Genomic DNA, 288,358 nt, shown 5'->3' with positions numbered 1-288,358 from the left:
AACTATGTTTAAAAAAAATTAAGGCCCAAATACCATATTCATCTTACCTTTTTAAATAGAAGCGAACTTCTGGATCTGAGGTATACAGGTTCACCAATACTTCAGACTGCCATAAGAGGTTCATGAGTAGATATCTGGGGTTTAATGAAATTGGGTTTTCTAAAATATTTTGATAATTACCATTCAGCATAATTGGCTTCTTTTGTAATACTATAATTTTATTGTATGCATTCAAAAAGGGAGGAGTCTGTAGGATTCACCAGAATGTTAAGTGATCCATGAGATAAAAAAAGATTAAGAATCTCTGGTTTAGAATAAGGACCCTGTGAGTAGCTGTGTGTCTACTACAGCAGACTAGCTAACGTTCAGAGATGTTCATCATCTAGTTGGAAGAAAGATAACAAAAGTTTTGCCCACAGAAATGTTAATAGATGATCTAATAAGTTGTTGAGAGGTTATGATCAGCAACATTGAAGATAGAACCACAGACAAAATCATCTGCTCTTCATAATGTTCTTAACAGATAATGAAAATGCAAAATGAGTTAGGTAGCAGAAAAATACTTGGAGAGTGTTTTACAATCCCAAACCAGAGGACAGCATTGATAGTCTTCTGACTTCCACAATTCACTTTAGAAAAGAGCAAGTACAGAAAATTCAAGCCTTAGGCACACAACTGCTTAGACATATAGCATTCTAAGCATAATAACTTTTTCAAAGGTACCATAAAAGAATAGCAAGCAATTTTAATAGAATAAAAATCTTTTCCCACAATACAGAGAGTGGCAAAACTATTTCAAAAGCCATTCACTAAAGCCCAAAAGGAAAATTTTAAGTTTTTAAAAGATGTTTTAAGGAAAGACAGGAATCAATAGCTCAAAGAGAAAGGGAAAAGAATTTCACCAACAATGAGAAACATATGTTTTAAAAAATAAAGAAAATGAGTCCTTTTACTGCAGGAAAAGCAAGAGAATGGGAAAAAAGAAGTCCTCACATTGGCAAAGTGGATTTTAATTTTTAATAGATAAAGGCATAAGAAGTTGAGCGGTTTCCTTTTTGGGGACAAAGAAAGACCAATGAGGGATACAGGAATATGTAGTAGATAGCTGATTTCAGGGACAGGAAGACCTGGGTTCAAATGTTCCCTTTGATACCAAATGGTTGTATGACCCCAGATAAGTCATTTGGACTCTCAATACAATCTTTAAGATTTTAAGTTGCAAAGAAGATTCATACTTAAATTTATAGAAGGAGTTTTTTTTTTTTTTTTTTTCTTCTAGGTGTATCTATAGCAATAAAATTACAGGTCCATCTTCTAACCCATATTAAAGATAAGTAGTACTTTGGACCCCTGTGTCATCATTAAATTGGATTAGTTTCCACAATGGCCATTCTATGGATAGATTCAATAATAGTAAATTGCTTTTACAAATGTTTTATAAATAAATGATTATGTCTAAGAGATGAGATTGCATATTTTGAGAGGAAAAATAAAAATGAGCTTGAATGAATTTCTGAGGTATGTTGGAAACACAGGACAACTAAGCTAAGGTGATGGTGACAAGAACTTCAAAGAGCCAGATTTAGAGGGTGATGACAGAACCTGAAGTTATTTAATAGCATAGAGAAATTAGTAAGAAAATTAAATTAAAATAGGAAACAGCTAGTTATAGAGAAGATAATTAGATAAGACAGGATGGAGTATAAGATTGACTCAGGGAGATCTGAGTTCAAATCTGATCCTGAAAAATCATTTAATCCTGTTTGCCTTAGTTCCTTATTTATAATATGAGTTGTAAAAGAAAACACTAAACCATTCCAATCTCTTGTCCAAGAAAACCCCATATGAAGTCATGAAGAGTCAGACATAACTAAAACAGCTCAACAACAAAGATATAGAGAAAGGGTGAGTTCTACTTTAGACCTATTTGACTTTCCCCAAGCAAGGGCTTCAAAATAGTGACCTACAGGGTACTCTTGTTTTTTGGGTTTTTTGTTTTGTTTGTTTAAAGTTTTTAATTCCAAAATTTACCTCTCCTTTTCTCCTTCCCTTGCTCCTCCCTAAAATAAGCAATCAGACATAGATTATATGTGTGCAATTATGTAAAACACTTCCATATTATTATTATTATTCCATTTTGGAGGAGATTTGAATAAAAGAAAAATATGAAAGAAAGTAAAAAGTATCAAGCTTCAGTCTATATTCAGTCAATATAACTTCTTTCTCTAAAGGAAGAGAGTATACTTCATCATTAATCCTTTGGAATAGTCTTGAGTCATTGTATTACTGAGAATAGACAAGTTATTTGCAATTTTCATTGAACAACATTGCTGTCTCTGTATACAACATTCTGCAGTTCTGTTCACTTTGCTATACATTAGTTCCTGTAGCCTTTCCAGGTTTTTCTAAAATTATCCTGCTTGTCAAATCTTATAACATAATAATATCTCATTACAATCATAATACCACAGCTTATTTAGCCATTCCTCAATTGATGGGCATTCCTTTGATTTCCAATCTTAGTTACCAAAAAAAAAAAAAAAAAAAAAAAAGAAAAGAAAAAAAAGAGAGAGAGAGCTGTTATAAATATTTTTGTACAAATAGGTTATTTTTGTATGACTTTGAGACTCAGCAGTGGTACTGATAGATCAAAGAGTATGTATGCAATTTTATAAACTTTTGGACATAGTTCCAAGTTGTTCTGGAGAATGGTTGAATCAATTCACAACTTCACCAACAATGTAATAGTGCACCAGTTTTCCTGCATTGCTTCCAAAATCCAACACTTTCCTTTTATGTCCTATTAGCCACTCTGTTAGGTGTAAGGAATTCTTTATAGTTGTTTTAATTTGCATTTCTCTGATCAATAAAGATTAAGAGCATTTTGCGTATTGCTATAGATAATTTTGATTTATTTGTCTGAAAACTGCTTGTTTAGATCCTTTGACTACTTATCAGTTGGGAAATGGCTTGTATTTTTCCAAATTTGATTCAGTTCTTCATATATTTGAGAAATGAGGCCTTTATTAGAGATACTTGTTGCAAAATTTCCCTATGGTTTTCTGATTTCCTTATAATTTTGATTGTCTTGGTTTTCTTTGTGCAATATCTTTTTAATTTTACATAATCAAAATCATCCATTTTACATTTTATAATACTCTCTATATTTTCTTTGATCTTAATTTTTTCCCATGTGCTCTTAATTTGATATGGTATCACTCTTTGTGGATAAATTCTCTTATCTATTTAACCTTATCTTGGTATATGGAATAAGGAGTTGGTCTATGCCCAGTTTCTGCTACGCTTTCCAATTTTCCCAGGAGTTTTTGTCAAATGATGAGTTTCATAAACTTTATGATCATTTACTATATGATCATACTGACCCACCACTCTATTTCTTAGTCAGTACCTGATTATTTTGATAATTACCTGATAATATAGTTTGACATCTGATACAGCTAAACACATTCTTTTATTTTTCTTCCTTGAAGATTCCTTGAAATTCTTTACTTCCAGATGCATTTTGTTATAATTTATCTAGCTCTATAAAATAATTTTTGATAGTTTGATATAGTACTAAATAGATTAATTTAGGCAGTCATTTTTATTTATTTTTAATGTACACATTGCTTTATGAATCATGTTGGGAGAAAAAATCAGAGCAAAAAGGAAAAACCATGGGAGAGATTAAGAAAAAAAAAAAAAAAACAGAAAAAAGAAGTGAGCATAGCATGTGTTGATTTATATTCAGTTTCATTAGTTCTTTTTCTGGATGCAGATGTCATTTTCTGTTCAAAGACTATTGTGATTGCTTTGAATCACTGAGTCTCTGAGAAGAACCAAGCTTTTCATAGTTGATCATCTTGCATTCCTGCTGCTGTACAATGTATTGCTGGTTTTGCTTGTTTTGCTCAATATCAGTTCATGCAAATCTTTCCAGGCCTTTCTATAATCAGCTTGTTCATTATTTTTTTTAACAAAACAATAAATATTCCATTACCTTCACATACCACAACTAGTTTAGCTATCTTCCAAATGATGGGCATCCACTCTTTTTCCAAAACTTTGCTCCCACACAAAGAGCTGCTAGAAACATTTTTGCACATGTGGGTCCTCTTCCCTTATAACTTCCTTGGGATACAGATCCAGTAATGATACTTCTGGGTCAAAGAGTATGCACAGTTTGACATGATATGCCCTTGGGCTTAGTTCCAAATTGCTCTCCAAAATGGTTGGATCATTTCACAAATCCACCAACAATACATTAGTATCCCAGTTTTCCCACATCTCCTCCAACATTTATCATTATCTTTTCCTGTTATCTTAGTCAATTTGACAAGTAAAGAAAAAAAAAACAATAAATAATAAAAAAACAACCTCTGAGTTGTTTTAATTTGCATTTCTCTAATCAACAGTGATTTGATGCATTTTTCCATATGACTATAGATAGCTTTAATTTTGTCATCTGAAAATTGTCTGTTCATAACTTTGACCATTTATCAGTTGGGAAGGCAGTCATTTTTATTATTTTGGTCCTGTCTACTCATAAGCAATGAATATATTTCTAAGTGTTAAGTTCTGACTTTATTTGTGTGAAAAGTGTTTTATAGTTGTATTCATATAGCTCCTAGATTTGTCTTGGCCAGATAGACTCCTAGGTATTTTATATTTTTTACAGTTATTTGAAATGGAATTTCTCTATCTTTTGCTTTGTTGATAATATACAGAATTGTTAATGATTTGTGTGGATTTACTATCTATACTGCAACTTTGCTGAAGTTGTTCATTATTTCAAGTAGCTCTTCAGTAGATTCTCTAGGATTTTCTAAGTATAACATCATATCTGCAAAGATAATAGTTTTGTTTTCTCGCTGTCTATTCTAATTCCTTTAATTTCTCTTTCTTCCCTTATTATTATAGCTAACATTTCTAGTACATTGTTAAATAATAGAGATGATAATGGACATCCTTGTTTCACTCCTACTGGATAAGGAAGGCTTTTAGCTTATTCCCATTATAGATAATGCTTGCTTATGGTTTAAGTAATATTGTTTATCATTTTAAGGTAATTAATTCTGACACTCTCTAGTGTTTTTAATAGCAATGGAGCTATTAGATAATCATATAATTTCTGGTTTTTTTTGTTTTTGTTTTTTTGTTTTTTTTATATTGTTGATATGGTCCATTTAGCTAATAGTTTTCCTAATATTGAACAAGCCCTGCATTTCTGGTATAAATCCTACCTGGTCATAGTGTATGATCCTTTTGATATATTGCTATAAACTCTTTGTTAGCATTTTAATTAAAATTTTTGCATCAATATTCATTTATGAAGTTGGTCTTCCTGACTTAGGTATTAGCACCAAATTTGTGTCATAAAAAGAATTTGGGAGAACTCCTTTGCCTATTTTTTTTCCAAATAGTTTATATAGTATTGGGATTAATTGTTCTTTAAATATTTGATAGAATTCAGTTGTGAATCCACCTGTCCTGGCAATTATTTTTTATGAAGTTCATTTATGGCTAGTTCAATTTCCTTTTTTAAAGATTGGGTTATTTAAATATTTTATTTTTTCTTTTGCTAATTTAGATAATTTATATTTTTCTAGCTGTTCATCCATTGCATTTAGATTGTCAAATGTATTAGTATATAATTGGGCAAAAAAGTTCCTAACAATTATCTTAATTTGCTCTTTATTTTTCTCTTTCATTTAAAATGCTAGTAATTAGCTCTTTTCCTTATTTAATAAATTAATTGTTTACATATTGTATTTTTTCATAAAATTTATTAATTAAATGGTTTTCCTACTTTCAGTTTTATTAATCTCTCCTTTGATTTTCAGAATTTCCAATTTGGTGTTTAATTGGGGAGTTTCTAGGTTTTTTTTTTTTTTTTTTTAGATGCAAGTCCAATCATTGATCTTTTTTCTCTGCTTTATAATATAAATAACATAAAGCAACTGGAGATCATATGTTTCTCCCTAAATACCACTTTGGCTGTACCCTATAAATTTTGCTATGTTGTTCCTTTCTTGTCATTTTCTTCAATGACATGATTGATCACCAGTTTCTATTATTTGGTCTTTGAAGCACTTGCTTTTAGGATTAGATTATTTCATTTCCAAGTAATTTTTAATCTCTTTTCATTGTTATTTTTTGAATGCAATTTTTATTCCCTTTTGATCTCAAAATGATGTTTACTGGTTCTGCATTTCTTTTTTTTCTGCTCATTTTCTGCCTTTTTTGTGACTTGGTCTTTTTATGTGATAATTGAGTTTGAGTCCTGCACTCTCCCAAGCTTTTTGTGCTGGAGTTCTGGTCTTATTGCTGACTTTCACTGGCCTTCAGGACTTAGTTGCATGCTTTTCCTTTCTAGCTTGTACCCAGGACTTGAGGTCTCCCTGTTGGTCTTCACTGAGTGTGTGGTTTAGATGCTGATCTGTTCTAGAGATGGGACCTTGATGCTGGATTGCCATGGGAATAGTCTTGTTGCTGGTCTGTCCCAGGAGTGGGCCTTGCTGCTGAACTGCTGTAGAAACAGGCCTCTCTGCTTGCAGGCCCTTGGGTCAGGGTTTTGCTTTTGGCTAGCCTTAGGGCTAGGCTTTACAACGGATCTGCAGTAAAGTCAAGGCCTCCTAATGGCTTTTGCTGAGTGGGGTCACTAGGGTAGAACCTCTCTGTGTTGTACAGATTGCTTATTTTCCCAGGGATCTGATGATTTTTGAAGGGCAGAACCTGCTGGTCTGGTCATCTGCTTTCCTGCTCCTAAACCAATTCTAAGGTAATTTTCTAGTTGTTTAGAAGGGAATTTTAGAATTCTTCCTCACTCCACTATCTTAGCACTGGAAGGGGTCAGATACTCTTGTTAAACTAAAGATATACCTCATGATGTTTGTCCCACATGCAGTTTGTGGGACTTACTTAATTATGGCACTGAATAATTAGTCAATCAAAAAAGAATTTATTAAGTCCGTCCTATGCTCCAGGTTTTATGACCCTCCCTTTCTCAAAGAACTTACATTTTATGGGGAAACAACATTTCAAGTATGTATAGTCACGTGTACATAGAGATTAATTGAAAATGAAAATAAATACAAGATAGGAAGGGGAAGGAAACCATTTGGAAAAATAAGGAAAAGCTTCATGTAGTAAGAGAAATTTGGACTAAGTCTTGAAAGAAGTGAGAAATTTTGTGACAGAGACAGAAATTATATTCCAGTCATAGGGGAATAGCTAGTATGAAGGTGAAGAAATAGAAGACTGAATTTCAAAGCATTTAGGTGGTACAAAAGGGAGCTCTGAGCCTGTGGTCAGCAAGTTCTGAGTTGAAATCTGGCCACTGGAATTTATTAGCTATGTGACACCTATCTGCCCTGGTTCCTTTGACTATAAAGTGAGAATCATGTAGCCAGGGTCATTATGAGGATCAGATGAGATTATATTTGTAAAGTGCCCAGTTTAGTGTATATCACTGCTTCCTTGCTTCCTTCCTTTCTTCCTTCCTTTACTCTTTCTTCCCTTCTTTCCTTTTCTTCCTTCCTTCCATTTGTAGGTTACAAAGAGAAGGTGAATTGACTCAGTAGTAGTGTGCATGCAGGAGATGAATGAATAATGAGGCTTTACAATAATAAGGCTTTAAAGGTCTAACAGAGAAGTTCATATTTTAGCTTAAAAACAATAGGGAGCTCCTGGAGATTCCATGCTAACTGGACACTGGAAATAACTGACTTTTCAATCAAGGCAAAGAAATTCTTTACATTCTAATTTGTACAACATCTTTAGCAACATAGTGTAGAAGCTCACAAGATTATCAAAATATTTGGGTTTTAAGTGCAGCTCTGATATTTACAGGCTGTAGCTAATCACTCAAACATTCCTAATTTCCTACATCTACTCCTCCCACTAATCCGTGTTGTAATCAGATTAATATTCCTTAAATTATCTTTTATAATTTTACCTCCCTGCCCAAATTCCTTAATCTCACATTCAAGGTTCTTTGTTCTATGATTCCATTCTACCTTTTTAGCCTTAACTCTAATATAAATATCCAACATTTGAGCCAAGCTGTTATCTTCTATTTTAGAAAACACATGATCTGATTCAATCCTTTTGTATGAAAATACTAGCCAAAATGTTATTTCTTATAAGAACAATTGGTTTTAAAATGTCTCTGGAATCTACATTATGAATGAACAGCATTTTTTGTGGGAGCAAAGAATTTTTAAAGGTGTCTATAGATTTATTATGAATGTTTTCTTATCATGAAATGAAGACTCTGTCTTCCCTTCTAACACTGACTTTTTTTATTTTAAAAACCAAGGACTCACTAATAGAATCTCAAAATTATTTTTCTTTCTATGTTTCTCTGAGCTTCTTATTTGTCCTTATTCATTAAAAGGATTGTTTTGTTCAAATTGCATTTATATCAGATACTTGCAAGTTTCATTATTTCTTCTAATAACTGTAATGGATAATTTTTTTAAGCAAATGCATAAGGCAACTCTATGGTTAAATTTTAAACTGAAATATTTTATAAAAAACAGAGAATTTTTTTAGATCATTTTTTTTCTTTTGGACAAAGAACAAAAGCCTTGTAATACGCAATAAACATTTCACTAAAATTGATTACTTTGTGGAAAAAATACACACCAAAGAAATTAAAGAGCATTCACATAATGCCATATGCATGATAGGAAAAAAAAAATGTTCTGAAGTAAGAGGCAATTTCAAGATACTTGAGATTCATAAAACACTGTCTTGCTTCTTTGCATTTTAGAAAAATCCATGATGTTTAAATTTGGTGTTGTACTTAAGAAGTGCACCTGGGTATTGGGGCTACAATTCATTCAGAATAGTTTTTCAACATTTTCTTCAAACCCTCAGGAGATTCGACTGTAATTCACAAGTGATGAGAGGGCACTGGTATTGAAAGAATACAGAAAAGCCCCAAACTTAAAGGCATTGTCTGCATTCATAAAGAGATGTGTATACAGTTACTTGTGAACTGTTTTAATGAATGCTGAATCTATTGTCCTCCACTGAGAGTTCTTCTAATTATCAAATTGATTATGATGAAGCCAAACTGTGTCTGAACACATTTAGTGGAAAAATCTATAGCACTTCCTTGCATTTGTGTTTCTTTAAGTAGAATATTCTTGGGGGTGTTTCTCAAAATGATTCTTTCCATATTTTTCAAAGTAAATCATATTGCAATGTTAATTAAAAGTCCATGATTATTGTACTAAAGAGACAGAAACACATTTTTGGATTCTAGGTTAGATTTCAAATGGACTTTCCCAAATCACAGATCGACTATGATTTTTTTTCAGTGAATCATTTCTGTATTTTAGTGACCACAGAAAAGACAATTTAAGCTTGAATGATTTAATTTTAACAAAGTGAATGTTTTAAAAGCAAATAGCTATAGAATCTTACAAAAATGACATCTGCATCAATTTTGTCCCTTATCTAAATGTATTGCCTCCTGATAATGGTTAAAACAAATAACTTGTACTTTTACTATTAAAAATCTTCCAAGACATGTTTGATTGTTTTTATTACTGTTTTTGGTAGGGGCTTTTGTTTGGGGAGGATATACCCCTTTGAGACTTTTGACAGTTTTGATGTTTAAAAGAATCAAATATAAAAAAACAATATGACATTTTCATATGAAAAATATTAAGAAAGCAGCTACTGAGATAATTTAGCCAAGGCAAAATTTGCTTTTGTATTTTATGTTAGTTGCTCATTTGTATACAATTTACTAGAGAACATTAGCAATCATAACTGAAGAATCATAATCTCCAGAATTTTTCTGTGATTAATGGGCATATATATGTACATTGGGCATATGTACATTGCTTAGTTAGAGCTTAACTGGCAGAGATGAAAATTATTCCCCTTGAACTAGAGTAAAATTTTTCCCTATAGAAACTCAATTCTGAAATAGGAAGAATTGACCAACAGATTGGCTAAGATGACAGGAAAAGATAATGATAAATGTTGGAGGGAATGTAAGAAAACTGGGACATTAATGCATTGTTTGTGGAGTTGTAAAGTGATCCAACCATTCTGGAAAGCAATCTGGAACTATATTCAAAGTACTATAAAACTGCATACTCTTTGACCAACAGTGTCATTACTGGGTCTGTATCCCAAGGAAATAATAAAGGACAGAAAAGAACCCACATTTAAAAAAAAAAAAATGTTTGTAGCAAAGAATTCTCCATCAGTTGGGGAATGGCTGAACTAGTTGTGGTACATGAAGGCAATGGAATATTATTGTTCTACAAAAAATGATGAACAAGCTGATTATAGAAAGACCTGAAAAGATTTACATGAACTGATGCTGAGAGAAACAAGCAGAACCAGGAATACATTATACACAATAATAGCAAGAATGTGTGATGATCAACTTTAACAGACTTGGTTCTTCTCAGTGGTTCAGTGATTAAAAGCAATTCCAATAGACTCTGGACAGAAAATGTCATCTGCCTCCTAAAAAGGAACTAAGGACACTGAATGTAAATTAACATGTGCTTTGTTCACTTTTTTTTTTTTCTCTCTCATGGTTTTTCCCTTTTGCTTTGATTTTTCTCTTCCAATATAATGCATAAAGCAATGTGTATTAAAAATAAATACTACAATTAAAAAAAAAAAAAACCAAAAAAACAAAGCAAGCTCAGTTGAGCAAAAGACAAGACTAGACCAGTAGGAAAATGGCAATGGAAAGATCCAGGGGATTATCAATTAATTTATTCACCATAACTAGTTTCAGCCTACCCTTGGTCCCAGCAAGTTTATATCCAAATATAGCATCTCTAAACGATGTGCCCACACCTGAGTTACTACTGAGACAAGTCCCTAAGTCTTTATTTCTTTGAGTATTGATCCAGCTGCCTGCAAAATTCTACATTGATCTCAATTCCTAGAGAGTCATTCTTCTATGCTTTTGAATCAGAAGGGAGAGCCTTCTTTACCCAAAATGAAAGAACAGTTTATGAGGCAAAGAAATGAGGGTCCATTTTCAAGGGACCACATATCAGCTCTGGGCTTTTAATATCTTTTAAAAAACACTGCCCCGATTCTAGCTACACAGAGAGGATACCATTCAACATATGCTTAGTGCATTGGATATAGTTACAAAATCTCTTCTAGATAATTCTATTAAACATCGTCAATGACTCTTCAATAAGCAGGATTCTCAGCCTCTTCCATGTGTAAAATGGCAACAGAAGGATGCTAAGTATGTGCCAGTCCCCTATTCCATTAGCAAATTAATTTGATTGAGTTAATTGAGTTAGATGATTTTTTTTCATGGGAATTAAGTAGCTACAGTGTTTGTAGAAAGAACTACTCATAAAAGTTATTCCTGAAACCCTGAGAATAGTAAAAGTAGCAGCTATTTCCCTTGGGGAATCTCAATTTGCTAGCATGAGAACAGTTAATGAAAATTAAATTAAATGGGAAATTTCAGTTAATAGTTAAATTCTCATAAAAAGTAGAAGTAGAGAAGTGGTCTCCATGCTATATTTTTGTTAAAAGATATGCCCTACTTCCGATAATTTGTGTTTGTAATGAAGTATCGAACTAAATGTTTCTGTAGAATAATCATAAAAATTGTGTGGGCTAGATTTACAAACATTCTTATAACTTTTTCAAATGGGTTATGATCTCAATGTGGCTGCACCCTCCAGTAAGAGAAATTATAATCCAAATTATAATCCAATTAATGGAAGACACATCCATGTTCCTCATAAATTCAGTATAGTAGATCCAATAAGCATGCTAGGGATCCTCTTTACTTTCTCTCGACATAATAAAGATGCAAGATCCAGTGAATGAATCAGGCTCAGTGTAAAGGAACTTAGCTATTTTTCTATCTGTAGATATTTTTTTGGAAAATACACTCTTACAATATATATTTAGATAGTCTGGACAACTATACAATGTCATATTTAGTCTGGACAACTATACAATGTCAAGAGCCACTGTTCTGTCTCAGTTATCCAAAATATGGCACAGGCTTCTCCAGTCAAAGAATTGACTTGGACTCGAAGTTTTTTGATTCCTGCTTGGAAGCTCTTGCTTCCTAGTTGCTGTGGAAAATTAAGCAGTATAGTAGCTTTACCTGTCTTAGCATCAAAACCAACTGATGTTCTCAATAAAATATATTTTTTAAGTAGATCTGCTTTCTAATGATAGAATGTGAGGTCCTTGAGAGCTGGGAATGTTTGGGTTTTTGTTTTTATTTTTTGTATCTCATGTTTAGCACAGTACCTGGTTCATAGTAGTGATTTAATAAATGCTTATTAGCTGATTAGTTCATTGTCTGACAAGATACCTGTTCACTAGCAATTCTTGTAAAATTTCCATCTTCACCCTAGAATACTGAGGAGATTTTTTTACTAGGCTAAAATATTTGATGTTGCATGTGTCAATAGAATCTTATTATTCAGGAAAAATATCTCTTTGCTCAATCCTGGATTGAAGGTCTTTTGAGTTTTATGCTCCCTGCTTTTAATTAATTAGGGATGCTGGTTCTGGTCTATAGTTAGTTGGTAAGTCTTCTCTGTCCCTAGGAAATGGGATTCTATTATGAAATCTTTCTGCTTTATATGTCTTTAGAGCAGATTGGAAGAAGTCAAAGAATGGTCTTGGATCACTTTTGATAAAATTTGGTTCTAAAATTAGTCTTTGCTTAGGCTCCTGTCTGAATTTTCATTTTGATGCTCCATCCTTATCTATAATTAAAGGAAGTAAAAGATAGAAAATATGTCAATTACCACCTTTTCCTCCTTCCATTCTAATAAGCTATTCCAGTCATTTATATTTTAGTTGACTGTAAGAGTAATTGTGGTATAGTGGATTGAAGTTTTGGACTTGGAGTCAGGAATATATAGACTTAAATCAATGGCTCTGAACTTTAACAGTAATGTGACCCTATGAAAATCATTGGACCAAATCTAATGCCTCAGGAAATTCCCTGAATCTTACAGTTGTTATAGATGTATTTGATCTATGTTGATTTTCCTATCAGCAATTCTTTGTATTGACAAAAGTTATGAATTTTGATATTCATCCACAAAAATACTGCACCCCAGAAGGCTAATACTGATGTCTTCTTGTGATATGGATGTGACTTCTAGCAAAGTCCCAAAAAGTTAGAAACATTTTCATTATGGGCCTGATGAAGACATGTCATCCAAGTTCCAACTTAACAAGTTTGGATCAATTATCAAGAATTTGGTAATGAGTAATGGGGAGTTTATAAAACTATTAATGTATGCCTCAGTTTCAATCGATATAGATGGAAGAAAATTGTTAAGGTAGGTATATGCCTTAATTATGATAATTAAAAGATCATCAAATATGCTTAAGTTTCCAAAAGAATATTTCAAATTCATGTGAACAATAACAAATTAATTACAGTATTTTTGTATATCTGAGGCTCAAAGTATGAACTTGAAAATTTTTAATTTATTTAAAGTATTCAGTTTTTAAAAACCATCTATAACTACTTGAATTTTAAGCGGAAATTTTAATTGTGAGATGAATTTTATTCATCTTTATTATTAATACTAAGAAAAATGGCAATTTCTTCTTTCAGTTCAAAAACCCTTCAAAGCCCTTTGCTAGGAGAAAGCTAGCATGTTTTACAATCATCAAAAAGTGGCCTATACTCTGGCCCTATTTATTTTTCTAAGGATATTCCTTTTGATGTTTTTTTTAAATGTGAAGTTTATTACCACAGTAGCAAATTACAAAATTGCATGTAGCTCTTTACTCATATTTCTCAATAACAATAATGATCTATGAAATATGCAATGTGTCTAAATTATACCAAAGGCTACATTTTTTAACTTGTTCTTATCAACCCACATTTCATCTTGATGTAAACTAAGTGTTCCCTAAAATAAATTTTCTCTCTCAAATAGAATCTTCCCTAAAATTGACAACGTCATACATATGCAATTAAATATCATGTTTAACTACATCTGTTATATTATCCACCTGTGGGACAAAATAGAATTTTTTTCAAATAATTGATCACAAAAGTCTGCAAACATTTGGTAGTACTCTATCCTAGTTTATTATTTTTAAGCAGAAACTTTCAAATCTGCTTTACCAAATTTTATTTAAGGCATAATAACTATAATTGGTACAGCCTTATATGATTGGGGCTCTTTAAAGATTTTTTTCTTATTAAAAAGCATTGTTCTCCAGAAAAAGTATATTACCTTGACTAGCAAATTCTGCACATATTATCAAGATAGAAAATTGAAATGATATTTGCATTTAAGCATTCATACTATGCAAATATATTAAAGCACAGCTCTAATCCCTCACCATCAATAAAGTACTTAGGAATCTAAGTGATACAGTGGATTGTATTTTCTCAATTTGGACTTTTTACTCTATAATTCCATATTTCTAGTGTTTAAATTGTCTCTTTTGTGTTTGCTTGAAGTATATCATGAAAAGATATTTCACTTTAAAAAATATACATATAATAGAATTCCAGCATTTGATAGAGCTAAAATGGTGGAGTAGGGACGGCACTCAGCTAAATTCTTCCAACATCACTCTCTAAACTTTAAAATAATATCTCAAACTGGATTCTGGAGTATCGTTGTCAGCAAAAAAGTCAGAAAAACATTTTTTCTAGCTAACACAACATAGGAGGTTGGAAAGAGAGATCTATGACATGGAGAAGGAAGGTGGCCTAGAATTTAAATGGATGAAACACTGGTGGAGTTTGTCACCAAATGATGGCAGGCACTCAAAGTTGAGGGATTTGGTCATGTGAAGAATTCACAATGGCCATTCTCTTTGCAAAAGGTAGATTTATTTAGGGGAATAGGTTATAGATAAAATGAAAGGATACAATAGATACTGGGAATAGTAACTATGGAATAGAGTCAGAAGAGCATATGAAAGACAAGTCTCTCAGTGGAACTCATGATTACTCAGTCCAAAAAGGCCTATGAGGTTGGAGCATGTTCTTACCTGTCAGATTAAATCATGAAGGGGATTTAGTACAGTAAAAGAATCACCTGCAAGAAGTGGGGTTGGGAAGCATATGGAGTTAGGGGAGAAACCAGATGGCATGGGGGAAGGGCAGAGTTCTGTGATGGGCTGACCCAAAAGAGGGGAGCAGCCATGGATTGGCTCACAAGTAGATTTTATAGGGAAAATTTAATTTCAGCGGTATGACTGGGATTTCTATACAGGATGTCTCAGGAGTTTGATATAATTTGGATTTCAAACTGGACCACCTCCCCAAACGGTGGGACCATGGAGCTAAACTAATCTCTATCACAGCCTTCAGCCTGCTTGTCTTAGGGGTCAATTTTTATCAATCTCTCTGCTAACCACACCTAATATTGAAGACCTCCTCAGTTGGACTAGGTAGTGGTCACAATAGCACTTTTGGGAGCTTTCAAGACAAAGCTGTTAAGAAGTTAGAAAGAGATTTAAAAGGTAACTGTGCTAATAATGGATGAAGGACCAGAAGAGATTTGTCAAGAGGAAGTAAAACCCTGAAGGGCAATTATCACTTCTCACCCCCAAGAGAACTGAGTCCCAGAAGGCCAGTATCATTTGTGGTCAATAAGGGAGGAGAAGCCCTGAGGAACAATATCAATTACAATCCCTGGGGATAAGAGATCCTTTCTGGGTAAGAACTAGAGTACAGAGAAAGAAAGTAGTGACATCTCTCTCTCCCCAAAACAAACAAATTTAGAAATACCCCTAGAATTAGCTCTGAAAATAGTATTCCAAAATAAAAACAAACAAAAACTCTAAAGCTTGATATAAAACTTGCCCTCCATCCCTTGTCAAAAACAGAAGCTAACATTAATATAAAATTCCAAATCAAGAAATAGTGTGGTATGTGGAACAAGTGCTAGACTACCTTTCCCAAATTATCTAATCAGAGACATCTTCACGTAGAAAGAGAAAGTATTTACTTAGTCCCTGCAAGATATAATAGAATTCCAGCATTTGGTAGAGCTAAGATGGTGGAGTAGAGAAAGCACTCAGGTAAATTCTCCTAACATCACTCTGTAATCAACTTTAAAATAATGTCTCAAACTAGATTCTGGAGTGTCATTGTCAGCAAAAGCAGTAAGGAGAGGTCCAGACACACCTGGGCGCCATCCCAACTTCTGCCATGTACTCCTAGAACCTGGCCAGCTTTCGCCTTGTCCAGGATTTAAAATGCAGAAGACCCAAGCCTTTTCATTGGATAGAATTAAAAGCAGGTCATCATTCTTGACCAATGCTGTCTGCTTCCTATGAGTTACGTCACTTCCTGTGGGTCAAAGCACTTCTTGAGGGTCTGACCTTTAGAGACCATGTGATTCTCTGCAACCCAGTATTCAAGATTGGGAAACAAGATCATGTGACTTCCTGAAACCTGAAGCCAGGTGAAACTCACCTTCCGGCTGCTCGGAGTATAGGGATCATGTGACAGTCTCAATACTGAGAAAGCTCCATCCAATCAGTCCCATTCAGTGGGAAAACGAACAGATAACAAAAAAGAACTGAAGCATAAAAAGCTACTCTGGTGACAGACACTAGTGATCAAAAAAGGAAGAGGCCAGAAGCAAAGCAGACTTTTGAGTAAGAAGGATGGGATAAAAAGAGAGAGAGGGAGGAATAAGCGAAAGAAAATAGGGTGGAGGGAAATGCAGAGTTAGTAATCATAATTGTGAATACGAATGCAGTGAATTCACCTATAAAACAGAGGTGAATAGTAGAATGGATTAAAAATCAGAATCCAACCAAAAAAACATACTTGAAATAGAGAAACATCAGAAAGTTAAAATAAGCCTCTGGAGCATATTCTATTATGTCTCAGTTGAAGTTAAAAAAAAAAAAAAGGCAGGAGTAGAAATCATGATCTCAGACAAAGCAAAAGCAAAAATAGAACTAATAAAAAGCAGGGAAACTTGGGGCAGCTAGGTGGCGCACCAGCCCTGAAGTCAGGAGGACCTCAGTTCAAATTGGTCTCAGACGCTTCCTGGCTGTGTGATCCTGGGCAAGTCTCTTAACCGCAATTATCTCAGCCAAATAAATAAATAAAGCAGCGAAACTTGCTAAAAAGGTACCACAGACAATGAAGCAAAATCAGTTTATGTTTATATGTGCGTTAAATGAAGAGCAGTGAATTCTTTTTTTGTGTGCATTTATATCTTTTTTTAAAAGTAAAGCTTTTTATTTATAAAACATATGCATGGGTAATTTTTCAGTATTGACCCTTGCAAAACCCTCTGTTTCAAATTATCCCCTCCTTCCCCCCACTCCGTCCCCTAGATGGCAGCTAGTCCAATGCATGTTGAATATGTTAAAATATGTTAAATCCTATATATAGCTTGCTGCACAAGAAAAATGATCAAAAAAGGAAAAAAAAAAAAAAACTGAGAAAGAAAATAAAATGCAACCAAACAACAACAGAAAGAGTGAGAGTGCTATGTTGTGGTCCACACTTAGTTCCATGGTCCTCTCTCTGGGTGTAGATGGCTCTCTTCATGACTGAACAATTGGAACTGGTTTGAATCACCCACATCCATCAAAATCGATCATCCATATAGTCTTCTTATTGCCGTGTATAATCTCCTGATTCTGCTCACTTCACTTAGCATCAGTTCATGTAAGTTTCTCCAGTCCTCCCTGAAATCATCCTGCTGGTCATTTCTTACAGAACAATAATATGCCATCACATTCATATACCACAATTTATTCAGCCATTCTCCAATTGATGGGCATTCACTCAGTTTCCAGTTTCTGGTCTTTACAAAAGGGCTGCCACAAACATTTTCGCACATGTGGGTCCCTTTCCCTTCTTTAAGATCTCTTTGGAATATAAGCCCAGGAGAAACACTGCTGGGTCAAAGGGTGTGCACAGTTTGATAACTTTTTGAGCATAGTTCCAAATGAGGATGTAAATTCTTAAAGGAAAAATTGAATTAAAGAGAAAATGGTAAGTCTTCAACTATCTCTTCTCAGAACCAGATAAATCTCTAACCACAAAATAAATAAGAAAAAAGTCACGGAGACAAATAAAATCAGAGGAAAATTAGATATGATGTATCTCTAGAGAAAACTAAATGGAACTTGAAAGAAACATGGCTTTTTCTCAAATGTACACCATTACTCAATATTATACAGAATATGCTACCTGTGGCACTGAAAAAGGGAAAAGAAACTGAAGAAATTAAAATAAGCAATAAAGAAACAAAACTATAACTCTTTGGAGATGATATGATGATATGCTTAGACAATCTTAGTAACTTCAGAATAGTTGTAGGATATAAAATGAACCCACAAAAGTCACCAGCATTTCTACATATAACCAACAAAGTCCAGCAGCAAGATATGGAAAGAAAAATTCCATTTAAAACTGAAGGTAATATAAAATATTCAGGTGTCTACCTGCCAAGACAAACCCAGAACTATATGAATAGAATTATAAAACACTTTTCAAATAAATAAAATCAGAAACAATGGGGAGTTATTATTGCTCATGGGTAGACCAAGCCAATATAACAAAAATGACAATTCTACTTAATTTAATTTACTTATTCAGTGCCATACCAATCAAACTACCTAAATAATGTTTTATAAAACTAGAAAAAAATTCACAACCAAATTCATTTAAAAGAAAAAGTCAAAAATACCAAGAGAAACAATGAAAAAAATTGTTACAAAATTTGATGGCTTTGATTTCATCTGAAAACTGCCTCTTCATATCCTTTGACCATTTATCAACTGGGCAACAGCTTTTAATTGGTTCAGAGTCTGACATATTGAGAAATAAGACCTTTATCAGAAAAATTGGGGGTAAAAATAGTTTCTAGTTTCCTATTATCTTTCTAATTTTGACTGCATTAGTTTTGTTTTGGGAAAAGCTTTTTAATTTTATGCAATCAAAAGTATCAATTTTACTTCTTATAATCTATTCAATCTTTTGGTTGGCCATAATTCCTTTCTTTATCCATCCGTCTGACAGCTACATTTCCCCTTAATTTACATATGATGTCTTTATAACTATATAATTCATTTACTTTGGCTCCATTTTGGTATACAGCAAGAAATGTTGGTCTGTGGCTGATTTTTGCTAAAATGCCTTCCAATTTTCCAAGCAATTTTTAATTTTGACTAATGCAGTCAAAATTAGAAAGATAATAGGAAACTAGAAACTATTTTTACCCCCAATTTTTCTGATAAAGGTCTTATTTCTCAATATATCAGACTCTGAATCAATTAAAAACTGTTGTCCAGTTGATAAATGGTCAAAGGATATGAAGAGGCAGTTTTCAGATGAAGTCAAAGCCATCTATAGTCATATGGAAAAAAAAAATAACCTAAGTCACTGTAGAGTAACTTGATAATTACCTTGACAGGAAAGAAAAATGATATTGCAGAAAGGGATGTGTAAAAATTGGGATGCACTATTGGTGGAATTGTGAACTAGCACAACCATCTTAGAGAGCGATTTGAAACCGCACGAAAAGCTATAAAATTTTGCATACCCTTTGATTCAGCAATATCATTAGTAGATTTGTAATCCAAAGAAATCAAAGAAAGGGAGAAAGAACCTATTTGAACAAAAATATTTATAGCTACTCTTTTTGTGGCACTAAAATATTAGAAATTGAGAGGATGTCCATCAATTTGGAAATGACTAAACAAGTTTTGGTATACAGTTATGATGGTATACTACTGGGCTTTTAGAAAGGAAAAGCAACTTTTCAGCAGTGAGGTGATTCAAGGCAATTCCAATAGATTTGAGATGAAAAGTGTGATTCTCATCCAGAGAGAGAACTATGGAGACTGAATGCAGATCAAAACATGCAATTTTTACTTTTGTTGTTGTTGTTGTTTGTTCACTTGTTTTTTTTTTTTTTTTCTTTTTGTGTTTTTCCCCTTTAGATATGATTTTTCTTGCACAATATTATGAATATTGAAATATGTTTAGAAGAATTGCACATTTTCCATATATCAGATTGTTTGCTATCTTTGGGAGAGAAGAGGCAGAAAAATTTGGAACACAACACAACATTTTGTAAAGGTGAATGATAAAAACTATCTTTGCATGTATTTGAAAAAATCAAATACTATTAAAAATAAAAAATTAAAACAAATGAACAAATAAATAACAAACAGAATGGTTTCAGAAAAGCCAGTTTTTCAAAAAAAAAAAATATGAAACACATGTGAAGTTACTTGAGCAGAATTAGATAGCAATGTTTTAAGAATGATCAACTGTAAATAACTTTGTTGGCTGTGACACATTCAAGACAATTCCAAAGGAACTATGATGAAAAGTACTATCCTCTACCAAAAAGAAAGCTGATGAAATCTGAATCCTTATTCAGTAAAGATTTACTTTTTTAAAAATTGTTCTTAATGTTTTGTTTTCTGCTTTCTTTTGCCACATGGCTAATTTGGAAATATGTTTTGAATGGCCTCACATGTATAATCAAAATCAAATTGTTTGCCTTCTCAAGGAGGTAGGAGGAACAGAAGAGAGAGAGAATTTGGCACTCAAAATCTTTTAAATGATTGACAAATTTTACATGTAATTAAGAAATGCACAACAAAATACATTTTTAAAAATAGATAATAACAAATTGAAGATATCCAAATTTAAATTGTATTACAAAAAACTTTAAAAATTTTTATCAGAAACTCTTCTTAAATTATTTAATTCTTTCATCATAATGGAAAACACATCTCCCATTCCATAGGATTTTCCTTGGGAATATACATAACACCAACTGGCTTTCTTGCTCCCCCTTCTGACCACATGGTCTGTCATTTCTGCAGAATGAATGCCTGCAAGGCCTGGTTAGCTGTGCTTTTGTAGGATGGTTGCAAGCAGCCTTATAAGAGACTAGAGTCCTAATCAAAGTGATTCAGAACTGTTGCCACCTTGTTGTTTCTCAAATTAATTGCTCTGCCTTCATGATTGTGATAACACTTATATAACTGAACTGTATGTTTAACATTATGATAGCCCTTCTATGTTTGCATGAGTAGGAGAAAAGAGCCAACTAAGAAGGATAATAATATAAAGGGAAGATAGAAAAAAAGAATAATAGAAATACAGTGCTCTAAAAAGCATCTCATTTGTAATTTAATTTTTATTTGGACCTATGATAGCATCCTATTCAAAGCCATTTAAACCCTCTCCATATATATATATATATATATATATATATATATATATATATATATATATATATACATGGCTGACCTTTCTCCCAGCATACTCTAGAAATTTGACTTCTTCCTAATAATCATACAGTTTCCCTAATATTTGCATTTATGACAGTAACAATTGTTTATACTAACAATTTTATTATTTAGGATATTTACACACATCTATTAACAACTATCTTTTAAAAATTGAGGTCTCCTTAATTTATATGAATTTTAAGTGTCTATCAATAAAGACAGTGTACTGAGATTCACAATTAATTATATCATACTCTATATTTTGTTTCTTTTTTATTTTGTTTTGTAATTTTAAATTATTTTTAATTTTTGGAATAAAAAACATTACAACATAGTATAACAATAAAAAAGATGTATGCACATGAAATTGCAATTCTATTACATACAACTTGTAATTCCATATATATATAATAAAGTCATGTAAATTTCTTTTTTTTCTTTTTCTCTTCCCCTCTCATCCTAGAAATGACTTCCAGTAGACACAAATATGTATTTTTATTTTTATTTTAATAATAGCTTTTTATTTTTCAAAATATGTACAAAGATAGTTTTCAGCATTCACCCTTACAAAATCTTGTGTTCCAAATTTTTCTTTCTCTCTTCCTACCTTCCCCCTCTCCTAGACAGCAAGTAATCCAATTCTATATTTTATTTCTTATTTGATTCCCACAACAATCTTGTAGGACAGGTATTTTGGGTCAATATTTTGCTTCTTTTTTACAGGTGAGAGAATTATCTACTCTTCCACCAAATCTACAGTCTAGTTCAAAATTGTGGTTTGCATTAGACATTCAACAAATGAGTTACTTATTTTTGGTCAGTGAATATATTCTAAAGAAATGCTTTAAAAAAACAAAACCCAACAACAACACATTAACTTGTAGCAAAACATCATAAGAAAAATTTCTAGCTGATTATTCTTCGAGTAGTGTTCACAACTATCCCAAAATAGCATAGCATTTTCAGAGGCTATCATGACCTCTGCTATCCTTTCAAAGTCTATATTTGTTTACACAATTGATGTGACCAAAGATGAAAGAAACAAAACAGTTCTTCCCACTCCAGATTTTTCAAGACATCTTTAGGGATTAGAAATGGTCATTTTTTTTTTTTTAGCCATCATTCATAATTTCTTCTGTGATGTTAGCTTATCTCTAAATTTCAATTCTTTACAACTTCATGTGGGTTGTGATCTTTAAGATTTTCACTATGTCTTAAGATGTTTGCTCTTGACTCTTGTCTTGGTCAAATCTCTTAAATTCCAAGGGCTCAATTTCCTAAATTACAAAATGAGGACTTTGTACTTGATGACTTTTGAGGTCCCTTTCATCTGCAATATTCTACAATTCTAAGCTTCTCTTTTTGTACTCCAGTTCATTACAATAGTTGTTAAAAAAGAACTAATTTCTTCCTACGTTGAATTTATAATGATTGTAAGTCCTTGTGTTAATCAATGAATACATAGTTTCAGTTCTTGGAACTATATAATAAATATAAAATACATAGAACTTAAAACTATGAAATAAACATAGAACACAGACCCTGCTCTTAAGATTCTAATGAATCTAAAAATTAATACATGTACAATAAATAGTCTCTTCAGGGATTTGATAGATAAGAGACCTCACTGTTGTATGAACTGCTTAGTTCAGTGGCTGGCACATAAAAAGCTCTAATTAGTGTTAGCTATGATAATGATTATGATGGTGCTGGTGGTGGTGATGGTGAATATTTCCTCCACCAGTAAGGACTTCAAACTCTTCCTGTTCCATGGTTTTTCTTACATTTTCTAAGGAAGATCTATACAACCAGTTAAAGGCCTTGCTTTAGTCTTATAATGTTTTATAGATATAAAATTTTATAGATTTTTTATAGATATAAGAACAACTCTCTTTTACTTAGCCCATCTCTGCTTTTAAAAAAAAATTATTTCTATCTTTGATATTGTCAACTGTGACATTCATTATATTGTTCTTCATGTGCCATAATTTACTTATACTTTGCAGGCACTTCAGACTCATTGTATCCAAAATAGAATTCAACCTTTTTTCCTCCCACCTTTCAGCACTTTCCCCTTTCTTACTTTGAGGTCTGATGCAATTTTACTCAGAGATGATGATGTTCTATGTTTCACCACCCAAGAGCATCACCAGAAAATATGACATCTGAGAAGTGGGTTTTTATGTCAAGATAGGAAGGAAGGTAACAAGCATTTAAATGGTATCTATTATGTTCCAGATACTATGCTGAGCACTTTACAAATATTATTGCATGTGACCCTCACAAAAACCATGCAAGGTAGATGATGTTATTTTCCCCATTTTATAAGTGAGATAACCAAGGTAAGCAGAGGTTAATTAATTCATCAAAGATCATATAACTAGTAAGTGTCTGAAGGCCAGATTTGAACATGTTAGAGATATTTTAGAGGAAAAATTGATAAGACTATATCTTAGTTATAGAGAGGAGAGAAATTAGGTTATGAAACTGGATAGGTGGAAGGATTTTAATACTCTGGACAGAAATAAATTTGGAAGTCAGGAGGAATGTTGCAGAACTATATGAAGGTCATGACAGAGACTCGGACTGACTATAGATCTGGGAATCAACTGCATGGAGTTGCAATTTGAACCCATATAAGCCAATTGTGTAAAACTATTGGTGAAACCCTGCCTGTGTCCCTTCTCATATTTTTATGTAGCTCTATTGTCAATGACCCTTCTGACACAAGGGCCCAGATACAGTTTGGGACATACTTTTCATTAAATCTCATCACAGTCATCCTGGAAAAGCTTTGAAACTTTAGTATTTTCCTAATTCTGTTCTCTTTAAAGGGCTCTTGGGTCCCCTCCAAGGACTTTTAAATCTCCTGATAGTATCAGGCAAATAAGATATTGATTTACCCCTATATAAATGCATGATAGATATAGATAGATTAGAGAGAGAGAGAGAGAGAGAGAGAGAGAGAGAGAGAGAGAGAGAGAGAGAAAGAGAGAGAGAGAGAGAAAGATAGAGAAACTCTATTATGGAAATAAGTCTATACTATTCATTGTATTTCTTGGGACCTCAGAATATGTCCCAGTACTTAACCTTAGAATAAAGAAAATACTCTATTGTATAAATGCTACCTCAATCAAGCTGAGCGGAAGCCAAGTACAATTTTCACGTGATCCCTTCCCTAGAAACCCTATTTGAACCCCAATTCCAATTCCCAGAGAGTGGATTCCTAAGCTATAACAAAAGTTCTTATCTGTGTAAAACAAACTTCCAGTGTCAGTCCCTGAATCCCAGAAGATCAAGACATTTCTGGGGCCATGGGAAATATGTGGACTAGCTCTATTGCTTAGGAGCAACAGACACTATTTAATTTCTCTCTCAGTACATTCTTTAACAAAGCCTATGCCAGTAAAATAACTCTGAACATGCTTCATTGTGTCAGACCAAGGGAATCTTTTGAATCTGGTATGAACACAACTGTTATCAGAAGTCAGATTTTCATTAGTCTGTCATGTCCTTAAGAAGGGAAGGATAGAAATTAGTGGAAAGAATGGGCTGCTACATTACTAGAAATCACAGGTATCAAGCTACACTTTGTTGATTGATTCCATGGGTTTGAATATAGTCCTAAATCTTCTTTCTCTATTCACCGATGAATAGAGAAAAAAAGTAAAAATAAAACAATGAATATTGAAGTGCAATTCCTTATAGTTTGTCCAAATTATCCCCATAAAGAATGACAGTACTGTAGTAACACCTCTATTTTCCATCCCCAAAATTAAAATTTGGAGATGGTTGCCAAGCTTTGTGGTAGGAGCCCTAAAAGGGAGGGGGGAACTCAGACCCAGATTGTAAGTCTGAGAAATCCATGGGGTGAGGGAAGTTAACTATTACAGTGAAAGAATTGCCCAAATAGCCCTAAATTACTGCTGAGTGAAAAAATGAGATTTAGAAATAATAGTACCTTTTCCTCCCCTTTCCCCATCTCCTATTTCCTAGACAGAGGCGGGGAGAAGAGACAGGTTATAAAACTGACAGTGGAGAGGAAAAAGCCCCCAATAAAATTGGAGTAGGAAGTAAGAAACTTAGCAAAGCACTCTGATTAGGATTGTAATTAGATTTGAGTAGAATAGTTTGGGACTGCTTTCTTCTTCTTAAACCTCACCACTCAGAGAAGGATGGAAAAACAGATTTCTTGCTCCTGAAATTCATTGCTGACTATAAAATTAATGGCTTTCTTATAAATTAAAATGGGAGAAAAATTGAACTTAGATTATATATTTTTCTTGTGCTGAATTTTTGAGGGGATACCCAATATGGATTTAGAAACCAGGAATCAGGAATTCAAATTACTGGTATACCAGCTAACAGTACTTTTTTCTTTCTCTTGATATGTTTATTGCTCTGATTTGTTACTTTGTCCAATATCAAAAATGCCACTTGGCATACTTAAGTTATAACTTTGAAATTTAAAAATGAGCAATTCTAAGATTCACAAATACTATGAAATTTAGCTTTCTGACAGCTTTACTCCTTTTGATTTCTAATTGGGTCTCCCCCCAAAAAAAATAGCAGAGCCAAAATTGAGAGGAAAAAAGAAAAGAAACTACAAGAATTTTCAGTTCCTACAATAACAAAATTGGCCTTGAGGGCTTGATGTTTCCCAGTTGCCAAACAACATAGCCTTGGAGCCCTGTGGTCTACAGTAAATGTTTTGATATTCAGCGAGGTAGCAAAATACCAGGAAGGAGGGGGGAAATAATTTAATGAAACAGTCATGTAAAACAAGGGAGTATTGGATCTCAAGGAAGACCTTGCAGGCTATAAAATCAATGCTTATAAGTTATACCATCTCAGAGAGGTCTCTAGACCTCAACTTCCCAACTAATCACTTATGGTTCCTATCTCAAAGGATATTCATAAGGGCTAAAAAAATTTTGTACATCAAGTGGCAACTTTTGTCTGCCTCCATTTTTTGTCTGTGACCTAATAATGATAGTAATAATAACATCTACCTTCCAGAGTTGTAAGGATCAAATGAGATAACATGTAAAGCACTTTTCAAACCTTAAAGTATTATGTAAATATTAGCCATTTTAAATAATAATAATAATAATCTGATAATTGTTATTGTCTGGTTTGCCTTTTGTTTTTATTTAGAGGGCTATTTCTACAATTATGTTTATCTTAGGAGGTATATCTTGAAGTCTAACATTTTACTGACCTAGTCTATGTGATGACAATGATAAGTCAATAATACCTCTACCTTAAAACCTTTTCTTCCTCAAATAACTTTGAAAAAAGAGAGAAAATGTCTAATGCTACCCAATTTCAATTTCACCAATGATGGCAACTTGGGTCTTACTCCAAGCTTTCTGAATGCCAGTTTTTCTTTCTACTTTTTTCACTATTTTATGAGGTAATACTATTTATAATGTTCCATGTACTTCCTCTGTTTTACAATAAATTTATCATGGCCTTTTGCTGCCATGTCTCTCAATCTGGCAAGAAGATCAGAGATTTGCTTTCTTTGTCTTTGTTCTTCCAGTGACTGTTTTATATTGAATAAATTTCATTAAATAATTATGGTCAATATCTTTATTTTCATTCAGTTCCCACTTTCTAAATTTATAAATTATAAATAAAAATAAAATTATAAATTTACAGAATAACTATAATAGATAGGGTTGTCATTATTGCATATTGTCTTTCTTAATCTTACTTTTTTTTTTTTTTTTGCTGAGGCAACTGGGGTTAAGTGAGTTGCCCAAGGTCACACAGTTAGGAAGTGTTAAGTGTCTGAAGCCAGATTTGAAATCAGGACCTCCTGACTTCAGGGCTGGTGCTCTATCCCCTGCACCACCTAGCTGCCCTTAATTTTACTTCTTAATGGTGTTAGTTTTTATCTTTAATAAATTGGTTATGTGACTGTTCACACACAGCCGATTCTGACATTAGTATCCACATCAGTAACCAGTCACTCATTCCCAACCAATTTCTTTTCTTTTGTAGTATTTATCATGTCCTTGTTTTCCAAAAATCTTTTAGAGGAAAGTTATAGATAGGCTTTCTGAATCATCTACATATCTTCAACTGCTTTCATTTTGAGATCATGTGATATTTTCCAGAAAATTTTTTATTGCCCTTCTCTGGACTTACTTTTGCATCAAAGTCATCCAGAATTAAAGTCTATATTGTCTTGGGTTGGAAGGTCTTGTCAAGTATACATATATAATATATATATGTATAGTGTGTATACACACATATACACATATATGTATATACACCTATATACATATATAAACACATATATGTATACATATATATTTCATTACGTTGTAAGGTAAAGAAGTAGTTCATAAAATATTAGTTGATAATTTTTAGCATTCAAAGAAGCTACCTCCTTATTTAGTCTTATGAATAATGCTGTGAATCATCCCTCAATTTAGTTGTACTTTCTGTATCTCTTCTGGTTTCACCATAACAAGAATTAATATGGGCACAATTCAATTCCTCCTGCAGTCTATCAGCATATTGGTCACTAGACAAAGGTTTCATATTCATAGTGCTACAAGTTAAATTAATGTTAAAGACCATATAAAAACTAATTTATTAAGCCTTTTCTCCTTCCTTTTCCACAACTATGCTAGTGGCCTGAATAAATAGAAGAAAACTACATAAAAATCAGGCTCATTTTCTATTTCTATCTACCTCTTGAGAGATAGTATTATGTAATGATTAGGGAAACAAGCTTAGAGATCAGAAAAAAGTGATTTAACTTCTGTTATTTATCCTTCATTTTCAAAGAAGACCAATGATATCACAGATGTGAAGTCTTATGCATAAATTCTATTTAAAAGAGATAAAGTTACATAAAGTCATCAACCTTACTCTCTCTTCTTGAGTCATTGAAGTGCAATAACAGGACAAAAGATCAGATGATTGGCAATGGCCTGGGATTCAATGGATGACCTTGGCATTTTCTGTGCTTGAATGAACTCTAAGCGCTCTATAACGCCTGCTTCATCTGCTTTAGAACAATTTTTTCTCATCTGACCATTTCACTAGGGAAAATTTTCACATAGATGTCCTCCTTCAATAGGTCTTGGACATGTCAATTCTCTTTAGCCTAGTTTAGCCCATCTGCCAACATGGTTTATTAAAGTGAAGTTTCTGCACATGCTATAGCTTCTTGGAAACAAAAGTGAGAGTTGAATGAGTCAGGTGGACACTAAAAGGGGATCAGCAGACTTGAAAAAGGGCTTGACAAGCCCTCACATCAGAGGTACTAGTCCTCCCAAATGCCCCACAGACCCCCATTTAATCTCTAGGCAACTCTCCAAAAATATTAGTTTTAGAGAAGCTGCTGATATGCTTTAGTAAGTTTGCTCACCCAGAAGAACTTTGTACCAACAAAATCACCATGTTTGTGTTGGATGGGGATGAAGAAAATATACATTTATGTAGGACCTACTATGTATCAGATACTGCGCTAAGCTCTTTTTAAAATACAAATATCATCTTATTTGATCCTCACTATAACCTGTGAGATAGATGATATTATTATTATCATTTACAGTTGAGGAACCGAGACATATTGGGATTAGAATAATTTATCCAGGATCACACTGCTGGTCTGAGGCCAAATTTGAAATCAGGTTTTCTAGACTGAGACCTAGCTCTCTATCCACTGTACCATATCTGCTCCCCTTTGGTTTATCCCTACTATTTCTTTTCCTTCTGAGTGAAATCAATATGTATTTATTAAGTGCCAGGTACCGTGCTAAAGTGCTAGAAATACAAAGAAAAGCATAAAGACCTTATTATCAAGGAGAATATATACTAATAATGGAGATAATATGCAAACAATTATGTACAAACAAGAAAAATGCTGGAAAAATTGGATATAATATCAGAGAGAAGGTCATATATTAACTTAGAAAAACACATATTAACATCTTTGTTCTATTATATTATTATTTATTTTGCCAGATAATTCCCAATTATATTTAATCTCGTTCTGACAACACTAGGGAATGTTACTGGCTTCAATTTAGGGTGGGGGTGAGGAAAGTGCTTGATTTATAGAATGAAAAAAAAATGGAAACTAAGCCATATCTCTAAATCACTAGAATTTGGGAATCCATGACTATTTTGAATGAAGGTTTATATGAACAAAGCTTTCTGTACTTCTGTTTTTTCTTCACCTCTCTCCCCCCCTTCTTGCTATGGTCTCTTGAAGACACTTTCACCTGGGTCTAGCATAATATTTTGCTACTAGTGTCCAGTAGGCACTTAATAAGCAAAAGGGAAAGAACCAAGTGATATTGTTGTTCAATTATATCCAAGTCTTTATGACGTAATCTGGAGTTTTCTTGGCAAGAATACTGGAATGGTTTGCCATTTTCTTCTCTGGTCCATTTTACAGATCAGGAAAATGAGGAAAATAAAGTTAAATGACTTGCCCAGCATCAAAGAGCTAATAAGTGTGTGAGGCCAGATTTGAACTGAGGCAAAGAAGTCTTCCTGACTTCACACTTGGCACTCTATACCCTGTGCTACCTAGTTTACTGAGGTACCATTAAATGGGAGGTGACCTGAATGCTGGAACTATTAGCAACTTTTCAAGGCACTGTCTTGAGTTTATATCTGTCCAGAGGACCATAGGAAGCCATGGTATAGGTGGACAAGGCAAAGTAACCTAATCAGACTAAGTAAATTCACAATAGAAACAAAGTTGATTTTTATAGAATAACTTAAAAAGGCTGGAGTAGGCAAGATGTATAGAACATATAATACTGTAGTAGTGTGGTGAGTTTCTATTCTGGACAAGGCATTTGGCTATGCCAGTTGGAGATACAGGATTGAAAACTCTTAGAGATCTTATAATACAATCAGTCATAATTTGAGAGCTGGAAGTACCAGAAGAGACCATCTAATCTCACTCCCCCATTATTTGGATGAGAATAATGAATGAGTTGACCAAGGTTTCACAAAAATTTCATTAAGATGTGCAAAGCCCTTGTCTGATCCTCATGAAGTCCCTTTAGATGCTCATTTACAGGTGAAGGAAATGAATCAGAGAAAGAGATCAAATGACTTGTCCAGAGTCACTCAGCTAATTGATGCCTAAGGCAGCATTTGAATTCAGGATTTTCTGAATGCAAGTCCAGCATTCTCCTCTACCTTTACACTGTACTATATTGTCCTACATCAATTTGGACTCTCCCATTTTAAAATTTCTTCTAGTGCATCTCCTGCCTTTAAACTAAGGGATGGTTAAATAAAAATTACAAAAAAGAAATGAAAGCAACTAGATTTGCCAGTTAACTGTATTTATAATTATGAAGATTAAAGATGATTTTAAGTTTTCAAGGTTGTTAGTTTTCTAAAACACTAGAGCCTCTTGATACATCTAGAAACTTAATTTCTATTTTTGTATTCAGAGAACTCATTCTTTGAGATAAAAGGCCTGATTTTGGTGGGTTTTTTTTTTTTTTTCCATCTTCAGACATTTTGATCTATAACTTACCATTGATCTAGAGGAGAAAATGAGACTGGTGACTTTGCACAGCTCTTCCTCATTTAAATCCAGTTTACTTGCATGTTATGGCATCACCAACCTGTGAAGGTGTCACAGTCCTTTTCTAGAACAAAGGACAAACAACATATGAGCTAAATACTCAATGAAGACTCTTTGATCACTCTATTTTCAGATAAGGTAGGGTGTAGCTGAGGAGGAAGGTGTTTGCCTGAAAGTGACTTGCTATCTGGAACTTCCTATAATACAAACAGGACTAGTTAGCACCTATTCCTCAAAATTTAAGACTGTTAATGGGCTTCCTGAGTCTTGCTACTTTTCTGACAATCACAAAATTGAAAACATATCTAGGAGGCAAAAAAGGTAATACTAAAGACCATGTTTTCATATGAAATCCTTTTCACTTTCCCAAATTTAGAAAGTACCCAAATCATAGGCACTTAAATTGTAAATGATTCACCTACATATATGCACAGAGAAATTATTAAGAATATATTTGAAACATTTATGCAATCTATAATTTCAAATATACCTAGAAAAGATTTTGGTACCTAATAATTGCTTGCTGAATTGAATTGAATTGATGTGGAGGAAAACAATATGTGAAAAGCAAGGAAATTTTAGAAAAGTTAACACAGAGGCCAATTTTCACACAATACTTGTTGACCACTTTTCTAACTGACATGGCCTAAAAGTTGTTACTTCACTTGCATGCATTTTCTGAAATGCCATGTATTAGGGAATCATCTGGGTTAATATTAAAAATTAAATATCTAGAGGAAAAAGGACCCACATACATAAAAATATTTGTAGAAGCTCTTTTTGTGGTGGCAAAGAATTGGAAAATGTGTAGATGCTCATTCCTTGAGGAATGACTGAATATTGTGATATATGAAAGTGATGAAATATTATTATTCCATAAAAATATGATCAGGCTGGTTTTAGAAAAGTTTGGAAACATTTACATGAACTGATGCTAAGTGAAACAAGCAGAACTAGGAAAATATTGTACAAAAAAACGAGACTATGGGATGATTAACTATGATAGATTCTTTTCTTCTCAGCAATTCAATTATCCAAGACAATCCCAAAAAACATTGGATGGAAAACACCATCTGCATCCAAAGAGAGAACTATGGAGACTGAATGTAAATCACATGCTATATTTACTTTTTTTTTTTTTTCTCATAGTTTTCCTCTTTGGTTCTGATTTTTCTCTCCCAACATGATTCAAATGGAAATATGTAAAAAATAAATGTGTTTGTATAACACAAACACAAAAATGTTGAATTATATGTTACTGGGGAAAATGAAAAGAAAAAAAGAAGTAAACATCTATGTGTGCCTTTGTGGAAGAGACAAAAATGAGTTGAACTCAAGCCATAGAATCAGAGTTCAATCCTAACCCTGGTATTTGCCCCTTCCTTTGAGACTTGACCTTATTTTCTTTATCTGTAAATTGAAGTGATTAGACTAGATGATTTCTCATCTCTCTAAATCTGTGTCAACTTGTAACCAATTGGCCCCTAAGATAGCCTTTAGCTCTAGAACTTTGTTCCTATCAAAATGCTTTGTGATTTATCCTGTTACAATAAATGGCATACTCATGAAAAGTCACCTCTTATTCTACTAAAAGTCAAAGAAGCAGATATGTATAAAAGCATTGTAGGTGTCTTTACTTCTATGTGTAAATTAAGAAAATTTAAAGATCCTACCTAAGATGAGCACTATCTCCAGAATAAAAACAATTAAGCCTTAAGGGGGAAAACCTACACACTCTTGATGTGAAAAAATGTCAGAAGGTGTGAAACTATTTTAAAAAATTTTTCTCTGCTGTTGACTCACTTTTTGCCTTCTAGTACAATATAAATAATTTAGTGACATTAGCTGCAATCATTTGCAGAGAGAGACTACAACAAATAGATTCTCACATCAACCTTTACACTTTGTATTTGTATGTAAACTGTGCTAATGTGTAATTAAAAAGGTAACTGTGGAATAAACAAAGCTTAGTACCTTGAAAAATCCAGTCCTTTCCTCTTCCCACTAACATTTCCACATTCACTTTTTGACTCAAGAAAGAGGTAAGGAGAAAAGTGTTTATTACCTAGGAGTTGTGGCGCAAGGAGATGAGAAGAAGCTATGTCTTCATGAGGAAATATTGTCCATATTTCATCTTCCAAATATAGATATGTTGACAATATAAAATTTTATTTTTTTATAGGTAATAAATCTTAAAGAAACATATTTTAATATAATTCTTTGGTTTACATATAATTTTACCATTTATTAAAGATAAAAACAAATTTGAGATGGATTCCTTGTTTATTTTTCCATAAAGAACTCAATCTTGGCAGAATATTTGATATCTTTTATTGTTGTGAAATTTTTCATGACCCCTATATTCAGTTACATAACCCCATATAGAGTTGCTACCCACAGTTTAAGAAGCCTTATTGCATTTCAAATGTGTTTCTTGTTGTAAACAATGTATTATTGGATTCTTATATCTATCCTCTTTTAACAGCAAGTTCATCCCATTCCCAGTTATGATTGCTAACTCTATTATTTCCTTCTTATATTCTCCTTCCCTTCTTTTAATCTTTCCCATGCTAGAGTCTGTTATGCTTCCTGCTACAGCTTCCTTCATATTCCTTCTCTTTATATTACCCCCTTTCCTCCTCTTTCCCTTTTGATAAAATGTATTTCTATACTCAGATGTATGTGTATGAGTATTCTTAGCTCCTTTAACCATTTCAGATGACATTAAGGTTATATATCTCCCACTTTCCTCCAACTGTCCCCTCAGTTGTGCATTTCATTTACATGAAATAATCTTCCCCGTTCTTCCTCTTTCTTCTCCTTCTCCCAATGCATTCTTTCCTCCTAGTCCTCTTTCCTACCCTTAAATTCATTTTTTGAGATTATCTAAACATATTAGAATTATATCTAGGTCCACTGTCTAAATGGACTCCCTTTAAGATAGTTGGTTGATGAGAAAGTTCTGGGGGATTACATAATTACATTCCCATATAAGAATTCTAATTTTTTAGAATTTTCTAATTCTAATTTTTTGAATCTTCTATCATTTCCTGTTCTTTTTTTTTTTTTTACCTTTTTATGCTTCTTTTTATTTTATTTTACGTTTAATACACATTTCTTTATGAATCATATTGGGAGAGAAAAATCAAAACAAAAGGGAAAAAAACACTGGAGAAAAAAAAAACAGAAAAAAGAAGGAACATAGTGTGGGTTGATTTATATTCAATCTCCATAGTTCTTTTTCTAGATTCAGATGGTGTTTTGTGTCCAAAATTTATGGGGATTGCCTTAGATGACTGAACCACTGAGAAGAACCAAGTCTTTCATAGGAGATCATTGTACATTCTTGTTACTGTGTACAACGTATTCCAGATTCTGTTTGTTTTGCTTAGCATCACTACCCATAAATCTTTCCATGCTTTTCTAAAATCAAGTTGTTCATCATTTTTCATAGAATAATAACATTCTATTGCCTTCATATACCACAACTTATTCAGCCATTCCACAATTGATGGTCATCTACTCATTTTCCAATTCTTTGCTACCACAAAAAGAGCTGCTACAAACATTTTTGCACATATGGGTTCTTTCCCCTCCTTTATCATTTCCTTGGGATACAGACCCAGTAATTACACTGTTAGTCAAAGGGTATTCAGTTTTATAGTCCTTTGAGTATAGTTCCAGATTGTGCTCCAGAATGGTTGGATCATTTCACAACTTCACCAACAATGCATTAGTGTCCCAGTTTTCTCATATCCTTTCTTTTTGTCTTTTTCTGTCATCTTGCCCAATCTGAGAGGTATGAAGTGTTTTAATTTGTTTTAAATTGCATGTCTCTAATCAATAATTATTTAGAGCATTTTTTTTCAGATGACTAGGTATGGCTTTAATTTCATCATCTAAAAATGTTCTATTCATATCCTTTGGGATTTATCATTTCAGAAATGACTTGCATTCTTATAAATTTGACACAATTCTTTATATATAATATCTGGGCTAACTTTCTGGAGGATCTTGGGACCAACCTGAGTCCTTGGTCTTAGAAGAGGATGCAGGAGAGCCACCAGGATAGTCAAAGATAGAATGTCTCATTTTCAGTCCTTCTTAGCCCTTATATACCTTAGTACAATTACATCATTACAGCATACTGAATATGTGTGAACTAGAGAACCATTACATCACCATATTATGTACTAAGTATATATGTGAACTAGAGTATCAATTCCACTTATTTAACACCTTGTTTCAAGTATATTTCTCCAAAGTTCTGGCCCTATACATTTATATATCTTAGAAATGAGATCTTTATTAGAAACAGTAGATATAAAGTTTTCCCCCAGCTTTGTACTCCCTTTTTAATCTTGTTTCTGTTGATTTTGTTTGTGCAAAATTTAATTTTTTTATTTAATTTTTTTTAATTTAATGTAATCAAAGTTGTCCATTTTGCCTCTCATAATGCTCTCTAATTCTTCTCTGGTCATAAATTCCCCCATTCTCCCAAGATCTGATAGGTAAATTATCCCTTGTTCTCCTAATTTGCTTATAGTATTACCCCATAATTATGCCTTATCCCAAATCATGTAGCCTTTTTGACCTTATTTTGGTATGTTGTATGAGATGTAGATCTATGCTGAATTTCTGACATACTATTTTCCAGTTTTCCCAGCAAGTTTTGAAAAATAATGAGTACTTATTCCACAAAGTAGAGTTTGGGGATTAAACAAATATTAGATAATTACAGTCATTGATTATTGTATGATGTGTATCTAACCTATTCCACTGATCTACCATTCTATTTCTTAGTCAGAATCAAATGGATTTGATGACTGCTGCTTTTAATACAGTTTTGGGTTTGGAACTGATAAGTTACTATCAATTGTATTTTTTAAAAATTAATTTCCTTGATATTTTTGATTTTTTGTTCTTCCACATGAATTTTGCTATTTTTTTCTAACTCTATAAAGTAATTTTTTTTTTTCAATTTGATTGGGATGACATTGAAAAAGCAGACCAATTCAGGCAAAATTGTCATTTTTTAATCATATTAACTTGACCTATCTATGAGCAATTGCTATTTTTCCAATTGGTTGGATCTGACTTTATTTGTGTGACAAGTGTTTGATAAATTGTGTTCATGTAGGTCCTGGGTTTGTATTGGCAGGTAGACACCCCAATAGTTACTTTATACAAAATTTCTGTACCTCTTGCTAGTAAGCTTTGTCAGTAACATATAGAAATTCTAATGATTTGTGTGAGGTTTTTTTTTTTTTTTTAACTATGTTGCAACTTTGATAAAAGTTGTTAACTGTTTCCATGAGGTTTTTGGATGATTTTCTAGAATTCTCTAAGTATACCATTATAATATCTGCAAAAAATGATAGTTTTATCTCATTGCCTATTCAAATTCCTTTAATTTCTTTTTCTTTTATTATTGCTAAATCCAACATGTCTAGTACAATATTGAATAATAATGTTGATAATGGGAATCCTTGTTTCATCCCTGATCTTATTGGGAATGTGTCCAGCTTTTCTCCATTACAAATAATGCTTGCTGTTGATTTTAGATAGATGCTGCTTATTATTTTAAGAAAGCTTCCTTTATCTCTATGCTGTCTAATGCTCTTAATAAGAATAAATGCTGTATTTTGTCAAAAGCTTTTTTTGCAATAATCAAATTATCATATGATTTCTTTTGATTTTGTTATTGATATGGTTGATTAAAGCAATAGATATCCTGATATTGCTGTATTCTTGGTATAAATCCCATTTGATCATAATGTATTATACTGTTTATAAGTTGCTGATATTTTATTTAAAATAGTTGCATTAATATTCATGAAGGAGATTGGTATGTAATTTTCTTTCTCTGTTTTGCTTCTTCCTGGTTTAGATATCAGTACCATATTTATGTCATAGAAGGAATTTGGCAGAACTCCTTCTTTACCTATTTTCCCAAATAGGTTACATAGTATTGGAATTAATTGTTCTTTAAATGTTTAATAGAATTCACTTGTGAATCCATCTGGTCCTAGCAATTTTCTTAGTGAGTTCATTAATGGTTTATTTAATTTCTTTTTCTGACTTGGGACAATTTAAGTAATTTATTTCCTCTTGGAATTTCTCTTGTTAATCTGAGCAATTTATATTTTTGTAAATATTCATCCATTTCAGGTTAGATTGTCATACTTGCTCTCATACAGTTGGGTGAAATAGCTCCTAATTATTATTTTAATTTTTTTCATTGGTGCTAAGTTCATCCTGTTCATTTTTAAAGCTGTTAATTTGTTTTTTTCCTTTCCTTTTTAAATGAAATTAACCCAAAGTTTATCTATTTTGTTGTTGTTGTTGTTATTTTTCCATAAAAGCAACTGACTTCAGAGTTGGTGCTCTATCCACTGCACCACTTAGCTGCCCCTTTTTCTAGCTTTTTTAGTTGCATGCTCAGTTCATTGATCTTCTCTTTCTCTGTTTTATTCCTGTAACTATGTACAGATATAAAAATTTCCCATATGAACTCCTTTGGCTGCATCCCAAAGATTATGATATGTTATCTCGTTATTGTCATTCTCTTGGATCAAAATAGGGATTGGTTCTGTGATTTGTTGCTTGACCCATTCAAGAATTAGGTTATTTAATTTCCAATTGGATTTTAATCTATCTTTCCCTAGCCCTTTATTGAATAAATTTTTTTTTGCATTATGGTCTGAAAAGAAAGCATTTATCATTTCTGCCTTTCTGCATTTGATTGTGAGATATTCATGCTTTAAATACATGGTCAATTTTTGTGTAGGTGCCATGCACTGAAAAAAAAAAAGGTGTATTTGTTTCTGTCCCTACTCTATCATATCTAAGTTTTCTAGGATTCTATTAATCTCCCTAGTTTCTTTCTTGCTTATTTTGTGTTTAGATTTGTCTGATTCTGAGAGGATAAAGGTTGAGGGTTCCTACTAATATCATTTTGTTATTTATTTCTTCCTGTAATTGGTTTAAAATATTCTCTAGGAATTTGAAATCTCTACCACTTGGTGCATATATATTTACGGAATCTTTTATCAAGATGTACTTTCCTTCCTTATCACTTTTAAGTAGATCTAGTTTTATTTTTATTTTATCTGAGATCAGAATTGCTACCCCTGCTTTTTTTGCTTCAGCTGAAGCATAATAAATTCTGCTCCAGCCTTTTACTTTTACTCTGTATGTATCTCTGTTTCAGATGTGTTTCTTGTAAGCAATTTATTGTAGGACTCTGTTTTAATTCACTCTGACAATTGCTTTTGTTTTTTGGGAGAGTTCATCCCATTCACATTCACAATTATGATTACTAGCTCTGTAATTCCCTCCATCCTATTTTCTACCCTGTATATATTTTTATGCTCTTTTTACACTCTGACCTTCCTTAATAGTGTTTTGTTTTTAACCCACCAAGCTGCACTGAATACCCCTTTCACTCCAGTGAAACTGAATTTCTATTTTTTTAATAATAACTTTTTATTGACAGAACCCATGCCAGGGTAATTTTTTATAACATTATTCTTGCACTCACTTCTGTTCCGATTTTTCCCCTTTCTCCCTCCACCTCCTCCCCTAGATGGCAAGCAGTCCTATACATGTTAAATATGTTATAGTATATCCTAGATACAACATATGTGTGCAGAACTGAACAGATCTCTTGTTGCACAGGGAGAATTGGATTCAGAAGGTAGAAATAACCTAGGAAGAAAAACAAAAATGCAAATAGTTTACATTCATTTTCTAGTGTTCTTTCTTTGGGTGTAGCTGCTTCTGTCCATCATTGATCAACTGAAACTGAGTTAGGTCTCTTTGTCAAAGAAATCCACTTCTATCAGAATACATCTTCATACAGAATCGTTGTTGAAGTATATAATGATCTCCTGGTTCTGCTCATTTCACTTAGTATCAGTTCATGTAAGTCTCTCCAAGCCTCTCTGTATTCATCCTGCTGGTCATTTCTTACAGAACAATAATATTCCATAACATTAATATACCACAATTTACCCAGCCATTCTCCAATTGATGAGCATCCATTCATTTTCCAGTTTCTAGCCACTACAAACAGGGCTGCCACAAACATTTTGGTACATACAGATCCCTTTCCCTTCTTTAGTATTTCTTTGGGATATAAGCCCAGAAGTAACACTGCTGAATCAAAGGGTATGCACAGTTTGATAACTTTTTGGGCATAATTTCAGATTGCTCTCCAGAATGGTTGGATTCGTTCACAACTCCACCAACAATGCATCAGTGTCCCAGTTTTCCCGCATCCCCTCCAACATTCATCATTATTTTTTCCTGTCATCTTAGCCAATCTGACAGGTGTGTAGTGGTATCTCCAAGTTGTCTTAATTTGCATTTCTCTGATCAATAGTGATTTGGAACACTCTTTCATGATATTGCCATTTTGACTTGACAATATTTTATAAATCAAAAATCAAGATGTGTGATTTGATGACTTCCTTGAGTCATTGGTTTGTGGGGATAACATAACTGCAATTTGTTTTATCTTAGAAAATCTGAAAGTTTTCAGAAGCATCAATATTGTGAATAACCCAAAAATGATAGAAGAGACATATATGCCACATCAAATTTCCTATGAGGTACTATGTGGACTAAGTTATATGAAAGACTATATCAAAAGTATGTAGGACATGGGCAGTGGTATGTTGTTAAATGTTTAACAATTAGCTCTAAAACATTACATTGAATTCCCAATCCCTATATTTTTGCCTGCCTGTATTTTGGATTTCCTTCACAGACTAATTGTACAATATTTCAGAGTCCGATTCTTTTTGTACAGCAAAATAACAGTTAGGTCATGTATACTTATTGTGTATCTAATTTATACTTTAATATATTTAACATCTACTGGTCATCCTGCCATCTAGGGGAGAGGGTGGGGGGGAAGGAGGGGAAAAATTGGAACAAAAGGTTTGGCAATTGTCAATGCTGTAAAATTACCCATACATATAACTAGTAAATAAAAAGCTATTAAAAAAAAAACAATTAGCTGTAGAGGGAAGGGGAGGTATAGTGCAGGCATGATATATGTTAACATTTCCTGAATTGTTTTCTTAAGTTTAGGCAATCAACAACGCAATAAATCTAGAATTTACTATCTCCTAAATCTATTTTCCTGGTAAATTATTTTTCCAATGAGATATTTCACATTGTTTTCTATTTGTTCATTCTTTGACTTTGTTTTATTCTTTCTTGATTTCTCATAATATCATTAGCTTCCATTTGCTTAATTCTAGTTTTTAAGGAATTATTTTCCTCAGTGAGCTTTTGTACCTCTTTTCCCATTTGGTCAATTTTGCTTTTTAAGACATTCTTTTCCTCAATTGCTTTTTGTATTTCCTTTTGCATCACTCTCATTTCTCTTCCCAATTATTCCTTTACCTCTCTTATTTGATTTTCAAATCCCTTTTGAGCTCTTCCATAGCCTGAGACCAATTCTTATTTTTCTTGAAGGCTTTGGATGTAGGTCTTTGACTTTGTTTTCTTCTGAATATGTAGTCTGATCTTCCTTATCACCATAGTAAACTTCTATGGTCAAACTTTATTTCTGTTGTTTGCTCATTTTCCCAGCCTTTACTCAGTTTTTAATTCTTTGTTAAAGTAGGGCCTTCTTTCCAGGATGCAATGTCCCAAGCCTCAGGGTTTTGTGTAGCTGTTTTCAGAGATCCTTCCAGGGACCGGTACTATGAATTAGTATTTCTATCCTGGGCAAAGCAACAGAGTCCTGCTTCAGTGCAGCAAAGTGGCTCCCTGAAATCTCCCTGTGACTAGTTATTTGACTCCACTACTTGTGGGCTGAAATCTCCAGAAGCCACTGTTGTCACTGTTGTTGATTCAAAGCCTCCCAAGATTCTTTCCTGGTTTGCTGGGGCTTTCCTCAACCCTAATACAACAAATCTTTCCTGCTGATATTCTGAGTCATCCTTGATGTCTATGAGATGAAAGATCTAGAGATTGCAGCCACTATCACTGATTCAAAGGCTTGACAGGAGGATCCAAAGTAAAGCCATCAATTAAAATTTCACAGACTTTCTTACCATTAAACAAGGCCCACAACTGGCCTGTCGAGGCTGGGGCTATATGGCAATACCTGCATCTCGACTACAGTTCAGTCCTAACTCTATGCACTAGTTCTCTCCTGACAAATTTCAAAGGCATCTTCAGCTGGGAAATTGTTTCACTCCATCTTTTTGGGGTTTCTGACATTCTAAAATTTGTATAGAATCATTAAAGGTACTTGGAGAGGTTTGAGGGAGAACTCAAATGAGTCCCTGCCTTCACTTCACCATCTTAGCTGACTCTTTATTTCTTCTTTAATCTACCCTCTACACAGATATCAAAATGATTTTCCTAAAGTGAAGATGTGGTCATATCATTCTCCTGTTCAAAAAGCTCCAGTGGTTCCCTTTTTCCTCTAGGAAAAAATACAAACTTCTTTCTGACATTTTAAGCCCTTCACAACCCAATCCTGTCATAACTTTCTAGTATAGCACATTACTCCCCTTCACTCATTCTACATTCCAGTCAAATTAGTTAGATTCTACAATTGATTTTCAAAATTGAGTAGAGCAATATATGTGTGTATGTGTGTACCTATAAATGTGTTTTTTAGTATACATTTATAATGCATACACACAGATATGACAAGAGAGTGGTATGTTTGTAATATTTTAGATGTTTTTATGAACTAGTAGCATTTTTACTTTATACTATATATATTATAACATATATACTTCTACTATATATTTTATACTATTCATACTGTACATATATACCTATATACACATATTTTATATATGTATAAAGGTATATGTACACACACACACACACATATATATATACATAGACATCTGTTTATGTTTATGTATATATTTGTGTTTATTTACAAGTGTACAGATTTCCTAGATGAAGTAAGCTCCTTAGAAGGAGGCAAAAATTATTTGGTTTTGTCTTTGCTTTGCCAATTATTGGTGATAGTACCTGAGACTATAAATGTACTTAATGATTGCTTGTTCACTGATTTGCATTTGTACTTTTAAGTTTTTTTGTATGTATTATTTAATATATTTTTTGGCATATGTCATGTTTCTTCTAATAGATTTCAAAATTCTTGATGTCATTTACTGCTTTCAATTTTGTCTTTACCTTCCAGATCTAATGTAGTATATAGGAGATACTTCATAAGGTGATAAGGTAGTATAGTGGACAGAGTAGTAGACAGAGTCAAAAAGACCTGGGTTCAAAATCTTAGATAATTACCTGTGTGACTTTGGATAAGTCACTTAATTTCTGTTTGCCTCAGTTTTCTAATCTGTAAAATGTAAATAATGATAATTGGTGTGAGCATCAAATGAAATAATAATTGCAAAGTACTTAACAGGAGCTGGCACATAGGAGTACTACCTAAATGTTAGCTATGATGATGGTGATGATGATGATGATGATGGTGATGATGGTGATGATGTAACAGAGCAAATTACTAAATCTCTCTCAGTTTCCTCATCTGCAAAATGGATACAATAAACCTATTTCATAATTATAAGAATCAAATGAGATAATATATGTAAAACACTAAAGCACTATAAAGTATTAGCTATTATAATCATAAATACTTACTGAATTGAATTGAAATGAATTTTAATAGAAAAACTGAACATTCCATTGCAGAGATTAGGATAAGAAATGCTTTACAAACCCACGTTCCACAACTCTTTGAGAAGTCTATGGTTTATCTGTCTTATTTCCTTCTGGCAATGGCTAAGATATGAATATATCTTATGGGTAGAGTGGAAAGGACAGGGAGCAATTAGCCAAATACTTTGCTTCATCAGAGAAGCATTCTAGAGAAACCGTCACCCAATAAGTTCACTATGAAAAAAAATATTCTCTCTATTTTTAGACTCTTTTTTTAGAACTTTGGGGCAAATGTTTTGTTTAATTTTTTCCCCAGTGAATGTCATACTAAAATTAACCTTTAGACCAGTAAACCACACATAAGGCTGGTAGGCACTCCAAGCAACCATTGTGAAGAGCTAAGTCAATTTATAAGCACTGCCATGCCCACATCTTTAAACTTTGCCTGTAGCTGTAGGCTAGACTGCATTTCAATCAGTTTGAGTTCTGCAGTCCGTTTTATTACACCCAGGCCAGCAACACTTTAGGGATTGTTAGTCCCTTCAATGACAAATATATATTCAATCGCCGCAGTAAGCAGCAACCAATAGTGCAGGTCACCAATGGACAGCAAATTTGGTAGCTATGTCACTGAAATGTTTCCAGAAATATCTCCATAGATGACTACAATTGTCTCTGCTTTCTATCTTGTCAGTCTTCAGAAAGTATGTGAAATTGGTTTTTTGAAGCCTTATTAAAAAGATTGCTCCTCTAAGGAGAAAATGCCTGGATTGCCTTAAAATATTTCTAAGAAAACTTTATACAAATGTTGCTCATTAAAATGACAAAAATGGGCTCTTTATCTAGGGAATGAAGTAGTCCTTGCTAGGTTTTTTTTGTTTGTTTGTTTTGTTTTGTTTTGTTTTTCTAAATACATATCAAAGAAGCTGGTTCTTAGATGCTACTCCAAGAATTTTATTTCAGGAAGCTGAGAAGTATTTCCTCAAGGCTTATAACTAACCAGCTTTACTGAGTAAGAAACTGAGGGCCAAATTCCCACATTGTGTTATACTTAGAGGCTAATTTTTGGAGAGAGAAACACTTTCCTCTTGTAAATGTCAGATCTGTCTTTGATCCAAAGCTTTGACTCTCTTGACCATTTCTGTTCTGAGATCCCTAAATCGATGGAGACATATACAAGTTTTCTATGTTTTAATATACGAAGGAGACAAGGAAATTTCATTCCCATCTCATCAATAGGCAGAAAGCTCTCTTCCCACTGACCCTAGATTGAGTTCCATCTGTTGTCATTCCATTTAATTTTTGCAAGATTAAAAAAAATTGTTTAATGGTAAGAAAGTCTGTGAAATTTTAATTGATGGCTTTACTTTGGGTCCTCCTGTCAAGCCTTCAATTATATTTTGTAAGAAAATGTGGCAGAGCAAGAGCTCTCTTTTTCCTCTGTAATTGTTAAGGTCTTAAAAGTAACAGCTAATCACAGGAGAAATGATGCCACAAAACCTATAGAACTCAACTGGTTGTTTCTATGTCTTCCCCACCTGTCATCTCTGTAATGTCTTTTTTTCTTAAATAGATGCTGATATGCAGATACTGTCTATCATTTCCTAACTCTAAGATCTGACAGAAGAGCCAAAGCATACACCCTCCCCAAGGACTACTGAGTCCTAGCACCAGCCCTGCCCTCATCAGACCTGGGCAAGAAGGAGTCTCCTTAGAGAACAATCAAAGGCTGCTGAATTCTCTGATATGTAATTCACAGTGGACAATAAGACCATACCCAAATCAATACCCATTTAGTAGCACATTTGTTCCGAGCAATAAACATTAAAAGGAGGTCCTGAATGCTAATATGTCAGAATCTCCAATGAGTGTATATATTTGGAAGTGTTATAAATATGTATACTCTGTGTGTTATTCAGCATTTTCCCTTTCATGTTCCTTTTGCTAGGAACCTGGGCTACACTTCAAACAATTAGGGAAAGGAAAAAAAAATCTCTTTAGGGAGCATCCTTCAATCTAATATTTTTGTTTGAAGGTGAACGCAATTCAGTCACTAGGTTTTCCCTTTCTTTCAAACCATGCCATGACGTAAACCTCAAAGCCTCTGCTAGTGGATAAGTCTATATTTTCAACTATCCTTGATTTATGAAAAATTCTCCCTTTTGTTGTGAGGTTTGTAACTATTAGATAGAGTCCATGGAGCTGCTACCTTAAAAAGTATGGTGACACTTTTGAACTTACTCGATAAAGGTAAGGGCAAGGTTTATTAAGGAATGTAAAAAACTTACAAGTATCATCTTGTTATTCTCAAAATACCAGCCCAAAGTATAATTGTGAAGGGCAGATCTAGGGTTCTTCTTTCTTCAGTTCAAATCCTATCCTGAAGATGTTTAGCAGCCTTGATTTGATAAGCTAATTTGCAGAAAGATGTCAGTGACTAATTTATTACCTTTTTTAGTATTTACATTTTAATAAAGGAAACCCAAAGTCAAGACAATGTTTAACACAAAGGAATGCATTCATATTTGTAGAATCAGTAATGGGTCAATAGGGAAAAGTTTGGGGTGAGACCATTACCTGTCTACTAAACAGAGGGAAAAGAAACAAAATGGAAACCTTTCCAAAATCCCATCAGGTGCACATCCTATAGATAACTCTATCCTATCTATAGGCTATACTGGTTCTATTTACTTGTCTGTATTCCAAGGTTTGAAATAGAAATTAGTTTGATTAAAAGTTATCTATGTTTTCCCAAAAAGGTCTTCCTCTAAGAGACAGGGATATGATGAAGTTCTATGTTCAAAATATACTAATCTCACGATTAGACTATTTTGTAACTTAAACTTTATTTCTCAGATAAACAGATTTTTCTGTTGGATGCCACACCATTTTCTATGGACAACTCTGTCTTCTATATTCTTAATTCAGGGTGTCTAAGTGACTCAAGTGTTGAAAACTTGGACATAAAGAGAAAATGGAGGCAGAAGATAGAAAGAATAAGAAGTATGTTTTCTTTTTTTCTTTGTATTTTTAAAGAATAGAAAACTGTGGATTACAGGACCAAGAAAATAGATATTTTCCTGAATTTCTATTCATTTCTAAAAGCCCCCTTAAAGAGGAATTGCAATGAGAAAAATTTTGTAGTAAAATCCATGAGACAAAAAAGAGAGAATCTATAGTAAAGAATTTCTCCAAAGAAGTAAAATGTTTAAAATATATAGAACAGGACAAAAATAATGAAATGAAGGGAAAACTGGAAGGAAAGAAGCAAAAGAAAAGAACATTAAAAGAACACAAAGATTGTTTTTCTTTGCAAAAAAAAATCATGAACCTCAAAGACAAGATCATGACAAAATAACTTGAACAACACAAAGGAGAAAAAAAGGTTAGAAAACACAAACTTCTATACAGAAAACAAAGCACCAGTTAAAATAATCTACATATAAACTCCAGATTTGGGGGAACTGGGCGACTATGTTATAAAACTCAAAGACAACTGGTTTTTTAAAAAAACAAATTAATAGTTTAATAAAAAGACAAATTCTATAATTGTCCAAGAGAAATATCTTCAGGTATAAAGAACTACAAAGGAAAGGACAACAGAATAACTCAAGATGACTCTGCACTTACTAGAAACTGAATTGGAAATGTATTCCAAAAATCCAAGAAACTAAAGCTATCACCTTTCAAAATTTAACCTAAACATCAATGAAAAAAGATGAGCATTTAACAAGAGAATAAACTTTAGACATTCCTGCAAAAAAAGAAAAATAAAAACAGTTCTGAACAGAATATTTGACTTGCAAACAACCGTAGTCAACAGAAATTGAAGAAAAGTAAATAAATACAATAACCAATTGAAGAATATATGAAGACATTACCTCAGATTTAGTCTCTTATATTGGCATATTTTTCTAGGTTTTTTTTTTTTACTACTCAAATGATTTTATTATTATTGCTTTATAAAATAATTCAAAGTCTAGAAATGCTATTTTGATTCATTCTCATATTTTTATCTCTTTAAATAAAGAATGACTTTCTGTAGGGGGCAGGGGAAGGCATACAGTAGCAAATGTAGGCGATATAAAAACAGAAGCTATAAATGAAATTAATTTTAAAAGGAATTAGGAACTTTAGTGCTAAATGTTTCATAAAGTAGTAAAATTTTTCTAGAGATCACTAAAAGTGTGCCAAGCTGAGAGTTGGGATTTTGATCCCAATAGGAATTAATTTGCCACTTATAAGTTTTTGTAACATGAAAGATTTGTTTTTGTACTTATTTGACATTCTAACGTCCAGTTCAATTGGACAAACTGTTGCATAAATTGCTTATGGATTTCAAGAATGTTAAATCAAATGCATTATCTTTCCCCAAATATCCAACAAAGCAAAATGTTCCTTCTAGGTCTTCTGTTGATGTAGCATCAATCAAACAACAAGCATATATAGAGGGCACATATTGCACTGTTGCCCCTCTAGTGTTGGGGATACAATACAATATTTTTAAAATATTTTTATTATAGCTTTTTAATTACAAGATATATGCATGGGTAATTTTTCAGCATTGATATTTTTTTAATTTAAATTTTATTTTATTTAATACTAACTTTGTATTGACAGAATCCATGCCAGGGTAATTTTTTACAACATTATCCCTTGCACTCGCTTATGTTTCGTTTTTTCCCCTCCCTCCCTCCACCCCCGCCCCAAGATGGCAAGCAGTCCTATATATGTTAAATATGTTTCAACATTGATAATTGCAAAACCTTTTGTTTCAATTTTTTCTTCTCCTTCCCCCAACCTTCTTCCCCCCAGATGGCAGGTTGAATGATACATGTAAAATATATTAAAGATACAAAACAATATTTAAAAGCCTTAAGTTTAACGGGATAATTAGCTCCTATGTTTAGTACATGCAAGAAAATTATGCAGTAGAAAGAAGTAGCTTCATAGAGAATTTATTCGCCTCCTAAACGAGGTAACATTTGGGTTGAGTCTTAAAAGAAATGAGGGATCTTAGACTCTGAGGTTGAAAGGGAGAGCTTTTCAGGTACAGGTAACATTCTGTACAGCAGTCCAAGTGATAGGTGAGAAGGACCTGAACTAGGGTGGTATCTATGTTAATAGAGAAAAAGAGAGGCATGTGAGAACTGCAGAGAAAAATAAGATTTTCCGAAGGATCTGTTATGCTGGATGAGCAAGAGAAAGAAATAGAATAACACTAAGGTTATAAACCTGGTAACAGAAATTGTATTCCAGGCAAGAGGATCTTTATAAGACTAAAAATTCATCTGACATTATCTTGCTATCATATTTCATCCTTTATTCATACTACTTGTTATATAGTTTCTTTTTTTTAAAAAAAGATACTTATATTGATCCTCTTCAGCTTAACCTCAAAGTATTTGACATTGTTGACTCCTATAATATTCATTCTCTGAGGACAGTATTGGAATAATTCCAACCTTAAAAAAAATAAAATAAAACACCTCTATTTCTCCTATATTCCTTTAGTGGACTCTTCTCCTTGCCTGCCCCATTTCTGGCTTGGTATAACTGCATTTATGTCTATTTGATTATCTGACTCAAAAGTCATTTATATGAGGGTATTTCCCCAGTATTTTTCCTCTCCATTTTTATCTCCTCTCTATTCTTAGAATGTATAGTTTGCTATCCATTTCTAATTGGATATCCTTCTATTCTCTCAGTTTCAATGTGGCAAAGAAATCTTACTTTCAAAATTGCACCTCAAATCAAATTTTCCACTACAATCAAAGGCAGAAGATAACAAACAATCAAAAACTCCCAAGTCTAAAGTCATTCTACATAGGAGATTCTTGTCACTGGCAATACCCTGGTGCAACTCTTCATCATTTTTTTCCTGGACTATTGTAAGAACTGATTGTTCTCCTTGGCTCAAGTCTCTCCCCACTCCAGTCCAATCTCTATTCACCTATAAAATTAATCTTCCTAAAACATAACTGAATACATCTCCCCCTTTCTACTATTTTTCAATAAATTCTCTATTGCCTCCAAAATCAAATATAAAACCCTGTATTTCAAATGTAAAGCCCTTCATAACTTGTCCCCAACTACTCATCTTTCCAGTCTTCCTACATCTCACTTTTATGTTTTCTGTGATTCAGTGATATTGATTTTTAGCTATTTTTCTCACAAAACATTCCATTTTTATTTGCTATCCTCTATTCCTCAAAATCTTTCCCTCTTCATCTACATCTTCTGCTACCTATTTTCTTCAGATCCCAGGTAAAACATCACCATTTACAAGAAGCCTTTTCCAATCACCTTTAACGCTAGTTCCTTCTGCCTGCTTATTATGCTCAAGTTTATTCTGTATACTTCTTATTTGTATTTATTTGTTTTCATGTTATTTCCCCATTGGACTATGAGCTCCTAGAGACATTATCTTCTTCATTTCTTTGTATCCCAAGAACTTAGCCCTAAATCTGGCACATCATATGTACTTAAAAATATTGTTGATTTACTGACGTTAGCCAAGCCATTTAAAATCTTTAGAGTTCAGGAAAATGAAGGTTTGGAATGACATAATCCCTAATACCCCTTCCAGCTCTAAATTTTATCTCATGAACATCCATTAAGTTTAATAAGTAGTACTTTGCTTAATGCACTATGCAAAGCCCTAAGGAAGATACAGAAGTAGAAAGATGGTCCTTGTCCTCAATATCCTCAAAGATTTTTTTTTTAAATTTTCAAAGATCTCCCAGTAAATATTTTACAACAAGCCCTCTGCAAAATATATACACAAGACAAACAAATTTAATCTGCATAATTAACATTATCTTTATAACATTATTGTCCAAATACATATATATGTATATATGCATATCTTTTATATGTGTATATATGCAATAACTTTAAGTAATTTGTATTTATTTATTTTTGTACATGTTATTTCTCTCAAATAAATTGTAAGCCCATTTTGTTGATAAGAACTTTTTAATTTCTGTGTTTGTATGTCCAACACATTTTCTGACATGTATTAGGCACTTAATGAGTGCTTAATTGGATTGAATTAACATATCTTTTATGCTTAATATCTATTACAATATGAGAATATTTTCAATAGCTAACTATATGCTTTTATGTTTTAATATCTTAAATTTTTTTATAAAACTACTATATGATATTAAAAATATGTATATTTTAAATATTTCATGATAATTACCAGTCTTATAAAATATAATTTCCCAATATTGTGTTAGTTTTCTTTGTTTAGGAAGGAAGGAAACAATTTTTTTAGTGCCTACCATCTGCCAAAAATTATGCTAAGTACTTTATAAAGGTTATGCGATTTGATCTTCAACAACCCTGAGAAATGCACTGTTATCCCCACTTTATAGTTGAGGAAACTAGGAAAGATTGTATCTGATTACATAACTAAGAACTGACTCAGAGCAATTTGAACTCAGATCTTCCTGAATCCAGATGTACCACTCAGGTTACTGCACCACCAGCTATATTATTTACTTTTTTACTGCATGTATCAGGTTCTAAAATAATAATATTAAAGAAGACAGAAAAAGATAAAGATATGTGAGGAAAAAGAAATAAGGAAGTAGAAAAAGAAATGTCATATGAAATGAAAACTAGATAAGTAGTGAGTAGTAGAATACTTTTAACAATTATTTCAGAATCATTTTTTTTAATGAGAGATATTATTTTATTGGAATGAGAGATTTCTGATGAAGAAATCCTGATTCCTTTATGTCAGTGTATAGCAGCTCTTCAACTTATACTGGGAGAAAATTGCCAAGAACATGAAGAGTTAAGTGACTTGCTTAGGATAACTAGTAGGTTCCAGAGTCAGGACTTAGAACTAGTTCAGCTCTTTATGCACTGTGCTTCTCTATCTCTATTTATCATAGGAACTAGATGGCACAATGAATAGAGAACACGATCTGGAGTCAGGAGGGACTGAGTTCAAATTAGTTTCAGGCACTTACTAGCTATGTGACTCCTAACTAAGTAATTTAACCTTTGTGTGCCTCTGTTAACTCAACTATTAAATAAGAATAACAATAGTACCTACCTCCTAGGATTGTTTGAGGTTAAAATGAGATAATATTTATAAAGTCCTTATCACAATGCCTGGTACATAGTAGACACTTAATGAATGTTTATTTCTCACCCACCCCCTCCCAAATCCCCCCAAATCATTAGTGCAAATAACAGGATCCTTATTTTATAAAAAAAAAAAATGTATACATGATCCATGTTCAAAGAGAGCATGACTTACCTGTCTCCTGGGTAGGTTCATAAAGTCTTAATTTTGAGAGCAAAATTCTTATACAGAATCACAATTTTTAGGGAGAGACCATAAAATTTAAAAGTTGAACACATTGAGCAGATTTGAACACCAAACATCTTTTCATGGGATAATTCTTTTTAAATATAGAATTATATTGTGAGAGTATGTTCCCTGTAGATAAGGGCCTTGCTAACTTCTAGCTCTACATAGTATTCATTATTTTAAATTTAAAAAAAAATTTCTAAAGTAAGAAAAAAATTATTTAAAATCAGTTTAATTTGACAGCTTATCATATTTGTGTCAACAAATTACATCTTTGTTTAAACTCAATAACCTACACAACTTTCCATTTCTTATAGTAAATTGATGAGCATTTCTCCTTTTCACAGACTTGTTATTTTTGCAAGCATTACAAGAGTACACGTGGTAATTTTGTAATCATGATTTACTGTTGTGGAAATTTAGCAAAATGGGAATCAACTATAATTTCATTCAAGAGCCCATCTGTACTGAATTCTGATAGCTGGCTATGTTTTATCAGTCTTTCAAGGCTAAAAGGTTATTTGTTGTTTCTAAAATTGATCTTGGCATGTGAACATTCTTTATTGCCATATCACTATAATTCATGGTAACACGTTCAAAAATATGCAATTGAAAGACCATTATGAACCTACTGCTTCAACTTTATAACATGTCAATGAAAATGCAATGTTAAAACTTGAATATGTTGCAGCCTCCTCAATCCACAAGATGGCAATAATGTTCACTTCTTCCCCCCAAAAAATCAAATAGTTAAATTTTAAAACTGTCACCAAATTTTCTTCTTTTTTAAAGAAAAGGAAAGGTTTTCTCACTCTTGAGAGGTTTCTTTATAGGATTAACAATGATGTATCTCTGGAAATATTTTAAATAAAATAAAATTACTCATCTACAACCTTTACCCTCTTTATGTAAGTCTTGATCATCAATCATCCAATCTCCTATATGCAAGACATAGGATAGTAGCTTTAAATCTGGAAGGGACAATTCAATCCCTCATTTTACTTATGAGAAGAATTGAATCTCAGAGAGTTTAAGTGTCTTGCCCAGAGTCAGAGTTAATGTGTCTGAGGCAGTATTTGAACCAAAGTCTTCCTAAATCCAGATACAGCATTCTATTCTTCTCTAGTCTTTCCTGCTACATCTTGAGATCACAAATAAGGTGGGTTTGAGTAGATACTGTAACATATGCAAATGTGGTCCTCCTTAATACATTTTTCCTTCCAAGAATCTAGTCTAATAGAAATGTAAGGATGGGGAAAGGGGGAAATAATATATGCTTTTTAAGGACATCTGGGACTTATGTAAAATTTTCAAAAAACACATGAAAAATACTAAATAATTAGCCTGCAAAAATATATTCCTTAAGGACAATCAACAGCTATCGTTAGCCTATAGTAATGAAATTGGCCCCCAATATGATATTGCCATGACAGCAAGAATACTTTGGCTGAGGATATATCAACCAAGTTAGAGGGAAACGTAATAGAATTGGAAGGCACCGAATCTGAAGTCAGATTCAAGATCTTTGCCCCAGTTCTGCTCCTAAGTTACCACACAGAAGAAGAGGGTTAGGGAGTGGTCCCCAGATTTCATTGGTATAAGAAATTTCTGACTAAGAAAATGTTTTCTACCAGTACACATCAGTACTGTCTCTGCAACTAAGTATCCTAGAGAGTTGCTTAATGACCTGAAAAGTTATGTGATTTTCCCAGAGTTACATAGCCAGTCTGCATCAAAAGTGGGACTTGAAACAAGATTTTTTTTGCCAATTTAGAAGCATATAGGCAAGCTTCATCATCAATAAGGAAGTCCAGAAGAGGAGTTGGCTTGGGGAGGATGATAATAAGTTTGTTTTGGGATGTTTTGAATTTGAAACTTCTCTAAAACATTCAGTGCTGTTAGATGGCACAATAGAGCACTGAGTTGGAAATCAGGAACATTCATCTTCATGAGTTCAAATTTACTGTTATATCTGAACTTACTAGCTATGTCTGGGCAAGTCACTTAATCCTGTTTGTCTCAGTTTCTTCATCTGTAAAATGAGCAGGAGAAGAAAATGACAAACCAATCTGGTATCTTTGCCAGGAAATCTCAAATGGAGTCCAAAAAGTAAAATGATTGAACAAAGACAAGACAGAACATTCTGGTCAAAAAACCCAATAGCCAGTTGGTAATTCAGGACTAGAGCTCAAGAGAGAGACTAGAGCTGAAAATATGAGAGTTCTTTGAAAAAATGGGATCATAAAACCTATATGAGTGTATGAAGTTAATGAGGGAATAACACCTACCTCACACAATTGAAGACTTGTTGGGGATATCAAAGGGCATCTAATATGTTAATATCTGAATATATACCTGAGCAAGAATCCCCTGACACAGAAAAGATGCTTAATTAAATACCAGTTGAACCTGAGTGCTCAGGTTTGAAACCTTTGCTTGAAACCTCTAAAATGGGAAAAACCAATTGTCTCTCCAAAGTCAATGTTTTGCAAATGATAAAGCACCACATAAATCTGCACTATAATTATTGTCTTCTCTGAAATATTTGATTTTTAAAATAACCCTCTTCCTCTAGATATTCTCCCTTATTAACATATTCAGTCTTCAGCTTGATCTGGTTATTCCTCCCATTTCTCAACTATTCTTCCTTTCCCTTTGTTAGTTTCTCAATCATTTTAGGAGCTATTTTTCAAGTTTCTTTCCCTTGATCTTTTCCCCCTTTCCCTCTTTCTCTCAATTGACTGTCTTGCCCAGTCCTGATATCTTCACAACCACTTCTATGTGGATGATTTTCAAATTTTTATCTACAGTTCTGACTTCCCTTATGAGCAAGATACCTACATCTGTGATGGCATGTCAAGCTTATTATGCCTAAAATTAAGTTTATCATCTTTTTTTCTCTAAACCTAAATCACTATTTCTGTGAATGATACTATGATTCATGCAGGCATATATGCTCAAAACTTTAGTAGTGTTTTGATTCTTCCCTCTCCTTCACTTTTCATACCTAATTATTTTACAAATACTATCAGTTCTTCCTTCATAATTCTAAATTTCCCATTACTCTTTACCTTATTACTATCTTCTTTGGCTATTATGGTCATGTTTAAAATATGTTTTTGCTTCCATTGTTTCCTTATGCATATATTTGTCCTTTTTCTGCTTAAAATCTACACTGGTTTCTTATTATATAATAATAAAGACAGTAATAGCTAACATTTATATTGTGCTTAACTATGTGCAACACATTATCCTACAAGCTTCAAATTATTATCACTTAATTTTCAAAACAGCCTTGGTGCTATTATTATCTCCCATTTTACAGATGAGAAAGCTAAGGCAAGTAGAAATTAAGTGACTTGCCCAGGTTCATCTTTTTCCTTGAGGTAAAAGTCACTAAGATAAAAATAAACTAAATTTCATACCTCTCCTCCAGACTCCTGACATGAGAAGCTGTATAGCAATAAAGGATAAGCCAAAGTCAGAGTCACTTTCCCAAACTATAGCTGTAAAGTTGAAATTGAAAGGATTGTTTAATAGCTGCAGTAAGAACAAGTTTACTATACTTTCCACACTATACTTTCCACCAAGCATAGAGAAGACTTTAGAGTGTTCAGGTGGGCAACATAAATCAATTTCACTCAACTTAGAAGGCAACCTTCAAGCATGTTTGAGACATTATTTTAAGAATACCATGGATTTATCTAGCATCACTGTAACATTTTCATGACATTGAGGTTGATATTAAGTTGGAAAAGGGACTTTGTCATTTATTCAATAACTGCCAAGGTCGAGACTGGACATATAGATATGGAAGTCACTCAAAAGGTGAGGTCTAAGGTCATAAAGATGAATGAATCATGGCAGTTTGCTCCAATAGGAAGAGCACTGATCTCAGTAAGTTTTTAATTCAAACCTCTTATCTAGCACTTACTAGATACTGGAGATATATAAGCCTGGGCACATAATTTGTGCCTCTTTTGTGCCTCAATTTTCTCAACTGTAAAATGTGAATAAGAAAATTAAAAGTTGCCTAAGGTCAGAACCCATACCTTACATGTCTTTATATCATAACAGTCCCTGGCACAAAGTAAGTCATCAATAAATGTCTAACGTTCCCATTGTTTGATTGATAACTCACTAACCTATGGTTTTATTAACTTTTTAGAAGACAAATACAATAACAGCTTAAACAAATCACTTTTTGAAAAATAACACTGTAAGACAACTACTACCCAGATGTATTATCCCTATTGTAGAGATGAGGAAACTAAAAGTTCTATGGATTTGCTTTTTTTTATTCTTTCTAGGTCCCAAAGGTGGGACACACTAGTTCAAGACCATCTGATTGTAAGCTCAAAAAATTCACCCTCTTAGCCTCATGAAGCTTGTTCTTCTTATGACAATAACAAACACAATTATTATTTACCTACAGTACAAAGAACATTTTTGAATGTTTTGAATGAATAACAAAAATGTTAGAGAATCAGATTTGCAAAAGATATAATCATTGCCTTAAGGATCTTTGAGCTTGGAAAGGGAAGAAAACACTAACACATATAGCTGACACACAAAATACTATATGATACATGCCTTATAGGATTAAAAATAAAATTTGGTTTTAGATCTTAGGGGAAGAACATTACCAATGAAATAGATTAGGAAAAGTTTCCTGGAAGAAATAGAATTTAAAATTGGGTTTTAAAGGGAGGGTGGGAGTTCAATAGGTAGAGAGGGAGAAAGAGGTTATAAGGAACATTCAAAGTGAAAAACTTTGCTAGATTATGAAGTGAATGGAAAGGAGTAATATAAGGCTGTAAAGGTAATATAATTTGGCAAACCTTGAAAACTAGATTAAATAACATGAACTTTACTTTGGAGACAATGGGAGCCACTGAAGACTTTTGGACAAAGAAATACTATATCATGTCTCTGCATAACAAAAATTATTCTGGCAGTAATATGAGGGATAAATTGGTGGGAAAAAAGAAGATTCAAAAACTTACAAGAAGGTTGTTACAATAATGCAGACAACAAGGGTAACGAACAGAATACGAAGGAATTTGAGAGATATTGGTGAGATGGTATCAGTAAGAGTTGAAGGTAGGATATGAGAGGAGAGGGACAGAGAAAAAATAAGAATAATCCCCAAGGTTATAAATCTAAGAAACTGGGTGAATGCTGATGCTTTAGGAAGAGAGAGGGATGTCAAAGCAAGGAAGAGGTTTAGGAAAAAAGTCTAGCATAAGTGTCTCTACTGGGGTTATATCTCAAAGAGATCATAAAAAAGGGAAAAAGATGCACATGTGCAAAAATGTTTGTAGCAGTCCTTTTTGTATAGCAAGGAACTGGAAATTGAGTGGGTGAACATCAGCTGGGGAATGGCTGAATAAGTTATGGTATATAAATGCTATGAGATATTATTGTTCTATAAGAAATGATCAGCAGGATGATTTCAGAAAGGTCTGGAGAGACCTACATGAATTGATGCTAAGTGAAGTGAATAGTACCAAGAGAACATTTCTAAATAGCAACAAGATTATGTGATGATCAATTCTGACGAATTAGTTCTTTTCAAAATGAGATGATTCAGGCCAATTCCAATAGACTTGTGAGGGTGAGAGTCAACTATCTGCATCCAGAAAAAGGTCAGGACTGAATGTGGATCACTACATGTTTTTGTTTTTGTTTTTTCACCTTTTCTATTGTTGTTTTCTTGTTTTTTGTTTTTTCTCATTTTTTCCCTTTCTGATCTGATTTTTCTTGTGCAGCATGACAAATGCGGAAATATATATACACATATATATGAGAATTATGCATATTTTATCTATATTAGATTACTTGCTATCTAGGGAAGGGTGTGAGGAAAGGAAGGGAGAAAAATTTGGAAATCAAAACTTTGCAAAACTATCTTTTCATGTATTTTGAAAGTAAAAAGCTATTATTTTTAAAATCTAGCATAGCAAGTTGAGGATAGGGGACATTTTAAGATTTCTATCTCCTCTCATGTCTACCTTAGCTAAATTTGGAGAGGATGAAGTCTTGAAAGTGAAGCTTCAGATAATATTTTAGTCGGAATTTTTCCAGCTACAGCAATACTTAGTCCATCAGGAAGATGTACTTAGTACATCTAGTGAGGAAATAGCCGCATATATACATGTATTTATATATGTCTGTATATATATATATATATATACAGACATATATATATATGTATATATATATATATATCTATATATAAATGCAATAAGATAGAAGTATCACTATTTTGATGGCAATAATGATTTTTGCCCATACAGTTATTTGAAAGAAGAAAAAAAATTGCTAGATATGGGCAGTTATTGAACAATCAAGGAGGTTATATCTTAAAATCTCAATTTTTAAAGACAAATTCTGTGTGCTCTGCATCAATAAAAGTACAAGTATCTGAGACAAATGACTCAGAGTTTTCCATATACATGTGACTAAACGATTCTCTCCATTCGTTATTTATAGGAATGCCTAAAAAAGTCGACATTTAATTTGTAAAGTGTGTTACACAGGATGTTCCAGTGAAAAATGTATATGCAGTAGGTGACTCAGTTCTCTCACTTCAGACTATTGCCAGAGGTAAAAGAAAAAATGTAGAATGTTAAATGTTCCTACTCAAAACCTTCACATCACTTAAAAAGAAAGTGATTTTCTAGTTTAAAAAAAGCTAGGGAGAGAGAATGCAGTCTAAAGAATGGGTTGGTGATGATGCTGTGAAGAAACTTAGCATCAAAGGCAAGGAGCATAGCAGAGTTCAACACCCAATAGGAGCAAATCTATTTGAGGGTTCCTCTGCTGTCTTTTGTTATTGAGATTTAAAAGGTCAAGGAGATTGTTGCCTTCAGTTTCATATTGAAGTAATATCAGTATCCTGTTAAATGAAATGCATTGAATTCTTTGACAGGTATAATTCTGGACCTCTTCTCTGCTGAGAAAGTGTCTGAGCATGACACCCTTCCTACTTGATAAACTTCAACAGCCCCCTATTACCACCAGGATCAAATATAAAATTCTGTTTGGTTTTTAAAGTCTTTCACAACGTGACTTCTTCCTACTTTTCCAATCTTCTTAAACTTAACTCACTCAATCAGTAAACATTTATTAGGTACCTAATCTGTTCCAGGTGTAGTGCTAAGTGTCAGGAATACAAATAGAGGCAAAAGATAATCTGCCCTTAAAGAGTTTATAACCTATTGACTCCAGTTCTCATACTGTAAAATCCAGCAACATCAGCCAACCTGCACACACACAAAACTCCATCTACAAACTCTGCCTAGATATTTATAGAATGTTAGCTCTCTGAAGACAAGAAGCATATCTTTCGCATCCCAGCAGTCAGTAAATGTTTAAGAAATTCTCATTGACTGATTCAAAATGGGAGACCAGGCAATGAATCATTCAATTAACCATCTATATGGATTAAATGGATTTCTTATGTGCCAAATCACAAATTCATTCATCTTGAGAAGTATATAGAACAGGACATTTCCTCAAACATATCAATCCTGAAATCAGAACAAAACAAATTTATAGATGGTAAATTTTAAATCTCCACTGTTTCTCTGGGTTTCACACAAAAAATCCAACAATAACAACAACAAAACCAATCTTCTCTAATCAAATCACAGAAACTACAAGGCAAGATACCATTTTTTAATGTGTCCTTTTTAGAGTATGATGTAATCTCCTTAGAGCAATAATGCACTTCTTATTCCACTGATAAAACATTTAAATCATCATAGAAAAAAATCAGAAATGGGTTTTCATCTGGTTTGGAAGATTGTTACACCAACTAGGATGAATTGAAAACTTTCTAATAACACATGAATTTCTATAGAGGAATTTTAAATGTCTCCCTTTTTTGTAAAATAAATTTATTTTAAAATTCAAAACTCCCATAATATTATCTGAGTAAAATTTTATTGTTTATATGATAGCCATATGAATGTTGTAAACTATGTTTTTGAAAAAACAAAATATCATATAAAATAAATTTTTAAAAGTCCAATTCTTATTATTCTTATAACTAATAAAATTGCTCAAGTATCATCCATTTTTAAATTCTCATTGGATGATAATCTCCACCCATAATCCTACATCTTCATTCTCTTACCGATATTCTACTGGTAGAAAAAAAAACTACCTACATTCAAGGCCTTCATTTTTCCTTGCCCTTTCTTTTTAAATGCTCTACACTTTTGCTTGCAAGTTTATCACTGAATTAAAATTGCTTTATCCAAAGTATCCAATGATCTCTTAATTGTCGCATCTAATGGCCTCTTCTTAATCCTCACTTTTTGACTTCTCTGTGGAATGTAATGCTATTGAATAAATCCTCTTCCTGGAAATTTTATTCTCTTTTTTCACTTGGTTCTGGTACTTATCTAAATAAGCCTTCGGTATTTCCTTTCCTGGTTCATCATCCATATCATATCCCTGAACTGTAGGTAAATTTCAAGGCTCTCTGCTCTTTTTTTTCCTTACTTCATTGATTCTCATTTTCTCTGCCTCTGTCTCTGTCTCTCTGAGTCTCTCTCTTCCTCTCTTCCTCTTTCTCTCTCTTCTTGCTCTTTCTCCATTCTTCTCCTCTTCTTTCACCTTATAAATTTTCCATGGATTTGATTACCCTCTTTAAGCAAACAACTACTGTATCCATATATCCGGTCCTATTCTCTCCTCTAAGCTTTGATATCACCATGCAACATGCACACTGAATATATTGAACTAGAAATCCCAGAAGTATCTCAAACTCAGTTTGTTCAAACCTCTTTCCATTTTCCCTAGACTCAACCCCTCCTCCCACCTTTACTATTATTTTTGAGGATTCCATCATTATTATTCAAGTTTATAACTTTGAGGTCACCATTAATTTATCCTCATTCTCTACACTTTTTACATTTCTAATTAGCTGTCAAATCCTTCTCTATAGCATGCCTTGCATGTGTCCTTTTCTCTTCTTTGACATTATCACTAGCTTGATTCAATCATCATCATCTGATTCCTGTACTATTACAATAGCTTCTTCTTTTTGTCTCTTGTCCATAAGATTCTCTCCATTCTAATTCTTCTTCTAAAGAGAATACAAAAGTGATTTTTACTAAAGTGCAAGTATGATCAAATCACTCCCTTACTCAATAAACTTCAGTGGGTTACTATTGCCTCTAGGATCAAATATATGTGAATTGTGGCTATCTATGTAAGATGTGCATGTGCACATGAAATGTTTAAAAGTAAATGCAGGTAACTTAAGGGGAGAGAGGGATATAAAACTTTGGAATTCTGCCCATTCCTTATTAATGAAGACTGTAATTCTTGCCTTTAGGAAAACAAGAAAAGAGCCATGAGCCTAGCTGCTCTGTGCTCCTCTGAGAGAGAAGACTGAACTAGAATCATATCTATCTGCTTTGATGCTAAATATCGCCTTCTAGGAGCCTGATTTAGATTCAAGAGAAAAATGTTATTTCTCTAGCTATGATTTCTTAAGGGTATAGGATCATCCCAAATTTAGATGTACAGACTTTGCATCAACTGCTAGATATACAAAACTAGCAAGTAAAACCATTTATCCAAACAGTAAACAAAAATAACAAGAGCAACACATATTTAAATAAACCAGAAAATACACAGGAAGGAAGAAGTACTTTAGAAAGAAGAAAGAAATAATGGACCTTATCTTATAGAGAGAAATTTCCTGAAATCTTTTGGAAGGCAATCAAGATAAGTTGAAGAGACAACTTCCTTTACATGTCTGTCTTCAAAAGTCTGTTTCTGTCTTTTTTTTTTTTTTATGTGTAGAGTTTGCCTCCAAGAGTTTGGAATTATTCATTATTCTCTTGACCTAGGAATCATGAATATTTCTCTTCTGCTAAGCATTATCACCTAATTTGCCCCCTTTCTCAGCATTATCTCTACTAAAATTCTTATTAGCATATTAGTTATAAAATTATTACTATCTCAGCATTATTTCTATTAATCTAGAAGCATATTCCATTGGTAGCATGCATCATGGGACTGCCCATGCTCCACCCATATTGATTGGGAGTGAGATACACACACATACACACACACACACTTATACATATATACGTACACTCCTCTGGTTGAAAATTAAATATTTTCACAATAGCTTCTTCCAATTTTTCCAATATTTTTATACATTACTACCTTTCATGACCTCTGCTAAATAATCATACTGGTTTACCTGCTGTTTTCACATGATATTCTATATATTAACTGTCCCACACACCTGGGAGACACTATTAACTTAGTCCTGCCTCTTGAAACATCTAATTTTCCTTAATACTCAGCTCAAGTACCATCTAAGTTAGTTAGTAAGTTAGAAGAAATGATAAATATTAGAAGATCATATGTAATTAAAGCTGCTCCAACCTAAACTGTATGTTAGCTGTCAGCTCTGAATAATGGGAAATAAACAAAATGACCCTAGCTATGATTTTTTAGAGAAGTTTAACCAAAGCAAAGCAATGGACTCAAGAAGGAGGAAGAATGATATTAGCTGCTGCCTCGGTAAGCAGATGCATTATCATCGTGAGAAACATAGAACTATGGCAGTTAAGGACAATATCTGTCTAGGATATAAGATCTTTTAAAAGTCATCTTGGAAAAAAGCATAGAAGGTTATGAAAAGTACCTGCTAAGAGAAAAATTAAAATCAGTATACAGGAAAATGAGTTGCAGATTGATTGGAAGGATACTAGTTAAGTCAAATCATCCTGAGGACAACTAAGAGAATTTGAAGATAGCAAGCAGACATATAAGAAAATCAATCTTGACATAATTTTTGGCATTCAACTACCAGAATAAAAGTAAAATCACTATATATGGACTCTACTACACTACTGATATGAGAATAATTGGTCATGTCACTTAAGAAGATAAATTTTAAAAGAAAACCTATAACTTAAATACAGAAGAAATATGTAATTGTAGATGACACAATTTTAAAGAAATTGATTTTCAACGTGTTTCAAAAAGGAAACAAATTTTTAAAAGTTTTTAAGATCTTGGAAACTACAATTTAAAAAATACCCAAGACAACAGTAGCAAATTTTGATCTTCATGTTCACTTCTTCAGCTCTATAAAATCTTCATGGAAATGATCTATGAGCATAGTGACTATACTCATAGAAGTTTGAGGACAAAACAGAGAGGACTTCTCAAATATCTTCTGCATTACATCACATCATCACAGACATACAATTAGCTAACAGATATAATTTTCTTTTATAATTTAGTTTTGACCAAATTTAATTGACTTTCATTAAGTGAAATCTCAAAACTTCTCCCAAAAGGGTGTCTCTCATATGTTAAAATTCATTTATTATTTGACAGCTACAACTCTAAATACAACTCCAAAATGACTTTATTCAATAATGTACTGAATATTAACTTTTAGCAAACTATAAAACAGAAAAATGAATGTTTTCCCAATATTAGGGAGAAACATACATACACAGATAAACAGAGACAGAGAGAAGAATAAACAGGGGGATAGGCTGTCATATTATCACTATTAGTGAATATGAATGGGATACACACCTATAGAATAGAAGTGCTTAGCACCGTGGATGAAGAATCATACTCTTACTAACTTCTTTAACAAGAAACCCATTTAAAATAGAGCCACACACAGAGAGAAAATGTAAATGACAGAAGCAAAATCTATTTTGTTTTAGCTGAAGTTTTTGTTTTGTTTTGTTTTGTTTTGCTTTGTTTTTTTAAAGCAGTGAGGATCTCAAACCACAGCATATAAACAAAGAAATTAAGGAGACAAACAAGGAAGCAGTATTTTGCTAAAGGGTATCACAGGCAATGAATATTAATACAAAACATATATGCACCAAATAATATAGCATCCAAATTTTAAAAGGAAAAGTTAAAAGGAAAAAAAAATGAGAGAAAATAGAGAGTAAAATCATATCAGTGGGGAAACTCAACTTTCCCTCTCACAACTAGATAAATCTAACAAAGAAAAAAAACAAACAAAAAACAAGAAAGAAGGCAAGGAGATGAATAGAATGTTTGAAAAGTTAATTATAATAAAAATCTGGAGAAAACTGAGGAGGACTAAAAATGGACATACCTTTTATTTTCAGAAGTACATGATACTTTCACCAAAAAATGACCATGTATTAGGACAAAAAAACACAACAAAATGCAGAAAATCAGAAATATTAAATTAATTTTTATAAATCATAATGCAATAAAATTACATTCAATTAAAAACCATGGAAACATAAATTAAAAATTAATTGGACAATAAATAACTTAATCCTAAAGAATGAATGGGTTAAAGAACAATTCATAGAAACAATCAATAATTTCAGTAAAGAGAATGACAATGAGCTAATGTATGAAAATTTATGTGATATAACCAAAATAGTACTTAAGGAAAATTTTATTTTGGGTCTTGGAGCTTTTTATTTTTATTTTTTAGGGTATACATGTACATTCATTATTTACATATTTCCATATGAGTCAGGTTAGGAAAGAAAAATCAAAACAAAAGGGAAAAAACATAAGAAAAAAAAAAGAGGTGAAAACAGTGTGCATTGATCCACATTCAGTCTCCATAGATCTCTCTAAATGATGATGGCATTTTCCATATAAAACTTATTGGGATTGCTTTGGATCACTGAATTGCTAGAAAGAACCAAGTCTGTCATAGTTGATCATCACACAATCTTGTGTTTGCTGTATACAATGTTCTCCTGATTCTGCTTGCTTCACTTAGTTCATGTAAATCTTTCCATGCCTTTCTAAAATCAGGCAGTTCATCATTTTTTTATAGAACAATAATATTCCATTACTTTCATATATTATAACTTATTCAGCCATCTGATAAGTATCTAATAATTTTCCAATTCTTTGCCACCACAAAAAGAGCTGCTACAAACATTTTTTACACAAGTGGGTCCTTTCCCCTCTTTTACAATATCTTTAGGGTACAGACTCAGTAGTGCCACTGCTGGTTCAAAGGATATGGATAGTTTTATAATCCTTTGGGAATAGTTTCAAATTGCTTTCCAGAATAATTGAATTAGGTAACAACTACACCAACAATGTATTAGTGTCCCCCCAACATTTATCATTACTCTTTCCTGTCACTTTAGCCAATATAATAGGTGTGAGGGGGTACCTCAGAATTATTTAAATTTATATTTCTCTAATCAATAGTGATTTAGAGCACTTTTTCATATGACTATACCTGGCTTTCATTTTTTCATTTGAAAATTGTTCATATCATTTGACCATTTATCAATTGGAGATTAGGAGAAATTTTTTTATTACTTAATGTTTAAATCAATAAAATAGAGAAACAAAAAAAAGAAAGAACACATCAAGTAAATTTTTTTTTTAAAAAACAGAACAAATTAAAAATCCCATATTAAATACCAAAGTGAGAATCCTGAAAATCAAAGGAGAGATTAATAAAACTAAAACTAAAAAAAAACTATTGAACTAATAAGTAAAACTAGAAACTAATTTTATGAAAAGAATAAAACTGATAAGCCATCATTTATTTGATTTAAAAATAAATCTAAAAAAAATATTACCAGTATCAAAACTGAAAAAGTGAATTCACCATCAATGAAGATGAAATTAAAGCATTAGGAGTAATTTTACCCAGTTATATGCAAATAAATCTGATAATGTAAACTAAATGAATGAATATTTTTAAACAGTTTAACAGAAGGAATATAATATTTAAATATTATAATAAATAATACATACCATTCTTATGTTACAAATATGTTTTGTTACATTATACATAGACTGTGTTAAATATAATAAATAATGTGTATGATATATTTTACAATATGCATATTATTGCATATTAATTATGTTATGTATATATATAATATCATAATAAACACTCTCTTACAAAAAGAATTGTACAAGCCATAAATGAACTCCATAAGAAAAAAATCCTAGGAGTAAATGGATTCACAAGTTAATTCTGTCAAACAACAATTAATTCCAATAATATACAAAGTGTTTGGGGAAAATAGGGAAAAGAGGACTTCAACAAATTCCTTCAATGACACAAAGAAATATTGTGCTGATACCTAAATCAAGCAGAGCAAAAAAAAAGAGAGAGAGAAAAAAAGGATACAGCAATTTTCTAATGAATATTGATACAGAAAACATAAGTAAAATATTAGTAAGGAAATTATAGCAATATATCACAAAGATCATACATTATGATCAGGTGGAATTTATTCCAGGAATGCAGGACTGGTCTAATATTAGGAAAACTCTCAGCATAATTGACCATATCAATAATAAAACAAAGAGAAACCATATAATTGTGTCAATGTATGCAGCAAAGGCTTTTAACCTAATACAACACCCATTCCTATTAAAAACCCAGGGAAGCATGAATGAAGCTTTCCTTAAAATGATAAGTAATATATAGCTAAAAATATGAATAAGCATAATAGAAATAAACTAAAAGCCTTTCCAATAAGATCAGGAGTGAAGGAAGAATACTCATTATCACTATTATTGCCATATCAATATGTAGTAAAAATGCGAGCTTTAGCAATAAAAGAAAAAAAATTGAAGAAATTAGAATAAGCAATGAAAAAAATAACAACTCTTTGCTAAATTTGCTAATATTTTGCTAAATATGATGGCATATTTAGAGAGTAAACGAAGAACTAATTGAAATAATTAACAACTTTAGCAAAGTTGCAAGATATAAAAAAAAAAATCCATATAAATCAAGAGCATTTCAGTATATTACCAACAAAGTAAAGCAGTGAGAGAGAAAGAGAAATTCCATTGAAAGTAACTAAAGACAATATAAAATACTTGGGAGTCTACCTGTCAAGACAAATTTAGGAACTATATGAATACAATTACAAAATACTTTTCAACAAATAAAGTCAATTTACAGCTGAGGAAAATATTAATTGTCCATGAGTAGGATGAGCTAATATAATAAAAATGTCAATTCTACCTAAATTTCTTTACTTATTTGGTGCCATATCAAACTACCAAAATTATTTTTATAAAGCCACTAAAAATAATAACAAAATTTGAAAGGAAGAACAAGAGGGCAAAAATATCAAAATACTCAAAAAGAAAAAATGTGAAGCAAGGTGTCTTAGCCATACTAGATCTCAAACTGTACTTCAAAGCAGTAATCATCAAAACAATCTGGTACTGGCTAAGAACTTGAGTGGTGGATCAGTAGAACAGATTAGTTATGGAATACAGAGTAGTAAGTGAAGATAGTAATTTAATATCTGGAAACCCCACAAATCCAAAGTTATTTGACAAAAATTGCTGAGCAAACTGGAAAGTAGTTTAGCAGAAACAAGGCATAGAACATCTCACACTATATAGCAAGATAAATTCACAATGGGCACATGATTTAGACATAGAGGGTGATACCATAAGTAATTTAAAAAGTATAAAATAGGCATTATTAAGTTAAAATGGATAATTTTAATTTCATAAACTTTAAAAGTTTTAATACAACAAAACTAATGCCAACAAAATTAGAAAGAAAATTGAAAACTGGAGAAAATATTTTTGTAGCAATTTTCTCTGCTAAAGGTCTCAATTTCCAAATAATCAGAAATGAGTCAAATTTATAGGATTACAAATCATTTCATTCTCCAATTAATAAATGAATGGGAAGTTTTCAGAAATCAAAGCTATCTATAGTCATAATTTTAAAATGCTCTAAATAACTATTAATTAGAGAAATGCAAATTAAAATAGATTAATTTATTTCCTCACACATATCAGATTGCCTAATATAATAGAAAAGGAAAATAACAAATGTCGGAGGGAATGTGGGAAGATCGGGACAGTAATGCATTGTTGGTGGAATTGTAAATTAATCCAACCATTTTGTAGAGCAGTTTGGAAGTATTCCCAAAAGTTATAAAAATGACTAGATCTATCCTTTGATCCAACAATAGCCCTATTATTTCTTTATCCCAGAAAACAAGAAAAGAAAGGGGAAAAGGAAAAAAATACACACACACACACACACACACACACACACACACAGACAAAACATTTATAGCAGTTTCTTTTATGATGGTAAAGAATTGGAAATTGAGGGGATGCCCATCACTGGAGAATGACTATGAAATACTACTTTGTTAATAAGAAAATCAACATGCTCTCAGAAAAAACACGGAATGACTTATAAGACTTTTTTAAAATAACTTTTTATTGATAGAACCCATGCCAGGGTAATTTTTTACAGCATTATCCCTTGCATTCACTTCTGTTCTGATTTTTCCCCTCCCTCCCTCCACTCTCTCCCCCAGATGGCAAGCAGTCCTTTACATGTTGAATAGGTTACAGTATATCATAGATACAATATATGTGTGCAGAACCAAACAGTTTTCTTGTCGCACAGGGAGAATTGAATTCAGAAGGTATAAATAACCCGGGAAGAAAAACAAAAATGCAAGCAGTTTATATTCATTTCCCAGGGTTCTTTCTTTGGGTGTAGCTGCTTCTGTTCATCTTTGATCAATTGAAACTGAATTTGCTCTCTTTATCAAAGAGATCCACTTCCATCAGAATACATCCTCAAACAGTATCGTCATTGAGGTATGTAATGATCTCCTGGTTCTGCTCATTTCACTTAGCATTAGTTCATGTAAGTCTCGCCAGTCCTCTCTGTATTCATCCTGCTGGTCATTCCTTACAGAACAATAATATTCCATAACGTTCATATTCCACAGTTTACTCAACCATTCTCCAATTGATAGGCATCCATTCATTTTCCAGCTTCCAGACACTACAAACAGGGCTGCCACAAACATTTTGGCACATACAGGTCCCTTTCCCTTTTTTAGTATCTCTTTGGGATATAAGCCCAGTAGAAACACTGCTGGATCAAAGGGTATGCACAGTTTGATAACTTTTTGAGCATAGTTCCAAATTGCTCTCCAGAATGGCTGGATGTGTTCACAATTCCACCAACAATGTATCAGTGTCCCAGTTTTCCTGCATCCCCTCCATCTTAGCCAATCTGACAGGTGTGTAATGGTATCTCAGAGTTGTCTTAATTTGCATTTCTCTGATTAATAATGATTTGGAGCATATTTTCATATGTCTATAAATAGTTTCAATTTCTTCATCTGAGAATTGTCTGTTCATATCCTTTGACCATTTATCAATTGGAGAATGATTTGATTTCTTATAAATTAGAGTCAATTCTCTATATATTTGGGAATGAGGCCTTTATCAGAGCCTTTGATTGTAAAAATGTTTTCCCAGTTTATTGTTTCCCTTCTAATCTTGTCTGCATTAGTTTTGTTTGTTTAGCACTATACCAATCAGACTCCCAAAAAACTACTTTGATGAACTAGAAAAAATAACAACAAAGTTCATATGGAAAAACAAAAGGTCAAGAATTTCAAGGGAATTAATGAAAAAAAAATCAAATGAAGGTGGCCTAGCTATACCAGATCTAAAATTATATTATAAAGCAGCAGTTACTAAAACCATCTGGTATTGGCTAAGAAATAGACTAGTTGATCAATGGAATAGGTTAGGTTCAAAGGACAAAACAGCCAATAACTTTAATAATATAGTGTTTGACAAACCCAAAGACCCCAGTATCTGGGATAAGAATGCATTATTTGACAAAAATTGCTGGGAAAATTGGAAATTAGTATGGCAGAAACTAGGCATTGACCCACACTTAACACCGTACACCAAGATAAGGTCAAAATGGGTTCATGACCTAGGCAATAAAGAATGAGATTATAAATAAATTGGAAGAGCATAGGATAATTTACCTCTCAGACCTGTGGAAGAGGTAGAAATTTATGACCAAAGAAGAACTAGAGATCACTATTGACCACAAAATAAAAAATTTTGATTATATCAAATTGAAAAGTTTTTGTACGGACTTATAAGACTTGATGCAAAAGGAAATAAGGAAAACATTGCACACAGTAACGTTAATAGTGTATGATGGTCATCTGTGAATGACTTAGGTATTCTCAATAGTACAATGAACTGAGACATTTCTGAAGGACTTGTGAAAAATGCTCTTCTTCAGGAAAAAAAGAATAGAGCAATCTGAAGGTAGATTGAAGCATCCTTTTCTCTTTTTTTAACTTTATTTTTCTTGGGATGGGTGGTCTATTTTATTCACAACATGACTAACATGAAAATATATTTTACATGACTGAACATATATAACCTATATCAAAGTGCTTGGCTTTTAAATTAGAAGGTAAGTTAGCAAAGGAGAAAGAGAACTCAGAAAAAAATTAAGCGTTAAAAATTTTTACATGTAATTGGGAAAAAAGAAATATTTTAAAGGAATATAAAGAGAGATGTAAAAAAAGTTATATATTACCAATGTCATACAAGATAATCTAGCTAAAGAACAAAGAGGAAGTATAAAAGGAGATATAAAAAGGCTATATATTATTAATATCATACAAGATAATCTAGCTAAGAAACAAAGGGGAAGTATATATAATGAAATGATTTTCTGTGGTTCCTAATAATAAACAGTTTTGCAATGAAAAATAAAATCACTAACAGAGCAGTCTATCTATCCACTATTAAAAAAAAAAAGTGGAAGAATAATGCACATTGTTCAAATTGCATCACTTGGATTCATCCCTTTGGAAATATGCCTTAGACAGGTGTTACTTGACATACTCCTCCTGGGAAAATGCTGATATGTAAAATAATTAGGGAAGGGTAATTCTCACATGGGACAGAATAGACAGACACTGAATTGGGAGGTAAGCAAAACTAGTTAACAGAGAAAATCATTAAACCTGTATTCCTAGACCAGTTTATTTTAGGCTGGAACAGTCATGCACTCCAACTGAGGGGTGCTCAACATCTTGACAAAATACAGAAAGTAATGTTATGGTCTATAACAATCCTGTTCTCCTTTGGGAGTTGCTGAATCAGCTAGTTAGCATAGTTACCTCTAAAAAGATCTCAAAAATTTCTCTATGCTCTTGAGTAAAGAAATCCTTTATTCTATTCTCATAGGGAATATATTATATATAAGTATGGTACCAAAGGCAATCTGATTTACCCAAAGGAGTAACATGAAAACAACCTTAGTTCAGTCTGTGAAGAATTTATTGCAAAGGAAATATATAAACAATCTACAGTGGGAATAGGACTGTAATTGTTCTTAGGGACTGGGTCAGGTGGCTCTAGGCATTCCATAGGTCAGGAACTTGCAGTCTTCAGGGTCTAAACAGCCTTGTAATGTATCTAGTTCTTGAAAATCAGACACCATCACTGCTGCAACTCTATGTTCTCTAGAAGCGCTTCCAAAAGGCTCACATTTTGACAAAAATTTTGATGTTGCTACTCAACCAAAAGTCCTCTACATAAAGATGATAATTATATGCCCTTTCTGGAAGAGAGCTAACCTATACAAACAATTAAAAAGAGAAATGGTATGCATGGAGAGTAATACTCATCTAGGGCAGCAAAGGTGAGGCTCAAGTCAGGAGAAAAAGCAGGTACCATCATTAAACCAGATTTGGCAGGTTTCAGGGATTCTACAAAACTGTGCTGATTTAAGGAATTCAAAAAAGAGAGCAAATTCATTTAAACTGAAGAAATTCAGAGTTAAGGCTATTTGATGGAAATTAAAAGGCAAATTTCAGGGACTGTCAGAGGACTGGCATTTGGATTTACCCCAGCTACTTTTCCAAAATTTAGATCTATATATATTTTTTAAATTGTCGATTGATAGATAGATAGATGATAGATAGATACATAGATAAATAGATAGATTAGATAGATGATAGGTTAGATAGATTGGTGATAGATTTATTGATAGATAAATGATAGGTAGATAGGTGATAAATAGATAAGTAGATAGAGGATAACTATATGATAGATAGGTAGATAGATTGATGGTAGATTAATTGATAGATGATAGATGGATAAATGGATAGTTAGATAGATAGATGGATAGATAAATGGATAAATGGATAGCTAGTTTAGATAGATAGATAGATGATAGATAGATAGATAGATAGATAGATAGATAGATAGCAGAAGATTATGTAACCTGACTTCAATTAGTCCAGATGATGCTAGGTAGAGTTTGGCATGATTCCCTTTAACTCAGCTACTTCATCCAAGTCATACTATAAAAGAACCATAAGCTGGTCCCAGAATTGCATAGAAACAAGAGACTAATCTGGGTCTACCTAACTGTTACATTGTTATTAATACCAAAAAGAGATAGAGGCAGACCCAGAAACAGAAAGAAGCACACACAGAGAGACAGGCAGGCAGGTAGAGACTGAAAGAGACAGAGACAGATAGAAAAAATAAACCTGTAATTTCATTGCCATAAGAAACAGCCCGGTGAGGAAACACTGTCTACCAATAAATCAGCACCTTCATTTGGACCTTATAGTCTTAGAGGTATCTAAAGCCTCTTTAAATGAGAAGAAAAGTCTCTTGCCCAAGTGCTGACAGAGGCAGAATCTGAATCCATTGTCTAGACTTCAAGGTTTATTTTCTTTCCATTATACCACACTGCCTTTAGCAGCAGTTATATCAATATTTGGCATTTATAGAATGTTTTAAAATTCATGAAAAATTCAGTTGCCAAGACCTGCATATTCTATAATCTCCCTCATATTTGCAATCTTTCTTTTCTCCTCTGACACTGCTCTTACCCTGGTTCCTACCTGAACATTAAAATAGTCCTCTGTTCTCCCTGTCTCAGTTTCTCCTAACTCCAGTCCATCCTACATTCATCTGTCAAACTCAGCTTTCTAAAACACAGAGCTGACCACATGTCACCATCTATTCAATAAATTCCAGTGGTTTCTACTACCACTACGATCAAATAAAAAATCCTTTTATTTTTTGCTTTTTAAGTTTTTCATAAACTAGTTCTCTCCTACATTTCTAGTCTTCTTATACCCTGCTTCCCTCCAAATGTAGTGGGAGTGGTACTATTCCTCTTGCAAAATATACTACCTGTAAATTTTCACTGGATATCCCTAGTATCATTTTTGCATCAGCTTCCCTGGCTTTCTGTAAGTATAAACTATATTGGTACCTTTACAAGAAGTTTTTCCAGCGTCCCAGAGCTAGCCCCTTCTCCTCTCTAAGATTACCTTCAGTTTACATAGTATTTATCCTGTTTATACTTAGTTATTTGCATATTGTTTCCCCCAATTAGATTGTAAACTCCTTAAAGGTGGGAATTATTTTTTGCCTTTCTATTTTATTTCCAGCTCACAATACCTATCACATAGATGCTTCCCAATGAAATGTGCTTTTTTGTTTGTTTGTTTGTTTTGTTTTTGGACTGGATGAATAAATCTTTAATATAAATATTATGTCATTTGAACTCACAACAACATTGTAACATAAGTAACTCAAACAGTCAAATAATATAATATTATTGATGTAACTACTTCTTCTTATGATATATGCTATATTTTTCCATACTATGTGAGTGCTGTCAACATTTTTTAAGTAAGTTTCCAATAGGGAGTTCACTCAATGTTGAGTGTTTTCTTGAAATTCTTTTGACAAAAAATACCAAAGGAAATAGGCTATCCAGTAGTTAACTCTTATAGGTATCTAGATAGATGGATGGATGGATACATGATAGATGAATGGAGACATAGATAGCTAAATAGAGAAATGATAGATAAAAAGATAGATAGGTGGATACATAGAGATTGTGGGTTATTATAGTCTATTTTTTGGCCAATTGCATAATAGTAAAGAGGAATCTCCTGTACAAGATCATTTCTAAAAGCTTCCTTATTTCTTACTAATGTTCTTAGCAACTATGGCCTTACTATATGTATATTATATCCCTACAGAAATTTCATACAGATAGGAAAGTAAGCATATATGTCAGTAGTTGTTATTTTCATGACTGGCTTTGTGATTATTGTTGTTATTGTTAAACACACTCAAAAAAAAAAAACTAAGTATTTTTTCCAATGTATCTTCCCTTCCTTCAGATACTTCAAGAGTCATTCTTTAAATATCCTCAAAGTTATGTCATTCAAAGACTGATCTCACTTGGTTTGATGATTAGATTCCAATCTATGTATTTTTCTTATATTTTTAGTGCCATTTTAAAAATTTTTGAGGCTGTTTTTGTTTAGTTGTATCTCCCATCAAGCTTTCTTTAAACTCATTTTATCTACTGATTGCTTTTTTGTTTTTTGTTTTTTTGGTTTTATATTCATAAACTTCTGTAACTCCTTGTAGATTTTTCAAACAAGTTTATATTTTAAACTAGTACTCCTGTTGGTTTCCATATCTCTGCATTTGGCAAGTCAGGTATGTACTGATAGAGGCATTTTTAGGCTTTTTTTGTATGTCTTCATTATGTCAATTCATTTACATTGGTTCAACTTCTTAAAATCATTGTATTTGATACCTGTGTCTTTTCATTCATTTATCCAATTTTTCATCAATAACTTTTTTATATAGACAAAGAGTTGTTTCAATTATATCTTTTCTTTTATTTTTTGAGCTTTCACTTAATTATCTTTGCTCTGATAATTTGATAATTTGACTAAGCAGAAATTAAGGAGATTCTGGTACTGCACACTCTATGGAGCTCTATTCCTAGCTTTGCCCCACCCATTCCACCCCTTTGTGTCTGGATTGATCCCCAGAAGAAAACTGCTATGTCTCCCTCTCAAGATTTTATTAGTAGCCAAGGAGTATTTATACAATGTAATTACTCACAAGTTTGAACCATTGTACCTCCTCCATGATTATGAGTTGATATCAATTAGCTATCTAGAAAATTTATTTTTAGAAGCAGATATTTATATGGTATTATGACTAGTACAAAAAAGCAGATTTAGAGATTGAGAATAAGTAGATTCAAGTTTAGATAGCAAATTTGCCAAAATAACAGCCTCTGGCTGTTACTTTTTCAGGTAGGGTGAAGTTTTTGTGATAGGTTCTTTTTAGATTAGAGTCGTTTTCATCATATCCAATTTATCTTCAGTTATTTATACATTTTCTAATGTCATCTACTATTGTATTGGAGACCCTACAAGGTCACCACAAAGTACAAATCTTCTGGTCCTATCAAGTTTACCAGGTCCTCCTCTAGATAAGAAAGATGAAAAGGAAACCAAGTCCAAGATCATAACTCTTCTTTCCTTTCCAAAGGGTTTCTTCTTAGAGACTCAGAGAAAAATTTTGCATGGATTCCTTATTGAGTTCTGAACACAGATTAAGATATCAGGATATAACATCTTGTCTTTTATTTTGGCAAGGTTGTGGTAATTGATCAGTTGGCTCAATCAACTTCAATCTCAAATCAGAAATGAGTCATATTCTATCAGTGAAAATATCATCAATTTCATTTCATATTATGTTATTCTATATTCCTCTTGTGTAGAACCTTCTGATTCTTTTCTCAAAAAAAATTTATGATATATAAGTGAGATTTCTGTGTAGTGTGCAAGGTAGCTTTCATTCCATTTTCCTGAGTCTTGTTTTCTAATATGTCTTTTTGAATCTTTGCTTATTCTCCTCTATTATTCTTTTAATTTAAACTATTTAATTATAGCATATGCTGTTTTAATTTGGAGATTCTTATTGAAATTTTTAAAGAATTTGTCAACTTTCTCATATTTTGCAACAGATGCTAGGACATAAGCTTCAATTATTTCCAAGGTCATCTTTTTGCAAATACTTATCATGAGTCCTTCAATGTGACAGAACTAAGTATCTTGTGGAATATTTCTTATTTCTTTTTGTTGCAGAATAAAACCAACTTTGCCAACTCTTTTACTTACCTCTCCAGGAAGAACCTGCAAGCCATCTTTCCATTTAGCTGCAACTTTCTTCTGTCTTCTGATTTTGTTAATAGTAAACTTGTCAAGATTAATGATTCTTTTCCTCCATTAGAATGCCCACTCAATGATCATCAAACAAAAATTTTACATTTGCCAAATACCAATAGCCCATTTGAAGTTTATAAAATCTCTAAAAACTGTGTGAATCTTAGAAGTCTTTCACTTATTTCCCACTATTCTTCCTTTATCATATCAAAGGCAAAAAAGAGCCTACATAGGAATGAAGGTCACTTTGTACTTTATTTTGTTTCATAGATTTTTATGCCCCAAAGCAATCCATAGTAGCAGCCAGTCTACTGAGTATGGGTCCCTATATTTAGCTCAGATTGTCACTGGAATTAGAATTAGTCTTTCCAACATGGAAGAATGTTCTACAGCTTGTGCTATACTGCCATAGCCTTTGAGAACCCAGGCTCACTATGCCAGTGATTGTAGAGAGTAAATTTCACAGCTTATATTAAAACACAGGTCTTCTTGACTGTGAATCCAACATTCCATCCACTCTACCACTCCAGCTTATAAATTGCTTATTACCATCAATGCTCATCATTTAATAGTAATTATCTACCAAAGATACAATCAGTCTGAAAAATCATAGAACAACATAAGACCAAAAGAGTCAAAATTAGAGGCTGCTCAAAGAACAATGGAAAGACATAGAGCAGGTATAGTCAGGCTGCAGTATTCAAATAATTATATGGTAAATAAGATGTGATATAAAATAAATCATTAAGGATTTGGATGATTGAAAAAGAAAATGAGTTGATCATATAATAAGGAGAGATAACACAAAGGTAACTCAATCACCATACTGATGCTCATGAAACATTTAAAAACAACAGTCACTAGAAGAAAGCCTTCAGCACATTGAATATATTTGTAAGGAGGATTTATAGACTGACATGGAGCAGAATCACACTGGATAAACAGAATTATAATCTTTACCATTAAAAGGAGTTCTCCCACCAGTGAAATTGCAGGTCTATTAATGCACTGATGTAAAGAATTTCAGAATCAGTAATAAAGTAATGAATTAAAATTGTTTGATGTAAAATCACTATATAAATGCTTATTAATTATGTTTTCTAGAGGAAAACCATTTTTCAACATTTTACCATTAATAAAAAAACCTATTCTCAACATTTTAATGGGGAATATCATATTTATAGGTTTACTTTTTTCCTTTGATGAAATACATAAAGATTGACTTAGATTTTATAGAAGGCAAATTTTAAATTAATCAGCCAGAAAAAAAATTTAAAAATATATATTTGAACAGTTCTAGCTTTTGTAATTAGATTGACTAAACTCATAATCTAATTAAATGGAATTTTATAGTAATATAACAGTGTGATTTATTTAGCCAGCAATTAATTGAAATGGGGAGAAAATCATACTCAAGAAAAATTATAACTTTGTCAGAGAAAGTCTCCTGTTCAGCTGAATCTTCAAGGGTCACATGCATTAGTCTGTGACTTTGGCATTAGCAGAGAAAGAAAAAAAGTAAGATGAGGCAATCATTAGTCCATATGGCTAGTCAACACAAGGTGTTTTTCCTTCTGTGGGATATCCCCTGATTCACAAAATCCTGATTGGGAAAATATGTCAGTGAATTAATGCATCAGTGTATGGCAGTAAAAAGAGCATTGGATTGGAAGAGAAGTAGCTCATAGATTTAGAGCACAGAGCTAGATTTGGAGATCATTTAGTCCAACCCATCATAGAAACTAAGCCCTGAAAAGTTGTTATTCAATATCACATAATAATATTAAATTTAGGATTGAAATCTAGTTCTTCTATATTCCAAATCCTACCCTTTTTCATTGTGCCATGATATTAGCTACCACAGTGACCCTGGGCAATCATTTATATTTTAGGACCTTATTATCTTCATTTTTAAAAAGTGTATTGAAATATTTTTCCAAACTATAAAACAATATTCCAGTTAAAATGATGTATATGATAAATAATAGTAATTATATACATCATTTTAATTGGAATATAATTGGACATGTTCAATTATTTTAATTTGGTAGAATGAAGTCTATTTACTTTTTGCTTGTCTTTGAAAAAGGCCACATCATTTGATGTTTTACAAAATCTCTTTTGCTATATATAATTTTTTTTTCTTTCTCAGAGTTTTAGAATAGCAAACAAGGCTCTGCTGGAGCCAGTTCAAATCAGTTTCAGAGAACTGATTGTTAAATTTTCAATGTGAAAATTACATTTGAAATCTTGGAATTTGAAAATGCTACCAATCAGGGCTTGATTTATTATATATATATATATGTATATATATACATATATGTATACATATATGTATATATATATTTAATATTTAGACAATAAGAGGCAGCTAGGTGGTGCGGATAGATAGAGTAATAGACCTGAATTAAAGACTTATCTTCATAAATTCAAATCTGGCCTTAGACACTTACAAGCTATGTGACCTAGGCAAGTCACAGCCCTATTTGCCTCAATTTCCTCATCTGTAAAATGAGCTGGAGAAGAAAATGGCAACCAAGAAACCCACAAAAACCCCAAATGGGGCCACAAATTCAGTAACAACTGAATAATCATGTCAAAAATCAGACTTAATTAAGTGATAAAGAAAATGTGTATTCACATTTGTAGAATAGTGTAGAATAACTTTTAAAATGTGTCGAGGTCCCCCCCCCCAGAAGACCTAACTATTAAACAACTACCAGATCATTTTTGGTTGGATGGGATCTGAAAGATCATCATATCTAAGCTCTGGATTTTACAGCTGTATAAACTAAGATTCAGAAAAAGGGAGATAGAGTGATGGAATCAAATGACACTGGATTTTATTTATTTATTTTTTATACCCTGTGTTCTAAGCCTGCTTCAGTTTTCTCAGTTACAAATTGGACTAAATGACTTCCAAGATCCTTTACATATCTAAATCTCATGAGATTGGCTGACTTTCCCAGGTGACACAACTAGTTAAGTGACAATTTAGATCTAGAATTCAGACCCCCCAACTCACTATCTTGAGAACTATATTTCAATATAATTGCTTACCTTCATAATCCATTGTATTTTATTTTATGCACTTAAAGCATTATTCTGAGAAATGATCCATAGGTTTATATCACTGCCAAATGGACCTCTGACGCAAAAAAGATTAAGGATTCTTGCATTAAATGATCACTGAGGTGCTGGGACTTAGTAACTGACTAGTCTGCTAAGACATGGATAAATTCATCTATGTTAGTGGAAGGAGTACTTGCATTGGTCTAAACATGAGACACTAAAAATATTGAAGTATTTTATTCATAATATTCAAGTAGATGAAGGATAGTTCACTTTGTCAGTGCAGTAAATTTCTGGTGTGGGACAACAAAGACGTCATAGCTAAGTCCTAGGCAATTGCCTGAGGCAAACATGGGCTAGAACACTACCCAGAGTCACAGATGTAGGACAAGTTGTTCAGTCTCTCTGAAATTCTTTGTCCTCACTGGAAAATGAGAAAGTTGAATTAAATGGCATCTAAACTCATCTCCACCTTAAATCTATGATCCTGAGATCATATAGCATGCTTCCTCTTTCCAATAAATATTTAATTAGCTCTACTCCATGGCAAGCAAATGCCTAAACTGGGGGAAAAAACCCTTAGATTGTAAAACTGTAAAGTTTAAGCTGGAAGGGCACTTAGGGGCAACTTAACCTGAACTTTTCATTTTACAGATGAGGAAACTGATCCCTCAAAAGCTTACCCAAGGTCATCCTCACTTCTGGATCATCAGTGTTATTATCCAAATACAGGACTGGTTACAGATTTTAGCTGAAGAAGCTAATAGGAGGCTCTCTCTTGTCACTAACCTAGCTCTGGATGAATGAGTTTTAATTTGACCCTCAAGAGTCAGTCTAGCCAAATAATAACAATGAAAATGCCTGAGAACAGCAATTTGAACCTGCCTGTTTCACAGACAAGCCTATTTTATGCATCAATAGCAAATAAATCAAGAAATTGGATGGACTTGCTGAATGTCTTTCACTGCTCTAAGTAAATCCATCTAGCTAGCGTAACAAGCAGTTCTGAAGATTGGAGTGTAAGCAGAGAAGAAGTATTGATTGATTGCTTTATTTAGGATAGAACTGTAACACCACCTATGCAAGGCATTTCACATATCTAGCTAGGTCGGACCATCTTGTTGTTATAAACTCGAGTGCAAGACAGATTAGATACCAGTATTTAGAGTGGAGCTCCAGAAACCAGAGTTAGCCCCAATAGTAAAACAGCTTTCTACAAAGTGCATTAACTCATGAGTGATTCCCAGCAATCATTGATGCATTAACTTCCTGTGATTCTATGCTAAAGGGAATGTAAAAGGAAGGGGGGGGGATATCTAGAGGAATATATAAAATTCAAGTTGTTAAAATGATTGTTTCCTATTAACTATATGCATTTTAGTAATTAAGTCTAAAATCCAGAAGATAAACTACTGATTTAAGGTGTATTTCAGAAGACATTTGGTTATTAGATTAAGAAGCAGCTTGGTATTGTGGTATCCACTAAGGAAAACGAGTTTGAATTTGGATTCACACTCTTATTAACTGTTTGACCACAGCAAATCTCATGTTTAAGTTTCCTCATCTGTTAAATACTTGATAGTTATCTTTCTCACAAGTTTTTGAAATTCAATATATATATGTATATATATATATATATATATATATATATATATATACATATATATATGCAGAGAAAGAGAGAGAGAAAGAGAGACTCATTATTATAATTATTAGACTTGGAAAACATTCCTTAAATGAAAGCTTTTAGAGAAAGGTTCTTAGGCCAAGGTTCATGAATTTTTTTGTCTTATTTTTGTTTGTTTTTAATTAAAACTTTTCTAGTATATTTGTCATATATAGATATCTAATATATTTATCAATATGTATATTTTATTTAGGCAGTTAAAATAGTATTTTGAAGAGATTAAAAAGGCAGACTGCCAAAGTATGCTATAACACAAAATAAGGTCAAGTTTTCAATCCTTTAGAGTACAATCTTCTTCCCTAAACAGAATTACTACTTAATTTTTTATTAAACATACCTAAGTTTTACTATCCTTATTGGTAAAGTGCCTCATGTGTTCTACTAAACATGGCTCTAACTATGCTTAAATATACTCCCAAGCTATCTTCTTCCAAGCTATCTTGGCTTTCCAGACCAGAAAGAACACTCTAGAGGACCTAATTCTTTCAATTCAGAAACTCCCTCACAAAGGCTATGATTCATGAGTGCCTCTTGTGACCCATCATAGCCAGTCCACCTCTAGCCACACTTCACTTTACTCCTCTTATTCCCTGTTCATCTTCTTACCAGACGCCTGGCTTCTAGTATGGGTTTTCTTTACACTCCCCTTCTTCTCTTAATGTTCAACTTTCCATTTCTGGAATCATAATCAAGTCAACATAGACACTGCTACTGGAAAATGTTTCAATTTACTTCTCTATGGTTCCATTTTCCATCCCTTTAACTTTCCAAATTAAAACATTGCCTCACAATCACCACTCTCTTATATGTGCTATATCCATATCATTCTTTTGGAATGAGGATGCTTTGAGCTTGGGGAATATTTAACTTTTTTATATGTATTCCTTACAGAGTAAGTACTAAATCCATGGGTTATTTTTTCCATTTATTTCTTTATTCATTCACCTATAGTTTATTATACAAATTATCCCATTCTATAGGCTGGAGACCACAAGAAAATTATATTGAATTTAAAAAAAACAATGCTCAATCAAAAGTGATTTTAAAACATAAGAAAGCTACTGTTCTGTTCTTGTAGTATAGCCATTTAGTGGTTTCAAAAGAAGACTATAGTAAAACTGTCTCCTCTTTTTATATCTCCCTGAATCCTGTAACCCCAATTGATATCTCTAAAGTACCCACAACGCTAAGTCACACATTTGATAATAGAGTCAGGATTAAAAATGATTTTGACACACTAGAGAATCAGGTTGAATCTAATAATATGAAATTCCAAAAGGATAAATGCAAAGTCTTAGTTTCAAAAAGTCAACTTTACAAGTACTGGATAGGAAAGGCATGTTTAAATAGGAGTTGTTCTGAAGAATAAAAAAAGATCTGGGGATTTTAGAGGACTGTAAATTGAATATGAATCAGCAGTGTGATGTGGCAGTAATATATATGTATATGTATGCATATGTGTATATATATGGCTAGATTAACATTGAGACTGGGATACCAAGAATCAGAATATAATGGTTTTATACTCCATGGCTACAATGAAGTATGAAATACTGCTTTTAGTTCTAAGTGATATAATTTAAGGAAGATTTTGATGAGCTAGAACAATGGACATTTAATAAATGCTTATTCATAGATTGATAGGTAGACTAGAGAATGTCCAAAAGAACAGCTAGAACAATGAGCATCCTTCATATGCTGTTATGGGATGGTCAATTTAAAGAACTGCTGATATTTAGCCTGAAGACAAGAAGAGAAAACTTAGCAGGCATATAATATTTGCCTACAAATATTTGAAGGCTTGTCCAGTCAAAGAGGAATTAAGCCCACTGGGTTTGACTCCCAACAAATAGAACTAGGACAAGTGGATATAAATTGACAAGGGGCAAATTTAGGTTTAATGTAAGAATGAAACAACAACAACACACCTTTCTAACAACTAGAGCTGTGCAAAACTGAATGGGAAATTAGTGAAAAGTTTCACCTAATGAGAAATCTTCAAGCAAAAGCTGCATGACCAATAGTCAAATAACTCAAAGTAGGTGTTCTTTTCAGTACCAGAGGGAATGGATAGTTGCTATCATATCTTCCAACAAAATTCTATGAATCTGTGATTTTGAAGTTATTCTGCAGTAATACTGAGAACAATCCTGCACCATAGACGTGTCCTTTTTAGGGATACTCTAATTTTTGTTTCAGAGTACCTACTCTGCTTCTGCGTCATATAGCTGCTTTGATGGGAAAGTGGAAAGAGGGATATCCTTTGAGGATATTAATGGCCTCTTCATGACCTGTAGAATTGGGGGATTATCTGCCATATTAGATAGATGAAAAGTTTTGTAGGCTTTGAAATTGGACAAGAAAGTTCCCAGAATATAATTTTCATTTGAGCTTCTTGGCAGTATAACAACAAGATTCAGAAGACTTCCTAGTTTCCCTTGTGTCAGGAAACCAAAAACACTAAAAGTTTTTAAAACTAATTTTTATTGATGTCTTTTGATTTTAGACCTTCTTCATTTCAGAATATAGGTTTCTACTCAAAAAGTCCTCCCTTGTAACAAAGTTAAAAAGGAAGTGAGAATGGCAGTTTAGCATATATATCAACTGAGTTTGAAAATGCATATTTTGCCAGACTCCTATAGTATCCCAGTTTTGCAATGAAGTAAGGAAAGCACATTTTATTTTGTAATTACATTTTACTTTTTAAATTAAAAATCATTTTTTCTCCATTCTCTTTTCTATCCTCTGATAGTAAAGAAAAATAATACTCTTGTAACAAAATCAAGTAGTCATGAAAATCAAATTCCCACATTGGTCATGTCCCACATGGTATGTTGCATTTCTATAGTCCATCCCCTCTCTGTCAGATGTACATGACTATATATAGTCATATAAAAATTCTCTGAATCATTATTGACTAGAAAAATGCAAACTAAAACAATTCTAAGATACCATTTCATAACTATCAGATTGGCTAAAATAAATAAAAAAGGAAAATGACAAATGATGGAAGATATGTGGAAATATGAAACACAAACACTTTTGGTGGAATTGTGAACTAATCCAACCATTTTGGAAAGCAATTTGGAATTGTGCCCAAAGAGTTATAAAACTATATATATCCTTTTACCAAGCAATACTATTATTAGGTGTGTTTCCTAAGATGACATGTTCTAAAATATTTATTGCCACTCTTCTTGTGTTAGCAAAGAATGCAAAGATTCAAATACAGGAGACACTTATTAAGAGTGTAATTTCAGAAAAATCATATAAACTCTGTCTCAGTTTCTCAATTATAAAATGAGCATAATAATATCACCTGTCTTTCAATGGTTTTGTGAGAATAAAATGAAATAATATTTGTAAAGCACTTAGCACAATATTTGTCACAGTGTTACCATGTATATACTAGTTATTATTATTATTTTAAAATTATTATTAGTTTGAGTCAATCCCCATTTGACCCAAGAGAAAAATTTTGAAATCACATGGAAAGTTAGCTTAGATTTATGCAGCTAAACATAAAGATGCCCTTTACATAAATTCCAAAGAGTTGTTAAAATTAAAATAATTTGTTATCTAGAACAAATGAGAAGATGAGCATTTCTCTCATTCCTATATAGCACAAAAAACAATTTATATCCCAAAGATTTCCTAAACTGAAACTAGTGGGAAGACTAGTTGCTCTAGCAAAAGAGCATTTGTTTCCAAAAGTGCCATTTCAAAAATCTCTCAGAATACCGCAGGTGTATATCACAAAAGATCCATTGCAAAGACTGACTGTTTCACTTCTGCTTAGTGCAAGGTGTTACAATGATCTGATCTGCAATCAGTCATCCTTTCAGGCTGTTGGATGTTTTTCAACAGCTGGAGTTGGCACAAATTAAAATTGGCACAGAGGCCATTTCAGGTGAAGGAAACAGTATAAAGATAGGTCCAAGGATTGAAAATCAGAGGTCATGTTCAAGGAAAAGTTTGTAAACCTAAGGGTGGTATATAGATATAGTTCATTTCAGAGGTCAATGTTTGTTCCCCTTGATATTCAATTCACAACTGTTGGAATCCTTACTAACTGCTAAGTAATTAGAGTTGATCTAATCTTACAAGAAGATGTTTTGGGCAGAACCTGAAACAAGGTACTAAGTAGAACTACCCATAATCCCTCTCTCTGGAAGGAGCATAAATAGGCCAATGGGCCAGTCGGAGAGTTCTGGAGAGTGAAGACGCTACAAGTCGAGATTTCAGCGGAATGACATGAAGAGTTGGAGCTGGCTGGAGGCTGAAGAAAGCAGAGGCAGAGGCTGAAGGACCAGACCTTTGGATTTGGTGACATTCGGAGAGAGCTCTTGGAACCAAGCAGAGAGATAGGCCTCTAAGCTAACCGGGCTATATTGGGATAATAAAAGATCTGAACTTTTATCACCTGGCTGCTTTTTGAGAAGAAAAAGCTCACAACATTTTGGCGCCCGAACAAGATCACGACATTTTGGCGCCCTGAACGTGGGACAAACAGACCCCTCAGTGGATTTCAGTGGAAAAGTTCCGATCCTGATTCAAGTGGAAAAGCCTCTGATCCTGATCCAGTGGAAAAGACTCTTCAACCCAGAAATTAGGGTGAGTGCAACAAAGAAATTTTGCTAAAAGAGTTAAAGTAGAATTTCATCTAAGATGGGACAGATATTTAGAAAACAGCCTTCTGTTTCTGTTCAAGGAAAATGTTTAGAGAGCATTGTCAAAATTATGGAAAGCCAAGGTTTAATTATAAGTTTACAGCAAATCACTGAACTTTTACAAACTGTAAAGGACATATGTCCTTGTTTCTCTCTTGATAAGGAATTAGATCTAAGTGAATGGAAATTGGTTGGAGAGGATCTTTGTCAATTCTATGATAAAAATGGGCCTAACTCAATAATTAATACATATAATGTAATACAATTGGCTATAAGAAGTTATTTAAGTGATAGAATGATGAAAAGGAAAGTACAGGAGGAAGAAATGCCAACTTTACTAGGTGAAAAGGAGGAAGAATCAGATGAGAATGGAGTTAATTACAATTCTGAGTATGATACTTCACAGCAGGAGGAATTAGGTGATTCCACATCTCATGACCCTCCCCCCGCAATTAACCCTTCATGGGTGGAACAAGGGGGAGGGAGAGAGGCAGAAACACAGTCAGCTTCTCCTGTAAAGCAGAATTTGACAAGATTAGAAAAAGCATTAATTAAAGCAAAAAATGAAGGAGAAGATATATCTGATTTTATAAATGCATATCCTGTGATTGAAAAGATTGACTCTTCAGGTCAAAAAGAGAGAAAATACACTCCTTTTAATTTGGGAAAAATTAAAGATTTGAAAAAGGGTTGCACTCTTTATGGGGCTACATCATCTTATGTGAAGATGTTACTGGATAATTTGTCTTATGAAATCCTAACCCCGAATGACTGGAAATCCATAGTGAAAACTTGTCTAGAACCGGGACAAAATTTATTGTGGCTTTCGGAGTTTCATGAATTATGTAGGGTTCAAGCCCAACGCTATAGGCAAACAGGAGCTATTGTACAAGTTGCTTTTGACCAACTAGCTGGAGAAGGTCAGTATGCAGAGAGTTCAGAACAGATTTATTATCCCATAACAGTGTATGAGCAAATTTCTAAGGCTGCAATAAAAGCTTGGAATTCTCTCCCTGGACAGAAAGATGGAAATAATGCTTTCACAAAAATAGAGCAAGGTCCCAATGAACCTTTTGCAGATTTTGTGGGACGTTTACAAACAGCTGTAATAAGAACCATTGGAGACAATGCAGCAACAGAAATAATGACTAGACATTTGGCTAAGGAAAATGCCAATGAGATTTGCAAGAGAATTATATGGGGGCTAGACAAAACACAACTAGTCCTTTTAGGTTTATCTATCCTATTGTCAGCATCATCACTTAAAGAGAAATGACTCATCATGCTCTAGATGATCCAGGAGAACAAAGGTCAGTTCAAAAGTAAATCTTAACCATGGATGATGAAAGTAGTCCCTTGCAAAAAACTTTTCCTTATGCTTATCCTGTCTGAATTTCTATCCAACCTTTAAGACCTAACTCTAATTCTACATTCTCCAACTTATCATCTCTCCTATAAGTAATGATCTCCCCCTTTCAACTAGATCTCATATATCCTTTTGTTATGAATTTCTTGAGTACATTTATCATATAATAACCATATTTTAATTATCCATTTGTGTTTTATATTTTCCTACTCAACTATAAAGTCCAGGAATGGATTAAGCTAATCCCTATATTTCCCCTAGAACATTTCATAATATTGTCAATTCAAATAAGTGTTAAAGGAATATGTTTATGTGCATGTATGTCTATATGTATAGATACAGACATACATTTGTGTGTTTAGATATATGTATTTGTACATTTATATGAAGGTTATTGCTTTTTTTTTTCTTTGTAGTCAAGTTCACAGCTGCACCCAACAGAAGAAAAAATGGAGTCCCTCAAGTTAAGGTATTTCTATTTCAACATCTTCACTTTCCCTCAGCAGGCAATCCCTTGAGACCTTACTGATATGTATGTTGAAGTGAGTATATTTCTTTGAGTTTCCATCGTTCCCTTGGTACTTTCATATCAGAACCTGGAAAAATTATCCAAGAAGATCAAAAAAGGAACATAGAAAAACTGAAGATTGGATTAAAGTCCTTTGCCTTACATTTCTACGAGTATTCCCAAGCCAACTACTTTTATTTTCAATGACATAATTTTATACATTCCTGGTTATGGCTGAATTGAGAGACCTGGATTTGAAATGAGAAGATTTGAGTTGGTATCCTTGCTCTTCTATCAATAGCTTTGTGACTTTGGTCAAGTAACAATCTCTCTGAGTCCCATTTACCCCATCAGTGAAACAAAAGTATTAGACCAGATGATCCCTATTCAATTTATGGTAACAAGCAATTGCTAAACACCTGCTGTGTAATGGACACTGTGGTAGACTCAATACTAAATTAAACTGTCCCTGCTCTCAAAGAGTTTATATTCTACTGACTTTTCAAAAAGCAACATGTACCCAGGCAGGCAATTATTGACCATATTTAAAAGGAATACAAAGAAGTAGAGGTGGGGAACAAGGAAAAGATTAGCAGGTAGGAAAAATCAGGAAAAATCCTTAAAGAGGCAGCACCTGAGTTGAGCCTTGAAGGAAATGGTGTTCTGTGGGGGTGAGGTGAGGAAGGAGGTTTTTTTCCTAGGCACAGGGGACAGTTTGTACAGTGACAAAAACGAGAAATGTAAGGTCATCTACAACAACTTATCATTGAGCTAACAAATTCAGCTAATTTGATTAGGTTGTCAAGTACATGAGATGGTTGGAGATGGATTATGAAACCCTTTAAGTGACAAATGGAAGATTTATCATTTTAACATTTATCCCAGAGGCAACAGGATCCCACTGATCCTTTTGGGGATGAGCAATGCCATGCTCAGACCAATGTTTTAATTCAGTGTTTAGACATTTAATTAACTTAAATTCAAAGGAAAGTGAGGGAATGTTTAGACAGTATTTAGAACAGTTGTTTCTATGGAGGTCAAATTAGAGAGGGAAAGCATTGGAGGTTGGGAAAATAACAAGTAAACCATTAAAACAGTGAAGGTGAGAGATGATGAGGTCCAAAGAATGCTTGTGGCTATGTGAATGCAAAGAAGGAATACACAAAAGATGCTCTGGAAGTAAAATTTAAAATATTTGGCACCTGATTAGATTTATAGGTTAAGGAAGAGGAAGAATTAAGGACGATTCATAGACCATAAACTAAAATAAGTACTTTCAATGTAGACAAATTCTCTTCAGACAAACAGAAGGGAGAGATAGTGTTGGGCAATGGACTGTTTTATATATTGATTCTGAGATATCTATGGAACATGAAGATGGAAATGTCCGGCAAATAGTTGGTGATTTTGGACGTTAGTTCAGTGAAGGAATGAAGTCCCATGGGTCGATTTGGGGATCATTTTCACAGAGATGATTATGGAACTTTCCAGGTCTAATTCTTTTGATGTACCCTTGTGGAAGTTGACATAGAGAGTCCAGAAAAGTCAGGTGTTTGCATAGTTTAGGAGGGCAGCAGGGGATTGTTAAAATGAAGTTGTACAATTTTTACTGTGTTCAGCACCTAGCAGATGGCACATCTCTATTGTTTAGTCTGCTTGTCTTAGAGAAAAAATTCCCAGGTCTTTTAAATATGAAAGTTGTCTATCTTGTTGCTCATTGCTAAGCCTTTTCTGAAGCAACTGATGGACAGTTCTGAATCACTTTAATATTTGAGGATTAAAGCCATGATGACCCGATAAGTAAACCTATGGAGATGAAGCCAGTTTTTAATTCAAGTGTCACTTATTTGCCTACAGACATTTGTCTGGTAAGTGAAATAACTTAATGAATAATTGAAACCTTGCTATTTGATACCTTTTTAATTATTCAATAACAAAAGAAAGTAACAATATCATTGCCAGAGAGTTTAAATAAATATTGCTTTCATGAATTTGTTTAACTCTTATACTCTGACCACTATGTCACTGCTATGGCAATTGAGAGTGGAGATTGAGGAGCTTTCTTTGAATTGGACTTTACTGTCTCTGGCAAAAGGTCTTAATGGGTCAGTAGAGATATAGGTTAATATTTGCATCTAGATGAAGATGATTCATTCTAACCTGTCTGGTTTTAAAAGTATTTCTAAGCTACTGATTTTGAATCAAGAAATCAAATATTTATTTCAGGATGAAAAGACTTTGACAAGTATAAACACTGGGAATTGAGTATTATAATCTGAGTTTCAGTGTAGCTGATAATATAACTGATCATCTAGTGAAATCACAATAGGATTATCTTTATTAGCAAAGTACAGGAACAGTACTTAAGAATCACAAAGAGAGGGAAGGCTTCTCTAGGGCCTAGTGAATGATATGGAACAATCAGTTTTAGTTATTTGTTAGCTCTGAGCCAATCCCCTGGAGAAGTGAATGTTTTCTGTGATCATTAACAAAGTCTTAATTGTTCACATCTCTTTTCTACATTCTCTGAGTACACAAAAACAGTCATTTAATATTAAGCAACAATAGCTAATAAAAACAAATTCCTCTAATTTTTTTTTGAATTTTAAGAACCAATCACTTTCCCTATTTTCTTTCATTTATAATAAAACAAAGCAAATATCCCAGATATTTCTTTAGAGATTGTTTATCTCATCTAAAAGAATTTATTCTCTCCCTCACTTTTTTCACTTCATACACGATATGGACTATAAGACTAATATTAGTGTGAATAAAAATAATTTGCTTTTCTATAGCATAGTAGAGAGAGATTTCATAGATGAAGAAATTAAGGCTCTGAGAAATTAAATGACTAACACAATTGTTTTGAGAATGCATAGAGACTTTTGTGAGCAGAAGAGTTGACTACTCTTTTAAGTCACTTTTTCTCACTACTTAGCAGACTATCTTTTCTAAATGAAAAATGTGTGGTGATTAAGTAGACACATCAGAGAAATAGGATTGCCCTTATACAAAACTTATGCAACCTAAAGACATTTATGAAGATTATTTAGAGATTTAAAACTCAAGAAATGAAGACATAAATAGTATACTTTTATTTCACCCACTTTTAGAGGAAAGTATATCATTGTAATCAGGATAGAGATCAGTTCTGTGCCATTCTCAGATCACATGAAATAAAATAGCATTAGGGTAGTTTTCCAGCTTTTCCATTATATTCAGAATATGTTTGATCTCTTATAGATGTTGATGATGTTTTGCCACTTTCTTTACTTCTCAGTGATTGTAGAGGTATAATTTTAGAGAAGAGAAATGGATGGATTTATGTAGAATTACTCAAGTCAATAGGTCCATGAGATCATTGAGAAAGGAAACAGAGGCAGGAAAGAATCAGACTCTACTCACAGAATGAGTATATCTTTCAAATGCATTGTACATAGCATAGAGCTGATGACCTCATTTCATGATCTTGGTATGTAGTATGTAAGATATTATTACCTATACATTTCTAGTGTTGATGACAAATAAGCAATAGTGAAAAGAATAAAGATGCCAATAAGTTCACTGGTTATTTTTTTTAACTGAATCTTCAAAAATGCTGTCTAAATAGATACAATCATCAAGCCAACGTTCCAGGAGTTGACCTAGTATACTCAGAATGCTGAGCCTGCAATCAGGAAAACCTGAATCAAATCCAACCTTGGACACTTATTAGATATGTGACCTTGGACAAATAATTTTTTTTCTTTCTGCCTCAATTTCCTAATTTATAAAATAAGGATAATAATATCATCTACTTTCAAGAAATTTTGTGAGGATCAAATGAGATATCTGTAAAGCACTTAGCACCAGACTTAGTAGGCATTTAGTAAATATTTAATTTCTTTCTTCATTCTATCTTGTTTGACTGTCAAAGTCTTCTCAGGGAGATTCTACTCCCTATTCTCCTACTCCTATCAATGCTAAAGCAGTGGCCTGGATCCTTAATGAGAATTTTGGGAGTTAGAATTTTTGCTGATCATTCCAACATACAAAAGGTCAAAAGGCTTGGACTGATATGTGTGGGGCTTGTATACAAGCCCACAAAAAGTGTAGAACTAGGAGTTGATGGAATTGTGAGAGAATGGTGAATGGAGAGAAGCAACATCATTTCCTCCTCTTCTTGAGTAGCTGTAATAGCAGTTAGGAGCCACAAAAGGGCAGCTTGTGTTCAAGGCAGGGTCATTCATCATCTCCCTTTTTCTCCTACATCTTTTTTTGATAAATATTTACAATCAACATTTTACATTTTCTTTACCTGCTTTCTTGTTGTTTCAATAGTATCTTTAAGCCTTGTATTTCTAGATAAAGAAATTAATCTTGATTCTTAGTATATGTACTAGCTGTGCAAAGATAAGAGGGATGACTGATGTATTATCTCTCAGAGTGTATTTCCTGGAAGCCTTCCTGTCCAGCTTGATGGTTTAAAAGTCATCTGGGGGCAGTTAGAAGCAACATTGATTTTTGTTTTCTGTTTATCAATAATCCGATGAATCCTTTAATAGAAAGGGAATTTTTAAAGGGACTGAGAGGATTTCCTATTCCTGGTTATAATAATAAACCTAGATTTTTTTTTCTTTTCTTATTCATGGTTACTCCATATTTGTAAATTGATATCACTTGGATGTACTCTATTACAACTGGTAGGGGAAATCTTATTCATCTGGACCACTGTATAGCAATGCTTAGATAAATAATAATTTTGTTTGACAGACTTTTAGTGAAAACATAGAATACTGAGTTTTTATTTTACTGAGTCCTTCCTCTGATACACACTAGCTATGTGACTATGGGTAAATGTGAAAATTGAATTAGGGTTTAATTTCCATAGAATTGCAAAACTTAAATTAGAGAAATGGAGAAAAATGAAACTGAAATCAGAGAAATGAAACTGAATTCTAAGAAATGAAACCTAAAGGTGACAAAACTTATGAAAGAAAGTCATGAATTAGAACAGTGTACGTGTTTGAGATGCAATCAGGAATGGTGATTCAGATTCACAGGTGGAAGAGAAGACATAAAGAACTCACACTCACATGAGAGGAAGATGTAATGATGTTAATGAGGGGCATTCATATGGTAGAATTAGACTTTTCAGATAGGCTGTAACATTGGTAGTACCCAGTCAATAGGGAATCAAGGGAAGAACTGAACTACATCCAAATAAGGTAAAAGTCAAGGGGAGATATAATCAAGGGTGGGCATTCATACTTAGGGGGGATTAAGCACTCCAGATAGGCTATAACCTCTGTAATTCCCAATTAATGGAGAATGAGAGAACTGTTCTACATTTCAGGTGACAAGGTATAAAAAGACATGTTTATTGATTCCAAGTCTAGGTGTCCAAGTACACTTGCTGCATAATAAAATACTTTTAACTTTACCCTTCCCAAGTCACAATAAATCATTTAATCTCTCAGTGCCCAATCAATTCTCTAAGAATACGAGTTATAGTTGAATAGCCAATTTATCTTAATGAAAAGAATTTCAACACCAGAAGTTTATCCATGCCACCAAAATCATAGATTTGGGCAAAATTTCACTCGTCACTCCTAGATGTAATTTCTGGAGTCAAATATAAAAGGCCCAATCTCTATCATTTGATAAACTTTAAATGCTTCAAGTGTCTGATGCGGACTTAAACTTACACTTTCCTGATTTGAAGTCCTACATTCTATCCACTTCCCTATTTAGCTAACTTGATAATGTTGAAAGTTATATAGTTAAGTAACTTGACAAGGTCACAAGACTAGTAATTGGCAGGAAAATGGAGTATAGAACCCAGATCTTCTCTTATTCAAGTATTTACTATAATTTACTGGCTTAGCATCTTTAATAACAATTCACTTAAATTGACTTTTCGTGTTGAAATTAAATTCACTTTTATTAACTTGTTCATGTACACCTCATTTGTCAGTTCTTGCAGAGTCAGTGTATTTCTCCTCCAAACCTTCTCCAAATTTCTTTGCACAATGCTCAGAAGAAAGAAGTAACACAGAAATTAATATACTTTCAACAAGGATAAGTTTGTGTCTGAAGTGTTACATTCAAAAAGGGACAAATTATTAAAACAATAATGTACTTACATGCCACTTCAACATTTATGAAGTTCTTTTATAAATATCATTCTAGTTGCTCCTCATAATAAACCAGGGAAGTAGATGCTATTATTATCTTTATACTATAGATGAGGAAACAGGTAAAAAAGAGTAAGTGATTTGTCCCAGATTATATAACTAATAAGTGTCTGAATCTGGATTTGAATTTAGGACTTCCTGATTCCAATTTCAGAGCTCTGTCGTGATACTACCTAACTACCTCAAATCAGATTTTCTCTGAAGGAAATTCACTCTCCTAAAGTCCAGAATATATGTAAAATAAATTGTGAATTCATTTCTTTGTTACAAACTATGGAATAATATTTTCACTTCCTCTGGTTAACAGCTTGCCTACTAATGTAGAAATAATAGAATAAGGAAAAAAATTTTTATTCATTCCTTCTCAATTAATATTCATTAACTGCCTATTTTGTCAGTGTAGGAAGAACTAGGCTTAGAGGTAAGATCAATAGAATTATCCTACCCTCAAGAAGCTTACATTCTAATGAAATGAGAAGACTTGAGTGCAGTCAGACATAGAAAGGGAAAGTTACCTGTTTCTTCTTCTATGTCTTTTTTTGGCTAAATCTTCATACCTCCTTGGTATCCCCTAATACTTTTTCCTTCGGCCTTTTTTTTTCCTTTTTCCTCTCTACTATGTCATAGTTCCCATGAATTCAATGATCTTTCTGTGTAGATGATTCTATATATCCAGCCTTAATCTTTCTTCTGAATCCCAATTTTATATCACCAACTATTCTTTTGATCTCTAAAACTGGATGTCCCAGGGGTATGAACTTAGTATTTCCTAAACAGAGCTCATTGTTTTTCTCCAAAATCAACCTTTCTTCCAGCTTTCTTATCATGGCCAAGGATATTGTCATTTTGCCAATTATCCAACCTTACATCCTTGATGTCATCCTGGACTTCTCACTCACACTCATCCCTACATATTCAATATTTTGTCAAATTTTATTTCTACCTTCACAACTTCTCCCTTACATGGTCCTTTCTTCCCAGCCACCCAGATGCTTCCCTGGTTCAAGACCTCCTCACTTCAGGACTACTGCAACAATCTTCTAAATTGTCTGTCTCAAGACATTGCCCATTCCAATCCATTCTCAGTCAGATGTCAAAGTGAATTTCTCAAAGGCAAGTCACCATATTCTACTCAGTAAACTCAGGAATCTTGCTATTACTGGCAAGATCAAATGTAAAATCCTCTGTTTGACATTTAAAGCCTATCACAAGCTAGCCCCCTCTCAACTTCCAGTGTTCTTATACTTTAGTTCCCACCATGCACTGGACAATCTAGCCATATAGGGCCTTTTTGCTTTGTCTCACTTATTACGTCCTTTTCTCCAGACTTCTGACTGCCTTTTCACTAACGATTCCTACCTAGAATGCTCTCTCCCCTCATCCCCAATCTTTTCTTCCCTGCCTTCCCGTAAAACTAAGGTTCATTCTTATTTTCCATGAGACCTTTCTTTCCCAACTGTTCTGCTCACCTCTCTTCTGAGATTATCTCTGAGATTTACATTGTACATGTCTTACATGTATATAGTTATTCTCACATTCCTTTCCTGATTAAAATACGACCATATTTCAACATTTTAGCACAGAACCTAGCTATAAGTGATTTAAAAATATTTATTGAACAATAAGGGCATGTAAACCAAATGCTATAAGAAATTTACAGAGAGATACTTTTCCATACCTTGACTAGTCTTTGATGCTTCTGGATAGCTTTGCTTGCTGTTTTACCCCAGATGATTACTGTCCAGGGAATTTGAATTCTGAAGGCATAAACTCACAATGGGGGGGAGGGGTTGGGGGGGGAAGTGATTAGGATGCTAGTAGCATATAAGTACTACTAATCCATTTGGGCATTCGGAAACCTTGACATTTCTCTTTTTCCCCTGTGATGATCAGACATACCATGAAGCATCTTGCTTATTGCTTATTTGCAGAGTCTGTGTGTTCTATAATTTTTCCAATCATTTCAGCATCAGACATCAGTGCCTAGGTCAAGTCAAGTTCCAGATCAAAAAGGTTCATGGTTCTTATAGTAATAGACAAGCAACTTTCCCAATTTTTACATTTTTTTTTTAAATTGACCTTCCAGCCAGTTTCTGACTTTGGGACTAAAAAGGGCTAAGGACTTATCCCTTTCAATAGGGAGAAATGTAAGAGGTCTTTTTAAGGGGGAGTCTCAGCCAAAGTAAAAATTCTCTGGAAGGAGTTACTCTAATTAATGAGTACTGAGTTAGAATTATGACTTTCATTGGAATGGAGAATATCTTACCTCATTTCAACTGACTTAATACCAAACTTATCCTGATGTTTTCCTTTATAGAAGGCAGGAACTAGACTCAAAAACTCTACTTTGCAACTCCTGTCCTGACTGTCTTCAGTTCCACAGAAGAAGATGCTCTCATGCCAAGTATCCCCTAATTTTCCTCCTTTTCCTCACTTTTCTTGTCTTCTTTTGGGTGATATTTTTTAGATTATAAGCACCTTGAGGACAGAGATTATCTTTCTTTTTGTTAATTGTGTCCCTACGGCATAGCAAAGTGACTAGCACATAATAAGTGCTTAAAAATGTTTATTGCATATCATAACATAATGAATGCCAGAACACTGATGACTAATCCTTGTATTAGGATGCTGGGAAATGAAGAAGTACTCTATACCTATACATCAAGATGGATAGCAATAAATCATTAAGAAGGAAGGGTCTTTGACTCAATGCCAGGACATGACTTAATTAATAAAAATCTGGCTTGATCTGGATACATAAGAAAGAAAAAAAGAAAAGGTCTTAAAATAAATGTATTTTCACTTTTCATCATCTTCTTTGCTCTCTAAATTCAACAGAAGTAGAGGAAAAATATAACACTTCCATCCTCTTAGCACCATAATTACAGAAGACCCACAGAGATGTGGGAATCAGTTAAAAAAACATTTCAAGCAATAGAACCACCTTTGTGGGGGCTTGTCAAAGCAGTAGGGGCTGAGATTTCAAGGAGACAAAAAGGGTAGTCACTAGTTCTCAGTGAATAATTAGACTAGTCACAGATTTCTGTTGTTTACTGAATGAGGTTCAGACTCAGGTAGATTTTCAAAGATCTGGAAAATGCAGCTGTATTATCTGGGGGTCCCAAGAAGCATCCCTGATATAGAGATGAATCTGTGTGTTTCCCTTGGTGCATACACAGGCAGAAAAGCAGCTAGGAAAGTTTCATGTTATCTTCATTTCCCTTCTCTCCAGTCATCTTGTGTACTATAACAATCCTTGTGTGTTATAGCTATAGCAGTCATGTTGTGTGCTATAGGTATCATTCCTATGATAAAGACATTCATAGACAACTGGCTCCATTTTTTTATTGTTCTGAGACTGACCTATCACCCCACAGGCCTTTAAAGATCCCAAAGATAACACTTTTTTTTGGTATTTATTTTGTATGAAAGGATTTTTAAATTTGGGATTAAAGGGAAATTTCCCAAACATCAAAGTGGTGGGAGGAGAATTTGTTTAGATATTCATATTGTTTTTTGAGTTAAAAATTTTCAGTAGTCAAGATAAATTTTAGTCTTCTGTATATTTGATAAATATGCCCCTTCTTTTCAAAATAATTTGTGGACATAATGTGGTCTGTGGAATATAGACTTTTAAGAGTAAAATGGAACTTGAGATTATCTAAACCTAAGTAGAAATGATAGGGATCTCATTATTTAACAAGACAATTCATTCAACTTTTCAATAGTTCTAACTGTAAGGAAGTTTCCCCAATATGATATCAAAACCTCCCTTCCTGAAATTATCTTCCATTTTTCCTCATTGTACTTTCTGAAGCCAAGAAAAATAAGCACTTCCCCCCCATTTCTCTCTGTCTCTCTGTCTCTCTCTCTCTCTCTTCCTTTCCTCTCTTATTGGCTCCCATGGATTTAATTATCATCTCTGTATAGACATATATATATATATATATATATACATATATCAAATCTATACATCAAGGCCTATTCTCTTTCCTGAGCTACAGTCATAGATCAGTAAATTACCATTGGGCATTTTTAACTGAGTGTCCCATAGGCATACCAGATATAAGTCCAAAATGATTTATTTTTCTATATTTGATCTATGGGTCAATTCCAGATTAATGAAGGGCAACATATAGGAATAATTAGAGATTATCCAAAGTGGGATGCACTACTTAAAAAGAGAGTTGGGTCTACATTCGCATTGATGATACCATAAGTATGAATTGAACTAGCTAGAGTCCTATGTCCATTATAGCTCTGAAATTCTCCAGTTCTATGCATGTTACATTTATCTATATTGAATCTCAACTAATTATATATATATGTAATTATATAAACTCTAGTTTGTAGAATTCTTTCTGGATTCTATGTCAGTCATTCCATGATGCTATCATTAGAAAGTTTCATAAAATATGCTACCTAAACTCTTGTGCAGATCACTGATTGAAAAAAAATAGAACAAGACAAGACAGAACTCTGAGACAATTTGCTAACTCTCCCAACAGAATTATGTTAATCAATCAACTCTTGATCAACTAGACCTAAATCTTGTGCAGTTCTGCCTCACTTAAATCTAATTCATGTATGTCATCACCTTCATTATGGCATTGGTTCTCTTTGAGAACAAAGGATGAACAACAATAACTAGAAATCCTATCTCCCATCTCGCATCTCTCCTTTTTGCCATATTGGTACCATGAAATTATGTCAAACTTCTTGATGTAATCCAGATAGTCTATATATATATGACATTCCCCTGCCCTGGAAGCTATATGTGTGTGTGTGTGTGTGTGTGTGTATATATATATATGTAGGTATGTACCTGTATGTGTATATGTGTGTATATATATATATGTATATATATATATTTAACATATAGATATGTAAATTAATCTATGATCTCACCAATAAAAATATTCCCCCCCCATTGGTGAAAGTTGCCACTTATCCACTGTCTTTTCCTGTATAAACTTTATCCATATTCCTTGAAAATAACAGTAATAATCAATATTTATATAAGATTTACAAAATATTTTGCATTTATTATTTCCCTTGACCCTCAGAAAAACTCTGTAGTGTAAGTGCTATTATCCTCATTTTATAGATGAGAAAATTGAGACCAAGAGCGTGAGATGGCTTGTTCAGTATACAGCTAGTGTATGTCTTCTGGATTTGAATTCAGGTAGTCCTGACTCCATGCTAGGGCTCTATTATTTTCCTTATGTAAATACTCCACACAGAGTGGAAAAGACCTTAGTTTTAAAATCCTAAGGTCTCCCATTGCATCTGAGGTCACCTTCAATCATCTTGACCTATTCTTGCTGGTGAACTCAGATGATCCTGGAGGAAAGAATGAGGTTAATGACTTTGCACAGCTCTATCTCAATCAAATCCAATTTACTTGCAAGTCAAGACATCACCCTCTTGATGTTATTGCTCCTCTACAAGAATGAAGGACAAACAATATCCAAAACACCTTAGGCTCCCCTCTAGCTCTCTTGACATTGTGAGCATATCGATAAAGAACATAAGCTGTCCATGAGTTCTCTTTTACTCTCATTACATTCTTGGCTCATTGTCTTTCCTAGTCATATGTCTTTGCTGAATCCATATTAGCTTGCAATGACTCCTGGTCTAGTCACCATCAAGACTCCAAGGTTTAGAATGTGACTGATATAGGGGAAATGGAAAAGTCCAGATGAGAAATTGTGAGGGTTTCTGGCAAAACCTGAGCAATCTCTGTTCATATGCCCAAGGTTTGTGTTTTACAACTGTAGCAACCAGTTCCATCTGATTGGTTAGAATTGCAATTCCCTCTATTACACCCTTTACCTTTTAATATATTTAGTTATGAGAAAGGTGGCGTAAGAATTTATCAAATGCTCTGCTTTTAGCAGAAACAAATTTCTATCAGCTGTCCAGATAGTTGAAGTCCCCATTACAGTTAAGCCTCTTTTCCATGCCAATTTTGTAAGCTGTGTTCAGAATTCATAATCTAATTTCTTCCATCTGTTTCAACAATCTGTAGCATTAGATTATAAACTAGTTTAAGGCACAAACTTTTTTTTTTTTAATTCTACTTCTTTTGTACTTTTCTCCACAACTTTTGTCTTCAGGACTCAGGTCAGTATTGTAAATACAGTAAACAATCAAGAAATAAATAAGTAAATAAATGTAAATACATGTTGAATGAATGAATGAATGAACGAACAATAGGGCCCTGGGGACTTTTCAGCTGCTGCCTTATGGATGCAAAGTCACATCATTAGGCATTTTTATGTCAGGTGATGTTGTTTTCTAAAAGAACCATGACAGCAGGGAGGTAATACCATGACATGCAGATGAGTTGGATTTAAGTCACTGTGGACTGTCTAAAGCCACCAGCCTCACTTTCTCCTCCAGTGTCATCTAGATCCAGTGGCAAGATCCAGATTGGGATGACTGGAAAGTGTCCTGGATCTGTCAGTTAGATTTCCAAACAATTCCTTCTTTAGCCCTAGATAGAAATCAGCAGCAGCTAGCTGCTCCCAGTGAATATAGTCTAGGAGGAGCACTCCTTGGATATTTACTCAAGCTGACCAAACCCTACACAGAAAGTGTAAACAATCCCAGGAGATTGGGGTTCAATATACTTATCACTCACCTTTAAGAGTCCTTGCAACTTAAAATTCTATTTATTTAGGTGAGTCAACTATAGTTAAGCTAGTAAGTGTTAAGAGTTTGAAGCCAAATTTGAATTCAAATCCCCCTGACTCCAGGACCAGAACTTTATCCACCACACCCCGCCTCAGCTTAAAATTTAAAAGAGTCCATGTGTCATAAGGCTGTGACATAAATTTTAACCAGTCCATCTTGTCTTCATTGATTGGAATGATGTAAACTTTAATCAAGTCCATCCTACTCCCATTGTCTACCTTGTCATGCAAGAGACCAAATTCCTTGGACTGGACTGTCTAGTCTTCATGCAATTGCTGATGTAGATATAATGTGCATGTGAGTTTGTTTTCTATTAGGACCCTCCCTCACTCTTCCCTAACTCTTTAGATCCTGCCTTTACTTCCCCTCACTCTCTTCCCTCTGACCTTTAAATAGATCCTTCACTCACAGTCCATAGCTAAATCATTTTTGATTTGCCCATGTGCCTTTTCACAACAATAAAGAGCCCTTGTGACTATGATAGTGCCTGTTGTGAATTTTTCACATTCTGAACCACTCTCCCACAGCCTTGTACTTCATCATTTGGGAATGTGGTTTTCAGGAAAGGAGCCAAATCTCTAATCACCAAAAATAAATCCCAAATTGCATGCCAAGAAAATGGTTTGTGAAGGTTGTAAATACAAGGGATATTTCTTAGATCAGAGAGTTTAAAGATAGAAAAGACTTTCAACTTCATCTACCTCTCCTTCCTCTCTAAAGCAAGATAGTTTTCTAAAAGGCTACTTTGAAAGGTTTCACACAACCTTTATCTAAATGACTTTAGCAAAGGGGCTGCTAAGGCTGCCCGTGGGAGACAGTGCTGGAGTATATTAGATCTCAGTACTTGAATTTGAAAAATGTTTCTAATACAGAGCCCAAGTTTCCTTTAGTAAATTTCATGGTATTATTTCTAGTTATACTCCCTTGTGCAGCTATATATAAACCTACCCTCCCTCTTACCCTTCAGATAGCTATAGAGGGTTATTGCATGTCCCCAATTCATCACTGACCCAAGACTTACTGAGAATATTTAGTTATTTTAGCTAGGTCCTCCAGACTTTAGTCCTTAGAATGAATCTTTTCTGTGCTCCCAACAATCTTCCTCACTTTTCTGGCATAAATGTTCTCAAAACTTAACCTGGTAATAGGGTATGTATATATAAAAAGGGACTTGACAAAGCTATTCATTCTCTTTTTAGTCCCCTCTGATTCTGATTCTCTCTTGTACATTACCTAGACTTCCCACTATAATCCTATCTTCTTTTATGGATAGAAATAGCTAACATTTTCGTATTGCTATATGCCATGTATTATACTGAGGTCTTTACAAATATTATCTTATTTGATCCTTACAACAATCCTGGGAGGTGAGTGCTATTATTATCTCCATTTTATAGACAAAATAAATAAGGTAAAAAGAGATCATTTGATTTTCTTCAAGTTACATAGCTAATAAGTGTCTGAAATCAGATTTGAACTCAGATATTCTTGAAGCCAGACCAACTGCTATAGCCGCTGGGCCACCTAGCTGCCTGTATTTCTAGACTAGATTCCCTCTAGAGCCATAAGGGATTTTGTAATGACCGCGTATTTAAAATCAGCCAGAGTCAGGAATTCAGGTTAAGGGAAAAATCTTCAATATTTATTGAAGTGAAGAGGTGAATAAAGATTGCGATAGCAAATATAGGCAAGAAAAGTTGCGATAGCAATATGGACAGTTGTGACAGGAAGCCAGCTAACAGAGAGAGATGTGAGCTGAGCAAACCGTTGGCAAGGCAATCCCAAAAGTCTCTCATTCCCCTTCCTTTTCCACTCCCTTGCCTCCACCCACCAAAATCGTCATTTCCTATACAACACATCAGGACTTGCACAAAGAGTGGGTGGGGGCCATTCTTTCTCCAAGCTTATATATTAATAGAGTATGGTCCAATTACTATTTAGCCTCATGTGCTTGGGACCTCAATGCATCAACTCAAGCCTCAGCCCATTACAGGATTTCACAGATGAAGAAATTGAGGCTCATGGAGATTAAATTGTTAAACTGAGGTTGTTTATGTAGCTCAGGTCTGTATACATTTTCATATGATATTCTACTTCAATGAATTAAGTGGAAAGGAATAAGCATTTAAATAGCTCCTATTATATGCTAGGCACTGTGCAAAAAAGTTTTACAACTATTATCTCCCTTGATCCTGGTCACAATCCTATATCATTATCTTCGTTTTATATTTGAGGAAACTGAGGTAGCCAATGTTAAATCAATTGCCAAGGTTCTCAGCTCATAAATATCAGGAATTATTATTATTTATAATTTATTAATATTGTTTGAACCTAACTTTATGTGACTAAAGATTGTTTGTACCAGAATGGGATCCTGACCTCAGTAACTCTCTAAGAAGGCCAGAGATGGTTACAAGAAATTTTTAATTCCCCTAGGTCCTGGATCCACCCCAAAACATTCCTGTTTTCTCTCTATGCACAGGTCTTGTCTTGGGTCCACCTAATCTTTGTTTTGGCTTCCTTTTCAGTTTTGGCTTCCCCAAATTTTTATTTAAGATTTACATTCACTCATATCCATCTTAATCAACTTTGCTTTCAAATTTCTCTATTGGCAAAATTGCTTACCTGTGTGTTTCTATTGTGGATCCTCTATATAATACAATCTTCCAAATCCTGGATGAGATGGAGCTATATTTCTTTTCCTTAACATACCTCCCAAACCCCTCTACTCACTCTCTTCTACCAAAGTAATAAATTTCTTTCTAAAGCTATTTCAGATTTTGTTCTCATAAAAAAAAAAATTTTGTGGCCAAATGTAATTCAGGTCTTCCTGACTCCTGCCCAGTGTTCTATTTGCTATGTTATCTAGCATTTCTGGAATGTCAATTTTTTGTCCAGCGTTTAATCTAAGAAAGATAAACAGAGTTAGGTTGCATATGGGTTTTTATTCTCCCCAAGCGGGCAGACATGCATGGGATCTCCAGTTAGGACTGGGCTGGGGTAGGTTTAGGCAGCAGGGATTACAAAGACAAAAACCCCAAGTCAAGATGGGAGTGTAATTGCATAATGATGTGATCAGATTTGGCCATTGGTCTCCTTGGACTATGGCTATTTCTCAGGTGTATCACAGGTTTATTAGGTTCATTCACAGGGTTGGGGGTCAAAATGAGCCAATCTGAATTGGTTCTGCAGCACAACAGAGAGAGTTCTGAGTTCATCAAGATAATACTAAAAGGGATTTCTGATAGGTACATCTTAAGGAATGTTCAGTTTGGTTCCCACTTGGCTGATTGGGATTCCCAGGTCAGTCTGACCTTCTCTGGATAGCAGGGGAGCTTGAGCAAATAAAAGTGGTTAACAAAGTTATTTACCATTTCATTCTCACAAGTGTTTATTATATGTCATGCCATATCAGTATTACTAGGTGCCATATTTTAGGAAGAAGACTAATAAACTGGTGACCATTCAAAGCATGATAGCTAGGAAAGATCTTAAGACCATGCCATAATAGATCAGTTGAAACAAGAGAGGTTAAACAGGAGAATAGAAGGCTTAAAGAGTAAAAGAAAGTGTGATAAAAGAAAATATCTGGGCAATTGGAGCAACTTAAATTTAGGATGGGTTGCCTCAAGAAAAAGGTTTCCTCTTACTAGATTTTTCAAGTAATGACAAAAAAACCACTTGTCAGATATATTTTAGATAGTTGTTCAAATTTATGTTGACCATTCAGATTTTTTCTAACTCTGAAATCCCTTGTTTCTATGGAAACTTATCTGTTCCATGCTTCATTATCATAAAACATAATCAATAATAATAGTCAATACATATTTATTAAGTAGTTACTGCATGCCAAGTACTGGAGATACAAATAAGAAAAAGAAATACAGTTCCTGTTCTCAAGGAGCTTATAGTATATAAAGGAAAAGATGTTTTATGAAAGAAAATTGAAAAGGAGGGATGGGAAAGAGACCAGAAGGTACCTAGTAGGGGCATGATGTTAATGGAGTCAAAACTAAGCAAAGCAGCTGATGATAAATTGGATTTCTACAGGGAAAAATACACATAACACATTTTAAAGTTTAATCTGCATTATTTACATTTTCCATCACTTTCTTCAATCTAAGCAATCAACAACATGATAAATCAAGCCTTGATTTTTGGTACTTGCTTATTTCCAAGGTATAAAAGCTCTGAAAATTTAATTTCTCATGTTATTTACCTCAGAACATGAAGGATTTTTTCAGATAACATCAGGTTTGGCAAAGAACATGAAAAATATTCAGGAGAGAACCAGATATGAATTCCAGTTCCAACATTTTCAGGATCAAGAAAACTGGAAGGGACAATAGTGATCATAAGGTTCAGATCCTACCTTTTATAAATGAAGGAACTGAGACTCAGAAAGTTTAAAAGACTTGCCTAAAAGATAATAAGTATCTAAGGTGAGTTAAACCTCAGTTTTTTTGATTCTTAACTTCAGCATCCTACACTATAACACTATATTTCTTTTTAACATTCTAACTGTATGACTATGGATAAATCACTTGAGTTTCAATTTCTTCATTGCCCTAGAATATAAGCTTCTTTGAGAGCATGGAGTGGTACTTTTTTTTCCCTTTATATCCCTAAGAACAAAGTGATATGCATAGTGTTAGTTTAACATACCTAATTCAGGGAAGGAGAGAGACAGAGAGAAATAGACCAAGAGACAGATGGGGGGAAGGAGGGAGAGAGGGAGGCAGGCAGGGAGAGAGGGAGAGAAAAAGAGAGAGAGAGAGAGAGAGAGAGAGAAAGTATAGAGCATGCATCAAAAAAGATATAAAAAGCAAAATTTGAAAAGCTATGTAAATATGAACTGTTTCTTCTCCTCACTTTTGCAAATATTTTGTATATATTCATGTATATTTTGTGTGTACTTAACTGTGTGTATATTCTTTCCCCCCAACTCTTTTATTTTTGTGTGTCTGAATATTCCCAGTAATAGTTTCTGTCACATACTAGGCACTTAATAAATACTTGGTAATCATTTATCAGTTGGCCAACTCATAGCTCTAAAAATTCTAATAGTTGTTTCCATATTTTTTTTGATGAGAATGATAAAGCCTGCCTTGTAGCCTTCCTATCTAATAATGTCATCAAGTTTCTAGTGAAGGCAGTGGGTAAAATTATTTTATGCCTCATTCATGGTGGCCTCCCTCAGATTCTTTCTAGTCTCCTGCTACCCCAACTGGACCTTTCCTCCTCCAAAGACCTCTGGGAGTTGGCAGAATCTCAGGGAGCACTGCAATCATTGAAACCAACAGAACACGAACACTTCAATTTTCTGCAAATACAACTTGTGCTAATCCTCTTTTGCTGCTAATTTATAAAAGGACTACAAAACACAAAAGAAACATCCAAGTGTTATATCCTGAAACAATTCTGTTCTCCCAGATGCCTTCCCCAAAGTGACAGCAGCAGGAGAAGAAACAAGGTACAGCTTTCCAGAAGCTAATGATGATGCTGCCATCCAGGACAGCCATAATTGAGTTTTAATGTCCTGTGCTGTTGCTTGTCATAAATCCTCTATATGTAAAACTCGAGCCTCTGCTGGGCAAGATTAATGGTTAGCAGTGTATATAATATTTATTAAACCTCTTTTTATGTTGCTTGGCAATCTGCGCTACCATCAAACAAGCTGCAATAATTGACATTTAGCACATCAAGCTGCTTTTGACTGAGAAGCATGACATTCATGGAGATAGTAAACATTTGGCAATTGCTGTAAATGTCTCCAAATTTAACGTCATGACCTTTTCTCAGGTAAATGTTTTTGGATAAAATGTAAATAATGATTCACTGTATGTCAAATACCACAGTATGTCAAATACTATGCAATGTCAAGTTTACTGTCTTGTTACCCTCCAGAGGTTCATAGATTGGTTGACCTGTTGCATCTTTCAGTATGTCTCTTATTAGAATGCACCTTCACTTTATGTGCAATCACTTGCTGGCTGGTAAAAAAAAATAATTGTATTTGTGATTAAAGATAGATCTAGTTTGAATTGATTGTTTTATAAAAACACAGAATCATAGTATCTTAGAGTTGGAATAGAGCTTAGTAGTCATCTATCTATCTTCTTGATGAATAAATGTTCAGCCTTTGAACACCTCCAGATATCACTATCTCACAGGAAAGGGTATCTAGGTGACAAAGTGGGTAAAACACCAGCACTGGAATCAGGAGGACCTGAGTTCAAATATGGTATTAGATCTAGACTAGCTCTGTAACCTTAAGCAAATCACTTAATCCTCTTTCCCTCAGTTTCCTTATCTGTAAAGTGATCTGAAGGAGGAAGTGGCAAATCACTTCAATATCTTTATTAAGGTAATCCCAAAAGGGGTCACAAAAAGTCAGAAATGACTCAACAATACCTTATTGGAAGCTCATTCCCTTGTGAAACAACATCAGTTAATTCAATTCAATTAAATAGATATTTACTGGATTCCTTATATATGCAAGGCACTATAATTTGGGGGCTCAGGATGTGAAGATTTTGGGTTTTTTTTAAATTGCTGCTCCTCATGGAGGTTATTAGCTCCATGATAATGGATGATATGATATATCATATAATATATATATGATAATATATATATATATTTTCCCTGATTCTACTATGGCAAGTAGAGTGAATGACACAAGATGTACTGGTTCAACAGTAAATATAATAGATAATAGAATGTTTTAATGGGCAAAAAGAGATCCAGGTAAATTCTTGAAATACTGAATGACAGAAAAATAACTGTTACCAAACAATAATAGATCTCACCAAGGGAGGAAAGAGGGAAAGATAAAGGGGTTGTCTCTTGAAGGAATAAAACTCATTCCAATAGTCAAAGATAACAAAGGAATCCAATTCAATCACAGGGACAGTGCAAGAAAAAGCAGAGAAAAGAGAAGAATAGATAAAAAGAAGAGACAGAATAGAATAGTTTTGCAGAAACATAGTATATGTTAAAGAAATAAGGCTGTACAAGTAGATTGAAGCCTAAATATCAAGGGCAGGAGGTTAAACTTTATGGGATAACCATTGGAAAGATTATAAGATTTTTAAGTAAGGCAATAGTGTTGTATAAAAATGCTTATTGACACAAAAATGTGGAAGATGGAGTACGGAGGGAATAAACAAGAACCATAAAGTAGCTTGTTACAATAGTCAAGTGAAAAGAGGGAAGGGCTTGAACAAGGTTTGAACTGCATTGGGAGTGAAGAAGAGTGGTCAGTTAGAACAGATGTTATGGTAGGAAAAATGATAAAGAGAGAGCAATTGATTGAATATGTAGAGTAAAGGACTAGAAAGTCAAAATTAACATAGATATTGAGCTAAAATATTCTTCCTTCTTTTCACTTCAATCATTAATTCTAATTCAATCTTCTGAAAATATACAGAACACGTCCTACTTCTTCTCCACATTACCAATTTTTTTTTTTGCTGAGGCAATTAGGGTTAAGTGACTTTCCTAGGATCACACAACTACTGTGACCAATTTTCAAATAGTTTTAAATGGCAATTATGTCTCATATAAGTTTTTCCTTATCCAGGAATAGCCCCCATTTGCTCCAAATGGTTTGCAATAAAATGGTTTATAGTTCTCTTGCTAACCTGATTGATTACCCTCTCCTAGAAACATTGTAGCTTGTCAATGTCTTTCCTAAAATGTGGTGCCCAGAACTGAATACAAAGCTTCAGATATGGTTTTGTAACTTCCCATTTTCCCAGACAATGTATTTCCATCCATGGAGACCATGACCACACATAATACAGAATTTTTAAAAAATCTATCAGAAAATAAATGTTTGAATTCAAAGTATCATGTGCTTTTTAACTTCATAAAACACTGGAAAGAATGACTTTAAATCCCAATGGAAGAAAAAGACCAAAGGTAGCTGTTTCTTTCACCATTCAATGTCTTTGGACTCTTCTGCAATCACATGACCAATGCTAATGCTATCAAAGCATAATGTTACTGCATCTAAATCAAGCAGCTCTATAAAAATTCATCTTCTTTCATCAATGTAAAAAAGATTCATTTTAATTAATAGTCCAATAAACCCCACAGAGTACATTGCTGCATTTAAATAGTTACTGTAAATGGGACTAGATTTTTTCACATGGTGTTCACATAGGATATAACATGTATTATTTGCAAATTGAATTAATTCATGCAATCTTGGATCTTTTCTGACAGGATATTCTAGACAAGATTTTTTTTTTTTGCAGCTGTTGAAGTGGTCAATTAAAATGTTTTAATGCAGCAGGAGAAGAAAATGTACGTTTTGTAATTCACTGTGATAAAAATAAAATTGAATTTGTTTGGAATAAGCTTCTCTCCTATAATCATCATAATGTTTAGTATTTATATCTAGCCTTTCTAAGAAAGAATTCAGACATTTATTTAATAGCATTAATTGAGGCCCACTGAGTGCAAAGCAACATGGCCATATTATAGATTTTTTTTTAAATTTGTTTCTTAAAATCCTAAGTTTTAAAGCTGGAAGGATTTCATCCTTGAATTTCCTGTGACATTTTTGCTTATATTTCTCCTTTGTGTTTATCATAGTTTTTTTTTTATATTATTGCTATTTGCATACATATCATGGCTCTCTCTCCCTCTATTAGATTGTAATATACTTAATAATAGGAATTGTTTATCTATTTATTTATATGTAGATGTATATATCTCTATATATAGATATATACACAGAGAGAAAGAGAGAGAGAGAGAATATATATGAATCTGAGAAATGTTATTGGGACCTATATTAAAGATGGTTTTCAGGAAATGGTTTAGGGAAATAGTAATTTTTAATCTTACTTTGTACTACTTTCATTGCTTAGGTACCAGTGTGGAACCAGAACATCTTTTGTGTGATTCATACTACTAGCCTAAGAGAGTTGGAGCAAACAGACAAGTTGGATTCCAAGAAGCTTACAACAGCTTTTTATATCAGGATTTTCCTTTCTATCTTCTTTGCTTCATCCTTGTTTGAAATCCTAGCTATGGGAAGAATAATTTACTTTTTAAAAAAGTTTGATAGCTGGGTTCTGTTTTTTTCATTTCACCTACTAATCTTTCTGATAGATGCAAGTCACACTAACATAAGAAGTCCTGAACAAGAGTCCTGCATGAATGTCAACCTGTCTTCTGCATCTATGCAAATAGCATCCTTTCAAGTTTAGAAGTGGTTTAGGAGAGTTAATAGTTAATAATGATATGCAGATATTCAAGTAACAGACAAACAATGGTGTCTTTGTTCTTCTTTTTGTTGCTATATGTTACCCTCAGCTCTGTGACTGTATAGATTAGAACCATTTCACAAAAACCAGACCCACCAAGGCCATGAGAAAAGGTCCCCATGTCTATGGAGAGAAGAATAAATTTGCAAGGTCAGCCATAGGGTGAGCCAGATTCCTTCACCTTCCTTTTCTCTGCTCTTTGCCCTCAGTCAATATAGTGCTTAACGTTCCCAAAGCATAAATTTAAGAGCACAGTCACCAGCTAACCCTTGTCCCCCCACCTGTCATTTCCCTAAGATCCCTGTGCAGTAAACAAAACTGACAATCACTAGACTATATCAGAGATGGGACTGTCTCCATGTAAAATAGAAAATATAAGAAACCATTTTGCTGTTGTCATTCCATGAACTGAATCCACACATTGTATTTCATAGAAGCTTTATCTTCCCAGCTGGCATAGAACTCAGAAACCCTTTTAACCAGATAAGACTTTGTCTTACCCAAACAGAGACCAGCAACAATCATGCTTTTAGCCTAGTAATCGTTGGTCCAGTCATTTATGACTCCAGATTCCTTCAGTAAATTCAGCTAGAACATATACTTTTTTTCATAGGATGCCTTTCACTTATTTGATATGCCCCTTGGTTTACCACAGCATTACCCATGTAGAAATAATTTGCTACAAAATGGTGGATAAAGTAGGTAGGAGAATCTGAGAATGTCTTCACATTCTTCCTTCCTTAAAAATATAACACCTTGTTAATTCCCTAAATAAGGAAATATCTCATACAGGTTTCTACTTGGATCACTCACTCTACATTTAATTCTCATCCTTTTGTTGTAGTTTTGTTTAGTCATTTTCAGTCATGAGGGATTCTTTGTGACTCCTTTTTGGAGTTTCTTGACAAAGATACTAGAGTGGATTGTCATTTCCTTCACCAGCTCATTTTATAGTTGAAGACTTGAGGCAAAAAGACTTAAGTGACTTACCCAGAGTCACACAGCTATTAAATATCAGAGGCAATATTTTAATTAAGGTCTTCCTGACTTCAGACCTGGCACTCTATCCATTGTATAATCTGGCTGCCCTCTTACTTTCAGAGAATCATGATTTTTCAAGGTTTAATTTGGGCAGTTGAATTTATGAGCTAGAAAAATAGACTTCTTGATCTTTTTCACTTGGCTCTGTCTTTTTTCCCCTTCAATCCAAGGGTCAATTTGCAGTTTTTATCTTCATCAACTAGTTCTGACAATCTACCAGTGGACAAAATCCCAGACAAGGGTTTCATATGAAATCAATGAGAATTGCATTCTTTTATGAGCTCAGACCACCTTTGGAAGAAACTCAGAACTCAGCCAGAAAATAACAAAGCAAATAGGAGAATATTCTAGTTTTCTATTTCTGAAGGGGAGGATTTATTTTTTCACTTTTTTAAAAGTCAGTAAATAACAACTCAGGTCACAACTTATGTCTTGTTTCACCAGCAGAGTTAAACAATACCTTTCAGGGCAGCCTTATATAAATAAGTTATGGACAATATACTGCCAGCCTCTCCTACCTAATAACATCATGTATTTTTTATGTATTGTTGGGTTCTGTAAGTTGGATGCCTATCAATTGAGATGGATAATAGTTATGTTGTTTAATTTTACACACTTGAACTTCTCACTGTGCAATGCATTCATCTTCTCTTTTATAATGGCAGAAGCCAAATAGGTGGGTCTCTTGTCTCTGTTATTTAAAATGTGTTTATTGCTTTTCTCTTTATAGGCGCACTTCTGTGCTTAGTCCATTTTTAGTAAGCTTTTCTGATTAATAAAACTGTAGAGGGTTCTGAAGCATAAACAATAGCTAGGATCTAAGATAATGGAGGTTTTTATAGGTAAGAATATGAATAGAATATGAAAAGTTCACCTCTATCTGGCATCAAGTGGGGCCTTTTAGGCACACTCCAACTTCACAACGGTGGGAGACCAGTGCCCTCCTACCCCTCAACTCTTAAAAACACCCTTAAGAATACTTGAGCCTTTCCATATATAGTATCTCTTTTTATCTGTGAACTTCTTGAAAATGTTTTTTTTTTTTCCTATGTGTATGCCTAAAGCTTAGGCCACTGTAAATGTTTAATGATGGGGTTATTCATTCAGCTAAGGAAGAAAAGCAGGGTCAAGAAGGCCCAAGTTCAAATTCTACCTCTGACACTTAGTGGTTGTATATTCCAGGACAAATCACTTAACCTCGTTGTATCTTAAGAAATTCATAAGAACATAGTTTGTACACATAGAACCGTAGATTTAGAGATATAAGGAAACACAGAAACAATCTAGTATAGGTATCTTAATTTATAATCTAAACTTTTTTTTTTAAAAAATGTGTGTGAGTCTGTGTAGGAGGTGGGTGGAGAGAGAGAGAATGAGAGAGGTTGTAGGTATTTCATCATATTTGCGTTCCTTTGTAAGACTATATATTTTATTTTATGCTTTCAAAACACTATTATGAGAAAGGGTCCAAAGGGGGCTGTGACACACACACACAAAATTGGTTAACAATCCCTGATAGTGCAACCTCCTCAATTACAGATGAAGAAACAGAAGTCCAGAGAGATCATGATTTAGAATCTTGGCTATAGCAATGGAAGGAACTTCAGAGACCCTTTTATCCATGTCTACTTGCTGATTAAACATCTAGTCTATAGGCACCTACATTGAAGCTCCTCTAGTAAAATGATTATAGAAAATCCTGAATTCCACTACAGGAATTTCCCACACTAATGAAATAACATGATCAAAGGTAAACATTTGGCAGACCCTAGCCAAAAAAAAAAAAAAAAAGGATTTGAATTCAGAATGTTCCATTATTATTTTGCTAGAAGAATTTCATGTAGGTACCTTATAGACCAGAATTAGAATTAAATTTCAGGTTAATATGTATTAATCATTTTCCTTTTCATGGACCACCAAATGGAATTACTATAATTAATTACATATTATAAGTTATGCAAATAGTTTATTTTAAATAAAGCTTCAGTAATAAAAAAACCTAAAATTTATTTTTTTAAACACTAAATATTTTAAAATATTTAATAAAAAGAAATGTAAATATTTCTCACAAGGCAGATTTGTCCACAATTTCAGAAGAAATATTACAATTTAATTCAACATACTTTTACTAAACAACAATTATTTACATAATTATTTTGAAATCAGAAACTGGTAGATATATTACTGAATAAATCTAATTCAACTTAACTGAAAAATATTCTTATAGCCTCAAAATTAAAGTAACATTCTTCTGAGATTAATAATCAATCAACAAGCATTTTGTTGTTAAGGACATTCATATGGTTTGCCAATACCTTCTGCTGCTCATTTTACAGATGAGAAAACTGAGACAAAGTTGTGACTTACCCAGGATCATAAGCTAATATAATTGAGACCAGATTTGAACTCCAAAAGAAGAGTCTTCTGACTTCAGGTCAGGTGTTCTACCTATTGTACCACCAAGAATTCATTATGTGGTAAGCACACATTGTTAGGGATACAAATACAAAGAATGAAACCTTCCTTACTCTAAAGTAATTTATAATCTAATGGAATTTTAACTTTTACCACATTGAGTCAAATAAAAAAAATCAGACTTTAATCTGATAGAGTGGATGAGGTAACCTAGTTATTTTATTTCATAATCTCACATAAAATGATATTAATATTTGTAAAGCACTCAACACAGTGCTTGGCACATAATGATTCTTATATAAATGTTGGCTGTGGTTGTCTAAAGAACTAAGTTGTCAAGTGGATGGAAATCAGATTTTGAAAACATTTTTTTAAAAGAGATTGACATTGTATTGCCAAGTTTATTATGTTGTTTATTCTTTCCATTTTGCAGATTATAGAAGCTTCAGGAAAATTAAATGATTCATAGCCACAAGAATAACCTCTCTGAGGACAAGAGCTCAATTTTACTCATATTTAGATCCCTTGAAGCACTTAGAAGTGTTTTTCACAATGTAGGTAATCAAAAAACATTTGCAGATGAATGAATGAATGAATGAATGTTATTGATTAGGAAGTAATCTTGTAGTAACATTGTTAGTCATAGTTTCAACAATATTTTAGCATTCATCTGCAAATATTTTCTTGCTCTTACTTATTTGAAGGAAGTACAAAAAAGCAATATAGACATTCAGAGGAGAAAAGTAACATGTAGCAAAAATGCTATTTCAGGTTCTAATTTGCTTTATGGACTATTCAAAAAAAAAAAAAGGCAAAAGATAGACAGGGACTATCTCTCCTCAAGGAGCTTACAGTCTATGGTTGCTAGAAAGAAAAGTGAAACCATGATCATAGCAAAAATGTTTTAGGAAATTTCTGAAAATATCTCTTCCTTCTGGAAGCCCATGTTTATTTAGCCTAGAACTTAAGTTCTAACTATTCTGAAAGAGTGATGTAATCAGCAATGATTTTTGATGATATCTATGATGATGACTGTAAACAAACCAGTACCATGAAAAAGTTCCAAGTTTAGTGTCAATAGATTTCTTTTTTTTTTTTTTTGTCAATAGGTTTCTATTCAAATCTCAAATCTGCTCGTCTCTATCGTGTGATCTTGAACAAAACTTTTAATTTCCTCATTCTGTAAAATATTAAGTTGGTTTAGATGATTACCAAGATAAAGATTCTTTCCTAATCTAAATCTGTGATCTTATAAACCAGAAGTCAAAGTTGAACAAATCTTATGACAGTTGAATCACCAAGTATATAGACATACAACTTCAATCTTTAAAAGATCTTGATATAATAAAATCAGTGCTTTCAATTTTTCTAATCAAATGACTTCCTGGATGTAGAAATGCCAACAAACCAGCAGGCACTCAAACCCAATAAATCTGTATAAATGCAAACAGTTGCTAATAGCCTACAGTTTCAAAGTGAACTCATTACATAATGTAAAATATTGGCATAATTAGTCTCTTTTCTTACAAGAGTCTACTGTATTCCTATCAAGTTTATGGTTTGTCACATGGGTAGATATACAGATACATAGTTGCTCATTTTTAATAAGTTAGATGTATGAGGAATTTTTCAATAATAACATTATGAAATCCATTTGTGAATGTATAAAGAGATTTACATAATGGCACTAGTTAAAACACTAAATAAGAAGTAAATAAATTAGACAATGAAATGTGGTGCTCAAGCAAACAAAAATGTACTTAGAAAGAATACATTCCTTCCCTTTTTTTGTACATATGTGTATAACATTGCCCTGAATCCCAGATTTGGAAGGTTCCTCAGAGGCTCTCATTCAACAATAAGAATTTCCTCTATAATATATCTAATATAGGACCATCCAGCCTTTGCTTAGAGACTTTCAATGAAAAGAAATTTAGGGTATCTAGGTGATACTGTGGATAGAGCCCAAGATCTGGAGCCAGAACAACTCATATTCCTAAGTTCAGACCTGACCTCAGAGACTTGCTAATTGGGTGACTGTAAGCAAGACATTTAAACCTGTTTGCCTCAGTTTCCTTATCTGTAAAATAAACTGGAGAAAAAAAAAACCCGGCAAACTGCTCCAGTGTCTTTACCAAGAAAACTCATAAAGAGTCAGATCAGACTGAAACAACAGAATAACACACAAATGTAACTCTTTTCATGATGAGTAATCTCTAATTAATGTTTTTCCTTATATCAAGATTAAATTTGCCATTTTCAAGTTAAATCTGTTCAGTCCTCTGGAATCAGGAATAATTAGTCTAATCCTTCTGTTTGATAGCCTTTAGAATATTTAACAACAGTTTTCATGTTTTTCTAAGTCTTCCTTCTTCCCCAAATCATCTTTTTTTTTGAAGATTTCCATTTTCTTCAAATTATGATTATATGTCATGGATTCAAGACATTTTACAATCCTAGTTGCCTTCCTCAGGGAATTATCCTCAGTTCCAAGGGTCTTCTCATTCTGGAACATCCCTCTACTCCCTCATCCTCCTTTTCCCATTGGTGAGTTCCTTCCAGGCTCTCCATACTGGGGAGAGAGTCAATCTGTCCATTTCTGCCCCAACTCTGTTTCTGGTTCATTGACATTATGTACCCAAGCTGGTACCTCTCCTCTCCACCTAATTGGTTCTCATCTATGTGTTGTTTTCCCCTATTAGCATGTAAGTTCCTTGAAGATTTGCTTTTGTTTGTATTCCTAGCAATTAGCACAGTGTCTGGAACACAGTAAGCCCTTAAGAAATATTTATTGTAAAAGGGAAAAGGACCCACATGTGCAAAAAATGTTTGTAGTGGCAAGGAACTGAAAACTGAATGGGGATGCCCATCAGTTGGGGAATGGTTGAATAAGTTATGAATATGAATATTCATATGGTATATGAATGTTAGGGAATATTATTGTTCTATAAGAAATGATCAGCAGAATGATTTCAGAAAGTCCTGGAGAGACTTACATGAACTGATGCTAAGTGAAGTAAATAAGTAGAACCAAGAACATATTGTACATAGCAACAATTAAGATTATATGATGATAAACTCTAATGGACATAGCTCTTTTCAACAATGAGATAATGCAGGCCAATTCCAACAGACTTGTGATGGAGGAGCCATTTGCATCCAGAAGAGAGGATCCAATGAATATGAATTGTAATATGGTATTTTCACCTTTTTTGTTGATGTTTGCTTGCTTTTCTTTTCTTTCTTACTGTTTTTCCTCTTTCATCTGATTTTCCTTGTGCAGCATGATAAATGTGTAAATATGTAAAGAGAAATTGCACATATTTAACATATATTGGATTACTTGTTGTCTAGGGGAGGGGCTGGGGAAAAGGGAGGAAGAAAAATTTGGAACACAAAAGTTTTGCAAGGGTAAATGTTGAAAACTATCTTTATATATATTATTAAAACAAAAAGCTATTATTTAAAAATAAATATATGTTTATTGTATGCTCATCTTATTAATAGGTTTTTTTAAAGTATAACTCTCCAGATGTGGTCTGATCAGGTTAGAGTATAACATGACTATTAACTCCTTAATCCCATTCACTTGTCTTCTGAATATATTGTAAGATTACAATTGCTATTTTTTTAACTGCATTATCCCAATATTTATTTAAATGAACTTGCAGCCCCCTCAAATTCCAATTTTTTAAGATAAATTCCTTTTTTATCATCCCTTCTTGATCTTGTACTTATGAGATTTATATTTTGAACCCAGACAGAAGATTTTACTTTTTGCATATATCCCTATTAGATTTCATTTTTTACATTTATTCATTTTAATATTTTATTATAACTCAATAAATGGTACAATTATGATTAACTTCAAAATTTCAAAAAGCATTATAATCATAGCCCAAAATTAAATAGCTTTTTCTGAAAATTCTAAGAATTGTTTAACTTATAGTCAAAAAATCAGTCAACTAAAGTATATATTTAGACTCTAATTACCAAAATATTGACTTTGCAGTTTTTATAAATATGGTATTCACATCAGTCTTCTTATAGAAAACCATATTTTGAGGTAGTAATTATAGATTCTCTGAGCCTCAGTTTACTCATCTGTAAAACAGGGTTAATTGTACAACAATGCTCTTTTGAGGACAGCAGAAAAGGGGACAAGAGATAGAATAACTCTTAACCCATTCATAGTATTATTGTCAGGCCAAGGAGAGCTATCATCTTGAATGTATGAGCATATAGATATAAGCGACTATATTTTTCATAACATTCTGCTTTAATATACTACCTCAGTGAATCAGAGGTAACCCCAGGTTTTTCAAACCATCCCTCTCTCCTTCCTTCCTTCCTTCTTCCTTCCTTCCTTCCTTCCTTCCTTCCTTCCTTCCTTCCTTCCTTCCTTCCTTCCTTTCTTCTTTCCTTCCTTTCTTATTTTTGGATACATAATATTATTTGATATTTTTATTTTGGCTTTAAAATTTACAGTTATTTTTTGTCAACAACTCTATGAGGTTTTAGCTCTTTCCAGTTGCTCAAATGCATTTATCTTTCTAGATTTCTCTTGATTCATGTTTACATTTTGACTTTCCTAATGAGCTTTGTCTTTGTTTTATAAATTCACAAAGGTCCTTTATTTCACGAAAGATTTCATTTCTTCTTTCTCTTGTTTCCCTGGTAGTATTATATTCAGCTTTGCAAGGTAAGATATTCTTGTTTATGGACCTCTTTCTTTTCCCTTTTAAAATCTTTTTTCCAAAGTCTCTGGTCACTTACAGTAGAAACTACTAGAATTGTTGTGATGCTTCAGTATTTGAACTTTTTCTTTTTGTATACTTGGAAATATCCAAAATTTTTCTTTGATAAGGGAGTTCTTTATTTTGGCTCTGAAAATTCTGGGACTTTTGATTTTAGTGTTTCTTTCGGAAAATGTTTGACATGTTTTTATTTTGACCTCTGATTCTAATAAACCTGGACCTTTTTCATTTATGATTTTTCAAAACATAATTTCCAAGTTGCTTTTTGAAAAATTAACTGTAGTTAGTTATACTCCTATGCCATAGGAGTATAATACTCTTCCCCAGAGTTATTGTAAGAATCAAATGGGATAATATTTATAAAGCATTTAGCACCGTGTCTAGCACAAAATGGGCACTATTGATGGTGTTAGTAGTAGTTGTTGTTGTAATTGTTGTTCTTGTTCTAACAAGTTGTATCAGTATAATTGCATACAGGTATAACTAAGCAAGACAGACTTTGGGTAACACTCTGAGAATAGCTTATATCTGCTGTATTCAAAGTCTAGCAAACTAGAAGAGACCTCGTAACTAAGAGAGTGGCTGCCAAATGATGAATTCTTTGGCCTCAAGAAACTGAAAAACAAGAAATTATTATTAATGTAATATCTTTAAGTAACTTTTTACATTACACAGCCCCACAATTTAAATTATTGCTAATCAGATTATTGAGAGACAACAGTAATACAGTGACCTTTTACCTTTGCAATAGCTTGAAAGGTCAGTAGGTTTTATGGACTTTTAGAGTCACTCTTTTGCTGTAATTGTGTACTATATTTCAGTGAAATCAGATGCAGAATGTCAGGAGTGAGAAAGATGCTCCTGTATAATTTTTCCTCAGTGTTTTTTTAGATTAAAGGTCACAGTAATTCCCATTCTTAGTTATTCAGGGTGCTACAAGAAATATTTTCCTGATAAATAATGGAATTGCCTGGGGGGAGAAGAGGAAGGCTGACAAAGGGAGCTATTTAATGCATCAAAAAAGTTGTGCTCCATCTTCTTGTTGCAATTTGGTGCCTGCATCAGGTAAGAGAGACAGCAGTTTTTTTTTGTTTTGTTTTGTTTTTTTGTTTTTTTTAACATCCTTAATGCTAATACTGTTCTAGAGTAGGGGTTCTTTACATATTTTGTATGGCATACCCTTTTGGCAGTCAGATTTCTCTGATGGATTCTTTTTTTCAATGTTTTTTCAATGCATAAAACACATAACAATTTCAAAAGATGCTAATTATACCGAAATTTGTTATTTAGTTGTATCTGACTCTTTGTGACATCATTTGGAATTTTCTTGGCAAATATATTAGAGTGGACTTAAGTAAGTACCAACCTTTCTAAAAAGAGAGAGAGAGAAAAAAAGGAAAGAAGGAAGGAAGGAAGGAAGGAAGGAAGGAAGGAAGGAAGGAAGGAAGGAAGGAAGGAAGGAAGGAAGGAAGGAAGGAAGGAAGGAAGAAAGGAAGAAAGGAAGGAAAGAAGGAAGGAAAGAAGAAAGGAAGAAAGGAAGAAAGGAGGGAGGGAAGTGAAGGAGGGAGGGAAGTGAAAGAGGGAGGGAAGTGAAGGAGGGAGGGAAGGAAGGAGGGAAGAACCCAGGATATCACAAGTATAATCAAGCAAAACAAATTCCCTACATTGGTCATATCTAAAAATAATTTCTTAATAAGCATATTATTTCATTATATCTCTGATATGAGGTATTCTGTTTTCTGTTAGTCCTCTGGAATCATTGTTGTCATTCAGAATTCTTAAGTTTCAGAATTGTTTTTTTTTTCAATATTGATACCAAAGTGTACATTGTTCTTCTTCACTTTTTATCAGCTCATGATCAAAAATTTCTTCATTGCCTTTAGCATCAAATATAACCTCCTCAACATATAATTAAAAGTCCACTACAATATGGTATCCACTTAATTTTTTCAAACTTATTTCATATTATTCCCCTTCAAACATTGTATCTTCAACCCAGCATGTAGTTATTTCTCTGACATCATCCTTTATTTCCCTTTTTTTCTATATTTGCAAGGGCTTATCTCCCGTGTGGAATGCACTCCCTCCTCACTTTTGCTTTTTAGATTCCTTACCTTCTTCGAAACTCAACTCAAGAGTCAGCTTCTCACAAGAAGTCAGACTTGACTTACTTCCCTCTTTACCCAGTTATCAATATCCTCACTCTTCTCAAAAATATCTCACATAAAAATATGTATACGTATGTATATACACATAGAATATAAGCTTCTTTAGAGAAGAGACCATTTTGGCTTGTTCTTTTTATCTTAAGGTTATGGTATATTACTGGTACATAGTAGAGGTTTAATAAAGTTCCTTGAATACACTACAAACTAAATTCTTGAGTATTCTTATTCAAGTGTTCAAACTTAATCAATGCTATCACTAGGTCAGTAAGACTGAACTTGTGTATTAATGAAATATACTAAAATATTTTGTACTATTTTTGAATTGCTATTGAACAATCCATATTTTTAAATAACAAGCAAGCATCAATAAAGCATTTGTCCAGTTTACACACATATGTATTTTGATCTCATGGCTTACCCCCTATTAAAAAAAAGAAAAAAAAAACTTGGATGTTCTCCTTTAGGGACATCATGGTATAACAGGCACAGCTCTAATATTTTCCAGTTCCCGCCTTGGAGTATTACTTATATAGGGAAATCAAATGGGTAAAATGTTTCTGTCCAGTTCAATTGTGTCTGCATTTGTCAAGATTCATACAACTTATGCTTGTAAGAGGCAATACGCAAATTTTAAAAAGTGGTCAGTGAATCTTAACTGCTAATTACCACTTACCTGCTATCATTACTACAATCACAAGTTCATAGGACCAGACTAGAGATGAAACTCATTTAAGTTCTGTCTCTCATTGTCTCCTTTCCTGATTTTTTCTTAGATCATGTTAGACTCATCCTCTTCTCCTAATTATGCTTCAAGGATCACCCTCCATCTTCTTCACTCAACTCTTCCATCCTTTTTCCACTAACAAGAAGCAAACAAAGAAAAAATCAAAGCAAACAAACAACACAAAAAAACTTACTATTAAGAAGTGTTCAAAATATATGAACAAATAGTTCTCAAAAGAAAAATTGTGAATTACAACCATATGAAAGAGTGCTCCAAATCTCTAATAAGAAAAATATAAATCAAAACAACTCTGACATTTCTTCTAATATCCAGAAAACTGGAAAAATGGCAAGTAGAAGAAATAATTAACATTGGAGAGGTAGTAGAATGGGTGGCAAATTAATGCATTCTTGGTGGAGATGTGAATTGGAACAATCACTTTCAAAACAATTTAGAATTATGCAAATAAAATGTCCATACCTTTCAACCCAGAGGTTCTACTACCATGAATTTAACCTAAGGAGGTTATTGACATAATATAAAATATTTATAGTAGCACTTTTTATGGAGCAAACAAATGGAGGCAAAGTAAAATTTCATCCATTGGGGAATAGGGGAAGGGAAGGAAGCAAAGAAATAAGGATTTATATGAAGACAACTATGTGCCAAGCATTACACTAAGCACTTTTACAAATATTATTTCATTTGATTCTTTCAAAAACCCTGAGAAATGTGGTTTTTTATTTTATAATTAGGCAAATGAGACAATGAAGCAAATGACTTTCCCAGGTTCACACAGCTAGTGCTTAAGGCTGAATTTGAACTCACATCTTCCTAACTACAGGCTCAGCACTATTTTGTATTTCATGAATCAACAAGATGATGAATACAGAGAAGCACAGAGTTGGAAGAAGACTTAGCATCTAGTCCAATTTCTCTTCTTCTCCAGATGAAGAAGAAACAGTGGTTCAGAAAACACACTTAACTTGTAAAGCCATAAAAAAAGATTAATGATAGAGATAATTACAACCCAGGTTGAAGAGTGAAACATATACATGTAAAGCAAAGAAAAACGATCTATAAAGCAGCATGTTGTTTGGTTTGCTTCCCTTCTCTTTCCCCTTTCTAACTCAAGGATGATCCTTGATACACTGCCCTGTGAGAGGGAATCCAGAATCCCTGTTCCACTCCCCTCTCTTTCCTGTTATATTCTTTCTAATTTTAGTGGGCCACATTTTTAGTGTACACTTACTAGCTATACTGACTCTATGATCTCCGGATCCCCAGGCACTGATTGCCATATGACCTGTCCATACACATCAAACCCTTCTCCTTCCCAACAAATTGCATCTTTCAAAATTTGTTTTTCCCATAATTAAAATGTGAACTCCATGAAAAAGAAAGGTGCCTCTCATTTTTCTATTAGATCTCCAGCACATACCATAATACCTGGCACATAATAAGCCCTTAATAAATGGATTTTCATTCATTCATAGAATCATAAATTTAAAATCAAAAGACACTTTAGAAATCATTAATATAACTTTTCAGATAGGGAAATTGAGGCACCAAGTGTTTAAGTGATTTATTTGAAATCACGTAGTTGTAACTGTTTGAGAGAGAATTTGACACTGCTCTCTCTGCTGTCTCATTCACATGAACAATAAATGATATTAGGGATTTATAATGGCAGAGACTGGTATTTTCCTGATTTTGTTCCTGACTACATCAAGTCCGCAAGCATTTACTAAGTGCTTACTATGAGCTGGGCACTGTCCTGTGCACTGGGGATACAAAGAAATGACAAAATAGTCCTTTCCCTCAAGAAGCTCACAATCTTATGTTGCCTTAGGTAAGTATCAACCTTTCTAAAGCCTGCTTCCTCACCTGGAAAATGTGGATAAAAACAGCACTCCCAAGATTCAAATGAGCTAATGGATTGAAAGTACTGCCATTGTCTGGTACACCTTCAAGGTCAGTCTTACCTTGTGCAAGAATATACAGAACTTGTCTTCAGATAAGAAGCTTTCCAAATGAGATATACATGTGTATATGAGCGTGTGTGTGTGTGTGTTTGTGTGTGTGTGTGTTTGTGTTTGTGTGTGTGTGTGTGTGTGTGTATGAATGACTGCATACCCAGGAGAACACATGATGCACACTTCTTGCCAGCAAACTAGGCAGATCAATCACAGCTTCTATTCTGCCTTGACAGACATAGCATTTTAGGGCCTAGATAAACAATGGATACTTTTTAATTTGTAAGTGACAGAATGAAGAATATTGTGGATTTTCCCCACCAGACTGTAACAATATTAAGGTAAATCAAATTTTGCACCTCATTTATTTAACAATGTCGTTTTTTAGTTGCTATGGGTTTTGTATTTTTTTTTAGCCTCCCAGAATACCAAGCTGCACAAATTCTACAGAACTTATTTCTGGAGAAAAAAAAAATTGGTTAGCACTTGAACACTTAATTAGAATTGGTTACGCTTCTTTTCTTTTATTAAGTGATAATTTATGAAAGACTACTTGAAGTTCATCTAAAGCACTGCCTTTGGAAAGACTGAAGCAAGGGAATATGTAATCATAATGTAATGTAATCAGAATATTTAATTAACATGTAATCATAAAAAAGTCTCATGGTATTAATGTCCAAAAGTCAACAATAAGAATCTGTTTAAAGGGCAATATACAGAAGTCTCATAATAATGGCATTGATATGGAATTTTATTTACTAAATCATTTTTCTCTTTCAAACAGGACAAAAAGAATCTGGCTTAGGACTGAGAAAAATAAGAAGATGGCTGCCTGACCTCAAGTTTCAAACACAAGTTGGGCTTATCTATTCACCTTTATTCCAACAATTTCTTTCTTTCTCTGTCTGCTTCTCCTTCTTTCCCCCTCTTCTTCTATTTCTTCTCCTCCTCCTCTTATTTTTCTTTCTCTACTTCTTCCTCCTTCCTTCCATTAGGAACTCATCCACTTTTGCTATCTATCTGATTCACCCAACTTTCACCTGTAGCTCCATGAAACTGTAGTATTTGACTTGTCCCTGTAGAATAGGAGGATAGGAACAATTTGTTCCAAAGGCCATGAAGGCAGGTGAATGAAGCAGATACTCTAGAGCTTAGTGTTTGATCAGACATCAGTGAATCAATCCCAGGTCATCCACTGAGTCCCAGGGCATCACCAGTCATCTTGACCTTTGTCTTTCCACTGAACTTTGATGACTAAAGACAAAGTGAGGTTGATAATTTTGTGCTATTGTGACTCACTTAAATCTAATTCACACACCAAAACATCACCTGCGATGTAATTGGTCCTCTTTGAAAAGAAAGGGCAGCCAACAAAGGCAGTATCACAGATTAGAATAGGAAAAAACTTGGAGGGCATCTAGTCCAACTCCCTCATTTCATAAGAGGAAACACATTTCAGAGAAATAAAATAAATAGATCATAAATAGCAAAACTTAAATCTAAAACACAAGTTATGTGATCCTAATCACAATTCCCTCTGGACCGTCAGTTTCTCTGACCTTAGTTTTATCTTTAGATGACAATTTGTTGTTAAGATATAGTCAAAGCCTTTGAAGTTTTATCAAATCACCTGACTTTTTTAGCCTAACCTTCAAGAACTTAGGTTCACATATTGAGATTTCACATCTCAATATGCCTTTGAAAGATTCACATGAAGCAAATGTTTTTTTTTTTAAATACTATCTTAATATCTAATAATTTAATTACTGAGGATATATCCTGAAAATGTTTATCAAAAACAAATGAAAAAGTAATGTAATACTATAATGCCATCAGCACCAACAAAATACAAGTAATATCATAAAATCCAGAAAATTTTGCTATAAATTAATACAAAGCAAGAAAACAAAAGAATCAGAAAAATATACTCACTAACTTGGACTATATATATGGGCAAAAGTGAATGAAACTAAAAAATCCTGAGGGAGACCTATAAGGAGCAATATGGAATTAATTCATTTAAATGAAAATAGTTAAAGGAAGTTTAATTATTTGTGTTAGTATTTAATATTAATCAAAATATTACCTGCTTGGAGGGAAAAAAGCAAACTCTCAGCACATCTTCTTAGAAACAGAACATTGAGAAAAACAGATGAGTTTGATGTTGATTCATATGTATTCCCAAATTCAAAATTGAAATAAATACGTTAAAAATCCTTTAGTAATTGACAGATTCTCTAGGCTAATCTAATGACTGAATATTCTTTATTGATATCATTACTGAACTGCCTTATAAAATTCAGATGAAAAGAAAAAGAACAGGGAGCATGGTACTGTGGAAAGATCCCTGAGTTTGAACTTAGAAAAAAAGTAATAAGACTAAAAACATTTTAGAGTAATGATTGACTCATTCTTTTTCTTTAAATCACCACCATTAACATGATTTCTAGCACATCTGGATCCACAAGACAGGCCACTGGCAAGGTTGCCCTTCTCCCTCGCCTTCCCTTCACCCCTTCCCATGACACTAGATCATTCAAAGGGATGAGGGTAGTTAAAGGGAAGAGAGACATGGCTGCTTGTGTGCCACATGAATGAGCTAGGGAGTCACTGATCACAACACTTCCAGAGAAATAAAGCACTCCCCCCCCCACCAAGTCTTATTCCCTGCCACACCTACCATTGCATCCTCTGGCCTTTCAAATTACCTTAAATTTGTACCCTCCAGATACCCTCTATAAAGTGCTATATGACCTGCTAATGAATCTTAAGAATGCCCAGGAATTTCCATCCATTTCACTGCTGAACTTTCAAAATTCTAGGCCATCTTAGCCAATGTGTGGTTGAACTATTTAATTATGTGACCTTGGACAAGTCACTATTGTCTGATTCTCAGTTTCTTCTTTTGTTAAATTGGGGAAGGAGTTTGTATTGATTTTTTAAAATATTTCAACCCTTTTTCAACTTAAGATCTATGATGCTATGAAAGCTCCTTCCATCATTCTGTCCTATATACTGATCACTCCACTGAATTATACCTCTACATGATATGGAATTAAGCCTTTGTTCTCAAAGACTGTTACTGTAGTATGGGAACTCTTGTCCTACTAATTTGAATGTGCTTCAGATCTGGCCAAGGAATATGTCATATGAGGATTAACTTAGCTAGGTTCAAAAGGTGCATCAATAAAAGAACCACAAACCCCAGCAATATACAAACATTGTCTCCTAAGGAAGAAAAGAGTGGTGATCTGTGAACTGTCAGTGGAGGGTACATCATACAGAGATGGAACTACAATAATTTTTTTTTTATTCTTAAATGCTTAAAGTAAGCATATACTGAAAATATTGGTGTTTAGAAACATCCAGATGATTGGCCAATTTTTTAAATTTTGCAAGGAGATCTTTGGGACCATATAGAAGATGGATTTTTTCTTACAATAATAATAATGATGATGATGAGTGATAATTTATTATAAATAATATTTGTATAGAATTTACAATATGCCATATAAATATTTTAACATATTTGGCCCGGATTGTATTAGTTTTGTCAATATAGGTAACTTACATAACTTTCCAATTTCTGCCTGTAAAACAGAAATTGTTCTTTCCAGTAAACTATGGACCCTCCAGTTATTCAGTAATGTTCCTTTTTTAAAAGTTGTAAGTGAGAAGTTCATGCTATCAGTGTACATTTGATATCATTTTTGAAAAAGTGCTATATTTTTGGGTTATTATCTCATCAATTATACTGCCAGTGTTTTAGAAGAATCAAGGCTCCTCCCAAAGTATCTCTCACATCCTCCAGCAATGGTCATTTATATTTGTTATCAACTCTCTCATATCTTTTTCCCTTTTCTCTTTAAAAGCTTAAAATATTTGAAGAAAAATTCTCATGTTTTTCAGTACATATTTTAGTATTTTTTTAATCTTTAAAATGATTAAAAGAAGACATAAAAACAAATCTATCCCTTGGCAATTTGATTTGTAGGCAATAGAGAACAAAGTTTTACAAATTGAGTACTTTTAAATAAATCATAATTAATTAACTATGCAAATATATCAACGAAACTTGGCTACACAGTTAGATGACTAATTACAGTTCAGAAAGGTTGAAAATTGTAATACTTTTTTTTAGCTTGGTTAATATAATGCTATAATTGGGGTTGCTTTGATCATTGAGAATGTCGGAGCCAATATTTTTTCAAGCTTGGCAGATTTTGAAATAATATGGTTTATGAGTTCTAAACTCTTACTGAAGTAGAGCCAATCCAATAAATTGGAGAAAAGAGACTTAGTTTCTAGTCTTACAAATGTCACTAACTAGCTACAAGAGCAAATCAGTTCACCTTTGAGCCTCAATTTCCTTATCTGCAAAATGAAACTACTTCTGAAGTACCTAAGGCTAGACAGAGTTATTTTAGTTATATAATAAGCTATGTTAACTTATAACCAATGTAGACATTATCCATACATAATACTTACATGTGTGTATATGTATATATATGTGCATATATGTATTTAACTATATGTATGTATATCTGTATAGTGCTATCTTTTGGTAAAACATTAGACCGCAGATCAAGAGATCCCTGTTTCAAATCCAAATACCTGTTCCACAACTCTTAACTTTTAGTCACTCAAATTTCTACAGGAAATTTCAATCCCTCTCTCTTCATCCCTATCTTAATGAGTCTCCCAGCAGACAGAAGGGTCTATTCAAAACCTCCCAGTGAGTCTTTTCTGCAGTCAAGCTCATCCTTATGAATAACTGCCAAATCCCCAACTGTCTAACCCATCTTTAAGACTTCTCTAGTGCTGCAAGTGGGGAGATCAAATCAATTCGATGACACCAAACAATGATTAAACTATTCCTATGTGCAGAGAGCATTATGCTAGGTGCTGGAAAATATCCAAAGGTTAAATAAGACAGTCTTATTATGGAGATAGAGCATGATTTTACATTTGAAATAACAGAGGAAAAGAATGACATTTTCTAGTCAATCTCATTTTACACGCTCTAGAATTCCAACATCTCTGCCCTCCTACTTAGGCTAAATTTCATGAAAATAATCAAGGTTACATTTATTCCAGGCTAAGCCACTGATTCACTTTTTAAGTCCTAATGAGAAGTTACACTTGAAAATGGATGGCCAAATAACAATGAAAATTTTTCATTAGCAAGCATAAAAATCAGTCAGTCAATAAACATTTATAAACATTATATGTCAGCCATTGTTAACAAAACAATCCTAATCTTCAAGAAACAAACATTCTGCTAAAAGAGAATGAAATTTAGATTTCTGGGAGTAGAGGAGAAGGAAGAAGAAAAATATTAAAATTCACTAATTCTTGAGAGTTTAATTCCATTGCAGACTAAAATGACAAGCAAAAACTTCTCATGTGATCAGTTACTATCATAGAGGAAGGGAGATAGATTTCTTGTATAAGAAATATGATGATTTGTTATTTTTATAGATCTGTAACCATCAATGGAGTTTCATTATACAATGTTAAAGGTTGCAAACTATACTGATTTATCTATTAAACTCTTATCTATGACCTCCCACTAGAATGCTCCCTCAACTTCTCTTCATTTTTAATTAATACGTATAAAACATGGGCTCTATCAACTTATTCCTAACTCTTTTTTTATTAAAAAAATTTTCAAAGAATATGCATAGATAATTTGCAACTTTCACCCTTGCAAAACCTTGTGCTCCAATTTTTTTTTCCCTCCTTTCCCCCAACCTCCTCCCCTAGATTGCAGGTAATCCAATACATATTAAATATGTTAAAATATGTTAAATCCAATATATGTATACATATTTATACAGTTATCTTACTGAACAAGAAAAATCAGATCTAGAAATAAAAAAAAAACCTGAGAAGGAAAACAAAATGCAAGCAAACATCAACAGACAGTGTGAAAATGCTATGTTGTGGTCCATACTCAGTTTCCAGAGTCCTTTCTCTGGGTGTATATGGTTCTCTTCATCACTGAACAGATAGAACTGATTTGAATCATCTCATTGTTGAAGAGAGCCATGTCCATCAGAATTGATCATTGTATAGTCTTCTTGTTGCCAGGAGTTGATCTCCTGGTTCTGCTCATTTCACTTAGCATCAGTTCATGTAAGTCTCTCTAGGCTTCTCTGAAATCATCCTGCTGGTCATTTCTTACAGAACAATAATATTCTATAACATTCATATATTCCACCATTCTCCAATTGATGGGCATCCACTCAGTTTCTAGTTTCTGGCCACTACAAAGAGGGTTGCCACAAACATTTTGGCACATACAGGTCCCTTTCCCTCCTTTAAGATCTCTTTGGGATATAAGCCCAGTAGTAACACTGTTGGGTCAAAGGGTATGCACAGTTTGATAATTTTTTGAGCATAGTTCCAAATTGCTCTCCAGAATGGTTGGATCCGTTCACAATTCCACCAACAATGTATTAGTGTCCCAGTTTTCCTACATCCCCTCCAACATTCATCATTATCTTTTCCTGTCATCCTAGCCAATCTGAAAGGTATATAGTGATATCTCAGAGTTGTCTTAATTTGCATTTCTCTGATCAATAGGGATTTGGAACACCTTTTCATGTAACTTTGACCATTTATCAATTAGAGAATGGCTTGATTTCTTATAAATTTGAATTAATTCCTCTATATATTTTAGAAATGAGGCCTTTATCAGAACCTTTGAATGTAAAAATATTTTCCCAGTTTATTGCTTCCCTTCTAATCTTCTCTGCATTAATTTTGTTTGTACGAAACCTTTTTAACTTAATATAATCAAAATTATCCATTCTGCATTTCATAATACAATCTAGTTCTTCTTTGGCCATAAATTCCTTCCTTCTTTACATATCTAAGAGGTAGACTGTCCTTTGTTCTTCTAATTTGCTTCTAATAGCACTCTTGATACCTAAATCATTAGTCCATTTCAACCTTATCTTTGTATATAGTGTCAGGTGTGGTCAATGTCTAGTTTCTGCTATACTAGTTTCTAATTTACCTAGCAATTTTTATCAAATAGTGAGTTCTTATAAAAACGGGGGTCTTTGGGTTTATCACACACTGGATTACTATAATCATTAACTATTGTGTCTTGTGAACCCAACCTATTCCATTAATCAACTATTTCTTAGCCAGTACCAAAGAATTTTGATGACCACTTCTTTATAATGTAGCTTTAGCTCTGGAACAGCTAGACCATCTTATTGGCAGTTTTTTTTTTTCATTAATTACATTGAAATTCTTGACCTTTTGTTATTCCAGATGAACTTTGTTACTATTTTTTCCTACTCTGTAAATTAATTTCTTGAGAGTTTGATTGGTATGGTACTGAATAAGTAGATTAAATTAGATAATATTGTCATTTTTATTATATTCACTCAGCCTACCCATGTGCACTTAATATTTTTCCAATTGATTAGCTCTGACTTTATTTTTGTGGAAAGAGCTTTTGTTCTGCCTCTCCCCGCCCCTTCTACCACCATGCCTGATTGAAACAGACCTTTTATGAAGTTCTAACAAAATATCTCCTGCTGGAAATTTGTTACACTCCAAATATTTGTATATTTTGTTACTATAAAATCAGTTTAGAGGTTTGATCTGCTGTTGATCCAAGATAAGCTAGGAAGAGCTCAAAGACCTGTCTACTCTCCATCATCTTGGCTCCACCCTCCTTTATTCCTAACTCTTGTTATTTGATTGGTTAATCTGTTTTTTCCAGTCATAAATTTCCCAAATACCATTTTTTACACATTTTTGCTGTGCAGTTTCTTATTTATAATTCATTGTAACCTGTTCATACCTACTATTCATCTCTCCTTGTCCTGTGGATAATCCTCATTTTAAATTCTTTGAAGACCATATTTTCCCATGACCTTTAAGTTTGAAATATTACAGGATTATAGGGTCATAGTTTAGATCTGAAAGGGATCTTCAAATTTAACCCCTTATTTTATAAATAAGGAAACCGAGTTCAAGAGAGTTTTAGTGACTTGTTTAGGGACACACAGACAATAAGAACCTGAAGCAAGATTTGAATTTGAGTCTTCCTGACTCCAGAAGAAGCTAACCAGGCTTCTTCACTGTATATCATAGTTACCAAGAAAAAAAATAGAAATTATTGATGTAAGTAATAAATACTTTACTTTGGAGGAACAATGATTCAATTATATATCCTATCTCCTAATAGAGATCTCAACTCCTCCATACCTATAATATCTTTGGGATTTCCTAGAAATCTTCTTTAGTGTAGCTATTCAATGAATATAATGAATTCAGTGAATAGGGCAATTAAGTTGTGCAGTACATAGAGTGGTGGGTCTGAAATCAGAAAAACCTGAATTCAAATCTAGTCTTACTAGCTGCATAACCCTAGGCAAGTCACTTAACCCAGTTAGCTTCAGTTTCCTCATGTGTAAAGTGAGCTGGAGAAGAAAATGACAAACTACACCAGTATCTTTGCCAAGAAAACCTTAATCAGGGTTCCAAAGAATAAGAAATAACTAAAATGACTAAACAACAACCAATGAATGCTCTGAAAGTCCTTTTCCAGTTAGTTTGTTAACTCAGGAATGTTATTTCTGATCACCTATAAGATCCTATGGGCAACTAGGTGATGCAGTGGATGGAGGGCTGTCTAAAAGAGGACTGAAAAATGACTTACCAATAACAATAAGATTCCTTCCAACCTCTAAATAGTTTGATTTTGTGGTTCTCTGTAAAACATCTTACTGTCCTGGGATTGGATCTTAATGAAGCTCAGTTCAATCATTTTTGAACAGCAGTAGGAAATTTCATCTATATAGTCTGTGTAAAGTGTAGTGCTTTTGAAGAAACCAAACTGTTTACTGCTATAAAAGCCCACCACTTGACTGAACCACCTCCTTTCCCTATATATATATATGTATATATAATGTGTGTGTATATATACACATAAATCACAAATATAATATGATTATCATACAGTATATGTTGTATATACTGTTACATATGTGTGTGTGTGTGTGTGTGTGTATTCCCTTGATAATTTTTATGATGTTTCAATGCAGTATAATCTTTGAGAAAATGCTACATCCAGCTTACACCCACAATGTGTCATTCCATTACTTTCTGAGTTGTTTGTAATATTAATTCCTCTAAGATTCTGGTACTCTAGGATTAACAGTCATATGGCATCATAACACCAGGAGAATATTGGTGTGAAAGTATTGGGCTTTTATAGCAGTAAACAGTTTGGTTTCTTCAAAAGCACTACACTTTACACAGACTATATAGATGAAATTTCCTACTGCTGTTCAAAAATGATTGAACTGAGCTTCATTAAGATCCAATCCCAGGACAGTAAGATGTTTTACAGAGAACCACAAAATCAAACTATTTAGAGGTTGGAAGGAATCTTATTGTTATTGGTAAGCCATTTTTCAGTCCTCTTTTAGACAGCCCTCCATCCACTGCATCACCTAGTTGCCCATAGGATCTTATAGGTGATCAGAAATAACTTTCATTTTTCATATGCCTGAAGCCACACTCACTGTGAGAGCCAGGATTAGAACCCAAGTTTACAAACTCTGCAACTATGCTGGCTGTACTCTGTCATAAGTCTGAAGGAGAAAAAAAACTGATTAAAAGGGTAGGATGAAAACAAAGAGAATAAAGTATGATGGAAATTATGAGATTAGAGAATGGAGGTATTATCACACTTTGGCAGACTTGGATATATTTTTGTAATACAATTTCAGAAATTTCTTTCTTTCTTTGACTCATAGTCTCCCAAGTATATAAGTCAGAGAAATACATGCATGATACTCTCCAATATACTGAAAAGCTCTCCATTTTTAAGTACAGAGTTCATAATATTAAAGAAGAAAAATATTATTTAAAAAAAAGGAAAACAAAATGGCACTCAAAATAGAAACATCAGGAAAAGAAAACTTTCTAATAGTGTACAATACATACCCCAAAAATCTATTGTAAATTCCTAAATAAATATAGTCTCAAATACGCAGGACCCTTCATTTCCATAGCTCCCAGTGACATTCATAAAGTGGTACCATTCTTCATTCTTGATTGTGGCTCCTCTACTTCCTCTTCAAAACCAGCAAGCAGTTCTCATAAATCTCAGCAGAGCTGGCAATTCTATATTTTCTTTCCATCACTCTCATTGTGCATCATTGTATTTTGACCAGGAAAAGACCAAATCATGGAAAAGTTTTCTCTGTCACTGACTGCAGTCTTTAAGTTGGAGGACTGTCAGGAAACCTCCCTGTGGAGGTTTTCCTTTTATGTGTGGTCTTCACTCATTAAATGTTTCTACCCCTTCCTAATATGTATCAAAGATCCTTTTCAAAGACTCTCATATTTATCCACTAATGGAAATTTTAAAAAGAAAAACATCTCTAGAATGTATCAGCTTTGAAAAGATGGAGCAGCTATGATCTAATGGAAACAGCTCTAGAACAGGGAGTCAAATGTCCATTACTTCTAGTCTCTGCCAGTAAACACCCTTTTATGACCTTGATTTCTGAGGTTTTCCATATTTTTTTCAACCAAGAAGCTAACTCACTAAGAATTTATTATATTCTAAGATCCTTTCTAAATCTAAAAGTGTATGATTTAAGACCAAGTGGTCCCAAAATACCCTTCTTTTATCATGATCTTATCAACAAACAATTATTCAATTAGCAGCACAGCAATTCAATTATCATCAGCAACCATGTGATGCTAAGAATAGGACATTAGGTTTAGACTCAAAAAGACCTGAGCTCCAATTTGACCTCTAACACTTATAAGCTGTATGATCATGGGAAAGTCACCTAATGTCTGCTTGCCTCAGTTTCCTCATTTATAAAATAGGAATAATAAAAGAATTTCATGCTAGGGTTGTTGTGAATATCAAATGAGATAATAATTATAAAGTAAGTAATCCATTGACTGCCACATAGTAATCATTATATAAACATTAATGATTTTTATCTCTTTGTAGATGACTCCCACATATATATGCCCAAACCTAGTTTCCCTCCATTTCCACATTATCATTCTTACAATCACCCAGTTTACCATCTTGAAGTTTTCTCTGAATCCTGACTCTAGCTTTTTTCTCCACAATATTCAGTCAGTTTCATCTTGTCAATGAAACTCCCTCATAATCTCTTGAAACTAGACAAGATTTTCCGATTATCTCCATACCCATGGATACTACAGTAGTATTCTGCTCCATCACCTCAGCCTCTTTTTTTATTATTGTTTTTTTATTTACAAGATATATGCAAAGGGGCCAAATTAAAAACCCCCAATCAATTACTAAACTTGAAATTCTAAAATTAAAAGGAGAAATTAATAACATTGAAAGCAAAAAAAAAAAAAACTATTGAACTAATAAATAAAACTAAGAGGTGGTTTTATGAAAAAACCAAAAAAATTGATAAACCTTTGATAAATGTGATTAGAAAAAGGAGAGAGGAAAATCAAATTAGTAGTCTTAAAAATGAAAAGGGAGAACTTTCCACCAATGAAGAGGAAATTAAAGAAATAATAAGGGGTTAATTTGCCCAACTTTATGCCAATAAATTTGATAACCTAAATGAAATGGATGACTACCTCCAAAAATATAGGCTTTCCAGATTAACAGAGGAGGAAGTAAATTCCTTAAATAGTCCCATTTCAGAAAAAGAAATAGAACAAGTTATCAATCAACTCCCTAAAAAAAAATCCCCAGGACCAGATGGATTTACATGTAAGTTATACCAAACATTTAAAGAACAATTAGCCCCAATGCTATATAAACTATTTGAAAAAAATAGGGAATGAAGGAGTCCTTACCAAATTCCTTTTATGACACAGACATGATACTGATACCTAAGCCTAAACTAGGTTGAAAACAGAGAAAGAAAATTATAGACCAATCTCCCTAATGAATATTGATGCTAAAATCTTAAATAAGATATTAGCAAAAAGCCTACAGAAAATCATCCCCAGAATAATACACCATGATCAAGTAGGATTTATACCAGGAATGCAGGGCTGGTTCAATATTAGGATAACTATCAGTATAATTGACCATATTAATAACCAAATTAACAAAAACCATATGATCATCTCAATAGATGCAGAAAAAGCATTTGATAAAATCCAACATCCATTCCTATTAAAAACACTTGAGAGTATAGGAATAAATGGACTTTTCCTTAAAATAATCAGTAGCATCTTTTTAAAACCATCAGTAAGCATCATATGTAATAGGGACAAACTGCAACCATTCCCAATAAGATCAGGAATAAGATCAAGGTTGCCCACTATCACCATTACTACTCAATATTGTATTAGAGATGCTAGCTTTGGCAAAAAGAATTGAGAAAGAGATTAAAAGAAATAGAGTAGGCAATGAGGAAACCAAATTATCACTCTTTGCTGATGATATGATGGTATACTTAGAGAACCCCAAATATTCTACTAAAAAGTTATTAGAAATAATCCACACCTTTAGCAAAGTGGCAGGACACAAAATAAACCCACAAAAGTCATCAGCATTCTTATATATCACTAACAAAATCCAACAGTTAGAGTTACAAAGAGAAATTCCATTTAAAGTAACTACTGATTGTATAAAATATTTAGGAATCTATCTGCCAAGGGAAAATCAGAAACTTTATGAGCAAAACTACAAAACACTTTCCACACAAATTAAGTCTGATCTAACCAACTGGAAAAATATTAAATGTTCTTGGATAGGGCAAGCAAATATAATAAAGATGACAATACTACCTAAACTAATCTATTTATTTAGTGCTATACCAATCAGACTCCCCCAAAACTATTTTAATAACCTAGAAAAAATAACAACAAAGTTTATATGGAAAAACAAAAGGTCAAGAATTTCAAGGGAATTAATGAAAAAAAAAATCTGCTGTAGCAGATCTAAAATTATATTATAAAGCACCAGTTACCAAAACCACTTGGTATTGGCCAAGAAATAGACTAGTTGATCAATGGAATAGGTTAGGTTCAAAGGACAAAACAGCCAATAACTCTAATAATCTAGTGTTTGACAAACCCAAAGACCCCAGTTTTGGTGATAAGAACTCATTATTTGATAAAAATTGCTGAGAAAATTGGAAATTAGTATGGTAGAAACTAGGCATTGACCCACATTTAACACCGTATGCCAAGATAAGGTCAAAATGGGTTCATGACCTAGGCATAAAGAATGAGATTATAAATAAATTGGAAGGGCATAGGATAATTTACCTCTCAAAACTGATGCTGAGTGAAATGAGCAGGACCAGGAGATCATTATCAATGAAAGAGGAAGGAATTTATGACCAAAGAAGAACTAGAAATCATTATTGATCACAAAATAGAAAATTTTGATTATATCAAATTGAAAAGTTTTTGTACAAACAAAACTAATGCAGACAAGATTAGAAGGGAAGCAATAAACTGGGAAAACATTTTTATAGTCAAATGTTTTGAGAAAGGCCTCATTTCCAAAATATATAGAGAATTGACTCTAATTTATAAAAAATTAAGCCATTCTCCAATTGATTCTCAGATGAAGAAATCGAAACTATTTCTAGTCATATGAAAAGATTTTCCAAGTCATTAATCAGAGAAATGCAAATTAAGACAACTCTGAGATACCACTACATACCTGTCAGATTGGCTAGAATGACAAGGAAAGATAATGTGGAATGTTGGAGGGGATGTGAGAAAACAGGGACACTAATACATTGTTGGTGGAATTGTGAATACATCCAGCCATTCTGGAGAGCAATTTGGAATTATGCTCAAAAAGTTATCAAATTGTGCATACCTTTTGATCCAGCAGTGTTTCTACTGGGCTTATATCCCAAAGAAATCTTAAAGAAAGGAAAGGGACCTGTATGTGCATGAATGTTTGTGGCAGGTCTCTTTGTAGTGGCCAGAAACTGGAAATTGGTGGATGCCCATCAATTGGAGAATGGCTGAATAAATTGTGGTATATGAATATTATGGAATATTATTGTTCTGTAAGAAATGACCAGCAGAATTATAGAGGGCTGAAACTCTTGAGTCGTTGCACTGAGGTCAGTTCAAGTACTTAGGGCTAATTACCGATTGGACAATACTCTATGGGCATATGCTTGGAAAATAGCCCTTCCCACTATCCTGTGCTGGCTCAATGATTGGTATATACAGAGGATTGTAGGAGGGATTAGAGGGTAGAGTAAGACGAGCCAGAGTCACTTTTTGTGGTAGATGAAGAAGGCAGTTATGGAGATTCTGCTTCCATCCTGTTCAATCCTGCCTCTAAAGACCAAGAATAAAGACTAAGGACTTTTGCTTATCCTGATTCCGGCTGATTCTGGGTTGTCTGGGGTGCTAGCGTGCTGTTACACAGAATGATTTCAGAAAGGCCTGAGAGACTTACATGAACTGATGCTGAGTGAAATGAGCAGGACCAGGAGATCATTATATACTTCAACAACAATACTATATGATGATCAATTCTGATGGACATGGCCATCTCCAGTGATGAGATGAACCAAATCAGTTCCAATAGAGCAGTAATGAATTGAACCAGCTAAACCCAACGAAAGAACGCTGGGAGATGACTATGAACCATTACATAGAATTCTCAATTCCTTTTTTTTTTTTTGTCTGCCTGCATTTTTTATTTCTTTTACAGGCTAATTGTACACTATTTCAAAGTCTAATTATTTTTGTACAGCAAAATAACTGTCAGGACATGTATACTTATAATGTATTTAATTTATACTTTAATATATTTAACATGTATTGGTCAACCTGCCATCAGGGGATGGGCATGTGGAGAAGGAGGGGAAAAATTGGAACAAAAGGTTTGGCAATTGTCAATGCTGTAAAATTACCCATGCATATAACTTGTAAATAAAAAGCTATAATAAAAAAACAGCAAAAAAAAGATATATGCATGGGTAATTTTTCAGCAATGACCTGTGCAAAACCTTGTGTTCCAACTTTTCCCCTTCTTCCCCCACCCCCTCTCCTTGATGGCAGGTAGACCAATACATGTTAAATATGTTAAAGTATATGTTAAATACAGTATACGTATACATATCAATACAGTTATTTTGCTGCACAAGAAAAATCAGACTTAGAAATAAGATAAAATTAACCTGAGAAGGAAATCAAAAATGCAAGAAGATAAAAACAGAGGGAATGGAAATGCTATGTTGTGGTTCACACTCATTTCCCAGAGTTCTTTCTCTAGGTATAGCTGGTTCTCTTCATTATTGAACAAATGGAATTGATTTGGTTCATGTCATCGATAAAGAGAGCCATGTCCATCAGAACTGATCATCATATGATATTGTTGTTGAAGTATAGAATGATCTCCTGGTCCTGCTCATTTCACTCAGCATCAGTTCCTGTAAGTCTCTCCAGGCTTTCTGAAATCATCCTGCTAGTCGTTTCTTACAGAACAATAATATTCCATAACATTCATATACTACAATTTATTTAGCCATTCTCCAATTGATGGGCATCCATTCAATTTCCAGTTTCTAGCCACTACAAAAAGGGCTGCCACAAACATTTTTGCATATACAAATCCCTTTTTCTTCTTTAAGATCTCTTTGGGATCTAAGCCCAGTATAACACCACTGGATCAAAGTGTATGCACAGTTTGATAACTTTATGAGCATAGTTCCAGATTGTTCTCCAGAATAGCTGCATGCATTCACAATTCCACCAACAATGTATCAGTATCCCAGTTTTCCCACATCCCCTCCAACATTCAGCATAATCTTTTCCTGTCATCCTAGTCAATCTGAGAAGAGTGTAGTGGTATCTCAGAGTTGTCTTAATTTGCATTTCTCTGATTAATAATAACTTGGAACATCTTTTCATATGGCTAAAAATAGTTTCAATTTCTTCATCTGAAAATTGTCTGTTCATATCCTTTGACCATTTATCAATTGGAGAATGGTTTGATTTCTTATAAATTAGAATCAATTCTCTATATATTTTGGAAATGAGGCCTTTATCAGAATCTTTGACTGTGAAAATGTTTTCCCAGTTTATTGATTCCCTTCTAATCTTGTCTGCATTTTGTTTATACAAAAGCTTTTCAATTCAAAATAATCAAAATTTTCTAATTTGTGATTAATAATGATCTCTAGTTCTTCTTTGGTCATAAATTCCTTCCTCCTCCACAAGTCTGAAGGGTAAACTATCCTATGCTCTTCTAATTTATTTATAATCTCATTCTTTATGCCTATGTCATGAACCCTTGGTGTACGATGTTAAGTGTGGGTCAATGTCTACTTTCTGCCATACTAGTTTCCAATTTTCCCAGCAGTTTTTGGCAACCAGTGAATTCTTATCCCAAAAACTAAGGTCTTTGGATTTGTCAAACACTAGATTGCTATAGTTATTGACTATTTTGTCTTGTGAACCTAACCTATTCCACTGATCAACCAGTCTATTTCTTAGTCAATACAAATGGTTTTGATGATCGCTGCTTCACAATATAGTTTTAGATGTGGCACAGGTAGGCCACCTTCATTTGATTTTTTTTTTCATTAGTTCCCTTGAAAGTCTTGACCTTTTGTTCTTCTGATGAATTTTGTTGGTTTTTTTAGGTCATTAAAATATTGGGGGGAGTCTGATTGGTATAGCACTAAGTAAATAGTTTATTGTTATTGTCATCTTTATTAATTATTATATTGTCTACCTTATTATATTTGCTCGACCTATCCAAGAGCACTTAGTATTTTTCCAATTGGTTAGATCTGACTTTATTTGTGTGGAAAATGTTTTGTAGTTTGGCACATATAGTTCCTAACTTTCCCTTGGAAGATAGATTCCCAAATATTTTATATTATTGGCAGTTACTTTAAATGGAATTTCTCTTTGCCACTCTAAGTGTTGGATTTTGTTAGTGATATATAAGAATGCTGATGACTTATGTGGGTTTATTTTGTATCCTGCAACTTTACTAAAGTTGTGGATTATTTCTAATAGCTTTTTAGTAGAATTTCTGGAATTCTTTAAGTATTCCATTATATCATTTGCAAAGAGTGATAATTTGGTTTCCTCATTTCCTACTCTAATTCCTTTAATCTCTTTCTCAAGTCTTATTGCCAAAGCTGGCATTTCTAATACAATATTGAATAATAATGGTGATAGTGGGCAACCTTGTTTCACTCCTGATCTTATTGGAAATGGTTCCAGTTTATCCTCATTACATATGAGCTTATTGGTGGTTTTAAATAGATGCTAAGGAAAAGTCCATTTATTCCTATATTCTCAAGTGTTTTTAATAGGAATGGATGTTGGATTTTATCAAATGCTTTTTATGCATTTATTGAGATGATCATATGATTTTAATTAGTTTTGTTATTGATATAGTCAATTATGCTAATAGTTTTCCTAATATTGAACCAGCCCTGCATTCCCAGTATAAATCCTACTTGGTCGTGGCATCACCTTAGTCTCTTATAGGGTACCTTTCACTTTTTCTTGCCCACATCCAAAGTGCCACTTTCCCAGCCACCAGATACAAATTATGCTTCCTTGCATGTGTAGCCCCATCTATCTTCTATTTATTCATTATATGTTGTCTTCCTTCAGTAAAATATAAGCTTCTTGAGGGCAAGGTCTGTCATGTTTACTCGTACTTATATCCCCAGTGCTTAGTACAATAACTAGAATACAGCAAGTGTTTAATGAGTATACTCCCTATCTGTTTTATATGCATGTACATGTACACATACATGTAATAAACATATATACATATATACCATTATTGGTGATCGTAGTAGTAGTAGTAGCAGTATTAACAGACTATTGTTATTAGTAGCATGTATATATATATGTATATATTTACATAAACACACACACATATAGATATAGATATAGATGCTACAGTATAATGCATATATATGCAAGGGGCAGCTAAGCAGCACAACAATTAGAATGCCAAGACTGGACAGTAGGATTTATTTTCCTAAGTGTGAATCTAGCCTCAGACACTGACTAGCTATATGACCCAGAGTAAGTCACTTAACCCTGTCATCTTCAATTTCTTCATCTGTAAAATGATCTAGAGAAGGAATTGGTAAGCCACTCCAATATCTTGCCAAGAAAACCCAAATGGAAGCATTGAGTCAGATACAAATGAACAATAATAACAATATATGTATGTAATAATGCATACATATGAATTATTGTAATAGCATACTAATTGTTCTTGCTCCCAGTCTCCTCTTTCTCCATTTAAAAATCCATATGACTGCCAAAGTGATATTTCTACTGCAGTAGCCTGACAAAAAGTTCTGGTGACTCCCTATTGGTTGCTATTTAGCATTTCAAGCTCTTTACAATCTGGCTCTGGCTAAATTATTATAGATTATTCCTCTTCATAGATTCTATGGTTCATCTAAATTAGATCTGCTAACAGCATACAATCTCCAGTCCTGCCAAAGTTGCTATTGTTCATATATGATAATCCACTTCCTACCCCCTTGAATTTGCATTGGCTATCTATACCCCAGACCTGAAGTGTATTCCTCCTCACCTCTCTGAATTTTAGAATCCTTGGTTTCTTTCAAAGCTCAGTTTTAGTGCTTCCTCCTACTATAGGTTTTTCTTGGTCTTTTCAACTACTAGTACCATGCCCCCTCAAATATTGACATACAGACATGTGCAAACATGTGTATATACATGCAATATATGACATATGTACATATATGTGAATGTATATGCATTTTGTTTATTTTTTCCATTTATTTCTACATGTCTATATCCATATATTTCTATATGTCCCTCAATAAAACGTAAATAAGTCTTTGAGGGTGAAAATAGTTTCATTTTTGCTTTTATATATCAAACACCTAATGTAGTGTTCATTAATTGACAGGTTGGTAAGTTAGTTGATTTCTAGTGTCAAAATTCTGTAATGTTAGAGCACTTTTTATTTTGAATATAGGACCCTGAAATAGTCATAATCTCCTCACTATTCCTCAAAAGAATTTCCCAGACATTTTTGGTTTGTCCATGTGTGCATTTTCTGCTCTGATTTGGAATGATCCTTCTGATTCTCAACTATCATGGACACACTAGGGTGGGGGGGTGTTTTTTTTTTTAATTCTTTATTATACTTGCATTTGTCACAACAACTGAGTGGTCAAACAGTGCACTGTGAAAAGTTGTGCACATCCTGAAAAGGGTTGCTATTCATTGCTTGTTGCCAGCCTTTTTCAGGTGTTTATATCCCATTTTGGGCTTTGATTATTTGAGTCAAATGGCCTTTGAGGGGAAAAAGACCTTTTAAAATGTAACCTCTCTGCCCTACAGTTTCCTAGCCAGATCAATAAAAGAGTTCACCTAGTAAAATGTAGGGTCACTGAGATCATAATTTCATTTTGTGCTTATGTATCTAGGACTTTACACATAGTAGGTATGTAATAATTGTTTGCTGAAACAAAATAAATCCAATTAGATGATCTGTAATGCCTCTTCTTGCTCTAAATCCCATGTTGCTATGAAAATAATCACAATACAAGTACTGATAGCTTAGTACTATACTGAATCCCATCCAAGATGACAAATGGACAACAAATTGCTTCTTATTGAAAGGGAGAGCTCTTTGATCCTGCTGAGTGACACTGACAGCCTTCTCTGTGTGATGGGGAATGCTTTCCCCACCTGACATTTTTCATTCCTGATGGAAAAGAGTATGACCCCATTTTTAAAAAATCAAACCTTTCTTTTGGAACCTATATGAATTGGATCTATCCTTTCTCCCTTCCTGATTTCTGGAGTTTTCCTAACTAAACTTAGGATTGAAAGTAAACTTTCAAGCTTGTGTAAAAGGATTATGAAACTACACTATTTCAATAGATACTCATTTGGTTTCTTATTTGCTATCAGAAAATTCATAGCTGTTATAACAAATATTTATTTATAGAAAGGAATTTTTTTATTTTATTTCATCTACCTCCTGTCTATTAAATCAAAAGGATGCAATTCATCATTTGAATCACCTAAGCCCTTCACCCTGCCATGCTCTGTGATGTAAAGCAGAGGATTTGTGAGGATGCAGCAAGAAATAGCAGGCGGGAAAGATGGTTTTGCAAGTGATCTCCTCATCACAGATATGTATCTTCAATATTTAGTTGTTGTGGCAGGAAAACAGCAACAAATACATGAACTGTAAACCATCTGGCTTGAAATATGTTCAAATATGAATGTTCATCTTGAAAAATGAAATCTATGGAATTCTGGCATCTACTTTGACTTTTGAGAGATGAACAGCTTGGGTATGCAAAGGAGGGATCTAGAGACTAGCCTTTTTAGACTTTATTTTTTTCCTGAACAGAGACATGGAATGATTCACTACCTGAGAAAGAAAACTTCCCCCTAGCTTTTATTTACTTTCAGAGAAACCACTATGTCATTGTTGCTCTTAATCTTAGTTACTAATCCAAAGGGGATTGTTATGATTTTATCTTATGTTTTGAGAAGTAAAAGAAACAAACAAGTGTTCTTATCATTTTACATTTTCTGGTCACTGATATATGCTAGACAAACACTACACACATAAAGAATGGGGTAATTAATCCTCACTTTCACCAAACTATACTGAAAACAGAACAATATAACTTTTAAAATTAAGGATAGCATGGCATAGTGGTAAAACAATATAGCTTAATATTAGGACACCTGGGTTTAAATCTGTATCTCTTAATTTTTCAGAATCTCAATTTTAATATCTATATAATGGGACTAATTAAACTACGTAGTTGGTTGTGAAAACTGAATGAAGTAAAGTATATTAAAAGTTTTGTAAACAGAAATCACTGGATAGCATAAGCCTTTACCCCTTTTACACTTTAGAGATTTGCCCTGAATTTGAGGTGAGAAAATTGAGGTATCAAATCATCTTGTCTTTCCTTTGTTGGTCCAAGCTGATTCACAAATTCCTTCAAAGTATGTTGGTTTTGACAAAGGTAGAATAATGAATAATGGATATCACAGGGGCATATTTACTGCAAATTGGTAGTACCTTAGTCTTGGTCCTTAAGACATCTCACGTGGACTATTTTATTATCTCTCAAAAGCATGCACTACTTTGTACACAATATACCTTGTGTGCTTGAACACAATATATCTTAATCATATTAGAGATTATTCTGGAGTGCAATATATCAAACAAGAAATTATCATTTTAGAGCAGGGGTTTTAAACTTTTTCCACACACAATCCCTTTTTACCCACAAAATTTTCTTACATGATCCCAGGCATATAGGTATATAAAAAATAGTTATACAGTTCAATATTTATTGACAATAAATCATAATTTCATGACTTCCACATGCAATTATGAGGCTCTATATAGGGTCATGAACCACAATTTAAGAAGCTGTATTTTAGATGATACCCTCCAATATCCAAACTAATTTGTAGCATCTCAGGCTTTTGGGAGAGAGCTATTTCATCACTCTTCTCCCAATAATGTCTTGAAATTCAATTTAATTCAATAAATATTTATCAAGTGCCTACCATATGAAAACCATTGTAGTAGCTAATGGGTATATAAAAACAAAAATGAAGCAATATCTACTCTAAAGAGCTTACATTCTATTGGGGAATTAGGGGATATGACATACACACAAATGAATAAATACATACTGTATACAAGATAGTTTCAAGAAAAAAAAAAGAGTGAGTATGGGAAAGTCTCATAGAGAATATGGTTCCTAAACTGTGCTTTAAGAGAAGGTAGAGGTCATATGACATATAGGGAAGAAGGAAGCACATATCAAAAATAGTATATTGTTTGTGCAAAGGCATGGAGGTGAGGTATAACACACAAATAGTAGAAGCATTTGACTAAAACAAAAAGTTTGGAAAAGCAAATAATGTGAAATGACTAGTATTCTAAGTGGGAAGCAGATTGTGGAAGGCTTTAAGTGACAGGCTGAAGAGTTTTTATTTTATCCTAGAGGTAATTAGGGAGCTATCCAATATTTTTAAGTGGGTAGGATAGGAGGAATAATGTGGTCAGGTTTATGTTTCAGGAATATCAATTTGGCAGCTGTGTAGAGAATGTATATTGGAGAGGGAGTGGGATTGGAACTAGGAGATCAATTATAGATCTATCAAAATAGAGCATTTAATACATTATAATGATATGATACTAATCCAGAGTAGAAGCTCCATGAATGGAGAGAAGGGGATGAATTTGAACAGTATGGTAGAGGGAGAATCCAACCAACATGACTTGGCAACTGACTGGATACTGATACTGAGTGAGAGAAAAGAATCAAGGATGATTTCTAGATTTCAAGTTTGCCTAACTAGAAGAATTTAGAATCTGAATGGTTTAGAGAGTGAGTTCCATTTGTCTCATGCAGAGATGTCTATAGGAAATCTAAGTGAGAAGAATGAGCATAGTAAGCGCTTAATTTAAGTTTATTGAAAAGATTCCTTCTATAGAGGCTGAATGTGGATCAAAACATAGTATTTTCATCTTTGTTTCTTTCTTATTTTTCCCCTTTTGGTCTGATTTTTCTTGCACAATATAACAAATATGGAAATATGTTAAAAAAAAAAAAAAAAGAATTGCACATCTTTAACCATCACATTACTTGCTGTGTTGGGAAGAGGGAAGATAAGGGGGAGAGAGAGAAAAAAATGGAAGACAAAGTCTTATGAAAATGAATGTTAAAAATTATCTTTACATTAATTTAAAAAATAAAATGTTATTGAAAAAAATTTAATAAAATTATATATATATATATCCATTATATATATATATAATTTTATTAAATTTTTAAATAAATTAATAAATATTAAATATAAAAATTAATAAATTTTAATAAATTTTAAAAAATAAATGATTCCTTGGAAGAAAGAAAGATAAGAACATAGATTTAATACTGGAACATATTTTAGAGACCAATACCTTGATTTTACAGGTAAGGAAACTTGAGTTTAAACCCTACTTCAGACACTTTATAGTTATTGGTAACTGAGCAAATTGCTAAATTTCTCTGTACCTTAGATTCTTCAACTGTAAATTGAAGAGATTAAACTCAATGGAAGATCTCATTCAGGTCTGATTTAATGATTCCTTAAGCAGTCTCACTATAATCACAGGTGGTAAATAGCAAAACCAAAATTTGAACCCAAATCTTTAAGCTTCAAATCCAATTATCTGTATACAGTATTGGAATAACTCTATAGAAGCAATGATTTCTTTGTTTTTGTTTTACAAGATGATAATAGAATCAAAGCAATTGAAGTAATAATCAAAGCAAAAGAGGTGATTTAGAGATTGTTGGTTTGGATTTTGTGCCCAAGTGGCTCTCTTATGACTAAGACTAATAATTAAAGGCCACAGGAAATCAGCCTTGGAATGCTTCCCCCTAACCTCTCTCAAAATTCATTTTCTACATCTCTTTCATGTCCCATCTCAAGTCATCTCCTTTAATGAGAGTTCTCTGACTAAGCCATTATGCTGAGTTTTCTCTTTTGAGATCCTTTACGGCTTGTGTATATAATTTATGCTACAACATCATTCCCCCTTCTTGTATTTCTAATTTATTTTTGTCATGTATAATTTTACTTTCCAATTAGACATTGAGTTATTTAAGAATAGAGACTATACCATCCACCTCTTTGGTTCCCTTTTAATGCCCAATAATACACTGTTATAGCCACAATATCCTCAGTGAATCCTGGTTAAATAAAATAAATGTGGAATGAATCCAAAATTATGAACTTTTTATTTAATTAGTCTAAATGAAAATTAGCCAAGATGAATATTCTTAACTAAGTTTGTAGCAGAGATGATTTAAAAATTGGACTGTATGGGACTCATTTTACTCCAAGAATGAAAATAAAACCTAAGTAATAATAATTCAAATTCATGTGCACAATAAGATTTATAAAGCACCTTTCTCACAATAGTTCTATTAAGCATGCAATTCTTTTTCCCATTTTACAGATGAAGAAACTGAGGCTTCATTAAGCAGCTTGCTCATAATCACAAAGCTGGAACAGACAGAATTGTAGTATACATAGAGTCTCATAGATTTAGAACTAAAAGAGACCTCATAGATTATCTGGCCCAAATCTCTTCCTTTGCTTTTTTTCCTAACAATGATCTGCCCTCTCCCTCTCCTACTTCTTTTCCAAGCTGCTTTTATTTGTTTGTTTGCTAGTTTCTTTGTTTTTATTTGCAGATAAAGAATAAAAGGTCAGAAAACTAAAACTTGCTCAATCTTATCCAGCGTCATATAGCAGTAAGGGGCAGAGCCACGATTTGGAGTAAGAGAATCTTGGTTCAAGATTATAACCTAGTTAATTGAATACTTATTAAGGACCTATTTTGTGCCAGGCATTGTGCTAATTATTAGGGATACAGAAAAACTTAAAATACAAAAATCCCTGCTCTTAAGCAGGTCACAATCAGATGGGGCAGACAATATACAAATATCTATGTAAAAACAACCTGTATTTACAGGATAAAGTAGAGGAAAGGCACTAGAACTGAGAGCACTGGGAAAGTCCTCCTTTAGGTGATATTTTAGCTGAGATTTAAAGGAAGCAGAGAAACCAAGAGACAGAAATTAGGAACAGAGGGCATTCCAGAAATGGAGGATATAGAGGGAAAATGTCTGGAGTCAAAAAATGTCAATGGATCAGAAAGGAGTCAGGGGAGTGGAGAGAAGGCCAAGTGGCATGGAGGTGTAAGATGCCAGAGACTGATAAAATGGCAGGGGGCAGTTTATAAAAAGGCCACTAATCTCTCCTTCAAGCATATAAAATAATATATGTGTCGTATGTTCTTTAATTTTCTTGAATATAAAATATCAATTTAATTTATAGTCTTCTTTAAAGTTTTTCCAGGTTCTTGAGTCAGAAAGAAAGAAAGAAAGAAAGAAAGAAAGAAAGAAAGAAAGAAAGAAAGAAAGAAAGAAAGAAAGAAAGAAGAAAGAAAGAAAGAAAGAAAGAAAAGAAAGAAAGAAAAAAGAAAGAAAGAAAGAAAGAAAGAAAGAAAGAAAGAAAGAAAGAAAGAAAGAAAGAAAAGGAAAAAAGAAAGAAAGAAAGAAAGAAAGAAAGAAAGGAAAGGAAAAAAGAAAATGAAATCAACATAATGATCACTGTGAATGTTACTTGGAAACACTTATGTAGAGGCTGTGGAGGACTTTTGTTGTTTTTGGTTTGGTTTTGGCTTTTTCTAACTGGAGCACAGGACCATGCACAAGGAAGTGCTGACTAAGCATTTGTTTTGAGTCCAGATGATGATATTTGGTTATTGGAAGCAAGGACAGGCAATGTTTCTTTAACAGTTAGAAGAGAACTGCTCACAGGTGCTGCTTTTTCTAAGATGAACTCCTCTGCACTATCTATGGGGAGCTCCACTTTTTAGTATGCAGCAGCAAAAGCTTCCCGATGATCAATCTTGCCCTTGAGGATCAAAGAGTTCCTTTGTTGGGTCAGCCACTCTTTAACTGTGAAACACTAAAGCAGCTAAAAATATAATGCTGAAGGATTCTAGTCTAAGAGAGCTTTGCAGCACAAGTACTGTTAGCTTCCTATTTACTAGAAATTTGCTTGTTTTTAGGATTTCATCCTTCCAAATTTGCCTTGCTGCCTCTTTTTCCTCATCTGCAAAATGGAGTTGATAATTGCATGCACTGCATAGGGCTGTTGTGAGGGCCAAATGAGGTATGATATTTATAGAATTTTGCAAATCTAAAAATGCTATATAAATGCTAGCTTTTTTTTTAGAGTATGAATGTGTATTGAAAGGTATTATTTTTTTTACTTCACATTATCTTTAAGTTGGGATTATTGAAATTCTTCATTTCTTTCAAGTCTAAGTTCAAGTGTCACTTCCTACATGAATTCCCAATCCTCATCAGCAATTCACACTTTGTCTAGACCTTGTACTTTGCTCCTATCACATTTTATCCTATTCCATATAGAAATTTCTAGTCAGTCAGGTAACATTTCTCAGGAACCTACTATGTGCCACTCACTGTGCTAACCACTAGGAAAACAAGGAAATGGTCCCTATTGTCAAGGAGCTCATGGTCTAATTAATGTGGAAGACAAGATGCAAACAGTTATGTCCATACAAGATATTTCTATGTTTTGTTCATTCTTCTCTCTTTTAGGGAAAAAAAAAAGAGAATAAGCCTAATCCGTATTCCAAATAACAGATCTCCAAATACTTAGAAGACAACTTTCAAATCTCCCTACATCAGGACCAAGAGAACATTGTAGACAGCAACAACAAAATTATGTGATGATCAACTCTCATGGACATATCTCTTTTCAACAATGAGGTGATTTGGGCCAGTTCCAATAGACTTTTGATGGAGAAAGCCATCTGTACCTAGAGAAAGGACTGTGCTCCTTTTTTGTTGTTGTTTGCTTGCTTTTTTGTTTTTCTTTCTCATTTTTTTCTTTTTGATCTGATTTTTTTGTGCAGCATGATAAATGTAGAAATATATAAATGAGGGAATTGTGGGACTTGCACATGTTTAACATATATTGGATTATTTGCTGTCTAGGGGAGGGCTGGGGGAAGGAAGGGAGAAAAGACAAGAGGAACACAAGGTTTTGCAAGGATGAATGTTGAAAATTATTTTTGCATATATTTTGAAAAAAAACTATTTTTTAAAACTCCCTACATCTTCCTATGATATGTTGGGCTTATGATTAGCACTTAGCTCAGTGCTTGGCACGTAACTGGTATTTAATAAATGCTTTTTGAGTGACTGATTGATGCTCCTTATGAAGTTGGCAGTGCTGAGTACAGGGCTGGAATCCTGTCTTTGTCACTTATCATCATTGTGACCTTAAGCAAAACATTAACTTCTCTGATCTTCACATTCCTTGTCTATAAAATGAAAGCTTGTCCTCGAATGACTTCTGAGGTCACTTTGCAACTCCAAATCTAGAATTATATGTTCTTGAGCTTCTTCTAACCAAGGCAGAAAATATTTTTGTATCCCTCATCTTGAGCACAGTGACTTAGACATAGTGGGTATTTAGCAAATGTTTATTGAATACAGCAGTGGACAATGCCTTTTGCATTAGTAAAACTGATTACATCCATCTTTCAAAACAAATAAGGCAACATTCATTTCACTGGCTTTCAGGCATTTGTGACTAATGGGTGAGAGGATACTATCTAGTACATAGCACATATGCTTTTAAGAACCATGGTTGGAAGCTGTGCCTACTTAAAATGAAATGGTTTGCATCTTTGCAGAGGTAGGAGATTGTGGATATGGAATATTACATATACTTATCAGACAATTTGTTAATTGGTTTTGCTGATGTTATTTTTTCTTCTTTTTAAATTTTTATTACAAGATACAGCACAGGGGAACAGTGGAGAATATTCTGAGCCTAGAGTCAGGAAGATTTGAGTTCAAATGTAGTCTTAGATATTTATTAACTGTGTGACACTGGGAAAGTTACTTTACCCTGTTTGCCTCAGTTTCCTCATCTGTAAATTAGCTGGAGAATGAAATGGAAAACTAATCCGATATCTTTGCCAGCAAAAAAATGAGATCCAAGTGAACACCAGTAACAACTGTTCTTTGTGTAAGGGAATGGGAAAAGACATATTTAGAAATGAAATGAAAGTAAGGTGAAAAAAACAAGTGATAACTATTAAAATAAGAATGTAAGAGGAAAAAAGAATCATGTTAATGATTGTTTTACTTTTAAAAAAATCATTTTTTTAAAAGTAAAACCAGTAATCTTCAGCACAACTAAATTTCTTCCCTCTTTTAGCACAAGATTGCTCATATTTAAGATTCCCTGTCATTCTGCAAATTTCCTTGTGTACTTTTCCACGGGTAACTAGCCCATGTTGTTCCCTCTGCCCCTCTAGTCTATGCAGCCTTCATCTTCCTCAGTCTACAAAGAATTCCTCAGCCAAACCTTTGGAGCTCCTTGTTCTGTCCTGGTGTTTCTTTTGAATATTGAAAATGAGAGGCAAAAGTGGTTAAAATTTCTACTAGATTTACCTTGTTCCCTCTTCTCCCTTTCCCTTTCTGACCATTTTTCTCCCTATCTGACTTTGCCCCAGATAAGCACTAAGTATTCAGAGGGCTAGCAATTGTAGTTGTGGTCCTTGCAAAGTCCTTTAAAAAATCACTGTGGCTAAGACAAACCTCATTATCCTAAACAGCAGAACCTGTCGATATTTGTTCATGATGTGTAGCATAAAATGTCATGAGGAAGCAGACAGAAGATAAGAATCCTAGAGCACCTGGCACCTGCAGAGTCCTCAATGTACTTTGTGTTGTCTGTCACAATCCCTGCATCAGAGACAGAGAGCACAAGGTTCAATTGAAGTTGGCTCTTGTTCTCAAGATAAGAACTGACATCTGGAATCTAATCAACTTGGAGACCAATGATGTAATCTGATGGCTTGGGATGTCTTTTAACTGAGAAAGAAGTAACACCCTCCCCGGGTCATGGCTATGAAATTGAAATGACATTGATGTGAACAAAAAGAGCCTATATGAAGGTGGCGTTCAAAAGGGCTTTTCCAGCACTTAGCACAGTGCCTGGTGAATGCTGCTGTTTTTATTTTTGATGGTGTTATTCAGTCCTTTCAGTTATGTTCAACTCTTTTTTGACCCCATTTGGGATTTTCTTGATGAAAATATTAAAATGGTTTGCCATTTCCTTCTCTAGTTCTTTTTATAGATTAGGAAACTGAGGTGAATAGGATTAAGTGTCTTGCCCAGAGTCACACAACTAGTAAATGTCTGGGGCCAGATTTGAACTCATAAAGATGTAAATTGTTGATTCTAAACTCTAGCCACTGTGCTACTTAGCTGCCCAACCTGGTAAATAGTAGACACTTAACAAATGCTGATTGAAAGAATGACTGACTGACTGACTTCTCCAACAATTCTTTGTTGGAAGTAATATTATTCCCATTTTGAGCTTTATTTGAAACACACACAGAGACACACAGAGTGTCCCCTGATATGACAATAATTTCTAAAAGTAAATACTACTGGAGCTTTCTGTAGTGGGATTATAGCTCATGCTTAAAACTTATGTTTAAATACCAAAGCCTGGAAAAAAATTCAGATTTTCTGCACCAAAGGTACTATAGACTGCCCTCTTTGAGAAGGGAAGGTTTTTACCATTTATTGAAAGACTTGCTGAATACTGACTGAATATGACAGTTTGAGATAGGGAGAGAAAAGGGGTCTTATATTTCACTTTGAGCTTTACCTTGCCATTAACTAGCAGTGTGACCATTTAAGTGCATAATTTTTTCTCAGTGCCTCAGTTTCCTTATCTGTAAAAGTAGACAGTTGGATTAGATGGTCTCTAAGGTTCCTCCCAATTCTGAACTGTTGTGATGTAATTGGCCAACTGTAATATAGTTATGGTCAGAGAATCTGGATTCAAATCCCTACTTTGTCACTTTCTACCTGTATGACCTCAGGAAAACAATTTAGTCTCCCTGACCCTCAATTTCTTCATCTGTAAAATGAAGAGATTGGACTAGAATACATCTCAGGTCCTCTGTAGCAATGAATCTATGATTCTCTGACCATAATATTTTCCCTAAAAAGAAAATCTCTGAAAAAATAATGAATTAAAATATGAGCTGCCCAAGGTACATTTCCACAATGCAAATCATAACTGCTTCTTTGTAATAACTCCCATGGATGCTATGAATGAATAATAAATATAGCATCCAGCTAATTCAATGTAGTTCTATGTATTCAAATGAGAATTAACCAACCTTATTTTTAAAGTAATGATGGACATCTCTTTAAAACTAAGTCGTCAAATGATGTTTTTAATGTGGGTCTGAAAATACACTAAGCAATTAACAAAAATTGTGACCACCTTTTATTACTCCATAATATGTCTCTTTATTATTTGGATTACTATGTGAAAGATATAAAAGCCTAGAAATTTTCAAATCTTTCTCATACTCACTAGACCAAAAATAGAAGAGATAGCATAAAACTGTAGGTATATTTCCCTCTGAATTAATTTTTATAACCCAACCAGATAAGACCTCAAAGATATGTAAATCCTAAACACTTCAGGAATAATAACAAATTATTTCACGATAGAAGATTATTGGCTTAGAGGAATGAATATGAAGATTTCACATCTACAGTGAGTGTACTTTAAAGGAAATGACTGTAGCAATTTCCCTAGCTAAGCTATAATCTCAAGTTAATTTTGCCAGAATACCTGTGATTTGATCCATTTCTAAAAGGAAACAAATCAGACAGAAGATTCATTTCTGTTGCTTCTAAATAAAATCGAAGTTTAATTTTTTTTATTACTGACACGTGAAAGCATCAGACAACATTTTCCAAATAATCTTGCTTTTCTGTGAAAATATGTCCATCTGTCTGCTTGTTTGTCCATCTATGTATCTGTTCTGACATTATTTATGAAAAGCCAGAATGGTTGAATAAGGGATGGAAATATTTAGCTTCATTTGATTTGATTGAATATTGAATTTTTCTTTCAAACTGATATATAAAATCTAAGTGGGGGTGGGGATGGGGAAGAGGATAACAGGAAGGGAGAGGAAGTAATAGATGAAATATATGATTCACAGAAAGAATTGACATGGTGAAATGTATAACAGAGAGGTCCTCATGTCAGGAAGACTGAATTCAAGTTCTCCTCCTAGCCCCACTTTAGCTGTGACAAGTCTCACCATACTCTAAGCAAGTTTATAAGACTATAAGGTATAAAGATGAGTTGTCTACTCACACTGACAAAGAGAGTTTTTGTAATAGAAGTGACATATGTTTGTGAAATCATTGGTTTAGACACATCCCATAAAATTCATATAATAAAGCTAATGTTTACATAATGCTTTAAGGTTTTCAAAATGATTTATATATTTTATTCCATTTGACTCTTCCACTACACCTATGAATAAGATGCTTTTATAATCTTCATTTTACAGATGAAGAAACAAGCTCAGAAAGAACGAATAACTTGCCCAATGTCACAAATTAGATTCTGAGACTTTTTTTCCTTTATTTAGGATTCAAATCCAATTCTTCCTAAGTCTAGGGCCAATGTTTCATTATGCCAAGGTCAATCAAATGTTTACTTAATATACTGAATGACAATGCCCTTATTCATAATTGAGTGTTGTATGTTATAGACAATAATTAATGAAAGACACTTAATAAATGTTTGTTGACTGATAGACTGGTTAACATATTGATTGACTGATATAAACATAGAAGCTAGATATCTAATGTGTGACCTTGTACAGGTCCCTTTACCTCTGGGCCTCAGTTACCTCCTTTGTAAAATAGAGGGTTGAACAAGATGGGTCTCTGAGATCTCTTCTAGCTCTAAGCCTTTTATCCTATGATGTTAAGTTGCAAGGAGAGCTGAAGTCATAAATCAGATAACCCCTTTATTTCACTTTTTTCCTGTTATTTTTCATGTTTAAAAACTTTTGACCTGAACCATCCGGAGAATTACCCCCTTATCTCTCTACAGACCTAGAAATAGTATAATTTGTATGCTAGGTTGGAAGATGAAGTCACAAAAAATGGTCCGACTTTGGACAGTTTTAAAGAAATGCCAATCTCACAACACTAGCCCTGAGAAAATAATGTTTGATAAATATAAAAATTATATGTTTTAACACACCAATGAAAGTGATAAAACAATCTCCAAAAACACACAGAACTTTTTTTATGCTCACATATTGTACATATATAAAATGTTCTTACCTAAAGCATTTTTCATTTTTATCTTTATCATATGATCTTCATTACTACCAATTAATATTGAGACATTATTTTTGTCCAGAATCAAAGATTTCTTAGAATAGTAGGGACAGATTATATAAATACCAAAAATATGAGAGAAAAAAATTTTTTTCCCTTTATTTCAGCTTCTGGGTTCAGTTATTTATTTCATGTATTTGTTCAATTTGGTATTATAATCTGAACTGCAACCATCTAGAAAATGGAGTAGAAAGTATATGAGGATAATTTAATACAACAGCTTTCCTTTCTTGTGAAATATTTTGGAGAAAAAAATCATTAGACAGAGGTTTGCTTTTTATTTACTTAGGTCATGAGGCATGTCAGGTTGGTGATCTGCTCTTGGCAGGAAGTCCTTAATTAGAAATTCCTAGAAATCACATCTCCCAGGAGGTGCCTATTAAGACCTAAAGACAAAAGGAGTTAGTAGGAAAACCCTTACGAAGGGCAGAAAATCCAGGCTAAGGTGAAGAAAAAGAGTAAGTTGCTTCTCAGCATAAAAGCAAAGCCATTCAGATGGGTTGCTGGATTTTGAATGAAAGTCTGTCTGTCGTGTTACTAGTAAGTAGCTCTTTATTTCTCGACGTTACAAAATATGATAAACATACTTTGAATTTGAGTGTGTCGGAATGTTAAGTGATTTCAAGTATGACACAAAAACAGAGATCTGATTAGAAAACATTCAATAGTCATATTTAATATACCCTTAAAGAATTATGTAAAGTTGTTTGTGTGAGCAATCTCATTTTCAATTATTTTTAAAGTCAAGTATTTTGTTCTTGCATAATGTATGAATTGGCTTCTGGAAATCAAATGAGGTCTTCAAACCAGCTTGCAAGATTGGGGTCTTTCTCAAGTAGTTTCTGAGGTTTTTGTCTCCCTTCTTCTAGATGTCATTGACCTTTAGCAATGTCTCACGGGGAATTTACAACCTTTTACAGTTTTGAAACAGTTTGGAGTACTTCCATGGGTTTTTAAACATATAATAAAAATATTTACAATTTATTACTCTTATAATTACCCATAAGAACAATTTGATAATAAGGAAGGGGGTACTGCATTTCTGATTAGCAAAATGAAATTCTAATTTAATTTTTAAAGACTTATAAGTGATTCTGAATACAGGAAAAGGTTGATGATGGTATTGATTGGCTCACTCTCTCCTCTCTCTTCTGTATTCTAGCTGTCATGGTTGGGAGGGAATTTCTATCTGTTTATTGACACATTCCGTCGGTATGAAGAAGAAGATGCTTTTCTTTACACACGGGTTATTCTAGGTGTAAGTAAGAGATTGTGTATCTTTGGAAAATAATATTCCTTTATCTTCAACTTCCTTCTTTTTAATATGCCTCTTTTTTGTACTTTTATCCATATCCAGTCATCTTTGGCTTGGGCAAGAGCATCTGCTGTGTGCCTGAACTATAATTGCATGTTAATTCTGTTACCCGTCAGCCGAAATTTCATTTCATTTTTGAGAGGACAATCATTGTAAGTACCACGCCCAGCTTGATTTTTTTTTCTGTGGTTAGCATGGTCGTTATTATGGTGTCAGACTAGGGCTTTCCAAATAATATGTGCTTAATAAGTGTTTGTTGAATTGAATTATTTAAGTTTGGAGGAGGAGGACATCTAGATCTGTTGCTTCATGCACTTAGGGAATTCTCAGGATGAAAGCTCCCTTTACAAATGTTATAAGGGTTGCTATTTGGTGCGGTGGATAGTGTGTTGGCCCTAAAGTCAAGAGAATCTTAGTTCAAATCTGACCTCATTTTACTAGTCACTTAATGCCTATTTGCCTTTTTTTTTTTAATCTGTAAAATGGGCAAACATTGGAGAAGGCAATGGTAAGCTATCCTATTATTTTTGCCAAGAAAACCCCAAATAGAGACATAGAAGGTTGGATATGACTGAAATGACTCAGCAACAATAGATGTTATCACCTTTCTAAATATTGGTATCAATACTTGTATGCCCCACAATCTGTGGCTTACAGTCTTACAAAATCACTTGGAGCACTGAGAATTTGAGTTGCCCATGATCACATAACTGGCATGTGTCAGAGGTAGGAGACTGCTACCCATATATATATGCCCTTATGCAGCATTCCCTTTTTAATCCATTACCCCAATCTAAAACTAAATGTGCCCCTTAGGAGTCTTAGTTTGCTCAAATGATCAGTGTGTTTATTAGTAACAAGAAGCTTCCAATGTAGGAATTCCTCTCACCAACACATTATACATTATTATAAACATTGAACTCAGATTTGAACTCGTGTTATTTGGCTTTCAAAATTGTCTCTCTATCCACTGTGTTTCATTCTCTCCTAAAGTCTTAACATCCCTTTTAAACTAAGGTTTATATCTTGCTATGAGGAGAAACCAGTGATTAAGCCAGGAACAGAATTTCTAGTTATACTCTCACTTCTGCCATTTTCTCCCTACAAGATATTGGTCACATCATTCAGCCTCTCCATGTCTCATTGGCTCTGTCTGAAAAATGGAGTTAATAAACTTGACCTGATTCACAAAGGTAGAACTACTATAGCAGCATGAATTCTCACCATTTCAAATTCAAAGAACTTACATAAATAGTTCAGCAGAGAGTCGACAAGGAAGCATCTTACAGAATAATGGGGTTTGAAAATCTAAATCACTGGATTTCTTAGAGTTGATTCTTACTCCAAAATCACAGGCTTTTCCCCTAATTATACTTATTTCAAAATGTTTGGTCTTTGGCCAAACATCCTGCCATAGAGAATCATAACTTGTACAAGACTGCTTTTGAAAAGGGAAAAATGTGGAGTTTTCAAACATCAGCATGAATAGAAATCTTTGATAATAAGTTAGTAAAAATTCATATAAACTCTATAATGTCTTTCTCTAAGTAGCTTAAAAAATTAATGGGTCATTTAACCCATATAAGATTATGTTCCATAAATGGGATAAGATATGAATTCTATTTTTCTAAATGCAGAAACCAAGGAATGGATGTTAGTAGGTTTGCCCAAAATCAGTATGTCTCATTCAGGTAGTCTTAGGAATTCAAAAGTAACACAGTGGGTAGAATGTTGGGTCTGAAGTCAGGAAGATTCACCTACTGAGTTCAAATCTTTCCTCAGACACTTACTAGCTGTATGAGAATGGGTAAATCATTTGATTGTTTGCTTAAGTTTTCTCATGTGTAAATTGAGTTGGAGAAGGAAATGGCAAACCACTCTTTGGCAAGAAAACACCAAATAGATTCACAGAGAATTGGACATGATTGAAAAATGACTACACAAGGAATGTAGACCCATTGATTTATTTTTTTCTACTGAATTTGACTAAATTGGCTTTCTTTCCTTCTTCCTATTGAACAAATTGAAGGGAGAGACTTGAACAAATCAACTGGTAGTTTTGGTGTGATATAGAAAACTTCTTAGTAATTCAATGGCAATGAAAAAGAGTAAGCATTCAGATTTCCTGCTTCTTATTCTATTATCCATTATCTCCAAAAATTATTATGTTTTCTCATTCAGTGTTGCAGAGAACCATGGAAGAAACAATTAGGCAAAAGCCTCAAGTTCCACAAGCTGGTGGCCTATGCAATAGCTATTAATGCAAGTAAGTGTTTCATTATCTATGGATTTTTCTTCTTCCTGATTTATGCAATTTGTTATTATCCAAAAGGATTTCCTAAGAACCTAGATATGGTGCCCAAATAATTACAAGACTAAACTAAACTAAAAGAATTAGAGTTTAGGCTTGAGTAAGACAAATGTACAGTAAGACAACCTTGTTTTGGGATTAGCAATATATTGAGATAAAATCCTAGATTTTATTCAGAGAAAGTGGGCATATATTACATTGAATGTTCTGCTACATGTTTACTTGGTGACCATGAAGAAGTTACGCAATTTCTCTTGCATTTATTTTCCAAATATTGCAGAATGAGAGATGTCTAAGCCATTATTCCTTATCTAAATTCTATGATTTGTGTTCTATAGGACCATTACAATCCAGAAAGAATAATTTGGTATTTATCCTTTTAAACTCTCTTTATTCAGATCCTCTTGCTGCAATATTTTCCACTATTTAGAAAGAGATACATGATTAACACTATTTTCAATTGTGAATAATTAGGCTTGGGGATTATTGTATGCTCAATTTCTTCTTAAAATCACATAAGGTCATTTAAAAAATATGATTCAATGGGATTGCGCTATCCAGTGCAATGAATTACATTTACAATCATATAAAAATAATTTATATGTTGGAACAAAGAAAGAAATGAGAGAAGGAAAAGAAGAAAGGGAAGGAAGGAAGGAAGGAAGGAAGGAAGGAAGGAAGGAAGGAAGGAAGGAAGGAAGGAAGGAAGGGAAAAAGGGCGGGAGGGAGGAAGGAAGAAAGGGAGGGAGGGAGGGAGGAAGGAAAAGAGGGAGGAAGGAAGGAAGAAAGAAGAGAAGAAGGAAGGAAGGAGGGAAGGAGGCAGGGAGGGAGGGAAGGAGGAAGGGAAGAAAAGAGAAGACAACAAGGTTCTGAAATATTACACTTTTGAAATAATAGATATAAGCTGCAATGAAATGGTATAAAGCATCATAAATATTTAAGGTAGATAACAGGTTTTTTTTGTTTTTTTTTTTACTAAAGGCACCAAAATTAGTATGTTCCAATATATACCAAAAATAAAACAGGAAAACAAAGATGTTGAAATGAAGGATTACATAAATGATAAAGAGTTATGATTCAGGACTGTTTTCCTCAAACCAATTTAGCTATAAAATGTTTTCCTCATTTGTTTTTATCCTCCCATGCATAGAGAATACCAGAGTAAAAGGAACACTCCAAAACAAATGTGAATTTAATTAAGCAACAAGATATGACAGACTGTGCAGGAGTGCCAATTAACATAGACTTGGGGTGTGCAATGAGACATGAGGCAAAGATTCTCCCAATTGATTTTTCTTAACACCAGATTAAACTAACCAAAGAGATGCTTTGAAAAAGACTTTGTGGTTTGTTAAGGAATAGGGGTAAAGAGATGCAAGACTCAGAAGAAAAAGAACTAAAAGGGAGTATCAAATTAAACTAAAAGGAAAGATCCAGAGCCAGAAAAAAAAAAATGGCAGAAAGAACCTCTGATATTTTGTACTATGAAGTGCGTTTAAACAAGGGCATTAGAAGGTCTAATTTTTCCCCTTTGGGGTATTGGGCTTACCCTGCAATTAGAAATTTTTTAGGTGAGTCCTCTCATTGAATAATCACAAACCACTTTGCTGACCAGATCATCAAGAGTATTGTGTTCCTGTTCCCAAAAAACACTTATCTAATCAATCAGCAAGCATTTATTAAGTGCCTTCAATGTGTTAAACATAGTGCAAGAAGAAAATGAAGCAATTCTGGCTTTCAAGATACTTAACTTCAACCAAATTTTCAAAATTTCTTATGATACTTTTGATTTTGATTATGATTATTTTTGAGCCTGTGCTTCTAGAATGGAAGAATGGAGAAGCTAATCTTATATTTAGAACAGAAAAAATAATAATAATCCCAATAATAGTATAGTGGGTAGAGTGGTGGGTCTGGAATTAGAAAGATTTGAGTTCTGATACCTGATATATTGAAATCTGATATCAAATATCTTATAGCTGTATGACTTTGAGCAAGTTATTTAACCTATTTCTGCCTCATTTTCTTCAACTGTAAAAGGGACATAACAATAGTATCTACCTCCCAGGGTTGCTTTGAGAATCAATCCAGATAACATCTGCAAAGTTTTTAGCACACTGCCTGAGGCACTGTTCTGATTGGATAAATTCACAAATCCTCACATGTATATAATGAGGTAGTAGTGTACCCTACAAAGAGAGGTGAAGTTGAGGAATATAAGATCAATGGTTCTCTGGGAATCAGATAGAAAGCACTGAAGCTTCCCAGCACTTCTAGCCAGTGAATTGAATTTTCAGAACACTAAAATGGACTCCCAGAGCCAGATTCTTTTCAGCTGAATAGAATCAGCACCCCCTGATGGTTAAGGGAATAAAAGACATTCAAGCAGTACTCCACATTATTTTTTGATATTTAATAGTGTATATGAATTATCCCTCTACTATACTCTGAACTTGATTCACTGTTTAATCTTTTCTCCCCACTAATTCTTGCTGCAATGCCTCATTGTACTTGGAAAGTGACCCTGAGCTCTTGAAGGGCATGCCAGTGGACTGACTATAGATTCTGGAGGTTCTAATATATTGGAAAAATTTCAAGTATGGTCCTGCCAACTGAGCTTCCTTTCTGAAAATCTAGCGAGCTAAGTACAGAGGCTGGTAACAAACTAATGAATATTTGACTTTGGCAACTCAAGAATCAAAGAAAATACAAAATGAACTTTAGTCCCTTGTGGCTGTTCTGTTCTTCTACTATGCATGTGTTGGAAGGGCAGACAGGGATCAGTGTGTGATCCTTTTTTGACTATTTACAAACTATTGCTAACTGTTGATTTTCTAAATGTTTGATCTATGTCCAATAACTTTGAATTCAAAAAATGTTTCCCAAGTATAATATAGAAGCATGGCTAGACCAAAATTAGTCTGAAAAAAATACCTGAAGTTTTTAGTAGAATGCAAATTCAACATGGATCAGCAATATGAAATGATAGTCCAGAAAACTAATGTGATATTAAATATATTAGGAAAGGCTTAGTATTTAGGAATAAGAGACCACATCTGTAGTATAGGGTTCAATTCTGGGTACCACATTTAAATGAGAGCATTGACAAGCTGGAAAATATTCTTAAGAGAATGATCAGGAAGGGATTCTTTTTGAGATCTAAATTGGAATAAATGGCATTTGAAGTTCCTTTCAACTATGAAATTCTGTGATTCTATAATTGAATTACTATTAAAATATGAACTGCATCAATATAAATATTTTCATGATAAATGAAGCCAGAAGACAAAACAAAATTTCAATTAAGAGGAAAGTCCTTCTTCTAGAGGAAAATAAAGAATTAGCAGAGGGTTGTTTTTTTCATGTTCATAAAGGCAAAAAGAAAGATCATCTCATGGAACAATTGGTCATTTCCTTTTAAAATGCTTAGTAAAGAATATTGAACAGCTAAGTGGCATTGTAGAGAGAGCACTGGCTGTGAAGTCAGGAAAATCTGAGTTCAAAAGTGACCTCAGTCACTTACCAGCTATGTGACCCTAGGAAAATCACTAAAACTTGTTTGCCTTAGTTTTCTCATCTGTAAAAAGAGTTGGAAAAGGAAATGGCAAACGACTTTGCCAGTTAAACTCCAAAAGAAGTTTCAAATAGTAGAATACAACTGAAAAAAAAAAAAAAAAAAGACTGAACAACATGAGCATAAACAACAAAAAATGAGATTACTTTGAAGATAATTGCATTTAAGAACCACTATCTCCTTAACGGATGAAGAATTAGAAAAAATCTACAATGAAATTAGTGAGATCTTTCAGATTCAATCAATGTATGCTACTGATTACTTTAGGACCAAAAAACGATAGGGGAAGGATGGCAAAAAAAAAAAAAAAAAAGTGTGAGGAAGAAGGAGTATGAAGGATCACATACATACTAGGGGTCAGAAATTCAGCAACTGATTAACTATATGGGGTTAAAGTGAGGCATTAATAATAATATTAACTTTAAAGTGCTATATAAAGTTTACATATATCTTTTAATCCTCACTACAACTAAGACTTAGGTGCTATTATTGTTCCCATTTTATAGGCAATCTGAGGCTAAATAATTTGACTAGAGTCATATAGCTAGTAGGTGTCTAAGGCAAGGTTCAAACAGTTATTCCTGACTCCAAAACTAATATTCTATTGACTAGGCCACCAAATGCCTCTAACACCAATAGAGGGAATTTTTACTTTAGTGTGTCCAGAAACCCATTGAAATATTGGAAAATAACCATTTTGAAAAACCATATAGTACCTTTATGTAATATACACATATTACTTCTATATGATATATATGTGTTACTTATATAAATTAATGGGGTTAGATATATGCATATATGACATGTATGTTTCTATCATATAATATTTCCTACTCCATGATTTCATGTATATATACATATATATTATATACATATGTAGTATATATTTATATTTATATAGTATCATATGTATAGTCATATATTTATATACACAAACACATATATATCTCCAACTCCAGCCCCTTCAGTTGATGGTACACATTTTTCTCTACTGGCTTTTATATACATTTTTTTCTTTTGCACTTGAAAGATTGTGATTTCATTGGAATGAATACTCTCTTCAGCAATGTAGATCACAATCTGTCCATAACTTAGTAAACAGTTTCATAAATTGCTGTGGTTCACAAAAAAAATCATTTGATAGCTAGCTTCCAGTGATGAGTCTCTTTGCTATTCAGTTAGGTTATTTTTCAGAAGGCAGAATCATGTCTGTCACCAAAGCTGTATTCAAAGTTTGCCCAACTGGGGAGAACTCACCATACCTTGAACTCCACTGGCATAGCCTCAGAGAATCCAGGGTCACCTGCATGCTGTAAGGAGGCACGGGAATGAAACAAAAAATATTTTTTAATAATTTTTTTTCTTACTTTATACAAAGTAATGCAATTAAATAGAAAGGATCTAAAGCCATAAAAAATAAAAATCCTAGCAAAAAGCTCTAAGATTTAGGCAAAGAATAGATTCTGAGTATGTCAAATAGTTCCACTATTTTTTTCATTTCTATTTATGGATATGGATAGGGATATATATATATATATATATGTTTTATGGGAGTACATGGAGTTGATTACCTCAGAGCTCATAATTTAGTCAAAAAGCATTTATTAAGTGTCTCTTATGTGCCAAGGACTGTGCTAAGCACTAGGTATACAAGAACAAAACCTTGGGCCTCATTTCAAGAGCTCACATTTTAATGGGGGAAACAACATGCGAGGAATTGTACATAAAGTCAAATCTAAAATTATATTTAAAATTTTTTCTTCTCATCAGGTACCTGTGCCTGAGACATGACCAAAAAGTCACATCATTTACCATTTCTCTTCTCCAGTGGGACTGGTGGGGAAAGGGACAGGGCAGAGGGCAGTGATTGTGGAGAGTTACATTTGTTAAAAAAAAGGGTGAAAGAAGAAAATATCTTAAGGATAAGAAAAGTACTCCTGTGACTTCCTAGGAGATCAGCTGGAAAAACTAAGCCTTCTATAGTCCTGTCATGCAAGCAATGCAAACATTTAATTGAAGTTTTAATGTGTTTTTTAAATCTACATTGGTTTAGAAGGCACTTAGAAGTCTGGCAGCAGATCCAGTGCCATCAGCTAAAAACATGGAAATTCCCGCAGTGCATTTTGTGGACTTTCTCTGTAGCTCCTGTACGGAGGGAGCTGTTCAAGCTTTTGAAGAATCCACGGGGAAAATTCCCAGGATAGACCCAAGTTTACCAGGCATTTAGCTGAAAGATGCTGAAGCTGAATCTTACCTTGAGCAACACCATCTATTTTCTACTAAAGCCCTTTCAGAGTTAAACAAGGGTAGGAATGTTGGAAACACTACCCATGCACATTTAATTAGTGATTTAACTTCAGAGTTCAAATAAGAAGCTTTTATTGAAGAAGGGTAGGAGGGGGAGAGGGAATTTTAAAGACTACAATTAAGAGTTCAGTTGCTCTAAGTTATTTTTTCTTTTCTTTGAGAAAAAGGGAGAAAGAAATAAGATCAAAGGAATTGTAATTGAGGAAGAATCTTGGAAGTCTGGTCAGTCCTTCTATCTTGCTGCCTGCCTGTCAGTGATAACAATCATTTGGAGTTAGTCACTTCCTAATTAACTGTCCTTTAGAAAAGGAGATCCCAGGGACAAATTCTGACTAGCCTTCAGCAACCAGAATTTAGCCCCAAACTTTTAAATTTGTGGTCCAGTTTCTGCTAGAATGTGTGCTGATTATGGGGTACTGTGAGTGGTGTTCATTTGTAAATCCTATTAGATCAGGGACCTGGACTAGAGTTTTTGAGAACTCTCCAAGTGCCTCCAACAGAACTAGATTAGCAATAATTCTTCATTTTATTTGAAAAAAGGCAGAGCGAGGGTCAAGTACTGAAAAGACTGAACGTTTGCAACTCTCTAGGGCCTTTCCTCCTGAGTAGCCTGTCTTATTTCAACCTCCTAAACCTGAGGCCTAGGTCAGGCTGGTTCCTGGAAGCCCCTTCCTATAACAGGCTTGAAAAACAAAATTTCACAGCTTATGGGGAATTGCCAGTTTGCTAGTTGTCCAGCACTGGAACCTGGAGGATGAAAGAAAATGAGTCTGAGAGTGGGGTAAGCTTTATGCAGCCCATTATCTCCTGCTTACTTTCAAGGGTAACTCGGGCTCAAAAGCATGCTTTGCTATCAATTGGAAGGTTCCTCGAGGTCTGTCTGGAACAGGGAGTCTAGAATGCTCAGCATTAATAAAAATGAAAGGGTGTGAAAGTAGGGCTTTATATTACTGGGGTTAGAGATCTCTAAAAATGATTTATTAGTAAGGGATTACCTACAGCACAGACACTTCTTATCATAAGTAGGCATGCAGGAAGGCCAGAAGGTAAAAAGCCAGACTAATCAAAATTCCCATCACTGCATGTACAGAACTGCCCAAGATTCCAGATAACATTGTCTTGTGATTCATCCCCTTCTTCTTTTCTTCTCCCCCTCTTCCCTTTCTTCTCCCCTGCACTTCCTTTCTCCTCTCTTCTCCCCTCTTTTCTTCTCCCCCTCCTCCCTTCCTTCTCCCTCATACCTCCTTTCTCCTTTTTCTTCTTCCCTCTTTTCTTCTACCCCTCCCTTTCTTCTCCCCTATACCTTTCTTCTTTTCTTCTCCCCTCTTTTCTTCTCTCCCTCTTCCCTTTCTTCTCCCCTACACTTCCTTTCTCCTCTCTTCTCCCCTCTTTTCTTCTCCCCCTCCTCCCTTCCTTCTCCCTCATACCTCCTTTCTCCTTTTTCTTCTCCCCTCTTTTCTTTTCCCGCCCTCCCTTCCTTCTCTCCTACACCTCCTTTCTCCTTTCTTTTCTCCCCTCTTTTCTTCTCCCCCTCCTCCCTAGCATCCTTCTATCAGTTTCTAATTGCATCCTTTAATATAATAACCAATGAAAGCCTGTGGTTCTATCCCAGAGGAGAATGAGTAAGAAATTAGAGGTTGGTACACAAACTTCAGGATGGATGTGCTCTCTCCAAGGTTACACACCTCTACTTCTAAACTACATGATGACAAGGTGCCCAGGATGTGGAGGCAGGACGTTCCGGGCTGTTTCCCTAGGATTCAAAGCAGCTCAGGATAGCTGTTAGGTAGCAAAAAGCAGAGAGAACAAGGCATTTGGGGCTCAGTTTGTTTGGGGTCCCCTCACTACCACCTCCCCTAAAACCACAGATGCTGGTCAAATTTTTTATTCAGGAAGAAGAGCTTTGAAAATGTAATAATTGCTTTGTCAGAGATCAAGAGACAGAGAGAACATCCCCCACCCTTCTCAATGGAAGGAATGTGCAGGGCTGCTTGTTGCCATGGAAGTAGCAGAAGAGAGAGACACTTTATTATCAGATACAGCTCTGGCTCTGCAAAGTCAGGCAGCCTCAGGAGCTGGTCTGGGTACAAGCTTCAGATACAAGGACTCTGGCAAAAAATATCTGGGTCCGGATTTGTGTCTGACAGATTCCAAAAGAGAGGTTGCTGTTTTCTCCTGTTGCTATAGAATGCACTTGGGGTGTGGAAGAGGCAAGCAGAATGTATTACTCTCTCCATCATTTTGAATCTTTGTGTTAATACTTGATTTATTCCTTCAATAAACATTTATTAAGTACCTAATATATGTAGTAAGTAGTATCTGTAGTAGTAGTATTCCTTAGTGTACTTTAGGGGTTACAGTGCTTGAGTAGGGTCAGAAAGAACTGAATTCACATTTTGACTCAGAAGACATGTTAGCTCTTTGACCTTGAGCAAATTCCATTCCTTATATATAAAATATGTGCAAAAATGAATTCAATTCAGTTGGACTGGATGAGACTGCTAGCTTTAAAATGTATGATTCATATGTGAGGAACAATATGGATCAAAGTTACTGTATCAGAAAAACTTGAATTCAAGTCCAGTTTCTAACTTATGTGCAGCTAAATGGTACTGAGCAAATTATTTAACCTCTGAGTGCCCAAGTGTGGAAAATATGTCTTGAATGAGAATTCCTTTTATTAATGAAATCAGAGGTCTGATACACAAGTAACAAGAAAAAATGCTGGGATCTAGAATCAGGAAAACCTGAATTCAAATCCAGCCTCAGACATATACTAGTCATGTTATGCTGAGCAAGTCACATAATCCTGTTTGCCACCATTTCATCTGTAAAATGGGAAAAAAACAGGACCTCCCACCCAAGATGCTTGAAAGGATCAAATAAGATAATATTTCAAAATTTTAAGTGCCATGTAAATGGGTTATTTTAATACAAAAATATGATATAGTTACAAACCCCCCCATTTAACCTCTTCCATCCCATGTAACACTTTTATACTTCTAACATACTTTAAAGAATTTTTTTTGGGGGGGGTAAAAAGTACTGAGTACCCGCACTAGTATATAGAAGGTGCTATATAAATGCTTATTCATTCTTTTAATCTTTTTAGCTCTTCTATTGCATTTGGCCACATCATAAACATTACAGCTCATAATCTTATATCATCCTCCTATGTCTGATCTGACAAACAACTCTATCATCTAAACATGTTTGTTGTCTAAATGTTGCTGTCCTTGGCCAGCATATGTCTATACCTATACTTGGCAAGGAAATTAAGTGTTCTTTAACTGGGAAAATTTTAGACTCTTTTGATCTTCTTAAGGCAACTGATCTACATCAGTTAGGAAATGGATACAATCCAAGCCAAAGGCCACATACACAGATAAAGTTAAACAAATTAGAATGTCTTTAATAAGTAAATAGAGAGAGGTGGGGGTTCATAAAAGAATTCATGGAAGAAATGGCTTTTGAGCTGAACCCTGAAACATGAGTTTGCTTTTAAATATGTGACATATCTAGAAGATAGATTAGAATTTAATTTGCAAAACAAATGAAGGGGTTGTACTAGATAAATTTAAGGTGTCTTCCAGCTATAAATTAGTTGAGCTTCCTTGCCTTCTGCAGAATCCAAAGAGCCATATAGATATTAAATTCATAAACTAGATTCATGGAGTTGATTGGAGATCGTTATTACTTTTTCTATTTTTGTTAGATGGACAGAGATTTAGGCAACTTGTCTGAGGTCACTCAACAAATCATAAGTAGAGTTAGGAAGGAAATTTGGTCACCTCCGAAGCTTACTGCTTATGTGATTTTGGACAAGGTATAGCTCCCCATACCCCAATTTCTTCATCTATAAAATAAAGGGTTAGATAAGACTGTCTCTCAGGTCCCTTCCAGCTCTATACCTATGACCCTATGACCTGATTCTATCCCAGTGCTAGAGAACATGGCTTCTTATGTTTAAAGTATTTTTGAAGCTATTTCCTGAAGCTACAGATGTTCTTTAGCACAAGAAAGATGTAAGGAAAAGATTTTTCCCTTTCCAAAATACAACATTCAAGCTTCCCCACTGGTAGCTATGAATTATAAAGACAGGCATATGTGCTAGATGGGTGAAGGACATTGAACTTGCCTCCTTAGTTTTACTTTTGTTTAGCTAAAATGTATTCCCATGCTAACTCAGAGAGAATCTTGGAAATGTTTAACCTTAAATTAGATAATTAACCATAATAAAGGGCTCTGATCTCAGCATGAGACTTAGGGATGGAAAAGGAAAGACAATTTCAATTTTTTTTTTTTTTTTGGCCTGGACATTTTGTGGCTATGACTGTGAACCTTCCCTAATCGATGAAGAGGCTCTGAAGTCTGAGATTAAGATGGCTTTTTATGACTCTGAAGAAATAACTCCAGAATATATTTGTTGTTCAGTTGTGTCTGACTCTTCCTGACTTGGTTTGGAATTTTCTTGACAAAGATACTAGAATAGTTTCTCAATTCCTTTTCGTTTTACAGATGAGGAAACTGAGGCAAACAGGGTTAAGGTATTTACTGAGGGTTGCACAGCTAATGAGTATCTGAGGTCAGATTTGATCTCAGGAAGATGAATCATCTACTCCAGGTCCAGCACTCTCTCCAATGTGTCATCTAGCTGCCCAGAAGAATATAGTCGCAGTAAACAATTCCCAAGCATTCTGAAGGAACACTTAAAAGCAAGCCAACTGGGATTTGGGCATGACCATCAACCATGAGAAATAGCAGGACCATGTAGCAAAGAAACTTTATTTTCTAGAAACTTTTGTTTTCTATTCCATTTCATTAAATGTCTTCACTTAAAAGTAATTGTGCCTTTTGGCTAATAGAAGCAAGAATAAATATAAAAGATAAATACATTGGGAGGCTTTGGATCTCACAGAATATCTTAAATCTATGTAGCTTTTTGAGGACCTATAGAGGGAAATATGAAAGAAGAGGGAATCTGATTTTGAATTTGCATTGGTAGGCTAACTTATATCAAGTTAAAGTTCCTGCTATATAGAGATGACACATCTATGAGAGAATAGACCCAATAAGGGCATTGTGATGATACTAGAAGACAGTGATGGTGATTCTAAATAACTAATAGTTTGAATTGCCCCTCAACACATTCCCTAGTCAAATGTGTTCTTCACATGTGTGTCTCCCTTAAAATCCCTTTTTTGTTCTCACTCTCCTCTCCAATGGTATATAAGAATAATGTTCTGTGGCCAATTTTTCTTTCTATTCTATTTCATTAAATGTCTTTGCTTTGAACTAATCATGTCCTCTGGCCAATGGAAGACAGAATAAATAAATACAAAAAGTAAACATATCGATGGGGTCTTATGGTCACATAGATTATCTTAAACCTATGTAACTCTGGGGAGCTGGGGCAAGGAGAGTATGTGATGGGAGTGTCTCATGCATTACACTTATATTGGTAGACTAATTTACTTCAAATTTTAGAGCATTGAATAATGCCTTATACATAGTAGTTATTTACTGAATGCTTAATTCATTTTGAGATTATGGAAAACATTTTTTAAAAAATCAATTAAAATAATTAAGCTGCCTTGTAGGTAGAGTGTTGTACTAAAATAAACAAAACCAAGAAATAATCCCAACCTTCAATGAAATTATACTTTATTGGAAAGACAAAACAGATATATTACAAATAATTTAGATCTCCTAATCAAAGAAATACAAATCACTACAATCTTAAAAAACTATCTTCCATCCATTAGAATGGCAAAAATCAATCCAGTGTTGGCAAGGGAAAAGTGGGAAATTGGCACCTTAATTCATTAGTGGTAGGACTGCAGATTGAAACAAATAATTTTAGAGTATAACATAGCAACAATGCAATGAGTCACAAAATTGATCTCACTTTTGGAAAAAATATTTGGATCAAATGCAAAATGCATTTCTATCTAACAAGCAGTTATTAAGTAGCTATTATAAACTAAGCATTGTATTATAATATTATTGAGCACACAGGGTCAAAAACAAAACCTGTCCTCAAGGAGTTTATATCAAGAAAATAAAAATCATACTCACATATAAGTATGTACAAAATATGCACAAAAGAAATCCAAGTTGATTTGGGTGGATAAGACAGTAGCAGCTGGGAAGTTTAGGAAAGGCTTCATGTAGAAGATTGTTACAATTCTAGTCCTAAAACATGATATGAAAACTGGGGGACTGGGGGGGGGGGCCGGGGAGAAAGAGCCAATCCTTATGAAAATATTCATAGTTGCTCTATTTGTAATAGACAAAATCTAGAAGTAAACTATATGTTTTGTTGTCAAGAAAACTCCAAACAAAGTCAGGAAGAAGCAGACACAACTGAACAACAAATATATTCTGGACTTATTTCTTCAGAGTCATAAAAAGCCATCTTAATTTCAGACTTCAGAGCCTCTCCATCGATTAGGGAAGGTTCACAGTCATAGCCACAAATGCCCAGGCCAAAAAAAAAAATAATTAGAGAATAGCAGAAAAAGTTATAGTATAACAATATAATAGACTATTTTAGTATTACAAAACTCAATATATGAAATATCGAGGAAATAGACAAAGGCTTATATGATGATTTAGAGCAAAATCAGCAGAATAAGAATTATATCTAAATTAACTATAATTATGCCTGTGTGTGTGTGTGTGTGTGTGTGTGTGTGTGTGTGTGTGTATTAAGAAAGAAAGGGAAAGAAGAAGGAATCAGGAAAGAAAAAGAAAAATTGGTTAAAAAGCTATGGAATTTTAAGTAGGTTTGAAGGGGGTCTTTGAACAAGAGTATTTTCTTTACCTACTTATTATTTTGTAATTCATTTGACTTGGCTTTGCTCAGTTTTGGGGTAAGATTTTGTCCCTTGTTTTGTATATTATTGAATTGTGCTGTATATAATTATATAAGTTAAAGTGGCTTCAGGAGGGAGAGAACAATTAAGAGAATTTGGAAAGATTTCACAGGGCAAGTGCAAGGGTTCTATGTGGGGATCCATCCTTTGGCATGAGGAAATAAGGAGGGAGAGTGAATATTTGAGAAGATGCTGCAAGGATGAATTCTACTGTGACCAGAACACAGAGCTTATGAGGGGTACAGTGTGAAATGAGACTGACAAGGTAGGCTGATCATGAAAGGCCTTCATAGACTATAAAAATAACAAAATCTGGAATAACCAATGTTGGTCTCCTCCTGGGATTCAATGATGACTGAGGCATATATTTCTAATTGAAAATATTCATAACCTTAGTATGTTAGTACCATGACCTGATTACATTGATAGTTATTTCCACCCAAGAATGAAAAATGAGACATGAAAACAAGTGGCTTCCCAATATGCCCTCATCATGGTGTAATCTGTTACTGATTGGATACCATAGTCCAAGGGAACTGTCATGCTTTCTCTAGTACAATCTATTGTTCCATAAAAATCCCATTGAACTATTTGGATGTTCAGCTTGTTAAACCAATACAAGTACTTTTAGGTACCATGTCTGTGTCTAACTAACACTTAAAAAATACTATGAGAGCTCTGCCCCTAGAATATGCTGCCCTACATTCCATGCATTTTAAGCTGAGACACACAAGTAAATCTATTGCAAGGATTATATCTACCAATATGAGGAGATTTGACTCTGAAAATTAAATGGAATAGATAGAACATAGCTTTGATATTGGCATGTTATGCTTCACAATGTATTAAAATCCCTGACACAGAAGAGATCCTAGAATCAATGATGAATTGTTAAATTTGAGAAATATGTGGAAGATGAGATGCCCTTATGCTCCTGCAAAGGGAGAATTAAACATTTTTATTTTAGTTGAGGATTTTTTTATTCAGGATTTTTAAATCCTGGAAGTATAAGCATAAGTATAAAATAAATATATTTAAGTACATATAAGGAATTTGAGATTATGAACTTCATCAGAACGTAATTGGAAATTAAACAATTTGCATTTCAGTAAGGTTGTTCCCTTCAGTTTAGCCTCAGAATCACAACTGTTTTGGGAAAGAGTACATTATTGTCGATTGTACCAAATGACTGTACTGAGGATCTCTTGGAAAAAAAGAAGAAACATAATTTGGTATCTCCAAGTCCCTAATATTCCTAATGTTCTTATTCACCAAAAGTCTGTCACAAAAATAAATTGTAAAGGTTAGCTGGATGTAACTTTCTCTTAAAATAATAAAAAGCACAAAAGGTAGAACATCTATTCGGCTAGCCCAACAATTTGCATCCATGTTCTATTATGCAAATGCTATTATCATTGCATTATTTCTTTCTTAACTGTCAAATTAAATGTACCTCAAATTTTCAGAATTCCATTTTCCTTTAGCAAATGTCCTGTTGAAGATAGATGGGAGATTGAGGAACTTTCTTAAATCGGTATAGTGCACTATTAGCCAATTTTAATAACTATGGAGCTTATGACCAATCATGGTATATAATGAAATCCAAGTCACTTGGAGAATAAAAAGAAGGCACTGACTGATGTAATGAGCTATTTTACAGATATGTGAAATGTAGAACTAAATTTCTCTTCAATGGAAAACTTTTCCAGAAATAGCTTTTAATGTAGCCAGGATGGGCACCTCACTACATAATTCTGTTGAGCCTTGGCACCTTAATTTCTGACCTTTTATAAGCTTCCATACCATGACTTTCAGTGATGATGAGCAAAAAAAGTTTACAAATTTAGAGCCATAGCTGCAGCTCAACACATTCCATTATATTGATCAGTATGATCCCTTCTGAGTCTAAATCTATTATCTGAGGTCCACCTGTACCTGAAGTTCAGTGGAATAGAAGCCTCCTAAGGGCAGTGACTTTGATTTTTATTTTTATAATTCCTGAATTTAGCATAGTATTTGGTATATAATAGTCGGGGAATAAAAGTGATACAATAGAAAAGTATTGGTTCTAGAATCAGAGGATCTAATTTCCTGTTTCTAATACTTACTATTTGTGTGAGCTTGGGTAAGTCTATTAATTTCCCTGGGTTCCTCATTTATAGATTCATAGATCTAGATCTAGAAGGGACCTTTAAAACCATTGTTAAAGGTCCCTTCTGGATCTAGATCTATGAATCCATGAATTGGTAAATATCAGTTGAACTGAATTGAATATTTCTATCTCAAGGCACCAGAGCCTATTCTTCGCAGCTCTGCACTGGAACCACTTTTACATTCCAGCAGGGAAAAATGAAAGCAACTGACCTTGGAAGTGCCATTTTTTTTAAGTAGTAAGATTAGTTTTTGAAAAAAGCACTCTGAAAATAAGATACTAATCTATACTAATTAATAAAAGAAAAGAGAGGTAAAGGTATAAACATTTATTGTGTATTTCTACTTAATCCGGGGCTACATCCATTCATCCTGATGGCTCAGAGGAAAGAATGAGGTTAGTAACCTTATACAGCCCTCCATCACTTAAATTCAATTCACTTGCAAGTCATGGCATCTGATATCATGGTCTTCTTCTAAAACTGAGGACAAAACAACAGTAACAGCAAATCACAGTGCTAAGTGCTTTTTACAAATATTACCTCATTTGATCCTCCCAACAGACCCTGTGAGGGTAGGTGATACTACTATCCCTACTTTACAGGTGAAGAAACTAAGACAGACAGAAATTAAATGATTTACCTAGAATTGCATAATTAATCTCTGAAGACAAATTTTAACTCAGATTTTCCTAACTCCAAGTCCAGAACTTTATCTACTACTGAATATTCAAAGGAACTAAAAACTCTAGGAGGCAGAGGTGAGAAAGGAAATGGGGAGGCAACCTGGGCAAATCAAGGCAGACAGATAAAAAGGGCTGTGTGAGGATCCATAAGAAGGCCAGTTTATTCAAATCCTAGAGTATGTGAAGAGGAACAAGCCCCAGATCATTCATTTGTTGTGGTTCACTCATTTACCCTTTGTGAGACTATTTGGGTTTTCATTGGAAAGATACTGGAATGGTTTGCCATTTTCTTCTCCAACTCATTTTACAGAAGAGAAAACTGAGGCAAACAAGAATAAGGGAAGTTCTTAGGGTTACACAGCTAGTAAGAGTGTCGGGCCAGATATTTTGAACTCAGGAAGGTGACTCATCTTGACTTCAGGGCCAACACTCTATCCTCTATGTCAACTAGCTGCCCCAAGATGATTTATAGCATAAAGCAATTTTCATATGGAAAAACCAGAATTTTCAAGTTTCTGGCAAGGTTCCTAGAAGTCATCCCATTGTGAGAGTGTGAAATCCTTTTGAGAGGGGCAATCTGCCATCTTATGTTTGGATTCTTTTAGTAGCAGCATGATATGAGGGTAGCAAGACACCTAGTTCCAATATTCTATGTTAATAAGTGATGAAAGAACTCTCTATTTCCATACTTTAAGGAGCTATGATTTCCTTGATGTGGGAATTCCCTCCACTGATACTTATTACAATCATCTTTATCTTCTCAAAAATTTGTCAGCCGTTGAACATCCTAGTGATCTGGTGATCTGTCCCTCTGAACATAGCAAAGCTTGCTCTCAGATGTCAGACGTACAGATTCCTCACTGTAAAGTGAAGAACATATTGGAGTTGATGGCCTCTGAATTTCTTTACAACTTTACTATGGAGCCTTTCTAGTACGGTGGGATTTTCCAGGACATTTATGTCATTCATATCATCTCTGAGAACAAAGAGTGACCTCGTGCCACAATGAGACATAAAAATGAGATTCTAATAAGGAAAGAATGAGAAAATCTAAGGGAAATTAAGCTGAAGTTGTATGTAAAGCCGTTCTTTACACAATAACTTAGGGGGGGGAGGGTGAAAGGCTAAAGAACATTAAATATAATCACAACTAGCTCACAACAAAAGCAAGGCCATAGTGGTTTTCAATAGTCACTCTCAACCCAACAATGAAAACAGAATGTGTGAAATATGTAGAATTTACTCAAATACTAAAATTACAATGGAAATGTTCTCTCTGTGTGTCTCTATTTCTACTTTTGTCTCTCTTTTCTTTAAGTGCATAATTTATTTTTGCTTTCACCAGTCTTCTAAGTAACACAATTAAAACAGTTATTAAAACAGCTTCTAAGGCTTAAAGAAAGCTCTCCAGGAAACTGTAGATATATATACACAGACTAAAGCCTATGACTGCCTAGTGACAGTCACATTATGAAAATCCTTGCCATCCTAAAGGAATCTTTCCTTCTGTAAGCAGCTCCATCAGGCCAAGCCAGCCTTCCCCCCTTTTACCAACATTTCCTCCAAGTCTGCAATAATTTAGCTCACTGGTGTCTATTAATTGAAGATGTCTATGTTGCTTCTATGCCTCTTAAAATATTTCTTTATGTGATTGTGAACAGGGCCGTTAGGAAAATGCTGGTCAATCTTTCCAAGTGAATTCTCCAAAGACATTGTCAGAAGATGACTAGGATCCTTGACTTTACCCTAGCTATCCAGTCACTGCCACTCCACCTATTGAATAACCCCAGAATAGAGATGGCATTATCTCCCTGCCACAATTACCAGCCAGTACAATGTATCCTTGCCTTCCTCCTCCTCCCCTGAAAATATTTTGAACATAAAACTTTAATACTAATTAATGAATTATTAATTCACACAATGTAAAAGAAAATAGTATTTTAAGAAGTTGTCTCGCTCATTCTTTTTTCATTTTGTTCCTTTTTCCAGTGTTTCTCAGAAATGCTTTGATGTCATGTTCCACCCCCTTTCTGCCTATACTATTTTTACTGCGTCCTCTCAGGAATACAGCTCTTCACTGGATTCACTATCAGAGTCATAACTAGATATTGTTGTGCCTGATGAAAAGAGGGGGCTTGGGGAGAGATCATGAAGCCCTGCATGGGAAGGAAGTAGAATAATAGCCAGTGCAGGAAGGAACCAATCTGGGGTTCAGGAAAATCTTGAATCTCATCTTCAAGTTATACAAGCATTCAACTATAATATATCAGGGGTGGTTTTCAGGTAAACTAGGTAGAACCAGTCATGCCTCAGAGGAAACGACCTATCTCCACAAGGCTATGCTTCCTATAGCATGCCCAATGCAAATGATGAAACTCCACAGAATCAATCTCCTTTAACTCTAAAATGCAGGGGGGAAAGGAAGGAAGGAAGGAAGGAAGGAAGGAAGGAAGGAAGGAAGGAAGGAAGGAAGGAAGGAAGGAAGGAAGCAAGGAAGGAAGGAAGGAAGGAAGGAAGGAAGCAAGGAAGGAAGGAAAGATGGAAGGAAGGAAAGATGGAAGGAAGGAAAGATGGAAGGAAAGAAGGAAGGAAGGAAGGAAGAAGGAAGGAAGGAAGGAAGGAAGGAAGGAAGGAAGGAAGGAAGGAAGGAAGGAAGGAAGGAAGGAAGGAAGGAAGGAAGATGGAAGGAAGGAAGGAAGGAAGAAGAAAGGAAGGAAAGAAGGAAGAGAGGGAGGGAAGGGAAGAAGGGAGGGAGGGAAGGAACAGAGGGAGGGAAGGAAGAAGAGAGGGAGGAGAGAAAGAAGGGGAAACCATTTGTGTTACCAGATACTTTTCTAAAAACTGGGTATACAAATATAATCAAACATAATAGTCCCTGCCTTCAAGGAGCTCGCATTCTAATGGAGGAAAATCACAGGCAGATATAACAGAATGATTTTCATATGGTAAGGATATACTAAATCTGGGAAATTTAAGGCAAAAGCTCAACTATCAGAGTTCAAAGTATCAGGAGCAGAGTAAAAGCTCTAAATGGAGGAAGCTAAGGAATATGTTCATAAGTCACGAAATGATGGAATAGGAAAACAGGCAGTGGTATGGTAGCCAAACTCAGGTGAGGGAGCCCAGGCAGTTGTTGTCAAAAAGAGCCTGATGGTCATAGGTAGCACAGAGTTAGCAATAGATAAGAGAATATGTCCCTCCATTTATGCCCTACATCCTCAGCCACCTCAGCTTCCCCTGTACTCTAGACTCTTTTGAAACCTTGTCTGGGTTGCTATGGTAACTTCTCTCCTGCTCAGGTGTCTTGGACAGATGCTGATACCAAAGCTTTTGAAGCTATTCTGGAAATCTTCCCCTTTGCTTACCTTAGATGTTGGAAGTTAGAATGGATGGTTTTTGCAGCAGAAAACTGTGCCTTGCCTAAGGCTTGCTAGGAGCTCAGGCAAAGAGTATTTTATATAACAATAATAGTTTTCATACTTAGCTGATAAGGTGAATGGGGCTAAAACTTTGGACCAGAATCTTTAGGGGACTTACCTGCAATATAGATATGATTCACTATTGTAACTTAAGTTTGCTAAGGTATTCTCCAAAAAGCTTTGCTGTGAGATATATGTGTTAAAAGAAAAGTTTGTTTTGGGGGTTGTTTTTTTTTTTAATGAATATTATTAGAAGAGAGAAATATAATAGTCTAAAAGTTATTCAGAGTAAAAGAGCAAATAGAAGAGAACCTCACCCATGTTAGAGTAGCGGTTTGGGACACAGAATGATTGCCTTTAATTGTCTTTTTTTTTTTTTAATATCTGATGCAATAGCCAATTTAGATAGGTTTAGATGCAACCCATCTAAATTTCAGCACTGGCACAAAACCCCATTTTCTCTATTCAATTTTAGCTCTAGCTGTCCCTGGTCTTCTATTCCCACTGCCACACTATAGTACAGACCTTCATTACCATCTACCTGGAGAGGTGTAATAGTTTCTTGACAGGTCTTCCCACTTCCACTCTTCTTTCTCCAAATCGTTTTTTACACTGCCATCTGTCAGACTTGTTTTCCATATTCACAGATCAGGTCATATCACATAACTTGTTGAAGCTCTTAAATGGCTTTCTATAATATCTACTGAGTAATAAGCAGTTACCCAAAGTCCTCCACAACCTGATATCATTCTACTTTAAACTAAAATTTTGAGAGTAAAAATTCTCAATTCTTACCTCTATCATGGATTTTGATTGTGTTACCTGATCTAGTTCACCTGTTCTTGTTTTCATCTCTTTTCATGTCTTTTCCATTTCTTCGTTTGATACATCAGACACAACTTTTAGGGGCAAAATGTGTTGATTCTACTATCATAGATGATGAAGAAAAAATTTTATATACAAATGCTAACAGAATTGCCTTAATTTGTTTTTCTATCCTTTATCATCTATAATTACTTTGAGAATGAAGTATCTCAGAATGCCAAGCCTTCTGCAGAGTTGTTTTCACTTCCACTCTTCTTTGCTATTCTGTGAAATACTAGCTCAAAGTCTTTTACCATTGTCCTCCATACCCCTCACAACTGAGTTTATATTCTAAACCAGTTTGCCCTTGGTTTACATGTTTTTCTATGTGACAAAGAAACAAGGATTCCATGGTTAAGATGCTTTCTAATTTCCTTTGGGCTTCTCATCATAGTAATTACTATATCAACAAGAAGAGAAAATACCAAATGACTAGAAAAATCCATAGATGGAACTATTACCCCCCAAAAAAGTAATCAAGATGACATCAATCACTATTGATCCATATGGCTACTTGCTCATTTCTATAAAATCTTTAGGAGAATTATCTAAGGCACTTGTTAAGGATATGCTTGTTTGAAAATATGAGTTGAGCATAGGCAGGCTTTTGGAAATAATTTTCTACAGAAAACCACATCTTTATTGGCATACAATTACCTGAAATGAGTGTAGAGAGTAGAAGGTCCCACAGAGCTTATTGTTAGTTGATTATTTTCTTAATAGGAATTTCATTTGTAGAACTCTCCTTCAACAAGTTATCTCTCATCCTTATGCTAAAATCATGTAGGATTTCTTGAAACATACAGAAATCATTTATATAGAAATATAGAAAAATATCCCAAGATAATTTCACTTAGAGATTCTCTGCTTTTTGAGTAAGGGCAAAGGATGCCACACCCTGGAAGATGTCCTGCAAGTCCAAATGGAAGAAGTATTCCTTATAAATGGTGAGGTTTACCAGTTGCTCCAGGTTGTGAATAATTTGTGTTGATTACATCAATCCTCAGAATATTAAAATGCTTCTTTGATAAGATCCAAGCAAAATTATTTACATAGGGATCCACTGAATGGATGAAGAATATCTAATTCAAATCATGAATGCAGTTGTTATATCTACTTTGGTCATTTATACAGTTTCTAAAGAAGAAAAATTATCTCAGCACAGATTTGAAAAAAAAAGAGACAGAGAGAAAAATGAATTTGAAAAATCCATTTTTTTCAAGCATCAACTACCAACTTCTTTTGAAAAGCAGCAATCTGACACCAGAAATCCACATTTAAAAAATTTTAATAGCTTTTAAACAATCTTTTGTTGAGTTTATATGACCACAAATAATAGAATTTAAAGAATTAAGTTTGCAAATGACCTAGTAGTGAATGGAAAAACCATGTACTAGAAATGTCATATGATGTACCCAGTTGGTTGTAGCATGTTAACAAAGATGCTTTTGATGCAAAAAAAAATAGTATAAAAGATATTTAGTCAATATATTATTTTATATTTTATATGTATTATATATGTACTATATTTAGTAAACAAAATTTTATGAGAAAGAGACATAAGTTAGTCCATTAGCAAGATCAAGACAAAATAAGTGAATAGCCTTAGTGTTACACTGATATCCATGGGAAGTTAAAATCCCTATTTTTTTTTAAAAGAAGAAACTAGCAAATAAACAAAATAAGGAAGGAATGATGGAAATGAAGAAAAGAACACTTCTGATCAGGACTGTGCTGGAGTCAGCTCAAGTTGGGTTAAAAGTGTTAATTGTTAAATATTCAGAGAAAGCATTGACAACTCAAATATCAACAATCTACAAATCAGGGCTTAATTTATTATTTTGCTAATTATCTTTTTTTTTAAAGAGATGAAGAAAATGTTAATAATGTAAATTAAACTAAAAAGAACATCATACTTTTTTGTAACTAGTCATTAAACACTTACTAACACAATCCTAGCCTCCACTATAACCAGTGAAGATGTCAAAACAGTCTTCCTGTAGCATAGAATGATTGCCTCACCATAGGCTAGGAGATTACCCAGCAGTATTAACTCTTCCCTGAAGAGAAAAGGAAAATATAATAGGAGGGTTAGATCCCTCCTGGGTAGAATAAGTTGTGGTCTCTCCCTTGAATCTACTCCCCAGTAGCAGACAACATCTGGCCCCCTCACGGGCATCCCATTCTCAGAGTGTCCATCAATGTACCAGTGCCTCTGTGTTGTGCTTGCTGACTACCCAACAGATTTCAGAAGCCAGTAATGAACAGCATTAGAAGTAGAGCCCTCAGGCTGGATGATGTTATGAGTTTATTTTCTTGATTTAAAGTTTAAATGTAACCATTTCCCTCAATGTTAGCGGTAGAGTCTTGTCCTTAAATACATGCAAAAAAGGCTCTCTATCTATAAATATCTCAGCCCATTAGGAATATATTTGATAACCATATCCTTGTATACAAATCTATTTCAAGTACATGAATTCTGAATCCTTTAGAGGAATCTGGAATGGACAGGCAATTAGTAGGACCCTAGAGAAAGAATTTTCCTAAAGAAAGAGGCCATGGTCCACATAGTTATTGGATGTAGTTAACAAGATTTAATTCCAAATCAAGTCAGGAATCACAGAATAAACAAATCCAAGGGGTAGATGAGAGGCAGAAAAGAGAGTTTGTTAATAGATGCAAAATCAAGAAAGTAAGCATTAGTATAAAGTCCCAAAGGAGGTTAATGCATGCTGGTGGCTGGGCAATCACACTACTAAGGCATGATCTCTTCCTGGTTTAGTGTCTGGAGCATCCTTTCTGACTTCGAGTATGACTTCATGGCTTCCGGGTACTCACTGAAAATTAATCCACATGCACACACAATTTTCAAGACACCCCATTTGTATCTATTTTTAGTAATCAAATTATAAGAAACAAATAGTTCAAGGCTGATAAATGATCAAATAATAATCATATTCAAATGTTTCCTAATAAAGAACTTGGAGCACATCATCCCATAATGTGTGTATACACACATGGTCCATGGGGAAAGTGGGACATGCAAAGAGAGACACATACATACCAGAAATGTGTGATCAGAGTAAACTTGTGAAGGAAAAACTGCTTTTTTCTGAAACTTCAAGACCAACTACATCTTTGGGCTTTGAAAATACACAATGCTGGGCATAGTTCCAACTAAACATTGTCTATAGTCTCTTCCTGATTGTATGGACCATTCAATTGGATGGTGTTCCATTAGTTTATTTTCATGTCTTCCCTGGTCTCATCGAAACTGGATTTCTCCTGGAAAATGAATGGATGCCCATCAATTGGAGAATGGCTGGGTAAATTGTGGTATATGAATGTCATGGAATATTATTGCTCTGTAAGGAATGACCAGCAGGATGAATACAGAGAGGCTTGGAGAGACCTACATGGACTGATGCTAAGTGAGATGAGCAGAACCAGGAGATCATTATACACTTCGACAACGATATTGTATGAGGATGTATTCTGATGGAAGTGGATTTCTCTGACAAAGAGACTTAACTGAGTTTCATTGGATAAATGATGGACAGAAACAGCTACACCCAAAGAAGGAATACTGGGAAATGAATGTGAACTATTTGATTTTTGATTTTCTTCCTGAGTTATTTTTACCTTCTGAATCCAATTCTCCCTGTGCAGCAGGAGAACTGTTTGGTTCTGCAAATGTGTATTGTATCTAGGATATACTGCAACATATTTAACATATATAGGACTGCTTGCCATCTTTGGGGGGGGGAGGAGGGAGGGAGGGGAAAAAACGAAACATAAGTGATTGCAAGGGATAATGCTGTGTAAAAATTATCCTGGCATGGATTCTGTCAATACAAAGTTATTATTAAATAAAATTAAATTAAAAAAAAAAAAGAAACTGGATTTCTCTCTGAAAACTACTTAACTCATAATTGAGTTCATTTTTTTTTTTTCAGTTTTTGCTGGTCATCTCAGTTAATTCCTGTTAGTATGTGAAGATTAGAAAGTCTCTCTCCAACTGATAGTTGGGTTTTTTTTTTTTTTTTTTTTTTTAGGCAAGGCAATTGAGGTTAAATGACTTTCCCAGAGTCACACAATTAACACTTGTGTCTGAGGTCAGATTAAGCTCAGATCCTCCTAACTCCAGGACTGGTACTCTCTCAATTATACTCCTTAGCTGTTCCAGTTGTTTATTTTTTTTTAAATCCTATACCTAAACTTGAATCAGTGCTTTGTTCCAAATAATTATTTGATTTAAATTTAGAAGTTCCTAAGATCCTCCGCAATTTGACGTGTACACTAATGTGAATCAGAACAAAAACAACTAAAAGATGTAGATAAAAAAAAAAAAAAAGTCTACTGGCCACTTCACTTGAATCCATGTATACTTCACTTAGACATAGAATATACTTTCCCTCAGTTGGATGTAATGGAAAGGTCCTGCAACCTTAAGATTATTCTCTAAAAACTGTCTCCACCCACTTACTTCCCACCTATTCACTGCCTAAGAGTGGCACTGTAGGAAGAATTCTTAATTTAGAGTCAAACAAGGTGGGATATATATTCGGTCACTCCCTGTGTGATTTTAGACTCACTCCCTATGATACTTACTCCTGCATGATCATTGCCAAATCTCTTTACCTTTTGGGACTTCAGTTATCTCATCTGTAAAAATGAGAGTATTAGGCTTTGTTCAGTCATAAACAAGTCTTCATGACCCGACTTGGTGTTTTCTTGGCAAAGATGCCGGAGTTTTTGTCATTTCCTTCTCTAGCTCATGTTACCAATGAGGAAACCATTGGGTTGCGTGACTTGCCCAGGATCATACAGCTAGTGCCTGAGGCAATATTTGAACCCACAAAGTTGAGTTTTCCTGGCTCTAAGCCTAGCACTCTTTCCACGTGTCACCTTGCTGCCTTCCCTGTATTAGACTTCAGTGGTTCCTTCCAGCCTTACATTAATAGATAATCCTATGGCCCAAGGTGGGAGGAGGGAGGAATAATGTCTCCTCCTAAGCCAACTACACCATCCGAAGAACTATTCTTTGAGCCTCTGTTCTACCTTCCAGAGTAAATGAAGGGCATGGAGTTAGGGGATGTCAGGGAGAGACTTACCACTTCCCCATCACACCATGCTACTCTATATCCACTGAAACTTGCTCCTGGTACAGTTTCAGCTAGGTATACATCTTGTTAATTGCATGATTCCATGATGCTCACTATCATCCCTGCAAAATACCACATGAAATATTTTTTCTGTTAGTGTTTTAAATCAAAATAAATGTTGATTTTGCTTCTCAGTTTTGTGATGTAAGATTTATTTAGAGAACCTCACAACATCTCCAGAGAATGTTGAACACACCCTCTCCCCCAGAGGCTACACAACCAAGATGGCAGACAATTCTAGAGAAGAAATCCATTGGGACTTTGGCAAGGATTCAAGGGAGGTTATGTTAATCCCTGCACATTTGTCCTCTTTTTCTCTAGCTGTCCATATTGTGGCACACGTGGTCAACATGGAGCGCTATCACATTGGCCAATCCAAAGGGGCTGGGGAGCTGCCAAACAAGCTTTCTTACCTTGGCAACAACCCAAATGAAAGCTACCTGAACCCAATCAGGAAATATGACACAGTGAGTTTCCTTCAGTGCTTGTCCATTTTTCTCATCTGAGAAATCTTCCTCTTTTGATCTCTCTGTCAAGAAAACCATATTTCAAAACCTTTTAATAAAAGAGAGCAAGGCAGAGGGTCTGCCAAATGCTAACATCAATTTCAGCTAAAAAATGTGGATTTTTTTTTTTTTTTACTATAAACTGCTGAGAGGGTACACAGCAAGGAAAAAAAGCAAGGAATGGCACTTAATTAGTTTATTGGGGGAAGGGAGAGTAGATTAGGTCTAGTATAAAATGCAATAAACCTGTTAAAATGCAATATTTTACATTTTAAAACCTTGCATAAGAGAACTTTTTTTTCACCTTGTGTCAGACTCATAACTATGAAGTATCATCCAAATTCAGGGAATATAAATTGGATGTCTTCATTTTCAATTTGCAAATTGTTTTTTTGACCCACTCTGATAGGCCTCATATTTTGGCATACATTTGAATTGCTGCTGGTATATATCTGATATTGGGGAAATGAGCTAATTTTATGGCTAGTGTTACCATTAGAGTTAACTGTGACTGCACAGAGAGGCTGATTATTGAAGGAAGAGGATGATAAAAATACAATCATCCAAATTATCAATAATCTCCATACATACACTGTGTTAGCTATCTTTCTCTTGGGAACACAAAAGTATTTTAATGAAAGATCTGAAGCCTGGGTTCAAAAAATCCTAGCTCTTCCACTAAGTCTTCTGCAGTGTTTTCTAGCCCCCTAAAATTCTGAGTTTGAGTTCTGATTCCAATAATCACTGCTGTGTGACCCTGGGTAAATAAGGTAATGCCTCTTAGCTTTGGTTCCCTCATGTGTAAAAGGGCAATAATAGTGATTATGATGATAAAAATTAGCAGTAATAATGCTTTTTTTGGTAAGATGTTTTAGAATGTTTAAAAGCAGCTTATTCTCTTAAAGGTTTAAACATTCCACTTTTTTTCTTGCTTACACTATTATTTTATGCTATTTTTGAGTAAAGTGTTCACTTTACTAAAGGTAAATTTCAGGCTATCCCCCAGTAAAAGAAAGTCCTTTACAAATTAATATCAGCTTATTTGAACTGAAACCTTCTTCTAGAGCTCAGCTTCTAAAACTGTGGTTTGTGACCCCATATGGAGTCTTATAATAGAATATGGGAATCATGAAATTATGATTTATTATCAGTAAATATTTGGTTTGCATACCTATTTCTTATATCTCTATACCCAAGGTAATGTCAAAACTTATCAGGAAAAATGGGTTGTAAATAGGAAAAGTTTAAGAAGCTCTGCCTGTTAACAAAGGTTGACAAACTATGGCCCTTGTGTCAAATACAGTTGTAAAGCCTAGGAACTAAGAATGTTGTTGTTTTAACATTTTTAAATAAAATTTTGTTGTATTTTTTAAAATATAAAAACCAGTCAGTTCTCAAACCTTGCACAAGTAGACAAGCTGATTTGACCTGACATCCATGGTTGGTCTTGCCTGCTGTTGTAGGAGAAGGGAACTGCTTCCCTGATTCCCTAAGCTGAAAAAGGTCCCTCAGTCAGCCAGTCTGTCAGTAAACTAGAATTTATTACATTTTTACTATGTGCCAAGCCCTGTTCTAAGAGGGAGAGGAGGGGAGAAATAACAAGATTTGAATTTATCATATCATTCTATTTGAATTCTCTTATGCATTCATCCACATTTTTTAAATACTATATTTATTTAGATACATAGGTCAACCCCTCCTACCAAGTTCTTTGAGAACCAGGAAAGTAATGTTTACCTTTGTATCCCTAGCATCTTGCAATTACAAATAGACAATGCTTGTTGAGTATTTCTTCCTTCCTTCCTCCTTTCCTTTTTTCCTTCCTCCCTTCTTTCCTTCCTTTTCTCCCTTTTTCATCTTTCCTTCATTCTTCCCTATTTCCTTCCTTCCTTCCTTCCTCTTTACTTCCTTCCTTGTTTCCTTTTTTCTTTCCTTCCTTCCTTCTTTCCTTCCTTTCTTCCTTATTTCTTTCCTTCCTTTCTTCCTTCTTTACTTCCTTCCTTGTTTCCTTCCTTCTTTCCATTCTTCTTTCCTTTTTTTATCTTTCTTTATTTTTTCTTCCTTCTTTTTTTCATTTTTTCTTTCTTTCATAAAATATCTTAGGCTCTTGCTTTCCAGTCATTAATAGGAAAAGTACTAATTGAGATGTATTTCTTTCAGAACATAATTACCGAATTCCTAACCACAATAGCTGGTATAACTGGACTGGTGATTTCCATCATTTTGATTTTGATCATGACCTCATCAACTAATTTCATTAGACAGGTGTCATATGAGTTATTCTGGTATACACATCACACATTTGTTATCTTCTTCCTTGTCTTGGTTCTCCATGGAACTGGGTAAGTACACATTCTATTCATAGACGATAATATATTAAAACTCTATGCATCCCAAAAACCTTTGATTGTCATTCTGATAGATTTCATAACACAGAGATAGACTTTAGCCATGCTTCTATCACTGTGTGGTGCTAGAAAATTTACCTGACATTCACCTCATTATACCATTTGTAAAAAGAAAGAGTTTAAAAAGAAAATGTTGAAGATCTGTTCTGTATCTGTATCACTCTTGCTTCAATGACCTCAATGTCATACTACTAAGAGAAAATGTTCCTATTAGAGAATGATATTTCATAACTAAATTTGCACAAGATCATATATAATTACTCCACCCAGGTGGAGAGAAAAGAAATTCAGATAGTTTGTCATTTGCCCAAGATTATAGAATAGTCAATACATGGTCAAGCTAGAACTTGAATCCAAGTCTCCTTCCTCTTAGTACAGTGGTAGCTACCACATTTTCATAAAAGAACTGTGATTCCCTATTATGAATTATAGATTTGAACAAAGAATTTCAAGCTAAAATTGGAAATCTTCAGCACAATGTAGCACGTGGAATCCAACATTTTCTGATTCTAGATAAATTTACTTGTGTTTAAACATACACAAGCTAGATCCCTGGAGGGGTGATTTCCTCATTTTACACTTGCTTCCCATCCAGCCTCTGTGATTGTTTTCCAAGGCTTGTGGTTCCAAGCACCAGCTAAGTGACAGGTATTCACAGTCCAAAAAGAGCAGCATGGGCCACTTTTCAATGTGTGTCTAAGGAAGATAATCAACCATAAAGTGTGAAACAGCCCTATGAAGTACACTATTGGAGAAGGAACATCAGGCAGTCTAATGTCATCTACTCTCCCTTTCCCAATACATCTCAAACTGGTTCTGCTCCTTTAGCAGAAGGCCAGACTCATTGCCATCACTATGGCCATTGCCATCATCACTGATTGTCATTGCTACTGTCCCTAAGAGGCAACAGAAGACATGTAAATGGGATGAGATTGGGGGCAGAGGACCTAGATTCGAATTAATGCTATACTTACTATACGGCCATTATTAACATTTATGTTCTGTCAAATAGATATTTTGTCTGTGACTCATTCAGTTATTCAGTGAGAAATAAGCATTAATAAATGCTATGTGCCGAATATTGTGCTAAATTCTTTGATTAACAAAAAAAGCAATTTTTGCCTTCAAGAAACTCAGATTTTAATCTGCATTTGAGAAATCCACATTAACAATATTCTATCCTGGCACCTTGATGACTTTAGGTAACTAGTCTCTCAAGTCTGGAATTCACTCCCCCTCCTCAACTTCATTTCCTAAGAGCTTTAGATTCTGCCAAGACATAACTTAGGTGCCACCTCACACATAAAGCATTTCCTGATTCCCTTCCCTCCTAGTCAGTACTCTCTCCAACTTTAAATTTCTTTGTACTTTTTACATACAAGGTATATTTTTTGCTGAAATCATTATATGTTGCATCTTCCCAGTAGAATGTAAGTCCTTGAACGGGTCTATTTTATTTTTGTCTTTGAGACCACAATGTCTTGCATTTTGTAGGCCTTTTTTGATTTTTTAATTAAATCAATCAATAAGCATTTCTTTAGTGTCTATCATGTGTCAGGCACTGTGCTAGGCACTGGGGATGCAAAGACAGAAGTTAATCAATTGAATTGAACTGAACTGACTTTGGAAGTTCTAAAGCATGATATAAATGTGAGCTATAATTATGTAATCCAGTGGTTCTCATCTATTGGTTTGCAAATCCCTCGAGGGGTTCTTCATGATGGTCAAAGGGGTTCATGCTAAAAATTCTATAGTGTTGCCTCAATCAGTAAGTAATTATAAAAAAAATTAGGAGTAGTATATCAAATTACCCTGGAGGTTCACAATGAATTTTTTTGTTGTTGAAAGTGGTTCATGGAACAAAAAGTTGGAAACCATTGATCTAATCTAACCCTTCATTTTACTGCAGAGGAAAGAGATTCAGAACTGTTAAGTGATTTGCTGAAGGTTACAAAGCTAGTAAGTGATAAAGCCACAATGGAGAAGTCAGGCCTGCTGCTTCAAAGTCTACTATGCTTCCCACTACTCTCACACTGCTCAATTCCCCACCTGCATTTCAATTTAATAACAATTTTCTTGCTCAGGGCAGTTCTAGCTGGGCCTCTGGGTAGTTTTCTGAGTGCAAACTAGCTTGTCTACTTGGGGATGTCAAGGTCTCACAGCTGTCTTCTGTCAGAGGAACTACCCTTTTTCCTGGGGGTCTGCTCCAGCTCCTTTCATGACAGCTGTTGCTAATGCTGTTACCTTGCAGTGTGGTTGAGAATCCCCCCAGATTCCCTACTTGCATAGTAATCCTTTCCATAGTGATTCCTTATGTATTTCCCTTACCTTAACCCCACCACTATGTAAACACAAGGTAATCTAATTTTGTAGAGAAACTTTTGGCATTTTTTAATGTGAATGAATTGGTATAAACTGTAAAATGCAATATTTACTTTTTTGAGAAACTTATTTGGGTATAGGGACTTCATTTAATGGCATCTAGGTACTATAGTGGACAGAGTCCTAGGCCTGGAGTCAAGAAGCTTCATTTCCCTGAGTTCAAATCTGGCTTCAGATACTTATTAACTGTATAACTCTGAGCGAGTCACTTGTCTCAGCTTCCTCCTCTGTAAAAATGAGCTGGAGAAAATGGCAAATGGCTCCAATATCTTTGCCAAGAAAACCCCAAATATATCATAAAAAGTCAGAGAGGACTGAAATACTCAACCACAACTACACTTAATCTTGGGTGCTTTAAGGATCCTGGAGTTAAATGGGCATGAATGAAGTCACTTGCAAATTCCAAAGGAAGATCTAGTAAAAGTAGATTCATTTGTTTGGGTGGGGTTTGGGGATTTTTCTTTTGTTTTAAAGTAGACCTACAATGTCTTTGCTGTAGGGAAGTATCAGTGAATAAACCTCTCTGATACTGTAGATCAGCCCCTGTTCTGCAAAGTAGGTTGCAGAGAGTTGCCTGGAGCTTTGTGATAACTTGCCCAGGGTCATACAGGCAGTGGGTGTCAGAAGCTGTTCTTGGACCCATGGACATTGTTATCTACTACTAGGTGCAACTCTTGAACTTGTTAAAGCCTTACAGATCCTTCTAAGATTAACAATGTTGTCACCCACATAGTAAACTCTTAATAAATGTTTGTTAACAAAATAACCGACTTCCTAAATTAGTCATTCTGTGAATCACTTTTTTTTTTAATTGGAGAATTAAATATAACTGCTTACCTAACTGAAAATATTTTCCAGGCTAGATAACCTCCACAAAGCTGTCCAGTCAGAATGATTCATGATGTCCAGATGGTTTCTATGGATATCCAGCTGCTCTCTGTTTTCATACCCCATAAGGTGCAAAAAGTCTGGGTGACCCAAGAAACCACCAGGATAATGAGTTTGTGTAGGGTCAGAGTTTCTCAGTTTCCAGTATTAATGTTTCCCTCAATTTAGTATAATATAGTTTTATTGAAATAAAAGAGAAATTCCAATATGACTACTCTGACTGTCCATGCAGCTCCACCAGATTACAGGTGAACAAACTTGGAAATGGACTCTGAAACGGGTCTCAGGAACAACTGGCCAAAGGTCAATCTATATTTGAATTAATAATAGTCATACCAACCGGTAAGGCTCACTTCAAGTACCCACCTCAGATCTTTGAATGTGATTATGAAGGAAGCTTCATAAATGATCTACAGTGACCCTGTCAGACTCTAGGCCATGCAGGAGTCTTTGAAAAGCTAAAACTACTGTGCCTTGCCCTTTTACTGACCTTTTTCCTCAAAGTCCTTTCCATCAATCAAAAAATGAGAAGGAAAAAGTTAAATAAACTTGCAAAAGAAAGGAGGACCGATTGACAGAAAGATAGCCAGTTGACCAAAATCAGCTTTCAGAATTAACTAGAGAATGATTCTATGGATCATGAATATGGGCAAATTAAAAAAAAAAAAACTTTCCTTTTTCAATTCTTTTCTTTTTCTCTTTTCCCCTTTCTTTTTGTGTGATTTGTTTTTCCTATCTTATACATGAATTGAAGCATACCAGCCACTCACAGCCTGAATCCTACCAATTGGCTGGCACTGAAGCTTTGACCTGCTCTGTTGATCTGGGCTAGTTCACTTTCTCCTTAGGCAGCCTGGTCACCCTTTGCTTCTGGGGACTTATACTGATTCCAGGAGTAGTGTGCACATCAATTTTAGCCCTATTTCAACTCACATCTCCCAAGCTCCAGCCTCAGCTTCCTCGGCATCAGGGATTATAAGTGTGTACCACCATCCTTGGTTTATTTAGAAAGCTTTTAATAGAACAACATAAAGGAAGTTAAATGATTTCTGACTTGGGAGTCAGAAAGATTTATCTTCAGATTCTGTCTCCAGAATTTATTAGCCGTGTGACTATGGAAAAGTCATTTAACCTCTCTCTATTTCAATTTTCCCCACCTGTAACATGGGAATATTAATGCCTATAATGCTTCTACCTCTACTGTTTTTCTGTCAGATTCAAGCTTTGCAGAGCTTTAAATGTTATGTGAAAGTTATTAAAACAATAATCAACCAAATTATTTATAGAGGAGGCAACTAGAGATTAAATGGCTTTTCCAATTGCCCACAGTTCATTTGACACAGAATTTGTACTTGGGTTTTGTGCCATCAAATCCAGAAAACTTTCTGCTGATCCAAATTGTATTCTCTAGAAGCACTTTAAAGTCCCTTTTGCTCAAAATTCTAGGGTCCATCCTTTTTTTTTTTTTTTTTTTTCCCTTTTGAGGAACAAGGAGTACTAAATGATTTTGAATAGTTAGAAAAGAAATGCTCCATTCATTGATAGGCCATTCTATTTGCAAATACTAGGATAGGTGTTGATAGGTCATAATATTACTAAAACAAAGGACCAGAATGTACAATCAGGTTCTCTGATCCATGCTAAGGAAATGATAATAATGATAACATATTCTAAAGAAGCTAATTTACAGGCAGTTAGGTAGTACAGTAAAGAGAATGCTGGGCCTAGTCAGGAAAACTCATCTTGCTAAATTGAAATCCAGCCTCAGACACTTACTAACCATGTGATCCTGGGCTAATCACTTAACCTTGTTTGCCTTAGTTTCTCATCTATAAAATGAACAGGAGAAGGAAATGACAAAGCACTCCAGTATCTTTGGCAAGAAAACTCCCCAAATGGGCATGAAGAGTCAGACATGACTAAAGCAACTGAACAAAACAACAAACTAATCTGTCACTATATTCTAGAATGAAATGGTCTTACAATGTTACATCATTGGGGAAAAAATGTTGAAAGGAAAATGCCAATGTTTGTCTTTTGTCTTTTGGGTATTTTTTGTATGAGAAGACAGATTGTCCGAAGTCAGACACCGGAGAGTTTGATGCTTCACAATGTCACCTACTGTAAAGATCATCTTACTGAATGGGAAGAAACCACTCGGTGCCCCTTGCCACAGTTTTCTGGCAATGAACCTTCGGTAAGAATGATCCCTCCTGATCTTTCTCACAAAAACTTAGTTAAAATATAAATAAATGGGAATTTTGTTTCTTTTTTTCTAATTAAAAGAAAAGTATTTTATGTCACTGACACATTTTTTATTTACTTTTGTCTACTTTTTGTCTTTTTGTCAACTAACTACTAACAAATAATTTTTGATTGTTTACAAAGAAGTGTAATGCAATGGCTTATTCAAAAAAGCAAAAAATGATTTGCTTTATCATGCCTCCCCTTCCACCACTTCACTTTATTTGATTTTTTAATGTTTTTATACTTATATGAGAATGTAGATATTACTGATGTTTTGAATTCAAGTACATACTTCAAATAAAAAATGAAAGTCCTATAAAAGACATTACTCAAGAAAAAATTTATTTCCACCCAGTCCTTCTATTCCTTCTATCCCCCAATCCTTTCTCCCAACTCTTTTTTGTTCCCTGTTGCACCTTAGGAATGGACAGGTAGACCTTAATCAAAAGATTGGGACCACATAAAAGAGATACATTGAAAAGAAGTAAATTGAAAAATAGAGGAAGCAGCAGACAAAAACAAAAGGTTTGGCCCTAAAAGATCACATAGATGAGATATGAATGCAAAGGAATCAGGTAATTAATTGGCCAATATATCATGAATACAGAATATTTATTTAAAAAAAAAAAAGCTCCTTCCCTATACCTTAAAAACCATACTTTAAGTCACTGTAGTGCATTATTTTAAAGAGGAAAACATACAAGGAGAAATGTTAAAAACAGAAGGAAACTGAATAGACATGTCCATTAGACTGTAGCTCTTTTAATGGCCAGTATAGATTCTCTCTATCTTAAACTAAACTATCGTTAGCCACTATCCAACCTGCATATTAATGAAGGACATGAATGCTTCTCTAAAATTTTCAGCTACAGTGTCTCCATAAAAAAATCAATACCCTCCAACGCACCATGAATACAGACCAGAGCCTGCTCCTTGCTGCATGCACTGACATTAATTATCATTAAAAGGGGGGAAACTTACCCATCTCTCTGTTAACTCTCTCCTGCCACACCTCCTTGCACACCCAAACTCATGTTGTCAGTCTTTCCCATTATTTTTAATGGATCCTGATTCAAAGCTTGTGTGGGCTGTACAATTACCGCTTGGCTGAACTGTGCAGTATTCTATCTGATGTCTCGTAGACCCTGAAAGGAAAAGGCATCCCAAGGACACAACGAGGTTCCTATACTCCACTGCATCATACCTATTTTGTCTCTTTATTTCCTATCTTTCTACTCAACTCTTTAACTCCATGTAGCTCTTGGATTCCAATTAATATCACTCCTGTACAGACAAATCCTCACTATTCCAAGAATCAGTTTTCATCATAATATAACCTTCATATTAATTAAACCAATTACAGGGACAAATTATAACTCATGCAATTCTTCAGCTCCCCAAGATTACAGATTCCAAAGATAGATGTTTATAGCAGTTCACAAAGATTTCTGGATTCTTCTTAGTCAAGTAAAGGACCTTAACATTCTTAAAAAAAATATATGTTTTTGTGTTTTAAAGCTATTAGTGAGTGGTCACAATGCTTCAGACAAAAGCTTTAGTTAAGCCTGAACAAAGGACATCAAATAGTCTTTTCTTATGCTAGGTTTTATTTTCAGATGAAAGCAGGCAAAATTAAAGGGGTAGAAACACAAGAAACTAATACTGCTTGACTAGTACTATTTCATTCCTGGTAGAAAATTACAAGAATTTCTTTTTGTACATATCTGCAAATTTTTTTTAAAAAGTCTTTGTGTAGAAGAGAGTATAATAAAACCAGGAATTGTGGGGGGGAGGAGGGAATAACTGAAATTTAGAGTTGTTAGGTTCCTTAGAATAAAGTCCAGATGAGAAGGATTGATTATAAACTGAGTTGTCAATCAGGGAAAAGACTTATACAGACAGAAAGAAAAATGGGTAAAAATTCAAAAGAAAGTCATAACATACTGAAAACTATCATACTATAAAAGAAAATTAAGCTCAAATCCTCAATACAAAAGAAATTCTCTTAATTCCCCAGAAATCATGGAATATTGGCAAGAAATACAAAAGAGAAATAATCTTAGTTTAGAAATTATGTTAGACACCAAAGCTTTTAAAACAAAGACAAAGAAAAAAATAGAGAAATTGAAACACATAAAAAAGAATTCAAAGATTTAACCAAAAGAGAGGCAAGTTTGGAATTAAAAATATATATAAATGGAAGAAAAAAATTTCAGAAGAGAAGCAAAACTTTGCAAAAACAGGAATTTTATTCAAGTCAAAGTGACTGACCTTGAACATAAAGATAAATTTAGAACTAAAAGTACCCAGAGGAGGATGATAAATTTTAAAATCTTATTATCATACCAGAAGAAATAGTACAAGAAGCCTGTAACTTTTAAATAAGTATTTATCTATTCCATGGACTAACACTTGAAATTCATACCACAATTTAATTTTAGAATCTTAGCACCTAACAGCAAATTTTATAAACATCAAAATTTTTTAAACAATTTGTTTTATAAAATCAGATTTTCAACTATGAAAAAACATCAATTCAAATACTTTAGCTTTATTTTAAAGCTACAATACATTGGGAGTATGAAATTCAATAATGTCTTTTAAAAAAAGAAATCTGAGGCAATCAGAAATAACATATTTCCCAAAATTGAGCCTAATAATTAATGAAAAAGATAGAAACCCCCCTCCCAATAAAAGAAACATTTGAGCCACCCTAAAACAAGATGGGAGCAGACTTACAGGTTTTCCAAAAAAAAAAAAAAAAAATAGAAACACAACAAGAATAAATAAGTACAACAGTCAAGGAAAAAAAAAAAAAAAAAAAAACCTAAACCACCATACCTCACATTTATAGGGTATTGCTTAACAACAACAACAAAATTGAATTAAGAGGCAAAAAGAGGGGCCGTTAGTAAAGGGCAAAAAGCATCTAATTGCTAAAGAGTTTGAGTCAAGGAAAGGGAAGAAGAGTAAAATGATTATTTGTGGATAAGTGTTCCCTTATAAGCAAAACACTATCTTTTGTGGTATAGATAACACAGTGAGGTAATACTAAAACAGAGAGAAGACAAAATAGGGTCAAAAAACAAACATTTCCCTATTGATCATAGTGCTGAGTGAAAAGGAAATGGTATGGTAATTTTTAAAAAGCATATCAATAAGAATGTGGAGTTAAGGGAAAGTAAAATAAAAGCAATGGGATAGAGGTGGTGGGCAAGGAAGCTTTCACTGTGGCAAAGAATGCCATTAAAGCATATAACCATAAAAGGAATCATAAGAGAAAGGGTCCTTATAATGGATTTCATCTGGACAGAAATACTTCCTTTGAGTTGTGGATCCCACAAACCAGGAACAGGGATTTATGGGTCACTAAAAGTATTTGGCACCTGTGGTAGTGTAAGCAAAGATAGGGTAGCCTGCTCCTCAAAGAACTGAGTGATCATTGAAAGGATAAAGAGCAAAATATCACTATAATTTCAAATATAGTGATGCTGTCCATGCAACAATGCTTTCTTCCTAAAATGATATTTCTTACAGTGAACATAATAGAAGAAATGCCCTACAGAAAAAGACATATAAAATAAATGAATGAATACATAAATCATACATATGAGGAAGAGAGAATATAGTAAGATCTAAACACATCAACATGTAAAGAGCATAAAGAAGGGAATTCAGATTTGATATGCCAGAAAATACTTCATGAGGTACATATAAAGAAGGAATAAGTGAAAACATAACACAACACACAAGTGAGATAATCTAATTCAGTGTAATCTTAAGGAGAGTAGATATAAAAGGGAGAACAGAGTAAATAAAAACTTCTTAGAAAAGAGTGCTACAAAATAATGTTATATAAGTTAAGCTAGGGGTGAACATCTGAAGTGGAGAAAGGGAAGAGTCAAAAACAGGAGCACAGATGATGAATGCATTGATAAAATGAAACAATGATAAACTATTAATTTAAGAAAATTCAAAGACAGTGCAAAGGGAATAGAGGGCAATCTGTATGAACATACTAGCATTCAACTGATATAAGTATAGTTAGTTACAGAGATGTCCACTTAAAGGAGGAGAGATTAAAAATCAGCACAAAAGAAATAAATGAAGAAAACTATAATCCTAACTGATGTGTAACCTTAAAGATGAATAGATTAAGCAATCCAATAATATTGAAAGGGAATAGCAGAAATTATAAGAAAATAAAACTTCAATAATTTGAAATGAAATGAAAAACATGAAAAAACATTTTCAAAAGATAAAGATCCATGTGAAATGAAAATGAAAGTTGGAAATCAAATTTACTACATATAACTAATTCCAAATAAACATGAGTATCAATCTTGTAAACACAAAGCAAAAATAGAACCATATAATTTTAGAGATCAAGGATACTTTGTTGTATTTATGTGTTCAATGTACATTAAAACAATATCAAAGTTTTAAAATGATGTAAAAGTTAACTGAATTGCAAATGGATATAGCTAGCACAAAACAATAATTGTTGATTTAATTTGTTCATTTGTTAATACTTTTTAAGACTTTAATGCCTCTCTCAAAACTGAATGTCTAACAATTTTTTTTAAAAAAGGAAAATATAGAGCTGAAAACATTAGAAAAATTAGATTTAAAAGATTTATGACATCTTCTGAATGAGACTTTAAAAATATGCATATTTCTCAGACTAAACCATTATCTTTATAACAATAAAACTATACATAACTATACATAAGTATAAAAGGGCAGAAATATTAAACATATCCTCTCCAGACTACAAACATAAGGAAAAAGGACAAGCATAAGGAAAAAGAGACAGTATGCCAAGCTAACCTAAAGAACCTAAATGAAACTTAATGACATATTAAATAAGCAGGTCAAAAAAAAAAATCTTAGAAATACTACCTAATATGAAAGAGGATAATAGCAAAAAAAAAAAAAAAAAAAAAAAAAAAAAAAAAAAAAAAGCAAATTTAGGGGCAGCAGGTACAGGTTAAAAAAAAGTCCCATAAGAAAAATTACATCTGAAAACAAAATTATGCCTTAACAAAACAGAGAAAGAGAGAATTAATGAACTGAGTATGCATTTTTTAAAAAAACTAAAGATCCAACAAGAAAAAGAATATTGTAGCGAATAGAGCACTGGAATTAGAGCTACTTACTATGTGATATTAAGAATCACTTAATCTCTTTGTTCCTAAGGTCTCTTCCAAATCTAAATCTATAATTATTTAATCAAATAAACAAGGCTAAAATGAGCATAAAAGGGGACCTCTTAAAATTAGATGACAAAATAGAGAAGATCAAAACTAAAAGCTGGTTCTTTGAAAAGAGTAGTAACATTGAAAGACTATTCACTAACCCATTTTTTAACTGAGTAAAATGAGAATGTTGTAGTAGATGATCTCTAAGGTCTTTTTTATATCTAACATTATGGGATTCAGAGATGTAACAAAAAATAAGACAAAGTTCCTGCTCTAAAGAAGTTCAAAAATTAAGTACAAAGTTGATGATTATCTGGATAATTTGATCCAAAAAATACCCCATATGAATGTGAATTACCAAAAAGAAAAAAATGTTTATTACATTCAGCTGACAAAGAAAAATGAGAGATCAGATATTTAAGCATGAGAAAAATATGTCTTGTTCAGAAATTCAAATATAAATCATGAGAATATTGTCTCATGTATGAAAAATTCTATCTATGGTTTTTGTACAATCTATTTCTCCAGAGACCCCAAGATTTATATAGGGGAGGAAAATTATCAATTTATTGTTTCACCTGCTCCTTTCATTTCTACCCCTTTCTTGGCCATATCTCCTGTCATAATCTTTCTTCTTTCCCCTTCAATCTATCCATTCACAATTCCTCTAATACTGATGAAGAAATAGTTCATATCTTATCTGGCTCAATACAAATCCTAAGTCTTTTTGAGGTGAGGATGATTGGTTTAAATGTGTTTCACACTGTCAATATAAAACAAACCTTTAGTGTATAAGATTTATAAGATTAGTGCTGAATTTTAGAACAGAGTTGATGCAGGTAAGGTAGTGCATCTAGTGAATGTTGACTTTTGAGGGGAGAATAGACCCAGAGGCAAACAAAAGAGCCAAAAAGAACAGCAAGAACTAAAACTTAGCTATCGCAAAAGTAAAACAGAAGTACTTTACTCAAAGTAATTGGAAGAAAAAGGTCAGGAACCTGAAAAGAGAGTTATGGAAGATTGGAAAAGTAAAGCAATCAATCAAAAAGTATTTATTGAGTTTCCATTATGTGGCGAACAGTCAATTCAGTATTATGGAATTGCAAAAGCAGTGTTAGACATAGACCTTGTCCACAAAATGGTGTTAAAGGTGCCAGGACAAAAGTAGACAATGTAGTGAATAAGGAGCTTAGACTAACAATAATGTTTCTTTAGGAAATTTGCAGATAGACTTGTACAATCAAAGGGACATGGAGTGGAATCATGAGGTCATAGATCTCATGTTGGAAGAGACTTCAGAACCCATCTAAAACAACACCTTCACTCCTAGTAGAGTAGGCTGAAGCCCAAGCAGGTTCAGTAACTTCCCTATAGTCACAAAGCCAAAGCCAAAATAGAAACCTAAGTTATTCAACACCATGTTAAATAATCTTTCCACTGCACCTTAAATTATATTGTAAATTATTCTATATAGTTAAGATATCACTACTACATGAGGATTTCCTTCCCAGCTGCTTAAAATCTCTTCCCTGTTGACTTCATTTTCTATTATTTTGTACATATTTCATATTTATTCATCGGTATACACACTGTCTTCCCCTTAATAAAACGTAAGTTCCCTGAGGGTGGGGGACTTTTGTTTTTGTTTTCATATGCCCATTTACTAAGCCTAATATTGTTGTTGTTCAGTCATTTTCAGACATATCCTACTTTTCATGACTCCATTTGGGGTTCTCTTGACAAAGATGCTAGAGAAGTTTGCCATTTTCTTCTCCAGGTCATTTTATAGATGCGGAAAGTGAGGTAAATAGGGTTAAGTGATTTGCCCAGGATCACACACCTAGTAAATTTCTGAAGTTGTATTTGAAATCAGGGAAATGAGTATTCCTAACTCCCAACCAGATACTTCATCTACTGCACCATCTACCTTCCCTGTTAGCATCATGTAGATAATTAATAAATGTTTTGAATTAAAATAAATAAAATTTGGCTAGTGGAGACTGGAGATTCTAAGCTTCTCAAAATTTATTTTTTTTCCTTATATTTTTCCTATAACTACCACCACACTTAATATGCAAAAGAGAAGAGCAGTTGATTAATCCATTCACTCATTTATCTAAGTATATATTTATTCTTTCCTTTGGAACTATGAGAAATACAAAGATATTAAGAAAAAAGTCTGTCTTCGAGGAACTTATACTTTAGGAGGAATTTAATTAATTGATTATAGGAGTAATCCAAACATTTCTTTTTTTGTATATGTAAATTTGGTGTGACCATCATTTCAAGATCAGAGTTTTCTTGATAGTTATTCTTTTCTGTTGACTTGGTAAATTTGGCGCTGATATACTTGGCAATTAAACTGATACTTTACATTCTACAAAGTTGTATGTGGATATGTAAATCACCAACTCACAAGACAGCATAGACCAAAACCATCGATTAGTAGTATAATGTTATCAAGTTGCAAATTCATTAATGCTACTTTATAAACCTTGGACTTTGGAGGAATTTAGAAGCATTTATGATCCTCTCTCAATCAAAGTATGTTCTCAATGTTCTTATCTCTGAAAATTCAATTTTTTCTAATTATATAAAGGTATCATTGATCAAGTAAGCATGAACATCAATACCAAGAGGCTTAATCCCTTAAATAAGCACTTCCCATGGTCTTCAGAGATTAATTGAATAGTTTAGCATTTAGTAAAGTGATATTAGCTCTAAGATAATCAGCAAGAGTTCCAAGGAAATATCCTAATCCCATCATGTCATATATTGGCTTCGTCCAGAGCAAAAATATTGAGATCATATTTTCATTTCCCTTTTTTCTTTCTACTGTTTTCTATAGGCTTGGAAATGGGTTTTAGGCCCTGTGGTCTTGTATATGTGTGAAGAGATAATTAGGTTCTGGCGATTTCAACAGAAAGTTGTCATTACTAAGGTATGTATGCAGCTTTATGTAGGAATAAAAGCCAGAGTGTAGATGAAAAATTTTTATTAGACCAAGTTTTAATTTGCCATTTTTATTGCAGAACTGTCTATAATTTAGAGGTTCATCTTGTGTTCTAATAATTGCTTGCATCCTGAGCATCTTTTAGTGTGACTAATTTTATATGAGAAGGTAGGTCTAGTGATCAGACCAGTTTACAGAATTCTGCCAATAGTTTATGAGACAGTAATAGGGACTTCACTATATTTCTTTTTACTTCAACTTTTCTGAAAAACAGTCCTGCAGTGACATTTTTGAACTGGACGTATCTGCTCCCACCTTCACCTATCTTGCCTCTTCTATCTCATACAAACACAGGAAAGAGTCGCTTGTTTTTGTTTCTTTACAAGAAGAAATGTTTATGATTCATATCCAGATACATAAAGAGTAGCTAGTCTGAGATCCAGAAAACATAAATAGATATTGAAATTTTTTCTTCTTCTTCTAGGGAAATCTTTCACACAATCACAGAACCTCAAAAATTAGAAGGAAGCCCCTCATTTAATTCAGTTCCTATTTGTATAAAACTCCTTTTTATAACATATGAGGTGGTCATTAAGTTTTTATTTGAAGGCCTCATGAAAAGAGGGAGAACCTATCTCTCTATGAGATAGTTCACTTAATTTTGGGATGATTATATTTGTTGGAATTATTTTTTTCATCATTTAAAGTCTATATTTGCCTCTGCAGCTTTCACCCATTGCTTCTTTTTCAATCCTTAGGAGACAAGGATAGGATCATGGGAAAACAGTTTTAGGATTTGAAGGGTCTTTACATATCTTTTATCTAACACACTCATTTTTTTTTTCTAATTTGCTGAGGCAATTGAGGTTGTGACTTGCCCAGGGCTATAGGATGTGTTAAGTATCTGAGGTCATATTTGAACTCAGGTCCTCCTGACTTCAGGACTGGTGCTCTATCCACTGTGTCATCTAGCTGCCCCTACATACTCATTTTTTATAGATGGAAAAACTGAGAACCGAAGATTTTAAATAAATTGTCCACTGTTAAACAGGTACTAAATATTGATGTTGTGATTTGAATTTAGGTTCTTTTGACTAAGTTTAGGATTTTTCCTATTATGATACAAATTTAATTGTGTTGCATGATGACCTTGCAAATACTTGGAAATAACTATCATGCCTCTCCCCTAAATCTATCATGCCTCTTTAAGTTAATTATCCTAATACTTTCAACTGATGACCAGAAGATTTGATCTCTAGATTCATCACTATTCTTGTTATCCTCTTTTGGATGCTTCCCAACTAACACTGTCTTCCCTAAAACGTAATACTTAAATTTGGGAACCATATTCTAGATGTAGCCTGACCAGGGCAGTCTTCAATGGGATTATTTTCTCCCTAGTCCTTAATGAAGCCTTTTTCAGATGCTAAATAATTGTGCTGCTCACTTAAAACTCCAGTCCTCCAATTTATATTTTTGAAAACTGATTTGTTGAATCTATGTATTACTCTATGTTTATTCTTATTAGATTTAATGTCTATAGATTAGATCAAGTAATCCAGCAGGTGAATTAATTTGTGTATTCAGCTGAAAAAAATCTTGATGTCACATTGCCCTGAAACTTTAAGCCAGAACCAGTCACTATGCCCACACAGACGTTTGACTTTAAGGGAATGTCTACAGTGAATATGGAAGTTATTTTTCTTTAGAGTTTGAGGGAAATACAATGTTAGATTAAGGAGTATGAGAAGAGTTATAGATTATTGATAGGTGTGATTTATTTAGTAAAATTAAGTAACTAAAAAACCAATAATTAAAAGTAAAACCTAAATATGAAAAAAAATTTTATATGTAATTATGAATATTAGGTACTTGTTAAAGCTATATAATAAAGAGTTCTATTTTTTATCAAAGATATATATTTGAGTAGAAAATCTTGTTAGTCTATAATTTCTTTGACTTAGTTAAGCACACTCCTGGGAAAGTATCAAAATGTAGGTCAAGCAGTCATTGCCTGGGTACTGCTGCTCCCCAGATAAGAGTTACCTATATTACACATGTTGTCCCATACTTAGAAAAAAAAAAAGTAGCTTTGTATTTTTCTTTCTTTCTTTTTTTTTTTTTTAAACATAAACCTTAAAGATGATGGTGAATGCCAAAGCAAGTTAAAAGAGCCTCAGAGGTACTTTCACAGACCATTTCATTCTTCCTTTCCTGTAATTAAATTTGAATGAAAATGCAAATCACTATCTTGTTATGATTTAGGTGATAACTCATCCCTCTGAAGTCCTGGAACTTCATATGAAAAAGCGTGATTTTAAAATGGAGCCTGGACAATACATCTTTTTGCAATGCCCTTCCATTTCCCGGTTGGAATGGCATCCTTTCACTCTCACCTCAGCCCCTGAAGAAGACTATTTTAGTGTACATATACGTGTTGCAGGTGATTGGACAGAAGCTTTGTTTAAGGCTTTTGGAGCAGAAGAAACATCATTTAAGGAACCGTGGATGCTTCCAAGGTTAGGATCAAATTTCATTTTAATGTATATTTATATGCATTATAAAATATTATCTTCATCAAAAGAGTAGACAGTAATGCTTCTCTCCAAGGTTATGAGGGTAAGGCTGTATCTCATACATTTTCTTTCTTTCTTTCTTTCACTTTGAGAATCTATGTATCAGGAGCAGCTGAGTGGTGTAGTGGATAGGGCACCAGCCCTGAAGTCAGGAGGACCTGAATTCAAATTTGGCCTCAGACATTTAATGCTTCCTAACTCTGTGACCCTGGGCAAGTCACTTAACCCCAATTGCCTCAACAAAACAAAAAAAGAAAGAAAGGAAGGAAGGAAGGAAGAAAGAAAGAAAGAAAGAAAGAAAGAAAGAAAGAAAGAAAGAAAGAAAGAAAGAAAGAAGAAAGAAAGAAAGAAAGAAATGAAGGAAAAGAAAGAAAGAAAGAAAGAAAGAAAGAAAGAAAGAAAGAAAGAAAGAAAGAAAGAAAGAAGAAAGAAAGAAAAGAAAGAAAGAAAGAAAGAAAGAAAGAAAGAAATGAAGGAAGGAAGGAAGGAAGGAAGGAAGGAAGGAAGGAAGGAAGGAGGAAGGAAGGAAGGAAGGAAGGAAGGAAGGAAGGAAGGAAGGAAGGAAGGAAGGAAGGAAGGAAGGAAGAGAGAATCTGTGTACCAGAGTACTTTAGAAAATCCTATACAGCACTGAGGAAATTTATCCAGTAATATAGAAAAAAAATTCAAGTAAAACAAATACTAAGTCATAATTGATTAAGAAAGACAGAATTTGTAGTACCTGAGCCCTAGAAGCATCACATGTGTGAATTGTATCCATTCTGTGAAAAGTAAAGAAATATAGAACAACAAAATATCAGTTGAAAGCTCTTAAACTATCTAGAAATATTTTAACAAGTATCCCTTAATTATAATCAACTCATGACCATCCAGGTTTTATTCGAAAAACTTTAAGTTCTTGAGAGCAGATGCTATTTCATTTTAACCTTTCTATTTTTTGAATATTAAAGTACATGGTATGTAATTAACACATCCTTGTTGATTGACTGATTGATTGACTTGAAGATTCCTAGTAAGGGGGAATGTATAATATGCTTATAAAATACTACAGCAAATCATATTTGTATCACTAACTCCACCTATTGATCCTGGTTCTTCTCTTTGAGACTGAGAAGAACAACCTTTAAGAATAGAATTTATTTTACAAAAGAGGTCTCTGTATAAATTATTCTTCCTCAGAAACATTTCATAAACAACATGTTAAATATAGAGAAATTAAAACATCATTATCATGGGATATGTTTGGCCCAGACATTGTGATAGAGGTAAGATACAGTGATTTCCCTGAGAACAGACTTTGTAATGTATTTCCAAGAAAATCCAAATGAATGTTTTCTATTACACTTGAATGACATACAATATACCTGCTCAGTTTGTATACACTAAATCTTCTGATTAAACAAGTGAGAAAGGAAGGGAATTGCATTCCAAAAGGGCAATATAGGTCTTCCAACTCACCTTAGTTCTTCTGCTTTTCATTTGCCCAGCTTAAGATAAAAGGGACTTATTTCTCTAACCCTGATTCCATGGACACAACTTCCAATGACTACAAAGCAAGGCCATCACATAGGAAAGACAGGAGGTGCCAAAATAAGTCAATATCTGTCCTTTCGCCAATTGAATCTGCCCATAACGACAGCCTCATTGTCACTACAAGGAAGCAGCCCCATACATCTTCAAGTCAAGTTTCAACTCCCCAAATAGAACAATCTTAAACCCATAGCATTTGTTTTTTGTGGAGTTTTTCTTTCCTTTTTGGACTAGGCTTGCTATTTCACTAGTCTAGGAAGTTCTTAGTAATGAACTTCTTTGGCTGATCACAGAGCTATGCTTCTTAATGATATGTTAAGTAAATCTTTAAATGGGGAATCAACTCAAAAAATCATCCTTGAAACCACATTTTCTGATTAAATTGCATTTTACTTTGTGCATTTAGACTGGCAGTGGATGGACCATTTGGAGCTGCTATTACAGATATTTTTCACTATCAAGTCAGTGTGTGCATTGCTGCAGGAATAGGAGTTACTCCCTTTGCCTCAGTTTTGAAATCTATATACCATAGATGTTGTGGTCCACATACAGAGCTGAAGCTGACCAAGGTATGGAAAAATTATTCGTGTACATCTTCCCAGGGCAAAATGTTCAGCCTTCTTATATTATCTGCAGATTCTTGGGGAGGATTTTAATTAACTACAAGGGATAAACTCAAGGATCCTTAACTACACTTATGTTCTTAAAAATCTCCATTCAGTATTATATTTATGAGAAGGGTTATGTCTAATCTTGTTAAAGATGACAAGACATAAATTTTATTGCTCCACTGCCATTATAGAACATGTAATTGCTCATCTTGGTAAAATATGGACATGGGACAATTGACCGAGTGACGAGACAGTAGTTATATCCAAGAGACAACATTTTTTTTTTTGCCAGGTTTGGTTTAAAAATATTGTTGCAATATTGTTATAATATCTTCCATTTGTAAATCATGGAAAATATCTAGAGACAATAAGGGCTTAAGCTTTTCATCTTCCTCATTTCCAACCACCTCCTCTTCCCCTCTTTCCTATATCTCTTAATAGTCTCACTACTCTTCCAATCACCCAGACTCAAAGTCTCAAGTTTGTCTGATTCTGTTCTCTGCCTTTACACTATCAATTGCTTAAGTCCTCTTGATGTTCCTGTGAAATGTTGCTCCTCTCTGACTCCTTTTTTACTTCCTCACTGCTATGGTCTTATTACTCTCACTAGAGAAGTATTAGAAGCAGTCTTCTACCTGATCTCTTACCAGTAGTCAAAAGTAACTTCTTGCACCCTCTGACTTCTGCTACTACTATACCAAAAGATATGAATACATTATAAGAAGCTAAAAACTTTGAAGTTCCACCCCATCATTTCAAAAATTAGTTCTTTTGAAAAATTAACAAAATTTCAGACTTAATATAATGCAGGAATTACCAGAAATATAAATGAGATAAGCCAAAGTAAGTCTATGCAACAATGAAAGTCAAATGTGTCTTAGTTAAGTCTTCAGGAGATATTTATGGCATACAAAGGTTAAATTCCATCAATACCTCGCATGAACTAATGATTATTGTTATATAACAGAAGGTAAATTCTAGGTTTGTCTATTACTTATTCCTTACCTACCCTATCCCATCTCACCCAATCCCCAACACACATGCATAGATATACTACTCTAGGCCAAACCTTCTTAAACTGCAAGTCGTAACTCTACATGGGATCATGTAACTGAATGTGGTGGTCACAAAAAATTGGCAACACTAATAGATATAAAATATTCCACCAAGATTTAGTTGTTTATATAAAAATAAACAAACACATCCATCTCAGTAGCAAATTGCTTTTATCTTTAATAAATGATCAAATTATATAGATAGATAGATATGTATACCAAAGAATTATTTTAAAATAAATTGCTCTATGATTTATTATCAATAAAATGATTTACATATCTATATGACCAGAGTTGCATAAAAATTTCTCCCATGAAAAGGGGTTGCAAATGGAAAAAGTTTAAGAAGCCCTGCTCTAGACTAACTTGGTTAACAATGATTTTTGAGTTAGTCATCACATCTAGATGGAACTAAATGAGCTTGACTATTAGGAAGTAGAAAGAAGGGTTAATCTATGAAAGAATCCAGCCCTGTGTATTCCCTAACTACCTCTGTCCATAGATTTTTTACTTTTAGAGCATCTCGGACTGGATTGGCAGTCAAATCCTACAGACTTCTAAGAATAAAGTATTTAAATGCATAAAATATACACAAGATTAGAAAGGAAACTATTTACATTGGAAAACAGCTATCAAAATGTACTTTTTTAAATAATCAAGTCCATGGTCTTTTGGTGTATCTCTAGTTCCTTCTCAGTAATTAAATTTAATTCTAATCAAAAAGAAGTCCAATGTAGCCCCAAGAAAGCTACAATGAGCAGTTAGTTTCAGGGAGTAAAAAAGATATTTTACTCAGGCCTTAGGCTCAGATGTACATTGACTAGTTTGTTTTTGTTTTTTTTTTTCCTAGTTACAATCCCTTTTCATGTGAGAAATTTTTATGTGACCCTGAATATAGAGATATATAAGCTAGGTGTACAAATCAAATATTTACTAATATTAAATCATAATTTTGTGACCCACACATTCAGTTATGAGATCCCATATGGGATCATGAACCACAGTTTAAGATGCTAGGGTCTATATATAACTTTAGGGAAATCATTGAGCTTTTTAAAATCTCAGCGTTGGGTTGTTTTTTAATTTAATTTAATTTTAAAGAGTCCTTTCAGCAATTAAATATTATAAATGATGAAATCATTCTGATGATCTCAAACCAAATAAAAATCATTATGATAGCTTCAAACCAAATGAAAATGAAATCATTATCCAGCGACAGAAGACACCATCCTATTTATTCACCTCCCTAATTCCTCTTTCATATAAGATAGCCTATGGATTCAGTTATTACATATCAAAAATGGCGATTTGTAAAGCACCAGAATAAGTATTACAGAAATGTAAAGTCTTATTATGCTATTTTACAAAATTTGACTTCTCTTTCCCTGAAAACGTCAGATTTTTATCTTGTTTTTCAGAGCTCAACAAAAAATACATACAACAGTGAATTGCAGATTGATAAAATAAAAAAAAGTTTGTAGCCATTAAAGATGAATGAATGAACAAATGTAAAAATACTTAAGTGCTTACTATGTGCCAAACCTATCTTGATGATCTAATATTTTGGGGCTTTTTCATCTCCCAAAAGACTTATTGTCAAATAAAATTTAAGAATAAAGTAGCATGACAATATGGCATCATTTGATGCCAGGGTAATGATGCAGTGCCACAATCATTTCTAATTCTATTTCACTTACATTCTGCCAACAATTTACTTAACAAATACATAGTCATCACAAATTTTTTTTCTTTCTCAGAAATTTAAAAAATAAAATAAAATTCTGAACTTTCCCTTAACTGCCCAGAATGCTAAATTTCAGAAGGGGATAAAGATGTTGAAAAGTACTAAGGACAACCTAATGAGTTTCTGTTGATATATTCAAATGGTGTAATGAGAACAGAATTTGAACCAATAGGTGGAAGATAAAGTAATGTAAATTGTTCTTCAACATGAGAAAATTTCTATATCAACTAGAGTCTTCTCAAAAGGGAATGGGCTATCTTCAGAAAATCAAAGAATTTCCCAATTGAAAGAAATATCCGAGTCCATAAAGATTAACTCACATTCCCAAAAGAAACTCCCATTAAAACATACTCAGTGCTTAAGGATCTAACTTTTGTTTGAAGATTTCCCCCCTAAAAAGGGAAGAGCAACACCTTCCAAAGTAACTGATTCCATTTTTATAAACCTTTAAATATTGGGAAATGTTTCTTGATATCAAACCTATATTTTCATTTTTGTTATTTTAACCCAGTCCTTCCAAGTTTATCTTCTAAGGCTTAATAGAATGTCTCTTCCAGATGGCAACATTTATAGCCATCTATCATGTTCCTTCTAAGTTTTTCCCCCTTCTCCTAAGGCTCATGGGAAGTGATTTCAAGGCCTTTCATCATCCTGGTTACCATGTTCAGTTAAGCAATGTCCTTGAATTATAGTACCCAGAACTTAACAATATATTCCAGATGTGCTCTGACCAGGGGCAGCTGACAGGAACACCTTATTTCTAGAAGCTATACTTCTTTCCATGATTTCTAAAATTACATTAGCTTTGACACGTGGTGAGGACACTGCATCACACTGTTGCCTTATTTTGAGTTTTACAGTGAGAGACATGACCTATAATTGAAAATGGTCAATAAAAAGTATAGGGTACTAAAGAAGAAGGGCATTCCTTCTTTGGACAGGAGGTGAAAATAGATAATATCTTAAAATTTTTTTCAATAGTGTTTTATTTTTTCCAAATGTATGTAAAGATAGCTTTTAACATTCATTTTGGTAAGATTTTGTGTTCCAAATTTTCCTTCCTTCCTCCCCAATTTAGCAAAGAACTTGATATAGTTTGAATGTGCACAATTTTTAAAAACATTTTTAAACATATGCAAAAAAAGGAAAAATGAGAAAAAAATAAACAAAAAAGGAGTAGAGAAAGAAAGCTGTGAAAACATAGTGCTTTGATCCATGAACAGTCTCCATAGTTCAATCTCTGAATACAGATGGCATTTTCCATTCCAAGTCTATTGGAATCACCTTGAGTCACTATATTGTTGAAAAGAGCCAAATCCATCGCAGTTGATCATCACATAATTTTGTTACTGTGTAAAATGTTTTTTTTGGTCCTGCCTACTTCACTAAGCATCATGTAAGCTGTTGGAGTTCCACTCTAGTGAATACCGAGAATATGAATCTGAATTGAATATCCATGAGGCCAGATGAAAAGATTTGCTTTGCAATTTTCATTTATTAATCTTGAGAGCCAGAGTTTATAAAATCTTTAGGTTGTGTTCCATTAACACCAGCTACTTTCAAGTGACACTATATACATTTCAGGGTTAATGTATAGACCATACTTTGATATTTAAGTTTGACTATCAATAACTAGCAATAACAAGGTATCTATCATAACAGGGTTGTAAATAACAGTAATCATTAATAACACGTATTTGTCAAAATAGAGTTGTAAATAGCAGTAATTATCAATAACAAGGTATTCTCAAAACAGAGTTGTAAATAGCATAGTTGTGCTGCTTTGATTCTGTCACATGCATTCTCCATCAAAATTATCCTGAATTTATCTTAATTATGATTTTCATTCATTGTTAAGAAAGGTGGTGAACCAATGCTTTGAATTGTTTGCCCCCTACAATAAGCTTTTCTAGGCTTTTCTGAATTCAACCTGCTCATCATGTCTTCCATTGTAATAATATATATTTTTTCCTTTTCAATATAATATTGTATTACATTTATATACCTTAACTTATTCAGCCATTCCCCAATTATTGGATATCCACTCATTTTTTAATTCTTTGTCACCAGAAAAAGAGAGACTCCAAACATTTCTGCACATGTGGGTGCTGGTTTATGATCTCTTTGGATTACAGACTAAGTAGGAACACTGCTGGATCAAAGAGTATGTGCAGTTGAATAACCCTTTGGGCACAGTTCCAAATTGCTGTCCACAATGATTGGATCAATTCACAACTCCACCAACAATACCTCAGTGTCCCAATTTTCCCATATCTTCTTTTTCTATATTTTCTATCATCTAAAGCACCTGAGAGGTATGAAGTGGTATCTCAGAGTTGTCTTGATTTGCATTTCTCTCTGATCAATGGTGATTTAAAACATTTTTTTCATATGACTAGAAATGGCCATAATTTCTTCATCTGAAAATTGTCTATTCATATCCTTTGACCCCTTATCAATTAGAGAATGGTGTGTATATTTATAAATTTGAGTCAGTTCTCTATATATTTTAGATATGAGGCCTTTATCAGAAACACTAGCTATAAAAATATTTTCCATGGTTTCTGCTCCCCTTCTAATCTTGGCTGCATTTGTTTTGTTTGTGCAAAACCTTTCCAGCTTCGTGTAATCAAAATTATCCATTTTTCATTTCAAAATATTCTCTACCTCTTCTTTTGCCATAAATTCCTCCCTTCTCCACAGATCTGACAGTTACACTATCCCTTGCTCTCCTGATTTGCTTATAGTATCAGCTTTTCTGTCTAAAACATGATTTCATTTTGACCTTATCTTGCTATAGGGTGTTTGATGTTGGGCAGTGCCTAACTTCTGCCATACTCTTTTCCAATTGTCCCAGGTATTTTTGTCAAATAATGAATTCTTATCCCAGAAGCTGGAGTCTTTTGGCTTATCAAAAACGAGATTACTGTGGTCATTGACTATTGGGTCTTATATACCCAACTTATTCCACTGACCCACTAATCTATTAATTAGTCAGTATCAAATAATTTTGATAACCACCACTTTATAATATAGTTTTAGGTCTGGTACAGTTAGATTATCTTCTTTTACAAATTAGATGACTTTTAAGTCTTCCATTCCATCTCTAAGAAGCTCTAGTGAAAAATGTATTGAGTTTTAAGAGCAAAAACTAGTAGTTTGAGTAGTAATTGTGCCACTTACTAACTGTAAAATGGCTTGCCATTTTATTTCTCTATGATCCTGTATTACTTCATCTATAAAATGAAGACTTTGGACTAGATTCTCACTTTGTTCCCTTCTATTTCCAAAATTCTTTTGTTGAACTTTAGTGAAATTATTTATGAAAGAAAATCCCTTAAAAAGTTTCAAGACTCTCTTTTTCTCATCAAATTCTTATTCCTTAGATCAGTTTTAAGACATCCATCTACATGTAAAGGTCCTCAGGATACTGGAACAGCAATAAATCTGACTTTGCTGACAGGGATAAAAAGGCCCCAGAAAACTACTGTGATGCAAAATTGATACATATATTAAAGACACTGTAAGGACAGAATTTTTAGAACTGAAAAGAGAGGAGAATAATATTTCCTTCATTTGCAGGGCTCAAAGGAAATTTGATGTGAGCTAGGAGAGAATGACAGAGAATGACGATGGAAATATTAGAGCAATGAGAAAGGAATACTAGAACTGGAGGATTGCAGATTACTAGAATCTTGTGTTAGAACTAAAAGGAAGTTTAGAAATCCTTCTAACAATTTTACATTTATCTAATCATCTAGTCATTTTATATTTTGCTAAGGGATATCAGCATTTGTCCTTTAAACAATTAAACTAAGAAGAAAATATTTAATTCAATTCAATTCAACAAATATTTATTAAATCCATGTTTTGTACCAGGCATTGTGCTAGCAATTGGGAATATTTTTCAATCATGTCTGACTTTTTTGGGATCCTATTTGAATTTTCCTTGACAAAGATACTGGAATGGTTTGACCTTTTCTTCTCCAGCTCATTTTACATATGAGGAAACTGAGGCAAACAGGGTTAAGTCACTTGCTCAGAATCATACATCTGGTAAATGTCAAAACCAAACCTGTCTGAGGACAGATTTGAACTCACAAAAATCAGTCTTTTTGATCCCAGGCCTGGCACTTATCCACTCATTGTTGCACCTGACTCTAAATGGGAATACAAAGACAAGAAGAAAATAGTCCCTGCCTTCAAAAAGCTTTTGATTTATTTGGGGAAGACAATATGTACATTGATATTATATGCTGATTTGCCAAACTTAACAAAATAAATGCAAATTATTTGCAGGTAGGAGGGAGCCACTAACAAAGACTAGGGAACAGGAAAAGCACTTTCTAAAAAAGAGCACTTGAACTGTGTCTTTTCTGGAGGTAGGATAAATTTTGCCCAAGGACACACACTGAGAAATCATCAAGCTGGGATTTGAATCCATGTGTTTTAACACTGTCCAGGATTCATTCTTTGTGAGGTAGAGATTTCTATTATTACCAAAAATCAATGAAAACCTAGTTTGGGTTGCCCAGTAGGTGAAAAATTACACACGTAATCTGCTTTATCACAATCTAAAATATTTGGGAAAGTTTGTGAAGTTTCCCCACTTCCTTTTAGGCAACTTTGTGTTTGTTTGAATACAGCTATCATTAGTCTTACATAACTAATATTTGTCAGGGCCTCCCACATGCTTTTGCAATATAAATACTATTCCTTCTCCTTAGCTGTCAGCATCTGTATAATTTTAAAAGTTCAGCATAGCAAAAGCAGTACATATTTATCTAACAGCTTCTTCACAATTATAGATCTGGGCTATGGTTTTCAGTTTGTTCCCTTCTGTAATGAGGAGGGGAAAGAAATGATGGGGGGGGGGGGTTGGAGTTGGAATGTTAAGACTGGATGCTGGGCTGCAATTAGAGTGGATTTTTTCCCCTCCATGTGTAATGCACAGGTTGGAACATAAAAAGGCAGTAATTTCTCCTAACAACAAAGCCTCAACTTTCAAGTCTGAAGTCAGAACTTGTTTCCCAATGCTAGTGTTCTCTCAGGTCTTTATAACAGCAAATTGCCACCTCCTTCTACTCCCTCGCCCTCCCTGCCACACCACCCTTTAAACCTTCAAAATAAAACACAGGAGAAAATTAAATGGGCTGCCTGCCACCTTCCTGGAGTCTAGTAATAGTACCCTGTATTTGAAGCTGCCCTTGGACTCCTGACTATTTTTTTTTTGGCTGCCCAAAAGGACAGAATACATACTAACCAGTGAGGAGCTAATAATGACTTGCAATGGAGAAAGTGAAATTAAGCTGCCATATTATTGAAAGGACGTTTTCAATGGCAGCAAGAAGGGCCAACATTCTTTTTTTATGAGAGTGGGGATGCAATGCCATGCTCCTTTGAGATGAAGGAAGGAAACACAGGTGACTGAAGAGCATGGTGGGAAGCTGCTGAAGAGGAGAGCCAAGGGGTGCAAATGCCCTGTAGATATTAAAAATTCCTCCAATTCCTGCCTAACACGTGTGATTAATTCTGCTTCATACTCAATATGTGAAAAGAGCACTTGGAAATAAATTTAGGCTAGTTTACTTATGTGAGGCATCAAGAATGATAAATGAAATGGGATGGGAGGGGTTCATAAAGAGGAGAGGTAAAGGGAAGATTATTGATATAAGTATATTGGATTACTGAGGATCCCCAGATACTAAGGACATTTGAGTCCCTGGACATATGTCAGCTAAATAAAAATTACCTTTTATTTTTTTAACTACAAATGTACATGCATGTGTGTGTGTTTGCATTTATATGCATACATAGGCCATATTCTATGATTTTGTTGTTAAAATATGATAGTTATAGAAAAGAAGAGACCATCACATTTCTTCATAAATTATTTTCCTTCATCAGTTTAATAATATATAATTGTGATAATGAGTATTTATTTATTGTGCATACCATGGAAAATGGCCTTTGGGTTCCTAACTTAATCTAATAAACAGATAATTCAAATAAAAAAGGCAGCAGGGGCCAGTGGGAGCCAGGGAAAGAGACCAAGAGAGACAAAAATCCTTGGTCTACTTAAATATATTAATAAAATAAGGGAGGATTTTCTCTCTTTTGTAATGAATGAAAAATGTCTTTAATTTAATCTGTTTAGTCTGAGAAATTATTTATACTCCTTTCCCTCACACCAGAGCTCTGCCTCCTGCTGGAAGGGATCATCTGTACTAATCATGTGTATAGTAGCAAATTGAGTCGGTGTGGTCCAGGTTATATTCTTCTTTTTAGAAGATGCATATAATAATATCGTACTTAGCATCTTTCACGGGAGGACCTCAAACCATTTCAGCCTGTACATTATTCCTCACAGTTGCCTCATTAAGAAGATGGCAAGTGTGATTATCTTTAATTAGGATAAACTGAGGCATAGTAAGTCTCACCCCAGGTCACGGAATAAAGCAGTGGTACAGCTAGAATATAATCACAGTCAGCAATTGTCCAGAGCTTCATATTAAAGCTAACGACTGTGAAAAAAGTCAAAAGGACTGAAGACCATTGAGAGAGGCTATGCAAGGTCACACGTACTTAAAGTGAAGAACAACTTTATAATTTTACCTCTTCTAAGAGCCCCAGAAAGAATAAGCCACATCTAGGAGGCTCCTTCCTGTGGACAAGCCTCTGCCACAGAGAATTTTATACTGGCTGAGTTGAACTCAGGCTGTTCTAGCAGAGGTGACCTTTTATATTTCAAAGTACAGACACTTATAATTTGAAGAGAGCTCATTATACTGAACTTCAAACTTTCAGTAAGTCAGGGCACTAATTTACTTTACTGAACCCAGAAGTTTGGCTTTAAGAGACACTTAAACTAGAGTATATTGTGAATGGAGGGTGGAACCTCCCGGTACAGCATAATTTTGCAGTCTAGTTCTGTTGTTTATCCTCACAATAATCAGCAAGGTGAATCCCATGTCATGCACATGAATTGAATTTAAGTGAGGGAGGAAGGTGTAAAGTCATCAGTCTTACTTTCTACTCCAGAGCCATATGGGTTCAGTGACAAGATATAAATCTGGAGGACTGGAGACGGCCCTGAATGCAGTAGGATTTTTTTTAAGTTCAAGTCTTCAACTGATCTGATTTTGCCCAATCAATGATTAAAGTTAGTTAAGAAATGAGACGGAGAATGAACTCTTTTATCTAATCAAACCAGACAAACAATCCTCAGGGTTTCTGGCCAAAACACTTGCTATTTGCATTCATTCTGAGCCAATCAGGATTCAGACAATGACCAAGTGGGGCGTGGAGGAGACCTATTGTTGACTGATCAAGGAGAGCCAGAGTGATTTGGGTTTAAGGTTCGGTCCCAACCTATAAACCCCAAGATATTTTTCTAGGTTTCAGTGATCAAAATTTATATTCCTTTGGGCAGGGAAGGGAATGGAAGGGGAAAGGAAGAGAAAAGTAAAGAGAAAAGTAAAGCGAAAAGGAAGGGAGAGGGAAGAAAAAGAAAAGACTTGTGTGGCTCAACTGACTAGTTATACTTGGGTTCCCAGTGGGGCAGCTTTTACTATCTCTATTAGACATTGAGAAGCCTAGAAAAGGGAAAAGGAAAAAAGCTGAGATGATAGACTTAAAAATGGAAGGAACCTTAAAGGTCACTTAGTCCTCCTGTTTTGTATTACCATTGAAGAAACTGAGGCTTCTCCTAGAAACTGGGGATTTAAATCCAGGTGTTCTAACTCCAAATCCAATACTTTTCCCACTATACAACTATCCCTTTTGGAGGGTGTTGAAGAGGTGCTTCTCAATCAGGAGTCCCTGCTGATTTGGAAATTTGAAGATCCTAAGATCATAATGTTCCATAATTTGAAGCCAAATTGCATCAACAGCATAAGAAAAAATCAGTTTGTAAAAACCAAAATATATGTATATGTTGGAGTGATCTCTAGTCATGTGAGAAATACCTATGGTATGAGGAAAGACAAAGAGAATATCTTGGGATCAAGACAATTACATTAAACAACAAAAAATCTTAAGTCATCTCAGTGGTGCATGAGCACAATATTGTCTGAAATTGAGAAAAAGCCCAGTTGCCTCTCTAATCCCCTCCCCAAATTTGTGTACTTTTCTTTAAATCTGCTGAACTTTTTCATAGTCAAAGTCTTCATAATTTCTCTAGATAGTGAATTCTATAGTATCCTTAGATATTAAGTATGAAGGTCTCATTATTTGTATTTGTCCTAATTTTTCTTTAAGTCCAATAATATTCTCCCAAGTTCTGGAAGAACTTTTCTAGGGAGAAATCCATGATTTTGTAGATTTTTACATATATTTTACTGTTGTAGATGGAATTTAAAATCAACTCAGTATTTATTGGGCACCTGTTATGTCTCAGATGGTATGCTTAGGTTTTGGAAATAAAAGAATCCCAAAAACTTTTGGCCCCAAAGAGTTTACATTCTTTTTTTGTTGTTTGTTTTGATAGAGTAGAAGGGGAAGGCACAATATGTACACAAGTGAGTAAATAAAAATTAATTTGGGGAGAAACACTAAAAAGTGGAAGAATAAGGAAAAATATTTTGAAGGATGTGTGTGGCACTTCAGATGAACCTTTGAGGCAAAGAAACAGATTCCTGGAGGCAGAGATGGATAGAAGGCAAGGGAAGCATTCAAAGGACAATATAAAGCCTGGGTGTTGTACAGGAAACCACAAATAAATAAGTTTGACTGGAATGGAGTATTTTAGAAGAAAAATTAAATGAATCTGGAAATAAATTTTTATAGTCAGTTTGTGAATGACTTTAAATGCCAAACAAGAATTTGTATTCAAGAGAAACTAACTGAATTTGCCTGAGAAGAGAAAAGACACAGTCTCAGGACTGCACTAGAGATATGAATTTGACAACTGGATACAAGATGAACTGGAAAAAGGAGAAACTGGATCAAAGGAGAGTAATTATGAGACTAATACAATAGTCCAAGTAAGAGGTGATGAACCAGGGTATTACCCATGTAAAATGGAAAGGCAGTTATTGTATCATTTTTTTTGGTCCGTCTCCATATTGCCAAGTACAGTGTTTTGCACATACCAGATACTCCAAAATAATTGCTGAATTAAATTTAAAATTTAAATTCAGTCATTTCCTAGTTGTATGTCCCTGAACAAGTCACAATTCTGTGAAATTGAGATATTACCTCATATGGTTATTGGGAGGACAAATGCTAGTACAGTTTGTAAACCATTAAATGCTATGGAAATGTCAGTGATGAAAAGATATATCTTCTTCGTTTTGTTCTCTCTTGACAAAAAAAAAAAAAAAAAAACAAAAAAAAACAAAAAAAGGCTGGTCAATGCTCATATGGAAGGGTTTCTTCCTAGAACCCTCTATGTATTAGAAGGCACTATATATTCCTTGATCAGAATTGTTTTTCAGAACAGAAGTAGGACCTTATAACTATTCATTGTGCATTCTCTTGAAAGTACAACAGTAAAGCCTGAATGAACCATACTACTAAATTGGCTTATATTATACTTACTGCAGGATATTATGGTATTTTAACCAGGAGCTTGGTGATACATTGGCTCTGGATGAGCGAGTCTCCCCTTGAAAAAGACATAGGCCCCATAAAAATGGAAACTCAAAGATGCTTGCCAAGAGGACAGAATTTTTTTTATGGGTTTTTTTCCTCCTTTGCAATTCTAGAGGAACTTCAAGGGGAAAAAAAATCTCCATTCATTCATCGTTTTGTGGCCAGAATGTGAAAGAATATTAGGGATTTGGCAAGACATAGAAATGAATAACAAGGTCTGTACCCTCATGGAGCTTTTAATCCACTAGGAAGTGATAAGACATATGTACAAATAATGACAGTATAAAATAGACCATTATAGGAGGACTGTGAACAAAGTATGATGGAAACTGACAGAAAGGAGAGATCCCTTCCAGATGGAAGATTTCAGAGAGAGCTTCATAGAGAACATAATGTTTGAGCTGGAGTTTGAATGATGAATAGGAATTTTAAAAACCGAGATGGGGTAAGGAGAAAGAATTCCAGATATTGGGAATATCACAGAGGCATGGACTAACAAAACTTGAGGGTTGGAAGGAACCTTGGCAGCTATTTATTATATGAAAGAAACCTTCGTAGAATATACTCCAAAAATTATCGCCCAGACTTTGGTTACCAACCACCTAGAAAGGGACCTCAAGGAAGGAAGGACCTCAAGGAATGGGAAAACCCAATCTGTTTTGGATAATTTAAATTATTGGGAAGTTTTCTTGACGTCAATCCTAAATTTGCCTTTGCTGAACTTTTTCATAGCCACAGTCTTTTCTTGGCTCTGCTATATGGGGCCAAAATGAACAAGACTAATATTTCTTTCAAATAATAACCCTTCTAATACTTGAACACAAATGAAGTGCTCATCTGCTTCAAACCATGTCTCATGTCATGAACTCTGGGCTCGTCATCATTTGAGTTGCCTTACTGTGCACACAATTTAGTTTATCATTGTCCTTCTTAAGTCAGAGTGCCCAGAACTGAGCATGATACCTGACATGAAACCTGACGAGGACTCAATATATCAATAAAGTCAAATTATCTCTTCCTGAAAGCTCGGTCCATCCTAATGCATGAGCAAAGGTACAGCAGCAGTAGTAGAACATAGAATGTATTCTATTTTGACCATAGTGTAAAGGGAATAAAAAGAATATTTTGGAATAAGGTAAGTTAGAGTGAGTTTGTCCAGAGTTTTGAATGCCAGACTAAGTAGTTTGAACCTTTTTCAGTAAGTAATCAGTATGACAATATTAGACTTTTATAAAATATTATCCAACAATTCATATGTTTCCATTTACAAGATTTTTCATTTTAAAGGACAAAATTATGTAGATTCTATGGAATACATCAAATGTATTAATATTAAAAATTGTATTCACAGTTATGGCTTTCTCCCTATTTGATCCTGTGTTAATAACAAAAACAGTTCTTCCTTCCCATCCATTCTGGCTTGAGAAGTAAGTGGCTTGGTTTCAAAAAAAAAAAAATTTGTCTAGGTATAAGCTAAATTAGCTGATCTCTAATGAAAATTGATTTTCAGACCACATATGGCTTTAAAGAATTAAATCTGACTTTTATAATAACTATGACATAGTAAGATCTAGAAGAACTATATTATCCAAATGCCATATTTTTAAATAGCCCTGAGCTACTTTACAACTTAGATCCATTGAATCTGTGATCCCAAATAGAGAGTTGTAATTTTTGTTGGTAGTTGTTAATAAAATGAGGATAGAATGTTTCAGCTGGATAAAGATTCTTGGAAACCATATAATGTACCTGTCTGATTTTAAAGAATAAAATACTGAAGATCAGGGTGTAGGGAGAAGGAAGTGCAGGGGGTTACAAATTATTTATAAATTTTATACATTTAGTAGTTGTTCTTAGATAATTTTGCTGTAATTATTTATTAGAAGATAATACAGTTCATATTTTCCACTTACATGGAATGATGGATCAATCTGATCTAAAATTCACAAGAAACTGCTAGCAGGAAACTGGTCTGTTAGGGAAAACATGGGAAAGGATCTAGACCTGGGCAATGTGGCATAGGTGAACTTAGCAAAGATTCATTAAGATAACTAAGTCAATATCCCTCGTTATTTTACTGATAATTTTTATATTAGCATTCTATTATTCCATGTGCATTTCAAATCGCTTTAACCCTGACATCACTGAATTCTGTTGGGGGGAAAGGGAATTTTACAAATCAGATTTTGTGTTTATTAAAAAAAATGTATTTTGAAAGGCATAGATAGTAACTATATGTATACACATACATATGTCCTCAATCCATTGTTGATGGAGCATTATACAGGACAAAATGAGAAGATATTATAAAACAATTATCTCTCTTCAGAGTTGGCTTTGTCTATCCATTGAAGAGATTAAAATAAATCAAAGTAAATACATTTTTCCTATATTGAACTTTTCCTTTCTTGCCTAAAGCACTTCTGCTGAGACTGTTCGTTTTCTTTCCAATGCCTCTTGAACTGAACAAGCTCAAACATCACCCAAAAGGCAGTCATCTACAGAGAAAGAAACAAGAAGCTATTGTGAGAAGGCAGAGAAAAAAAAAAAAAAAGAATGGGGACACTAAGTACACTCAAACAAACACTTAATTAAGCCACAAGAAAATAAGAATAAGAATTAATTCTATTTGAGGAAAAAAAAAATTGTTATGGGTTAATATCTTAGAAGATCTGGGATACTTTTTAAGTAAGGAAGATTAGAACAGTATTTGAAATGTTCATGGCTTATTCATAATATCATAGGACTCAAAGCTGGAAGTCACTTTAGAGATCATTTGGTCCAACTCTTTCATTTTTCACACATTTTTCCAAAAAAAAAAAGTAAAGGCATTGGATGAAGGCAATAAAAACTGGATGCCACATCAAGATTTTATGTCATCTGACTCCAAATTCTGATTCTTTTCACTTATACCAGGGTGTCCTTTCTAAGTTTGTCACTATTTGCTATGAGTTGTTCTTGATGCTATAGAAAGCAACAATTTGGCTTGCCTTTGTAGGCTATTTTCTTTAGATTTTTTTTAAAAAAATAATTTCTCCCATTGTCCTTTTATACATTTAGTTTAGTTATTTTTAAAGCATTTATTATTTCTCCCCTTCAAAAATATTAAATCCCTATAAGAAATATGTTCAACCCAGCAAATTAAATTCTCAGATTGACTGTCCAATTTTACATTTAAGTCCATCATCTCCCTGGGAGCAGGTAAGTGCTATGTTTCATCTTTAGAGCTCTGGAATCATAGTTTATCACTGCATTGATTAGCATTCTAATGTCTTTCAAAGCTGTTTATCTCTATGAAGTTTTCATTTTATAAATTGTGCTCTCAGTTTTGTTTACTTCTATTTGCATCAGTTCATAGAGCTCTCACTGGTTTCCTAAGTGGTCCATTTCATCATTTCTTAGAGCCAAATAATATTTTGTTATATTCTTATACCATAATTTATTTACCTTTTTCCCTAGTATGTGGTCATTTAGTTTCCAGTTAGAACTATATTGGGAAAACCTAGACATAATTTCTTTTAAAAAGTTATGTTCTCTACAGAGTGAAGGAATAAAGAGTAGTAATTAATAAGGTGATGACCATTGTGTAAAAGAAAAAATATCACCACAGACAGTGTGTCAGCTAAAGTAATGAAATTAGCAAAAAAAGAGGGCAACTGTGTTAGTATTTCACGCACTTGATACAGGAGTTAATTTCCACTTCTACTGAGGACAAAACCAAAATGAAACAAAACTAAATTCCAATGGATGTGACTTAGTTTGATATTAGTCTGAAAGAATCTAGTTTTTTATTAATATAATAATTGTCTCCTTCAGATGTTTTTAAAATAAAGAGTAGCTTACATTTATGTGGGGCTTTACAATTACAAAGTAACTTCATATACTTTGAGCCTTACAGTCCCAGCACAGTCTTTTCAACTGAATTTTACAAATGAGAAAGCTGAGATTCTGGTCGTTAAGTGACTAACCTAAAGTCACAGAGCTAATTAAGAGAAGACTCAGAACTCAGAGTGAAGTCTTTTTTACTTCAGAGATTCTTCAAGTCCAGGGATCCTTCAATCCCAAAATGCTGACACTTAAAAGATGAGAACATATCCCAGGAGAAAGTGTAAGTGTAAAGAAAACAGGGGAAAGGAATCAATATTTCAGTGTCTCTTTGAGCTGTCCTCATCTAAAACTGAGTAGAAAAATTTAACATTTACTTCAGCAAATTAATGCTACATTTTGTTCTGTGGCATTTACTAGATGGAGAGATATTGCCCAAAGTTTTAAAAAAAGAAAAAAGGAAAACCTTTCCACAATGAGAATTGTATTATGGCAATAAACATGCATGCATATACATCATCTACAAGATTTCATGGATGCTGAGTATGCCTGGATGAGGGGAAAATGCAGCCCACTGAAGCTTGAAACTGCAGTTATCATAACCTCTACTCTCTCAGGGATCTGGTGGGTGAAATAAATTAATACACAAGCTGTAGGATTCTCTGGAGGACTGAGTTCAAATTCTGAGCTTAGGTCATAAGTAAAGATGAAGGTAGTTAGTGTAATGCTTTATCCCCCTCTGGGAACATTGCAGAGCCATTGATTGCATAGTTTGTTTTGATTATTAATCTTTGTTCAGAAAAAACACAGGATTGAATTTAGGAAATTGATCCTCATGTAAAGACCTTAGTAAAAGCCCAAATCCTAGGCATTCCTTAAATTCATTCTTGGCTTTTTCAAGGAAAAAGTGATTTTCTCCCCAAAGCCATTCAGGCACAACTGAGATTGTTTCTACATTGGCACAGAGAAGCATATTATTTGTAAAACATCCCAATGTGGACTAAATGTGAACAGAAGGATATGTTTGCTGCTATAGACATAGATAATTACTAAGAGCATTATGAAAAGACTTCCCTGTCCAATTCACTGCCTTTCTTCCTGACAGGTTTATTTCTACTGGATTTGCAGAGCTCCATGTGCCTTCGAGTGGTTTGCTGATCTTTTGTTTTTGTTGGAAACTCAGATGGCTGAGAAAGGAAAAACCAATTTTCTAAGTTATCACATATTTCTTACTGGATGGGATGAAAATCAGGTATTAATGAACTCCTGACATCAGTGGGTTTGTTAGTAAATATTTAATAGTCAGTTCTCAGGATGGGAAGAGGGAGAGGAAAAGAAGGATAGGATGTACACAAACTTTTAAGTTTAATTTTCATTATTAACATTTTTTTCAATACTTTTTGAAGTCAGGAAAATCAACAAAATCACAAATTAAACCCTGATTTGTAGTGTTTATTTTCAAGGTGAAAACATTCATACTGAGAATTTAACAAATATGGAGAGGTAGGTTTGAACTGGTTCCAATACACTCCTACCTAAACTGAGTGTGTCTACTTGATTTTCCAGTATATATTCGGTAAATAGGAATAATAATTTTAAAAACGAAAACATTCAGAGAGGTAATGCAGCAAAAACAGGTAGAGAGCCAGCCTCTAAATCAAGAAGAGTTGGGTCCAAGCTCGTACTCTTAAACATACTGGCTGCATGATCCTGGACAAATCACTGACTTCTCAATTGTTGCAATTCAGTTATGTCCAATTCTTCATGATCCTGTGAATCACAGCACACCAGTACTGTCCTAGGGATTTTCTTGGCAAATATACCGACGTCGTTTGCCATTTCTTTCTCTAGGGGAGTAAGACAAACACCGTTTCAATGACTTGGCCAGGGTCACCCAATTAGTGTCTGAAGGCATATTTGAATTCAGGTATTCCTGACTTCAGATTCAGTGCTCTATGTAATAAGCCACCTCACTACTTCCAACTTCTCCATGCTCTTCAAGATGTGAAATTGCAGAATAGGTTGATCTGCCTTCATGGAGATTATTAGGATAAAATCCTATGGCATGACTATATCCACATAATTATCTGAAGAAATGAAAAATAATTTCCAACATTTTTTTGAAAAGGAAGAGAGAAACTCAAGGTAGGTGGTAAGAGAAACTCAATAGAACTTATAGAATCCTAGATTTTGCAACTCACATATTTTAGAAATAGAAAAGGTAAAGGAAGATGACAGAAAACACACTCTCTGAGAAGAAAAAATGTTGGTCAGTGGAAAGTAATAGCAAATTTGGAAACATGGCATGCAGTTTATCACTTCAAAAAACACTCTATATCCCTAAAGAACTATTGCCAATTTCATAAGTACCTTTCGAGGACATGGCAGTGTACTAGAAGCTAAGTGTACAGATTTCAATGGGAAACTCCCAAAGGCTTACCTTCAAAAATACGATTTGCAAACTTTGAAGGCATCAACAAAGAATAATTTAAAACACTACTAAGATTATTAGACTATTACTACTACTACTAATACTACTACTAAGATTACTAAGGATTCTTTCTCTTTAGGAATTCTTATAAATTATATGTTTTTGTAATTTTTTAAAAAGGCAGACAAGTTCTGTGTTATATATATTTATTAAATGCTAGGTCTTGATCTTTACTAAACAGAATAGATGTCAACAGATAATATAAGGTTTTATATCAATAGTGGTCTTTTAGTGCTGATAATGATGAATGATGAATATTATATGATGAAGCATTGCTTTTTTCTCTTTAAATGGAGCTTATCAATGAACCAATTATTAGGTTATGGATTGTACTGTTCCAACCAGTGTTTTGCAGCAGGTGGTATTGATATTTATTTCCAAGTAAAGTGTGTTGGACCCAAGGAGATTTACATTAATAATTATGTTTGCAAATGCATTCTCCATCTCTCTTTCTTGGTTTGGCCTTGCAGAGCAACATTTTAATTTGGCTCTATGCTTCCACAAATGAATGAGGGTTTGCTTGCTGGTCTTCAGCTAAATGAATTTTTATGGTCTGTTTGCAACACTAGTTAAATATCTTGATTCCTTGGCATTATGTTGAAGTTAGATTTCATTGGAAGCCAAATTTCACACTTCTAGATGAGTTAAATAATGTTAACTACATTTTCTAAATAGTTTTTCTCCTTCATTTAAGTGGCATGTGAATAAATGGGATTTTTGATCAATAATATGACTCCTTCATATTTGTAGAGTTCTTTACAATTACATAGTCATTGCTTTACATACTTAATTAACTCATTTGATTTTCACAAAACCTCTGTGAGATAGGCAATGCAAATACTATTAATTTTATTTTATAGGTGAGGGACTGAAACCCAGAGAGGGAAACCAATCTATCTAAGCTCACACAGTGACTAAGTCGATGAGATGGAACTAAAACCTGTCTTTTTGACTCCAAGTATATTGCTATTTCCAGCATATTGGGCTACCTGTCATATGCTAAGAGTTCACGCTGAGATAAGGTCTCTTACTGGCAGAGACTAATACATATATGACTTGATCTTTATGCTCTCTAGCAGTGATCCTAAACATTTTATAATATGATGACAAGATGTTAATGGTAAAAATAAATTAATATACTGCCTCAGATAATGGTTGAACTATTCATTTCTATTCATTGAGAAAAGATAATGGCAATTCTTGAGGTATATATAGATTGGATTGATGGGCCTCTCACAATAATCATTGCTGATTTACCCTTAACCAACTGTCCTCAATCCACACATTAGGAATTAGACCCCTTTAATCCCTTGCTTTTCTACATCTGTAACTGATTGATCATAGGAGTTAAATACATTAGGGCAATTTCTCACAGAAGCAGCTACATTGGAATTGTGAGAGTATCTCATTGCTTTTTTGACACTGCTTCTAGAACCCTTGCAAATATACAGTACAGCTTGTTTTCTGTACTCCTGTGAATGAAAATTATTAACTTTTGATCATTCTTTTTCTTGATAAAATTAGAAGCTCCTTAGGTTGACAAAGAGTTGGGACAAGGTAGACAGGATTGAAACTGGTCTTAGTAAGTGAAACAACTTTGAATTAAGTAGTCATCTTACAAATAATTAATTGCTTAACTGAGTTCAAATTTTTTATTGACTTGTCACTAACAAATTAGAATTATACGAAAGTCTTTCAAAGGTTTTGATTAGTCCACAAAATTAATTCATTTACTGAACAATTTTAAAATAAACATATTTTACAATTGCCTTATAATTAAATATACATACACATATATAAAACATATATATATATATATATATATACAAATACATTTATTTGTGTACATACACACACACACACACACACACACACAAAGATATGTGTGCTTGTAAAGTTAAATTGGATATTTTGACTCAATTGAGTAAGTCAGTCTGTCAACAAGTGTTTATTATATGCTTTCTATGTTCTAGGAACTGAGCTAAATTCTGTGGACATAAGGAAGGATATAAAAATAATCCTTGTTTTTGCTTTAGTCAAAAAAATAAAACAAAAGTTTGATTAAATGCGACTAGTCATTACAAAATATAATTTCTTACCTATATCTCAATTTTTTTCTTTATTTTTTAAACAGCTCATGCAAATTCCTGATATTTATTGAGGCCTTGCTATAAACAAGGCATTTTCCTAGATAGCATGAGGGATAATATGGCATGACCCTGTCTTGAGAGATTTTTAAAACCTAGCTGAAATAAGGTATATACACATAAACACACAAACGCGCACACACACACACGCACACACACACACACACACACACAGATAAAATAAAATGTAAGGTTATATATGTCAATGGATTTCACTGATCATTTAGTTTGCTGACCTGAGTACTCCCTAGAGGGATGCAGATTACAACTCATTCATACATTCTCATACTATGCAATTCTTGTCTGCCTCTTTCACAAATCTCCTATGGATTCACCAGACAAAGGTCTGAAAATCTCTGATTTTTTTAATAGCATGTGTATATCAGTGCAAAAGCTTATTGAGTTATTGATTAGACATTGAAACTGTAAGTTCTTTATCCCTAATTCTTTATATATGATCAGTCAAAGTTCTCATTTTGATTTCTTGACACCACAATCAACTTTGTTTGCTGAACAGCAAAGGCTTATTTGCCATATTAAAGATAAGCTGAATTAATTTCATCTTGAGAATTTGACTTTTTCATATTTGGAGGCACTGAATTTTCTTTGGTGATTTTTTTAACAATTTCTCACATGAAAAATGCTATTGATAACCATTTGTAATCTTCCTATAGCCATGATGAATATATCCACTGTTTTTGTATTTGTTTACATTTTTCAACGGTTACAGCCTTTCCCTCTAAGGTTTTCTTCCATCTACTCAGTCCATAGGATCCATATACTTATTTATTTGTTTTCTCCATTCAAATCCAAGCTCCTTGAGGGCAGAGCCTTTTGCCTTTATTTATATTACTTAATCAGTAAAGTATTTATTAAACACTTGCCCATTTTGTGTCAAGTATTGTGCTAGGATGTAGAAAAACAAATACAATGAAGCACTTCTTATTCACAAAAAGCATACCTTAACCTATGGAAAGCACTTAATAAATATTTGTTGACTGTCCTTTCTGTGATTTATCTAGAATTATGGTATTCCATAATGTACAATTACATTACATCACTCAAGAATGTTGATATTTAAAAAAAACAGAAAGTTCAGAATTTTCAAAATCACTGCATAAATAGAATTCCAGAAGCAGAGCCAAAATGCCAGAGTGAAACCAGGAAGCTGCTCAAGCTCTCCCAGTTTCCCTCAAAAACCAGAAGAAACCAAGCCTCTGAACAGAATCTGATGGAATGAAACCACTCTCTAGTTCAAGATAGATTGGAAGGACTTCAAGAACTGTCAGTCTCACTAAGATAAAAAACAATATTCAGCCCAGCTCAGATGACATCTGGGAAAGCCAGTAAAAGGGTCTTACTTGTTGTTACAAATCGGCAACTGAGACCCTTAGTCCTGACTCAGTAGAAGAACAGACCAGTGAGGCAGCCTCCAATCACAGCTCAGAAGGGAAACTGTGGGAAAACAGACTGTTTCCTAGAAAGAACAGGTAAAGCTACTCCCTTGTGAGCAAAATACCAAAACACAAGGGATCACTGTGCTAAAAGCAAAGGCCCGAAGGTGCACAGGAAGATTGGGACAATGCCCCTTTTCCCCAGGAGCAGAGCTCGACCATAAAAGTCAAAAAAAGAGGAAATACAAAAAGAAAAGGAAAGAAAATGAGCAAGAAACAGAAAAGAAACTTGACCATAGAAAGCTACTATAGTAAGAAGGAATACCAAAACACCAACTCAGATGAGAACAAAATGTTCATAAGGGAAACCTCAAAGAGTGATGTGAATTGGTCTCAAGCCTAAAGAGTTTTCTTGGAAATGCTCATAAAAGAATTTAAAAGGCAAATAAGAGAGAAAGAAGAAAAATGAGAAAAGAAATGAAAAGTATGCAAGAGGGAGTCAACAGCTTGGAAAAGGAAGGCAATTCCTTAAAAAATACATTTGGTCAAATACAAAAAAAAAAAAAAATCCATTAAAGAAAACAATACCTTTAACAGTAGAATTAATCAAATCGAAAAAAAGGGTGCAAAAGCTAACTGAAGAAAATCATACATTAAAAACTAGAATGGGGCAAATGGAAGCTAATGACTATGAGACACCAAGAATTAGTCAAACAAACTAAAAAGAATGAAAAAACGAAAGAAAATGTAAAAATACCTCATTGGAAAAAAACAGCTGACCTGGAAAATAGATACAGGAGAGATAATTTTAAAATTATTGGTCTGCCTGAAAGCCATAACCATTCTTTTTATGGAGAGCATTTTTCAAAAATTCATCAAGGAAAATTGCCCTGATATATTAAAGCCAGAGGGAGAAATAATCACTGAAAAAAATACATCAAACACCTCCAGAAATAGAACATTGTTTTAAAACTCCAAAACTATAATCTCAAGTTAAAAATATTACAAGCTGACAGACAAAAACAATTCAAGTATCAAGGAACAACAGTCAGGATTACCCAGGACCTGACAGCTTCTACAATAAAAATTGGAGGACCTGGAACATCATATTCCAGAAAGCAAAGAACCTGGGGTTACCACTAAGAATTAACTACCCAACAAAATTGAGCATCACCTTTCAAGGGAAGAGATGGAACTTCATTGAAGTAAAAGACTTTCAATCATTTCTATTGAAAAAAAAAAAAAAAACACAGGACTCAAGAGGAGCATAAAAATATAAATGAGGGGAAATGCATATATATTATTATTATTATTATTATTTAATACTTAAACTGTTTACATCTCTAGATGTGAAAATGATAATTATAACTCTTGAGAACTACACCTGTTATTGGGGCAGTAAGAAGGGGGATCAGATGAACAGAAGGTATGATTGTGAATGGACTATGATGTGATGATGTTAAAGAAAAAAAAATTAAGGGGTGGAAAAAGGACTGTACTGGGAGAAGAGGAAAGGGGAGACATATTAGATCACATGAAAAGGTACAAAAAACTTATTATATTAGAAGAAAAGAAAGGAGGACTTGAGCATTGTCTGAAGCTTGATCTCATCAATTTGGGCTCAAAGAGAGAATAACAATCAATTGGGTATAGACATTTATCTTACCCTATAAAGAATTAGGAGGAGAAAGAGGAAAGAAAAGGGAAGGGCTAGATAGAAAGGAGGGCCTAAACACTAGAAGAAGGGAATAAGAGAAAGGAGGAGTGGTAATAGAAGGTAAGACACATAGAGGGTAAGATGGGTTAAAACACTATTAAGGAAAGACAGAGTGAAAAGAAAGAACAAAAGTATATACAGGGGTGAAAATAGGATGGAGGGAAATACAGAGCTGGTGATTATAATTATGAATGTGAATAGATTGAACTTTCACATGAAATGGAAGCGAATAGCAAAGAGCATTAAAAAACAGAATCCTACAATATGCTATTTACAAGAAACACGTTTGAAACAGATCCATACAGAGTAAGGGTAAAAGGCTGGAGCAAAGAAAGTAGGGGTAGCAATTCTGATCTCAGATAAAGCAAAAGTAAAAATAGAGCATCCACATTCTAAAAGAAAATATTAAAACTACTACACAATTTTCCAAATGTAGTTCATCATAACGTCCTCTCACTTAATTCTGAGTCCAACTAGTTCCCTATGAGTGTTCTAGATAAAAGTATTCATCACCAAAAACAATCAACAAATACAAATTGATAAATGTAAATACCATTGTATTCATGGTATTTATATGCACAATATTTATTTAAATGCCATTTTAGTTACTTTACAAGTGTAAGCCGTAATTTAGAAAAGATTCATTATTTTTTCTCCTTTTTGGAAGGTTAGGCTGATCTCATTTAAATGGCCATGGATCTCAGTGCAATTATCATAATGTCATCTTAAATCATCTGTATAATAATCTCTGTCATTGGGAAATTCATTGTCTCCCTGCATTTTATACAGAGGATTTCCCATGACAGTGGCAAGATACAAGTGTCAAATAAGCATGATAAGCAATATAGACTAAAAGGAGAACATTATGAACTAAACTAATTAAGGAAGCCTTCACAGGAAAGACAAGTGTTGAGAAGAACATTTAAAGACACATAGTATTCATAGCAAGAGAACTGGAATAGAGAATTATGTACAAAAGTGTACAAAATAAGTCTCTGGAAAAATAGAGTAAAGTGATCTAAAACAAAACACTGTGTAGGAGAATAATAAATGATAAATTTGGAGGAAGAAGTTGAAGAATAGATTTTGAAGAGCCTTGCATAACAAATATATGGTCTTTGTCTTATGAACAGTGGTGTTATTTTGAAGGTTTTACATATGGTAATAAAATAATAAAAGTTATATTTCAGGCAGATTTGTTGAGTAAACAGTATAAAGAACAGTTGGCAGAGGAAGAAATTCAACAAAGAAAATCACTTCTTCACAGCATGATGAGGAATTGAACCAGGATAATATCAGTAGGAATAGAAAGAAGATATTGAGCATAAGAAATATTAAGACTGACTTAGTCTCTTGATTACTGAATCAATGTAGTGAAGAAGTAAAGGGTTAAAGATGACTTTCAAGTTTCAAACTTGAATGACTGAGGACACTGACAGAAAAAGGTTAAGTCAAGAAAGAAAGTTGGCTTTGAAGGAGAAAAGATGAGTTCCATTTTAGAGATGTTGATGGATTTGAACTGACAATGAAATAATAAAAGGTAAATGTCCAGCATGTAGAGATACAGGTTTAGAGGTTGAGAGAATTGTCTAAACTAGAAAGCTGTAGAATACATATTTATGATAGTTGTAGCTATAACAGATGAATCTCTAAAAGAGGAGGTCTACTGAGAAAAGGAGATCAAGTAGTTGAAGAAGCTGTGGATAATTTTTATATTTAGAGAACAGAAGGAAACAGAAGAGCTGGAGAAGTGATAGGACAAAACAGTGTCATGAGATAGATTTCAAGAAGAAAAGAGTGGTCAATTAGCTCAATGATTTGGAGAAATCTATCACACAACAGTCTATTCAGATGTATTGTTTAGAAGCACGTGATTTCAGTAGCAGTTGGGGCAAGACTTAGATTGTAAGGAGCTGAAGGGAAGAATTGTGAGAAAACAGGGAATGTAGAGCATTCATTTGAATCATTTAATAGTGAAAATTTTATTGCTTACTTCCACTCAACTCTGATTGTTTTCCCTCCTGTGAAAATGTCTCACAATGATTTTTTTTTAATTTTAAATATTATTTTGAAACATAGTACAATAAAAAGGGTAATGGTTATGTAATCAGAGGATCTATGTTCAAATTTTGTTTCTGAGATACACCATCTATAATCCCGGACAAGTCACTAAATTTTAATTTCCTTGACTAAAAAATAAAAGGATTGGGCTAAGTGATGTCCAAGATCTCTGATCCTACCAAATGCATTAAATCAGGAATCCTCTACTTAGGAGCTTAGGAACCTTTCATTGCTTATCTAAATAATAATATCATGCTATGATTTTTACTTTAGGCTGCCCATATAGCTTTACATTGGGATGAAAGTACTGATGTCATTACTGGTCTAAAGCAGAAGACATTCTATGGAAGACCTAATTGGAACAATGAGTTCAGAAAACTAGCTTACAACCACTCCAGGTAAGGTTAGTTCCCTGATTATGTCTCTTCTGTCCTTCTCTGGATAAATCTACATTGCTCCTAAAGTTGAAAGCCACTGGATATTAATTGCCTAATGTGTGTCAATGTTTCTAAGCAAGATTTTTCTCCCTGGAGAGTAAGAACTGCCTGTTTATTAAGAAATGTCAGACTTTAAAATGTCAAAAAAAAAAAAAAAAGTTTACATTCCCCAAACTCTTTTGATTGACTCAAAATTCTTCCCTCTGTATCAGTTGAAACTATCATTTTTTTTTTCAAAAATTCCTCAGTTTAAAGATATTTCTCATCCTGCACACACCTTCAAGAATACTCCAGGGAATACAATTGTTCTTCAGTGTTCAATTGGAGAATTCAATTTTTGTTGGACTGAAAACATAACTGGAACTTCTTGCTTAGAAAGTATTGTACTCCAAAACCCCCAATTGTTCTAAGAAAATAAGTAGTTTTCACATAAGAATATGGTCAAAACTTTCATGATATTGGAAGTGGGGGGAATCCCTTTCAAAGTAAACATGTGGCAGCTAACAATGTAGTACTTTTCAAAGAAATGGTTAAAGATCTTGCTGTTGTCTTTGTAGCAAATCCAATCCACGGAACCAGATTTTCTTTATTTAATTCATCTTAGTTTTATCATGTTATTGTCATTGCCTTCATTGTCATTTTCATCATCAGAAAGAATTTACTAAATATCTTAATTGGATATGATGCTATGGTAGATGCAATTCAAAGAGCCAACTAGACGACTCACTCTAATCCCTTTCTAGAGTATGATATTCTATCACTAATATAAAACCATTAAGGTTATACATGAGTACACAGTACACTATCACATAAAAGTCAATTGAAAGTTAACTTAATTAGTGTATGAGTATATAGTTCAAAGTATCATATTATCATAGAGCTGGAAAAGACTTCAGAAGTGCTCTAATGCAACCCTTTCATTTTTCAAGGTTGGAAAATGAAGCCCAGACAGATAGGAAACCTCAGAAGATTTGATGCGTTTGAACTAGTTGCATAAGAAAAAACAACCACCACTACCTTGCTAGTACCATGCTCAAACTGGATGATCTTGTTTTAAAAGTTGAAAACTACCTTAAGAATTCAGGGTATAGGAAAGCAGTCAACTCTTTCCTAATTAATTTAAGAAAATTTCATATAGAATTTAAATAATATTTAGATTTTATGATGGATGAGAAAAATTGTGAAAGGTTAAGAAGGGACAAGGAAAAGGTATCAAAAGACTGGGCAGAATTTTGGCAATAATGAAGCCTTTGAAAAGTTATGCTTATAAAATAGAGGCACAGGGTAAAATCTAGATTGCAGGATGAAAGAGAAGTATCCAATAGGAAAGGTAAACATATTGCTGGATATGGGATTTATCACTAAAAAGAATTTTGAATGACCTATCCTCAAAGCCCCTCATTTTACAGATGAGGAAGCAGATCAAGGGCTTGATGTATCAAGACAAGTTAAGCCTTAAAGTCTCTTCAGTCTTCGAGGGGCAGAAGTGGCGTCTGGCTAAAGTAATAGATTTAAAAGACCATTTCTGTAGTTGTGATGATGATGATGATGATGATGATGATGATGATGATGATGACGACACACTCAAAGGGAACAGTGGTTAAAGTGGGAAATTTGGTCAAATAGGATTTGTGATTCTTCAGTTGAGAGCTGTCAAGTAAGTTAACTGGCCTAATGTAATCACAGTAAGAAAAGAGCTGAAAGCGGGCTGATAAAGGAGATGTGGTGAAATCACTGTCAGAATTTATAGCTAATCAGGAGTTAGTCAGGGGCAGAAATAAGTAGAAAATTACTCAGAGGTTGCCGATGTGGAAGAACAGAAGTGATGGGGATGACAACCAATGGGGAAGATGGGCATGGGGGACATCTTGAAGTAATTGGTAAATAGGTTCTAACTGTGCAATGGTTGTTTAGTATGTAGTTTCTATAGAGGGAATAAGGGTGGGAAAAACTAGTATAATAATGCCACTTTATAATGGTACAGCTGGCTCTGCTTTTTTAATTTTTAACTTTTAGTCAGAAAAAAAATCAATTGCAGGAACATTTTATAGTCACCTCTCAATTATTCATGAGTGGACTTTTGACACTGTAGGTCTTTGACTTTTTTCTTTTTTCCCCACATAAAAATCTTGGCTTAGACTAGATGTTGATATTATCACCTACATCTTTTAGAAATGTCACTTATTGACATCTTACATTATCTCTGCAGCCTGCAGCACAGTAGAGAAGTCACTTAAAACAAAAACAATTAATTATCTCCCTGGATAAGGGATATCTCATCAGGAAAAGGGTGAACCAAAAACCTAAAAAGTAGAGAAAGACAGAGAGAGACAGAGACAGAGATAGAGACAGAGACAGAGATAGAGACAGAGACAAACAGATGGACATACAGAGAGAGACTGAATCTGAGCCTGAGACAGAGACAGACAGGCAGAGAGAAACAGAGATAGAGACAGAAAGACAGAGACAGGGTCAGAGAGACAGACTGAGAGAGACAGAGACAGAGAAAGGAACTCTTTCAGGCTGTTGTTTTGTATGGTTGCTAAGATGCAGTTTTGTTTAACTCTACCATGAAATAAACAACCAGAAAGAGGGGCAAAAGGACAGGTTGGAGAAAGCATTAAGAGTTCTAGTTTTTCTGGATAAGATCTTTATGGTTCAGTTTTTATTTTGTCTAAAACTAAGTCCTAGAACCTCACATTTTCACTTAAAAATATAAAAGTGCATTTAAGAGCCAAATATAAGTTTTGAAAATATTTAATGTTTAAGATTAAGTGTATTTCTCCTTCTAACCAATAGCTTGAATTATAAAGAGATGACAGTGACACTGTAGCCTCTATTGACTTTAAAATGTGTAAACTTTAATAGAAAGCACATGAAAACTGAAAGGTTTTTTGTTGTTATTCTTTTTAACATTTTTTTACTTAAAGTTTTGAGCTCCAAATTCTCTCTCCCTCCCCTCCCCACTCTCTGAGACAGTAAGCAGTCAGATATAGGTTATACATGTCCAATTATGTAAAACAATTCCATATTACTCATTGTCTACCAAAAGAATAAAAGAAAAAAATGACATAAAGGAAATAAAATTAGGATGCTTCAGTCTGTATTGAAAACAGTATCATTTCTTTCTTTGGAAGCAGATAGTATGACTCATTATTAGTCCTTTGGGATTATTTTAGATTGTTGCCTTGCTGAGAATAGAATTCATTCACAATTCTTTGTCAAAAAATATTGCTATTAACTTTTACGACATTTTCCTGGTTCTGTTCCCTTCACTATGCATCAGTTCATGTGAGTCCTTCCAGTTTCTTCTGAAATCACCCTGTTTGTCATATCTTAAAGCACAATAATATTCCATTATTATTCCATACTACAGCTTATTTAGCTATTCCCCAATTGATGAGTATCCCTTTGACTTCTAATTCTTTGCTATCACCAAAAGAGCCATTACAAATATATTTATTACAAGTAGATCCTTTTTCTTTTTTTTTCTTTGATATATAGACCTAGAAGGTATTGCTGGATCAAAGTATATGGATAGTTTATAGCCTTTTGCTCATAGTTACAAATTGCTATCCAAAATGTGAAAGTGCTTTAAAAAATATTTTAAACCCTTATTTTAAAAGTCTTATTGAATAATTATTTTAGTTCACACTTACAAATTCTTTAAAGTTTGCAAAATATGCTGCATATATTATTTCACTGAAGGCTCAAAATAGCCTTATAGTTTTAAGAAAAGCCTATGTCATCCCCATTTTATGAGTAAGGAAACTAAGTCTCAGAGATTAAGTGACACACTCAAAGTTATAAAGCTAGAAAGTGTCAGGGTCCAAATGATACTCAATAGGGAGATGTCTTTTACCAGAACTCTGATATTCCAGAAATTGAAGTTTATCTATTTACCTACGATGTACCTTCTTGACTACATTTCTAATTATTCTTTTTTGTTCCTAAAAATTTGACTGAAACTTTCATCCTGCTGTAGTCATCTTATTTCCCCCACTCTTTACTAACATTTTAGTCAGAAAGGTCTGTTTGCCCTTTTACAAACAGTAATGGAGCTAAGTGCCTTTCAGCCCAATAGCTATGTAAACTTCCTCAGCTTCTTGAAAAAGGTCTTGGTATCTTCCAAAACAGATGGAAGCCCCGGGGTTTGAATTTCACTTAATGCTTTCACTATCCAGTATTTCTTAGCCCCGAGAAAAAGGATTAAGATTTTTTAAAATTTTAACCTTTGAATTTAGACCTCTATTGCTTACTAGACAATTTCAAGTGCCATTTTAATGAATAATAGACACATGTAGGCAAAAGTCAATTGTTGTTTTATCCCTGGAATACCAGAACTCTGGGAAAAGTCATTTCACCAATGAGACAGCTAAGCATCACCCTTCAGAAAGACAATGACCCCTTTAAAATAATTTTGTTTTCTGCTTTGTAAAAAGAAGATTTATGTTTAATGAAGCTTTTAATGAAGAAATCTCGGAAAGAGAATGCCAATAAAATCTAATTTTTAAAAGAGAAAATCTAATATTTAGAAGTATTTCAATATCCTGGCCTTTGTCCAGATATAAATGAAACACACAATCCAATTACTGTTCTGCACAAAGGACAAAGTCACATTAATTTTCCTCAAGATGGTTATTAAAGAGATAAACTGTATTTTTTTCTTATTATGTCAAGGATATGTTTGTTTCCAAGCATACTTGGCTACTCTTGCAAGACTGGTCTGTTCTGTCATTAGCTCATCTCTATTGGCAGAGATAGGTCAGTAGGAATTGGTGGATTTGTTAGTGGTCTAAGAAAAAGCCTTTGTTCTTGAGGGCCTTTGAAGTGAGAATCTCAACCATTTCTATTCATCACCAGAAAGTTAAGAATCCTTTTGACTTACTCTTTTAAAAACATTTACCTGTTCACTCAAAGCTGTGGCTTACTCTTGCTCCCAGAAGAAAGAGTTAAATAAAAAGAATAAAGGAAAAGGGGAGAGAAAACACTTTTTTTTTAAGAAGATGAAAACCAGCACCAAAAAAAAGCTCGAAGGGAAGCAGATCAAAGAGAAAAGTGCTGGCTACAAAAAGAAGCAGAAAATTGCAAAAATAACAGTAATAGGGAAACAAATTGATGGACATCAAAATGAATACAAATAAGGAAGGAGGAAGGAAAAATTAAAAATAGATGAAAGGCAGAAGAGAGGAAATATGACAGCTTATACTTTTGTTTTTGTTTGTAATTAATTTTTGTAATTATTAAAGCTTCAGTATGAAAATAGAAGTATAATAAAAAAAATTTCAGCACTCTCTAAGGGTATATATTAAAAAATAAGGTCGATTTACTGACATGTCCACACTAATATCTACAAGACAGTTTTCATATTATAAAGCTAGATGATAGAAATCCTTAAAAAATAACCCTTAATACTTTGAACAATGAAAAAATTTCCCCAAAATTTGGCATGTGATTTAAACAGAAGGCTCAGCTATAAAAGAAGAGTCCTGGGTTCTAATCCCAGTTGTATTGTTAGCTAGATGTGTGGCAGTGGATAAGATCTATTACCTCTCCTGGTATCAACCAAGACAATCCCTACCAAAGATAAATGGCTTTTTAAGACAATGAGTACCAAAAACAGTGACTCTGGTATTTGAGTTAAGAAGTAATGATGCAATACTGAACTGTCCTAAACAGATGGTGGCAGTCTGCTATTCTGCATGACTTCTGTAAAATTCATGAAATTTTTAAAGAAAAAGACATGTAATAATATTACATTATGAAAAAGGATATTCCTAGGCAAAATCTTGACCAAATGTATAGCCACAAGCCATCCCTTCTTTTGAAAATACTCATTTCTTGATATTCTTATGACTACCCACTATCACTAATTTCACATCCATCTTGAGATGCCATCCATACTATATCAGGTCATGATGACCCAGTATATATTTGCTGATTTGAATTTTAGCCAGTAACTCACTTACTCAGAACTGTCTATCTGAGCCAGTGTCTACTGCTATTTCCTTTTTTGATATACTCAAAAATTTTATCTGCCAACATAAACCTTAAAATCCCAGCAGTAATTTAAGATCTGAGTTAAAACAATAGGTAATTACACTGAATTTCTTAATAGTAGAAGATTAGTGGGTCCTTTAAACTTTAGACCCTTTCAGGCTTTAGAGCGGTGACTAGGACAATAAGCAATGATGTTGATAAGAGGTGACCAAAGCTTTAAAGCAGAGTATTATTGATCCTGCATTATTATTATTGATTTTGGAGAAGCTAGGTGCCATAATATTAGGGCACTGGCCTTGGAATCAGGAAGACTGATTTTTAAATCTGTACTCAAACACTTAATAGCTGTATGATCCTGAGCAAGTCTTTGCCTCAGTTCCTCATCTATAAAATGGGTGAGTGAAGGAAATGATAGACCACTCTAGTATCTTTGCCAAAAAAAAAAAAAAAAAAAAAAAAAGCAAGTGTAAAGTATAACAAATAGTTGGACATGACTCCAGTGACTCAACAATAATAGCAGCATTGATTTTGGATTGTAGTGGCAATCAAAGAACACAGGAGAACAAAGGAACTGAAAGTTCTACCCTTTTAAAAATTGGACTTCAAATCTTCTCCATAGTCTCCCAAGAGGCACTTGTTTCTGTGACTAAATAGACACACACTCTGCTATTGTATTTCTGTAATAATTCTCACCAAATTACATATGATTTTCTTTTTACAAATTAACAATCTTCCATTTTCCCACCTACAGAGTATATAATTGAATAGTATTATCTTCTAATCAGTTGTCCAGTGTCCAGAGCTTAAAAGAGCTAATGTTTATATTACATAATCTAGCTATTTTAAATATTAATTATGCTGATGAATCTCTACTAAACTATAACTCAGATGCCTCATCATAACATAGTGATAAGCAACTTTGGGTCATTAAAGATTTTATGGAACACAAACTTTGGTAGAACTATCAAGCTGGAAATTCCTGGCCACACACTATGGGTCAGATGTTGGAGATCCAATCTGGCTAAGTTAAGAGTGGCTCTTCAAGAGATATTTGGTCATGAAATGATGAATTATTTTGAACACAGCAATTTATGAAGACCATCACCTAAAAGTTTCAGGAATTCCTCTCTGTTTCAATGAAAGCATACCCTACACGAGGGACATGTTAATCTTTTGATACTTTAAATTGCCACTAAATACAATCAATAATTTCAGATAGAAATGATTTTCTAAATGTATTTTTAAATAAAGGTGTAGAGTTTTATAGAGTGCACCTAAATTTCAGAGAGCCATTTCAGGTACTCAATGAAATTCTATTAGTCTGTGTTCCAAGTTTCCTATATTTATACATGGGTTTTACTTTCATGTATTATTCTAGTTCTTTATTTTATATTGCTTTTCTCACTCAAAAAACTTTGTATTCCATATTTTCTACTTCCATAATATCTTCACAACATTATTGTGATAAACTTTCTCTTAACTTATGATTGATTTTGATTTTTTGTTGATGTTGATGAATTTGTCTAGCCCAGAAACTCAGATGGGCATCTATAGGGAAGTGAAAGGGACCTTGATGAGTCCAATTCCCTCATTTTACAAATGAGTCAATTTGTCCAGGGTCACACAGCTCCTAAGGGTCTGAAGTTTGGAGCCTTCCTGCCTTGAGGGCTAGTACACTCTCCACAAGACCACACCACATAGCCTCTCATTAAGATGTTAACCAAGACACGGAATGGTCTCAATTTGCATCACGGGAGGCAATACCCACACCACTGAAATCACGATTTCTGAAATATTGATGTTGAAATAATATTATCAGCAGCTGCCTATATCTAGCCATGACTCTCAATTTCAATATAATTCCTTTCCCCACTGCCACCTTAGAGATGCCATTGTAAATAATAAATGCCCCAGTCTGTGAGGGAGTTCTCCTGTTATCGCTGTTCCTGCCATTGATACTGTTATAATGTCAGAAGACAGTGTGGAAGCCTCTAGTCCATTAGGAAGATTCTCATTATTGGACTTTTAGGAGGACTTAGATCTGAGAGAACAAGGATGGGTCGCAACCTATGAAGCTGAAGGGAAATTCATTTGAGTATTTGAAAGCCCCACCTAGTGGGTAATATTAATGGTAATAGTAATCCTTGCAACATTTCATCCCAGGGGAAGCTAGAGAACAATCTTGAAGCAGAGATTTTTATATGTGAATTCCTGCTTGAGATGTAATTTTGTGCTTTAAAATATCAGCATGGATTTCTTTTTTTCAAGATTTGCTTAAGAGGTGAAAAAAAATGTGTATCCCAGTAAATAAAATGAGATTTTCATATATAGATTTTTAAAATGTAGAACAATGCCTGCCATTTAATTAGAAGTTGACTAGAACCATATTGTATGAATGATTTTTATCTCACCCATTGTTTTCAGGAATGTAAAAATACTTTCATGTTAATTTGGGTAAATGTGTCCATCTGGTTTCACATTTGCCTGTATGCACACCCTTCATTTCTCATTTGTACATGTGCATAGTACTTCACACTCAGATTATAACACACAGGAATTCTATTGACTGAAATAATTTGCAAGCACATTTATATTAACTTTTTAAAATAATTAAATAATCCAATATAAAATGGATTGTACTATAGCTGGACTGATGACACTCTTCCTTTCTTTAGTGTATTATCTTTGCATAACACTTTTTTTTTTTCAAAATCAACTAGCTCCCTAGCTTTAAACTATCATCATGATCTCAAATACACAATACTCTTACTTTATTGGAAGGTTTGATTTCTAGGTGGCTGATTTTGGAATTCTTTCTTTGATTTATTAGCCATATACTATGGCTTAAATGGTACCTAGAATACTGAGAGATCTGATTCAGCTATTCTAGCAGTCTCCAAAAAGTAATAGAGCCCCAAATGTTTGCCCAATCGGGAATGGGGATGGCAACTACAATCACTAGATATGTCCACTGGGAACACATCTAAAAGAAGGAAAAAAAAAACTGTAATACTGTTCATTGACTCTGTACTTACACTATAACAGGGGACAATAGATTCACATATAAAATGGATTTGGTCCTATTATTTAAATCCTTGCTAAAATGATTTCCATAATAGTGATAAATTCAAAACCCAAAATCTATAAGCAGAAAAAATATAGAGACATGGCTATATTTGATTTTGTTTTATGTGTTTCTAGATAATTAAAAAAAAAAAAACTATTTTGTCCTGTCCCCTATGGCTGACTTTTAACAAACAAGGAGGAGAGAAAGAAGGAAGATAAAAATGAGAGCTCAAATTTCAGTCTTCTAAGGATCTCAGCACCATTTAGACAAATCTTTAACTAGCAAAAAAGTAAGAGGTGACATGAATTTGGCTTGAAAAACTATGCTGCACTGTTCAACAATATAATTGAATATTATTGAGATATTGTTGTAGGCATTAATGAAAGAATATATAATAAGAAGTTAGAAATGAGTGATGGCAGTTCCAAATAGAACAATATTGCAATATTAGAATGCTTACCTCACTATAGTATTAAAGCCACTAACAGCAATAATAATTCCCAAAAGAATGTTCTGTGAAATATAATCATGTGACAAATTATTTGAGAGAGTTTCTAGTTGTGAAAAATAAAAGTTTCCCCAAAAGGAATAAACCAAAGTTGGGCCTATTATGTAGACCAGAAATGAACTTTGAGTATGTAGCCCTTGTGTCTTCTTTCTAAGTCCCTATAAATCCAAAGGAAAGATTCTATTTATTGATTTTATTTGCAGAATGCACTCTGGGCATAGAGTAATTTGATTTCTTTTTTTAAATGGGGCTTAGAGTCTGTCTTTCCAGGCATATAACTTACCAAGCATAAAAGCCAACACATAAAAACAAACATACAATTTAAAGATAGGGTGCTCAAGGCAGTAGGAGCAAGGAAGCCAGAGAGGTGGTAGGATTACTCCTGAGTTTACTATGCATCCATATATCTGCAGGATTTAAATCTCCTGACATACAATATTTTGAATCCCATCTGTCCATAGCAGGGCTGAAGTGTTTGAGGGCGGGAGGGAGAGCTCCCAGAGAATAAGATGGATATTTAGCCAATGTAGAAGTGAAAAATTGAATTTTCTTCTTCGTTGCTAGAATTTTTTATTATTAAATTCCAAAGATGAGGCTCTTAACAGGTTTTAGTACTTTTGTACTCATTTAAATTTTGTTCTCTTCTCAGCAAAATCAGCAGCACTAGATGGATCAATGCCGATAATGCTGCTTCTATTCCAGAGCCTTATGGATTCACACAGGTCTATAACTTTTAGATTGTAAACTGAAGAATGATACACACTGTTTCTACATTTTGTTTACTGAAACCCCTTTTAAAAAATAATCTAAGTAATCTCGGAAAGTTATATTTTATAGGAGGATTTTCCACCGCTTACTAAATTCTTTTGGGGATCTGTAGTACTTGTCCATGGGCTACATCTGCCACATCTGTGCTAGAACAGCTTTGTGAGGATTTTCTGCTTTATGAATTGTAATATTTATTCATAAATGGATGTTTGTCTATGAAAAACATAAATGCTATAGAAAGGTACACTAAGGTAAAGGATGTCTCATCATCATCATCAAAAGCTAGCATTTTTATAGTGCTTTAAAGTTTTCAAAGTACTTTGCTTATGTTATCTCACTTTTATTATCACCATTTTACAGATAAGAAAACTAAGGATTCGCCTAAAGTCATTCAGTTAATAGTTGATTGAGACAGGATTTGAACTCAGGTCTTAAGGACTTCAGGTCCCATATTATACCTACTATGCCATCTGCCCCTAGGTATGAGCTTTGGTCCCAGAAAGATAAATAAAGAATGAATTTTCAACCTTAGTGTATAAGGAAACCCATGCCCTTGCACATAGTAGATATTTAGTAATTTTCTGGAGCTGTGTTCCAAGGACAGTGGTGACTTTTGTGAATGTATCTAAATAGAAATATGACACACAAAATTAGGGAACAGCTATTTTTCCAATTTGTCAAGAATGAAGAAATTGTAAAGAAGAAATTTATGAAATAAATTGGGAAAACTAGGTTACAGCTAGACTGTAGAGCAACATTTATGTATACATCTTTCTGGTCATTATTTAAAAAATTTATATATGTATGTAAATTATATCTATATATATATATGTATATATGTATGTGTGTAGATATATATATGCATATATATATATGCATATATATATATATATATATATATATATATATATATATATATATATATATATATATATATTTCCTTTTTTGAGGCAATTGGGGTTAAATGACATGCCCAGCATCACATAGCTAGAAACAGTTAAGTGTCTGAGGCTGAGTTTGAACTTGCGTTTTCCCAACTTCAGGGCTGGCGCTCTGTTAACTGTGCCATCTAGCTGTCCCTGTTATTAAAATTTTAAATTAACATTTATGTTGTAATGAGCAAGTAGTGCTATCAATATCTCTGTGAAAAATAAATGTTGTAAAAAATATGAGCAACTAAAATATAGAGAACTAGAATGCATACATGTTTAGCACAGCTATCATAAATGTGTCCAAGGTTGAACAATAAAAATCTTCGGTTTTTTATCAGTTGATAAGCTGGCGAATGTCCATAGAAAGAAAACTAGTATAGTAAATATCCTTGTGATTATATTATTTGAGAATCAGTTGAAGAAATTGGGGGTGCTTAGCCTGAGAAAGATAAGCCTTGAAAAAAACTTGATAAATAACTTCTAAGCAACTGAAGGTCAGTCATGTGGAAGAGAACCTCAGAGACAGAATCAGGAACAATTAGTGGAAATTACAAAGAGATAGATTTAAGTTATTGGGGAAAACATCCTAGAAGCTATTCATAGGACTAGGACTGCTTCAAAAAATAGTGAGTTCTCCTTCTTTGAAAGTTTTCAAGAGGGAACTTGAATTCAAAGCTTCCTAAACTGTAAATCACAACTCCATATGGGGTCTCATAACTGAATGTGAGATCATGAAATTATGATTTATTATCAGTGAATATTTTTGTATATCCATTTTATATACCTGGAATCATGTAAAATTTTCTCTGATAAAAAGGGGTCACAAGTCAAAGAAGTTTAAGAATCCTTGGACTAAATCATCACTCTTTGTTATGGGCCAGAACTTGAAACAAGGTGCTAAGTCAGTAGAATTGATAGAGACAATGGTTGTTTAGCATAGTGCTTAACAGTTCTCTAGTTCAGTACGCATATTTAGTACTTACTATAGTTCCACAAGATTCACACCTATGATGAGAGAGCATATAAGCTCGGACAAGCTCAGCCAGGATGAGAACTAGGGAAGACCAGAGAAGTCGTGGCAGTCTTCTTGCCTCCCCAACAGAAACCAAGAGGAGCTCAAGAAACTGTCAGAAGCAGAGAAGACAAAGGACTGGTGGCAGGAGCTTAAGCTCTCGGAACCAAGGAGAAAGATAGGCCTCTAAGAAAGCTAACCAGGCCCTAGGAAAGGAGACAAGACTAGGAAAAAGATAATAAAGGATTTGGACTGTAATACCTAGCTGCACTTGGGGTGATTACTAAACTGAAACGAAGGCTGCTCCCAGAAGCTCCCCAAGAAACCTGCTTCCAGAGAACATTACATTTTAGAGAAGATTATTACAACTCTTAGATATGGTTTGTAGGAATTCTTTTGGGAATTGGTTGACATGGATGGTAACTGAGTCCTTTCCAACTCAAAAATTCTGATTGTTTGATGCTGTGTAATACCCAGAGTTTTGGGATGATAGCATAAACATTATACAGTATATAAACTACAGACTTAAATGTGATAATGTAGCTGTGAACTACAGGGAAGTAATTCAAATAACTTTAGTTCTCCATTCATTTTTTAAGTGCCTTACATGCAAGATATTAAGTATTCTAGCCATTGAGAAAAAAGACAAAAATTATAAACAGTTCTATCCTCAAGAAGTTTATATTATGTGTTAAGAAATAACAAGGTAATTTGATGAGAAAGAGTGTACTGTAACAATGTGTGGGATCGAGAAAGCATCCCTTATAAAATGGTCAATGAAATGAGTGTCACAAATATGAGACTGGTATCCAGCATTTGAAATTGGTATAGCTCCTTGCAAAAATAAATATGGTTTGAGAAGGCAAAACACTGACAATAATATAAAAATAAATCACCAGTAAAATGTATTTTTATTATTATATAAACAAACTGAATTAATATTATATGTAGAAGTATATATGTCATATATACACATATATGTATATGGCAACTTTAAGACTTATAAAATGCTTTACATATGTTATCTCATTTGATCTTCACAACAACATTTGAAGTGAATGCTTTTATTATATCCATTTTATGAATGAGGAAACTGAGACTGAGAGATTGTGAGATACCTAGAGTCACACAGCTAATAAGTATTTGATATAGAAACTGAAGTTGGTTTTTCCTGATTGCAAGTCTCACACTCTATCTAACCGCCTAGCTGCCTTCATATTTTTAAATGAATCTTGGAGGCAGAAAATCCAAGACCATTAAGTTCCTCAAATAGTGACTACATGTACAAATCATAAAATAGTCTTAATCTATGCATGAGGAGGCTGTCAGTCCTGGAAACATCCCCATCCCTGGCATTGCCTTTAATCAAGGAATCAGGTGAATAATAAAATCATGCAGACTAGGACCATCTATCTGAGGTACCATATACCAGGAGTGAGTCAATCAGGAGAGGTGCTGATCAACTTTATGAGGCTACCATTCATTTGTTCTGATTCATGGTGTTTATGTACCAGATGCCCCAACTGGCTTTACACTCTCCACAGACCCTGAATGCTCTCTTTGGGATTCTTTTCATCTTTCATTTGTGGAACTTTGTGATTTGGGTCATGTATTAGTATGTTTTATATATATGCAAATGCTAGTGACAGAGAATCAAAAGCTAAACTACTCTACCCACCTAATATTATCCCAAATTTTTAAATAAGGCTAGTCAAAGAAAGGAGTTGGAAACTTGTAAGAGAGTAGCACTATTATCTAAATGTTAATTCACATAGGTTTATAATAATTTCAAGGTACATCTTATAATAACTTTGTAATAACAATGGCTTATTCCATCCCAATCCATCCCTTTAAGTTCAACTGGGCATGGGGAAAGAAAGAAAGAAGAGGCACAGAAAGCATATACATCTTGGAACAACTTCATTGAATCAAATAGTTGTATTAGTGGGCATCTTTTTTGAAAAAGAATTTTCTGGAATTTTGCCATGGATATGAGGACTTTTCAAGTAGCAGTTAGAATTCAGAGAGGAAATTAGTTTAAATGTACTGTAATTATAAATTACTGTAATTACCTTTTGCCAGGTACCTTTGAAAGCAGGGTTGGAAATTGTGTTGAACCATCAGTTCCTGTCACAGATGTCATGTCCTGGAAGTAGTCCCTTTTATTAATGATTCTCAGAGGCATAATAATAATTGGAATTCAGTTAAATGAGGAAGAACATGTTGAGACATATACTGGAATGGATTGGGCTATAAGTACTTCCCTGCAAAAAGTCAATTATTGCAATAATAAAGAGCAGTATTTGAGTAGTTGCTATGGATTCTAGAAATTTCACTATAGAGTGCCTATGGTGTTATAGGCTTGGATTTTGAGGGTGCCATAGAAATCAATCAGAAAAATTAATCAAAACTCTTTGAGGGTTTCATATACTCCCAGAGATGAGCTAAAATATGATTACTATGATTATTAGAATTTCTAATCCCAGACAACTGGACCATAGACAACTGGAACCATTTTAATAGAGTGGACTTCTGTTGGAACAGAGTGGACCATAATTTACCTAGTATAACTTGGAAGATAGAAGGAAGGTCTCACTACTCTGAAATACCCCACAATCTTTCATCAGGCAAGGTCCTATTGAACAGGTCAGAGGCACACATAGTTTGACATGCCAATAATAACAAATTTTTAAAATTTATATCTTTCTTTGTATTTTCTGTGTCTGTAACAGTGTGTAGATAAACATAATTAATGTTTAATAAAATGTTTAAGTCAAATCAAGAAGCATCCATTAATCAAGAAGCATCCATTAATCCAGAAGCATCCATTAAATGTCTACTGATTTCTAAGCATTGGGAATACAAACAAAGGCAAAAGGATAGTCACTCTTCTCATAGCTCACACAGGGAGAAACAACATGAAAAGAGCTATGTTGAAACAAAATATATACAGAATAAATTGGAAAAAATCAACAGAAGGAAGATATTAACATTAAAGGGGAACAAGAAAGGCCTCCTGGATAAGGTGGAGTTTTAGTTAAGACCTTTAGTTAAGATGGAAGCCAGGAAAGCCAGGAGGCAAAGATGAGGAGGGTGGGGATTCTAGACTTAGAGACATTTAGTGAAAATGGTCAATCATTAGATAGTGTGTCTTGTGAAAGGAACTGCAAAGAAACTAATGTTACTAGATTGCAAAGTGTGCATGAGTAAGTGTGGTTAAGAAAATCTGGAAAGATTGGAAAGATCCAGGTTATAAAGGGCTTTGAATGACAGAGGATTTTTACATTTGATTCTGGAGGTGAGTTTCCTTAGGACAAGAAATTTCATTCAGTGATCTTTCTGCCTCTTTTTCTTTCCCCTGAAAGCACAAACAAACTAGGACTGGGAGTAGAGTGGATTGTAGACTAGAATTGAATTAATCCTACTTTTCCATATAAAAACAATTAAGCAATACAGCAATACTTTCTAACAGAATGATTGCAACTGAAAATGTTTATTTCCATTTTTAGTAGATTACGCTATTAACAGAAAGAAAGAAATGATGAGTGCTTTAATCATTTGTAATCAATATTATCAATTGAATTTGAACTGAGCTTTGTTGCCTTTTAGATTTGCTTTCATGGATGTGTTGTAGTCACTGTGCAATTAACTGTGTCACTTCATGCAAGGCTTCTCATGTTTCTTTAAGCTTTTTCTTGTTTATTACAACACAGTAATATTCTATTATATTCTCATCATAATTTGTTTACCATTCCCCAATTGCTGATAGTTCTTGCTATTTTAATGTCATTAATTAAAGTCATTATTCATTGAATATTAATTACTTCCCTATTACTATTACATACAAAAACAAAATAGTCCTGGCCCTCAAAAAGTTTACATTCTATGAGATTATAAATAAATTAGAAGAACAAAAGATAATTTACCTTTCAGATCTGTGGAGGAGGAAGGAATTTGTGACCAAAGAAGAACTAAAGATCATTATTGATCACAAAGTAGATAATTTTGATTATATTAAGTTAAAAAGTTTTGTACAAACAAAACTAATGCAGAGAAGATTAGAAGGGAAAACAATAAACTGGGAAAACATTTTTACATTCAAAGGTTCTGATAAAGGCCTCATTTCCAAAATATATAATTGACTCTAATTTATAAGAAATAAATCCATTTTCCAATTGATAAATGGTCAAAGGATATGAACAGACAATTTTCACAGAAGAAATTGAAATTATTTCTAGTCATATGGAAAGGTGCTCCAAATCATTATTGATCAGAGAAATGCAAATTAAGATAACTCTGAGATACCATCACATACCTCTCAGATTAGCTAAGATGACAGGAAAAGATAATGATGAATGTTGGAGAGGATATGGGAAAACTGAGACACTGATACGTGGTTGGTGGAACTGATTAGATCCAATCATTCCAGAGAGCAATTTGGAACTTGCTCAAAAAGTTATCAAATTGTGCATACACAAACCTTTGATCCAGCAGTGTTTTTACTGGGCTTATATCCCAAAGAGATCTTAAAGAAGGGAAAAGGACCCACATGTACAAAAATGTTTGTGACAGCTCTTTTTGTAGTGGCGAGAAACTGGAAACTGAATGAATGCCCATCAATTGGAGAATGGCTGAATAAATTGTGATATATGAGTGTTATGAATGTTATTGTTCTGTAAGAAACAACCAACAGGACAATTTCAGAGAGGCCTAGAGAGACTTACATGAATTGATGCTAAGTGAAATGAGCAGAACCAGGAGATCATTACTTCAACAGCAACACTATACGATGATCAATTCTGATAGATGTGGCTCTTCAACAATGAAATGAACCAAATATGTCCCAATTGTTCAGTAATGAACAGAACCAGCTACACCCAGAGAGAGAACTATGGAAAATGAGTGTGGACCCACAACATAACATTTCCACTCTTTCTGTTATTATTTGCTTGCATTTTTGTTTTACTTCTCAAGTTTTTTTTTTCTTTCTTTCTAGATCCAATTTTTCTTGTGCAGCAAAATAACTGTATATATATATATGTATATAGTATTTAACATATACTTTAACATATTTAACATGTATTGGACTACTTGCCATCTAGGTGTGGGGGTTGGGGGAAGGAGGGGAAAAGTTGGAACAGAAGGTTTTGGAAGAGTCAATGTTGAAAAATTGTCCATGCATATGTTTTGTAAATAAAAAGCTATAATAATAATAAAATTAAATTAAATTTTTAAAAGTATACATTCTATAGGAGTGAAACGTGTACAGTAATGAGTGTACACAGAATATGGATCAGGAATACCAGGACAGTAATGCTTGAGTTACCAATTAAGTAATGGAGCATATGCATACATTTTTACACCAGTCAGCCCATACAAAATACATGCAAAGCAAACACCAAAAAAAAAAAAAAAAAAAAAATTGACAGGAAGACATTAAAAACTGGAGAAATAAAAAAAAAAAAGCTTTGAGTAATCTGAGGGTCTTGAATTGATCCTGAAAGAATATTAGTGAACCCTCAGAAGCGGAGGCAAAGAGAGAATACATTCTAGGATGGATGGATAGATATGTCAGAAATATATGCTGGAATCAGATTGTAAGGAATTTTAAATGCCGACCTGAGGAGTTTATACTCCATGCAAGTTATAATAGATAATCACTTGAGGTTTTAAATAAGGGGAGTGACATAGTTAGACTATGCTTGAAGAATATTAATTTGGTGTCTGAGAAGCATGGCAGAAGAGTGTGAATTATTTTGGGAGAAAATGGAACCAAGGAAAGCAGATGGAGGAAACTGTAATAATATAGGAAAAAAATAATGAGGTCCTTAACTAGGAATGTTAACCCTTAACCATAAGAGTTGAGAGAAGAAAATGAATGTGATGTGTCATAAAAGTAAAATTGACAAAATTTGGCAACTGACTGTGTTGAGGGGTGAGATACCCTAACAGCATTTGAGGGTCCCCAGGCCAGTGTCGAAGTTTTGCAAAAAAATCCACAGTCCCAATCTCCAAATGAGGTTTTGGCAAAAATGGGTTTATTGACACTGATCAGCTCTCTCAGTGGGCTCATTCCTAATTAGGAAAGTAACAAAGATTTGGGATACAGGCTTCAATTTTATTTAGCTTTCTATGGCCAGGGGCTAGGGAGTGATTTTGGATGAATGGAGAGACTCATTTCCAGGTTAATAAAAGATTGTGATTATTCCCCAGGTTAAGATCTACAAATGAACTGAAGGTGGAGATTATTTGGGGAGTTTCCCAGAGGCCCAGTGGAAGGATGGGAAGGAGTTGAGATTCAGGTGGAGATCATTTTAGAAGTTTCCTGAGACCAGGTAGAAGGGTGGGAAGGGGTTGTCCAGAGATTCAAGGTTTTCTAACTCAGGGCCACCCCCCACAAAAATCAGGGGATCACAGAGCTCTTATTATATCAACTGCACAACAGCTTCTGACTTCTTCTTTCCACAACTCACTAGATCTAGTTCCCTATTTTTGGTAACATGAAATATTTTTTCCATTCAGATGTGCAAGTGACACCCCCATTGACATCCATTTCTTTCAGCCATTTTTTCTTTTAGCTTCTTTTTTTTCTCCATTCCAACATCAAGTATTGTCCTTTCACTTTGTCCTTTAAAAAATGCAAATAACCTGGAAAGAAGCACACATTAAATCAATAATTCCTTAATAGGAATTGGTTTTTATCAAATTAGTTTCTTCTCTGTAATGACAAGAAGGAACCCAGAGCATAATTGTAGAAAGTCTAGATTGAAGAGAGGAGCGTAAAATTTGGGTGAAAGTGGAAGAGAGAAGAAACAAAGAAGTGAAGAAAAATATCATCTGTCTCACACAACAACCCTGAGTTAGCCTTGGTTCTTCTAACCCTGTTCTTGTTTTTGTCTTTACTATAGCAGTAACATTGGTGTATTCTTCTGTGGACCCAAAGCCCTCTCCAAGACTCTTCAAAAGATGTGTGATTTATATTCCTCAGCTGACCCCAAAGGTGTTCATTTTAATTATAACCAAGAAAATTTCTAAGTCACATTTTATAGTTTATCACTGTGTGCTTCTACATAAATGCTTTATGAATATATGTATATTATATATATATGTATATATATATATATAATTTTAATAATGTGTATATCTTCCACCAATACAGATCACCTTTCCACAACTTCTTATCCTGTGTGATTCCTGTCCATGAAGTCCCACATGTTTCTAACCAACACACCAGAGGCCTTCCTCTGGTTCTTTTAGCACTTCCATCTGTTGCTTCTAATTCTCCCCCATATAACTGACTCACCTCCTTTATGGCCATATATATTATTTTCTATATTTACATGATTTCTTATAAGTCACCAACATTCAAAGATTTCAGAATATGTATACTTGTGATTTTAGGAGTGCTCATTTGATTACTTATAATTTTGACTCTTTTAAGATCATATTGTTTTATTACCAAATTCATAGCTAGATAGAATTGCAAAGAAAATTATTGTAAATGAAAGGAATATTAGTGGCAGCAAACAGTTTTTGGCTCAATGAGAACACTGTGCAGTTTTCCAAATGTGATTTAACTGAATCTCCTCTCCCTACCTAATTCTGAACCCAAATTATTGCCCATCTGCTTTGTTTGTGCAAGATGCATTGCTTGACTAATTCAAGTGCCCATCTCACTGTAATATACATTTTCATTCACTTTGTTTCTGTGCTGTTGATAATTAGACCAAGATCTTCCATATCATTATAAATTTCAAAAAGAAGACTATTATTTCAGTTACATGCAATGAGTGTAATGTAATGTGAATGTAGCATTTTAAATTACTATCAAAGTATTTTCACATATTTGTTGTTTGCTTGTTTTTTCTTGTGTTTTTTTTCTTTTGATCTGATTTTTCTTGTATAATATGACAAACATGGAAATATGTTTAAAAGTGTTACACATATTTAATCTTTATCAGATTGCTTATACCTTGGGGGGGAAGGGTAAGGAGGGAGAAAATTTTGCAACATAGTTTTACAAAAATGAATGTTGAGGGGCAGGTAGATGGCGCAGTAAATAGAGCACCAATTTTGAAGTCAGGAGGACCTGAGTTCAAATTTGATCTCAGATACTTATCACTTCCTAGGTGTGTGACCCTGGGCAAGTCACTTAACCCCAATTGACTCAGCAAAAAAAAAAAAAAAAAAAAAAAAGTTGAAAATTATCTTTACATCTATTTGAAAAAATCAAATACTATTTAAAAAATAAAATGCTATCAACAATAACCTCTTGGGTTTGAGAGACTCAGCAAGATATCTTTCAAGATAGCAAGGGGGAATATAACAGGCTTATGTCACCCTGTTTTGACATCTCTATGAAGTCAATACGAAGAAGATTTTGAATATAACTCTCCACTCAAATCACATCCACCTACCACAGTCTTTCATTATAGTTATATATGCATGCAAGATACCTCGTTGAAGGCAAGCCTTCAAGATTAGTTGTTTGGCAAATCAAATGCTTTGGAAAAATAAATAAATAATATGCATAGCATATTATGCCTTTTACCATCACTATGTGACTTTAAAGATATGGTTGGACTACAATCATAGGTTGTATGAAACAGCTACTCAGATCCCTTCCAATTCTTAAAATCTATGATTCTAGGCAGCTGGACTATCATAGATTTAAAAGAGAAGAAATCTTAACATGTAGTCTAAAGGTTTGCAACCTTTTTGTGTGTCATTGATATCTTTGATAATCTGCTGAAACCTATAGACTTTTTCTCAGAATAATGATCTGAAATGTACAAAATTAAGAATATAGTATTAAAAAGGAGACTATATTAAAATGAAGATATCAAAATTTTTCTTTAGAAAATATATGCAGGTGAATAAAGCACTGAACCTGGAGTTAGAAGGACCTGAATTCAAGTCCAATTTCAGACACATAACACTTCCTAATTGTGTGACTGTTCTATTAATGTTATGTGATTTTTAAGAGAAGTTCGAATCTGCTTTTATAAATGACGCTCTCAGGCTCAGTTAAAGTAAAGGTAAAATTTAATTATACAATGCACGGGATAGAATGCTTGCAATAACAACACATACAGCAAATAATGCACAAGAGGCAAAGAATAATAAGGATTATGATTAGAATAGCAGAGAAAGAGAGAGAATACATTACTCAGTACGATCGAGGGAGCTTCAACTCTAATTGGACGGCTGGGAAGGCCCCGATATTTCAGCCTGTGAGTCTCGATCAGGAAAGTCCTAGGCAGATCGTCATCTCCATAGGTGAGGCTTCAAAGTGGAGAATGCTTTGCCCACTTTTTATAGGGGTCCAAACAAAGAAGGCTTTGGGCCAAATGAAGACCTCATCTAAGACAAGGACGCACCAACTAGGGCTCCAGGTGGTTATAATCAAATGTTGCATTGATAAGGGGGCCAGTCCTTATCAACAGCAACAGTTCCAAGAAGTGGCGAGTTCCTGGAATCATATAATTGGAGCTAAAACACCGGTGGTACATGCCTGTCTTATAATTAAAAAGGAAAGAGTTGAAATATATGTTCTTATGGGTCAAGGAACAGTCAGGTTTTCATAGGAGAAGGAGTTAAAATATATGCTTTTGGGGTGAGAGAGTAGTCAAGTCCTCACAGGGAGAGTCACATCCTTCCTCAATTGGGTTCTCATGGTTTACATGGAAATTAGGTTCATATGGGGAAAGTCACGTCCTTACAATGATTTGAAATGAACTTACTACTAATAAGGAGATTTCTTATTCAGTGACCTTGGGCAAGTCATTTAGCTTCAATTGCCTCACAAAAGGAAAAAAAGAAAAAGAAAAGAAGTTCAGATTCCAGCTTAAGAACCTTTCATCTAATTCAACTTTTTCATTTTATAGAGAAAGCCTATATATAGACTATGTATACTCTATATATAGGAAGCTCTCATCTTCTTTATCCACACCTTCTTTGCAACTCCTGCTTTTGAAGAGCTTTCTAGCCCACTAAGAAATAAAATGACTTGCCCCTGGTCACACAGCTAGTAAGTGTCAGAGCAAGGATTTGAACTCAATTTTCCTGACTGCAGATCCAGTGCCCTACCCATTTCACCATTGTGCATGTTTTTTTAGCTAATGCTAAGTTACTGATAACTAGATTTTGAGGGCAGCCTTCAGGGATGAGATCCACCTGTTTAACAGTAAAATATCAAGACTATGCTTTCTGAGCCTATAAATGAGAATGTCATATGCAACAGAGGCAAAAGCCTTCCTGAAATCAAAACAGATTACATTTATCACAACCATCTTATCTTTAGCCTGTCACTCTATTGTAGAAGGAAATTAAATTGCTTCGTATTACTTTCTTTCACAAAACCATGTTGGTTGCAATGTAATGCCTTGAGCTCTTCTAGATGATTGGGAATTGGTGATTTCTTTTGCAATCTTCCCAGGTACTAGATGTCAATGCTGTAATTTCTTGGTTCATCCTTTCTTTTTCCTTTTTTAAAAGAAAGCCACACTTGTTTGATAAGCCTCAGGGATTTATTCTATGTCATATATTCCCCTAAAAATAATGACTAGGGGCTCAGAAGTAATATTTGTTCATTCCTTTAAGGAGTGAGCCAATAAGGTATGTTATCAAAATATGTGGATTTGAATACAAACAGGTCTTGAAAAGATTCATGTATGGAAATACAACTATATATTTCCCCTTTTCCATTTGACTCTCCATCCACTATTCACAATTGAAAATTACTGGTCACAATTTGCATTTGATCTTTCAATAGAGAGAAACTAAGATGTTAAAAGCCTCTCCTTTTTCACTATTTCATTGCTATCTTCTCTTCCCTTTTTATTCAGAAGCATTTTTTTTCTTTCAGTGCTATTGAACTTGTCCACTTATAAATATGGATAATTGTTTTATTTTGTCTTGTTTTTACTACTTTCTTTGTCTTTCTAATTTGCAGTTTATTTCTGTTTGACATTTGTAATATATTCCATATATTACTAATGTTAGGACCACCAGAATATGGCCTAGCCAAATCCAAGTCATGTTGCCTGCACTTTAGATTCCTCTCAGATTCCTGCCCCTGAAATTCCAAACCCAGCACAATTCTTCCTAACTCTCTCCAAACTAGGACATCCTCACACCCTCCATTTCTTGCTCCTATATATGTGATTTATGTTGTCTTCCCCTATTGGAATATAAGTTCCTTTGAAGGCAGGGTCTATCATTGTAGCCTATATTTATATCCCCAATTTTTAGCATAATGTCTGACACATAATAGACTGCGAATAAATATTTTGTCTTTCCTTCCTTCCTTTGTTCCTTCTTCCTTGTCTGCCTTTGTTCTTTCCTTCCTTTCTTCTTTCATTCATGTAAAATCTTATATAACCAATATGTTTAAGTAACTAGTTCTCTTGTGTCTCAATAATACTACCATCTTGTCTTTGAGGATAAAACAACTATTTTCTCTAAAGAGTCAGTGTTACCTCATTAAATTAATTTCCATTGAAATACTTACTAAAGTACTAAACTCAACAAAGATTGTTCCTTTTCTTTATTTTTCTTAATGACTTTTCTTCTCTTTTCCCGTAAGGTCTAGTTTTTGCTTTTGTTTTTGATATTGTGATCACATTTCTCAAGGTACCTATTTACTTTTTACATTTCAAGCTAGTTCTTTCTTCTTAACAAGAAATAAATCAACAACAGTATCTGCCCTGAGTAATTCTTTTACTTTGTACATTAGCAAACAAAGCACTGAATTGCTGATATATATTTGAGTAGTACCAGGCAAGTATAACACAATCTCTACCTGCTCCTATTGAACCAGAAAAACTGAATATGGATACAGCAAAGACTATGTTAATCTGTCACTCAAAGATCAAGCCAAGCTCAAAAAGTCTCCCAAGAAAGTTATTTCCAGGTGATTAATTTGTTTGAACATAAAAAACCCATGTCCTATTTCTGAAGATGCCATATGATGACCACAGTAAAGTAAAGGAAAACAACATTGAAAGACTTAGCAGATTTTAGTTCCCAAGTTAAAAAAAAAAAAAAAAGACTTAGCAGAGTCAAGATGGCAGAGTAAAGGCAGGGATCCAAATTCCTTTAAATAATGACTCTAAACAAATTTTAGAACATCAGAACACACAAAGCACTGGAATGGAACATTTTTCTTTTCTTTTTTTTTTTTAATTTTATTTTATTTAATAATAACTTTGTATTGACAGAATCCATGCCAGGGTAATTTTTTACAACATTATCCCTTGCACTCGCTTATGTTTCGTTTTTTCCCCTCCCTCCCTCCACCCCCCCCCAAGATGGCAAGCAGTCCTATATATGTTAAATATGTTGCAGTATATCCTAGATATAATACATATTTGCAGAACCAAACAGTTCTCCTGTTGTACAGGGAGAATTGGATTCATAAGGTAAAAATAACTCGGGAAGAAAATCAAAAATGCAAATAGTTCACATTCGTTTCCCAGTGTTCCTTCTTTGGGTGTAGCTCTTTCTGTCCATCATTTATCCATTGAAACTCAGTTAGGTCTCTTTGTCATAGAAATCCACTTCCATCAGAATACATCCTCATACAATATCGTTGTCGAAGTGTATAATGATCTCCTGGTTCTGCTCATCTCACTTAGCATCAGTCCATGTAGGTCTCTCCAAGCCTCTCTGTATTCATCCTGTTGGTCATTTCTTACAGAACAATAATATTCCATAACATTCATATACCACAATTTACCCAGCCATTCTCCAATTGATGGACATCCATTCATTTTCCAGTTTCTAGCAACTACAAACAGGGCTGCTACCAACATTTTGGCACATACAGGTCCCTTTCCTTTTTTAGTATCTCTTTGGGGTATAAGCCCAATAGAAACACTGCTGGATCAAAGGGTATGCACAGTTTGATAACTTTTTGGGCATAATTCCAGATTGCTCTCCAGAATGGTTGGATTCGTTCACAACTCCACCAACAATGCATCAGTGTCCCCGTTTTCCCGCATCCCCTCCAACATTCATCATTATTTTTTCCTGTCATCTTAGCCAATCTGACAGGTGTGTAGCAGTATCTCAGAGTTGTCTTAATTTGCATTTCTCTGATCAATAATGATTTGGAACACTCTTTCATGTGAGTGGTAATAGTTTCAATTTCATCATCTGAAAATTGTCTGTTCATATCCTTTGACCGGAATGGAACATTTTTCAAAGAAAATTTAGGTTAGCAGTAAAGGTCTGTGGCACAAAATGGTACTCCAACATACAATTCTGACACAGGTTACACAAGTGCAGCTCTAACCCCAGCACCAGCATCAGCAAAGCAGGATGGGTATTGAGCCTTTGAATTAGAAGCTATACTGAGAGTTTCTAGACCTCTCAGCCCAGAGACACCTAAGATGACTTGGAAGGTCAGCAGGAAAAATCTGTGAATAGAGTGAGGGCCTCGGGAAACCAGCAAATTAGTAGGCATGGCAGTGGTGGTTACAGCAGCTTCTGGAGGCCTCAACTCACAGGAAGTCTCTTTCTTTACCAGTACTGAGAAATAACTCTTGCTTTAGCACACTAAAACTTACAGCCACAGTGGAATGAGGACATTCCTCACAGTTCCAGGGAGAAGGATCTCTGAAAACAACTTGGGATATTGTACCCTCCATCTCGGAAATGGAGCCCCACTTTAACAAAGAGTTAAAAGCCAAGTAATAGGCTAGGGAAATGAGCAGACAACAGAAAAAGATTCTGACCATAGAAATTAACTTCAATAACAAGGAAGATTAAAACACACACTAAGAAGATAGCAAAGTCAAATAAATGGAGAAAATACAGGTAGCAATCATAATTGGGAAAAGAATTTTAAAGAAAGTTTCTCTGAAGAAAGCCTCATTTCTTAAATTTATTTTTTTTTAATTAGAGCTATTGTCCAATTGATATGAACTATACCTAAAAGGCTGTAAAATCATGTATATCCTTTGACCTAATAATACCACTACTAAGTGTGAATCACAAAAAAGATTTTTTTTAAAAAAGAAAAGGACCTATTTATACAAAAATATAGCAATTCTCTTCTCAGAGAAAACAATTGGCAATTGGGGGGATGCCCATCAATTAGGGGGTGGCTTAATAAATTGTGATTATATGATTATGATTGAATATTATTATACTGTGGGAAATGATGAAGAGGATGCTCTCAGAAAAACCTGGAAAGTCCTCCATGAATTCAAGCAAAGTGAAATGCATTGTGTACAAAATAACAAAAATGATACAGGATGAACAATTGTGAATGACTTTGCTATTCTCAGCAATATAGTGATCCATGAGTAACCTGAAGCGTTTATGATAAAAAAAATCTGACCATATCCAGAAAAGGAACTGATTGTGTCTGAATACAGATTAAAACATACTCTTTTATTTTTTAAGTTTTTCTTGTGGGTGTTTTTGAGGGAAGGGGAGATCTATATTTTCTTTCACAACACAATTCATGGAAATGTCTTGCATAACTTCACATGTGTCTTCTTAAAGAGATGTGGGGTGGGCAGGAAGGGAGAAAGTCTGGAGCTCAAAATTTTAAAAATAAATGTAAAAAAAATGTTTTACATGTACCTGAGAAGAGAAAAAAAATAGATAATAAAAAAAAAGAAAAGAAAAAACTACAAGATCTTAATCAACACAATGATCAGTCATTATTTCAGAAGACAGATAATAAAAGCATTCCTCCTTATTCTTGTCAGAGAGATGATAAACTGTTGGCACAGAATGAGACATATATTTTCAAGCATAAGCAAATTTTAACTAATTTGTTACAAAGGTGGGTTTCTTTTGGGAGATTAATTAGCAAATAGCATTACAGAAACAAAAACAAAGAAAAGAAAGAAAGGAGTTTCAATAGAAAATTTAAAATTTTATATTTTTATATTTTTATACATATAAATATAAATATTTTTATATTTAAAATAATATTCAAATTACAGTGACTACAATAATGTAAGCAGAAAAAAATGACCACACATATGCCCCCCAAAAAATTTGAAAGTAGATGCTGCAAAATTATAAATAATAATAAGCAGACAACTGAAAAAAACACTCCTACCTCATCCCTATGCAGAAGTGGGAGTTCCACAAATATTGCTCATTTCACATATTTTTAGACTTTTTCAATATAATGATGTTATGCTGATTTACTCCTCTTCTTTTTCTTTGTCCTTAAAAATATTATTTGTTATATGGGATTTTGCTCTCTGGGGTAGGGAAAAGTATTAGGGAAAACTGTGGTGATGTTAAAAATGACATCAATAAGAACTTATTGACAAAAAAATAAAGTTAAAAATAAAATACACAGAATGAAAGAAAAAAATTCAGAAAGGCAAGAAAATAAGGCAATTTTGTTACTACTATGTGACATTCAATATATACTTTTTAAAATGAAGTGAATATAACAGAATTTAATGCTTTTATATATAATCATTTTTTATTCTTTTTACACATGTTGAAATATTATGCTTATAGATGACAGTTAAATTCTTTTTTTTTTATTTTTAATAGCTATTTATTTACAAGTTATATGTATGGGTAACTTTACAGAATTGACAATTGCCAAACCTTTTGTTCCAATTTTTTCCGTCCTTCCCCCCAACCCCTCCCCTAGATGGCAGGATGATCAATACATGTTAAATATGTTAAAGTATAAATTTAATACAAAATAAATATACATGTCCAAAATGTTATTTTACTGTACAAAAAGAATCAGACTCTGAAATATTGTACAATTAGCCTGTGAAAAAAATCAAAAATGCAAGGGGGAAAAAATATAGGGATTGGGAATTCTATGTAATGGTTCTTAGTTATCTCCCAGAGTTCTTTTGCTGGGTGTAGCTGGTTCAGTTCATTACTGCTCCATTGGAACTGATTTGGTTCATTTCATTGCTGAAGATGGCCAGGTCCATCAGAATTGATCATCATATAGTATTGTTGTTGAAGTATATAATAATCTCCGGGTCCTGCTCATTTCACTCAGCATCAGTTTGTGTAAGTCTTTCCAGGCCTTTCTGAAATCATCCTGTTGGTCATTTCTTATAGAACAATAATATTCCATAATATTCATATACCACAATTTATTCAGCCTTTCTCCAATTGATGGGCATCCACTCAGTTTCCAGTTTCTTGCCACTACAAAGAGGGCTGTCACAAACATTCTTGCACATTCTTCCTTCTTTAAGATCTCTTTGGGATAAAAGCCCAGTAGTAACACGATGACAGTTAAATTCTAAAAAAATTTGGGAGAAAGTTTTTTGTTTTGTTTTTCTTGTAAATAGTTGGCAAATACTAAATAGTTTTATAAATAGCAGAAAGAACATTGGACTTGTAATTCAAAACAACCTCTATTCAAATCCCACCTTCATTGCTAATTATATGACCATAGGAATGCATATGGGTTCTCTAAGGCCCCATTTCCACATCTGTTAAGCAGAAATTTTGCCTATAGTACCTAGTGCAAAAGGTGGTTGTAAGTATTAAAGGAGAAAATACACATAAAGTGTTGTATAATCTTAAAATGCTATATAAATGCCAGCTATTAGTATATGCGAAGTGGCTTTCTTCATCAGTAGAAGCATTGCCTATAAACAAAATCCCTGTTCTTTTGAAGTACTACTTTCTACTTATACCACTAGATCTTTCCTGACCCATACCTATTTGGGAGAATTTACCAAACATATTCTTATCTCATCCTAGTATAGCTCTTAAATTGACTCCTCATTATTTCAACTATATTCTTATCACCTTCAACTTTATTTAGTTCAACTGTTTGCCTGTTTCCACACTTTTACAATGGTCTAAGTTGGTAGTCAATTTAATAAGTACATTTACATACACACACACACACACACACACACACACACACACACACATATATATATTATATTAAGATTAAGTGACTCACTCAAGACTATACCAATAATTAAGTACATTCCTGTTTGAATCTAAGTCTTTTGGCTCCAGAACTAATGATAGTTTCACTATACCAGTAGGCTGAGTTTAAATTCAATAGAAAAAGATCAAAACATTTTCAATAATTCCAACCTAGTGATTGCTGCAAAAGTATGTATGTGTGTATGCATGTATATACTTCTACGTGTATACATGTGTATATACATATTTGTGAATATCATGTGTGTGTGTGTAATCCAAATCACTCCAAATATGTGAAAACTTCCCCAGTACAATGGACAAATGAGAACAATTTGTTCTGACAACCATGAAGACGGCTGAAGTAGGCCCTATGGCACACTTAAAGCTTGGTCAGACATCAAAGACCACAGTCATACATGGCATCCCAAACCATTACTAGTTTTCCTAATTTTTATCTTTCCACTGGACTTCCACGACTTTGGAAGAGAAAGTAAGACTGATGATTTTGCTTAACAGTGTCTCACTTAAATCCAATTCATGTGTGAGTTAAGACATCCCCCATAATGGCATTGATTCCCTTCAAAATAAAGAACAAACAACAATATGTATCATATATTTGTGTGTATATGACATGTGTGCATATGTGTAAGGTTAGCTAGAATGTATAACAATGTATAGTAATATAAATATCACTATAAATAAAACAGAGAGAAACAGAGAGGTTTTATTAATTTTATTAAGGAGAAAATATCCAAATTTAGCCCCTAGATTATCCTAGAATAAGAATAATAAGAATTTAAGAATAAGAATTCAAATGATAGTAGTATAAGAATCAAGGAGCAGACAGGAAAATGACTTCCAAGTGAGCATAGTCAATCTCAGACCCCATGAGGCCCCTCTTATACTTGGAATCTACTCCCTCCTAATTTATGGTTCTTAAAATTCCTGGCATCCTTCAAGGATCACTTTATATTCTATCTACTTTAGGAAGCTTGTCCTAAAGTCCCATAGTTTTTAGTATTGTCTTTATTCTCAGATTAGCATCTGCATATTTATCTGTTTACAGGTTGTCTCTCCAAGTTGAATGTCAAGAATGATTTTTTCATTGCATGTATCCCTAGCACCTAGCAGAGTTCCCCATACATAATAGAGAAATGAGAAATATTTGTTCAATTGGATTGGGAAAGAGGAGAGAGAATTTAGCTGGCAAGAAATGTAAAGACTTTCCAAAACACACACACACACACATATATGCATGAATTTGTACATAGTTGTGTATATATATACATATATATGTATGTATGTATGTGTGCATTAGTTTATTAGTTATTCAAAAATGTAAGGATTTCAGCAAAATGCTCTTCTACAAAGCAACTCCATCTAGGATCATTTAAAACATTTTAACCTTTGATATCACAGAATCACAGATCCAGAGCTGAAAGGGTCCTTTAGAGACTTTGTAATTCAAATCCCTCAGTTTACAAATGTCTTTATACCTACATAATCAAGTTAGCACGTGAGAAATTAAAGTTCCCTGCAGAGTTTCAAAACTCACCAGTTCAGGGTTTCTGGATTCTAAGACATGTAGATTTAATTATAGAGAAACTCTTTCCCCCCAAAAAAACCACTCAGAAATTCTTACTCAGGCTGTGTTTGGGAACCCCATCACCCCACACTAAATGGACAAAAACTTGATCTTTCTTAGATTTCCTAGAAGTATGGGGTTAAAGGGAGTTAAAAGTTCCTCCCCTCTGCCTAGACCCTATCAAAAAAAAAATTAGAAATTCCAAGCACCCAGGATTAAGACATTATGAATTTAAAAACGTTTCTCTGAGGGAGTGGGGGGGGAGTGCCAGGAAAATACAAAATCCCTAAGCAGCACAATCTGTGCTGTTCTGACCATCAGCTTCATCTGGAATGCATTTCTAATATAATCTAATATTATAAATTATAATTATTAAAATATTATAATTTATTATAGAATTTTATAAATATTATACATTAGAATAATAATTCTAATATAATCCATCCAGTTTCTGACCTTGTGACATTTGCTTGAGACCTTGACTCTTCTCTTTTTAAATGAGACTACTTCTATTTTCTAGCTCCTTCTCCATTTTCCCAGTTGCCTGCTGTTACACAACCCTTTTGCCCCAGTCCCTACCATTTATTGTTTAACTTTATGCAAACTGCTATGCAACTGGTACAGGAGAAGAGTTCCAAAATGAAGTTATGTTATTGTATTTTAGAACCATGCATCTTTGTTTTAATATTGCTTAAGCTTCTTTTTTTTCATTTTTTTTTTTTTTGGAAATGTCTACCTATCAGGAATGATTAATGTGATGCATAGAGGAAAGCAGCAGAGTGAGTGGAGAATTAGAGCCTGTGCCAGTTCACCTAGAGGCATTTATCTTTTATTTTTTCCCCTGGTGCCTGTGCTGAGCCTGAGGGTAAGCTGACACTTTTTTAAAAAAAATGAATTAAGCTTTATTTTCTCTGTGCATGTGTGTGTGTGTGTGTGTGCATATGTGTGGTGAGAACCTTGAAGGGAATGAAGAATGTGTGGCGCCTCCAATACCAGCTGCCATTGCATGAAAGAGAGAGGTGACAATTTCCTGTAGATTCAGAATGATTGTTTTAATGGGGCTGGATTGGAGGTAACAAGCACAAAGATATTGCACTGCCAGGAAAACAGGAGCTTTTCTCCCCTGGCCTCGTGCAACATGATGTAACATTTAGCTTCTGGCTTCTCATGGCATCTCTTGGCTGCTTTGATTTATTCTCACTTTTGCAAATCACTGTGGTATGCTACCAGAGATGCATTTAGAGTCCTTGTTATAGTTCATTGAGGAGCAGAGCTGTTATCACTACCAGAGGAAAATTTCACTTGTATCAGGGGTGAGTGACCTAGAAGAAAAGGGAGGAAATAAAAAAAAAAAAAAAAAGGAGCAGGAATATAGATGTTATGCTTGGATGGAATTGTATTTACCTTGATTGAAAACTCTTTTATTATGAACACAATTTGGATCCAAATGGAAAATAGAAATATTGGGCTCCCTGCTTTGCCGGGAGTGGCACTGAGCACACAGCAGCTGCAATAATGTAAGTGCATATGTAATGACTGTGTTATTGTGTTTATATATGAAAACATTATATGCAGTCAAAGGAAATGAAAAATATCTTCTTGCATTTGCCCAGTCAGCTCCTTTAGCAGAAAGTGCTCAGAGGCATGGAGAGTAGCAAGGGATAAACAGAATCTAAAATATAGTAGGAACTGTATCATCTTATCTTATTAGGGAACAATGTGGCAGTACCCCACCTGTAAAAGGGAAATTCAACTGGGCTCTGATACTTTCAGAATATTTACTATTGTATCAATTATTAAGAATCTCGTGATAAATAAGATTACATAATCAGCTACTCAGCCAACTACAGAACTCAGGTACTTTGTGCTAATGGCTTGGGAACAGGAGACAGCTAAGCAGTCCTCAGAGTGTTTATGATAAACTCTCTGTTCCATGCAAACTAGCCTGTTAGCACTTCCTTATGTACAACATTCCATCTCCCATCCTCTTGCTTCTGAACAGATTTTTCTACACATCTGAAATGTACACCCTCCTTACTTCTTTCATTGAATCCCTCTCTTGCTTTGAAGAACTACTCAGCTGCCACCTTCAATACAAGGCTTTTCCTGACCTTCCTTGTTATTGTCATTCTCTTCATTTTCAAATTGTTTTATATTACTTTGTAGATACTTTTTATTTACTTACTTGTGTACATATCACATCTCTATTAAGAACATAAGTCCTTTGAAGGCAACAACTATCTCATTTGTATCTTTGTATCATAAAATCTGAGTGTTGTGAGCTGGTCCTAATAGACCAGTACATTGGTAGGTTATCAGTAGGACAATGGAATAAGATGAGGTCTTAACAGGTAACAAAAGAGATTTACTTAGCCAATGCAGGATAGGTGTTGAGGACACTTTATGCTGGTTTAATGAAGGGAAATAATAATTTCCTAAAATATCTTCCTTAGAAAATATATTGTCTGTACCACACTTATTATTATACACATACATATTTTTTTTCCTGACAAGTTCAATCCTGAAGTATCAATTCATTCATTTCTCAAACTTTCAAGTCAGGAATGTAGTATGAATTACAAAATAAAATAAATAGAAGATGACAATATTTCTATCATAGTATTACAATAACCCAAGTATCCCTGCGCCAATTGGAGTTTTCACTTCTAATTCAATAAGACATCAAATGCTCTTTGAGAAGCTAGCTCCTTCAACATATTATATCCACATACAATGAAAGAAGGTACAGAGAAGCCGAAGGGGATAAGAACTATATAATTTTTTTTTATCTTTCTATTCTTTTACTTTTTTGTTGTTGTTAAGGTGGTGAAAATGAAAATCGGTGATTTTATCAGTGGGAGGTGAGGATGAGGAGGGGATTTGATATACCAAAACTCCCTACAGATTGGCAGATTGGCAACTCTTCTGTAATGTATTCGTAGCAATTTCTACTTAGAGGCAGATAGAGTGTAGGGCTGAAGTCAGGAAGACCTGAGTTCAAAATAGTCTAAGATAGTAGCTGTATAATCCTTGACAAATCACTTAATCTTAGTTTTCGCAACAGTAAAATGGGTTTGGTAATAATGGCACCTACTTTGTGAGGTTGTCATGTGGTCCAAATGAGAAAATATTTACAAAGTGCTTAGTACTTAGCATAGTGCCTGTCACATAATAGGTTCTCCCTTTCATGAAGCACAAAGGTTATATACTAGTATACATAAGAGACAGAACTGCAACTCAGGACTTCCTAACTTTGAGGCTGATTTTGCATGGGCTAAGTGCCTAATAAGAGTTAGTTATTAATAGTTGGTAATCTCTATTACCTATAGCTCAAATTGGCTGCAATATCTTTCTAATGACAACCTAACCTTAAAAAAGTAGCATAACAGGTATCACGAGGGAAACATAATCTAAAAGGAAGGTAGTCAATGGCTCTGAGATCAGAATAGAAGATGAAGGGAAGGAAGTAAGGGACAGATGCATGTATGTATAACCAAGGTAATTAATAAAATTCCCAGGATTTTTTTAAAAAAGAATTTAGTAAAAGTTAACAGAAAAGAGAGTCCAATTTCCCAGACATTATATTATTACCTGAATTCTCTTATATCTGCTTCCTGGTGCCATTTAAGCCTTGGGCATATGCTGTTTTGCATGGCTACCATCAAATCAACAAGTCTCATCCATATTAAGTATCCTCTACCGATGACAAAATGTTACACAAGAATAGCTGAATTTTTCCTTCCAATATTAGTAACTTTAAAAAAAGACTGTATCTGATATGGCTTTTAAGAAACATATATCCCTTTTTTCTAGGTATCAAATTTACAGAGGATAGCCTACTCCCAAAATAATTTAGGTTTTGTCTGGTAACCTTGAAGATAGCCTGCACTATTCCTGGAAGAGATGATAGGTAGAGTGGTATGTCACCTTTTATTCTCCCTTGGAGTACCTCTCTAGAACATCATTAATTTCAAGAAGCTTCAATTCCATTGTCAGGCTAATATGCGAGCAGAGTCAGAATCAATATAACTAGCATTATAAGACAGTCATTGAAGCCAAAACTAAAAACAAAACAAAAAGCCTGAAGACAAAATGGGCTGGAGAAAAGGAGTATTGACATGAGACATAGAAAGTGAGTTTTTTATCCCCTATATTCTACACTATCACACCAGTTGTTCACCTGTTGCTTTCCCAATTAGAATATGAACCTCTTCAGAGCAGGAATCTTTTTTGTATCCTTAGCACTTAGCACAGTGACTGACATAGAGTAAGTGCTCATTAGATTTTTTTTAATAAGTGAATGTACAAAACTCAAGGCTAGAAAGACAGGAAGAGATGAAAGAAACAAAAGAGATATAGTGAAGTTCATTTAGATTGTCTCATTTCTTCTTCCTGTTGCAGAAAGAGCCAATGACTAACCCTCTAAAAAGAAATCAACAGACCATGATCTAATCTAGCTGAATCCCAAACTAGAGCTTCTATAGGATAGTACAATGGGGGTCATGATCAGTTTAGAGTGAATGCTTCTATTCTGGCCAGAAACCTTAAGGATCTTCCCCTAACAGATTTTTTTCCTTTTTCTTTTCTTTCTTTCTTTTTTATTTTTTTCTTTCTTTTCTCTAGGCAAAAGAGGTCATTCTCTGTCTCATTTCTTACCTAGCCTTAATCACTAATTGGGCATTGCCTCAGTCAAACTGATACCTATTAACAACCTTAACTTGGAAAGGCCAAGTCTCCCTACATCCAGAACCCTCTCCAATTATCCTAATTTATTTCTTCCTTATGTCATGGTCCTTATCAAGAATGAAGGACAAGGAGCAGCTAGATAGCACAGTGAATAGAGCACCGAGAATTTAGGAGGACCTGAGTTCAAAGCCACATTTCTAGCTGTGTGACCCTGGGCAAGTCACTAAACACTAATTAACTCAAAACAAACAAACAACAATAACAGTAAAGAATGAAGGACAAACAATAATAACATCAAAAGCTTGAGACAGAACTTTCTCCAGACTTCCCCATGTCCCCAGGCTTCCAGAGAAATAAGTCTCATCTATGTTGTTTTTTCCTTTTCCTTTCTAGGTCCAAAGATTGGAGTCTCTGATCTGGACTAGGAGTATAAACCATGGGCATGAAGGAGTCCAGGAATCAGTACCAGGTGTTATAATATCTGCCAAATAGCCATATCTTAAAATCAAAGGCCCAAAAGTCTGGAATTCCAGTTCAGCAAAAGCCAGCAACAATGCCAAATTGGGATGTGAAGCTGTGGAACTAATGCAATGTAGAAAGTGAGCCTAAATTGTGAGCTTCATCCCTCACATCACTCTGTCTTCAGACACCAAATTGTAATAAGGGAAAATTTTGCCCCTAAGGAGAGAAAATGTTTGTTCTTTTTTTCCTTGTTATATCTTTGAAATAAAAATATCTCTGTTAAAAAAAAAAAAGATTGATATGAAGTGATTTAATGGATCTAGGGCTCAATTCCCTGAGGCCCTTAAAATGGAAGAAATAATGTCAGTTGAAACAATCCAATGACAAAGAAAAGAGACACTTATCCACCCTGGATGATACAGGAGATATTATAGTCCTGAGCCTGAAATAGTGGAACCAGAATCAACCAAAATCAGTGAGGTTAGGTCATAGTCTGTTGATTTCTTTTTAGAGGGCTAGTCATTGGCTCTGACTGCAATAGGAAGAAGAAATGGGCCGACCTAAGTGAACTTCCACTATATCTCTTTTGTTTCTTTCATCTTCTCCTGTCTTTCTAGCCTTGAGTTTTGTACATGTTAGAATAGTACTTCCTCACCCCTGGCAAGTATTGATAACAGGAAAATCCCACATCCTCATTCTAGACTTTACATCTATTACCGTGTTTATTTCATATTTACGTAGAATATTAAAGTTTATAAGGTGTTTTCCTCCCAACAATTCGATAATGTGCAGTAGTAGCAATATCCCTATTTTAAAGATAAGAAATGGACAAAGTTTAATCTAATTAAATGACAGATCCAGAGTTCTAACTCATTTGTCTTGGCTTCAACTGAAGTGCTCTTTCAACTGTAACACTGACTCCTGAGTGTGTTATAGTCTAGCATCATGGGTATTTGGTCTACATAGAAATATTCTGTTATGGAGGGGGAAAACTTCTTTTGAGTTTTCTTTTGGTTTTTCTCTGATTAATATTAAAAATTGTGTAGTCCAGCAGTGTGTTGATAAATGTTTGACAACCTAATCTCCAAAAAATTACACATTTTTAAGTTTAATAAACATTTTTAATATTTTCTCCATCAGTTTCTTAGATCTAGATAATCAACGAAACAATAAATCAAACACTTATTTGTAACATCACCAGTTTCCAAGGTATCTAAGGCTCACAGTGAAAATTTAACAATTGGCTTCCACATACCCCTGGAGCTGTATCAAATTACTTCTGAGGACTGCAAAGCACTGATCTTAGAGCCAGAACTCTTGGGTTCAAATATTGCCTTCAACAGTTATAGTTATTCAGTCTACAAGGTCCTTATTAAAAAGTGAAGATATCAATCAAACTTTTTGCTACTTACGTGAAAGGGTTGTTGCAAGCAAATTGCTTTGAAATTCTTAAATTGCTATATAAATGATATTATTATTATCTAAAATATTAATAGGATTTTTCCAATTTTTAGTATTATTATGAATTTCTTCTATTTTGGAAGTCACCACAGGAGATACAATACCTAATAAAAAATCACTTCCCAGCTTTCCTCTTTTGTACAGGATAGTTTCCTTGCTTTTCATGCATTCTAGAACAGTGACTGGTGGGAAAGTTATGTGTTATATATTACTTCTCACTTCCAGAACTATACTTTGAGATTTTTATTAAATATAATTAGTTGGGTCTTAAGGAGAGTGGAAAAGAATGAAAATGTCTTTGATTGATTCACTGTGATGGCTGAATTAGGGCCTTTACTCATAGAGGTTATTATCATGACCTTGGGTTAGGCTTAGAACAAGCTTTCTAAAGTCAAGGATCTCATTTCTTTCAAAGGTGGTTATTGGCCTTAGAATAGGCTTCATGGCAAAAATAAAGTACAATATTATTGTTTATTTATGTTCAGAATTCCAATGAAACTTTTAACTTTTCAGAACCTGTCTTTAGATTCAAAAACGTGATTCATACAGAAAATAAGTTAACATTCACACATAACTTTTTGATAAGTATTTCATTTATAGAGGCATCATGCTGTCTGTTTGGTTCCTTTATGATATTCTACTCTTCTATGAGTGTCAAATTTCTGTGTACCTGTTCCTGATACACCTAACCATCAAATCCAGTCTTCTGGGGGCCCTTTACAAATAAGGATTAAAATCTTCTGGTTAAAGACTGAATTCCCAAGACTATTGTAATTTCCTTTGTTTTGGAGAAGTATCCTCAGTTGTAATTGATTGTGCATAGAAAACTATAGAAATATATTGTTATTAATCCCAAGTGATCAATATGCTAAATATATGGATCTTATATGGTTACTGTAACCAAGTATTTTAAAAGCACAGTTATCTCTCTCAGCTCAAAAAATGGAAAAAGTTGAAGTTTTGTGTGATTCTGATGGACCATTGGGCCTTACTATTTGGCCTTTCACTGTTCATCAAGGACCACTAGACATGGCTATTTGTTTTACCCTTGTGTACTGAGAACCACTGTGCTTTAATATAGTTCTTCCATTTTGCTGTAAGGATTATGAGCCTTCCCATCCACCATGAATCTGGATCCTATGAGTTTTGTTTCCCTCCTTTAGAATGTGAGTTTCTTAAAAATAAAGACTCTTATTTTTCTTTTTATGTTCTAACACTTTGGACATAGTATATATGCACTTAACAAATTTTTTTCAATCATTATTATCAATGAAATGAACCAACAGGCAAATTTTAAGATCAAAACAGATCCTAATAATATTCCATCACACTGACTAATATATACCTCTCATAAAGCAAGTTATATCAGGGCTGGCCAGAATCACTCCTAGACTCTTAGAGGAGAATAATAAAAAAGAGAAAGGATTCTGGAATCAATAAAAAGCCTTGAGGTCCTTTGGGAGAGATCATGGACTAATACTAGTGTGATGTGCATTTAATAAACTTTATATCTCACATATGCATATTTGAAATAAGTAATTATTTAAACATAGGCTTGTGGAGTAGAGCCCTGGGGTCAGGAGGACCTGGGTTCCAATTCAGTCCAGACATTTACTAGCTATGTGAAACTGGGCAAATCATTAAACCACTATTGCCTCTCCTGCCCTCCAAAAAATTTAGAAAAGAAAAAAAAAAATTGTTACATGGAACAATTAGCAAGTGGCTGGTTTTTAGAAGAAAGTTTTTCAGTCTCCTATATCCTGATCACTATGGATTCAGGCTTATATAATGGTAATGACACTAAGATTCACTATAATGTATTTGACTATCTTCTGAAAAAGTAGAGGAATTCACTCTTAGAGGTGGAAGAAAGACATTCTTATAACAACAATAAACTATTCTGTCAGATATGGGTCTGAGAGTTACAGCTGACCTTTCCTAGTTATGCTGGGACAAAATTCCCTCAGCTCTGTACTTACTCTCTTGATCCTGTGTAAAGGTCAGAAATTTTTTGGAATAGCCAATCCATACATTACATTATTCAAGAACTATAATAGTGAGGTCTATGGTCTAATAGGTGGGAAACTTTCCCATTTGTAGGAGAGAAAAAGAATAATTGGGTATAGGTCAGAGATCTCATCACTACCTTCACGGGACTGCCTTCTTGACCTTCCCAGCAATCTACATCAATCAAGACCTGGTTTAAAATACAGACATACAGCCATAAACACCTTTGCCAGGATCAAAGTGAAGTCATAGGTAATAAACAAGGCAAATTTATAGCCCCTAGGGGTTCTACCTTACACAGCAATTTCCACTGCTTACAATTAAGGCAAGATGCAGTTATTTTCATTTTAGAATTAATATCAACAGGTTTTGGAATTAGTTTATAGCAATAATATAATACAAAGTAATAATTCACAACATCCATCTTTTGGACCCATTAAGCTCATAAAAAGGTTTCTACCAGTTTCCAGCTCTTTTTCTTTTCTTCCCAGTGTAACACATTAAAAAGTAATATGAATTGTCCACAATCACACAAAAAATTGAATATTAGCATTGTGGGATTTGCAATAGAAAATACACCATAACAGTGGGGTTCAGATTTCTAGGGAACAACTGGCAGAATTCAATTAATAATTATGTATGTTTCATTCCACAGTACATACATGATACATTTTGTTTGAAATAATCATACCTAATGGGAAGAAATGCAAATATTTATTAGAGGGCTGATAAGGGGAATAATTTCCATTCAGGCTCTTGTTGAACATTAATAACATTGTTTGACACAGAAAAAAAGCAGAGTAAATACTAATACAATTGTGAAAATTATATTATATTACATATTATATCAAATTCAAAATTCCCATATATCTAGTATTATTCTCCTCATTTTGAATGTTCTTAATAGGACTTTTTTGGCCAAGTCCTAACACAAGGGCAGGTTCCCTGGATAGTCAAGATAGCTATATCATGTGCATCTGCATTCTTTAAAGTATAGCTATTAAATCCTAACTGATATGCTTGTATTTCAATAGTCAACCCTAGGTTAAAATTAGCTCAAAGCAAAGTTGTTTATACTATTAATGTAGAAAAATTTATACTCTCCAATAATCCTAAAGAACACTCTCTTTACTATTATTATTTACATTGTCAAGGGGGAGAGTGAGCAAGTATAATGATCACTCATGAGAGGCCCACCCATGATGGATGTACATGGTTGAGCAACTCAAACCCCTGACTCTATAGGACTGATGATATTGTCTGATGATATCCATGAAATGTTCCCTGATAAGCAAGATGTCTTGCCTGGGCATGCTGTTCCACTGATTTCTTAGGTTTACTTTCTGCTGGTCATATTCCTCAGAAAAACTCAAAGAACTTGCTCTCTCTAGAAAACCTTGCTCTAATTTGGAACTATGCTCAAAAAGTTATCAAACTGTGTATACCCTTTGATCCCACAATGTTACTATTGGGCTTATATCCCAAAGAGATACTGAAGAAGGGAAAGGGACCTGTATGTGCAAGAATGTTTGTGGCAGCCCTTTTTGTAGTGGACAGAAACTGGAAATTCAATGGATGCCCATCAATTGGAGAACGGCTGAATAAATTGTGGTATATGAATATTATGGAATATTGTTAAATATTCCATAATTCATTAAAAAATGACCAACTGGAATATTTCAGAAAGGCCTGGAAAGACTTACATGAACTGATGCTGACTGAAATGAGCAGGACCAGGAGATCATTATATACTTCAACAACAATATATGACGATCAATTTTGATGGACTTGGCAATCTTCAGCAATGAAATGAATCAAATCAGTTCCAATAGAGCAGTAATGAATTGAACCAGCTACACCCAGCGAAAGAATGCTGGGAGATGACTATGAACCACTACATAGAATTCCCAATCCCTATATTTTTGTCCGCCTGCATTTTTTATTACCTTCACAGGCTAATTGTACACTATTTCAAAATCTGATTCTTTTTGTACAGCAAAATAATTGTTTGGACATGTATATTTACCTTGTATTTAATTTATACTTTAACATATTTAATATGTGTTGGTCAACCTGCCATCTGGGGAAGAGGGTGAGGGGGAAAAAGGGGGAAAATTGGAACAAAAGGTTTGGCAATTGTCAGTGCTGTAAAATTACCCATGCATATAACTTGTAAATAAAAAGCTATAATTTAAAAAAAAAGAAGAAAAGAAAACCTTGCTCAGACAGTTGGCAATAGTCTATATAATCTCCAGGTTAGAGAATTACTTACACAGCACATCTGAGCATAGCCTTTGGGAGGAAAATGGAACTTTAATAAATAGATTTCCTAGCATTCTTGTTGAAAATACTAGAGTCGTATAGAAATTTTGAAGTATTAAACAAGTTAAAAAATGAAAATAAAAGGTAGCATAAGTGATAAAGTGATAAGGGATAAACAAAGATAAACTGTTTATATATAATATGGGGAGATGATACATGTGTCACTTAAGAATTCCATCAATATTAGGATAACATGATGGACCTCTGGAAATTACTGAATAGAAATAAAAAGGAATATACATAGTACTCAGTTATACATGCTGTCATCACAATTAAACAAATGATAGGAATATTCAGTAACTTCATTAAAGATAAGGACAGCAAATAGACAACATACCAAAGTTTGGGACACAAAACCAAAGCAATATTTGGGAAAATCACTAAGCTCTTTTATCAATAAAAGAGAAAAAGAACAAATCAATTTATTGTACATGGAATTTTTTTTAAAAACCTAGCAAACTGACAAATTAAACTTCTAATTAAACCTAAACATTAACATTTTGAAATCAAGTTAACAGAAGTAAAGGGAGAAAAGCATGAATTAATAAATAAAATTAGGGCCTGGTTCAATAAAAAAAAAAAAACAATGAAACAGACAAGTCATTAGCAAATTTGATTTTTTAAAAAGAAGAAAACCAAATTACCAGTATCGAATGAAAAAAATTAATTCACAATCAATCAAGAAGAAATTAAAGTTTGGGGGAAGTATTTCATGCAATTATATGCCCCAAAATAATGACCTAAATTAAATGGATTTTTAAGTAGCAAGATTAACAGAATAGGAAATAGAAGATTTAATTTTCTTAGAAAAGAAATTGAATGAGCCGCAAATAAATTGCAAAAGTAAAAACATTTGAAAAAAATATAGCAAAGGACAAAAGACCCTACCAAATTGCTTCTATGAAACAAATATTGTTTTGAAATATAAATCAGAAAGAATCAATATAGGGGAAAATTATAGCCCAACATCCCTAGTAAATATTGATGTAAACTTTTAAAATAAAATATTAACAAGAAGACTATAGTAACATATCACAAAGATGAATTATAATCAGGTTGAATTCGTGTCAGGAATGTGCAGCTGATAGAATATTAGGAAAACTATAAGTCTACTTGTATAGTTTAATAAAAATTAAAATAACAAAACTCATGTGATCACATCAATAGATGTAGAAAAAACTTTTGACAAAATGCAATAGCCATTATTCTCAAAACATCAGAAAGCATAGGAATAAATGAAATTTTCCTTAAAACGATAAGTAGTATCCTATCTAACAATGATGAGCTTTTCTTATTTCAGAATTGTCCATTTTACCAGAAAGTTTCAAATGGGTACATAATAGATATAAATGATGATAGTATATACAAATTTAGCACAGGTTAAAAATTATCTATCAGCAAAGATCACTTTCTGGAAAATGAATAATTCTAACAGCATATTTTTTTTAATTTCACAAACAAAACCAATGCAGCTAAAATTTGAAGACAAGCAGCAAATAATGATGGAAAATTTTTGCAACAAATTGCTTTGATGAATATTGATGCTTAGATGTTGGTGAGAGAAGATATAAAAGTAGAATAAAGTAGAATTGCATAAAACACAGCTCATATATTGCACATTCTACTTATTTCTCAACACCTTCTTGGTGCAAATAGGTGGACAAAAAGCAAAGAAAGAAGTATTAAAAAGATAGAATGAAGGAAAACATAATAAATAATCATAATCATGAACATGAATGAGATAGAAATCCATAAAAGGGAAGAGTAGTAATATATTGGAAAATCTGGCTCCAACAATATGCTATTTATTAGAAACTCTTGAAATATAAAGATTCAAACAGATTTAAAATAAGAGTTGGACAAAATTTTATTATGCTTTAAAAGGGGAGAAGTAATAATTATGATCTTGGGAAAAATGGAGAAATATGCTTGATTAAAAGGGATAAGCAAGGAAATTACATTAGAATCAAAGGCATCATGGAAAATAAATTAGTATTTACAAGGATGGTGGTTTTGCCATTTTATTGGTAGAGTTTAGACATTAGAAAATGAACTAGCAACAGTGTTTTCAAAAAAATGAAAAGAAATAAAAGAAAGTCATTGAAACATCTTTAAAAAATAAGAGGGGAAGAATAGAAAGTTCATAGGGAAATACAGACAAGCAGAAAAGCTTTGAAAGGTTAAATATATCATACTTTTAAAGTAAAAAGCAAGCTATGGAAATCATTCATGGGTTTTTATGTAGTCCACTCTTGCTACTCTACTTTGTATATGCAAAGGCTTCCTTTTTGATATTTCTTATATTCAGAAATTTTTTTTAAATTAGAAAAAAGAACTTGACTATTTTTTGGTAGAATTATGACAGCCTCTTATGAGGTACAACATATTGAAGGAACAGGAGAAAGATTTTCATATTTTTCTGCTATCTATTTTTTTTTCCTTTCTCCCATCCAGTTGGCTGGACCAAAAGGAAAAAAAAGGAAAAAACAACAACAAATCTTTCTCAAATTAGTTTCCAATTCAAATAATTATTTTAAAGTAAATAGAGCTTTATTAGGAGGTAGATTCATCACATTTACACATACACATGAAAAGACAAGAAAAACAAACATTTTTGCCAACACACATTCATCCATGCAACCAAAAACAGTGCAGCATTTTCAGTTAACTTTTCTGGGATCCATGCCAGCTCTTACAAGTTTTCCTACTCTTTTACAGGGAAAGAGGAAAAAAAGGGAATGTCTTATCTCTGTTTCTTTTTCTATTGCAGGTTCTTAGCTCTAAATGAGGGTAGTTTGAGCTCTTGCTGTCATAGAAACAGTTAAATTCTGTTTTAAAAAGATTAAGATTTAGAAACAACATTTAGGAGAGAAGAATATTGAATCTTATATCTAAAGTCTTAGATTCAAATTCAATCTCTATCCCTTTTTACCTGTGGAAGTTCGAAAGGTAACAACTTGTCTATCCTGTTTCAGCATCAGTAAATAAAGTGGATTAGACTAAATGGCTGCTAGGGACCCCTTCAACTTTAAATCTTTGATGCTATTAGATAAAACTAAGTGTTCTTGCCAACAAATAGCTAGTTTCTTTCCCTGTTAATGTAAATACTATTACAGATTGAATATCTAACACTCTGTTTTGGTTCATTCTAGTTTTTATTATATGATAATTATTTAATCTCATATATTCTGATGAAATTAAATGAAAAATCACTTAGTAACCTGTCAATGCCTGAACAATTAGCTGAATCCTTAATATTGCCTTTTCAGTGTAATTCAAAACTAGGTTCCTATCAACTACAGTTTTGTACTAAGGTAAAGTCAAGAAGCTTAACCCTTTACTGATTCTTTGCTTGGTGATGACTTATAATGATGCGGCCAATTATTCTCAAATAACCACTAGAGGGCAGATTCATCATTTCTGATGACTTCTAGACACTGGTCCAAAGGTTTCCCAATTTACAAGCTCTAAGAAGATAATCTAAATCAGGGCAAATGATGGTTTCAAGTCACTAGGATGCATTTATCTTAATTCTAATATTCAATTATGAATCAATTGCTGGAATCCTGGATTCTTCACACAAATAAAGATGACTACTCCCTACAGAAATAATTTAAAGAATAAAAGGTATTAAGAAAATTAATGAAGAGAAAGTAGATCCTTGAGCCAAACAGGTTTCTCTGCTAAACTCTCTATTGTTGTTTTGCCTTTGAATTTTATTCACCACTTATATTTAGCCATCCCAAATCTGGTCCTGTTAAAACCATACTATTAAGGCTATATCACAATAAAGTGTTTGAATAAAAGTCACAAAAATAATAATGCTTATCTAAACTAACAGAAGAGATTCATATTATCAAACAATACTTGTTCTTTCAGTCTTGATGCCATTTGGCATTTTTCTATCCATGTAAGTTTTTTTTTAACTAAAAAATGAATTGGAGAGGCAATTAGGTGGTGCAGTAGGTAGAGTAGCCCTGAAGTCAGGAAGACCTAAGTTCAAATCTGGCCTCAGACACAACACTTCCCAGCTGTGTGACTCTGGGCAAGTCAATTGACCCCAATTACCTCACCAAAAAAAATGAATTGGAGAATGTATATAAAGTGGTCCTATTATTTTAAACCTTATATTTGGCAGCAGATACCTCTCCAAATGAATGATTGCGTATTATGTGAGGGTTCACACTAATAAGGGAAAAAAATAAAGTCCATCTAGAAAAGTAAATATTAAATAATATTATACATAGAATTAAACTGGAAGGGACTTCAAATGCTATTGAGTTTGATCATTTCATTTAATAGATAATGAAACTGAGACTGATAGTGGTTAAATGCTTTACCCAATGTCACACAACTAGTGCGTGTCTAAGTCAAGAATTGCATTTGGATTATTCTGACTCTAAGTTTAGCATTCTATCTAGAGAACCATTTGTATTCTGTGAAGCTGACCCAAGCTTTTTCTCCTTTTATATGGGAAAAATAATTTTTAATGGGTCTTTGTTTTCCCTGACTCTCAAAGATGTTTGAACAGTGTTTGATAGGGAAGCAAGATATTTTCTGTCATTTCACCTCCTAGAGATATACTTTCAGATTTTTGATCATCATAATTGGTTGAAGAATTAAGAAACAAAGAAAAGGAAGGAAGGAAGGAAGGAAGGAAGGAAGGAAGGAAGGAAGGAAGGAAGGAAGGAAGGAAGGAAGGAAGGAAGGAAGGAAGGAAGGAAGGAAGGAAGGAAGGAAAGGGAAAAGGTGTTATGTTTTCTAATTTCTAATTAGAAAACATTTCTGATTAAAGCAATTCTGATGAATCAGTCTCTAGACTCAAATGCATACAATAGATACAGGTTAACATTCACTTATGCTTTTTGTTTGATATTTGCAGAATCTTACAAATACACTAGTTGTCCAAGCTGGGCAAGTCACTTAGACTCGTTATGCTTCAGTTTCTTCCTCTGTTAAAGAAAAATAACAACAGTTCTTTTTCTCACATGATACTTGGGAGGAACAAATAAGATATATGCAAACCTTAAAATGCAATAATAAAACAGTAGCACTTAAGGTTTGCAAAGTACTTTAAAAATATTATTTTATTTGATTCTTAAAATAACACTAAAAGACAGGCACTATCATCATCCCCATTTAACAGAGGAAGAAACTGAAGCAGACAAAGGTACATGATTTGTTTGTGGTCTTAAAGCTTGTTAGGGTCTGAAGTTAGTTTTGAGCTCGTGTCTTATGGACCTTATGGACCTCAGGAACAGTACTCTAACCACTGTGTCACCTAGCTGTCAGATAATTGAGACCAAGACTATTAAATTTTCATTTGAAGGAAATTTAAAATTCCTATAGGGCTTAACTCAGCTTTGAGAGTGATTATGAAATTAGCTATCTGACTTATAAGATAATAGGATCTTAGACATGAAAAGAAACTTTCCAGATATTTTCTTAGACCTGTTTATTTAATACAGTCCTTCATATTTAATACAGTCCTAGGATACTTTTGAATGGCCCATCTTAAGACATTCCAATAAATGAAGTACTGAGTAAAAATACTGAATGAATATTAGCTTGTTTTCTGTACCTGTTACACACAATAGAGGTCTTTCTGATCCCAAGTCCAGCATTCTATTGACTGGACAATATAAATGTTAGCTATTATTGCAAAATGGGGATTGCACAGGAATCTTATGGGAACTATTTCACTAATAATTGATAGAACTACAGATTGAGGGTTTTTTTCACCCCAAACTAGAGCTGGGTCACTAAAAATCACTTATAAGGAAGCCATCATCTGAAGCATTAGATATAAAATGTTAAGCACAGAAAGATTTAGAAGCCAGAGAAAGAAGACATGAAAGAAGAAAGAAATTTAGACCTCAGAATACAAAATAAGTAAGGCAGAACATGGGGAGGGGAAAGTTGCTTTTATAAACTGAGACAATTGTCTAGAAACTGGGATTTTACTACTTTACTGAGAATTGGACTGAAAGGAAGACAAGTATTGTTTTGCTAAGGACTGATTGGATAGAGAAAGTCTACATTGCCCTTTGTTATCATCTTTAGCATGATAGAGGAAAAACCTCTCAGGGGTGCCTGTTTGACATTTACTGCCCTCTGTAGTTTAATATGGGCACCTAGATGGCAAAGTAGTTAAAAGTATCAGGCATGAGTTCAATCTGATCTCAAACACAAGTTGAGTAACCCTGAGCAAGTAATTTAACTCTGTTTATCTCAGTTTGTCAATCTATCTATAGCTGGAGAAGAAAATGACAAACAATTCCAGTACCTTGGCCAATAGAACCCCAAATAGGGTCACAAAGAGTGAAACATAACTGCAAAACCACTGAACAATAAATAACTTAATATACGGTAAAGAAGAATGGAGAAGACAATCTTGTAGTTATTTTCCTGTGAGCTATCCTGATGGGATAAAAGGCCTTACTGCTGGAACAAAGGTTGCAAAAAATAGAATTGGCTGAGTAAAGCAATGAAAAGGCTAGTATTAATCTTTAGTGACATATAAGGGAAGAGACTTAAAAAGCTCTGTTCATCATCCTAAGAGCTGCTGTTTCACTCAAATTGTATGAAGCTAAATTTTTTGTGCTAAAAAAAAATCATAATATTTTACAAGGACCTCACCAAGAATGGTGTGCAAAAGATTTTGACATTGCTTCATCAGCCTGAGAATAGTAGGGAAATGACTTTGATAAGCAAATAGCATGTAGTATAAAATGTTGCCTAAAAGAAACCAACAACTACACCCAAGTCTGCAGTACAATTTTCCTTCTTTGCTTTATCCTTTCCTGGGTTTGATATAAGAAGTATATTTGTCTCATAAAAAAGTCTTTTGAGAATAAGTTGTATAGTCTTGCTACTAATTGTTCTTTAAAAGTTTGAATGAATTCTCCAGAATCCTCTAACTCTAAAGCAAGAAACATTTACCCCCAATTGATAAATGGTCAAAGCCCCAACTGATAAATGATCAAATGATATGAAGGAGACAATTTTCAGATGACAAAATTAAAGCCATCTATAGTTATATGAAAAAATGCTCTAAATCACTATTGATGAAAGAAATGAAAACTAAAACAACTCTGAGATACCACTTCACACCTCTAAGATTGGTTAAGATGACAGGAAAAGATAACTGTTCCAAGAGATGTGGAAAAACAAGGACACTAATTCATTGTTGATAGAATTATAAAATGATCCAACCATTCTGGAGAACAATCTGGAACTAAGCCCAAAGGATGATAAAACTGTGTATACCCTTTGACCCAGAAGTGCCATTATTGGGAATCCCAAGGAAATCATAAAGGAGGAAAAATGTTTATAGCAGCTTTTTTGTGGTAGCAAAGAATTGGAAAATGAGTAGATGCCCATCATTTGGGGAATGGCTGAACAAGTTGTGGTATATCAAGGTAATAAAATATTTATTGTTCTATAAAAAAATGAACAAGCTAATTTTAGAAAGGCCTGGAATAATTTACATGAACTGATGCTGAGTGAAACAAGCAGAACCAGGAATACATTGTACACAATAATAGCAAGAATATGTATTGATCAACTATGAAATACTTGGTTCTTCTCAGTGGTTCAGTGATCCAAAGCAATCCCAATAGACTTTTGACAGAAAATGCCATCTGCATCCAGAAAAAGGACTAAGGAGATGGAATGTAAATCAACACATGCTATGTTCACTGCTTTTTAATTTTTTAAAAAATCTCTTCCATGATTTATCCCTTTTGCTCTGATTTTTTCTCTCCCAAGATGATTCTTAAAGCAATGTGTTATAAATAAATTTATTTAAAAAAAAAAGAAAAAAAGAAACATTTACTAAATTTATTAGTCAAAAGCAAGGATAATCATGACATTTGCTTTTTCACAAAAGAGGCAAAAGCAAGAATCTAGAAAAAAAGTTGTCAAAACATAACAATTCACCCAAAAACCTGTCAATATACATAGGTTCTCCATTCCACAGACACTATGTATTTGTGTAAGAGATTTTTTGAGTTTTGAAATGGCAAGGTTTGACAATTCATTGGAAATGTGGTATGAGAGAAAGTGAGAAATAAATTATAATACTGAAATTTCAAACTTAGGAGACTAGAAGAATGATTCTACCATTGAAAGATACAGGGAAGTTTGGAAGTAGGGAAAGAAATAGTTGTGTTTTGTATATATTGAGTTTGATGTCTTCCAAATATCAGTTTGCCATGTCCAATAGGCCAATAGATAAAGCAGGACTGAAACTCAAAGGGGAGACTAAGGCTAGAAATATAGAACTGTGAATCATCTTCATAAAGATGATAAATAAAATTAAGAGAAGTCTACAAAATATGCAGAGAGAATAGATTTCAGAATAGAGCCTTTGGGAACTCTAAGAATTAGCACTTGTGATATGAATGATATGGAAGGCAAAGAGAAGGAGCAGTCAGATTTAAAAGAGAACCAAGAGCAGTTTCATGAAAATAATATGGAGAAAACAATATACAGAAGTAGATTATAATGAATAGCCTGAAATGCAGCAAAACTCAAAAATGATCAAAAAATTAAAAACTGAGGGAAAAAAAACATCAGATATGATGGTTTAGTGAATCACAGGCAATTTTGGAGAGAGTAGTTTCAGTTAAATAATGAGATCAGAAGCCACAAAGGATGAGGAATGAACAAGATCACTCTGGTTCTAATAGTTTCAGTGGTATAATATTGGCCTGGTTTTGGTTCAGGAAATCAAAGGTAGACCAGAACAGTTTAGAGTAATCAATGTGATTCCAATTGATTATGCCTTTAGTACAGACCCCGCCCCTGGCAGTGAAAAGAGAATGGGGTGAAAAATTTTAGAGCAAATAGCCTGCTCACCACACTCTCATCTTCATTCTTTTGCTGTTTTCTAAGGCAACACAACAAATATTCTTATGATTCATGAAATTTAAAATAATAGGTATTAAAAATATGGAGGATTTGAAAATATAGCTAGGCTTTTGAGATTGAATAGAAGTCTGTGTCTAAATTCCAATAGACTTGGGGTAGAAAATATCCACATCCAGAGAAAGAACTATGAAAACTGAATGAAGATCAAAGCATACTATTTTCACCTTTTGTTTTGTTTTCTTGCGTTTTCCCCTTTTGTCTGCTTTTGCTTTTCTAACAGGACTAAAATGGAACTATGTTAAAAATTATTGTACTTGTATAACTTATATCAGATTATTTGCTGTCTTGGGATGAAGGTAAGGGAGAGAGGGAGAAAAAAAGTTGGAACTCAAAATATTAGAAAATGAATATTGAAAACTATCTTTTCATGTAATTGGAAAAATAAAATACTGCTAAAATTTAAAAAAGAAGTCTGTGTCTAGGGGAAAAAAAAGGACTGATTAAATCACATGTACATAAAGGGGTTAATAAGAAGGGACAACCGATTCAGACCAGTCTGTTAGTTTTAATAGCCCAAATAGAAGCAGATAGTTTATATAATTTTTAATAAGTAAATTATTACAAGACAATAAGAATAACAATCAATTATAAACTAAAAATATGGACTAGCAGAACAGGGACTATATGTAGTTTCAAGGAGTAAGATTAGGATGTGTGAATTAAACTAAGAATGTTGCTGCTGTTGTTCATCCTGAAGACATTATTTAGGTTTTCATGGCTTAGAATGAGTGTAAATAGTAACTATGTTCTGTTTGGTCAGAAACATTGAGGATTTCCCCTCCCAGAGTGATATTTTTGTGATGGCAAATTGGACCATTTTTTTGTCTCAATTCTTTTAGTTATTGAGTGGCTATTGTCTCAGGCAAACTGAAGCCTGTTAATTGAAAAATTAGAACTGCAATGAGTTCAAATTCATTTCAGAAGCTTTTAGAAGCTCTAAAGCAATTTAAACAATAGCTGAGTAGAATGAATCATAAATTCCTCATCCTTAACTATCCACTTTCAATCATTACAGTTATTCCAACCATTTTGAAATCTTGCTATTTCTTCCTTCATCATATGTCTCGTGTTCCCTTTCTTCCATTCATACAAGTCACAACTCAGTTTAAGCTCTCTTCACTTCTTGCATGGACTATAGAAGAAGCCTTCCTCTCTTTTGAATTTCTTCCCACTTCAATCCATCTTCAGTTCAGTTGCCTAGGTGATTTTTTCTGAAGTATTCTCAGAAAAGTTCTTACCTCCAAGATCAAATATTTAGATTTAAAACACTTCCTACTTTTCCAGACTTATTATTAATATTTTATTCCCCCATACACATGCTAAGATCCAGCTTCAGTGGTCTACCAACAATTCCATAAACAGACCCTTCCATTTCCCAATTTATAACAGCACCAAAAGGCTATTTGGAGGCTGCCCCCATGCTTGAAATGCTATGGTTTCTCTTCTCTGCATCTTAGTCTCCTTACTTTGGTCAAGAGTTAGCTCAAGTCCCACTTTCTGCAAGAAGGGATTTGTCCAAGATCACATAAGTATGTATATCCTAATGCACATTAGAAAAAAATAATTAAATAGCTATCAACTCCCTAATAATCACACACCATCTAGAATGGCAGAAGACAGTTAACAACCAGTAAGTTAAATAACAAAAAGGAAAAGTAAAGGAAAAGTATACTTCAGATCACTCTTGGAAGAGGGCAAAGATTCAAAGAGGTAGAGATGATAGAAAGTACATTCTAAACATGAAAGAGAATCTATGCAAAGGCATTAAGATAGGGGATGAAATGGCAAGTTTGAAGAACAGCTAATAAAACAATTGTACTAACGCATGGGAATAATGTAAAAAATAATAATAATAACTATGAGTGTGTGGAAACCAAATCATGGAGAGCTTTAAACATTAGGTTTGGGAATGTGTATTGCCAAAAGTCAAGAGGGAGACCCCGAAGACATTTAAGTATGTGAATGCAACAGTCAGAATGGCAACCTAGGAACATTGTTTTGACAACAGCAGAAAACATGGATTAGAGAGAGGAAATAATGAAACAAATAGCAAAAGTTTAAAGTTATTACAGTAATCCAACTGAGAAATGATTAAATCTGAACTTGGGTAATGGGCATGTAAGCAGAGAGAAGTGTTCTAAGAGATGTACTGGAGGTGATAATTGGCAGGATTAGTCAATTGATTGAATATGAGGAGGAAGAGTCAAAAGTGATTCTTATGAAGTTAACAAACTTAAATTATTTGAAAAATATTCCTTAATAAAAACTGGACAGTATAGAAGAGGAGGGTATTAGAAAAGAAAAAAAAGCAATGAGTTCTATTTGAACATACTAATTTTCAGAGATTATGAGGAGCTCCAGGTAGAAATATCAATTCAGTATTCAGTTTTCAATAAAAGTATTGACTTCAGGAAAAAGATTATGGCTATAAAGCTTTGTGAGACAGCCACATAGCAACTAATTTTAATATGGTATGTTCTTTGATTCTTTCACAATACTGTTTCACTCTCTTCTGTATGCACACCTATGTTCATGCTAAGATATGGACCCCAGAACTCAACACAGCAATTGAGATTCTCAATTGCTGAGATTTCTGACTGGGTTAGAGTATAGTGAAAGTATTATCTTTATCATGCTATACAACAGATAATCTCTTATAGCAGCCTAGAATAGCATTAACAATTCTGGTTTTCATGGCATCTTATTGGCTCATAATAATTCTATAGAGCTTGAATTGAACAAAAGTTCTTTGAAAAACCTAAACATAGACAGGATAAGGAAGTAAGACTTAGATAAAAGTCCAACCAAAAATATGTGTTTTAAAATGGGTCCAAGTTGGGATTTGGAGAAATATTTCTATAATGAATAGGGAATAGGAAAAGATATAGGGGAAAAAAGTAAAGCTTGCTCAAGATGAATGATTTTTGACTTGAGCTTCATGAACTTAGTTTGTTTGTTTGTTTTTAAGAGAAAGAGAGAGAGGAAAAAAGAGAAGTGCATTTCAATACATTTGGTTGCCTTTGTAACACTATGCATTTCATTTTATTTATTTAAATGTTTTTCTGAGAACTTTCACCAGACTGCCAAAGAGAGACACTATTCATGCATAAAAAATGTTAAGTATTCCTGTACATATACTTACAGAGAGATACTTTGGAGAGAGATTCATTTAATATTTTTATATTTTATCTGGAAGATGATCTACAGTGAAGTTACCAAGTTTTCAAATGACTTTGAGCTCTTTTGAGTATAACGACACTGAAAGAATGGTCTACAAGGCAAAACAGGGACTTTTCATCGAAGAATGGGGAGAAAACTGATAAGTTAGCTATGGTGCAGGCATGTGTGACAGATTACTTCAATCATTCAATGGAACTGGTAGAAGACATAATAGGTGGAAGGCTGAGTCTGAAGTCAGGAAGAGTTGAGTTCAAATTTGGAATCAGATTGTTTACTAGTAATATGAAACTGAGCAAGTGACAACTCTAATTCAGTTTCTTCATCTATAAAATAGGCTGGAGTTGTGATGATATTTATTAAGCATTTTGTAAACCTTACAATACTATATAAATATTAGCTATTATTAATACCATCCTTAACCAATCAACATTCATGATAACATAATTTATACACTATGATCAAACTGTTTAACAATGTTGGTAAAGTTAGATGCAATACCATTCAGTGGATTATCAATATTTCAAATTAAAATGTAGCTCCAATGGAACTGATCCTTTATTGATATTTTGCCACATTCCACATAATCAATTAATTACATTAGGCAGGAAATGTGCTATGGTATAATTTGGTACAAGCACAGAGAGATTAAATATAAATAGTGGGAAATATAACAGAAAGGTAGATTGGGGTCAAAAAGTGGCAGACCTTAAATATCAGAATAAAGAATTTAGACCCAATTCAGGTTATGAGGTATCATTGAAAATTTTAGGTGGCTGATATACTTTAAGAGTATTTATTTAATAAATTGGAAGAGCATAGGCTAGTTTACCTCTCAGACCTGTGGAAGAGGAAGGAATTTATGACCAAATAAGAATTAGAGATCATTATTGATTACAAAACAGAAAATTTTGATTCATATCAAATTGAAAAGTTTTTGTACAAACAAAACTAATGCAGACAAGATTAGAAGGGAAACAATAAACTGGGAAAACATTTTTATAGTCAAAGGTTCTGATAAAGGCCTCATTTCCAAAATATAGAGAGAATTGACTCTAATTTATAAGAAATCAAGCCATTCTCCAAATGATAAATGGTCAAAGGATATGAACAGACAATTCTCAGACGAAGAAATTGAAACTATTTATAGACATATGAAAATATGCTCCAAATCATTATTAATCAGAAAAATGCAAATTAAGACAACTCTGAGATACCACTACACACCTGTCAGATTGGCTAGAGTGACAGGGAAAGATAATGTGGAATGTTGGAGGGGATGTGGGAAAACAGGGACACTAATACATTGTTGGTGAAATTGTGAACACATCCAGCCATTCTGGAGAGCAATTTGGAACTATGCTCAAAAAGTTATCAAACTGTGCATACTCTTTGATCCAGCAGTGTTTCTACTGGGCTTATACCCCAAAGAGATACTAAAGAAGGGAAAGGGACCTGTATGTGCCAAAATGGCAGCCCTGTTTGTAGTGGCTAGAAGCTGGAAAATGAATGGATGCCCATCAATTGGAGAATAGTTGGATAAATTGTGGTGTATGAATATTATGGAATATTATTGTTCTGTAAGAAATGACCAGCAGGATGAATACAGAGAGGCTTGGAAAGACTTACATGAACTGATGCTGAGTGAAATGCGCAGAACCAGGAGAACATTATATACTTCAACAACAATACTGTATGAGGATGTATTCTGATGGAAGTGGATCTCTTCGACAAAGAGATCTAACTCAGTTTCAATTGATCAAGGTTGGACAGAAGCAGCTACACCCAAAGAAAGAACACTGGGAAATGAATGTAAACTGTTTGCATTTTATTTTCTTCCCGGGTTATTTTTTACCTTCTGAATCCAATTCTTCCTGTGCAACAAGAGAACTGTTCGGTTCTGCACACATATATTGTATCTAGGATATACGGTAACATATTCAACATGTATAGGACTGCTTGCCATCTTGGGGAGGGGATGAAGGGAGGGAGGGGAAAAGTCAGAACAGAAGTGAGTGCAAGGGATAATGTTGTAAAAAAAAAAAAAATTACCCAAGCATGGGTTCTGTCAATAAAAAGTTATAATTAAAAAAAAAAAGAGAGAAGAGAAGCAATAAACTGGGAAAACATTTTTGCATTTAAAAACAAAACAAAACAAACAAACAAAAAAAGAATATTTATTTAAGGGTAGAGTCAAGTTTGAGGAGTAGAGGCAACAATCCAGCTGAACTCTCTCAACATTCTCCTTAAAATGAATTTAGATTAATGCCTCAAATAAAATTTTGGAGTGGCTGGGCAGGATGACACATTTTTCTAGCTTAAGAAAACATAGGAGATCTGTTAGACTAGGTTGGAAGCCTATCTGAAATTACACACATTTGGTTGCTACAACAACAACTACAACAGCTTCAGATCAGAGACAGAGATAAAGGAAAAGATAAGAATAGTACAGAAAAAGTTGAGGGGGAGAGGAAATGAGAGTGATGCAAGAATATTATAAAAAAGAGAATTAACAAATTTGGTAAAAAGAGGCATAAAAATACTGAAGGAAATATCTTTAAAAAGCAAAAATGGCCAATTGGGGCAAAAGATACAGAAATTCACTGAAGAAATGAGCTGTTTAAAAATTAGAATTAGGCAAGTAGAAGCTAATGACTCCACAAGATGCTAAGAAAAACAAATTCAAAAGGATTAGAAATAGAAGAAAATGTGAAATATCTCATCAGAAAAATAATTGATCTAGAACTAGATCAAAGAGCAATAATTTAAGAATTATTATACCATCTGAAATACATGATCAAAAAAAAAAAGAATCTAGATAAGAGATTTTAAAAGATTATCAAGAAAAACTGCTTTGAGATCTTAGTTCGTCAGAGTAAAAATAGAAATTGAAAAAAATCTATTAATCACATCCTGAAAGATATCCCAAAATAAAAATTCTCAAGAATGTTATTTCAGAGCTTCCAAGTCAAGGAGAAAACATTGCAAGTAGCCAAAAAGAAATATGGAGTCACAGTCAGAACTATACAAAATTTAGTAGCTTCTGTGTTCAAAAGAGTGGAGTTCTTAAAATGTGATATTCTAGAAGGCAAAGGAACTAGAATTAAAATCAGGATAACATACTCAGCAAAATTAAGCATGATCCCTGTGGCAAAAGAGGGGGGTGCTTAGAGAAGAGAGGGAAACAGAAAAACTAAACACTGAATAAACAAATTGTTTTCCAAGAATCCCTGATGAAAAAATCAGAGCTGAATAGCAAATTCGACATTCAAACACAAGACTCAAGAAAAGCATAAATAGATAAACATGAAAAAGAAATCCTAAGAAACTGAATAATTTTAAACATTCCTTTATGCAAAAATGATTTATGTAACTCCTAAGGACTGTATCATTATTAAGGCATTTAAAAGAAGTTTATATAGACAGGAGGCATGATCTCAAAAAAAAAAAAATTAATGGGGAAAGGAGGATAAACTGGGAGAAGGGAGAGGTAGAATAGGAAAAATTATCTCACATAAAAGAAGATTGCAAAGAAAAGCTTTTATAATGAAGGAGGAAATGGAAAGGAGAGATGGGAATGCTTGAATAAGAAAGGAGAAAATTTAGAACTCAAATTGTAAAAAAAATTTTTTTTTATAAAAAAAATTTTTTTCAAGTCCAACTGTTCAAAATTTAAGATGTCAACTACAACGTTGATAGCAATAATAAAGAAAGTGGATAATAGTAAAAAAAGTGTCAATCAAAAATAAAATGATGGCAAATTGGATGCTAAGGTCAAGCACTGAAGAAAGAAGGATAAGATTTCAAATCTAGATGACTTGCATGGTTGATAATACTATTAACAGACATTGGTAAGATAAGAGGAGGGGTAGAGTTTTTTGATTTGGATTGTTGGTTTGTTTGGGGGTTTTCTTTTCAGGGTGAATAATACTGTAAATCTTTCTATCACCCTTAAGTCTGCTCTGCTGATTAGTAAATCTATAGCTGGGATCATCATTTCATTATATACCCAGATCACAAATACTGGTTCGGTAATTCACAATTACTTTCTGGTTCCATTTCTCATTTTCTAGAAGACAATATTCATACCAGCCATCTTGTGCTTGTGTCACACACACAGACACACACACATAGACACACACTTTGTAGCTCCCCTTTATACTTGCTTTTCCTCCATTTGAATATAAGTTCCTTAAAAGTAGGGACTGTCTTTTGGTATTTGATTATATGTACCATACACTTAGCATAGTGTATTGACAAACTACAAGCATTTAATGTATGATTTATTTATTTGACATATAAGGAGAGACTTTGAAAATAAAAAATTTTAGTCTGGAAACTTATAAGTTGAGAGGATATATATGTGTGTGTGTGTGTGTGTGTGTGTGTGTGTATACATATATACGTGTTTTGTGTGTATATATATACATACATATATAAATATGTGTATATATATGTGTGTGTGTCTATAAAATCATTAATAATATGAATAGGGAAACATGGACTTATTCTATATTTAAAAGAAATTCTTGAAACCTAAAGAAGGTTAAAAACAATGCAGTAAAGTGAAAAAAGCATTTCTTTTAATGTCACAGGATCTGGGTTCAAATCTTGACCTTACTATTTACTGTCCCTTTACCTTATGTTAGTTAATTACTTTCTCTGAATTTTCAGTATCCTCATCTATAAAATGAGAAAGATGAAAAAAGTTTAAAAATTAAATAGAGGGAAATGGAATAAATGATTACTAAGGTCTTTTCTAACTCTAATTCCTTTGTTCTCATAACTCTCCCTATACTGGACAAGTATGGAAGAGGTTGGTAGAGTATGATAGTTAGGAGATTCTTTAGGAGATTAGGAGATTCTATCATGAACTAATCCTGGGAAGTGGGGAAGTCACTTAATGTGTATCTCTGCATTTTCTGATGTATAAGAAGAGACCGTACAATATCTGGAATTCTTTCTGATTCAAAAATTCTGTGATTCTATGAATGACATAAATGCATATAACACATTATCCTAT

The 288,358-nt window shown here is 33.8% G+C and overlaps 1 protein-coding gene across 1 annotated transcript; it reads left to right on the top strand.

Moving 5' to 3' along the window:
• Nucleotides 1–156,581: 156,581 nt before the first annotated feature.
• On the top strand, nucleotides 156,582–265,727 carry NOX3 (NADPH oxidase 3). The gene is made up of 12 exons (XM_051997994.1): nucleotides 156,582–156,660; nucleotides 182,070–182,215; nucleotides 184,415–184,596; nucleotides 190,000–190,129; nucleotides 198,229–198,321; nucleotides 200,599–200,852; nucleotides 202,846–203,008; nucleotides 220,374–220,520; nucleotides 229,352–229,476; nucleotides 248,711–248,802; nucleotides 261,030–261,151; nucleotides 265,366–265,727. Exons 2-12 carry the CDS (start codon nucleotides 182,099–182,101, stop codon nucleotides 265,462–265,464), a joined length of 1,524 nt encoding a protein of 507 aa, XP_051853954.1. The 5' UTR covers nucleotides 156,582–156,660; nucleotides 182,070–182,098; the 3' UTR covers nucleotides 265,465–265,727.
• The last annotated feature ends 22,631 nt before the right edge of the window (nucleotides 265,728–288,358 follow it).

This window comes from Antechinus flavipes, chromosome 4 (assembly GCF_016432865.1).
Source record: "Antechinus flavipes isolate AdamAnt ecotype Samford, QLD, Australia chromosome 4, AdamAnt_v2, whole genome shotgun sequence".
In the NCBI taxonomy this organism is placed as follows: domain Eukaryota; kingdom Metazoa; phylum Chordata; class Mammalia; order Dasyuromorphia; family Dasyuridae; genus Antechinus; species Antechinus flavipes.
Note: the sequence above shows the minus strand (reverse complement) of the source record. Positions and strands in the feature narration are given on the sequence as shown.

What these genes read in the sequence shown, in the direction of transcription:
- NOX3 (XM_051997994.1), top strand. Translation starts at nt 182,099, where the DNA reads ATGGAGCGCTATCACATTGGCCAATCCAAAGGGGCTGGGGAGCTGCCA. An exon ending in TTTCTGGCAATGAACCTTCG is followed by an intron (nt 190,130 to 198,228) that starts GTAAGAATGATC and finishes TGTTTTCTATAG; the next exon opens with GCTTGGAAATGGGTTTTAGG. An exon ending in TTCCTCAGCTGACCCCAAAG is followed by an intron (nt 248,803 to 261,029) that starts GTGTTCATTTTA and finishes TCTACCTATCAG; the next exon opens with GAATGATTAATGTGATGCAT.